The following is a 288,358-nucleotide window of genomic DNA, read 5'->3' on the forward strand; positions in this document are numbered from 1 at the left end:
TTATATAATTTGATGATATAATATGATTTTACCAACACCAGTACTAACAACACATCTACCTCTAATATATAATAATACAGGAAGAATGATTATGTGTTTTTACATCCTAAAGTACCTTTACCTCTGAGCTTCAATCACCGAGTGGCTTAGTTTCAGTAACGCTGACTACTTTCTCTCTGTGTCAGAAGACAACAACTTATCTATAATTTATCTATAATAAATTTATAAATGACAGACTAAAATATCACTGATTTGGAATTCTTTTTATGATATGCAATCAGTCATTAATTCCTTTCCTTTTACTTTTATTACTACTAATATAATTATATTATAAGGTGAAGTAAAACAAACAGATTTGTAATATTGCCATGTCACATCACACAATAATTAAAATATATTTGCTATTTTTATGCTTTTATTTATTACTTAAATGTATTTATTATATATATATATATATATGTTAAAAATATATCTATTATGTATTAATAGATGCATAATAGATATTATGCATCTATTAATACATAATAGATATAGTCTTTGAAATATATATACAAAGGTATGGCAGACAAGCATAAAACCTATCTACAAAAATAATATAATCTGGTACTGCAAGGATTCAATAATGAATTAGAAAACAAAACTCCCACTTTACTTTAGTAGGCTTATAATCAGTCATTACTGAAATTAAGTAGGAAATGCCCCTTTATATTTGATTATCACTTTTTTTAACCTCAATACCTGCACAACAACATGATTTAAATGGTTATTAGCACATTGTGCCATCCCAAGTAAGTAAATACTTCTGGCAGTTTTTGAATGTGATCAAATAAATATGATTAACAATGTTTAGATATACCTCTTATAGACCTAGTGAATTTGTAACCTTCAGTATATCAACTTCCAACAGACAACCTGTCAGCATAAAATAACTAAGAAGAAAAATATCAAGAAACTCGATCTTTTACATTTTAAGAACCTAAGTAATAAAAATTAATTATTCTTGTAATCAAAGTATCACTCTCACAAAGCAATATTCTTTTGAATTTTTTGATATTCAGGGAAAAAAAGTCGAAAAATAAAATTTATTTATTTCTATAATAATTTATATTCTGATTTATTTTAATTATAAGTTCAAATATATGCATAAAAGCCAACTAGAAATCTGTCTTAAAGAATTATTTTAATGTGCTATTTTGATGAGGAAGCAATATTAAATGACAAGATGATGTGCCACTATAATCTTACAATAGAAGTATACATTTTGGAAGACTTGTCACAGCAATTAAACTCTGCTTTTTTTTATGTACCAAGTCAGTTAAGCATAATGAATTGAGAATAAAACTTATGAGACATTTAATGTCTACCATAATATTCCATACTTTTAAAATGCTCAGCAAACAAGTCAGAGCTTTTAAATTTCATCTAATTCTGACCAAGACACAACTGACATGACATTAATTATGATACTTTCTAGTTTTTCTTTGACAAACTAAATACAAATAGTTTCTTTCAAAATTAACAAATGTATTAAAAATTCCAATGATGGTTGCAATAAATATATAAGTACTATATACATTATTGCATGAAAAGACATTTGTATTTCTTTTGATGCATGATGAAGGAATGTAATGACAAATAAAAATATTAAAAAACTAATGCTATGTAAAGCAATTCATTATTTGTGCCACACACATTCCAGAGTTTAATATTTATTTACAGCCACTGTGGAATGTCAGTATCAATTTTCTTTTCTAATTATGACTATTACTATTAATAATCATAATTTAGGAATGCTTAATTTTCTTCTTATATCTAAAAATATGCGAATGAAATGACCTCCACATCTCTCTTTTTCTTTGAAGTTATTAAAATTCGGTTATAATTCTTCAAGAAGATGGTTTAAAATACCGCAGCGAAATTTACCACTGTTGTAAAAACCAATGCTATCACAGTAAAACTGTCTTTCTTTGGCAGTGATGGAAGATTCAGATGATAGGAAAACAAGGTTCAGTTGAATTCTTCAGCTGATGGTTACCAAAATTGTTAATAACTTTCAGTATACTGGTATAAGTGCCAATAACAAATACTGCAAATCCAAATAGAGAAATTAGCACATCCTTGATTATTATAAATATCAGTCTCCTTTTACCTGAAAAAGAAAAAGCATTTTATATAATAATAACATATTTCATGAGTACAATATTAATGTTCATAAATACATTCATAGCAGATTTTTAAGTTTAAAACTTAAGATTTTGAAATATACAAATACAGGGGATCCTTGTTATCCGAGGATAATTGGTTCCAAAAAAATTTCAATTAAAACGGGTACCAAATTTTCACAATGTGTATTACGTACTTCTACATAGTAAAAAATGGATTGAAAAAACTGAAAAATGAGACCTTTATTTTATTATAATATGTTGAAAGTTGTAAGGTTAAGTAAAGTTTATTGAAGTTACACTATTTTTCAGTTTTATGAATAAAGAATGATCCAGAGTTGTTTGCTTTTTTCCCTTTAATTCTTTAATTTTCAAATCCTCGTAACTGCAGGGACTCGGATACCGAGGACCCCCCCCCCCCGTACATATAAATACACAATGATCACTCCAAGAGAACCTGCAAATAGCAAAAGAAACTCTACAAGCAAATAAAATTAAGGTTTAATTAACAGCAGTAATAAGATGGATTGACAAAAACAGCAGATATTTATACGCTTACATAATAACAGATGCATATTAAAATTGTAGTATGATGAAGAACCAAAAGTTAATGCAATAATGCATATTGCATTATGTGGGGATCATGTCAATTGGATGTGTGAGACAATTTGGTCCACGATATTTTAACTGTACTAATAAATTTGAGAGTTACCGCAATATCCAAATAGGAGATCTTCATTTTCAACTTCCGGGATAAAATGAATTAGAATAAATCAAAATTTACATTTAATTTTAAATCTCCAATATAAGCAAATTATAAAAATACTTCGACGTGCTCATACTTCCCATACATGAACCCTCCAAGCACTGGAAAACAAGTCGACATCAATCAGCCCCAGACGCTAGATAACCCATGCACTCAAGAAGACTGAACACATTTTGTTAAAATTAAAATCAAAGCTGCATATAAAATCATGTAATATCTTCTAAATCTAAATTCCTTCGAAGGGACCAAACGTTTCGTCATTGAGACGTTTTCAAAAGAAGGATGGTAAAACTGACATTTCTGAATTTTCCCCCTATATTTATACGTTAGTATGAGAGACTTCTATTAATCGCACATGTGCACAAAGGCCCATGAGTCCAAGATTTTATAAGGACGACGAATATTAATAGAATGTTCTGAAATTCTCATTTCAACCATTTGAGGTATTGCTCAAAACATCAAAGGCAGATATTGTTGGGATATCAGAGAAGTGGTGTCACACAGATATAAGGGATGCAGAACTGGAATTTGGGGATTACAACGTCTACAGAAAGGATAGACAGGAGAGGAAGGGGGAGGGGTTATGCTATTAGTTAAGAAACACATAAAAACCAAGGAAGTGAAGCCAGTCGACATTGCTGGACAGTGCAGTGTTGAGTCAGTTTGGTGTGACATAAGCATTGGGAGATCAAAATTGAGAGTAGGAGTGTGCTATAGGCCTAATGACTCTGATGAGTATAATAAGAAACTGTACAGGGAAATAGAGTGGGCCAGTAAATCAGGGAGTCTTATAGTGGGAGATTTTAACTTCCCAGATATTGACTGGAATTTGGGGGCTGGTCACTCACACACTAGCATAGCTTTTGTGGATTTATTGGATGATTGTTTTCTACATCAGCATGTTTGGGAGGCAACTAGAGGGAGTAATACTCTTGATTTGATTATCAGCAGTGATTCTTCATGCATTAAGAATCTGCAGATAAATGAACCACTAGGTGGCAGTGATCACAGTGTGCTGAAGTGGGATTTACTCAAAGAGGTAACTACCATTAGGGGTAAAGGGAAGGGCTATTGCTTCCGTAAAGGCGACTACGATGGACTGAGACAGTATTTAAATTCTATACAGTGGGACCAACTGATGATGTTACCAACAGCAAATTCAAAATGGGAAGCATTCAAAGAACTTATCTTGGAAGCTACTAGGCTTTACATACCAACTAAGAAATATTGTTCAAGGTTTAGGCCAAAATGGATGTCAGATGAACTAATGAGGCATATGGCAGAGAAGAAAAATGCATGGGATACTTACAAATTAACACATGACACAGAAGCCTATGATAGATACAAGTTGATATGCAACCAAGTTACAAAGGAGGTTAGGCAGGGAAGGCAGATTATGAGAAATCCTTGGCAAGGGATGCAAAGAAAAACAGCAAAGAGTTGTTTACTTATGTAAACTCTAGAAGGAAGGGGATGAATCAGATTGGTCCACTTGATATTGATGGGTCAACTGTTGATGATCCTGCTCAGGTAGCTAACAAACTAAATGAATATTTTGCATCGACATTCACACATGAGGAGTTATTCAGCAAGGGGAATGCCAGAGGTGTATTCAACTCTAGCAGTAAGCTACAGAATCTTGAAATAACTGGGAGTAAAGTGGAGGAGAAACTGTTGAAGATAAACACAAGAAAGGCACCCGGGGTGGATGGGATCTATCCAGTTGTATTAAAGGAGGCAGCAAAGGAAGTAAGCAAACCCTTAGCCATAATTATGAGTTTCCTTGGACTCAGTGGAGGTACCCATAGACTGGAAATGTACAAATGTGACCCCAATTCACAAAGGAGGATCAAAGGCTGACACAAGTAATTATAGACCTGTTAGCTTAACTTCTGTTCCAGGAAAATTAATGGAGGCACTGGTTAAAGAAGCACTGCAGGATCATTTAGACAAGACTTCAGTTATAGCTCGGACACAGCATGGCTTTGTTAAGGGGAAGTCTTGCCTGACCAATTTGATTGGATACTATGATGCAGTCACAAAAGAACTGGATGCAGGGAATAGCTTTGATATTATATACTTGGATCTTAGAAAGGCTTTTGATACTGCTGCACATGGAAGACTGCTACACAAATTGGAGCAGTGTGACATTGGAGGCAAATTGCTGCTATGGATAAAGGGGTGGTTGAGGGGGAGAAGACAGAGAGTGGTAATCAATGGACACTGCTCATCGTGGACTAATGTTATTAGTGGAGTCCCTCAGGGCTCAGTGTTGGGTCCATTATTGTTTTCTGTATTTATAAATGATATTGATGATGGTATATCAAGCTTAATGTTCAAGTTTGCAGACGATACAAAGGTTGGCAGGGTTGTCAAGGACACTACTGACACTATGCTGCTGCAACAGGATCTGGAAAGGTTGAGCAGATGGGCTGAGAGGTGGCAAATGAAGTTTAACATTGACAAATGTAAAGTACTACACACGGGAAACAGCAACCCCAGAGCAACGTATCAACTCTGTGGTACTACACTGACAGTGATAGAGAATGAAAGGGACTTGGGGGTGGTTGTGCAGGCAGATATGAAGTTCTCTGAGCAGTGCAGACGGGCTGCAAGAGTAGCTCATGGAGTATTGTCAATGATATACAGGAATTTTTCCAGCAGAGATAAGGAGGTGATTATTCCCTTGTATAAGGCAATGGTCAGGCCACACCTAGAGTACTGTATACAGGTCTGGAGGCCTCATTTCAAGAAGGACGTAGAGCTGCTGGAACGAGTACAGAGAAGGGCAACAAGATTAGTGAATGGAACAAAGGGGTACTCTTACGAAGAAAGGCTTAAGTTTTGCAAATTGCAGTGTCTGGAGACTAGGCACCAGCGAGGTGATCTGATAGAGGTGTATAAAGCCTTGAATGGTTTGAGCATGCTCAATGCTGATGGGATTCTTCCTCTAGTTCAGAATAATCACCTGAGAGGGCATAAATTCAAATTGAGGAAAGACAGATGTAGGATAGATGTGCGGAAATTTGCCTTTAGCCAGCAGGTGGTTGGTTGATAGCCTAAATAAGTTTAAGGCTCAGCTGGACAGGTATTTTGAATGAACAGAGGGGTGAAGTGGGTTTTTTTTTTTTTTTTGGCTGATGCTGCATAAGCTTGCTTTCTTGCATCAAATGCCTCTACTAATGCTAATGCTAATTTCCACTATAAGTAACTTGGTAAAATTCTGCTGTATTGTGAGAACCTTCATTTCCCGAAATAAAAACATGGTTTTCATGTACTGTGTGGAAAGAAAGTTCCGAAGCTCCTGGCCGTTGAGCTCTAACAGAAGCTTCATGTTGTTTTAGTCTTATGGAAAGCATATTTTTTGAATAGCCTATATATAATGCATTACAATCTCCACAAGGAATAACAATACACAATATCATTTTTCTCACCACTATTATTTAAAAACAGCGAAGAATTTTTAATTAAAGACTGAAGTTTATGGGTACACCTAGCCACTATTTTGAATTATGTATTCATGAAAAGCGCATTTAATTTCTTATGCCACTGTTCGACATAAGGAAGCGAAATAAAATATATATTTTAGAAATTATGCTATTATGTGGTGTTTCTTACTTTACTCATAGCCTGTAACTTAATATTATTTATGGTGTTTAGGGTATAACATCTCTTTAAAAGACGACCTGTCAGTTGCTCTATTTCATTCCTCAAGTCAACATGGGTAGTTATATATTTGTATGCATTCATATACTGATTTAAAATAACCGACCTTTTATATGAAAAGGAGTGGTAGCTTTCATAATGTAAAATTAGGCCTACATTCGTGGGTTTTCTATATATTTTAAATTGAAGTGATCTATTTACTCTCATTAGAGTACAGTTCAGAAAATTGATTGAATTTTTGTTTGCATCCTAAACACCATAAATAATATTAAGTTACAGGCTACGAGCAAAGTAGAAACACACAACGTAACAGCATAATTTCTAAAAAAATATTTTATTCCGTTTCCTTATGTTGAACAGTGGCATAAGAAATTAAATGCACTTTTCATGAATACAGAATTCAAAATAGTGGCTAGGCCTACCCATAAACTTCAGTCTTTAATTAAAAATTCTTCACTGTTTTTAAATAATAATGGTGAGAAAAATGATATCGTGTATTGTATTCCTTGTGGAGATTGTAATACGTTATAGATAGGCTCTTCAAAAAAATAATAAAAAAAATGCTTTCCGTAAGACTAAAACAACATAAAGCTTCTGTTGGAGCTCAACGGTCAGGAGCTTTGAAACTTTCTTTCCATGCGGCACACGAAAACCGTTTGTTTTTATTTCAGGAAACGAAGGCTCTCACAATACAGTAGAATTTTACCAAGTTACTTATAGCAGAAATGGCTGAAATGAGAATTCAAGAACATTCTATTAATATTTGTCTTCCTTATATAATCTTGGAATCATGGGCTGTTACACACATGTGCGATTAACAGAAGTCGCTCATACCAACATATAAATATAGGGGGAAGTTTGAAACGTCAGTTTTACCATCCTTCTTGTGAAAACATCTCGATGACGAAAAATTTGGTCCCTTCGAAGGAGTTTAGATTTAGAAGATATTACAGGATTTTATACAGACCTTTGTTTTTAATTTTGACAAAATGTGTTCAGTCTTCTTGAGTGGTTGGTTGGTTTGGTTTTATTGGCGCATTAGCTACTAAGGCTATAATGCGCCAAGACCATGTCATTTATAAAAAAGTTTAAACTTTCAGTGACCTAATTAGTTAGGTCACTATGTCCAAAGGTATAACAAATATATAGAGGAAAAATGTAAATTTTATATTCGATTAAAAATATTTATTGATTTTAAAAAGCTAAAAACAGCAGACACATTGTCATTGTCGGATAAAATCTGACTGAGTGTATATGGCTCAGTCAGATGACTAAAAGCAGTAAAACGGATAGTTCTAAAATCTGGACAATCAATTAAAATGTGTCTCATGGATAAAACTGTGCCACAGTTATCGCACATAGGACAGTCATCTGCCCTCAGCAGAAAAGAATGTGTAAGATGACCATGTCCTATGCGGAGACGAGCTAGAACAACTTCCTCCTTACGATTCCTGCGCAGACTAGACTGCCACGGTTCAATTACAGGCTTTATACGATATAATTTATTCGCAGTCTGTCTATTCCATGAATCCTGCCATTGGGAGTGAATCTTCTTGTGTATTATTTGCCTGTAGTCTGTATAGGGGACTGACAGGCAGCGGTTATTATTGGGAATTGCTGATTTGGCTGCGGCGTCAGCCAAATCATTTCCCCTAATCCCAATGTGGCTGGGAATCCAGCAGAAGCGGATGTCATATTCGCGTTCATGAAGAACGTGAATCTTCTGCTGAAATGCTAGACAGAACTGGATGAGGATTATACCTCACAGATATTAAAGCCTGTAACATGCTAAGAGAGTCGGAATATAAAATGAACCGTTGGTATTGGCATTTACTAATATGATCCAAGGCTAACTCTACAGCGTGCAGCTCTGCAGTAAATATGCTGCACTCAGAGGGAATCTGCTCTGATATAGTGCTGTCTGTAAAGACAGCAGCAGATCCCACATATGATTCTGGCTTCGAACCGTCTGTGTAGACTGGCGCGAAGTCGGAATATTCAGTTCGGTGTGCTGAATGAAGCTGCAGGTAGACACATGATGGAGTGTCCGACTTTCCCCAGTTTCTAAGCGACAAGTCGCATGCAGGGACACGAGCATGCCAGGGTGGAAAGGGTTGCTTTGATGTTTGGGCAACCTTGTCTACTTTGATATTAAGTTCATTGAGTAGCTCTTGGAGACGAATACCAAAAGGACGATTGGCAGTCTTACGGGTATTGTACAAGTTTTCCCATCATGGTTCAAAAATGAACGGCCACGTAGGATGGTCTGGCAGGGATTTCAGTTTTGAAGCGTACTTTAAAGACAACTGCTTACGTCGAAACGATAACGGTGGTTCGTTTGCTTCGACGTATAAACTCTGGACAGGAGATGTTCGAAATGCTCCAGTAGCGATATGTATAGCCTGATGATGGACAGGATCCAGCCATCGAAGTACACAGTCTCTGGCTGAAGAATATACTTGGGACCCATAATCTAATTTGGATCGCACAAGTGCATGGTAAAGCCGTAGAAGGGTGCATCGGTCTGCACCCCAAGATAAGGAGGAGAGCGAGCGGAGAATATTAAGCCCACGTGTGCACTTTGTGCGGAGTTGACGAATATGATCCAAAAACGTTAATTTTTTATCGAATATGAGTCCCAAGAATTTTGTGTTCGCTGCTACTGGAATGGCATTTTGTCCGAGCCTTAATTCAGGCTCAGGATGAAGATTATGCTTGCGACAAAAGTGTACGCAAACGGTCTTCTCCGGCGAGAACCTGAAGCCATTAGCAAGTGCCCAGGAATTCAGACTATCAATGGCTTTCTGCAGTTGTCTTTCAATAACCCTCATGTTGCACGACTGGCAAAAAATGCTAAAGTCATCAACATAGAGGGCACTGTTTACAGTTGGAGGAAGTTGTTCTGTGATGGAATTTATTTTGATGGCAAAAAGCGTGACACTTAATACTGATCCTTGTGGTACTCCCTCCTCTTGGCTAAAGGAGCGAGAGAGTGAGGATCCTACACGAACTTGGAACGATCGATTGGCTAAAAAGTTTTGAATAAAAAAGGGCAGATGCCCTCTTAGGCCTAGGCTATGCAGATCTTTTAAAATGCCAAATCTCCAAGTTGTGTCATACGCTTTCTCCATGTCAAAGAACACCGACACCAAGTGTTCGCGTTTTAGGAAAGCATCCCGGATGGATGCTTCCAATCTAATAAGATGGTCCAAAGTGGACCGGTTCTTTCAGAAGCCGCACTGGATGTTGGAGAGAAGGTCATTTGCTTCGAGATACCATATTAAACGAGAATTAACCATTCTCTCCAGGATTTTGCACAGACAGCTGGTCAGAGCAATAGGACGATAATTGGTGGTGACTTTTGGATCCTTTCCTGGCTTAGGAAAGGCAAGAATGATTGCTTTTCGCCAGGAGTCCGGAAACTGCCCTTCAATAAAGATTCTGTTATACAGAAGGAGCAGACAATCCATAGATTTTGGTGAGAGATGTTTAATCATTTCATAATGGATGCCATCTGGTCCAACAGCACTTGCTTTGGAAAGAGCAAGGGCTCTTTCCAGTTCCTGGATAGTGAAATCCCCGTTGTAGGGATAAGTGCTCTTAGATTTAAAGCTAAGTGCCTGTTTTTCGATTTTATATTTCAGGACCAGGAACTCTGGGGAATACGAAGATGTTGCAGAGATGTTAGAGAATGTTTCCCCAAGAGAATTAGCTATTGCAGTTGGATCTGCAATAGCGCATCCATTATAATCTAGGATTGAAGAAGGGTGGGATGTATATTTTCCCTTCATTTTCCGGATTTTATCCCAGATTACCTTAGAGTTGGTAGACTGGTTAATAGATGATGTAAAACGGATCCACGATTCCTTTTGACTCTGACGACGGATGTAGCGTGCTTTGGCTCGTGCACGTTTGAAGGCTATAAGGTTGTTCGTGGTAGGATATCGGCGAAATATCCCCCACGCTTTGTTTTGAGCCTTTTTTGCTGCTGTGCATTGTGAATTCCACCAAGGTTTGGGAAATGGTGGAAACCGGGCAGATGTTTTTGGAACAGCATTCGCAGCTGCTTGGACAATATTTTCTGTGATGTACTTAACTGCATCATTGATAGGCTCTTGACTGACTGTGCTAAGATCAAAATTTGCTTGGTGTTGGAAGGCAGTCCAGTCAGCCTGATCAAACTTCCACCGTGGTAACCTGAAGGGAAGACATGGTCCCCCACTGTGTAACGAGGTTATCACAGGGAAGTGATCACTTCCATATGGATTCTCCTCCACTTCCCAGGTGAGTGAAGGGAGTAGAGAAGGGGAGCAGATAGAGAGATCAATGGCAGAAAAAGTACGGGTAGGCATGTGGAAGAAGGTGTTTGTTCCAGTATTTAGAAGGGAAAGGTCATTGTCATTGAGCATACGCTCTATGACTCGTCCCCTTCCGTTGATGTTAGCACTACCCCACAGGGTGTTATGTCCGTTGAAATCCCCGAGAAGTAAGAAAGGGGGAGGCAGCTGCGTTAGAAGATCATCAAGGTCTGCCTGGGTGATGTCAGTCCCAGGTGGCAAATAAATGGAGCACACAGTTATTAAAAATCCCACTGAAAGGCGAATTGCAACAGCCTCTATGCTGGTTGTAATTAGCAAAGGCTGCACTGGGGTCTGGTTACCCACAAGGATAGCCACTCCCCCATGTACAGTGCCATCCGCAATTCTATCCTTTCGAAAAAATGTGATGTTGTGCATGGTGGGATCATCATTTGCCTTTAGATATGTCTCCTGCAAGCAAAAGCAAACTGGCTCGTGCTTTTGCAGGAGGGCCTTGATGTCATCAATATTTCGCCGGAATCCACGACAATTCCATTGTAGGAATTTAGCCATTATTTTGGCTTGGTGGGTCCATCAGGCGGCTTCCGAGGTGCTGAGGGCTTACTTTTATCAGTCTTGGATTTATCTTTTTTGGGGAAGAATGGACGCTGTCCCGTGTCTATTTCTTCCTCCGCAAAGAGTTCCAAGACTGAATTTTCGGGTACCTCCTTCTGCTCCACCTCCATGTTTTCTTGGGTTCTAGGGGGGACTTCCCCTTTTTTATTCTTATCTTTCATAGTTACCTTTGTTGCTTGTGGAGCATTAGGAGGTACCGATATAGGAGTGGCAGCTGATTGGTCCTTCTGTGCAGGTTTTTGTGAACTTAAGAGATAACGCGCGATGGGAGTGAAAGACTCCTTTGGAGGAATGGTCATGTCCATCTGAGTTCCGACGGAACATCTCCCTGCTATCTTCTGGGCGTAGGTAGGTTTGTTAATATTCAGGGGTTTGACCGATTTCCTTGCCTCCTGGTATGATATATTTAGCTCTGCCTTCAGCCGTTGAATTTCTTTTTCTTCTTTCCACCTCTGGCATGCTCGTGAGTAGGCCGGGTGTTCACCTTCACAGTTAATACAGGTGGGTTTTACGGCTGAACATGCTGTTGTTTCGTGGTCCTTTGCACCGCATCAAGCGCATGCAAGGACTCCGCGGCAGGCCATTTGAGAATGTCCATACTTCTGGCATTTAAAACACCGTAAAGGGTTCGGAACGTATGGATGCACTGAACAGTTGATGTATCCAGCTTTAATCTCGTCAGGAGGTTTAGGAGAGTTAAAAGTCAGGATAACGCTCCTGGTTTTAACAATTTTTCCATCCCTTCGCGCAGTAATTCGTACGTACGTTGGCATTCGAGGTGAGCGGACGCGCTTAGACAGGGCTCCTCAGTTAAGTGGTTTACTTTTGGATAGTGCTTTTAAATATTTGATTTATTTAAATATTGTTGGATTATTTTGTTATAGGTTTTCCTGTAACTGTTTGATGTTAATAATATTATAGATATAATTTTTTAAAGTTACTTTCATTGATATTTATTTAATTTTATAATGGTTGTTACGAGATCTGCCTTAAACACGTCACAGGGTATCGTGACTCACACGGAAATAGCAGATGGCGATTTACGTGTGAGTCATGATTTAATCCGTTGTGGAACCTGTGGAATGTTTTCCAAGGTCGACCTGGTGACTAATCCTACCTCACCTGGGGATTCTTTTCTTTGTGATCGATGTAAGGAGTGCACCGATCTTAAATTACAATTTGGTGCACTGATGGAACAATTTGAGTCCCTGAAAAAACGAGTGCTTGCCCTCGAAAATAATGCTTCTGGGAGCTCGTCAGGGACTCAAAACTCCAGCAATCTACCAAGTGATGCACACCCGATTCGAGCCTCAAAACGGAAGAACCAAGTGCAAACTACCCTGGTTAGAAAGGACATTGTTTTATTAGGAGACTCCATTGTCAGGGAAACGGGGAATATTTTTTGTAATAAAGATAGGTGGAGCAGAACCAGGGTATGTCTGCCGGGAGCAACTATTGATGATGTCACCAACAGACTGTCAGATTTTAAAGGGGGTAAAGAAAATATTATTATTCATGTGGGGACAAACGATATTAAACGTACACGATCTGACGATCTGTTGGAAAAATACAGGACCATGCTGAGGAAATGTCGCGAGCTAGGCCATAATGTCTATGTGTCTGCAATTCTGCCCAGACACGATAGGAGGGATTATATGTTAAGAGCCTTGTGGATTAACTCAAGACTTGAAGGAATCTGCAAGGCTTTAGGGGGTAAATTTCTATCAGCATGGCCCACACTTGTAGGTAGAAGGAATTTGTTTTGTAGAGACGGGATACACTTAAACAAAGGTGGTGCAAAAGTTTTTGCCAGTATTATTGAGGATACCTTAAAGGCTCAGGGAAACTGCTAGCTAGGGGGGATGTGGGTAATATTGACACGCGTTTATCTGATAATATTGGTCATTGTAACTCTTGCACATACCTTAAGAGTTCTTATCTGTTACCCCAACTGGACGTATTATTTAGATGTTCTGGGGGCAAAGACGTTTCACGTGAGCAGGTAGCTAATATCAGGGAAGAGAGCCTAAAAAACTTCAAGGGTTGTGTTAGGGTTGTTAAATATACAAGAACAGTAAATCTTAATTGTTTATACAGTAACGTTAGAAGTGTCGTCAATAAAATGAGCGAATTCGAACTGCTGGTTAAAACAAGTAACGCGGACATAATAGGGCTTACGGAGACGTGGTGCCACCCGGAAATTGGGGATGATGAGTTTCAGTACGGCTTGTATAATGTATTTAGGAAGGATAGAGTAGATAGAAGGGGTGGTGGGGTAATGCTTCTTATCAGAAGCAGCCTGAGTGCGACGATAGCTTTCCCAGATTCAGACATTTCACATGCTAGTATAGAGTCTGTGTGGTGTGAGATAGTTGGAAACAAAGGTACAATGCGAGTAGGAGTAATCTACAGACCAGGTGATTGTGAAGACTATGACAAAAGCCTCTACATGCAAATGGAATGGGCAAGTAAGCGTCAATGCCTTATTATGGGTGATTTCAATTTGCCTCTAATTGATTGGAGTAAATGGGAAGGAAACTCGACATGGGGAACAAAATTTTTAAATCAACTAGATGACTGTTATTTGTATCAACATGTCAGGGAAAGTACTAGAGAAAAGAATATCCTAGACCTCATCATCACACATGAATCAGATGACATAACAGGGCTGACAGTAGAGGATCCAGTAGCAGGAAGTGATCACGGAGTTCTACGGTGGATGATGACGAGAGAGGTAGCAGAAGTAAAAGGCAAAGGAATGGGTTTTAATTTCAGAAAAGGAAATTACGATGCCTTAATTTACTACATGGCCTCTATTAACTGGGTAGATATCGCGCAGAGAATGAATACAATTGAACTGTGGTACGCTTTTAAAACATTAATCACAGATGCCTTGAATGCGTATATACCATTAAAAAAATACTCCACGAGAAGGGTTCCAAGTTGGATGACTAGTGAAGTTGCCACATTACTTGAGCAGAAAAAGGTGGCATGGAAACGTTACAGAGCAATAAAAAGTACTGAAGCCTATAACAGCTACAAGGTGATGTGTAATAGAGCCACAGAAAAGGTTCGACAGGCAAAGGCAGTTTATGAGAAATCACTAGCAAACAGAGCAAAGAGGGGGGATAAAGAATTCTTCACATATATAAATGCCAAGAAGAGCAGGACAAACCAGATCGGACCTTTACGTAAGGGAAAGGGGATAGTAATAAATACACCAGCTGCCGTTGCAGATGAACTCAACAGTTATTTTGCATCGATATTTACAAATGAAAAGCCTTTTGTGGCAATGGGAAATTGTGGGAGCGAAGTTAAAAAATATGTAATTAATGATATTGAAATTTCCCAAGATTATTTAATGAAAAAACTTTCAAGCCTACAGACTAGTAAGGCTCCTGGAGTTGATGGAATATACCCTATAATCTTGAGAGAGGCGGCAAGCGAGTGCATTGAACCACTGAGGCTGGTTATGCGAGCATCACTAGACTCTGGGGAGATTCCCTTGGATTGGAAAAGTGCAAATGTATCTCCCATACATAAGGGTGGCTCTAAAAGTGAAGTGGGAAATTATCGACCTGTCAGTCTGACTTCAGTAGTAGGGAAAATCATGGAGGCATTGATCAAGGGTGGAATTCAGGATCATTTGGATCGAATTGAAATTCTCAAGGATACTCAGCATGGTTTTGTAAAGGGAAAATCATGTTTAACAAATCTGGTTCGCTATTTCGAAAGGGTCACTCACGAGCTGGATTTTGGGAATAATTTCGACATTGTTTATTTAGATTTCAGCAAAGCTTTTGACTCAGTCCCACATGAGCGGTTGCTTTATAAGCTGGAACAGGTTGGAATCACTGGGAAAATCCTTAGATGGATAGAAGGATGGCTTCAGGGCAGGAGGCAGAGGGTTGTGATAAATGGCTATTCCTCAGATTGGGTTGATGTAAGAAGTGGGGTTCCCCAAGGATCAGTATTAGGACCACTGTTGTTTTTAATTTTCATAAACGACATTGATGAAGGGATAGAGGGCGTGATGTCTAAATTTGCAGATGATGTTAAAATTGGTAGAGTAGTTAATGATCACTGTCAAGCTGAGCTTCTTCAGAGAGACCTCGATAGACTTCAAGAATGGTCAGAAAAATGGCAGCTGTGCTTTAATCCAACAAAGTGTAAGGTATTACACCTGGGAAACAGTAATCCCAAAATAACTTATTCACTTGGTGGAGTTCAACTAAACCCAGTACTGGAGGAAAGGGACTTGGGTGTTACGATACGGTCAGACATGAAATTCTCTGAGCATTGTAAACAGGTTGCAAGGAAGGCCCATGGTGTCCTATCGATGATCTATCGAACTTTTGCAAGTAGAGATAGGGACGTGATAATCCCATTATATAAGGCCTATGTTAGACCACACTTGGAATACTGTGTTCAAGTATGGAGACCGCACCTAAAGAAAGACATCGAGCTTCTTGAAAGGGTGCAAAGAAGGGTAACTCGCCTGGTGAGATCGGCAAAAGGGCGTCCTTATGAAGAAAGACTTCGAATATGTGGGTTGCAGAGTTTGGAAACTAGACACCTTAGAGGAGATTTGATTGAGGTGTTTAAGGCTCTGAGAGGCATCAGTAAAATGAATGAGGACAAAATTTTCAAGATTATAAATGATGCTAGAACTAGGGGACATAAATTCAAGTTACGCGGGGAAATGTTTAGATTGGACTGCAGGAAGTTTTATTTTAGCCAGCGAGTTATAAATTACTGGAATAAGTTGCCTTCATGGGTGGTAGAGGCCGACAGTTTGGGGAAATTCAAAGGTCATCTGGATAGTACTTTCGGGTAAGGGAAGCGCATAGGATGATAGGATTAATTTCCTTTTTATTTAATCTTTAATTTCATTTTATTATTTTTATTTATTTATTAATTATTATTATTTATTTATTTAATTTTTGTTTTTATCATTGTTTTGTTCGGATTTTTTTTTTTTTTTTTTTTTTGGCTGGTGCAGCATAAGCCATAGGCTTTCTTGCACCATACGGCCGTTACTAATACTAATACTAATACTAATTCTCTTGACAGCAATAACTCCCTGGGGTTTTAGTTCGGAGCAGATTTCCTCCTCAGTTACGTCGAGAAGGTCCCACTCCGAAATGACACCTCTCGATGAATTGAGTGTTCTGTGTGGTGTCACTGTTATAGGGATTCCTCCGATTGATGTTGTTCTGAGTAGATGTTCGGATTGCCTGTCAGTTTTGGTTTCAATTAAGAGGTCTCCAGAACGAAGCCTCTTAACTGATTTGGGTGACCCTGCTAACCCATCTAACCCTTTCTGTATGAAGAAGGGCGACATTTTGCCAATCGGTTTTTCAGTGGTGGAATGCATGATTAGAAATCTTGGGACAGGCCCTGATGATGATGTTTCAGTTCGCTGCCTCTTTGTCGCAATAATATTATCTGCCTCTCCGTCTATGTTTTCAGATAGGGACCGGGTTGGGGCCCCTGAAGAAGTAAGTTTATCAGGATTCATGAAGTTTTTTATATGGTTCAGTGCCCGGGCTCCCCACCCACCACGGAGCCCAAAGGGACGCCCACTACCTGGCATGCAATAAATGCGCTCGGGAGTGGGACGCCAGGGCTACCCAGACACTATACCCGCACCGCCGCCAGCCTGAATCCTGTCCCTCGGACCATGAGGGTAGGGGCGTGGCATTGACACGGTTGACCCTCGCAGGTGAGCCTACTAGCCGATTGATCCTAGCCGGGCCTTCCAGGACCACCCGTCTTGTCGAAGCAGGGGCCAAAGTGGTGTATTGAAGCTGGGCCCCTCAACCACCAGGATCCCCCTTTCCGAATTTCCACGGGTCGCAGCGCACGGCAAACACGCCGGATTCCATTGATGTAAGCCTGGAACCTGGGCTGTGGGCGTTGGATCCCAGTGATGCTAGTCTGGAAGTCCAGCAGCGTCACTGGTAGGTCCCCTCACCACGTACAGGTGCCCACGTCGAGGGGTCTTCTTGAGTGCGTGGGTTATCTAGCATCTGGGGCTGGTTGATGTTGACTTGTTTTCCGGTGTTTGGAGGGTTTGGAGGTATGGGAAGTATGAGTAAATTGAGGTATTTTTATAATTTGCTTACACTCGAAGATTTAAAATTAAATGTAAATTTTGATTTATTCTAATTCATTTTATCCCAGAAGTTGAAAATGAAGATCTCCTATTTGGACATTGTGGTAACTCTCAAATTTATTAGTACAGTTTATAAAAGGAAGTAAACTGAGATTTCTATCTCTTAGATACTTTACAATGATATTTTAATGTATGTGACAAATTGGTGAAAGACAATAGGTGAAGATGACAAGCTGGTGTATCGCCAGACCAGAAATTAAGAAAATCAGGATTGAGAAACAAAGAGAAATTTTGGTTGCTTAGAAAGGAAGAATACAGAAAATTAAAAAAATATTAGAAAAGACAAAATAATAGATATATATTTTTTATCAATTTATGTCAATCCTACTCATAGTCAAGCTGAAAAGTTTGTATGCACCTATTATCTTCAGCATGACTATTCATCCATATTGTAACTTTACAATATGTGCCTATTATCTTCAGCACGACAGTCTTTCTGTCCATATTGTAATTTTACAATATGGACAGAAACACTGTCATGCTGAAGATAATAGGAACATACTCAACCAATTCTGCTGCTATTCTAGCAGCATGGATTGATTGGGGGTTGTGAAGCTATAAGAAAATTGCAGGCATATAAACCACATACCCCCAGGGGCTCACATCTGGTGAGTATGGGCTTGGCACACCCAGGGTCCTCAGCTGGATATCATCATTTTTCTCTTTCTTGGTGATTCCCTTCTACCTCTCTCTCTCTCTCTCTCTCTCTCTCTCTCTCTCTCTCTCTCTCTCTCTCTCTCTCTCTCTCAGGGTAACTCGGGAATTTTTTTATTTTTTTTTATTTTTGGCTGGTGCAGCATAAGCCTCAGGCTCCTTGCACCATGTAGCTAATACTACTACTACTAATAATAATAATAATAATGAAAGGAAAAGAAATATCATTATTACACCTAAAAATGAAGGTGGCTAGCGTGTTCTATCAAACACGAATCATACCATGATCACTAACTTTAACACGAACAGCACAGCAAGTTAAAGTTGCATTTTCGGTTTTGCTTTTTTTCATACTCTGACAGTGTTCTCCCCAGAAAATTTTGCCAGCTGGGTGGCTAGTTGTTGTTGTTTAAGGGTTTTAAGACAAAAGGGCATCAATGGCCAAGCTAGGTAGGATTATGAAGTAGTCAGGTGGGGAAGTATAATACTTCACAATATCATAAAATTTTCTGTTATCTATAAATGTGACTTAAGTGATCCAGAGCAAAAATTAATTGCATAATTTAACATTATATGCTCCTGTCGCATTGACCTTGATTGCATAGTATGTTCAAATTAATTAATATTGATCGAGATCAGTGAGCAGTACCATGCGGTACCGCAAGAATCGCTCAAATTTTAACCCGGTGGTGCGCCCATTTGATAGGTCCTGGGGAGAACACTGCACTGAATTCTCACACAGAATTCATCAATTGTCATACTCAACAAATTGTGGTAGCCACCAGTTGTCTTTCACCAAACTGTCACACACCAAAAATGTCATATTCTAATATTAATACACTGAACTGCTATGTACCAAATTCTTATACACCAAATTATTGTCCTGCATTAAGCTGATGTGGACAAAGTTGTGTGGATCCAGTAATATAAAAATAGTTTAAAAAAATTCATTTGAAACTGCCGGAACAAAATGTCCCCATACATTTCCCCTTTCTCGTGATGAAAGAGAAAGGAGTGCCCTTGACTGGCTACCATTATGTAATCTTCCATTTTTTTTTTTTTTGTTTTTTTTATTGATATTTTTTTGTTGTTGTTGTTTGGTTTTTAGGAGCATTAGCAACTAAGGCCATATTGCTCCGGGATATGCGGTGGTCATTCCCCGACCTTTCCATATCCTCCGTATTTGGTGGTGACGGGCTTGAACCCCTGTCTAATCAAGAAGCGTGTGCTACGCACTGCTGCTGCTGCTGCTCCTTCCCACCTGGCTACGGAGGCGCCTATTTTTTTATGTATTGGGATAATACATAAAAAATATCTGGTTAGAAAAAATAATTTCAATACTGAGTAAGATCCCCTTGGGCTTTAATGATATCAGTAACCCTCTGGAGGATACTTTATACAAGTTTTTGGTATGTAACGGCTGGAATCTTGTTCCTTTCATCTCATAGAACTGCAGCTAGTTCCCTGCCTAAACTAGATTATCTTGTCTGGTTCTCAATTGTTTTTTTAAAACACTGCAATGGTGTTAACAAGGGGATTTACATCTGGGCTGGAAATGGCATGGTTTACAACACTACTCTCCTTAAATCACTGTTGCACTGATCATGCTTTGTGACACGGAGTAGTCTCATTTTACACAAATATGCCCCCCTCTCCAAAAAATTGCCAAAAAACAGGAAGGTAGAATTGTTTAGAATGTCCAAATGACAGCTGCCTACATGGTTTCATTGTAGACAATGAATGGACCACATTCAAACCACATAAAACAGGCCCATACTATTACAATACCACAACCAAACATCATTCTTAGTACAATACAATCTGTATGGAAACCATTCATTTGGGCAAAATCACAGCCAGGTGCATCTATCTCAGGTACAGACCATGTAATATGTTTTATTATTACACACCACATTCTGCCACTGCTGTAATGTTCAAAGCTTCGATTCACTGTAACAAGGTAGATGATGATATGCACTGCTAGGAAGGACCACTGAACTTCACTGTTGGTGCAATACAAGCTGGATGAAACCATTCATTGCATCTACTTGAGGCTTGTTGGACTGTGTAACATGATTTATCACTCCACATCACATTCTGCCACTGCTATAATTTTCAAAGCTTTCATTCTCTGCACAAGGATAGGTGGTGATATACGCCTCTGGGAGGCAGCTTTGTGTTTATACATAGCTGTGTAATCATAGTAATCCAGTCTAAGATTGCACAGCTTTTCTTCAAATTTCTTCTTGAGTCAGCTCATTATGAGTGCCTTTGCAATTCCTCTCACTATCTGTTTTAACTGTTGGCATGTTCTGAGGATCAATAACATTAGTCCATCTGGCTTGGGATGAATGGATGCATTATATTCTGTGCTCCACTGGGGTATTATATTTCCAAAAGTTTGTTTTGGTTCTCTTACTCTTTGTATTATCTGTTGAATAGACATTTGGCTGTCACACCTCTTATACCTATGGAATGAAAAACTCTGTCACGCGGTCAGGCCACACCTAGAGTACTGTATACAGGTCTGGAGGCCTCATTTCAAGAAGGATGTAGAGCTGCTGGAACGAGTACAGAGAAGGGCAACAAGATTAGTGAATGGAACAAAGGGGTGCTCTTACGAAGAAAGGCTTAAGTTTTGCAAATTACAGTGTCTGGAGACTAGGCACCAGCGAGGTGATCTGATAGAGGTGTATAAAGCCTTGAATGGTTTGAGCATGCTCAATGCTGATGGGATTCTTCCTCTAGCTCAGAATAATCACCTGAGAGGGCATAAATTCAAATTGAGGAAAGACAGATGTGGGATAGACGTGCGGAAATTTGCCTTTAGCCAGCGGGTAGTTGGTCGGTGGAACAGACTTCCATCCCTTGTCGTGGAGGTTGATAGCCTAAATAAGTTTAAGGCTCAGCTGGACAGGTATTTTGAACGAACAGAGGGGTGAAGTGGAAGTGGTTTTTTTTTTTTTTTTTTTTTTTGGCTGATGCTGCATAAGCTTGCTTTCTTGCATCAAATGCCTCTACTAATGCTAAAATGCTAATGCTAAATTTGCAAAGTTGTGTGGCAAATAATCACACTACCCACACTGACTGGTTATGCAAAGTTATGCGGTATCACAGAGTAGTTAATGCAGATGTGTGGGAAACCACATGAAACACCTAACAAAACACTATGTTCACAAACAATTACACCTCTTGTGAAGGGCATGCTCTATATACCTGTCACACACACAAAGTGATCAACAGTTTCTGTGCTGTGGTGCACTGAAATCAAGTGGGAAACACATAAAACTGTTATGTTGAAAGAGCTGGGTAAAGTAAACAAAGAAACTTGTTCTCCCACATATGGAGAGACAAGAATCAGAGGACACAAATATAAAATTTCAGGGTATAACAGAAGACCCAGATCTAATAAAGTTCACCTATTGGCAGGGGCAGTAATCTGGCTAAGTTCAAAGCAGAATTCTATGTTCACCTTATGGGAATAGTATGAATGTTCAAAGGTTTTTTTTTTTTTTTTTGCTGATGCCTAAAAGGTTCACTTCTCTGCATCATCTGGTCTTACTAATACCAACTGTGGCATTCATTCTCAAAATGTTAACTGCCACATACCAAAGCTAATAACATCACTTTCGGTTTACCCAATCATGGGAACTGAAGTTTTAACATTTTTAAAATGCATCAAATATGGTGAATATACATTATGTACCCTCACATATATATATATGAACCCTCACTTTTCATTCTTAATAATCATTAACCCTTTCATGAGTATCTCATTTATCTATGTTTTCACGCATGGGCTCTGGGGAGTACAATGTGTGGCAAAGGTAAAGAAAGCTTGCATGAGAAGCATGCAAAAGTTCGATGAAATTTACCAGTAAAAGTACTTTGCCGTAACAGTATTTGTATTGTTGCTCGCTCGGTAAACAGGCGGTGGGTGTTATTGGTAAGGAGTAGAAATTGAATCCCATGGGAGATTGAAACTTCCCAAAGTGGAGGGGATAACCTGACCTTTTTTTCTTTAGAATCACTGGTGGACTAGTGGATAAATTGTTCATTAATTAAAAAAAAAAAAAGGGAAAGGAAGCCCACACGAGAAGCGCAACAAACTTCAAAAAAGTTTACCGGTTCTGGCATCGTAAAAAATGTTCGTAACTACGTTACGAACATTTTTTACGATGCCAGAACTTCCAATGTGATTCTGTTTGTGATTCAGTTAGTTAATTCAATTAGTGATTCTAAAGAAAAAAGGTCAGGTTACCCCCGCCACTTCGGGAGGGTTTCAAGCTCCCATGGGATTCAACTTCTACTCCAGACCGATAACATCCGCCATCTGTTTACTGAGCAAGCAACAATACAAATGCTGTTACGGCAAAGTACTTTTACGGGTAAATTTCATCAAACTTTTGCATGCTTCTTGTGCAGGCTTTCTTTACCTTAGCCCAATATGCAGTTCCAAGGTTTGAAGGCCACTTCAAACAATGTGTCTGTTAATATATAAATTGTTTTGAAAGTTTTCCAGTACATGTTGCTGTCTCTTATCCTGTTGATAGGTTTCAGGCAAATAAGTAACTTACATCATGTTGCAAAATTGCAACATGGTGTAACTTGCTTATGTGCCTTATTGTATATTAAGCTTGTAGAAGCATGAGTATTCATGGGCCAATCTGCATGAGGTGTGGGATGAAAAACTGGAAATAACTAACGGGGAATCCTATTCTCTCTGCTGAGATCAGCTGACTACAGCACTAACTGAAGAGGTCTTTAGAAATTCCTACGGTCTACAACAGAACTTGAATCCAGACCTCTCCAAATGAATAATAAGTGATAAAGTCATTATACTGTCATGGAAGGAGTCTTATCTTGTATTCCCAACTAATTGTGTACGCAGTTTATAATAGATGGCAACATAAAAATAGCTTTGAAAATTCAAGGAAGAGAATCCTGTTCGGCTCAGCTGTCTGATTTGAGCTTACAAAACCAAAACCGAGTAGGTTCTTTGGAATTCAGATTCAGAAGCAGGGCTAATCAGCAGTAGGGAGCCATTAGAAACATTCGACCTGTGCCTCAAGCTCAAAAAGGTAACCTGAAATAGTTTCTAAACTGTTTTTGATTTTGATTCAGTGAGTAATGCACTAGCATAGCAAAGGCTAAAGAGCAAGTGTTAATTGAAAAAATTTTTTTTAATTATGTTTCACTTTTTTGTGCTCTACTTGTTTTCATCAAAAGTTGGAAGTGGCTAGGCCCTTTCTGTACCTCTGAGACAGCTTTTACAGAAGTTGATAAACCAAACAAAGTAATACATAAATAGATACACAGAATATAATAAAAAAAATTAATTTTTTTTTACATTTTTTTTTAAATTCTAATTTGACCTTTGATTACAATTTCTTTCTAATGTCAAGCAATCATGTTATAATAAGAACAAATTAACATTTAAAAGTATTTATGTATAGTCATTTTTGCATAACTTAAATTCCACAAAAAAAAAAAAACACTCAACAGAACCGCTTTTGGAAGACTCACTACCTAAAGAGCACTAACACATTTTGAAAACTCAAGAAAAGGGAAAGGGTTACAGATGTAAACAAGAGAGAGTAAAAATGGGATACAAAAACTAAGAGGACAAAAATGCAAAATACCAGGAAAAACTAACAGACTGGACTTCATGAAGTTTGGTCAGTGACATCAACTACTGGAATAAACTTTCTCCCAGAGTGGTTTGAGGTTGAGAGGCTGATGGAATTTAAGGGGACAGCTGGATTGGTATCTTCTGGAAATGAGAAAAGCGTGATAAGACTGGATATAGGTTGTACAGATAAGATTTCTAACTGGGATGGCTTCTTTCATCTTTTACACTTTACTAATATTAATTAAAAGATAGGCAAGATTTTAATGTTCAAACACATAAAAAATTACTTACTTATATCAGTACCCCAGCAAGTTAAAATCTGTATTAATGGAGGAAAAATAAGAGCTAAAGAGCTACTAGCCAGTGCTCCTACAAGGGAAATGATGGAATCCAAATCAGGAATAGCAATAGCTAAAACAACTGCAAAAAAAAAAAAATAAATAATAAATAAATAAATAACAAAGTAATAAGCCTGTAAAAACCTTGATACATGTATAAAATAAAATAATGTCATTAGTACTATTGTTAACAAATGCTAAATTAGCCAAAATATTAAAAACAAGAATACAGTTGCAGAATAAATGCAACAAATATGTTGGCTTTTCATTTCTTAATATCTGTTTTCTTTTTATTCTGTCATGGGAAACTAAGATTGATGTATATAAAATGCAACCTCAAAACATTTTCTAAAGCTCTGCTACTAAATAAAGCAGCATGGCTTTTATCTCTGTACTCTTATAAAGTACCTTACACTGTTAATGTTAGTTTTATAATCATCTTATCTTTCAAATAAATGTATCTGGTCGGGTGGGCACTAATTCAAAAATGACAAAATGCCCCACCTCTCTATTTTCAAAATAATGCACAATTATTCCTGTAGAAAGATACATACACACTTCTAGCTATTTCACATTTACTGCCTTATCTCAGAAAACATCACAATGATGCATTATAGCATTGCTGGTCTCACTTCTCAATTAGATCAAAGGTGCCCCCGAGCTACACCTTCATTCCAGTGAGACCAAAGAGATAGATACCTAATGATAGCAGGTCTGGACTTCGTATATTTTACTATTTCTGTTCACAAAGAAAAACCATCTATATATCCTGTAATACACTGTCATACAGAATAACTGACTTCTCCTGAAGATTTAGAATTTTATCTTAAGAAATCATGCAGGTGGTTAGGTATTACCACTCATTAAATGATCAAATATCAGACATCACTTTGGATTCAGCTATCACACAGTGAATCCAGGATGGGAAGCCCATGTAATAAATTGAGTTCTATGTAGATGAACAATGCTATGAGGAAAATTGCATATGGATGATCTCTCCCCCCCCCTCCATGTAGACCAAATTACGGTCAGGTCAATAACTGATAATGTTTACATAATTTATTTTCACACTTTTTTTCTTTTTTTTCTTTTTTTTTTTTTTTCTCATATCAAGCAACTCTTCTTGAATTTGGCATTCAAATAAAGCAATGAGATATTTTTAGAATAAGTCAAAAAGGCTTCTAGTCACTGTTCTGCTATCATAAGTAGAAAGATTTCCTTAATGCATGTAACTTACCTCTGATATCAGCATACTTCAATTATCATTATGGAAAGAAGTTAATTTGTTTTTTTAAAAAAAAAATACTGTATATATATATATCTATATATATCTTTCCATAATGATAATTTAACTATGGATATATCAGAGATGAGTTACATTAAGGAAGCCTTGCTAATTATTTTATTTATAAAGAAATGCAACTAATATTTTTCCATATGTGACCAATATATTTTAACTTTAAGAGCTATTTATTCATTCACTAAACTACGCATCAACATCCAAGAAAAGAGCTGTCATTATTGAACTCCAACAAAGCCCTACCCATGTACACTATTTATTAATATTTAACAGCAGTAAAAACCCGCTATTCGCGGGGGTTACGTTCCTGAGAAATGTCGCGAATACCGAAAATGCGAATACTGAGTTATGGCTCCCATAGTAATAAAGGGGTTCCGTTCCAAAGTATGAAATATATAAGAAAAACTAGTCTAAATTTTGTCTATGTATGTATTATATGTACCTTCATAATATGACTATGTACATAGACAGTACATAGTGAAATGCAAGCATATGGCATCGAAATGAAAATAAGACACAATTTAATATTAAATGTAATATTTATTAGAAATTTCAAAGAAATCTTTCAAACCAGCGTCTTTGCTAGCTAAAAAACTTATCCCGCCAGTGCTATCACCAGTTTCGATAAAGTGTTGATAAAGGAGTTTTGCATTTTCACGAATGATGAGTGAACTTAACGGAATTTTATGTTGAATTCGGTCTTCTATCCACAGATTTAAAGCCTTTTCCATTTTTTCTAATTTAACATCACAAGTTACAGAGAAAATTTTTGAAGCAAATAGCGCGTTTTCGTGGACACAACGGCGGATTTTTTCTTCCGATTTTTTGATTGATCGTACAGTTGACTCATTCATTTTATAATGTTTTGCCACCGAGGAGACGCTTTCACCATTAGAAATTTTGTCTAATAACTCAATTTTATTCGCTAATGTCATCACCTTTCATATTTTCCCATTTCTCTTGTTATTCGTAACCATATTTTTGTACGGGTTAGAAAGAACTTGTCCACAATAAAGTCACTTTCTTCCATTAACACACTCGAAAAAGTCTGTTTTACTCTGCAAAACGGTAGATTTATCACTTTTGTAAGCATATCAATTTATAAATTGATAAATTTATTCAATTTATAAGCGTATAAATTAAAAGCAAACGACGAAACCTTCCATGACAAGTGCATAACACATACTGAACAAGGATTAGCAAGAAACATCCACGCTCGCGATTTTGTCACCCTTCTGTGCCCCACCCACGGAGCACTGTTTTGACCGAGAAAGATAATTTTAGCCACGCCCATGTTTTTTTATGGCGGAAAAATATTCACGGCGCTTAAAAATTCACATTTTTTTAGGTTTCATTTTATATTAAATCGGCGAACCGCAAATACACGAAATCGCAAATACAGATACCGCGAATAGTGGGGGTTTACTGTATTATACAGGGTGTCTCAAAAATACTGGTACAAATGTTTGGGGGCGGTAGGTAACATCTAAAGGAATGTGAATCGCATAGGAACCCATAACCAGAAACGTCGCCGTAAGTCGGTACACGGCGCTGTTCACCAGTTCGCGAGAGGGAAAATTTCTGGTTTACTCATTCAAGCAGTAGTCGCCGCACAAAGAGCATGCATTGATATACGAACCGTGAGCTGGCAGACATGTACCTAGTGTATGGATTAGCAGAGGGCAATGGACGATCCGCTCAACGAATTTATGGAGAATGTTCCCAGACAGACATGTACTGGACCACTGTTTGTTTGCATGTGTGCATCAAAATTTGTGCGATTATAGGTCATTCAGAGGTAACAGGAGTAGTGCGGGCAGACCACATTCGACACGAACTCCCACCATGGAAGAAAGTGTGTTGAATGCCATCCAGAATAATCCTGCTACCAGCACACGTGCCGTTGCCTTTGCCTTAGGAGTGTCTCGTTGCAACACACAGCATGTCTGCCATGACAATTCCTTACACCCCTTTCATCTCCAAAGGGTTCAATTACTGCTCCCCCAAGATCATCCTGCACGTGTGGCTTTTGCGCAGTGGTTTCTCCAAGAAAGTGTTCAAGACTTGAATTTTTCAGCCTATGTTTTGTTCACGGATGAGGCTTATTTCACTCGGGAAGGCTTATTCAATCAGTACAATGCTCATGTGTGGGCTCACGACAACCCACACCATGTGTGCCCCCATGTGGCACAACATCGCTTTGCAATAAATGTGTGGGCAGGCACTGCCGACACATTTATTGCAAAGGGTCGACTAAGCAGTCACTGACTGCATAGTCGGCCCATACCTGTTACCATCCCGCACGAACTCCGCTAAATATCGGATCTTTCTTGAACAAGTTCTACCAGGGTTACTTGATGATATTCCAGCAAATGTGAGATGCAACATTTGGCTTCAAACATGACAGGGCGCCTGCCCATTATGGAAGGTGTGTTCGTGACCATTTGAACAGGCGTTTTGGGCGTCGATGGATTGGCTGTGGTGGACCCATTGCCTGGCCCCCACGCTCACTTGATTTATTGAGCCTTGATTTCTTTCTGTGGGGGGGGCCTCAAATCTATCATGTATGAATCACCTGTGGAGATGGAAATGGATCTCATGATGAGACTCATCTGTGCTGCTGCTACTGTCAAAGAAACTCCAGGTGTGTTCGACTGTCCCCGCCAATCCATGCTGCATCGGTGTCACATGCATCGCATCGCATCTCATCTCATGTTGGAATTTGAGCATCTGTTGTAACATCATGAAATGCATCCACCTCGTACTCCATTGTTAATATTATGTCAAATAAATGTTTGCTACTAATTGCTGTCTTGTGTCATTTCTTCTTCTTGTGTACCTCAGCTACTACTTTCCCGTGATGTTTCCGGTTATGGGTTCCTATGTGATTTACATTTCTTTAGATCAGGCCCGGGCAAACTGTGGCCCGCGGGCCGCATGCGGCTCGCCGCACATTTTTGTGCGGCCCGCGAGCTTTAATTGTATTTTCGAAAAAAAGTTTACTTATTTTACGCATTTTTTGAAAAATAAATTTGTATATGTAATATATTATAGAATTTCTCGACTTGTAAATTGTTTTATCATCTCTGTATTGTTCAAATTGAGATAGAATTTGAAATTGTGCGCGAACTGGAGCGAGCCAACGGGCGCTTTTATAACGGTATAATTTACGATTATAAACGAACCGCGCGAAACTACGGTAACAGACAACCGGTGATGAAGACAACGGCTTTGCTGCAGTGGCGGAGTAACAGGATAGGACTGCTGACCGGCCGCAGTTCCAATCTGTTTTCTCTGACGGTCATCCCGCAGTTAAGTTTTTTTGCGTTATCTTCTGTTATCGTCTTGGTGCCAGTAGCGATAAAAATAATATTTACGCCCTTTAAAAATGAATAAAAAACGAAAAATTCAACAAGAGCATCGTGTTTCAATGAAGAGTGGAACACAAAATATTTTTTTGCTAACATAAATAACGAGACTGTTTGTCTCATCTGCCGGGAGAGTGTCTCAGTGTTGAAAGGGTACAATATTAAAAGACATTTCACTACTAAACATTCCGAATATGGTGCCAATTTAACTCCAGAAGCGAGAGAGAACACTGCTGATGGATTGATTCAAAATTTATCTACACAACAAAATGTGTTTACGCGGCTAACTAAGGAACAAGAAGCTACTGTAGAGGAAAGTTTTGTTATTTCTCATATAACTGCAAAAAAGCAACGAGCCGTTTTCTGATGGAGACTATATTAAACAATGTATGACTGAAGCTTGTGAAATTATATGTCCTGACATTAAACACAAATTTGAGAATATAAGTTTATCTCGGCGAACCTTAGTAAGAAGAATTGAATGTATCGATACAAATTTGAATGAGCAATTATTATCAGTATTAGAATCCATAACGTGGTACTCGATAGCTCTCGACAAAAGTAACGACCAAAAGAATACTGCGCAGTTATTAATTTTCGTACGTGGATGTACCTCTAATTTTGAAATTATTGAAGATGGAATCTTCAATGGAATCTCTTAAACAACGGGAGCTGATATATTTGAAAAAGTTGAAAAATGCTTAACAAGATATAATTTACAATGGAACAAAATGGTAAGCGTAAAAACTGACGGAGCACCAACAGGTAAAAATGTTGGAGCGTTAAAGAAAATTCGGGATAAAATTTGCGAAAATTATCCTGATTATAATTTAATTACAATTCATTGTATTTTACATCAAGTATTATGTAAAAATGTGTTAAAAGTTGAACGTGTCACATCTTGTATTATTAAACTACTAAATTTAATACGATCGAGGGGGCCTGAAACAGACAATTCGTTCATTTTTTTCAAGATATTGAATTCGAGTTCACAGATATTCCTTATCATAGCCAAATTCGATGGCTTAGCTTAGGAAAAGTTCTTCGACGAGTATGGGATCTTAAAGATGACATCTTTCTATTTTTAAAACTGATTATGGACTTTCCCGAATTAACTGATAATAACTGGATTTGTGATTTTGCGTTTACCCTGGATATCGTGACACACTTAAATACTTTCAACACCGTATTACCAGGGAAAAATTTATACGCCCATGATATGGTAAAAAGTTTGAATGGATTTAAATTAAAACTCCAGTTGTTCCTTCGACATTTATTGATTAACAAGGTAGACCACTTTCCAACCATGAAGTTGCTGAAGATTCCAGAAAATAAATTTGAAAAATATTGTGAAATTATCAACGCTTTGTATGACGACTTCTCACGAAGATTTGACGAATTCCGAAAAATTGAGACAAGTTTGGCAATAGTGAGCGACCCATTTTCAACAGAAATTGATAGTGCACCGAGTGAACTACAGCTTCAGATTATAGATCTGCAGTGTGATACCGATTTAAGGGAATTGCACCGTCGTGAGGAAATCTGTAAATTTTACAATACTCTTAATTCGGACAAATTCGACGAACTTAGAGATTTTGCCCGAAAAATGTTGGTTATTTTTGGATCAACCTACATATGTGAACAAACATTTTGCATCATGAATCTAAATAAAAATTCTTTACGATCAAGCATCACTGATGAACATTTACAAGCAGTTTTAAGAATCTCAACTACAAAATTAACACCCAAAATTTAAAAGATGGTAAAAGATGTAAAACAGTTCCATTCATCTCATTAAATTCTTGGTTGTTAGAGAATAATTTTTTTTTATGTTATATTTCTTCTTCATGATAACAAATAATATATATCTAAAAATAGTATTTTACGTGCGGCCCGCCTTCTTTTTGAATTCCTAATGTGGCCCTTCAGACAAAAAGTTTGCCCAGGCATGCTTTAGATGTTACCTACCTCCCCTAAACGTTTGTACCAATATTTTTGAGACACTCTGTATTTATAATAATAATAGTGTTTTTATTCGGCTTTAATTAACATGTAATTTCACAAGTTATTTCGGTTTTGTCAGTGTAATTTTTATCATACAGTTTGGTTGGTGAGGGTATGAAAAGTATGAAAATATAACAGCAATGCTAGATTCCATTCTGGCTGACAGGTTGTACAAAATCTACTGACTATAAAACTATGAAGGCATAAAAATGAAGATAATCTGCTTAATTAGCACAACTACAGATATCTCTCAACAATTACAGCAAAGAAGTCCATGATTATCACACACCTCTAATGGGAAAAGAGGAGATTACAATCTTTGCAACAAATTTATAGAGACTATTTATGGGCAACTGAAATAGAAAATATTTGTTAACATATAACAATAAATAAATTTTTCTAATATGTGATTTCACTTACAGGATTTATTAAGAACTGCTTGCATTAAGATTTATTCTCTGACATAGGCTATAAAATTTTTGACTGGCAAAAATTAAAATTAATGCTGTAATGACAAGATGTAATTATATCCCAAAAAAATTCTTTAAGTGGGAAAGTAACTAACTCTGCACCCAGAAACTGGTTTTATATCCAGCAAAACAGACAAACCAACAAGAATACACAATTTAAAGAGATAATACACCTCATAACGTTTTGTACAAAAACAAAGCAACAAACACATTCCTTTAGATGTTACCTACCTCCCCTAAACGTTTGTACCAATATTTTTGAGACACCCTGTATTTATAATAATAATACTGTTATTATTATAACAGTATTATTATACTTAAACTACTGTGTAATTCCAATGTTTATTTATTTAAAAGTAACCATGGAGCTTACTACTGAGGTAATTTACAATTACCTCAGTAGTCACCTCTATAATGTAAATTTCGAACCTTCAGGACTTAATGCATGTAACACAATAAAACTGTACAGAAAATTTTAAAATTAATTCACATTAAATCATTTTGGCTTCAACCTACTTCCACAGCCATCTACATTAATAAATTTTGCATAAAACCATTTCTTGATCAACTATTTATTAGATCAACTATTTAGTAATTTTTTTAATTTAACACAAACTAGCAACCATAATTTGTTTTTGAGTAAATTAACCAGCATTTTTAATGCCGAAATAGTTGTTAAAAAATTCGACTCACATGTAAAAGTTACGATAGTAGCCCTGAATGCATATTCAGCCAGACGTTTCTTGAGTGGAGTCAGCCTTTCTTTCAAATGAAGTTTTCCTTCAAACCATGGCCAAATAATTTGTATCGGAACGTACATCTGGAGGCCATATGAAAAGAAGATTGCCACTGCGAACATCAGTCGAACAGATTCACTAAGCCTGAAATTTTAAAGAAATCAGTAACTGTCATGTCTTAAAAAATTGAAAGTGGCTACTTTACAATTAAAATTTATATTATTACTTTTTTATGTGATAATTCCCAACGTATAAGTGAGGCAAGGCTACATTTATTGCCACTCTATAATTTTCATGGCCCATTTAATAAAATAATGCAATTCAGTGACAAAGTTTAGCGTGAGAGATGTAAAAACTGGATCATTTTCATATATTGATGATAATGTTCAGTTATTACTTACAAGATCTTCAAGAATCTGAATAAATTAGATAAAGACTGTACAGAATTTGACATGAAAATTACTTATACAAAAGTCATGAAAGGCAGAAGAGAAAAGGAAATTTGTTTAAGTAGAACTAAATAACAAAAATTGTAACAAGTTATTAATTTTGTGTATGAAGGAACAGTAAAGAAGATGGAAGATTAGTCATGGAAATAGATAAAGTAAAGCATAATGTGTACGAAGTCAGTTAAATTCATTTGGAAGAAAAGAAAAAATTAGCCAAATGGCAAAATTAGCTGGTTATGATATAGTTTTTAAGTCTATTTTAATCTATGGAGCTGAAAGCTGGGTAAGAAATCAAGAGGATGGTGGATTGATGGTGTTGTGCAATTAGACGTTGGCTTTACTGCTGTTGTCTCCACCAACTACAATGAACATTTGAAGATGAAAGTGAACAAGGTAGTTATTATCTGAGAAACAAAGATCTAGTCAACTTTCTTTTTTGTTTTTTTTCCCCTGGTCCACTTCAGATTTCTTTACTGGACGTCTGGATCTGGCCTGCTCATTGGTTCTCCTTCATATCGAAGGTTGCCATGTTAAAAATCTGTTGCATTTCCAAACAAGTAAACAACTCTAGAATACTCATTTGCTGTTATCATCAAAAGGATGTTAGATGAAGAAAGCACATTTACAGAAAAATGCTTTATTCAAGCCAGAAGAGAGCAGCAGAAATGGATATTCTACATACGTGAGGATAATCAGGTTGCTTGGGCTGTTTATGTCTGCTTGCAACAGAAGTTCATTAATTTATCTTTCAAAACTGCACTTGAGTAATGAACCAAATTTGGACACAGTAAGAAAAGTCATACCAGCATAAGTGTTCATGTAGCTTTTCTTACCAATTATAACTTCTTTAAATAGGCTTTTCAGAGGTTGCCACTGTTCTATCAGTACAGCTAAGACAAAAACAACATGTAGTTCAAGATCACTTGTTAGGCTTCCCTCTGCTCACTCATTCAATTGTGAGTGGGTAAGTCTAGTGAATGACTTTGAACGACCTATTGTTTTTGTCCTTACTATAATTAAACATCTACCTAAAAACAGCCAAAGGGCACACACATGCTTCAAAACCTTTTTCATTTTATTAGCATATACATGCTAATAAAAATAAGTGCTAATAAAATAAGTGAAATTCTTTCAATCTGCCTTTCCTTTTGCACCTCTTTCTAGATAGCAGTAAATGTCCAAAAAATATTCACCCACTTTCAGAGTAAAGCATATAGCTCTCTTTTCAGCACACAAATGTTATATCCTGCATTCACCTTCCATTGCTGGCATTAATAGCAAGTTGTTTTTGATATGGAATTTTTTTTTTTTTTTTAAATTAGAAATGGTCACCACTTCAAATCATTTTGTTTATTGTCATCTATAGTGATGATTGTAAAATTTTCAAAACCATCACTACTTATTTTTCCCTCTGTTTCCAATTTCACTAAAAATGCTACTCTCTGTTCTTTCAAGTCCATAACCTTCCAGGCTCAGTGGAAGATTATGTTCTATAATAAACAATGTGAATAAGTATTCGACACATAAGAGAATCAGGCACAGTATATACCAATGAGATTTAATGTTCAAATAATAAAATATTGTTATTTAGATGCATTATTATATAAATAAGTAAATTAGTATGACAAGAGTAATTATTGTATTTTATTAGGGTTCTGATGTATGTTGGGTGTACAGCAGGTACTAGTTTGAATTATAAGATAGATGAAGATGGATTAGGGGTAAAGGTGCACATTCTGAAACTATCTTTTTAAATAAAACTATGTAATGCTTACTTTTTTGCAAATGTCTAATTACACCAAGCTTCCTGCCAATCAAAACTGAAAAAGCACATTTACATACAATACATACAGCAAATGTACCAGATTTTATAAAGCACAAAAAACCTTGCATATATGTTTTCTTAAACATGACACTTATTTCTTGGAAATCACACTGAAAGGAATTGTTCAACCATATTGGCTTCATGCAACACACATAAAAAAAAAAAAAAAAAAAGTTTTTACATTATTTCTAACACAGTGTAAAATTTCATTTTCCTGTCAGTTAATTTGATAAGTACAGATGAATAACAAAAATTTCAAGAAAAAACATTCACAAAATTATTTTAAGAATTCAAAATTTAATGGTGAACCATAATTTAGTTTACTGTTTAAAAAAAAAAAAAAAAAACATGAAAAACTGTTAGGATGGTTAGCAGAAGAACAGGTTCAACAAATTGATTTTCCTTAGTAAATCTGGATAGTTGGCAGTTATGCTAAAAGAAAAATAATGGACCACAAAAAAATTGCCAGAGCGAGAACAGGAATGAAGGAAGATACAAAGGTTGACAGCACAGTTCATGTGCATTCAATATAATAATTTAGTGGACAACTATAAATTATAATGGTGCTAGTAAAATGCAATATTCTAATTAAAAAATTATGTTATTAACCATTAGAACAATTAATTTAGAAAACATAATTCTACCAGAATTTAAATGCTAAGTATAAAATGCTTTCTTCCATTTATTTCAGTGTAAAGATAATGCCAATACCAATAAATAACAGTTAAAGGTGATAGTTTTCAAGTTATAAACATAATTAAAATGACCCAGCTCCAAACATAAATCTGGGACCCCCCCTGTGCACACACACATTTCGGGGAAGATTGTAAAACCACTCATAATAAGTGGTAGCTAGATTATTTCAAAGCATATTTTAATGATCTAATCTAATTTCATTCTTCAACCTCAGATAAACTGTTTAGCATCATTCCTAACATATGAAGATATCAGAAATAAAAATTGTTTTAGTTTCTAGAATAAAAGCATAAAAATTTTATTACAACAACACAGCATTTATGAAAACTTTCCTCGATTAAAGCAAACACCACAATATTCTAAGCATTTGGTAAGAGACTGAGCATATTTAAGTATAGGGTAAAAGCCTCAAGCCATTAAAAAGCTTTATAAAATATTATTGTATACGTTGAGCATAGCCTCTTTCTGGCCTTGAGAAAACTACTTGGTATATTAATCTTATAGCAAAGTTTACTCAAAGCTATATACAGAAAGAGGCTATGTCTGATGTGTACAATAACATTTTATAGTTTTTGCAGCATGAGGCTTTTGCCTAGACTTAACATTTCTACTTCATTTAATACACCGATTTGCATTTTACATATTTTGGATAGACTTTATCATTGGTTTGTTCAAGTTTTCATTAAAATTTCAGGGTTGAAAACATGGTGGGTAGTGGCATACACTTTAAATAAATGGTAGTATACTTCTCCATGGAAGAAGTATTTTTTTATTTAGAGACTAATGCAATACCAAGACAACTTGTGGAAAGTGATCCCACAATATGAGATCAATGCACCAAGTAGCAAACAGTTTGTTCAAAGCTATATACAGAAAGAGGTTATGCTCGATATGTACAGACTGGACAAATTATTAAAATCATACTTGTGAATATAAGACATTTTCATCTCTGATATACAAGATTTTAAAAATTCTTTTCTTAAACTTTATATGTGGATATTCAGTAAGTAAACAACCATATTCACCATAATTGTTGTTACACTAAATAAATATGAATTCCAACATACCATCCTGGAGAAAGATTGAGAGTTATGCTCCCCTTAACAGCATTTCCATACTTTAGATAGCCATAAAATCCAACGGCAGTATAGAGACAAGCCACAATCACCATTCCTGTATTTAAGACTCCTGTTAAACCTCCAAAATCTTCAGGGGTTTCCATACTATTTTCCAATGGAAGTATCTAAAAAACAGAGTTCTTTTTACCATTCCGTTGATTTCAATTGTTTGTGTTCTGAGTTGATGATATTCAATATTTTAACAAAAACTATCATTTATATATGAAAAATTTTTTTGCATATATAAATGACAGATATCAAAATACTTTTCATTTGGTATTGTAAAGCACTGTGCAATACCACCAAATCAAAAGTATTTTTCATGACGTAACAAGTAAGCAAGTGGATCTAGATAGTTATTTTGTAACTCCTTTCTAAACAGAAGGAATGTCATTAATGAATTAATAATACATATGTGCCACTATGAACACATATGTACCATTCTATTCTTTCACTTTCTATGGGAACAATGATTAGGTGGTACACAATTAAAGGATACAAAATGAAAAATTATGAATCCACTGATTAAATGTATGGTAAAAGAAATGGGGAATATAGCTTAATGTATACTTGCCACAGAATATTATACACTAAATGATATCATATACAGTGGCAGCCGCACAAATTGCATCACTGTAAATTTTCTCCCAAAACAAGCATAACAGCTGAAATAATTGTCCCTAAAAGCCCCAAATTTGTTATACAGTTACATACAATGATTATGCATTTTATTGTTAAGAAAACAAAGACAAAAACTATTTTGACATATATTTATTTACAAATAATCACAGATATACACACTCCAGGCCACATGAATGCCTTATCATCATAACCAATGTTTGAATTTAATGTTATGTAACAGGATGGAAAAAAAAATATATATATATCAACAGCAAATACATATGGTTGTGATACTATCAGATCTTCTATGACAGATATTAGTATTTTTTGGCCCACAACAAGCTTTAATTACTCCCTTGACCTGTCTGGCATGGAATATACAGGAATCCCTTGATTAGCACGGTTTATAATTAGCTACAATTTTCAATTAGCCCAAATCAAAATTTTGATTAGCACGGTACTTAGGCTTGGCCTAGGCCTAAAGAAACTGAAGCTAGTGATGCTACAAAAGTCAGTACTAAGCTACAAATGTAAATACACTGCTAAAGTATGCATAACATTATAGAAATACATTGCTTGTTTTCTTAGTGAGCGCAAAGGCTGTGTTCACAAAAGGGAGTTATTGTTTATTTCATGTCGCATCATACCTTATCCATCGAGAAGCATTATTGAGAAGGAAAAATAAACAAAAACGAATGCAAGATACAGTGTGGGAAGCTAGTTTGTTTTTCTGCCATAAGAAAATAAAAAGAAATGGATTATTTTAAACATGTTTTGTTACAACAATTGAAATATTTTCTAACATTATGCACTCTGAAGGACAACACCAGCTGCAATGCATTTATTACGTACATACAGATCAGTTGCTTTCAGTTGTTCTTGCACTGCGTGTTGACTGTTATCACCCGCCATTACACATTTTTTACATTAATTACTGTGCATACTAATTAATTACATTCATTTCTATTAAATTTTTTATATATTACATAATTATTAACTATGGATAAAAGGAAAAGTGTATCTCTGGTAAAAAGAAAAGAAAAATGATAATGTTAGATGAAAAAATTCAAGTCATAAAAAGACTTGAAGATGATAATAAAACACAAATTGCTCGACATCTTGGAATGCCCGAATCAACGGTTTGGATGATTTTAAGTAAAGCCAGTGCATATAAGGAAAAAAGGTAAGCTTGCTTCATTGTCAGTAAGCACACAAACCACAAGAAATAGAAGTTTTACGACAGAATGTCTTTTAGCCATTTGGATAGAAGACTGCACTAAAAAAAGAATTCCAATCTGCACAATGGCCATAAAAACAAAAGATTTGAGTATTTTTGCAATGTTAAAGGAAAAGTCAATAATAGTAACTGAAGAAAATGTTCAAGCTTGTTTGGCTTGTTTCAGTTTCATTTTCTGCCTGCACCAAAGCTCGCAACAATTGTAAAGCAGTTATTAATCAGTCCAAACTAGAGTTTGAACAGGCTAAGAGTAGAAAACTTGCTTCTTGCCCTAATGGTAGCCGAGCATTCTGGTCTCTTGCCAAAGCTATTGGCCGCAACTTTTGCCCATCTCTGCTCCCACCTTTGGCCAAACCAGATGGTTCTGTTGTCACTTCAGCCAAGGATATCTTGCCAAAGCTATTGGCCTCAACTTTTGCCCATCTCTGCTCCCACCTCTGGCCAAACCAGATGGTTCTGTTGTCACTTCAGCCAAGGATAAAGCTGACCTGCTAGCATCCCATTTTTCTTTCAGCTCATGTATTAATGATCTTGGTAAAACACCTCCCACCATTCCCAACACGCTCCACTCAATGCCTCCTGTGGTCTTCTGTCAAAAGGATATCAGAAGGATTTTGATGAATCTTGATGCTAAGAAAGCTCCAGGTCCTGATGGTATTTCTCCACTTGTTCTCAAAACCTGTGCTCCTGAACTTACTCCTATTCTTTGCCGCTTTTTTCACTTTCTTATTCCAAAGGTGTTTTTCCTTCTGCTTGGAAATTTGCTCATATCCAGCCAGTTCCTAAAAAGGGTGACAAATCCCTCCCATCCAATTATCGTCCCATTGCAATTACTTCTACTCTTTCTAAAGTAATGGAGAAATCAATTAACCGCCAACTCTTAAACTACCTAGAAACCTTCCGTCTGATCAACGATCGCCAGTATGGATTCCGTCAGTGTCGATCCACTTGTGATATTCTGGCTTATGTTACCCATCTATGGACTAATTCAATGGAAAGGTTCGGTGAAACACAGGTAGTTGCTCTTGACATCTCAAAGGCTTTTGATCGTGTTTGGCATAAAGGTCTTCTAAACAAGCTTCCATCTTATGGTTTGCCAACTGTTTTTAGTAATTGGTTATCCAGTTTTCTCTCTGATCGCTCACTGAGGGTGATGGTAGATGGCTCTCTGTCTTCTAACTTCTCCACTAATGCCAGTGTCCCCCAAGGTTCAGTTCTTTCCCCCACTATTTTCCTCTTGTATATTAATGACCTTCTTCCACTGACTGGAAATCCTATCCATAGTTTTGCCGATGATAGCACATTGCATTCCACTTTACATTTTGAGAAACCTTGTCCTGCTCAATCTGTTTCAATTTCTCGAAAATCTGCTACCAATTCCTTAAATGCCGATCTTCAGGTAATTCTCCAGTGGGGCAAAGACAACTTAGTTGATTTCAACCCTTCTAAAACTCAGTCTTGTCTTATATCTCGCAAAAAGGATTCTTCTGCTCCTATGCTTATCTTCAGTGACACTCCGATTTCTAGGCAAAATGATATATCTCTTTTGGGGATTACCCTGACTTCTAATCTCTCTTGGCACAAGCACATTACAAACATTGCTTCCTCTGCATCTAAAAAACTTGGTTTTCTCTTTTGCTCTTGGTGTTATTTTTTTTCCCCAACAGCTGCTCACTCTGTATAAATCGCAAATCCGCCCTGCCATGGAATATTGTTCCCACATCTGGGGTGGTGCCCCCAAAACCTCTCTCAAGCTTCTTGATTCCATTCAGAAGAGGGCAGTTAGGTTAATTAATGATTCATCTCTAACAGAGTCTCTCCACTCGCTTTCTCATAGACGTACTGTTTCCGCTGCATGCCTCTTCTACAGATACTTCCATGGGCACTGTTCTTCTGAATTGGCTTCTATAATTCCTGCTCTCTCTTTCAAAACAGTCCGAACACGTGCCGCCACCAGCCAACATCCATTTACTGTCCAACTTCAAACCCACAGAACCAACTATTCATCTTCCTCATTTATTCATTCAACTGGTATTTTCTGGAACAACCTTCCTTCATATGTATTTCCTGAAAATTACAATCTACAGAAGTTTAAGTCCAATGTCAACAAATATCTTCGTTCGTCTTCTCAACCTCCAACCCAAGCACGGTACTAAGTACTATAGGTTCTAATACCTCTCGTGTTTGGGGTTCACATAAAAAAAAAAAAAAAAAAAAGCAAGTTCTTCAAAAGAAAAAGTGATTGAAGTGGAAATGGAAGAAAATTTCACTGCCAGTAAAGGCCAGTTTGAATGTTTTAAGAAAAGAACAGTACTGCATAATGTTGCACTGACTGGAGAAGCGGCAAGTGCAGATAAAGATGCAGTCATGAAACATCCTGAAATTTTAAAGAAAATTGTTGATGACAGCAGCTACACAGATCAACGAATATTTAATGTTGATGAAACAGGAATTTTTTGGAAACGAATGCCAAAAAAAACCTTTCTAGCAAAAAAAGAAAGGGCCCAACCAGGCTATAAAGTTTCCAAAGATAGAATAACACTTTTATTGGGAGGCAGAAAGGCGATTTGAAATTAAAACCCATGGTTATCTATAGAAATGAAACTCCCAGATCTTTTGGTGAAGGTTTTAATAAAGCAAGCCTACCTGTTGTTTGCTTGGGTCACGAAAGCTTTATTTGAAGAGTGGTTCTGGTTCACTAGCTATTTTTGTCCGAAAGTTAAGGCCTACTGTGAAGAAAATAATCTTGCATTCAAAATTTTATTAATTTTAGACAATGCCCTGGGCCACCCACTAGCACTTTCTGATTTGTGTAAAAATGTGAGTTATTTTTGTACCCCCAAATAAGACAAATCTTTTACAGCTTTTAAAATATAGGCTGTAAAAATCTTTTTACAGCCTATATTTTAAAAGCAATTCTTTTAAATTGCCTTAAAAGAATCAAGGCATAATCGCTACTTTTAAGGCTTATTATTTACGCAGAACATTTGTGCAAGCAATTGAAGCAACAACTGGAGATAGTGCAGTCTCTTTCGTTGAATTTTGGAGCAATTACAACATCAGGAAAGCAATAGACAATATTCATGAGTCATGGTCTGAAGTAACATCCAGCAATATGAGAGCAGTTTGGAAGCATATTTTGCCACATTGCACAAATGGTTTCTGTAGTTTCACTCATGTCAATACTGTTATCGATGAAATAGCAAATATTGGAAGAGATCTAGCTTTGATGAAATTGACAACATTGATGTTCGTGAATTGTTGGAATCACATTCAGAACAATTAAGTGATTCTGACCTCCTTAATATTAATGAACATATGACCTCCGTCATATGTTCATTAATATTGATGAATGAACATATGACAAGGCAGAAAACTGCGAGGAAGAAAATATTCAAGAAAAGAAGTTGACATTAAAAGAACTTGAAGGAATATGTCGCACAGCTGAAAATTTGAAACAACTAATTATGGATGGAGACCCAGATATCGAGCGCAGATGCAAATTCGCAGGAACATTGAAAAAGATGTGTATCCATACAAGCAAATTTATGATGAAAGGAAGAAAAAGTCTGCGCAAACCAGCCTTTTGAAATATTTTGCAAAGAAATAAAGTGAGTTATATATTGAAATTTTTTAATTTCAATAAAATTTTGATTACTGTACTGCAAATATTTATAATTATCCTTTGCTTTTATACTACTGTACATTAAATTGCCATAAAAAACATATTTTTAAAAATATTGATTGGTGTATTGTAGGTCTTGGAATGAATTAGGCTATTTTATATTGATTATTAATTTTGATTAGTGTGATTTCGCATAGCGTAATCACACTATGCGAAATCACACTAATCGAAATTAATAATCAATACAAAATAGTGTGATTTCGCATAGCGTGCCATTTTCGTGTTTTTAGTTTGTTATTTGGTTTTTAGGAGCATTAGCAACTAAGGCCATATTGCTCTGGGATATGCGGTGGTCATTCCCTGACCTTTCCGCATCCTCCGTATTTGGTGGCGACGGGCTTGAACCCCAGTCTAATCAAGAAGCATGTGCTACACACTGCTGCTCCTTCCCACCTGGCTACGGAGGCGCCCCCCATTTTCGTGGAACCAATTAATCGTGCTAATCGAGGGATTCCTGTATCAGATTATTGATACAACTATTTCTTAGTTGATGGTAACAGACACGAATAATGGGTTCTTGTACTGTTATTTGTTCAATTTTCAATCGGGACCATTTCTGCCATGATAAGGATCAGATACTGCAGTCTTACATGAACTTCACCTCAAAAAAAAAAAAAAAAAAAAAAGATAAAACAGAGTGCTTGAAACAAGTTAAAATTAGCATAACAAAAATCGTATTTAATGATTATGTAACATTGTTCCAACTTTACATGTGGTGTGGCAAGGCACAGAATCATGTAAAACAATTTTCTGTTCCTCAAGGGAGGTCTCCGACAACACAAAAGAATCTCCTTGAAAATTTTTGTGTATTAGTCACCATCAAGAATACCATTTACAAAATGTATTCTGCCCACCCTTTTACTCATTATGCATCCCCAAACAATCTGACCCAATGGAAACTTTATTGTTGATTAAACACAGTCAGGGGTGATAAGGTTTGTTTGAACTATGCCAAATGCATTTACCATCTGAATCGTGGAGGTTAAATCTGGATTCATCACAGAATATTATGGATTTCCATTGCTCAATTGTCCAATCAGTACTTTCTTTATTCCAGGTTAGTCGTCACTTTTTCCTCATGAACTTTCAGATTATGCTTTCAGACCACTCATCACAAGTCTTCATCAGACAGTTCTAGTATACTTGCATTTACCCCGCTTTGTTCCTTCCACATGGATTTTAGATCTGTTGAAGTTGCACGACAATCAATCAATCCTGTGCTGCAGTACTTTTCCATCCATTTCAGTGTGATTCCAGATTTACTTTTGAAAACTTTTTCAGCTATATGTCAACTAGAAAAAGTCCTCTTTATCAAGAACAATAATTATGCTTTTCTTCCTCAGAGTAAACTGAGTGTATGCCATACCACTGCTTGTTTTTCTGGATATTTTTATATACAAGATGATGCAATATCACGCCACTTTTACTTGAAGATGTAACAGTGCACTGATATAACATAATTGTACCTACATAGGTACAATTAAGGAAATATTAAACTTTAAGATGGTGATGCAATTTATGTGGCTGCAACTGTATATTAATAAAGAAATATCAATTTATTATTGTTAAAAAATAATCAAATTTCAGAGTTTATTACAACAAACAAAAGTGTAAGATAATGATGTGATCTCTCCCCTGTATGCTTCAACATTTATATAAACAGAATTCTAAAATCAGGTATAAAGAATGCTAAAATTAAATACTGTTTATATGCAGATGACCAAGTTATGATTGCTACATGAGAAGATGAACTTCAAATTGCAGTAAATCACTTGACCAAAATGGCTTAAGAAATATAAAATGAAACAAAGATCAAACAAACAAACAAATAAACAAACAAATGAAATAAAAATAATTACATAAATAAGTCATGATATTAATGGAAATAGTTAATTATATTTTAATATTTAATGCGATGGATGAGCTTCATGGCAATTTATTAGCTTATCAATATTAGGTTTAATATCTGTAAGTAGAAGTCTTAAATCGCCACGTTTAACAACATCCAGACAATTTCTTTGTTTTGTCAGCAATTGAGATACAGCACCGAAACCGGTTTTGACTAGATATGATGTTGGAAAAGAAATAAATAATTTTTTTTACAATTCCCCACAATGCAGGATAATGGTCAGGGATTTTCTTTTGTAACCAAAATTCCTGATATGAATTTTGAAATTTTGGCTTCAGTTAAACTTCATTTTGTAACTCACATCAATTCTTCTTCTACAAAACGTTCACCATAGTCATTATTTAAAAAAGGATTTATAACCCAATCTGGAATTTTCAAATTAAGGAGATCTTCGAATCTTTTCTGCATATCTTTGTACAACATTTTTTGATGATTACAAAAAGTTAGTAGAGTTTCATCAGCTATTTTTTCTCTTTTCTCTATTTCCAACAGATTTGGAAATTGATACAATTCACGTCGTCCTACATTGCGCATAAAAAGCTTTATTTTGAAATAAATGCTCAAATTTGAGTTTTCGCCTTAATAAGAGTTACATCTCGTCCTTGTAAATGTAAGTTCATTGAGTTGAATCTAGTAAATAAATCTGCAAGATAAGCAATATCAGTTTTCATTTTCTTGAGGTCATTACTAAGGTCGTTGTTCCTATCTTCAAAAAACTTGACAACAGTATCAAAGAGTTCATAAAATCTGTTGAGACAGTTGCCTTTTGACAGCCACCGAACCTCGGAGTGAAATAGCAATAGTTTAAAATCTTCACTGTTTTGATCACAAAACTTTTGAAATATACAATCATTCAAAGAATGTGCTTTAATTTTTTGTTTATAGCAGTAATAACAGTTTGTAGAGAATTGTGCAGTTGATCACCAAATTTTTTCGCAACTAAATGCTGACGGTGAATGACACAATGAACAGTAATAATATTTATCAAAGCATTTTTTAAATAAGCCATAAAACCCTTGTAACGGCCAATCATTGTTGGTACTCCATCTTCCCCCTGTCGTCCCCCTTTCATGCCTAATGCCCCCAGGGGTGATATCGCCCACTTTGAGAAGCACTGCTCTAGATTATAACCCTATATGAAGAAGAAACTACAGACAACTAAGAAGATGGAGTGAGCAATCTCATCTGGAGAGCTAGGAAGAGGCTTTCTGAAGCCTAACCCTAAACGGCTAAAAAAAAAAAGAAAATAAAAATGTAAATATAAAGTGACTTTTTAAAATTTTCCAAACTGCACAATGTGAATGGGAAAGCTTACAAATAACGGGCAGTATAGGAATAAAAAATGACTAATTTCTTAAAATTTAAACTAATTCTCAATTAGAAAGATACAAAAAGAAAAGAAAAATGAAAATTACAGATGGATAATATGAATAAAAGTAAATAAATGAATAAAAGTAATGAAAAAATACATATTTGTTTCAGTATACAACAAACATATACATAATATATCACAGAGACAGCAAAATAACTTTTGATTAGAACCATTTACAGCATCTAAAATGGACAGAAGTGCTTTCAAAATTTTTTCAATGGTTGGGATGAGTTTTAATTGTTTGATTTAATGGGAAGGTTACTGGTTTCATTTTATAGCTTCTTAAAACAACAAATTATTAAACATCTAAATCGATTTGGACTAGCTGATATTAATGAAAAGCATAGTTTTACCTGGGAATTACACTACTTTCAGACAATGTTGCTGAAAGATTAGCTTGATATCTGTTTAAAAGACAGGACTCTGCAATGCCAGTGACTTTAAGACTTACAGATCCTCATCACAGAATGTGTGTGTGGGGGGGGGATTTCTCTAGTACACTGTCAAACAGCAGGATAACATTCGTAGTTTAAAATTAGCGGAACATTCAGATAACTAAAAAAGGAGTTCATTGTACTGTGAGACAAGATTATAGCATTTTCCTGTGCAACTTAGCTCTGCAGGCCAAATAAACACAAAAGATTATGTAGTCCTGTGCTTTACACTAATCCAATATTTTTTTGGCAATAAGTGGTTGGAAATGACAACTAGAGATTGTAGTTTTAATATACTGAAGCACAGAGAAAGACTGAATGCAGGTAGGATAACAAATATGTTGGTAATATTTTTGGATAAAACAAGCCATTTTGTTTTAAAACAGAGAATATTCTTGGAACTTCACTATGGATTGATTGCCAGATTTCCATTATTGTGCCTCATTATTTCTATTTATTTTTTTTTTTTCTTTTGATCAGTTGCATATATTTCAAACATTCTTAATTCAACAATGATGATAAGACAGACTAACTATCACAAAATTCTTTAGTTATCATTTTTGCAAAATGACTTTTCTACATTTGTTTTTTTTTTTTTTTTTTTTTTTTTTTGTCGGCTGGCATATTATTATTATTATTATGTAGTAGTAATAGTGGCATATGATGTAAGAAATCAAGTGTATGAGCTTATGCAGCATCAGCCAAAAAAAAAAAAAAAAATCATACCATTCCCTCCAAATGCCTGTCCAGTTCCTCCTTAAATTTATTCAACCTATCAATTTCCACGACGACAGATGTAAGTTTGTTCCAGCAATTAACCACCTGCTGGCTAAAGGCAAATTTCCGCACATCTATTCTACATCTGCCTTTTCTTAATTTGAATTTATGCTCCCTTAGGTTCGTAATCTGAACAGGTGGAAGGATCCCATCAGAATTCAGCGTGCTCAACCCATTTAAGGCCATTCAATGTACATTAAACAAAAATTGATATTTTAGTTAACTATGAAAAAAATGCCTCATAACAAGATTTAATCAAGTATTCTGTTTTCTAATATGAAAAAATTAGGTTCTTGCTCCAAATAACAGTATATGATAAGTTATTGAAATTGTTTATACTGATGTTGAATTTAGTTATATGGAATTATTCATTCTAAGAGAATTTTTAATATCTTACTATAACATTTCAGTTGAAGCCACACGTTCAAGTTTTTCTCAAGTCATATTTAAAGATTCGCATAAGTTTGATAGCTTGGATAGTTCCTGCAATAAATTGAGCTGCACAAAAATATCTACAAGAGGAACACACACATTTCCTTACTTGTAATTAAACTATAATATAATACTCACCACAGATATTCCTTCAAAAGCATATACTGCTGTACCAAAATACAAGGGAAGCTTTGATAAGGATGCTGTTGCAGGTCTTTCTGTTACTGAAGGCAAACCTTGAACCAGAATATATAAAACTAGAACCAAACCAACAGACTGCAGTACATTTGCTATTGTTGATGGAAATGACAGCTTCCTCAAACTCCGAATGAAGTTAAAGAGAATCATAAGGGGTAGGAATACTCCAAGCCAACCCTGAACACTTAATGGTTCTTTACAAGTAATATTCTTTACAATCTAATGGATAAAAAAAACAAAAAAAAAGGTTCATTATTGAACTGAGAAATGAAAACTTTGTTTATAAAATTTACTTGAAACTTTCAGAAGTGCTGATAATATATTATATGAGGATAAAGCAGTAGCATAAGTAAAATTAAAAGAATATACATAATAATCAAAAGTATACTGTGTGAAAAACATATGGGATGAATACTCAAAATTTTAAAAGGTTCATTGAGTTCAAAGAGTGGAAAATCTTAAACCTATTTCATATCAACAAGGCATGTTTAATATACTATACTGCTCGACACAATTAATAGAATAATATGTTTTTCATGAATATTTTATTGTGAACAGTCGCCAAAGGCAAATATTTGACATAACAGGCATCCTGACATGCAAATTCCAAGTATCCAACAGAAATCAGTCAACCTATAGAGCTACACATTATATAAATTATTCATGCTATAAAAACACAGGTTGTGACCACATCATTTCATTCCTGCTTTTAGCCTGCTCGAAGGGATAGCCACATCTTGAATACTCACAATGGCAAGTAATCATCGTTTAAATCAGGATTGGGCAACCGCAAGCTAACTCTGAACCAACGTGCGTATGCTGGCCTGCATTCATTTTCAAAATATATAAAATAAACAGCCCGCCGTTTATTATATATATTTTTGAATCAATGGAATTTCTGATGTAAATTTAGAAAATGCTCTGCACACTGCTACAACAAATATCAATTCACTTATAAAAATAAACAGTATCAAATCTCTCTTTAAATATTGTAAAAATAAAATATTGCAATTTTTGTTATTGGAATTGTATTTGTATTTTGTTACTATAATTGTATTTTTGAAATTTTATCTTGAACTTGTTTTTCATTTTTCTTATTAATAAAATTAATTATATATACATGTATGCATAAATTTTACAATAAATAACCTAAAAATTGTGGAAAGTTAAGAAAAAAAATTGGCTCGTGTGAACCTCACAGGCTATTTGGCCCATCATTTATAAAGATTGCCCACCCCTGGTTTAGATGATTCTTTGAGATGGTAGGCCGTTACAGAACTTGAAGTTGGGCAATTGCAGGCAGAGATGGTGCATTGCTTTAAAATGTCATGCAGTCATCTCAGCACTATGGAACCAGGAACCATTACAAGAAGAGCTAGTCAAGGTTACCCGAGAGCTACGTCAATCAAAACAGACCACTGTCTGGCTATAACAGCAAGACAGAACCCCGAAATGTCCTGTCACCAACTGTCTCTTGAGGTTGCTGCAACCACAGTTAAACATTTCCAACTGGACTGTGTTACGAAGGCTTAATTCAAGTGGATTCTATACAAGGAAGACAGTGGTTCGCATCCCATTAACCCCAAACCACTGACAGAACTCATCGAAACTGAAGCCATGAACATGTGACCCAGAGTGCTGGCAAATGGGGTACAAATGTTCTCTGATGAATCCCATTTTAGCCTACAAACAGATTCTAGATGTTATTTCATCTGGAAACAACGAATGTGGTACCATCCCTCCAATATCAGAGAAAGGAACACTTATGGTGGAGGAGGTGTTCTTATGTGGGGTGGAATGATGATCAAGCCACACCCCCTTCATGTTTTTGATTGTGGTACCATAACTGCATAGAGATCCCGAGAACAGATCCTTGAACCCTATGTGCGACATTTTAGGGGTGTGGTTGACCCAGATTTTCTTTTCATGCACAACAATACCACTGCACATAAAGCTCAAGTGGTGGAGGAATATTTTGAAACTGAAGATTCCCAACGACTGCCGTGGCCAGCACAATCACCAGACTTAAATCCAACTGAAAATGGGTGGGACACTATTTGGCATCACATTGCATGCTGACAGCAAACTCCTTGGTCACTTGGTGAGCTAAGGCCTGTGCTAGAAGAGCAATGGGATATTTTGCCACAGAACCTTATAGACATCCTTATATCGAGCATCATTCTTTACTACCAGCAGTGAATGACACAATAGCGAAACTACATGATAAAAAACCGTGCAAACCAAGAGATGACTGTATATATAATTTGTCAGGCATGTTTAGTCGTTGGAGGGGATCTTACACCGTATTAATGTCATGTGACATTCAGAATGGCAAGTCACATTCGTAATGTGACTTTTTGGTAATTCTTATACAACCCCTATAAATGCCTCTTATACCTGTTGAAGTTTCTCGCTCTCTCCTCATTTCATCATTATTCCATGATGAAATGAGGTTAATTTTGTCAAGCAGTGTAAATAATATTGCACTAATGTCAATGCTTCGGATCCAACTTCGAGTATTCATTATCAAGACAAAATTTAAAAGGTCATTGGTCTCTAATGAGTTGCAAATAAATATAGCAATATGATACTATTCTATTACTCTTATACTAATTCTGATGTTTCGAGCACTATAGTAGGCAATATTTTGTACTTCAATAAATAATCTGCAAACAGCTGTTCACGATATACTCATCACACAGGTTTGTTAAGCTGTGGATGTGCTGACTTATTTTGTCACCAATGCTAGGGTTCTTTTAACCTCTTTTATCCTAGCATAACTGGATAAGGTTAAAAGTTCCCAAACTTCTTTGGTTCATGCCACCCTTAGTGACCAAGTAATTTTTTCACGGCGCCACTGGGCCAAAAGAAATACCTAACACAGTGGTTTTTGCCCTTTTAATAATCCGATTCTCTGTGTGCATATATCTTTCTATATATTAAAATAATTTTCCTCCTAGTATAATATTAAAAAAAATATATGTTATATGATAGTTATTATAATGATATAATTATAAACAAGATTACAATTCATAATGCAAATTATATATACAGTCATCTCTTGGTTTGCACGGTTTTTTATCGTGTAGTTTCGCTATTGTGTGGTCAGGTATTTACTACCAAAATTTTAGATTTTAGATTGCGCAGTGAGTTTCGCTACCTGCGTGATTTTTGTTTACGAAGCTTCAAAAATAGGAACGAAGAGCAGATTTTGAAATTGTATTTATGTTTTTTACATGACTGAAGATTTCATTGAAGCAGAAATACACTTCACCATAATGATGTAGAATCCCACAGAATTCCAGCTGTCGGTATTACTGAAAATGTATTAAGATTAAGTTTACTACCCATTTATAATTAGATGCACTAACAGAAAAGCCCAATAAACCTGAAAGTGCAAATTGTTTTTATTGTTTTAGCATTAGCATTAGCAGAGGCATTTGATGCAAGAAAGCAAGCTTATGCAGCATCAGCCAAAAAAAAAAAACCCACTTCCACTTCACCCCTCTGTTCGTTCAAAATACCTGTCCAGCTGAGCCTTAAACTTATTTAGGCTATCAACTTCCACTACAAGGGATGGAAGTCTGTTCCACCAACCAACCACCCGCTGGCTAAAGGCAAATTTCTGCACGTCTATCCTACATCTGTCTTTCCTCAATTTGAATTTATACCCTCTCAGGTGATTATTCTGAGCTAGAGGAAGAATTCCATCTGCATTGAGCATGCTCAAACCATTCAAGGCTTTATACACCTCTATCAGATCACCTCGCTGGTGCCTAGTCTCCAGACACTGTAATTTGCAAAACTTAAGCCTTTCTTCGTAAGAGCACCCCTTTGTTCCATTCACTAATCTTGTTGCCCTTCTCTGTACTCGTTCCAGCAGCTCTACATCCTTCTTGAAATGAGGCCTCCAGACCTGTATACAGTACTCTAGGTGTGGCCTGACCATTGCCTTATACAAGGGAATAATCACCTCCTTATCCCTGCTGGAAAAATTCCTGTATATCATTGACAATACTCCATGAGCTACTCTTGCTGCCCATCTGCACTTCTCAGAGAACTTCATATCTGCCTGCACAACCACCCCCAAGTCCCTTTCATTCTCTACCACTGTCAGTGTAGTACCACAGAGTTGATACGTTGCTCTGGGGTTGCTGTTTCCCATGTGTAGTACTTTACATTTGTCAATGTTAAACTTCATTTGCCACCTCTCAGCCCATCTGCTCAATCTTTCCAGATCCTGTTGCAGCAGCAGCATAGTGTCAGTAGTGTCCTTGACAACCCTGCCAACCTTTGTATTGTCTGCAAACTTGGACATTAAGCTTGACATACCATCATCAATATCATTTATAAATACAGAAAACAATAATGGACCCAACACTGAGCCCTGAGGGACTCCACTAATAACATTAGTCCACGATGAGCAGTGTCCATTGATTACTTTATGGTTGTGACCTCCAGAAATGTGCTTTAGAAAAATATAACAAAGAGTTCAAAACTGATTCTTATAACCAAACAGCAATAAACTGTGGTGTGCTTGTCCGGTTATTTTTGAAACAACTTCCTCATTCGGGAATCCCCTTCATCAGTTATCCTATGTTAGCTCTTCAGACAGAATCTTTTTCTGGTTCGCACAACATAAAGTGTTTTAATCGGTAAGCATTACTTTTGCTGATTTAATATTTCTTGTCTATATAATATATGTCTTTAATTAGTGCCTAAAATGAAGAAAGCTACAACAAAATAAATTTTAAATTTAGAGGAAAAATTAAAACTCATTAAGGAATTAGAAAATTCCGAAAAGGTTGTGACATTGGACAAGAAATACAGCATAAATGAATCTAGCATTCAATGAATTAGGGAAAATGCTGAGAAAATTAAAAGTTCGGTTATCTGTTCCACATCATTGGCTGCAAAAAGCACTACAAAAGTGAGAAATCTGTTAATAGAGAAAACTGAAAAATTACTTTCTTTCTGGATAGATCTTAATCAAAACAGAATGTCTCTTAGTTCAAATATTATTCATGGCAAAGCTCTGCAAATTTTTAATCGCTTACAAGAAGAAGCCGGTCCATCCAATGTAGACATCTTTCAGACCAATAAGGGTTTGTTTGAAAATTTTAAATCAAAGTCTTCCCAATCTAAAATTAACGGGTGAAGTAGCCAGTGCAGATACGGAAGCTGCTTCTTTGTATCCAAAAACTTTCAAGGATGTTATTACAACTGAGGGCTATCTAGCAAGTAAAGTATTTAATGCTGATGAGACTGGCTTATCTCGGAAGCGTATGCCAAGCCGAACATTCATTTCAAAAGAAGAGAAAACCGCCCCAGGTTTCAAAGCTGCAAAAGATGGGTAAACATTTTTGTTATGTGGCAATGCAGAGGGGGACTCTAAGTGTAAACCGCTGCTAATATACAGGGTGATTCACTACCAGTGCGACAAACTTGCAGGAGGTGTAGGGGGCACAAAGACGAATCGGAATCACATAGCATTGCAGGGTCCAAAATGCCTTCGTCATGCGGTAGAGAACGTTGAACGGGAGGTCGCGTGAACAGCGATCCCGCCGGAAGTCAGCATTTGCGAACCGTTTCTGTTGAAGAAACCAAGTAGCAAAAGTCCTCCGGAGGGGATAATCCGCAGGCTCCAATGTTTGGACGCGTTGCAGATGGTATGAAACTCATTTGGTTTGTTGACAGTATCCTCCATACAGTGGATTCGGAAATACCCAATCATTGGCCTATCGCTCGAGTACTCGTACTTGGATCGCCTTCTGCAAGACGTAGGACATTCTCCTCATTGTCTGGTGTCCTTGTCGTTTGCTCTCGATTCATGGTACCTCTTGTGAAACAACCAGTCTCACGTAACCTTCTGTGCACACATGCGAAAATCGTATGATGAGGAGCACGCCTGTGCGGGAAACGTTCCTGGTACAAGCGCAGAGCAGCGTGCCCATTACAGTCTGCAGCTCCATACGCGAGGTGCATGTCGGCCAGTTCAACGTTTGAATACTCGTCCATCCTACTGCCTCAGGAACTGGTTTGCAAATGCTGACTTCCAGCGGGATCGCTGTTCACGCAACCTCCCGTTCAACGTCCTCTACCGCATGACAAAGGCATTTCGGACCCTGCAATGCTATGTGATTCCGATTCGTCTTTGTGCCCCCTACACCTCCTGCAAATTTGTCGCACTGGTAGTGAATCACCCTGTATATGCCAGAAAATCCTCGTGCTTTTAAAGGAATATCAAAAAGCTCCTTACCAGTTCATTGGAAATCAAGCAAAAAAGCCTGGATGACAGCTAAAATCTTCGAGAATTGGTTTTTTTTAAATTGCTTTTGCGTTGAAACAAAAAGATATTGCCTGAAGAAGAACACAGAATTCAAAATCCTGCTCATTCTTGATAATGTGCCCAGTCATCCTGCACATTTGTCTGATCTGCACCCAAATGTGAAAGTTACATTTCTTCAAGGATAATACAAGTTCGTTAATTCAGCTGATGGACAAAGGTGTTATAGCTTCCTTTAAATTTTATTACCTAAGAAGATCTTTTTTACAATTGGTAGAAGCTACTGATGGAATAGGCAGTCTTTCAATTCGAGATTATTGGAGGAATTATAACATTCTTGATGTTAAGCCAACCACCGAGGGGGGCAAGCCAGCCTCAGTAGATGCCGGTCCCAAGCCTGGATAAATGGTGAGGGCTGGCATCAGGAAGGGCATCCGGCTGTAAAAAAACTATGCCAAAACAAAAGAAAATGATAGAATGATGGAAAATAGATGTGGAATGGCTAGGGCGTACCCCATAAGCAATGCGCAGTCATGTCGGCCAGAAACTGTGAGAAAAGGGTCAGGGCTACCGAACAAAAGACAGGTTTGGTTAAAGAAGTTAGTCCAGCTAAAGAAGAAGAAGAAGAGGATGAAAAGTGTTAGAATAGGAACAGTAGAGAGATTGTGGATTTGATGCAAAGAAGAAGAGAGAAGATCCTATGCGTACAAGAGACAAGGTGGAAAGGAAATAAAGCAAAAGAGTTTGGTGAAGGGTACAAGTTGTTCTTTAGGGGAGCGGATGAGAGAGGAAGAAATGGAGTAGGTATTGTAGTTGATAAGGAGTTAAAAGATGGAGTGTGTGAGGTTAATAGAAGGAGTGATAGGATTATGAGCATCAAACTGGAAGTGGGTGGACACTTGACCACAACATTATGTGTGTATGCCCCGCAAATAGGATGCAGGGAAGAAGAAAAGGACAGTTTTTGGATGGTAATGGATCAAGTGGTCATGGCAATACCTGAGAAAGAGAGGTTGATTGTTGGGGGGGTGATTTAAATGGACATTTAGGAAGAAGCAAGAGAGAGGAAGGTGGAGTACTGGGGAAAGAAATAGAGAAGGGGAGAGGATAGTAGCACATGCAGTGGCATTCGACCTGGCAATAGTTAACATCTACTTTGAAAAGAAAGAAAGCCAGCTGATAACATACAAGAGTGGGGAAAGGACAAGTCAGATTGACTATATCATGTGCCGTAGGAGGCATCAAAAGGAAATGAGGAAAAGCAAGGTGATAAACGGAGAAAGTGTGTCTGCACAACATAGATTGCCTGTGGTCGATTGGGAGGTTGCAGTGGACAAAAGTAGGAAATATTTAAGACAGAGGGAGAAAAGGATAAAATGGTGGAGACTGAAAGAGGAGGATTTGAAGGAGTTTAGGGAAAAGGTGCTAAAAGGAATAAAGTTACTGAAAGATGTGCAAGAGTGGTGGAAGTTAAATAGTTGTATCATAAGGAAAGTTGGAGAAGAGTTGTTGGGGAAAACATCAGGAAAGGGGATGCCGGAGGGAAAGGAGGCTTGGTGGTGGAACGAGGAAGTGCAATCAGTGATAAAACAAAAGGAGATGAAGAAAAGATTCGATTTAACCATCTTTTCTTCATCTCCTTCATTGATGAGAATAGCCAAAGCAAGAGACAAGGCTTCAAAGGAATTCTCATCAATAAAACAGATAAAAGATGAGAGGGGAGTGGTTATACATATTAAATGAGGGAAACTCAAGAGCATTATGCGAGGATGGAGAGCCGAATGAAAGAGTAGTGGAAGGCATAAGCAGGAAAGAAGTGAAAAGCGCACTCAGAAAAATGAAGAGGGTAAAAGCAGTAGGTGTTGGTCAGATACCAGCAGAGGTATGGCGAAGTCTGGGAGAAGAAGGGATCGATATCCTATGGGACTTTATGGAAAAACTGTGGCAGCAGGAAAGGACACGCAATGAGTGGAGGGAAAGTATACTTGTGCCAATCTATAAAGGAAAGGATGATGTGCAGGAATGTGGGAACTACAGGGGAATAAAGTTAATGTCTCATTCGATGAAGATCTGAGAAAGAATTGTGGAAGGAAGGATAAGGCAGGAGACAGAAATAGGAGAGGAACAGTTTGGTTTCATGCCGGGAAGAGGAACAACAGATGCGGTCTTTGCTTTAAGGCAGGTGATGGAAAGATACCGGGAGATGCAAGTAGAGTTGCACATGGTGTTCATAAACCTGGAAAAAGCATATTATAGAGTGCCCAGACAAGAGGTATGGAGATGCATGAGGGAGAAGGGTGCATCAGAAAAGTAGTAGTAGTAGTAGTAGTAGCGGCATGTGATGCGAGAAAGCAAGTGTATGAGCTTATGCAGCATCAGCCAAAAAAAAAAAAAAAAAAAAATCATACAATTCCCTCCAAATGCCTGTCCAGTTCCTCCTTAAATTTATTTAACCTATCAACTTCCACAACGACAGATGGAAGTTTATTCCAGCAATTAACCACCCGTTGGCTAAAGGCAAATTTCCGCACATCAATTCTACATCTGTCTTTTCTTAATTTGAATTTATGCCCCCTTAGGTTCGTAATCTGACCAAGTGGAAGGATCCCATCAGAATTCAGCGTGCTGAACCCATTCAAGGCCTTATACACCTCAATCAGATCACCACACAGGTGTCTAGTCTCCGGCCACTGCAATTTCTCAGAACTTAAGCCTCTCTTGGTAAGAGGATTCCTTCATTCCCCTCACCAATCTTGTTGCCCTTCTCTGTACATGCTCAAGCAAATCTCTATCCTTCCTAAAATTAGGCTTCCAGACCTGTATGCAGTACTCAAGGCGTGGCCTGACCATTGCCTTATACAGAGGGACAATCACCTCCTTTTCCCTGATAGCAAAATTCCTATATATCATTGACAAAACCCCATGACCTGCCTTGGCAGCCTGTCTGCATTGCTCACAAAACTTCATATCTGACTGCACAATTACTCCCAGGTCTTTTTCATTTTCTACCACCTTAAGTGTAGTACTACACAGTTGGTATGTTTCTCTGGGGTTACTTCAACTCATATGCAGTACTTTGCATTTGTCAAGGTTAAACTTCAGTTGCCACTTCTTAGCCCATCTCCCCAAATTATCTAGATCCTGTTGCAGTAGCACAGTGCCATTACTGTCATTAACAACACTGCTAACCTTTGTATCATCTGCAAACTTCGACACCAAGCCTGATATACCTTCATCAATATCATTGATAAATATACAAAACAACAGAGGACCCAACACCGAACCCTGTGGGACTCCACTAATAACATTAGTCCATGAAGAGCAGCACCCATTAATTACCACCCTCTGTCTTCTCCCACTCAACCATCCTTTTATCCATTGTAGCAACTTACCCTTAATACCATTCTGCTCCAATTTGTACAATAGTCTTCCATGCACAACAGTGTCAAAAGCTTTCCTGAAACCCAAATATATGATATCAAAATTATTTTCCGCATCCAGTTCCTTTGTAACCACATCATAATATCCTATCAAATTTGTCAGATAAGACTTTCCCTTAACAAACCCATGCTGTGTCTGAATTATTGCTGCAGTCTTGTCCAGATGATCCTACAATGCATCTTTAACCAGCAACTCCATTATTTTACCCAGAACAGAAGTTAAACTAACTGGTCTGTAATTACTCGTGTCACCTTTCGATCCCCTCCTTTGTGAATTGGGGATATATTTGCACATCTCCAGTCCGTCCGGACCTCCCCTGAGTCGAAGGATGCTCTCGTAATTATGGCTAAGGGTTTGCTTAGTTGCTTTGCCGCCTCCTTTAATATAACTGGATAGATCCCATCCACCCCAGGTGCTTTTCTTATGTTTAACTTCAACAATTTCTCCTCCACTTTGCTCTCAGTTATTACAAAATCATTAAGCACCCTGCTACAATTTTATAACCTTCTGCCATTTTCAAACCTTAATAACTCCTTATGTGTGAATGTAGATGCAAAATACTCATTTAGTTTGTTTGCTATCTGAGCAGGATCATCAACAGTCGAACCATCAATATCCAGTGGACCAATCAGATTCATCCCCTTCCTTTTAGCGTTTATATAAGTAAAGAAATCCTTGCTGTTTTTCTTAGCATCTTTTGCCAAAGATTTCTCATAATCTGCCTTCGCTTGCCTAACCTACTTTGTGACCTGATTACAGACTAGCTTATATCTGCCATGGGCTTCTGATTCGCTTGATAATTTATATGCATCCCATGCATTTTTCTTCTCTGTCACGAATCTCATTAGTTCATTTGATAACCATTTAGGCTTAAACCTTGAACAATATTTCTTAATAGGTATGAAACTTTTAGTAGCTTCCACGATTAATTCCTTGAATGTTTCCCACTTAAAATTTGCTGTTGGTAACATCGTCAGTTGATCCTACTGTACAGAATTTAAAAACTGTCTGAGACTACTGTACTCACCTTTACGGAAGCAAAAACCCTTCCCTTTACCCCTGATGGTAATTATATCTTTAAGTAAATCCCACATCAGTACACTGTGATCACTGCCACCTAGTGGTTCCTTTATCTGCAAATTCTTAATACACGAATGATCACTGCTGATAACCAGATCAGGAGTATTACCCTCTCTGGTTGCCTCTTAAACTTGCTGTGGTAGAAAAGAATCATCCAATAAATCCACAAAAGTCTCACTAGTGTGTGCTTGACCAACCCACAAGTTCCAGTCAATATCTGGGAAGTTAAAATCCCCCATTATAAGACATTCTGATTTACTAGCCCACTATTTCTCTGTACAATTGTTCAATGTACTCATTCGAGTCATTAGGCCTATAACACACTCCTACTCTTATTTTTGTTTTCACAGTGCTTATGTCACACCAAACTGACTCAACAGTGCACTGTTCATCTATATCAACTGGATGCACTTCTTTTGATTTTATGTTTTTCTTAATTAACAGCATAACACCTTCTCCCTTCCTATCCTGTCTATTCTTTCTGTACACATTGTACTCCCCAAATTCCAGTTCTGCATTCCTTATATGTGTGACACATCTCTGCTATCCCAACAATATCCGCCTTTGATGTCTTGACCAACACTTCAAATTCATCAAATTTATTTACTATACTTCTAGCATTGGTATACATGCAAGTATACATGTACCTATCCTTATTATTAGTTACCCTAACACATCCCATACACCCACCTGTTTCACGCTGACTGCCATCAGTTCCCGAAACCCCCAGTACCCCTCGCTCCAGGTCGCTACTTATTCTAATAGAAGTTGTGCAAGAATCACTTTCACCTCTGCCTGCGGCTACTTTTAACCTTTTAGTCTGTGAATCCCCCCCAAGCTAGCAGTTTTTTGACCCACCTACCACTGCCTCGATAGCATCAGCAAATATTCTTGCACCCTTTCTATTTAAGTGTATCCCATCCCTGTAGAAGCAGTCTCTCCCGTTAAGAAGCACAGACCACGCTGAAAAAAATTCTACCCCTTGAGCCTTGCACATTCCCTCCAGGGCCGAATTGATTGACAAGGCTCTCATCATGTATTCCCTCCTATTGTATGTGGGCAGAATTGCTGACACTTTCAAATTTAACACTGACTCACGACTTTTTTGGAACATTGACCTGTACTTGTTAAGTAAATCTGCAGATCTCCTACTCTTAATGTCATTGGTGCCAACGTGTACAACAATATAACCCTTTGTGCTCTTAAAAGATGATATATGCTTTACATCATCAACGTTTGCCCCTGGCAGACATACCCTGGTCCTGTTCCATCTATCCTTTTTACACAATATATTCCCCGTCTCCCTGACAATAAAGTCACCAACAATAACTAGTTCCTTTGGGACCAGCACATTCTGCCTTGGAGATTGCCGCTGTGTTGCCTGATGCCCAGGAGTAAGCTCTGGCATTGAGTTGGGCAGCTGAGAGATTGACGGGCCCTCATATTAATTTCTTCGAGGGCACCTACCCTACACCTCAAGCTCTCATAGACGCCCAGTAGAACGCTGAGTTGATGCCTAATTTCTAGACACTCTCTGCACTTGGCACACACAAAGACATCCTCATTGGCTAGATAATGTTCTGTTCCAGAGAGTTCGGCAAACATTTCACAAGTTGCACATTTTTTTTAGGCTGTGATACATTGGAGGAATTGCCCCCCTCAGTTCTCCCCTGAGTCACAGCACTTCTGCCGCTTTGTGCCCGTTGCTTTGCTGCTCTAGTCTGAGGCATGATATTTTAAATTAATAAGATCAATAAATTTAATTAAATAATTGTCAATACTACGCTATCTAATAGAATCCTAAATGCGGTGATGCGTAATATGCTGTATAATTATATATTAGAGCTGCCTAGTTACCACAATTAAAAATTTGAATTCCCTACTACTCTATACAAAAACAATGGCTGCAAGATTTGAATGAAATAATGGTTTTACGTATATTAAGTAGTAATCTACAAAACTCTTTATCTAAGTACATAAGGCTTGTGAAGGAAATGTACGAGTGAGTGGTGACTCAGGTTAAGAGTAGTGTAGGTATGACTGAGGGATTCTCTGTAGAAGTTGGATCAGCTCTTAGCTCATATCTGTTTGATCCGGTAATGGATGTGTTGGTGAGAGAAGTGAAGAGTAGAGCACCATGAAGTATACTGTTTGCGGATGATATCGTACTGTGCGAACCATCCCAAGAAAAGGTAGAGAAGAAATTGGAGGAATGGAGGAAAGCACTGGAAGAGAGAGAGAGAGGCACGAGGATAAGTAGAACAAAGACAGAATATATGGTATTGAATGGAGAAGATGAGAGTTCTATAAAACTGCAGGAGGAAAAGCTACTATCAGTTTCGAAATTTAAGTATCTGGGATCGAACGTTGAGAGGGATGGAGGATAGAGTGCAGAAATACAGCATAGAGTGCAATGTGGATGGTTGAACTGGAGAAAGATGAGTGGGGTGCTGTATGATAAGAAAGTAAATTGTAGAATGAAGGGAAGAGTGTATAAAACTGTGGTTAGACTCGCATTGATGTACGGTGCTGAGACATAGGCAATTACAAGGACCCAGAAGAAGAAGATGGAAGTGGCTGAGATGAGGATGCTAAGATGGATGTGTGGTGTGACGAGGAAGGACAGGATAAGAAATGACTACATCAGAAGTACGGTTAAGGTGGCTTGGTTTGGTTTTTTTTTTTTTTTTTAGGAGCATTAGCAACTAAGGCCATATTGCTCCGGGATATGCGGTGGTCATTCCCTTACCTTTCCGCATCCTCCGTATTTGGTGGTAACAGGCTCGAACCCCAGTCTAATCAAGAAGCGTGTGCTATGCACTGCTGCTCCCTCCCTCCTGGCTACGGAGGCGCCTGAGGTGGCTTGGACATGTGGAACGAAGAAGTGAGGAGTATATGGGGAAGAGGTGTGAAATGTCGGAGGTGATAGGGAGGAGGAAGAGGGGGAGACCTAAGCTGAGATGGAAGGACAAGGTGGCAGAGGATTTAAAAGAGAGAGGATGGAGAGGAAGCCCAGGATAGGGAGGAATGGAGGAAAAGAATTAAGGACGGAAATGCCACCCCATATAAATGTGGGAAGAAGGTGAAGATAAAGAAGAAGAATAACATTCTTGATGTAAAAAATATTGAATTTGCGTGGGATGAAGTTAAGAACTCAACAATGAATGCAGTGTGGAAAAAGCTGTGACCACAAAGCTGCACTACAGAAGCCATGGTCGAATTGCCGAAGAAAGTTGAGATTGTGAGAACTGGCAAAATGATTAGTGGAGAGGGATTTGAAGAACTGGAACCAGCAGATATCACAGAAGTCCTTAGATCTCGTAGAGAACAATTATCAGTGGACGATATTTTTTCGCAATGTGAAGATGACAAAAATGATAAAAACGAAGAAGATGCACACAAAAATTGGACCGCAAAGAGATCCGCTGAGTTTTTAAGACTTGCAAATCAGCTTAGCCAAGAAGCTCTGGATATGGATCCTAATTTGGAGAGGAGTTTAAATTTTCACAGAACTTGATCATTAGCTTTAGTTCCTTATGAAGAAATTTATAGAGAAAAACAGCATGCTGCCAAGCAAAGAATTTTAACTAATTTTTTTCAAAAGGTGCCAGATACTGTTGCAAATTTATCACAGGAAAACAGCAATGAAGAATTAAAAACCTAGAGCAAGATTAGCAAGATTAATTTTATGGGCATGTTTCTAATTTTTTTTTCTTACCAAATGAAGACTATTTTTCAATTTAAATTTTTTTGCACATTTTTTTTTTTTTTTGTGTACAGGTACGAAACCCTCATTATGTCATACAAACTATGTTTTGCATTGTGTGGATTTGGACTGCACGGTGTTTTCCTGGAACGTAACCCAGGTGCAAATCGGGAGATGACTGTACTTATATAATAATTTCATTCTTTATATAGAGGTACTAAATAAACATCAATTATAGATCACTACAAAATTAAAAAGATATGGTACAATGGATATCGTACACCTTTTTATAATGAAATAAATATATAAATTTAAAAAAAAAAAAAAAAAAATTTAAGTAACTTAAATCCAAATTACATGGCAGCCCTGGTACGTTGTTGTGGCACCCCGCAACAACATACCAGGATCTAATCTATAGAGTTATAGAGCCCATCATGACAGACATCCCAAAACCAGATGTAATAACAGAGGTGACAATAATGGCATGACTGCTTATATCCAACCTTAGCCATCCATTATTTTACAATAAATAAATTATTTTTAATTTAAAATGTGCATTAATTCTTCAATTCAACTAACTATATCTATATTCTTTGCCTTTTTTAAGGCAGTGATAATTTGTATATTGGACATAATATTTGCATACCAGGACCTATAACAGTTGACCCATTTCAATTAGGGTGTAGTCTCAAATTTTTGGCAATCTAGTGTAGTTTATATATATTATATTAAAGCATACTATAAAATCTTTTTAAATCCAATTTTTTTTTGTTAAAGAAACATACCACTATTAATGTCAGTAGTGGCAAATGATGCAAGAATGCAAGCTTATATAGCATCAGAAAAAAAAAAAAAAAAAAACTTTCCATACCAACTGTCCATACCCTCTAACAGTTTGTCTAGTTTTGCCTTGAATTTATTCAAACTACCTATCAACTTCTACAACTCAAGATGGGAGTTCATTCCAGCAATCAACTACCACTGAGTGAAGACAAATTTCCACCATCTACCCTGCAACCATCCTTCCTCGATTTGAATCCATGTCCCCTCACGTGTAGGCTGAGCAAGGACATGGGAAAAAAAAATACCAAGAGCAAACAAACACTGTTGTGACATCATTAGATCTTCTAGAACAGGCATTAGTATTTTGTTGGTCAACCATGAGCTTTAATTACTGCTTTGCACCTGCCTGGCACAATTGTCTACGAGATTCTTGATATAATCTCATTTGAATTTGATGTATTGCTCAAAACATCATGTTGAAGTTAAACATAAGAAAGGCACCTGGGGTGGATGGGATCTATCCAGTTATATTAAAGGAGGCGGCAAAGCAACTAAGCAAACCCTTAGCCATAATTATGAGAGCATCCTTGAACTCAAGGCACTGGAGATGTGCAAATGTATCCCCAATTCACAAAGGGGGATCGAAGGGTGACACGAGTAATTACAGACCAGTTAGTTTAACTTCTGTTCCGGATAAAATAATGGAGTCACTGGTTAAAGATGCATTGCAGGATCATCTAGACAAGACTGCAGCAATAATTCAGACACAGCATTGGTTTGTTAAGGGAAAGTCTTGTCTGACAAATCTGATAGGATATTATGACAGGGTTGTTAATGACAGTAATGGCACTGTGCTACTGCAACAGGATCTAGATAATTTGGGCAGATGGGCTAAGAAGTGGCAACTGAAGTTTAACCTTGACAAATGCAAAGTACTGCATACGGGTAGAAGTAACCCCAGAGAAACGTACAAACTGTGTGGTACTACACTTAAGGTGGTAGAAAAGGAAAAAGACCTGGGAGTAATTGTGCAGTCAGATATGAAGTTTTCTGAGCAATGCAGACGGCTGCATGGACAGGTCATGGGGTTTTGTCAATGATGTATAGGAATTTTGCTATCAGGGAAAAGGAGGTGATTGTCCCTCTGTATAAGGCAATGGTCAGGTCAGGCCACACCTTACGTACTGCATACAAGTCTGGAGGCCTCATTTTAGGATGGATGTAGATTTGCTTGAGTGTGTACAGAGAAGGGCAACAAGATTGGTGAGGGGAATGAAGGGATCCTCTTACCAAGAGAGGCTTAAGTTCTGCAAATTGCAATGGCTGGAGACTAGGCACCTGTACGGTGATCTGATTGAGGTGTATAAGGCCTTGCACGGGTTGAGCACGTTGAATATGATAGGATCCTTCCACTTGTTCAGATTACAAACCTAAGGGAGCATAAATTCAAATTAAGAAATGACAGATGTAGAATAGATGTGCGGAAATTTGCCTTTAACCAGCAGGTGGTTAATTGCTGGAACAAACTTCCATCTGTCGTTGTGAAAGTTGATAGGTTAAATAAATTTAAGGAGGAACTGGACAGGCATTTGGAGGGAATGGTGTGATTTTTTAATATATTATGGAGCTTCTACATAGGCCGGGCTATAATTTTGAATTCTGTATTTTTAAATAGTTTATCGAGTTACTTGTACCATTGTTCGATGTATGGTATAGAAATAAAGTGTTTTTTTTTTTTTAATAGGTATTGTATTTTCTGTTTTATTTTTAGCTTGTAATCTGATTTGATTTATAATGGAGAGTGTATAGACTCTATTTAAAAACCTGTTGGTTAGCATATCAATTTCTAAGTATAAGGTGGGTTCAGAAGTAGAATATTTGTAAGTGTTAAAGAAGTGGTTAAATATTATAAGTAAATGGTTTGTTTGTTTGTTATTTGGTTTTTAGGAGCATTAGCAAATAAGGCCATATTGCTCCGGGGATATGCGGTGGCCATTCCCTGACCTTTCTGCATCCTCCATATTTGGTGGTCACGGACTCGAATCCTGGTCTAATCAAGAAGCGTGTGCTATGCACTGCTGCTCCTGCCCACCTGGCTACGGATAAGTAAATGGATGATAACTTCTGTAATGCTAGTACATTCCTGTATCGGTGGGTTTTCGGTATTTGCTAAATCGTATATTTTGCATTGTCTCATGTGAAAGTGAAATTTAAGAAATTTAGAGCTTTTGTTTCTATATGTTTTTTCTCCAATGTAAAATGTAGTCTCATATGAATGTTGTTAAACACCTGTAGAATGTCCTGGTCGGTTATAACAAGTACATTGTCAATATATCTCCCATAATAAGTAATGCGAGGGAGAAGTGGTGTTAATGTATGTGCTTGATATTAGCAAGATAGATTTCTGCTATTAGGCCACTCAGGTTCAAACCCATAGGTAATGTGTGGTAAATAAGCCTGAGTGGCATAAAATCTGTTTGTATGTAGTGTCTTTAAAAGCAAAATAATTTGCTTCAAGTAGAAGCTTGATTAATTGGAAAATTTCTTTTTTGGGTAATTTAGTGTGATTTATTGCGATGGTATCATTGTTTAACAATTCCCAAACTACATTTGAGTGTGTAGTCTACATTTACATTAGTGTACAAGGAAGTGACATCTAACGAGAATAATTTATCATTATCGCCAACATGGAATTATACAGGAATTTTTCCAGCAGGGATAAGGAGGTGATTATTCCCTTGTATAAGGCAATGGTCAGGCCACACCTAGAGTACTGTATACAGGTCTGGAGGCCTCATTTCAAGAAAGATGTAGAGCTGCTGGAACGAGTACAGAGAAGGGCAACAAGATTAGTGAATGGAACAAAGGGTTGCTGTTACGAAGAAAAGCTTAAATTTTGCAAATTACAGTGTCTGGAGACTAGGCACCTGTGAAGTGATCTGATTGAGGTGTATAAAGCCTTGAATGGTTTGAGCATGCTCAATGCTGATGGGATTCTTCCTCTAGCTCAGAATAATCACCTGAGAGGGCATAAATTCAAATTGAGGAAAGACAGATGTAGGATAGATGTGCGGAAATTTGCCTTTAGCCAGCGGGTGGTTGGTTGGTGGAACAGACTTCCATCCCTTGTCGTGGAGGTTGATAGCCTAAATAAGTTTAAGCCTCAGCTGGACAGGTATTTTGAACGAACAGAGGGGTGAAGTGGAAGTGGGTTTTTTTTTTTTTTTTTTTTGGCTGATGCTGCATAAGCTTGCTTTCTTGCATCAAATGCCTCTACTAATGCTAATGCTAATGTTAAGCTTGGCGATAATGATAAATTATTCTCGTTAGATGTCACTTCCTTGTTGTTTAATTATGTATAATATCAAATGTTATGAAAAATATCATAAAAAATCATGAATGTGGCAGTAAATCCACACCGCACTGTCACTTTTGGAGAATGCAACGGGACCTCTTGGATAACTCGAGGGTTTTCTGTTGCCCAAATGCGACAGTTATGCGTATTCACTTGTCCATTTAAGCAGAAGTGGGCTTCATCGCTCCAAAGGATGTTTCATGGCAAGTGATATCCACTGTCATTCGTGCCAGAAATTGAAGTACGTATGTGAAACTAATATCTGCATCACCATGATTTAGCTGCCGTAGCATGTGCATCTTGTAAGGATAGTACCGCAACACCTGACGTATTACTAGCCTTACAGTGGAATATGGCATATCCACTTCACGAGAAACAGCTGGCACACTTGCACTACTACATGGAGATCGACTTGATAAATCCATGACAGCCATAGCCACATCTTCGCTCATTTTTGACAAGGTAGAGGTCAAAAACGAGTGGACTCGTTTTTGACCTCTACCTGGTTGAACACCAAGATGTCCTGTCACTTCAAATTTTGCAATCATTTTGCGGACAGCACAAACAGTCATAGGTCCACACCTTATGTGCTTCTGACACCGGAATTCTGATACCTACAGCTGCATTGTTGTTGTTCTGATAGTACAGCTTCACTAATAGTGCCTTTTCCTGCAATGTTGTTGGCATTACTGCTGTAGTGCAGGCAAACATCTACTGTATGATTTTGAAGAGACTGCTTTGCTTTTATACAGTACAGTAGAGTAGAGTAGAGCTGAGTAGTGGCACTGTGGCAATAACTTACGATTATGCAAATAACGTAAGTTATTTGCATAATTGAAACTAAGACAGTTACACACCATACAGTGACAAATTTTGTAACTAATTTTTTTCCCCAATAAATGGCGAGCGCATTCTTTATTTTACCCGTTGCCCAAATTTCTCTTTAGTATGAGCCTTACAGCTCGCTCCAAACATAGGGATACTTTAATTTTAACAACCCTGTATATATATATATAAAGAAAAGAAAGAAAATTTAGAAAAATCTTTCTATAAAAATTCTATGCTATGGAGAATTTGTGATGTTATCAATGTTAAATATAAAAGTTAAATATATAAATTTTTTTGTAAATAGTTCTATAACCTTCACTTGCAATAAAATATGTTCAGAAATTATGCTACTTTTTTCTTTAATTCTGTTCTGGATTTCTTATGCTATTCTTTCTTGTCTTCACATTTTTAAACAATTCCTTAACATTTAAGGAGAATTATCCTAAAATACTCATTCTGATCTTGGAAAGCTAGGTGGTATAAAAAAAAAATGAGATAAGTTTGATACACCAAAAAGGTAAAGGCACACATACACACACTGAACACAATTTAATTCAAATACTGCAAACTTACTGTCTGAAAACTTGTAGCAATAAAGACAAAATATACACAGCAGAAGCCAAACTGAGTGATCATCAGCATTGTATTTACAAGGAATCTAGAAAAATTAAAAATCAGAGTAAATATAAATTGACTTTTTTACAATATTTACAAATAAATATATAATAAATAATCAAAAATGCCTAATATAGTAAACTAACAGACCTCAATTCAACAGATGGCAGAAATAACAAACAACATCCACTGAACCAGGATTTTCTTTTATATGGAATCTGGTGATGTGGCTGATGGTTTAACATTCAGTTAAAATATTTTTGAAAACAGAGTCATTATTACCTGTAGGATATCAATGAGGAATCACATAAATCTCCAAGCAAGGATATTCAAGAGCTCTTTGGGCGCTGAATAAATTTTAATCAGAGTTTCTACTGCCATGCGATGCAGCAAAATTTCAAGTTCTGTTTCATGTAACTAGTAAGTTCAGAAAAATACAGTAATTGCAACGTTCAATGTTTTTTTTTTTTTATTTCTTATTACAGCACTTTTTCATAATATTCTGAACAACTTCAGAGACTATATGTATTTCTTTTGAGTGTAATGGGTAACCACTTTTAGGGGAGAGGCACAGCCTGTTAAAATGAGGTTTTGCTGTATTAATAAATAATTTAATACAAAGAACTAGATCAGGATTATTCAATTAGGTAAGGGTATCCACGTGTTTGCAACTCCGCTGAACGAGAAGTTCTTTAGCCATATTTAGCCGCTTGATTGAATATTTTTTACATCGAATTATTTCTGTAAGTAGCTTATAGACCTAGTAAGGATCGTTAGTTTATTCTGAATTGAGACAGCGAAATTTGAAAGTTAATTAATACTTAAGTGTCCGTAGATATAAAGTTCGTAAGTTCCCGCCTTTGTGATACGATAGTTATATACCGTACTAGATAGCGTTAGTTGAACTTCGTTAGCAGTTAAATTGTACTTTTAAATAAATACATATAACGACTTAGTTTACAAACGTAACATAATTAATTATATTTAACATAATTAATAACATAACATAATTAATTATAATTAATTAATAAATTAATAGAATCATGACTCAGACCAGAGAAGCAAAGCAAAAGGCTCAAGCTAATGGAAGTGCTGTGGCTCAGAGCAGAACTGAGGGGGCCAGTTGTCCTCTGACTCCAGCCTTATAAAATGCATTGTTTGCTTGATGTTTGCAGAGCAACTGGGTACAGGACATGATACTGCCATGGGGGATGTCTTTGTGTGTGTGCGCGATGCAAGGAGTGTATCGATATCAGGCAACAACTCAGCGTTATTGTGGGCCTATATGAGAGCTTGAAGGACAGGGTGGATGCCCTAGAAGAAACTAAATTGAGGGGCCCATCAAGCTCTCAGCTGCCCACATCAACGCCAGAGCTTGCACTTGCACTTGGGCATCACGTGACACAGAGGCAACCCCCAAGGCAGAATGCGCTGGTCCCGAAGGAACTAGTGGTTTTTGGTGACTCTACTGTCAGGGAAACGGGGAACATGCTTTGCAAAAAGGATAAGTGGAACAGGACCAGGGTATGTCTGCCAGGGGCAAAGGTTGATGACGTTGTAGAGCGAATATCATCTTTTAAGGGCACAAAAGGTGATATAGTTGTACACGTTGGCACTAATGATATTAAGAGTAGGAGACCGGCAGAATTACTTAACAAGTACAGGTCACTGTTGAACAAAAGCCGAGAATTAGGGTTGAATTTGAAAGTGTCTGCAATTCTGCCCAGACACGATAGGAGAGAGTATATGATGAGAGCCTTGTTGATCAATTCGGCCCTGGAAAGACTGTGCAAGGCTCAAGGGGTAAAATTTTTTTCAGCCTGGACTGTACTTGTTAACAGGAGAGATTGCTTCTACAGGGATGGGATACACTTAAATAGAAAGGGTGCAAGAATATTTGCTGATGCTATCGAGGCAGTGTTAGGTGGGTCGGAAAACTGCTAGCTTGGGGGGAGACAAAGACCAATAGATTGACAGTAGCCACTGGCAGAGGTGAAAGAGATTCTTGCACTGCTTCTATTAGAATGAGCAGAAGCCTGAAAAACAAGATGCATGACATTTCAGAGACTGCTAGGAGCCATTGCGGTACAAGTAAACATGGGTTGTGTTGGGTAGCTAAGAATAGAAACAGGTGCAGGTATACTTGCGTGTACACCAATGCTAGGAGTTTAGTAAATAAATTTGATGAATTTGAGGTATTGCTCAAAACATCAAAGGCAGATATTGTTGGGATATCAGAGATGTGTTGTCACACAGATATAAGGGATGCAGAACTGGAATTTGGGGAGTACAACGTCTACAGAAAGGATAGACAGGATAAAGGGGGGAGGGGTTATGCTTTTAGTTAAGAAACACATAAAAATCCAAGGAAGTGAAGCCAGTCGACATCACTGGACAGTGCAGTGTCGAGTCAGTTTGGTGTGACATAAGCATTGGGAGATCAAAATTAAGAGTAGGAGTGTGCTATAGGCCTAATGACTCTGATGAGTATAATAAGAAACTGTACAGGGAAATAGAGTGGGCCAGTAAATCATAGAGTCTTATAGTGGGAGATTTTAATTTCCCAGATATTGACTGGAATTTGGGGGCTGGTCACTCACACACTAGCAGAGTTTTTGTGGATTTATTGGATGATTGTTTTCTGCATCGGCATGTTCGGGAGGCAACTAGAGGGAGTAATACTCTTGATTTGATTATCAGCAGTGATTGTTCATGCATTAAGAATCTGCAGGTAAATGAACCACTAGGTGGCAGTGATCACAGTGTGCTGAAGTGGGATTTACTCAAAGAGGAAACTACCATTAGGGGTAAAGGGAAGGGTTATTGCTTCCGTAAAGGCGACTACGATGGACTGAAACAGTATTTAAATTCTATACAGTGGGACCAACTGGTGATGTTACCAACAGCAAATTCAAAATGGGAAGCATTCAAAGAACTTATCTTGGAAGCTACTAGGCTTTACATACCAACTAAGAAATATTGTTCAAGGTTTAGGCCAAAATGGATGTCAGATGAATTAATGAGGCATATGGCAGAGAAGAAAAATGCATGGGATACTTACAAATTAACACATGACACAGAAGCCTATGATAGATACAAGTTGATATGCAACCAAGTTACAAAGGAGATTAGGCAGGCGAAGGCAGATTACGAGAAATCCTTGGCAAGGGATGCAAAGAAAAACAGCAAAGAGTTCTTTACTTATGTAAACTCTAGAAGGAAGGGGATGAATCAGATTGGTCCACTTGATATTGATGGGTCAACTGTTGATGATCCTGCTCAAGTAGCTAACAAACTAAATGAATATTTTGCATTGACATTCACACATGAGGAGTTATTCAGCGAGGGGAATGCCAGAGGTGTATTCAACTCTAGCAGTAAGCTACAGAATCTTGAAATAACTAGGAGTAAAGTGGAGGAGAAATTGTTGAAGATAAACACAAGAAAGGCACCTGGGGTGGATGGGATCTATCCAGTTATATTAAAGGAGGCAGCAAAGGAAGTAAGCAAACCCTTAGCCATAATTATGAGAGCTTCCTTGGACTCGGGGGAGGTACCCATAGACTGGAAATGTGCAAATGTGACCCCAATTCACAAAGGAGGATCAAAGGCTGACACAAGTAATTATAGACCTGTGAGTTTAACTTCTGTTCCAGGAAAATTAATGGAGGCACTGGTTAAAGAAGCACTGCAGGATCATTTAGACAAGACTTCAGTTATAGCTCGGACACAGCATGGTTTTGTTAAGGGGAAGTCTTGCCTGACCAATTTGATTGGATACTATGATGCAGTCACAAAAGAACTGGATGCAGGGAATAGCTTTGATATTATATACTTGGATCTTAGAAAGGCTTTTGATACTGTTGCACATGGAAGACTGCTACACAAATTGGAGCAGTGTGGCATTGGAGGCAAATTGCTGCTATGGATAAAGGGGTGGTTGAGGGGGAGAAGACAGAGAGTGGTAATCAATGGACACTGCTCATCGTGGACTGATGTTATTAGTGGAGTCCCTCAGGGCTCAGTGTTGGGTCCATTATTGTTTTCTGTATTTATAAATGATATTGATGATGGTATATCAGGCTTAATGTCCAAGTTTGCAGACGATACAAAGGTTGGCAGGGTTGTCAAGGACACTACTGACACTATGCTGCTGCAACAGGATCTGGAAAGGTTGAGCAGATGGGCTGAGAGGTGGCAAATGAAGTTTAACATTGACAAATGTAAAGTACTACACATGGGAAACAGCAACCCCAGAGCAACGTATCAACTCTGTGGTACTACACTGACAGTGGTAGAGAATGAAAGGGACCTGGGGGTGGTTGTGCAGGCAGATATGAAGTTCTCTGAGCAGTGCAGACGGGCTGCAAGAGTAGCTCATGTTGTATTGTCAATGATATACAGGAATTTTTCCAGCAGGGATAAGGAGGTGATTATTCCCTTGTATAAGGCAATGGTCAGGCCACACCTAGAGTACTGTATACAGGTCTGGAGGCCTCATTTCAAGAAGGATGTAGAGCTGCTGGAACGAGTACAGAGAAGGGCAACAAGATTAGTGAATGGAACAAAGGGGTGCTCTTACGAAGAAAGGCTTAAGTTTTGCAAATTACAGTGTCTGGAGACTAGGCACCAGCAAGGTGATCTGATAGAGGTGTATAAGGCCTTGAATGGTTTGAGCATGCTCAATGATGATGGGATTCTTCCTCTAGCTCAGAATAATCACCTGAGAGGGCATAAATTCAAATTGAGGAAAGACAGATGTAGGATAGATGTGCGGAAATTTGCCTTTAGCCAGCGGGTGGTTGGTTGGTGGAACAGACTTCCATCCCTTGTCGTGGAGGTTGATAGCCTAAATAAGTTTAAGGCTCAACTGGACAGGTATTTTGAAAGAACAGAGGGGTGAAGTGGAAGTGGGGTTTTTTTTTTTTTTTTTTTTTTTTTGGCTGATGCTGCATAAGCTTGCTTTCTTGCATCAAATGCCTCTACTAATGCTAATTCGTGGCCCTCTATGGCAACATAGTCAGCATAACAGATTATCATCTGCCACTCATTTGGAAAGTCCTGGATTTGATTCCCATTGACTGGAGAAATTTCTAAAGTCCTCTTCATTTATGCTGTAGAGAGCTGATTTCAGGTAGAGGATATAGGATTTTTCAGCATGCACACATACAAATTAGGCCATGAACACATGCTTGGGAGCTGTTAATGTTAATATATATATATATATTTTTTATTAGTGTTGAGTGGGCCACTTTGGGGGAGGGGGCATTCAAAGTTCTGGCAGGACATTACAGTTATAGACAGTAGAACAACATAAATCCAGGATCCACATGGATATAACATGCTCTGGACTTATTTGAAATCCCAATTTTTTTAAAGGTTATGTGCATAGACATAATCAGGGATAATATGTTGTTTTGATTATATAATACAGTAGCCCTGATCCCTATGATCTCCACAGTCGTCACCAGCATTAAACTGATCGAGTGGGTAATATACTGTGGTTGTCCAATATTTTTTAATGTGAGATATAAATAGTGCAATATGATTTCAGTAATTTAATTATCTTAAAAACTAAATACATAATACTGACTGTCTCAAAATGAATGTTGTTTATACATCAAAAATACATAGCAAAAATGACATGGGAATAACAACAACAACAACAAACACAAAAAGAAATTGGTGCTTGGAAATTATTAATGGAACAGAATGTGAATAAATGTGCTCAATATTTTGCACACTCTGTTTGATATCAGGTTTTTAAGTCTGGCTAGCCAATTTTTCTTTTGTTCCTGTATAATCGACTACCTTTGAAGAAACATTTCAAAAGTTCCAGTTTTTCAGGTTCTATTGTATTTTTAAATTTAAATTTTAAAAAGATTTTAATAAACTCAACAATGGATGAATAAATTTAGTTATATTTAAAAAGTGAAGTACATCATCATCATCATCATCAGCCATTTTCAATCCACTGCAGGATGAAGGCCTCTCCAGCAACTTTCCAGTTCCTTCTGTTTTGAGCACTGGTCATCCATTTACAACCCACAAACTCATGAATTTCATCTATCCATCTCCGCCTTTGTCTTCCAGGTTTTCTTCTAGCTCCTTTTGGACACATTCTGCTATTTTCTTAGTCCATCTGTCATCATGTCTTCGAGCTATGTGTCCTGCCCAAGACCATTTTAGTTCTTTAGTTTTGATAAGAATGTCCTTTACTTGAGTATGCTGCCTAATCCATGTGTTTCTCTTCTTATCTAACGGTCTTATTCCCAATATAATTCGTTCCATTCTTCGCTGTGTAGTTCTCAGCTTCTCTTCCAGTCTTTTGGTGAGTGCCCAAGTTTCACTTCCATAAGTCATGGTGGGGAGTATACATTGGTTCATTATTTTACGTTTCAGACAAACTGGGATATTGCTCTTCAGTATGTGACTATATTTCCTGAATGCTATCCATCCAAAATTTATTCTTCTCTTGACTTCCAGCCATTTATCATTATTACAGCTAATAACTTGCCCCAGATAAGTATATGACTCCACCTTTTCAATTACTACTCCTTCAATCATTATTTCCCTTTCTGTGGCATACTTGTTCATCATTACTTTTGTTTTAGCCATATTCATCTTTAGTCCAAAATCCTTACTAACTGATTACTAACTGTGCATAACTGATTAAGATTTTCCCCTAATAATAATTGAAGTACATAAAATAATTAATAAATTTTTCCTATATTGATATAGAATTTAAATATTTTTTTTGCCTACATTAAAACTTTCTGGGATTGGCTGACAAAAGTGGAAAGAGGTGGAAATAAAGCGGCAAAGGCAATCTGTGGGCTGCTGATTGGACAGCACTGAACTAGATGGAAAATAATTTTCATTCATGATTAATAAAAGTTGATCCTACAGGAAACTGTACAAAAATATAGCAGAACCTTGTTGTTTGAGGGTGCTACATTCCCAAAGATATCCACAAACAATGGGTGCTATTGTGCTCATGTATTGTACCAGAAAATCTGTATGAGGTAAAGTTATGCACTTATGGGAAAAGGAATGTTAAATTCTACATGTGTTTTTGCATGAAATATTTTAGTACCGTATTAATGTTTTATACATAGTGACTGGCTACTGATTCTGGAATATACACTGGAGTATCCAAAAGTTCCCAGACTAAGTCGATAAAAAGAAATAGGCCTGCTTTTGTTACTGATCATAGTTGTCCCCTTCAAAGTAGTGCCCTTGCGAGTTTACGCACTGGATTCAGCATTTCTGCCACTGCTGAAACTTATTTTTTGGGATTGTATGTAGGGCTCTCTGTGAGTCATCTTCAATTTCCAGGATGTTCTGGAAACGATGCCCTTTTAGCTGCGATTTCATTTTTGGAAATGAGAAGAAAACATAAGGGGCCAAATCAAGGAGTAGGGAGAGTGTGTGACAGCTACTGTTTTTATTGGCCAAAAATCAATACACAGAGATGGCAGTGTGTGGGTGCTTCACCATGGCTGCTTCACTGCCATGGTGAAGCAGCCAGTCCTTGTTCTGCCATCATTCAGTATATTTCCCCTCAGACTTTTTCCCTAAGACACTTCAAAATCTCTAGGTAATAATGCTGGGTAACTGTTTGGCCTTGAAGCATTAATTCATGACAAACCAAGCCCTTGCAGTCGGAAAAAAACCACCAACATAATTTTGATGTTGGATCTGACTTGCCTCGCTTTCTTTGGACGTGAAGATGTTTTGGATTTCCACTGAGATGACCGCTGTTTCATTTCAGGGTCATAGTAGTAAACCCACACTTCATCCCCTGTCATAACCCTTGAGAGGAAGTTTTGATTATTTCTGACCTCATCCAACAGTTCCTGACAGATAAACACATGCATGTTTCTGCTCCTCAGTCAGCAGAGATCCACTGCATGTTCAGTTCCTCCATTAAAATTCTTTGGCACTTTCTCTAAGAGAGTCCTAGCCTGTCAGTATTATCAGAAATGGTCATTCATTGGTCTTCATCAATGATTTGGTGAATTTTCTACATGCTTTCACTTGGGCAACTTGTTGATGGGCCACCTGAACACCCACAATCTTCAACTAATGTTTTGCCATGTTTGAATTTTGAGCATCTCATATGTTTCTGATACTGTCTTTCCCAGTTTGAAGCAAAATTTGCGCAAATGTGTTGTTCCTTCAAATCAGCCATTTCTTGAATAAATGAAACCACCAATTGTACTTAACAAGCACTATAATAAACAACTGCTGTAATGCAACACAGCCGACTACAGCAGCAAAAATTCACAAGATTTTTTTGCTCTGGGAGATACTAATGTAGGGGCATCTAGGGGCAGAATGCTCTACTATTTGCGGTTCACATTCAAGCCTGCCAGTCTGGGAACTTTTAGCATTAGCATTAGTAGAGGCATTTGATGCAAGAAAGCAAGCTTATGCAGCATCAGCCAAAAAAAAAAAAAAAAAACCCCACTTCCACTTCACCCCTCTGTTCGTTCAAAATACCTGTCCAGCTGAGCCTTAAACTTATTTAGGCTATCAACCTCCACCACAAGGGATGGAAGTCTGTTCCACCAACCAACCACCCGCTGGCTAAAGGCAAATTTCCGCACGTCTATCCTACATCTGTCTTTCCTCAATTTGAATTTATGCCCTCTCAGGTGATTTTTCTGAGCTAGAGGAAGAATCCCATCAGCATTGAGCATGCTTAAACCATTCAAGGCTTTATACACCTCTATCAGATCACCTCGCTGGTGCCTAGTCTCCAGACACTGTAATTTGCAAAACTTAAGCCTTTCTTCGTAAGAGCACCCCTTTGTTCCATTCACTAATCTTGTTGCCCTTCTCTGTACTCGTTCCAGCAGCTCTACATCCTTCTTGAAATGAGGCCTCCAGACCTGTATACAGTACTCTAGGTGTGGCCTGACCATCGCCTTATACAATGGAATAATCACCTCCTTATCCCTGCTGGAAAAATTCCTGTATATCATTGACAATACTCCATGAGCTACTCTTGCAGCCCTTCTGCACTGCTCAGAGAACTTCATATCTGCCTGCACAACCACCCCCAAGTCCCTTTCATTCTCTACCACTGTCAGTGTAGTACCACAGAGTTGATACGTTGCTCTGGGGTTGCTGTTTCCCATGTGTAGTACTTTACATTTATCAATGTTAAACTTCATTTGCCACCTCTCAGCCCATCTGCTCAACCTTTCCAGATCCTGTTGCAGCAGCATAGTGTCAGTAGTGTCCTTGACAACCCTGCCAACCTTTGTATCGTCTGCAAACTTGGACATTAAGCCTGATATACCATCATCAATATCATTTATAAATACAGAAAACAATAATGGACCCAACACTGAGCCCTGAGGGACTCCACTAATAACATCAGTCCACGATGAGCAGTGTCCATTGATTACCACTCTCTGTCTTCTCCCCCTCAACCACCCCTTTATCCATAGCAGCAATTTGCCTCCAATGTCACACTGCTCCAATTTGTGTAGCAGTCTTCCATGTGCAACAGTATCAAAAGCCTTTCTAAGATCCAAGTATATAATATCAAAGTTATTCCCTGCATCCAGTTCTTTTGTGACTGTATCATAGTATCCAATCAAGTTGGTCAGGCAAGACTTCCCCTTAACAAAACCATGCTGTGTCTGAGCTAAAACTGAAGTCTTGTCTAAATGATCCTGCAGTGCTTCTTTAACCAGTGCCTCCATTAATTTTCCTGGAACAGAAGTTAAGCTCACAGGTCTATAATTACTTGTGTCAGCCTTTGATCCTCCTTTGTGAATTGGGGTCACATTTGCACATTTCCAGTCTATGGGTACCTCCCCTGAGTCCAAGGAAGCTCTCATAATTATGGCTAAGGGTTTGCTTACTTCCTTTGCTGCCTCCTTTAATATAACTGGATAGATCCCATCCACCCCGGGTGCCTTTCTTGTGTTTATCTTCAACAGTTTCTCCTCCACTTTACTCCCAGTTATTTCAAGATTCTGTAGCTTACTGCTAGAGTTGAATACACCTCTGGCATTCCCCTCGCTGAATAACTCCTCATGTGTGAATGTCGATGCAAAATATTCATTTAGTTTGTTAGCTACCTGAGCAGGATCATCAACACTTGACCCATCAATATCAAGTGGACCAATCTGATTCACCCCCTTCCTTCTAGAGTTTACATAAGTAAAGAACTCTTTGCTGTTTTTCTTTGCATCCCTTGCCAAGGATTTCTCGTAATCTGCCTTCGCCTGCCTAACCTCCTTTGTAACTTGGTTGCATATCAACTTGTATCTATCATAGGCTTCTGTGTCATGTGTTAATTTGTATGTATCCCATGCATTTTTCTTCTCTGCCATATGCCTCATTAGTTCATCTGACATCCATTTTGGCCTAAACCTTGAACAATATTTCTTAGTTGGTATGTAAAGCCTAGTAGCTTCCAAGATAAGTTCTTTGAATGCTTCCCATTTTGAATTTGCTGTTGGTAACATCATCAGTTGGTCCCACTGTATAGAATTTAAATACTGTCTCAGTCCATCGTAGTCGCCTTTACGGAAGCAATAACCCTTCCCTTTACCCCTAATGGTAGTTACCTCTTTGAGTAAATCCCACTTCAGCACACTGTGATCACTGCCACCTAGTGGTTCATTTATCTGCAGATTCTTAATGCATGAAGAATCACTGCTGATAATCAAATCAAGAGTATTACTCCCTCTTGTTGCCTCCCGAACATGCTGATGTAGAAAACAATCATCCAATAAATCCACAAAAGTCCTGCTAGTGTGTGAGTAACCAGCCCCCAAATTCCAGTCAATATCTGGGAAATTAAAATCTCCCATTATAAGACACTCTGATTTACTGGCCCACTCTATTTCCCTGAACTTTTGGATATGCCCTCATAAATCTAAGGTTATCTGATTTCAGAGTTTGTGGTATAAATTAACTGAATGCTTGAAAATTCCGTCAGCAATGAAAGTTGGTTGCTACCCTTGTTAAGCAGCAGAAAAGTTATACACTCTATTTCAAATTTTGACCAATAGCTCAAAGATAGTCTGCACATAGGGAAAAAAGTTAAATACATAAAAGACATCTGAAAACCTTATCATCATATATGAGAGTTAGGCTCTTTGTCATAACTTGTCCTTGTTTTCTACTGGCACGCATGGTTGTACAACTACACAAAGATTAATTTATAAACACTAATAGAATCTTTTCAGGTCTATTCCATAAAATTTAGCAGATACGAGAATATCAAATGAGATTATGCATTAAACTGACCGATTTATGGATAGGATTTTCACAGTTGATAAAATCACCCAGAAAATGAAATTATTGCTCAATAGGCACTTCCAGTAACAGATAGCCATGGCAAAGTTTCCTGTGGAGGTAGGTGACCAACAATTGCAAAAGAAAAAGGGAAAAAAAAAAAAAAAAAGGTTAGGCTTGTTGATTATCTAGTGATCTAGTGCTTGACCTATAATGGGGCATTTTGTAATATTACTTACTGACCAACAAGAACTCAAAGCAGCTTGCTGCAATCTTGAAAACAGGGTCTCGTTGCCCTAATTGTAAATAAGCAAATCAGTAAATGGCAAAGCCACAAATAGCACAAGGTTCTCCTGTTCTGTGATGTAAAGTAGTCTGGAGCCTAAATTGCTTTAAGCTTGGTGGTAAATTAAATTAATTTATAACTTGTTAGCACTAATTTTATAAAAGCATGAATTTCTACTGGACAAAATTTGCAAAAAAAAGGAAAATATCTAATATACAATGATTGTCCTGCATATGTTCATCCTTTGCATGCAAAGGATGAACATATGCAGGAATTACACTGAAATATTTTACACTACAATACACTGAAACCAGAAGAAATATTTTAAAAGTCATTTGCAAAAGCACACAATGCTTGTTGAGAATTTCTTGTTTCCACTACAGTTATTGTTTTCAATTGAATACATATTTTGTAAATTAAGATAGAAAAAATCAAATAAAATAACAGATATATAAAGAAGGGATTCCTCCTATTGGACAAATTCCAAGCAAATAAATGTACACTGACAAGTTTCACATGTCTAAGTACATGTGAAAAACCAAACTACCAAACAAAAGATAATGCAAGCAAATGCACATTCAGACACGTTTCATTTTTATTTCTTAAATTGACTGAATTTTTTTTTCTGTGATTAACAGAAGCAAAAAGCAAATATAACAGGGCTTCAGTTATCCAGAATAATTAATGTCGGACCTCTTCTGGACAGCAAAATTTTCTGGATAATCAAACGTAAAGTAAATTTAAATAAATTCTGTTATAATATATTAAGATAAAAGAAAAAGACTTTAAATAGCATAAAAAATATGAATTTATTTAATTTAAAAAAATAATAAATAATAACTTATACATAAAAATTTGCACATTTACATATGTATGTATATTCAGATAGGTATTTTACTGCAAATTTTATGAAAAAAAAAAAAATTGAAGTAATTTTTTAAAATAATGTTCAATAGTTTTTTGTTTTGTTTGTTGTGACTTTTTTTTTGCTGCGAAACTCTCAAGTTTCTTAATAATATCAATTTGATTATATCACATTCTTCCTGGTTTTCTGCCCATTTCAGTGGCTTCTTTTTGTTAACATTTTACCATAAAAAAAATAAATCGCAGTTTTGGCCCGATATTATTCTTATTGAATCTGGAGCTAAGCGAAACATAATATGAAATGAAGAGAACAAAATATGTCAAGGAAAATTAGGCTCACAGAAGCGAATGACTAAACTATCACTCATGGTTTCCGAGAAAACCCACAGTCCTAATCTAACATTTCACCAGACATACGACATGAAAAAACAGACAGAAATACTCTTGTTGGATAATAAACAATTGTCTTAAATACGACCATTTAAAAAAAAAAAAAAAATCAGATTATTCTGGATAACTGACTTCCGGATAACCAATATTCTACTGTAACTAATTATTTTATTATCACTTAGTTACTAATAGATTGGTCATTATTATATAAAAGTAATTGTTTTCACTTTGCCACACATTCCATACAACATAATATTCATTCAATTTTTTTAATATTTTACTTATTTACAAAGGTTAATAAGTAGCTTTCAACCGGGGTGCCGCAACAACATTCTTGGGGTGCCGTGTAATTTGGGTTTAAGTTAGTTAAAGTTATTATTATTATTTATTTTTTGAAATTTATACGTTTATTTCATTATAAAAAGGTGTACGGTATCCATTGTACTGTATCTTTTTAATTTTGTGGTGATTTATAATTGATCTTTATTTAGTACCTTTATATAAAGAATGAAATTATTATATAGGTATATATTAAAAGGTTGAAAAACCACTGTGTTAGGTATTTATTTTGGCCTAGGGGTGCCGTGAAAAAATTACTGGGACACTAAGGGTGCCATGAACCAAAAATGTTTGGGAACCTCTAGGTTAAACCAAGAACATTTTCTTTCCCCTACTGATCTGCTATATTTCCCATTCATTCCATTAATCAGCATATGTAGAAACAAACAAATATCCGTTTTAGCTACAATATACAGTTTATAGATAGCTTATATAAGAATGTATGAAAAAAAAAAAAAAAAAAAGAGAGAATAACAGCTAAAATTCTACAATGGCTGTTCGATAAAGAATGATCATATTTTTACAGTCCTTTTCAAAGTAGAAAGTAGTCCCCATTTGATGAAATGCACCTACCCCAACATTTCTGCCATTTTCCAAAAACATGGTGGAAGCTATTTTTTGTCATATATTTGAGAACCACCTCTGATGTCTTTAAAACTTCTTCTGACAGCTCTTTCTTTAATTCTGGAAATAAAAAAAAATTGCAGAGTGCAAGGTCAGGGCTATAGGGTGGATGAGGAACACATCTGACATTAAATGCTAGCTAAGTACTTGATGATAGCATGAGCAATCTGAGGTCCAGCATTGTCGTGATACAGTATCCACTCACCTGTGTGCAGTTGCAGTCATTTGCGATGAATGTGATCCCACAAAGTGTGAAGTACAGTTCTGTAGTAAGGTCTCGATAATAGTCATATGACGTGGCACAACATGCTTGTAAATCATTCCTTGAATGTCAAAAAAAGAGATAACCATTTTTCCTGAAGAATACAACTTTTGCTTTTTTCAGTATTAGCAATGACATTGACTTCCAAACAGTTTTGTTGCTTACTCTCTGGGTCAAAACGATGAAGCCATGTCTCATCTACTATTATCACCTTGTGCAGTACCTCACCATCTTCAGTAGCCACCTGTTGCAGCTCCCGACAAACCTCCAAGTGAACTTGCTGTTGCTCAAGTGTAAGTAGCCTTGGAACTCAGCATGCACAAACGCATGTCAAATGCAAATTGTCCTGGAGAATACTGTGAATGCTTCCTACCAATATTCTGATCATCTCTGCCAGTTGCCTTACTGTTATACGATGATCTTCTCTCAGATTACAGGAGCAATGTTTATGGTTTCTGTGGTAACAGCAGTGGTTGGAGCAGGGCTGACAATTTTTGTGATCGAATCACGTTGATCTTTAAACATTCTAAACCACCTGCAAGCTGTGCTATATGGAAGCATAGATTCTCCATAGGCTTCTTTTAACATTTCATACACTTCAGCTGATGTTTTCTTGAGATGGAAACAAAATTTGAGAGCAGCATACTGTTACTCGCATGTCATGTCCATTGTTACATAGGCGAAACTGAACAGGCAGAAACTCGACCGACTGCCAAGATCACACCATGTGCATGAGTCAACTGCACAGTTACTATGTGACGCACCTTGGTTTGGTCTTAAATTCAACAACTCTGCTAGAAATAGTAAGCAGTATGGTTGTTCAAGAAAAATTATGATCATTTTTTTATTGGACAACCTTCATATTTGCCCAATTTTAATGAAATCTGGGATGGCTCAAAAATCTTTGGACAGATAGATAAACAGGACAGACAATGATAAAGACAACAGGCTTTTTATGCATATGTGAATGTGAGTAAAAATATGATGGCTATACTTCAATAAGTCTTAAGCAACAGCCATTCAGTCCTGACTGATTGTGGGCCAATACAACAATAACCTTGATTATAAAGTACTTACCAAGTCAAGAGCTAAAAACTAATGGATGATCTTGAACAAAGCTGTTAAAATTAAATACACCCAGATAGTGCCCTCTAAATAGAAATTACATTCAGAATATCAGAACAAAGTAAAAAAAATTCATCAAGGAGAATCATTGTGGAAACAAAAAAAAAAAAAAAAAAAAACATTTTTGAAAATAATTAAAACTTAAAACTAAATAACTAAATAAACAGACCTGTAATAAAAAAATAGACACCCGGATATGGAATTACACCAACCTAGCTAGAAAATTTAAAAACGAAAAAAATTAAAATAAATAAACTAACAAACTAAATATATTATAAAAATATAATGGAATACTATATTTTACCAGATGTCATAATAAAACAAGTATTAAAGCTTAAAATATACAGAGAGGTGCACAAAATGTTTACACATTTAAATGTTTCCTAAGAAACTGATTTGTTCATTAACTGTTACAAATATTATGAATTTTCATGCTCAGATTCTTTGAAAACATTCTTATTTTATCAAATGTTCAATATATGCAGCAAAAGCCTGTGGTTTCCTTGCACTATATTGCAAATACTACATTATTACAAACATTTTGTAATGTTTGTAATGATGTAACAGCATGTCTTTGTCAATTTTCATGACACTGCTTAATAATCAGAGTGTTGAGCCCATGACTGTAGCAGGTTTCCTGTGGAACAACTTCTTTCAATTTTAACCTCAAAATAAAAAGTCACATGGGGTGAAGCTTGGACTCAAAGATGGCCAAAAACGCTGTGGTTATGACAATCAGGATAACAACTTGATAACATGACAGTGCCATAAACTGTGCAAAATTTCCAACATGACACTAGCTGGATGTGGCATGTCTTGCATAAACAATTGGCTGTCCATGGGAAACTAAGTTCCACGAGCTGCAATACAATGTCAATCTGAAGCATATGCAAATACCCCTGTGAATTACAGTTAACAGTTCTGTTGAAGAAGGGTCTAATTAAATGAAGACCTAAAAGGGCTACTGCATAGTCACCTTCCCTCTGTGGCCACTTTTCTCTTGAAGCTGGCTGGGAGGCTGTAAGTAACAGAGCCTCCCTGTCAGCTTGTAAACTGTATATTCCACTTTTTCACAGAAACAGATCATGTACAAGTGGAGGGCCGACCGGGCTAGCCGGATGGGTAAAGTGCCTGCCTGGCAACCCAAAGGTCGCGGGTTTGATTCCCGCCTTGGGCTTGGATCAAAGTACTGCAAAAACCTTGGGAGGTGCATTATGGTCACAGAAGCCTATGCGCCAACAACTACCAAAAAAAAAAAAAAAAAAAAAAACAAGTGGAGGTGGGCACGGATGTATGGTAATCTGTTCTTGTACAATGATGCGTGCCTAATTCAACACTAGAGCAGTGTTAGAGCCTATAAACAGACTAATCTCCAGCTTCCTCCTGACATGCTAAATCATGATCTTATATACTGTTTTGTGGCTAAACTGCTCCTGTTGGTGGCTCTTAATACTGAATTGTGACTACTGATCTATCATAACCTTGTGCTGCTGCAAGGCAAATAAGCTTGATTTTGTAAATTGTTTATACGCATCGCAGCACAACTTTGTGCTGAGATGTGATCCCACTATGAGTATTGCCCTGCAACTACATGATGAACTACTACATTTGTGGCACTACTCCTATGATGCTTGTGACTAAACTACTGCTCTGACATGAGTTTCTACAGTGTCAAAATGCAGCTCCTTGTGCTGCTGACTGACTGAATTACTGTATGACCAAGGGACACTACTTGTGCTAATGACCAGAGAACAGACTAGATTGCAGTTTTTGGTACCAACATGAAAAGAGAACAGACTAGGATGGATCATGCATCTCCCTGCCCACCTTGCTATGGAGATCATGCATCTCCATAGCAAGGTGGGCAGGAGCAGCAGTGCGTAGCACATGCTTCTTGATTAGGCCGGGGTTCGAGCCTGTGACCACCAAATATGGAGGATGCGGAAAGGTTAGAGAATGACCGCCGCATATCCCCAGAGCAATATGGTCTTAGTTGCTAATGCTCCTAAAAACCAAATAACAAACAAACAAACAAACAGCATCTCCCTGTGCTACTTGTGACTGAACTACTACACTGTCATGACACATCTATTTGTATTATGCCATGATATAGCTCCTTGTGCTGCTGGCTAGCTGATGTGTCCAGTAGCAATAACCAATGATACTATTAATCTGTATTTGTCTGATATTATTTGTACGATATTGTAAATAGGTGGCAGGGTTGCTAAAAAATTGGCTGGGAATGCCTTAGTATAATAAATAAAAGTCCTGTCCAAATGAAAATAAGCTTCATTTGAAATCAGGTAATGCATAAGCACGTAATTTTTCCCCTCTGCACACACTGAATTGCAGTCACCTCTGCTGATCATATTTAGAAAGTTTAAAGCAGAACTGTAATCTTGTATAGAAATATTTTCAAATCCAACTGAAGCATTTATTAAACAAAATGCCAAAGTTCAAGAGCTGCTTTTCTTAAATGTCTTCCCTGGACTATGTTGCACATTGCAACTCAGATATCTTCGACACTTTCTGGAAACAAACACTGGTGGCATGAGAAAGTTTTCATTCCATTGCAGAGCCTTGTTCTTCTTCAAACTGTTGGGATAAATGAAGTATCATGTTTCTTTTGTTTTACATTACACAGAGCACCTGTGTGTATATATATATATATATATATAAACATATATATAAACATATATATATACATTTTTGCATTCAAAACTGATTATTACAGTTAATTATTTAATCTGTAATAGACACTTCAACCAGGTATACTTAACCATCGGAGAAGTCATATATAAATTGAAATAAGCTATGAGCACAGTGGATGGGAGAGGGAGGACCAAATGGCAAATTAACCTGATTGTGGTTGTTCAGGACCATACTAGTATGCATTAATTGCTGATTTGGGGTTAATGGCTGAAACTTTCAGCACCTTCTTAAATATAATGTTTCATTTTAGCAGTATTAGAAGTGAAAAATTGACTACTTGAAATTATACATGAAAAGGACCTATTAGATCCAGCATGATCACTTGAGTTAACATTCATCAATCATGCTAATTTCGGTGTCACCATTGCTTAATGCATTCATTATGGAAATTACCATACATATGCTTTTTTTAAATGTTTAATTCTACTTGGTTTGGTTTTTTTTTTTTTTTTTTCCTTTTTTTTTTCTACACAACATCAGTATTAGTGGAACAATAATACAAGATAAAAAATTTATGCAGCATTAGTGATGGGCATATCAATTTCATAATGGGATCAATTATGAAATTGAAAACAAAACTTAAGAGTTAAAAAAAATGGAGAGATTCGATCTGATGTTATTAAAACTAAAGGTGAAGTGCTGCTACTATTCGAGCATTGGTTTCATGCTATATATACACTCAGTGATCACTGAATTATGACCATCCCACTTGTAATGGGCTATGCCACATACCTCACAGTATACAAATCCAAACAGCTTCGTATGCAATTTGTAGTGGCAATTTTCATCTGGTTGTGCAAGTCAAAGTGATAAAGTAGTAGTTGGGGACTGTAAAGATATGTTGCTATTGTTTTGGTTTTTAGGAGCATTAGCAACTAAGGCTATATTGCTCCGGGATATGCGGTGGTCATTCCCTGACCTTTCCGCATCTTCTGTATTTGGTGGTGATTGGCTCTAACCCCGGTCTAATCAAGAAGCATGTGATACGCACTACTGCTCCTTCCCACCTGGCTACGGAGGCACCCCCACAAAGATATCACGGGGTTTGGTCCAACATGCTGGTTGGATACTGGAAACAAGTGTGCTGGTCAGATGAGTCCAAAAAACCTGGTGCAACATGCCAATGGATGCCTTCATGTGTGGCATAAGAAACAAGAGTCTATGGACCCATCATGCATGGTACCCACTATAGAGGCAGGTTGCTTAATATGAGGTATGTTTTGTGGAAAGAACTAGGACCCCTGGTGCATATGGACCAACTGGCAGCTCATAAGCAACTCTGGCAACTGGCAGCTCATAAGAGAGCATGTGCAGCCTGCCGTGCTTCATTTTTTCTAAGACACAAATGGGATCTGCTAAGATGATAATGTGCAGTGTCACTGGGCCTGCACTGTGGACAAGTGGTTTGAGGAACCCTGTGAATATATATCACCCATCTTGATTGACCCCAACCCAACTAAACACCTATGGGATGTTTTGGAATGGGAAATGCATATGCACCAGGGGTCCTGGTGCATATGGACCAAATGGCAGCTCTCAAGCAACTCTGGCAACTGGCAGCTCTTAAGACAGTATGTGCATTCTGCCATGCTTCATTTTTTCTAAGACACAAATGGGATCTGCTAAGATGATAATGTGCAGTGTCATTGGGCCTGCACTCTGCACAAGTGGTTTGAGGAACCCAGTGAAGATATCACCCATCTTGATTGACCTCAATCCAACTGAACACCTATGGGATGTTTTGGAATGGGAAGCAAGGCATATGGACATGCAACTGTCATTTATTCCAACAGTGCTGAAAGCCTTGCAGATCCCTATGGAGACATCTTCAGACTTCTAATGGGGTTGATACCTCGGCGAATAGCGGCTGTTATCTGTGCAAATGGTGACCCAACATGGTATATTAGGTAAGTGGTCATAATTCAGTAATCACTGTGTGTGTGTGTGTGTGCGCGCGCGTGTATCTGTGCATGTGTCCTTGCTCTGCCTGGTCTCCACCCCTAAGTTTTGTTTTCAATTTCACAAAAAAACTACCTACCCACTTTATTTGTCCATCCGTTCAAACAATTTATGTAATCCTTCTTAATTTATTCAATCTACCTATTTCCATTAGTTCTTCAGATAGAAGTTTATTTCAACAACTCTGTAGCTGAAAACAAATTTTTGCATATCTATCTTACAATTTTCCGATTTAAATTTGTCCCCTTACACGTCACCAGATAATGAGTAAGGATGGCATCAGCATTTAGTTTACAAGCTTCAACTCTTCAATCTGGTCTCCTCACAGGTGCCTAGCTTCCAAATTCTGCAATTTACAGAACTCAGATTTTTTTAGTAAGGGTACCGTTTTCTGCCCCTGAATAATCACGTTGCTCTTCTCTGCACTGCTCAAACAGATTTACATCTTTCCTAAACTGAGGATTCCAAACCTGGATGCAGTAATAAATCATTATGTAATCAGTACTGCCTTATACAATGGGAAAATCATTTTCTTGTCACGGCTGGCTAATCATTGTTCTCCTTGTTGAAAAATTTCTGCCTATACTAACAAAATGAGCTGTCCTAGCAGCCTGTCTACAATGCTGAGTGAACTTCATCTTGGACAGTACAACTATCCCCAAGTCTTTTTCATTATCCACTACCTTGAGTGGCACCACCGGAACGTTATTTTTTTCTGGAATTAACGATACCATATGCACTATTCTGCATTTATCAAAGTTACATCTCAATTGCCACTTTTCAGTCCATCTGCCTAATTTATCCAGGTCTTGGTAAAGTAGCATACTCTTTGATTACTCAATAACCAATCTGTAAACCTCTGTATTATTGACAAACCTAGACATTAAACTTGCTATGTCTTCCTCAACAGTGTTAATAAATACTGAAAAGGAGCCCAGCACTAAGGATTCTGATGTGACTGTTTTATATCTCCTAGAACTGAGGGGAAATTTTTTTTTAAATTCCCAGGAATTCCTGATTTTAATGTAGCAGAAATTTATGTTTACAGTATGAAATAGTTTTTTTTAATGTTTTATTTATCAAAATTTCAGTTAAATAAATTACTTTAGGAACAGATGATTTAAGCAGATTTTTTTTTTCTTCTTGAAGAAATAAAAAGGACACAAAATGTGATATTCTCATAATTTCAATCAGGACCTCTTTAAGAATGAAGTCCTGATTGAAACTTTTATTTTATTTATACAATATTACACAAAAAAATCACATCCATAAATAATTACAACATTAAATATTACATCTGATGATTTTTCATTCAAAATGAACTAGTTATCAAAATTATCAAAAAAATATTAATAATACAAAAGAAATAAAACAGTAAAGTAGATAGTTATTTAAATAACAATGTTAGTATTCGTTTTAATGAAAATTTTATTTTATAAAAATTAACCAGAAAGCAAAAACATTGATAAATATAATGTAAATAATATACTGTATATAAAAAAGGTAAACTGCAGCCATTATCAACCCACTGCAGGAGATGGAATGATTCACTGCTGTATGTATGATTCAAATTCACTGCTCAGTAAAATCACCCGTGTTAAAATGTAACAAAATGCATAAAACACCTTCAATTCAACACTCACTGATTCAGAGATAACTGCAGATAAATGGGGGTTTTGTGAGTTACAATGACTAGATGAGTCACTGAACATGTTTTAACAGGTCCCAACTCACTACAATAATGCAATTTCAAGATACAAACTTTTTCACCATGCCTCATGCATAAATTTCACAATTAACATTGCCTCAAAGTAAAATTCAGCTTCCTATACAACTCAATCCTGATCATGCAGATGCCTGGCATTGTCAGCAGCCTGGTTTCAGTGAATAATGGTGAAGGAGCAATTCTCTGCTCACACAATATGCATTGTGTTGTTGCCTGAAAACACTGACTGCTGGGAAGTACCTTATTCATATGGAAAAAACAGGTCTTTGTGATTGTTTTTTTCCACAGTCATAAATGTACAGAGAATGGGGTAGTTCACAGATTTCGATGCAACATGCATACATGCTTCCTACAAACCACGGAACCACCTTTCCATTTATGTAACTTCAACCTTCATTCAAGAGTACTGATCTTGCTTCACAAGCATAGTTCTGAGTACATGCACCTGCAATTCTCCGTCAAATGAAACAACTTCTCTATTCACACACCACATTATGAAAATGTTACTTCTGTACAACTGTTCAGTCATTTTTTTATATACATAGCCTAGGTCATCTGATTCTTGTTCAAGAGCTCATGGTCATGTGTACACAGTAGTGTTACCACTGCTTTTTGAAAAATCCTTTTAACTATGCTAGTGTAATATATTAAAATATCTGTGATGTCCATATTATGACAATGGACATCACAAATATTTCAATGTGATAAGGTTTATAATTTTTTTAACGAATATGTAAGAACTTCAAGTATAAATTTAACTTTACAATCAGATTTTAAAGTGTGAAGTAAAATGATGCATAAATTGTTCTTGTTTATACTCAAGCATGGCCACCAGGTCAGAGGAGTTTACAATAAATCATGAATGCAATCGTTAATTGTATTTAGCAGTCACAGTCTTGAACCATGGTCCAAAGAGTGTTTGCTACTGCACTCTGCTGTAGGCGCCTCCATAGCCAGGTGGGAAGGAGCAACAGTGCATAGCACACGCTTCTTGATTAGACCGGGGTTCGAGCCCGTCACCACCAAATACGGAAAGGTCAGGGAATGACCACCGCATATTCCCGGAGCAATATGGCCTTAGTTGCTAATGCTCCTAAAAACCAAACAACAAACAAACAAACAAACTGCACTCTGCATGATTTTAAATAACAGTTTATTGGGTGGATTACCATTAACCTCTAAAACAAATATTGCTTCAAATGCCTCCTCATAAGAATATCAAGTGTCAGATCTCACGACAGGTTCTGCATATTGGTTGTAACTTGTGGTGCCATCAGGCTTAGCTTAAAAATTCTCACCAGCCATAACATTTATTAAAGGCTTAAGCAGGAGACAGTCATCATCAAACTATTCTGAGGAACTGCAAACAGAGGATCAGAGTAATTCAGAAAAATCACTTTTTATGCTAGCACCACATTTAGTTTCTATATAATGCATATGGTATCATTATTTGCTACTTAAACACTGCTCTTTTATAAAGCAGTGAATGACGTTGATTGTATGAATGATGTTGATAAAACAGTGATTGTGTGCCGTTAATCCTTATAGGTTCATAGTTTTAGACCTATATGAAAATCATAGTTAATAGTGATACTTAAAGAAGATGCACTATATTTTATAAATTTTCAATAAAATTATACAGTATGTTTCTGTGTGCCATACACATACTAGTGCACTTTTCATGCACTTCTCTGTTATCATTAGTGTCTCTGGTTTATGATACAAAAAAGGAATTGCAGGGTTCAAACCCAAAATTCCTATATTTTTATATGGTCAAAATTCAATGTGATATTATTTAAATGATATTTTGATCACAAATTTTAAAGTATGAAAATATCTTGTAACTTCTGAATTTCCAAAAATACAGTTTGAATTTATTCAAGACTGTATTTAATGATAATCTCCTCTCTCTCTCACATAATTCATAACAGTTTAAAGTTGTAATTATTCAAAACACAAATATAAACAAATCATGGTAGATATCATCATTATTGAAGAGCAAGATTAAAAAAAAAAAAAAAAACACAGCAGCAGCATTAAAACTACATAAAATTTAGAACATTACCTTGCACATTTACTGAATCTTCGAACTTTTGGTGGCCCCAGGTGGAAAGCATATTCCATTACACTTGAATAGTCTAATGAATGACGTCCAATCCTAAAGAAGAATTCAACATATTTGATTAGTTTATACTCCTGATGAGATTAGCATTAGTAGAAGCATACAATGCAAGAAAGTTGAGTTAATGCATCATCAGCCAAAAAAAAAAAAAAAAAAACCCTCCCGTTTCACTTCTCCATTCGTTCCAAATGGCTGTCCAGCTCAGCCTTAAATTTATTTAGGCTATTAGCTTCCACAACAAAAGATGGAAGACTGTTCCACCAATCAACTACCCGCTGGCTAAAGTGCAAATTTCTGCATATCTATTCTACAACTATCTTTCCTCATTTTTGAAACTGTGCCGCCTCATGTTCTTAGTCTGAGCAAGAGGAAGAATCCCATCAACATTCAGCTTGCTCAACCCATTCAAGGCCTTATACACCTCAATCAGATCACCTCACAGGTGCCTACTCTCCAGGCACTGCAATTTGCAGAACTTAAGCCTTTCTTGGTAAGAGCACCCCTTTGTTCCCCTCACCAATCTTGTACTTGTTCTTTGTACAAGTACAAGATTGGTGAGGGGAACTTCTTTGTACTTGTTCTAGCAACTCTACATCCTTCCTAAAATGAGGCCTCCAGACCTGTACACAGTACTATAGGTGTGGCCTGACCATTGCCTTGTATAACAGGATAATCACCTCCCTGTCTCTGCTAGCAAGATTTCTATATATCATTGACAAAACGCCATGACCTGCTGTGGCAGCCCATCTGCACTGCTTAGCAAATTTCATATTTGACTGCAAAATTACCACCAGGTCTTTCTCACTTTCCACTTTCCTAAAGTACTGCATATGGGTTATAGCTACCCATATACAGTACTTTGCATTTGTCAATGTTAAACTTCAGTTGCCACTTCTCAGCCCATTTTTCCAACTTATCTAGATCCAGTTGAAGTAGCATACTGTCTTTACTGTCATTAACAACCCTGCCAACCTTTATATGATCTGTAAACTTGGACATTAAACCCGATATACCTTCATCAATATCATTGATAAATATATACAAAACTACAATGGGCCCAACACCGAACACTGGGGAACTCCACTAATAACATTTGTCAACAAAGAGCAGTGTTCAGTGATTACCACTTTCTGTCATCTGCCACTCAACCATCCCTTTATCCACTGTAGCAACTTACCCTTAATGCCATACCTCTCCAATTTGTACAGCAGTCTTTCATGTGCAAGAGTATCAAAAGCTTTCCTGAAATCCATGTATATGATATCAAAATTATTTTTGGCATTCAGTTCTTTTGTGACCACGTCATTGTATCCAATCAAATTGGTCAGACAAGACCTCCCTTTAACAAACCCATGCTGTGTCTTAACTATTACTGCAGTCTTGTCCAGATGATCCTGCAATGCTTCTTTAACCAGTGATTCCAAGGAAGCTCTCATAATTATGGCTAAGAGTTTGCTTTCTTCCTTTGCTGCCTCCTTTAATATAATTGGATAGATCCCACCCACCCCAGGTGCCTTCCTTACGTTTAACTTCAACAATTTCTCCTCAACTTTGCTCTCAGTTATTACAAAATCACTTAGCTCCCTGTTAGCGTTTGATAAACTTCTGGCACTCTCCTCATTGAATAACTCCTTATGTGGGAATATAGATGGAAAATACTCATTCAGTTTATCAGCTACCTGAGCATGATCATCAATAGCCAACCCATCTATGTTAAGTGGCCCAATCTGATTCATCCCTTTCCTTCTAGAGTTTACATAAGCAAAGAACTATTTGCTGTTTTTCTTTGCATCCTTTGCTAAAGATTTCTCGTAATCTGTCTTTGCCTGCCTAACCTCCTTTGTGACCTGATTACAGACTAGTTTATATCTGCCATAGGCTTCTGTGTCACCTGATACTTTATATGCATCCCATAAATTTTTCTTCTCTGCCACGGGCCTCATTAATTCATCTGTGTTGACATTAGGCCTAATGTCATCTGTGTTGACATTAGGCCTAAACCTTGAACAGTATTTCTTAGTTGGAATGAAAAGCCTAGTAGCCTCCAAAATTAAGTCCCTGAAGGCTTCCCATTTAGAATTCAATGTTGGTAACATCATCAGTTGATCCCACTGTACAGAATTTAAAAACTGTCTCAGACCACTGTAGTCACCTTTATGAAAGCAAAAGCCCTTCCCTTTAGCCTTGATGGTAGTTACATCTTTAAGTAATTCCCACATCAGTACATTGTGATCATGTCACCCAGATGTTGTTTTATCTGCAAATTCTTAATGCATGAATAATTACTGCTGATAATCAGATCAAGAGTATTACTCCCTCTGGCATGTCTGTAGATTCAGAAATCCACTGCATTTTGATGACATCATTAAAAATATCCCGCAAAACCAGGATTACAAGATGTTAGTGTATAAAGGACTCACAGAGAATCTAATGTATTTCCAGACCAAGATTAAATTTTAAATTTTCTGTTTATACTCCGGCACGACAACCAGGTCAGTAGCTCTGGTTGCTGTAGAAAACTCTCTCGAACATGTTTCTGTAGAAAACAGTCATCCAATAAATCCACAAAAGTCTTGCTAGTGTGCGAGTGACCAACCCACAAGTTCCAGTCAATATCTGGAAAGTTAAAATCCCCCATTATAAGACATTCTGATTTACTGGCCCACTCTATTTCTCTGAACAACTGCTCATTATACTCATCAGATTCATTAGGCCTATAACACACCTACTCTCATTTTTCCTTTCCCAGTGCTTATTTCACACCAAACAGACTCAACACTGCATTGTCCACCAACATCAATTGGATGCACTTCCTCAGATTTTGTGTTTCTTAACTAACAGCATAACCTCCTCCCTTCCTGATCTTTACAATATCAATAACCAACACATATATTTAAAATAAACTGATGGAAATGTTTGCAATATTAATTTTCTATTGATTTTGATTTATACTTTTGAATTATTTCTGGTGAGAAACTAAGTAATGAATGATTTGTTATATATTCAAAGTTTTAAATTATATAACTTATTTATTAATAAATCAATTAAAAGGCACTAACCTTTTAGATAACTGCTTGCTACTCTGAACCAAAAGATGCATGCAATGGATACAAACTGATCCCAAAATAGGTACACCCATTGTACCTACCTGAAAAAAAAATCAGACAAAGCAATTTGAAAAAAAAAAAGTGAGATATCACAAAAATGAGTTTTATTTGAAACATCATGATTTTATAGCTAATGCAGTCAAGGTTGCGTGCTAATGTTGTGATGCTATCAAATAATGACTATTAACAGACTAAAAAAAAGGACAATACAAATGGCTCCCTAGGAATTTTATGGCAGCCAAACAACAAAATGATCTCCCCTCAAGGTTTGAAAGAGGCTGATTCTCCTATCAGCCTCTTTCAAATATTCTTGCTCAGCTAAACATATAATCCAGATTCTTAAAGTAATTATTGTAAGCATGTCTGTCACTTGGAGCGACGACAAGAAAATTTCTGCCTGATGTGACCTTCTTACTCTCTAAATCAGTTAAAACCTGGTGCTCTTTAACTATGCAAACTTCCTTTCTGATAACAGGACATGGCTCTCTCAATCAAAAACTCTTTCAGTTTCGCTTGCATCACACTGATCTCTGCAGCTGCGGGAATACAGAAGATTGGAGTCACCTGCTCTATAACTGTGCAAACTACGACGATCTTAGGGTGAAGCTCCAAACCGACATTCCAGATCTCTCTCTCCGGGGAATGAGGAAATGCTTCTGCATAATAAGAATAATCTCTCAGCACTTCAGAACTTTGCCTCCGAGGTGTTTGCTCGCAGAAAAAGAATCAATGCCAGATTAGCGCACCAGAACAATCCACCAAATACAACTGTGAAGCAAGCGGGACAATAGTTTTCTTCTATGGTTCATGTCTGCATGAATTTTCACTGCACTGATCCTAAAGGTCATCATTCCACATCTGAATTATTCTGGATACAAGAGTATTTATTGAAGACTACCCTTTTTTTTTTTTTTTTTCTTTTCTCACCAGCACCAGTCTGTGTGTGTGTGTGTGTGTGTGTGTGTTTTTTTTTTTTTCTTTCTTTCTTTTTTTTTACTATTAGTTTATTATTATTTTATTTTATTCTTTTATTTATTATTATTTTTTTTTTATTATCACGTGTCCTTTTTTTTTTTTACCAGCACCACGGGTTGTGTTTACTTTATTATTATCATTATTATGTTCTTTTTCTTTTCTTCTTTTTTTTCTTTCTTCTTTCTTCTCTTTTTTTTTTTTTCTCCTTTATTACTATTATTATTATTATTTTTTTTTTTATTTTATTATTTATTTTATTTTATTTTATTATTATTTTTTTTTTTCCCTCTCTCGCTCCTTTCTTTTTCCTCTGGAATGGGCCCCCGGAGGAATCTGGCCCACCTTTTGGCAACATCAGGTGGGTCAGAGTCTCTTTTGAGGCGTTACGTGCTCTACTGGAACTGGCCCACCTTCCCGTGGTGTGGACGAGTACCCAGAATGAGGCGTTACGTGCTCTACTGGAACTGGCCCACCTTCCCGTGGTGTGGACGAGTACCCAGAATCATCTGTCCAGGTGACTGATGCTTCTGGGTAGCCAAGTGGCCAGAACATAACAACAGAACACACACATAAAACACACAAACGTACGTCACACACATATCTGGCCCATTTGTAGTGATACTGTTCTTCACAGAGACACGAGGCGGAGTTGAACAGACGTTCTAGGTGCCGCCCATTACATATACACATGTAGATTCAGAAATCCACTGCATTTTGATGACATCATTAAAAATATCCAGCAAAACCAGGATTACAAGATGTTAGTGTATAAAGGACTCACAGAGAATCTAATGTATTTCCAGACCAAGATTAAATTTTCTGTTTATACTCCGGCACGACAACCAGGTCAGTAGAGTTTATAATAAATCATCAATACAGATATTTATCATATTTAGTAGTCATAGGCTTGAACCCCGGTTCAGCTCAAGGAATGTATGCACTCTCGCTCCTGACCACTCGGCTAGGTCAGGCCTAAGATAACAGGAAAGATAATAGTCCTTGTCAATATTCTTTTTGGGGCCAATTACTTTTGTTAAAAAAATCTTTATTATCAATGGATCCATGGCATACCAGTTGGAGGTGGGGAGACCACAATGGCCCTATTTTAATAAACATATATTCATACAGCACGTTGGCACCAATTCCATTTTGTTACTGAAATATAACACACACACACACACATACAGTTCTTAGTCTCTTAATCAGATGTCATGATAACATGAATATAAATATCAAATGACAAATAATGGCAACTTTATTTGTCAGTTCAACAAATAAAGTTGCCTTTATTTGCAGTGGTATTTTGAGAACACAGCACACTTTTCTGGAAAATATTTCCTAAAATTTTCTACGTCTTATTGTCCTAAGGTATACTAGGATATATGTGTTTAGAGTGGATAGTATATTGCTATTGTCTAGCATATCTGATGAGGCCTTACATATGTCTCACCAGAATCTCACCATGATCAATAAAATCCTACATGCCAATCTAAAGGAATCTCCTTCTGAGTCTAATTATGCTCCCATAATTAACCTCAATGATTCAATAAACTTTCGGGCCAACTCACTCAAAATTACTGGGTATATGTCATCAATTCCAGGAGCCTTACTTGCCTTTAGGCTCAAAACGTTTCTCTAATAAACAAGCATCTACAATTTCATGTGGCTCAGTCTCACTCACACGGCCTCTCCTCAGCATGAAGGGTCATTCGTGAGTAAAGACCGATGTGAAGTAACTATTCAATTCATCAGGAACGTCAGCTGGGCCACCTAAGACTTCCCCACATCCAGTATACAAGGCACTTATCTGGTTCATTTTCTTTCTTTTTTTTTTTTGTATTCATACACATGAAAAACTCCTTGTCTCTCTTTTATTTCTTACATTTTTATAAGTTAATCATGTTAACTTTTGAAGATGAGATCCTCAGCAAATCCACTTCATGTTTGTTTGTTGTTTTTTTAGTTTTTAGGAGCATTACCAACTAAGGCCATATTGCTCCGGGATATGCGGTGGTCATTCCCTGACCTTTCTGCATCCTCCGTATTTGGTGGTGACGGGCTCGAACCCTAGTCTAATCAAGAAGCGTGTGCTACACATTGCTGCTCCTTCCCACCTGGCTATGGAGGCGCCTCCACTTCATGTCAGCAGATTCTGTTCCAGTGTCGTTCTATGACATTTACTGTTAACTACAGGTCATGCTTTGAGAAAAATGGTTTTACAGGCAATACTTTTGTTGGGTTTTCCAGTCAAGGATATTTGTATCAGAACTGCATTATTGAATTATCTTATTTTCAAGACTCTGCTTATATTAGACTTAGCATTTGCAGCAGAAAATGATGCAAGAAAGCAAGCTTATACAGCATCACCAAAAAAAAAAAAAAAAAAACACACCATTTCACCTATTCATTCCCTCCAATAGCTTGTCTAGTTCTTTCTTGAATTTATTTAAGCTATCAACTTCCACAACAGATGGAAGTTTGTTCCAGCAATCAACCACCCGCTGGCTAAAGACAAACTTCTACACATCTATTCTGCAGCCATCCTTCCTCAATTTGAATTTGTGCCCTCTCGTGTGTGGTCTGAGAAAGAGGAAGAATACCAACAGCATTGAGTTGCACAATCCATTCGAAGCCTTAAACACCTCAATCAGATCACCTCACAGGTGCCTAGTCTCCAGACTCTGCAATCTGCAGAAAGGAAGCTTTTCTTGGTAAGAGCAATTGGATGCACCCCTTTGTTCTGCTCGCCAAATCTCACTGTCCTTCTTTGTACCTGTTCCAGAAGCTCTACATCTTTCCTAAAATGAGGCTTCCAGACCTGTATGCAGTACTCAAGATGTGGCCTAACCACTGCCTTATACAATGGGATAATCAATTCCTTATCCCTGCTAGCAAAATTCCTGTATAGCATTAATAAAATCCCATGGGTTGTCCTGGCAGGCCTATCTGCACTGCTCAGAGAACTTCATATCTGACTGTGCAATTACCCTCAAGTCTTTTTCATTTTCCGCTACCCTGAGTGTAGTACTATAGAGTTGATAAGTTACTGTGGGGTTACTGCTACCCATATGCAGTACTTTGTATTTATCAATGTTAAACTTCAATTGCCATTTCTCAGCCCGTCTTCCTAACTTTTTTAGATCGTGTAATACTGTCATTAACCATCCTGCCAACCTTTGTATCATCTGTGAACTTGGACATTAAGCCTAATATACCTTCATCAATATCATTGATAAACATAGAAAACAACAATGGGCCCAGCACTGAACCCTATGGGGGGCCTCCCTAATAACATTAGTCCACAAAGAGCAATGTCCATTGATTACCACTCTGTCTTCTCCCACTCAACCATCCCTTTATTCGTATTTTTAGGGGTTTGCTGTTGGATGATGTTTCCATTTCATGTTACTGATAAATGATTTATTTATTTTAATTTCCAATTGGTTCTGTCATTCATTAGTTTTTCAGAAGTTACATAAGAAATAGTGGCTGCTTTTTTTTTTGTAATAAAAAAAAAAAAAAAATTGGCTATTACTGACTACTAATGGAATCATTTTATTTTCTGTGGCTTTCCCATTACCTGTAAAGAACTTCTTTTGTTTCCTCTTGATTCATTTACATGCTTGAAACAAAGTGAAACAAAAGTTCCTTTTAAGTGATGTGAAAACTGCTGAAAATATAGTTCCTCAAGCAACTCCTTTCCTAATGTTCAAAGCATTATATGTCTGAAAAGGATTTGCATGTCAGCAAATGTATTTTGGTTATTTTTATTCAAGTATGTGTATAAATTATGTTGCTGTCCTCTATGACTGTTGTGTTGAACAGTGAATCACTTAATAGAGTGAATGTGGCTGTTTCTTTTTTATTTTATTTTTTTCATTGTAATATACATGTGTCTCATAGGGTTCTGCTTGCCTTATGCAAAATCCCTGGATCGTTCTGTTACTAGTTTTTACAATTCTGATACAAATTTTTTTATTATCTACATTAGTTTTGTCTTCTTTGTAATAATAAGAGTGGTCACAAATATTTGTGATCCTCGAACAGCAATATAAACACTCCCCCACCATTAATATACAGGCACCCGCACATCAACAGATAGCCCCTATTTACAAGAAAATTAATAACGTGTGCTGAAATCTTTAGCCTTTATGACAATCTCTAGTCTCCGTGGAACACTGTCTACCAGGATTTTTTGGTATATGTTCTCCAATATTTTTTGCCATTCAGCCTTCAAAGTGGCACTCAGTTCAGCTCTGTTTTTTGGGCAGTCTCTCCTCATACACACCCAACAATCCAATTCACCCCATAGAGTATCCATAGGATCGAGGTCAGGGATCTGGGTTGGCCAGTCCAACATTCTGACACTCATATCCTCAAACCAATCTGTTGCAACACAAGCAGTATGACATGGAGTATTGTCCTGCTGATACAGGTATGAGCCTTCCTTGATATGCTACCACAATGCATGTAATGCATTATTATCCAAAATATCCAGACAGACGTGGCAAAACACTACACTGTTTTGGAAGATGATGCCTTGATAACATCCAATGACATTATTTTAGTAGCCATAGATAAGCATTTATGATTCTGTCCAAAACAACTGATGGTCCCAGCCCCAGACCACCATGTTGCCTATGCCTACCCAACTTCATTGTTGGGATGATACAGTCTGGCAGGTAGCTTTCTCTGAGCATTTTCCACATCTAAGCACAACCATCAGGCTAGTAAACTATGTACAGTGACTTGTCACTCCAAAGCACAGCTTTTCACTGATCTACAGTCTAGGAGCAGCAGGCTTAAACCAAGATAGAGGGTGTCTAGCATTAGTCAGGGTGATTAGTGGACAGCTGCACTGGTATCCCATATCTTACAGCATCCTCTGCACTGTAGTGGTGCTGACATGTGACCCAACTGTCTCTGTATGCGTGTGTGACAATAACCTGTGTTTTGAGACAATCATGTCATCTTGTATTCACAGTCATAATATTGTCTCCTCTAAGGCCTACGAGCATATTTATATCTGCATCTCATAACATTGTGCTTGGATAAGATGTGGCCAACTATCAAAAGAGGGGTGCCAGATATTAATGGCAAGGCAGTGTATTTCTAATCTGTGCAATAGTGTCCTCAATTAAATTTCCATATTTCACAACTTAATGGTGTACACTAAGTTATTTTCAATAACATTATTTCTAGCACTTACTGTCAGTGGCACCGTCAAATTGCAATTTTAACATTAATAATAATATCTCTATTACACATAATAAAAATTGCATTTTGGGAATCACATTTGGCTGGGAGACAATGTGCCAATTAGAGAGTAAAGTGGAGGAGAAATTGTTGAAGATAAATACAAGAAAGGCACCTGGGGTGGATGGGATCTATCCAGTTATATTAAAGGAGGCAGCAAAGGAAGTAAGCAAACCCTTAGCCATAATTATGAGAGCTTCCTTGGACTCAGGGGAGGTACCCATGGACTGGAGATGTGCAAATGTGACCCCAATTCACAAGGGAGGATCAAAGGCTGACACAAGTAATTATAGACCTGTGAGTTTAACTTCTGTTCCCGGAAAATTAATGGAGGCCCTGGTTAAAGAAGCACTGCAGGATCATCTAGACAAGACTTCAGTTATAGCTCGGACACAGCATGGTTTTGTTAAGGGGAAGTCTTGCCTGACCAATTTAATTGGATACTATGATGCAGTCACAAAAGAACTGGATGCAGGGAATAACTTTGATATTATATACTTGGATCTTAGAAAGGCTTTTGATACTGTTGCACATGGAAGACTGCTGCACAAATTGGAGCAGTGTGGCATTGGAGGCAAATTGCTGCTACGGATAAAGGGGTGGTTGAGGGGGAGAAGACAGAGAGTGGTAATCAATGGACACTGCTCATCGTGGACTAATGTTATTAGTGGAGTCCCTCAGGGTTCAGTATTGGGTCCTTTATTGTTTTCTGTATTTATAAATGATATTGATGATCGTATATCAAGCTTAATGTCCAAGTTTGCAGATGATACGAAGGTTGTCAAGGACACTACTGACACTATGCTGCTGCAACAGGATCTGGAAAGGTTGAGCAGATGGGCTGAGAGGTGGCAAATGAAGTTTAACATTGACAAATGTAAAGTACTACATATGGGAAACAGCAACCCCAGAGCAACGTATCAACTCTGTGGTACTACACTGACAGTGGTAGAGAATGAAAGGGACCTGGGGGTAGTTGTGCAGGCAGATATGAAGTTTTCTGAGCAGTGCAGACGGGTTGCAAGAGTAGCTCATGGTGTATTGTCGATGATATATAGGAATTTTTCTAGCAGGGATAAGGAGGTGATTATTCCCTTGTATAAGGCAATGGTCAGGCCACACCTAGAGTACTGTATACAGGTCTGGAGGCCTCATATCAAGAAGGATGTAGAGATGCTGGAACGAGTACAGAGAAGGGCAACAAGATTGGTGAATGGAACAAAGGGGTGCTCTTACGAAGAAAGGCTTAAGTTTTGCAAATTACAGTGTCTGGAGACTAGGCACCAGCGAGGTGATCTGATAGAGGTGTATAAAGCCTTGAATGGTTTGAGCATGCTCAATGCTGATGGGATTCTTCCTCCTGCTCAGAATAATCACCTGAGAGGGCATAAATTCAAATTGAGGAAAGACAGATGTAGGATAGACGTAAGGAAATTTGGCTTTAGCCAGCGGGTGGTTGTTTGGTGGAACAGACTTCCATCCCTTGTCGTGGAGGTTGATAGCCTGAATAAGTTTAAGGCTCAGCTGGACATGTATTCCGAACAGAGGGGTGAAGTGGAAGTGGTTATTTTTTATTTATTTATTTTTTATTTTTTGGCTGGTGCTGCATAAACTTGCTTTCTTGCATCAAATGCCTCTAGTAATGCTAATGCTAATTACTTTTACCTTGTAGTGCAAACTATGCTGTTTGGGGAAAGGGAGGGGGTTGCTTTCACAACTACCATGTCACCTTATTATTACTTGTTCACCATCATCCCTTGCCACAACTTCCAATACTTGTTCACCATTTCTGCCATTTCTTTCACCTAAAAAAAAGTGACACCACCAATTCCATAATAAAAAAAAAAAAAAAATCAAATCTGCTGCTAAACATATGGAATCACAGATTGCCAATTACAGAAAAGATCTTACTATAGATGCCAGTATTGTTTTTTGTATTGTTTGTGACAAAAATGTTCAATAGACAAAACATTCCAGATCAACCAACACATGAAATGTGCTAGTAGCCTATCTTTTAGTGCATATTATCTGATAACCAATTTTACAATCTTCTTTTTCTAGCTAGTAGTGTGTATTCTTTAGCAAGAATTCTAATTGTCTTCCCCCCACCCTTCACTCACACAATATACAGCTTTAGTTTTAATTTATTATTTCTTACTGAAGAAGCACATCACCACTAACTTAAAACAATGCACTTCATGTCATAGGCTGAAAACCTGCTATGCTATTTCCAACTTTTGGCCTGATGAGAGAATTTAGTACAAATCCTCTCATCAGGCCAAAAACCAGGACGAATCAAAATTCAACCTGTATGGCTTGGATGGGAAGCGATATATCAATCGGAGGCATACCATCCTGACTGCATAACACCGACTGTAAAGTTCCCTGCCAGTTAGATGGTCTGGGAATGCATAACAAGCAAAGGGGTGGGGCGAATTAAGTTTATTAACGGAACGGTGAATGCAGAAACCTACAATGTTATCTTGGAGGAGTGCCTGAAGCCCGTTATTAGGGATCACCACACAGACATGGAAAACTGCATTTTTCAACAGGACTCGGCACCTTGCCACACAGCAAAATTGGTAAGTTTTATGCTATTCAAATTTAATGATGAGCTTGTCTTCTTGTCTCACAAGGCTTAAAAACATACACCAATATTTTCCGTCGTTTTTCTCCCTTAAGGTGCAGTCATACCTCAGAAATGTTGGCATTACAGTGTTGTACTGGCCTGACAGCAGTCCACATTTGAACCCTATTGAAAATTGCTGGTACATAATGTAGTCTAAAATTGCTCTCCTGCAGCTGAATCTTATTTGTTGGCTTCTTCTGAGCAATTTTAGTTGACATTATATACCAGTATAGATTTAATAAACTTCTGGATATACGGTTGTCCAATTTCATGGTACCACACCCTAACATGAAATTGGACAACTGTATATCCAGAAGTTGATTAACTCTATGCCAGATCTTTGCAAGGCTGTAACTGCAGCTTGAGAAGGAACAACAAAATATTGAGGACTTAATTTGCTGATTTAGAGTACATAATACTATTACATTAACTTGTCATTTCAGTTTGTACACGTAAATGCAATAAAATGTATGTTCAGTTGCCATGATTGCTCATATTTCAATTAATTACGCATTTTACCCTTTGCAAAGATATTTATGCAATTAGGTATATAAGGCGGAGTTTTTTTATTGGATTTCATTCACAGACATATATCCCATCTAACAAATGCATTTCGAACATTTCTGCAATCCACAATGCAGCGCAAAACACATTATTTGCAAAATTCACAAGTGATGCAGTTTTTTGTCTGCCGCTGTAAGATCAATCAAGTGGCTATGCTTTTTTTTTTTTTTTGTAATCAAAGTCAGGTATTACTGACTACTAATGGAACTATTTTATTTTCTGTACCTTTCACATTAGCTGTAAGGAACTTTCTTTCTTTTTTTTTTTTGTTGTTGTTGTTCAAGGTGTCAAAAATCAAATCTGCTGCTAAACTTATGGAATCACGGACTGCCAATTACAGAAACGATTTTACTATAGATGCCAGTATTTTTTTTTGTATTGTTTGTGACAAAAAATTTTCCGCAGACAAAAAATTCCAGATCAACCAACACATGAAATGTGTTAGCCTATTTTTTAGTGCATATTATCTGATAACCAATTTTACAGTCTTTTTTTCCAGCTGGTAGTGTCTATTCTTCTTCAGCAAGAAACAATAAACTAAAATAATTAAAACTTATGAGTATAGCATATTCCCTTTTCTCACTAAATTAGTGTTTGTTGTGTGAACTATACCTTAACATAGCATGAAAAGTCAAGTGGTCACAGCACAAATACAGTAGTACACATACATACGTTGACTGTGGTTCAAATCCACATAATCACAAAATGATACTCTTGTCAACTAGTCAAATGATGAGTTGTAAACTGCTCTAATCTACCCGATAGTGCTGCAGTATAAATATATTTTTAATGTCTCAGGGAACGCTATTTCTAGGGACATTATTTTTGGAGGGAGGTAATGATAAATGATTAGTTAAAATATTTAAAGATTAAAATATTTTTGTATATATTAGCAAATGGGAATCTTTTTTTATTTTTGCAAATAATACTACTGGATGGTATCAATACACCATCCTCCAAAACAATATAGTGCTTATGCCACTTGTCACTCATTTGAAGAGGACTGCATCCCATTGGTGACTGTAGGGATATTGAAAGATCTCTTCAATCAGGGCTGCCGTTAGTCAATCTCAGGAGGAGAAATTAAGATTTTCCCCCCCATGAGTATTCCGGATTTTTAAGCCTACAAAAGATGCAAGTTAGCCAATAAACACGCATATCATACAGAAAATACAAATTCTTCATGTTTGGAAATGTATATTTTGGGGTGGGATGATATGGGAAGTTGACAATGAAAAGAAATAAAAGCTGTTTCTCCAACTACTGAGTGCCAGGCACTCAGGATGAAGGGTCCTTAGTGTAGTATCTCAAATAGAGAGCTTTATGGTAACTGAAAATGTTACTACCCCGGCTTGACCTAAAACTGAGGAACTAATGAAAATGTTATCTATTTGAGTCTTTCCAGCAGAAGTAACATTTTCAGTTACTTCTCCCACCCTTGTCATTCACAAGGGTGGGAGAAGCAACTCTGACGTTCCCGGAGAAGCGACTGTCAGGTGAGGGCCGTGCAAGACTGCGCAGGTGCCTCCCCACCACCACCGCCTCAACACTGGCTCTCTGAGTACCTCCATGCCGGCACAACTCCAGCTTTGAAAATTGTTAAAAAATACTTCTCGTCGAAAAATTTATAAATGACCTTCATAGAATTATTAACTAACTATTTAGCAACCTTTTTGTCACCAAAAGGAGAGTTACTTAGTACAAAGAAGCGCGCTATCGAAGTGCAATAAAAAATCGTTTTTTTTAATTTTATCACAAAAAGTAAATGACTGGAATATGTTTCTCTTGATAAGCATCTAATAACGCATGGCTAATGTGATTTTTAAACTTTTAGCTCCATTAGCAATGGAAATTAGAGGGGGGACAGGAAAATTACTCAAATATTCCTGTCTGGTACAATTTTAAGAAACAGTAGTGAAGAAACTGTTTTTGTCATCAACGAAGCTCTGGTTGGGCTGGCGATCAGATTCATTTGTGAAAATCCTCGTTCACATTCATTCGATGAGATTGGTATCGTACTAAGAGCATCCATCAAATTCTTCAATTCTTTCGAAACCATCTTTTCAATTAGGTATTCCCGAAATCCACGAATTGTATCTCTTTGTTTAACTGTAATTTTTTAATTGACAATTTTCTAACTCTATTTTCACCAAATGCCAACAATTCATGTTTAGAAGGTTTAATACGGTTTAATACCTTCGTTGTCCTAGTTTTCCTTCTCTCGTCATCAGTATTGTCACCAGTTCTTAAATTTGATATTTTTCTTTTCTTTTTGAAACTGTCCAAAATGTCAGTGTCATTTGGATATTCAAGTACTGTGACCATGTAAATAGAGATAGGGAAAATTTACAGAAAATGTGGATAACACACTTCCGTGAAACAACAGATGATTATTTGTCGGGGTAAAAGAAAATCACTCTCTCCTAATTCTCAAATGGGATGCTTACAGTTGTTTCACAGCAGTGTCCAACCTATGGCCTGCGAGGAAAGTGAACTAAAACAGCATTTTAAATTTTTTTAATTATCAAAAAAATTTTCTCATTACATGTTTTGTTCAGTAAATGTAATTGTGTATTGTTCTTGATAAAATTTTCAAATTTACTTTTACAAGGAACAAGATATGGAAAATGTAACACACTAAAGAAATCTAACTTTGAATTTTTTTTTTTTGAATATGGCCCCTGTACAGGAAAAGTTTGGACACCACTGCAGTAGAAGGTGGACCAGACTGGGAATACCCCTTGATCAGCTCACTGTTGACCAGCGTGACTTCTCCGTATGTGGGACAGGTGGTCAGGTTTTACGAGGTACCACTAAGTTGTAGAATGGTAATCCCTTTAGCTCTCTTAATTCGTGCAGCAGCACTAATTGCTCGAAGGCCAAAAATGTGAACAGTGCATACATACCGAGTTAATTCTCTCCTAATCTGGTTGCTATATGAAAATTTTCTTCACTCAATGGAAAGTATTTTAAATGTAACTTCCAAGGGGAATTCAAAATAATTCACTATAAAAGAACTTCGTTAAACAGAGGTCTGAGTAATTTAGGACTATAAAAATGGTTATACAGTTTTATATAGAAAATATCTTAACAACAGGCAGTGAAAAATGCAAATTTAGTTAAATAATTTTAAAATTATTTGAATAGTAGGTACACATGAAAAAAATTAAGGAATATTACAAATTTCGAGGTACACTGCATTCAAATGTCACGTCACTGTTAATAAAGGTGCTGGTAAGCTGTACCGTTGAGTACCATCCCCAAAAAAAGCACTGATAATAATAATATAAAGGGGGCACGATGGCCCAGTTGTTACAACACTGGACTACCAGCCTGATGGACCCAGGCTCGAGCCCCACTTTGTAGGAAGTGAACGCGGCTCCATCACACTGGGAGACCAGTATAATAATAGTAATAAATTAGAATAATAATAATAAAATAAACATGGCAAAAGTTGCTCCAGTGGACCTTTGTTAGTTAGTTAGTTGTTGGCGCATCGGCTTCTGTGGCCATAATGCACCTCCAAAGGTTTTTGCAGTACTCTAATCCAAGCCCTAGGCGGGATTCGAACCCGCGACCTTTGGGTTTCCAGTGGACCTAACTTCCCCAAAGTCGGAGTGACAGCTATGGCATATTGTGGTGCCATATGGTGTACCACTGGATGTAAGCCGAAGCTAAACAGGTCCACCTCCATTGATGGATAATGTTGAAGATAAATAATAATCATACTGCATTGAGTGTCGCACATGATAAAGTCACTTGCGTTCAGGCCTTAGGCAGAGGGGTCAGCCCAAAGTCTGAGACAGTTTCCCGAGGAAGACAGTGGAGCAAGCGACACTGTCCCCCATATGGCTACCACAAGAGAAGGGCAAGACCATCCAGCTGCACCAATGGGAAGTGCTTCCTGCAAAACTGCGCTAGTGACTGCCCAGGAAGGAAGAAAATGCCAGTGCATCAAGTGGAGCATCGAAATGAATACGCACATCATGCGCAGTAGTGAGCTGTGAATATTTTAACAATGGGCTCACAATTTTTCCAACTTTCTATCGAGTAAATCTGATTGGTCACGTAAGTGAAGTCATCCGCAGCTTCCACCAGAGGCGCTTCCCATGCTTGCTCTACTAGTAGTGTGATTACAGCATGCGATGCATTTTTCGTGACCAGTATAATATCTTGAGTCAGGGGTGGACAGATCAGGCTTATTACCCCTTAACCATGCATATAAGTGAATGTGTAAAACATTTCTAAGTCTATCTAAAAAAAAAAAAAAAAAAAAAAACCTGTCCGTCGTGCCTCCCCTTACAATGATAACTGGATATGATAGTGTCTGGAGTTCTAACCTTTTAGAATTTTTGAATAGTATGACGTCACAATCATGCTTCTTGAAGTTACTACTGCAGTATGATTGCAACAATACAAACATTTGACAACAATTTCTTTTTTTTCATCTCGCATTTTTGTTACATTCCATTGTTAAGTGCCCCTAACAGCTGCGTATGCCATTTCAACTACAAGATTGGTACTTCAATCAATGCCGTTTTCCAGAGACATTTAGATTCGTTGCAATCGCAAGTATACATCTCTTACTTTAGTTATCATAAATTCATTGTATCTTGTCTTCTAGAAATTATGAAAATTTGAATGATCAATAAAATATTTACAATTTTTATTGTAAATATTTCGTAATCAATATATACAAATAAAAATACCTAAAAGAAACGCGAAGGATGTTTCACATAAACCACAGAGTAGTAAGATATCTTACTACTCTGTGACATTACCATCTACCGTGGATGCTCGGCACACCCACAACTTTTTTATTTGTCTTTTTTCCCCCCTCAACGAGGGAAATATAATAGATACATTTTTTTTCATGATAAAATTTTAATATTGCAAATAAAAAATAACATGAAATATTTCTCATATCACAAATAACATAAAAATTATCACAAAACATTCCACAATATAAAACAAATATTACATAAAAAACAAACTTTCTAGAAAAAGTACACAAAAATCACAAATTACATGAAAAAAAAATATTACACAAATATTCAAGAAAAATTTAGTCTAAAAATTGCCGCATAGAATTATACTTCTTTATTAATATTTGTTGTTGATCTTTTGCTTTGCTCAATAGCTGAGCGATGATTACAGAGGAATGATTTGATGTAACGATTTGGATCAAACTGAAGCAATGGTTTTCCATTTAGATGTGTGGTCATCATAATCTGCAACGTGTTTAATTGTCAACATTATTCATTCATTCACTCAATATTATTCATTAAGCTGAAAGCTTGCTCAGCTTCAGCACTGCTAATCACAATGGTTTCAAAGATATTTCTGGCTTTCTAATTGAAGAGGGAATTTCACTTGATTTTAAAGATAAACTGTCTTTGACAAAACTCCAAAAATTGTTAATTTTTATTTCACATTTTATCAGAAAATTTAAATTTCTTATTCGCTTTTCACCGTCTTGCCACCGAGATGAAAGTGCTATCATATTCCACGATTTCAGGTAGCATACATTTAAAATTTCTTTCAATGGTATTGCTATTTTCTTTATTTAATTTAAAATCACTCTGTTGCATAATAACTTGTCACGTGGTTTTTTTTACTTTCGATTTTGATTCCTTCAAATTCTTTCCACTTCAACATGCTCTCAATTTTAGCTTCATAATTTCCTTCAGAATTTTTCAAATTAACAATATCATTGATAGTTTGAATAATTAATTATTCGAACTATCAATTGTATTGTTAATTTGAAAATAACAATGTCGATCATTGTTCCTAAACAGTTAAGAAATTTCAGATTTAAAAGTCGATTTAATAATCTGGAATATTTAATTTCTGATTCAGAATGTTTGCACAAAGCGGGACAATTCCTCCAACCCGCAATTGCTGTCAGCAAGTTGCCCATCTCTTTACAGTTTCCACATCAAGTTCTTTAGCAATCATCCTTAATTTGTGCTGTTTTTTTTGGAGATTAGTGATACAGTTTTTTTTATTATCATTATTTATTATTGCCTGTATGCCATTATATTTTGGAACATTTTCTACACAGTAAAGGTCTTGATGAAATTTCAAAATCTGCCAACATTTCATCTTCATAAAGTTTATATAATATCTTAGTTGCCTCAATTCCCCCCACCTCTACATTACTACTGTCACTAGTTTTTAGAATTTTGTGCAAAATGTCAGAATCACTCGGATATTCAGGTACTGTGACCAAGTAAACATAGATGGAGAAATTTACTGGATGGCGTGGATCACTCACTTCTCCAAAAAACATATGCCTGTTTGTCAGAGTAAAGGGGAACAACAACATAGGTTGACCAGAGGCTATTATCTGTGTCAGGAATCTTCTTAATCCTCTGGCTAGCTACGGAAAGCATACTGACTAACGCCACTTCTCGGAATATGGCTGCATAGGTTTTATGGACACCACTAACATTGTGGAATGGTAATCCCTCTCATCCTTAATTTGCGCTTTCTAATTACCTAAAGACCAGGGGTGAGAACAATGCATATAAAGTTGTCTCTCCTAATCCGCTCGTTACATGGAAATTTTCTTCATTCAACGGAAACTATTTTAAATGTAATTCATTACCAAGGGGAATTTAAAAAAATTTGTTGTAATAAAATCAAAAATGCAGCATAAGCCTCAGGCTTCCTTGCACCATATGGCTAATAATAATAATAATAATAAAATACATAATTGATGATTAAAATGCTGGGGATAGGGCCCTGCTCGCCCCACCTTTCCGCTCTGGATACTCAATAATTGCATTCAGGATTTCATTTGTAAAATAAATGATCGTCTCAACAATGGGCTCTCGCAAGCCCACTATAGCTCTCCACTGATCATGCGAGCATACTATGAAATAACCAAACTAGAGACTGATGTGGCAATGTACAGGTCGAGACTACATATAGTCTCGACCTGTACATTGCCACAGAATAATAACTAGGGGGGGCTCCGCCCCCTGCTCACGTTGCTTGCCAATCCCTGCTGATGTAGACTCGAATGAGAAAATGTTTGAGTCTACATCAGTCCTTTTCACTCTTTTAGCTTTTTCCATCACCGATTCACTTCTCTGTTGTCATAAATGTAGATTTGGCTGAATTGTGGTCTCTAACGGACATTAAACTCTTTGTTCCTTTCACCATATTCACCTCTTCATATTCACAACGTATAAGGGCCATCACCACCTTGAAAGTCTGTATTTTGGCATCAAAAGACTAAGGCGTAAAGTTGTTGTAGACTCGAACATTTTCTCAGAAGGGTCTCCCTTTTACCGTGTTGTTAAACAACAAAGTCTTTAAAGAGTCTGGATATTATTATTATCATATTATGGTTACTTGTAATTGATTACATAAACCCGTATCTGTGTCTGTAAATTGCGTGTGTTCTATGGTCGATTTGCCTGTTTTGCTGGACGAAAAAAAAATCCCAGTTTATGGGGGGGGGGGGGGAACATTGCTATCTATGCCTGAGACAGAACACCCATGGAGTGAAAAAAGCCTATTAAAGTTCCTTGCATCATCGATGGGATTTGAACCTGGCATTTTCCACCCGGTGCGGGGAGAAAAGTGACAATACCACTGTGCTACCCACACAGCCTGAAGCATCTGGATAGGTATCTACTATCTGCAAACATTCCTTCCCTCTGTGACAACACGAATGTGCAGCTCTTCTGAGTTTGCCATGAAAAGATATAATCTGCTGCAATGATGACATTCATCTACATATCACCTAAATTGAAATATGATACTTCAGTGGTTTCTTTGTTATCAGGATCTTGTGAAGATCTGTGACATCTGAGCTGTTTAATGGTTCGCTGAGTTTCGGCCTGTTTTTCATCCATATTAGCTACCTGCTTCCTGTAGTGTGGATTTTCCATTTGCTCTGCCATCACTGAACTTATTCTATGATTAGTTCGTAACCTTTCGGTATGTTTCTCTCTATATTTCAGTGAAGACTCATGATGGCGTCGCTTTCTCTCAGAATCGGTGATTGCCAATCTAGGTTGCAGCATTGTTTAATTAAAACATTAGGACGTATAATTAGCAAATCAAACGTCATGGATTCCAGTCACCTGTCGAAATGCACTGATCAATATCTAATCAGGAAATGACCTATGTAATGCATGAGCAATATTGTTGCAACCAAAAGAGCAGGACTAAAATATTTACAAACTATAGAAACATTTAAAATATTAACAAAATACTAAAACTATTTACAAATATACAAACTATATTGGGTCCCTTCGTCAGCTAAAATTACAATGGAACATCAAATTATGCTGGGCGTAGTCATGTATTAGACAGTGAACGAAGTGCATGAGGTTGGTGAACTTTATGGAGGCAGTTATGGCTTGAATAAGTGATGTAATTGCCCCGCCCTCTTCTCCCAGTGGCTTGAATAAATATCACTAGGAGGAAAACTTTTTTAATGTATAGAGAGATGATAATAATAATGTGTTCCTACTTACTACAAGACCTGCATTACTAAAAGCTTCTGGCATAGCTAAAATTCCTGTTCCTATATTTCCTTTCAAAAGATGCATCATAGTCTGACAGTTTCTACAATAAAAAAAAAAAAAAAAAAAGAAAATCAAATCTGATTAGCGATTTATCTAATGACAATATTAAAGGCTGAATACTGAATTCTTTAAAATATTTTTAGTTGTAATTAAACAATAATAAAAAAAAATCTCAAAATTGATCTTCCCCCAACTGCAATTGAATAACACTAAAAAGGGCATCATATGACAGTTATTAAGAATACAACACACATTAGATGACTGATTATCCACAATAATGCACATAAATCAAAACAGTTAATTGCTACCACCATGAATAAAATGCTTCAACAACTGAGGCCAAGTAATATCCTAAAGAAAACCAAGTAATTATCCAATTTATTAAGGAATAATTATTTACTAGAATACTGAAATTTTTGCAACTTTCCAGATGGCCATTTCAGTGGCAATTTATTCCTTCTCAGTGAAAAGTCAGGCATTTGAATAACAGATTCCAAACAAAGACTAACTAAAAAGCACATATTTTATATAATTGACAAAACTTTCCAAAAAAAAATGGGTAGAAACCCAAAAATACTCATTATTACACTGTTTACTAAAGTAAAAGTAAGGAAGGAAGGTAGGAGGGAATTACAAAATTAATAAAACTAAACAACGAAAGGGGAAAAAAAGTCACTTTTCCTAGGAATTTTATATCATTACAAGAATTTGTTTTATACAGTGGACCCCTGCTTTACGATGGGCTCTCCATAATAAAATACCTTTCACCATACGACATGTAGTAAGCGTGGGATATTGTCATCACATTTGCGAATTGAATTTTAATTCTATTTTAATTAATTAATTCTATTAAACGGAGCTTAAAAAACACTCCAGGAATGAAGAGAAGATTCTGAAAATTTATTTTTGTTTTTTATATGATTTCAGTGAAGGAGAAACACATTTCACCATAATACTGTAAGGTAAAAACCCACAGAACTCCAGTTATCGGTATTATTGCAAATCCAATAAGATCGAGTTTACGACCCGTTTATAATTAGGGGCATAGAGGAGAACAGGCATTCTGTGTGTTATCAGACACTCGGTCTAAAACACTGATGGCTCCAATATCTTTCTATTTCAGGAGATTTAGGAGAAATCTGGTTGGCCTGCCTCCCTAAAATATCCACCCATGCACACCTTCTTGATGGTAAGCCCTGTTACGTCACTTAGGTGGCAACAAACGTGTAGAGTGGTTCTCTTCAAGACGCCTGGTCAACATGAAGAGGAAAAGACCAAACCCTCCAGCACATGACAGTAAGACGAAACAAATGGCCCTCAGTCCCCAGTGGCTTTTACTCCCCCTCTTACAGGAACAAGAGGATCAGAGTGGAAGCAGAGCTAAGAATCTCTGGGTACGACCAGGCTGCCATGCATGGAAACTGAACTTGGCCTGTTACAACATAAGATCGCTCATCGGTGAAGACAGGATATTAGAGTTGAAAAAAAGAATTAGAAAATGTGAATTGGAATATCATCGGTTTGGCTGAGACAAAAGTAAGAAACGAATCACTTATAAGTTTATCAAGTGGAAATCTGCTGCACAACAATGGAAACAGTGAAAGTGGAGTTGGCTTTCTGGTCCATAAAGATATAAAAAACAACATTTTGGAATTCGAAAGTACATCACCAAGGGTGTCAAGACTACTACTCAGGATTTCTAAGAGGTATAAGCTAAAGGTTATAATGATTTATGCACCAACATCGAGCCATGATGATGAAGAGGTTGAAGAAATGTACACCAAGAGAGTCTTCTAGATAAACAAAAAACTCACTACACTATCATTATGGGGGACTTCAATGCAAAGGTTGGAAAGAGACAAAACAGCACAGATAGGGGAACTATAGGAATTTTGGAATTGGTGAAAGAAATGAAAGAGGTGAAAGACATAGAATTTGCAGAATCTCGAGGAATGTCAGTAATGAACACACACACAACCTTCATTAGCATTAGTAGAGGCATTTGATGCAAGAAAGCAAGTTTATGCAGCATCAGCCAAAAAAAAAAATAAACTAAAATAAATAAATAAAAAATAACCACTTCCACTTCACCCCTCTGTTCGTTCGAAATACCTGTCCAGCTGAGCCTTAAACTTATTTAGGCTATCAACTTCCACGACAAGGGATGGAAGTCTGTTCCACCTACCAACCACCCGCTGGCTAAAGGCAAATTTCCACACATCTATCCTACATCTGTTTTTCCTCAATTTGAATTTATGCCCTCTCAGGTGATTATTCTGAGCAAGAGGAAGAATCCCATCAGCAGTGAGCATGCTCAAACCATTCAAGGCTTTGTACACCTCTATCAGATCATCTCGCTGGTGCCTAGTCTCCAGACACTGTAATTTGCAAAACTTAAGCCTTTCTTCGTAAGAGCACCCCTTTGTTCCATTCACTAATCTTATTGCCCTTCTCTGTACTCGTTCCAGCAGCTCTACATCCTTCTTGAAATGAGGCCTCCAGACCTGTATACCGTACTCTAGGTGTGGCCTGACCATTGCCTTATACAAGGGAATAATCACCTCCTTATCTCTGCTAGAAAAATTCCTATATATCATTGACAATACACCATGAGCTACTCTTGCAGCCCGTCTGTACTGCTCAGAGAACTTCATATCTGCCTGCACAACCACCCCCAGGTCCCTTTCATTCTCTACCACTGTCAGTGTAGTACCACAGAGTTGATACGTTGCTCTGGGGGTTGCTGTTTCCCATATGTAGTACTTTACATTTGTCAACGTTAAACTTCATTTGCCACCTCTCAGCCCATCTGCTCAACCTTTCCAGATCCTGTTCATGTAATGTCACAGCTAATGGAGAAAGCAAATGAATATAAAACACCATTATGCCTGGCATTTGTGTATTATGAAAAGGCATTTGACTCCATACAGCATAATGCAATGTTTCGGGCACTGGAAAGACAAGGCATTGATACCCCATATATTATGATTTTGAAGAAAATATATGAGAATGCTACCTCCTTTATTAGACTACACAGACAATATCAAATTTAAAATTGAGAAAGGAGTTCGACAAGGAGACACAATATCTCCGAAATTGTTTACTGCTGCCCTTGAGGAAGCTTTCAGAAGATTAGACTGGTCGCAGAAAGGAGTCAATGTGAATGGAGAGTACCTAAACCATTTACGATTTGCAGATGACATTGTGGTCATAAGCCACGATCCCAAAGAATTAGAGGAAAATCTTAATCAGTTATGCAGAGTTAGTAAGGATTTTGGACTAAAGATGAATATGGCTAAAACAAAAGTAATGATGAACAAGTATGCCACAGAAAGGGATATAATGATTGAATGAGCAGTAATTGAACAAGGTGGAGTCATATTCTTATCTGGGACAAGTCATTAGCTGTAATAATGATAAATGGCTGGAAGTCAAGAGAAGAATAAATTTTTGATGGATAGCATTCAGGAAATATAGTCACATACTGAGAAGCAATATCCCAATTTGTTTGAAACGTAAAATAATGAACTAATGTATACTCCCCACCATGACTTATGGAAGTGAAACATGGGCACTCACCAAAAGAATGGAAGAGAAGTTGAGAACTACACAGCAAAGAATGGAACGAATTATATTGGGAATCAGACTGTTAGATAAGAAGAGAAACACATGGATTAGGCAGCAAACTCAAGTAAAGGACATTCTTATCATAAACTAAAGAACTAAAATGGTCTTGGGCAGGACACATAGCTCGAAGACATGATGATAGATAGACTAAGAAAATAACAGAATGGTAACCAACAGCAGCTAGAAGAAAACCTGGAAGACAACAACAGATATGGACAGATGAAATTCATGAGTTTGTGGGTAGTAAATGGATGCCCATTGCACAAAACAGAAGCAACTGGAAAGTTGCTGGAGAGGCCTTCATCCTGCAGTGGATTGAAAATGGCTGATGATAATTAGGTGCCACTAACAGAAAAGCCCAATAAACTGGAAAGTGCAAATTGTTTTTATTGTTTTATGGTCATGACTTCCAGAAACGTGCTTTAGAAAAATATCACAAACGGTGAAAGTGTAGTGCATTTTAATGATTTGAACGGCTGATTCTACTAACCAGTGATCACTGGTGCCTACTTATTTCCATCTACAATGGCTTACTGTCTCCGACCAGACCACGCGGTCCTTTGTCTCAGCCAACAGCAGCATTTGTAAACAATTACATAAACGTTTACAAATTGGGCTCGTGTTTTTTTTTTCATATCCTTTAGTTCAAGTAATTTTTTTTGTGCTTACTTTCCATAAACTTACTGTATCGAATTCTCGAACGTACAACATTGCATAAAATGGCCCCTAAAGAGCACAGTAAGAAGAAAATTTCAATTAAAATTAAACAAGAAATGGTGAAAAAACATGATGGTGCTAAAATTAGTTAATTGGTGCACGAATATGGTTTTTCACAGTCAACCATTTCTACCCTAGTGAAACAAAAAGAAAACCTTAAAAAAGTTAAAGTGATGAATCTAACGCAGTCCAAAAATGCAGGGAACTGATTGTAGAAATGGAAAGGCTTTTGTTGCTGTGGATAAAAGAAAAACAAATGAAGGGTGATACAGTTCCTGGAAAATACATTTGTAAACGTACAAAGCAGATTTTTGAGGACTTAAAGACTAAAACACCTTCAGCTAGTGATACGCGATATGGGGACTTTAAAGCCAGCAAAGGTTGGTTCATCTGTTTTAGAAAAAGGTCCAATATTAAAAGTGTCATAAGGCATGGAGAGGCTAGCAGTGCTGATCAGGAAGCAGCTGAAACTTTAAGGTGGAGTTTCAAGAGCTCGTTGAGAAGGAGGGTTACCTTCCTCAACAAGTCTTTAATACAGATGAAACGGGCCTCTTTTGGAAAAGGATGCCTAGGAAAACATACATCACAAAAGAAGAGGCCTCGTTGTCTGGTCATAAGCTTATGAAGAATAGGCTTACTCTGCTATTAGGGTCCAATGCCTGTGATGATTTTAAACTTAAGCCAATGTTGGTTTACCACTCAGAAACTCCCAGTGGTTAAACAGCAAAAGGTCATCAAAAGCAGGTTGGGTGTCTTTTGGCGGTGTAACAAGAAGGCCTGGGTTACAAGACACCTCTTCAATGAATGGGTATTTGAAGTGTTTTGTCCTTCAGTCAAAAGTTACTTAGAAAAAAAAAATTCCTTTAATAACTTCATTACTGTCAAATTTCTCCCACTCAATACCACCCCTCTGCTTCAGCCAATGGATCAGTAAGTGATTGCCAACTTTAAAAAAATTTACACAAAGAAGATGCTTGCGAAGTGCTTTGAAGAGACTTCAGGAGACAGAGCCATCACCTTAAAGGAATTCTGGAAGACCAGGTTTAACATCTTAGACTATGTACAAATGATTGTCAGTTCTTGGAATGAAGTTTCAGCTCAGTGCCTCAATGCAGCCTGGAAGAACTTATGGCCTTCAGTCATCCGTGATTTTGAAGAATATGAAGCTGAAGGTGTTCTAGAGCATGAAATTATCACTCTTGGTGAGTCCTTGGCACTAGAGATTGATGCGGCAGATGTGGAGGAGTTAATTGCGGCCCACGGAAGGGGGTTGACAACAGAAGAGCTCAAGGAATTAGAGCAGATGGGCAAACGTGACAGTGGAGATGAGGAACATGAGGAGGATAACTGTGTAGCAACAACTCAAGAAATTAAGGACATATTTGATGCGTGGGATATTGTGAAGAGGACAGTAAGAAAAAAACCCAGATAATGAAACCACTGAATTGATGACCTGCAAATTTGAAGATCGGGTGTTAAGTTATTTCAAGAACTTTCAGAGAAAGCGCCAAAAGTAAACCACTTTGGACAGTTTTTATACCATAAGTAGCAAGAGGCAGCAATCGGAAAGAACACCAGATCATGAAGGTTGTCCTGATATCTTGATGGTAAAAGATTCTCTTCCAGCTCCATCACCAAACCACCATTGACACAGCTTTTCCAATGTAAGTTAAATGAAAATTACAATTTTTGTTTTTTTAATGTTTATAATTATCAATTATCATTTTAAACAACATATTTTGGTAGGGAGGGAATAAGTAAAAATGTGTGGCACCATCAGCATTTTTTTATCTTTTTTATTTATTTTTTTAAAATTTTATCATGCTCTACTGTTTATTCCAGTGTATAAGACGCACCACAATTTTAGGGCGAGTTATTTTTAGATAAAAGGTGCGTGGTATTCACTGTAAAATATGGTATTCAGTATTCTATATAAAACTAATACAATTTCTGTTATAAAAATCACCTTTTTCAGAGATAAATAGCTTAGTTATATGGCAAAAATTTCAACTTCCGAGGACTTGGAATGAATTATCAAAAAACAGTGTGTTATTGGGTTCACATTATGATATTTTCACGATATGGTGATGTCTCTGGAATGAATTAATATCATAAAGAGGGGGTCCACTATATTTAGTTCATTTTATAATTCCTTTGGTTGTCTGAAGTCAAAAAACACTTGTGTATATGAAATACAGAAATCTTTCCCCTTTGAAAATTTTAGATTTGTGTCAATTTTTTTTCGATATCTAATGAAACCAACAGTAACTCAGTGAAAATGTAACACCAAGCCCCGTCAAAGCTAAATCCACTGCTATAAACCAGTACAAATAATGTGAAATTTAATCCATGCCACAATACACAGAATCAGTTTGGTTAGGTGCATCACCAACTAAGATAATGCACCAAGACCAGGCTATAACCTCTCTTATAAGGATACTAAAACCCATACTTTGGTATCCATACTTAACTAAAAGTTGTAGTTAAGTTACAGAATTGAAACTGTAAAAGTATTCCGCAATTAGACAGCACCTCAAAGTACTATACAAAACAATGTGAACAACATTAAGAACCTGAGGGGGCATAGATTCAAATTGAGGAAAGACAGTTGTAGAATAGATGTGCAGAAGTTTGCTTTTAGCCAGCGGGCAGTTGATTGCTGGAACAGACTTCCATCTGTTGTTATGGAAGTTGATGGCTTAAATAAATTTAAGGCTGAACTAGACAAACATTTGGAGTGACTGGATGGGTGAAATGGGAAGTTTTTTTTGTTTTGTTTTTTGGCTAATGCTCTATAAGCTTGTTTTCTTGCATCATACCTCAGCTAATGCTAATGCTAATATCAGTGCTTTCAAATGATGCTGTAATTACCAAAAGGAATAATTTAATTTCATTAACAATGAATAAACAAATAAATAAAATTTTATTTTATGTTTATACTCCAGGACAACCACAGGAGGAGGAGGTCACAAGATAAAAAAATACAAGAACATTCTACTGTACTTAGTAGTCATGCAGATCCACTGTCACTCAAAGCATGTACATCTCTGTACCCTCACACTTGACACTCGGCTATGGAAGCCATAAAAAATGAGTCCAAAATGCAGAACCTCTGCATTGGGAGACTTTCATCTTAATTCCTAAGCCACAACTGATAAACAGGTAAAGAACAGCCAGCAGCCAGAAAAGGAACTGCATGGACTGACACAATTGCAGAGATGTAGTCAGATAAGAATTGTCTTAAAAATAGGAGTCTTTAGTTTATAATATTCATACTCTACTTTTGAATCTAGTTTTCAATACTGTACTTACTTTATTATTACACCAACAATTAAGTTTCTTTTATGGAACAACTACTCATTTATCCACACAAATGCAAAACATTACTTACGTTGTCCTATGACTAGACCGTTCTTCATTCACAAGGGCAGCTTCTTCATCTGCAGTTTCAACTATTGGATTCGACAAGGGATTTATTGGGCCTGCATATCTGTCTACATCAGTAGTAGCAATGAGGCTATCATTCTGATAGTTTTGTAATACAGCTGTCATGTTGTCCTGTAAATTAAACAAGTAATTCCTATGAAATTAGTATGAACACAAAATAACAGTAATTAACATAGAACAGCTGCTGTACTTCCAAATATCATAGTAAATTTCATACCTATAACATTCAAGATGATCAACTTTTGATAGTATAATTGAAAACCCTAACTTTGCTGACCAATTTACATGATAAAAATATTTATGAAACCAAGTTGCAAATTCAGTAATAATTTATAACCACTTTCAGATGACAACAAATTTTTATATATATTTTACAATTGTATAAATAATTATATATTGTATAATTATTTTTTTTTTTTAGGAGGAATTCTATATTTCTGTAGGTCTCCTTCAAATAGATAGCATACCCAATTGGTATGGATGGACATGTATTTCTATTATGAACCAGCACAGGCTTTAAACTACATTTGTACGAGTCTATAAAAGAGGTTGTTAGTCTTCAGTGCATGTGATCTAGAACAATGTTTCCAAACCTGTAGTCCACAGACCACTTAATCTGTGGGACCTGACAATAAAACAGAGCTTTTTGCAGTAGGCAACAATCTCATTAACTATATCTTCCATGTAGTATACTTATTTAACATATACTATGTGTTAAGTATAAAATAAACTTTCTGTTTATACTCCAGAATGACCACCATAAAGTTTGTGGAGTTCGCACAAAAACAGTGCTGTATTTGGTAGTCACATAGACCTGAATCACAGCCACTCGAGTGCAGATACTTCTGTACCCTCATGCTTGACCACTCGGCTATGTATGTATATGTGTTAAGTGCCAAAGCAACTAAGGCTATATGAGGCATCAATATAGTGTGTCTGTATTTATGTGTGCATTCTGTGATCAATTTGACTGTTGCTAGAAGAAAAGCCTGAGATTCTGGGAGAAAAAACCACCAACCTTCATCTGAGACCAATTAACTTGGCCACATTGTGAAAAAAAGTGTATAAAAATTCCTTGGACCACTGACAGGATTTAAGCCCAAACTTTTTCCACCCAGTGTGGAGAGGTCAGTGGTCATATTGAGCTCTACCTATGAGGGCACGTATGAGTAGATGTCAATGTATTTATTTATTAACAGTTAAAAGGCCTTTTAAGCATGCTTCCATCTGATGCTCTGCCATCTGATTTTTTCAACCAGGCAGCCAACTTATTGATATGTTGGTAGATGGCTTTCCCTTCATATTTTTCAGTTAAATGTTGGAATTCTCTATAACTGTGTTCTTTCACTCACTCTTTTTCTCCTGTATATTTATGATCTTCTCCAATCCACTGGAAATCCAATTCATACTTTTTTGATTATGATACACTCTCCTATTTAACAAACCCTACTCTACCATCAAATTACTTATATATTCTGATCTCCAAGTAATTTTCTAGTGGGGAGAAAAAAAACTTGGTTTACTTCAATCCTTCTAGAGCCTCTCTTATTCTTTGCAAAAATTAGTTTGCTGCTCCCATGCTAAGAGCATTACCTTTATTTGGGATAATCATGACTTTAACTTTTCTTGGCATAGGTTTGACAAAAAGATAGGCTCTCTTTTGCTTTCATTGTTACTTTTCTTCTAAACAGCCTCTAACTCCATTCCAATCACAAATATTCCCAAGTATGGTGTGGACTACCAGAATTTCTCTTATCCTCCCATATTCTTTCAACAGAGAGCAGTCAGGTTAGTTAATACTTCATAAACTCACTCCACTCTCCATTACAGAAACAGTTTCTGCTGCATGCTTCCTCACAGATATTTCTGTGTGGCACTCTTCCTCTGAATTAGTATCTGTAATTACACTTCTTTCTTTTGTTTCTAACATGCATTAGCATTATACTAACTATGAATGGTATTAACATATCCATTCATAGTCAGTTTAGCACCTAACTCATAAAACTAATTTTTCCTTTAATTCTTCATTTTTCCCTTCTGTTTTTGTTCTAGTAGTAGTAGTAGTAGTAGCATGTGATGCAAGAAAGCAAGTGTACGAGCTTAGGCAGCATCAGCCAAAAAAAAAAAAAAAAAAAAAAATCACACCATTCCCTCCAAATGCCTGTCCAGTTCCTCCTTAAATTTATTCAGCCTATCAACTTCCACAACGACAGATGGAAGTTTGTTCCAGCAAATAATCACCCGCTGGCTAAAGGCAAATTATCGCACATCTATTCTACTATTCTACATCTGTCCTTTCTTAATTTGAATTTATGCCCCCTTAGGTTCGTAATCTGAATAAGTGGAAGGATCCCATCAGAATTCGGCGTGCTCAATCCATTCAAGGCCTTATACATCTCAATCAGATCACCACACAGGTGCCTAGTCTCCAGCCACTGCAATTTGCAGAACTTAAGCCTCTCTTGGTAAGAGGATCCCTTCATTCCCTTCACCAATCTTGTTGCCCTTCTCTGTACACGCTCAAGTAAATCTACATCCTTCCTAAAATGAGGCCTCCAGACCTGTACGCATTACTCAAGGCGTGGCCTGACCATTGCCTTATACAGAGGGATAATCACATCCTTTTCCCTGATAGCAAAATTCCTATATATCATTGACAAAACCCCATGACCTGCCCTGGCAGCCTGTCTGCATTGCTCAGAAAACTTCATATCTGCCTGCACAATTACTCCCAGGTCTTTTTCATTTTCTACCACCTTAAGTGTAGTACCACACAGTTGATATGTTTCTCTGGGGGTTACTTCTACCCATATACAGTACTTTGCATTTGTCAAGGTTAAACTTCAGTTGCCACTTCTTAGCCCATCTCCCCAAATTATCTAGATCCTGTTGCAGTAGCACAGTGCCATTACCGTCATTAACAACCCTGCCAACCTTTGTATCATCTGCAAACTTCGACATTAAGCCTGATATACCTTCATCAATATCATTGATAAATATACAAAACAACACTGGACCCAACACCAAACCCTGTGGGACTCCACTAATAACATTAGTCCATGAAGAGCAGCACCCATTGATTACCACCCTCTGTCTTCTCCCACTTAACCATCCTTTTATCCATTGTAGCAACTTACCCTTAATACCATTCTGCTCCAATTTGTACAATAGTCTTTCATGCGCAACAGTGTCAAAAGCTTTCCTGAAATCCAAATATATGATATCAAAATTATTTTTTGCATCCAGTTCCTTTGTAACCACATCATAATATCCTATCAAATTTGTCAGACAAGACTTTCCCTTAACAAACCCATGCTGTGTCTGAATTATTGCTGCAGTCTTGTCTAGATGATCCTACAATGCATCTTTAACCAGTGACTCCATTATTTTACCCAGAACAGAAGTTAAACTAAGTGGTCTGTAATTACTCGTGTCACCCTTCGATCCCCCTTTGTGAATTGGGGATACATTTGCACATCTCCAGTCTGTGGGAACCTCCCCCGAGTCCAAGGATGCTCTCATAATTATGGCTAAGGGTTTGCTTAGTTGCTTTGCCACCTCCTTTAATATAACTGGATAGATCCCATCCACCCCAGGTGCTTTTCTTATGTTTAACTTGAACAATTTCTCCTCCACTTTGCTCTCAGTTATTACAAAATCATTAAGTATCCTGCTACAATTTGATAACCTTCTGCCATTTTCAAACTTGAATAATTCCTCATGTGTGAATGTAGATGCAAAATACTCATTCAGTTTGTTTGCTATCTGAGCAGGATCATCAACAGTCAAACCATCGATGTCAAGTGGACCAATCAGATTCATTCCCTTTCTTTTGAACAACCTAACAACTTTCCTTCTTACGATATTTCCTGAAAATTGCAATACACATAAATTCAGTGTCAAAATTTTTTCTTTCTTCTTAACCCATACATGGTACTAGAATACTATAGGATCTAATAACCATTCAAGTTCGGGGTGCTTTTTTGGGCTGGGGATGAATCAAATTAGTCCACTCGATAATCCTGCTCAGGTTGCTGAGGAATTCTTTAGGGAAAGGGATGCCGGAAGTTTATCAAACACTAATAAGGAGCTAAATGATTTTGTAATAACTGAGAGGAAGTTTAAAGAGAAATTGTTGAAATTAAACATATGAAAGACACTTGGGGTGGATGGGAATAATGGGGGATGATTTTAAATGAGAACCATTTCATAATATTTAACTCAGCAAAACACAAGTGGGAGTGTAGGATGGTAATCGGAAGGTATTTAAAAATTAACTCAGCATGGTATATTGTTATTTCTTGAACATTATTTCTTAAATGGTTCACAAGGTAGAAATAACTGGAATCAAATTAATTTCATATCATTATACAGTACCTCTCTTATATAAATCAATAATACTGTGCACTTTACAACAGTATTTTGGAAGCAAACATTGTTTTCATGATTATTCTACATCTTTCCAGTGCTAAATGATTCACTTTCAGAAGCATCTGTCTAGTGTTGATATTGTGAGATAACAAACACCATTATATTCATTCTTGTTTGAAGGCCTCCTTTCAAAGCAACACATGCAATTTTATATTAAAAGTTTTCTATAGGTCTCAAAAGTCTGGAACTAACCATGTATGCAAGGACAGAGTAACCAGGTTACTCAATCCTTGCAGCAGTTCTGGACAATATTTATGTAGTGGCAACATGCGTTATCATTCTGAAAACTGTCAACATTTTTAAAATGTTCACCGGTTTTTGGCAAGAACTTTGTTTCTATTATTTTTATGCAGACTTTTTGTCGGCTAAATTCCTATTGCAATATGAAGTCTTAAAATTCTATGGCTTTATATGCAATTTTGATTAGCAGATCCTGAATGAGCACACAGTTTTTTAAATATGAAAGTGTCTGAAATTCTGCCCAGATACCATAGGAGAGAGTATATGATGATTTTTTTTTTTTTTTTTTTTGATTTGGTAGTTGTTGGCGCATCGGCTTCTGTGGCCATATTGCACCTTCCAAGGTTTTTGCAGTACTTTGATCCAAGCCCGAGGCAGGAATCGAACCCGCGACCTTTGGGTTGCCGGGCAGGTACTTTACCCACTCGGCTAGCCCGGTCGGCAAGTATATGATGAGAGTGTCAAATCAAGTCGGCTCTGAAGAGAATGTGCTAGGCTTATTGAGTAGAATTTTTCACAGTGTGGTCTGTGCTTGTTAACAGGAGAGACTGCTTCTACAGGGATGATATACACTTAAATAGAAAGAGTGCAAGAATATATGCTGATGCTATCGAGCCAGTGTATGGATTGGAAAACTGCTAGCTTAGAGCAATACACAGGCCAATAGATTAACATTAGCCACAGGCAGAGGTGAAAGTGATTCTTGCGCTGCTTCTATCAGAATGAGCAGCAGCCTTGAAAGCAAGGTACTGGGGATTTCAAAAACTGCTGGGAGTCATCATGAAACAGGTAAATACAAGAGATGTGTTAGGAAAACTAAGAGTAAGAACAGGCGCATGTATACTTGCATGCACACCAATGCTAGAAGTATAGTAAATAAATTTGATGAATTTGAAGTGCTGGTTAAGACATCAAGGGCAGACACTGTTGGGATTTCAGAGACATGGTGTCACTCAGCTATAAGGGATGCAGAATTTGAAGTAGAGTTGATAGCTTATGTGGCATCAGCCAAAAAAAAAACCATTTCACACATTCATTCCCTCTAAAACTTTTGTCCAATTCTGACTTGAATTTATTTAAGCTATCAACTTCCAAAATGACAGATGGAAGTTTGTTCCAGCAATCAACTACCTGCTGGCTAAAGGCAAATTTCCACACATATATTCCACAACTGCCTTTCCTCAATTTGAATTTATGCCCTGTCAGGTTCATAATCTGAGCAAGGGGAAGAATCCTATTAGCATTGAGCATGCTCAACCCTTTCAAGGCCTTATACACCTCAATGAGTTCACCCCACGGGTGCCTAGTGTCCAGATGCTGTAATTTGCAGAACTGTACAAAGAAAGGACAACAGAATAGGAAGAGGGGTTATGCTCTAAGTTAAGAAGTACATAAAATCTAAGGCAGTGCATACAGTTAACATGGGTGGTCAGTGCAAGGTTGAGTCAGTCTGATGTGACATATGCAGTAGGCAAGCAAAAATGAGAGTAAGAGTGTGTTAAAGGCCTAGTGATTCTGATGAGTACAACAAACAGCTGTACAGAGCAATAGAGTGGAGGGCCAGTATATCAGCATGTCTTATAATGGGGGATTTTAACTTTCCAGATATTGATTGGAACTCGTGGGTTGGTCACTCACAAACTAGAAAGACTTCTGTGGATTTACTGGATGACTGTTTTCTACAGCAGCATGTCAGAGAGGCAACAAAAGAGAGTAATACTCTTGATCTAATTATCAGCAGTGATTCTTCATGCATTATGAATCTGCAGATAAAAGAACTACTAGATGGCAGTGATGACAGTGTATTGATTTGGGATTTATTTAAAGGTGTAACTACCATCAAGAATAAAGGGAGAGGTTTTTGCTTTTGTAAAGGTGACTACAGTGGTCTCAGTTTTTAATTCTATATAGTGGGACCAACAGATGATGGTACCATCAGCAAATTCTAAATGGGAAGCATTCAAAGGATTAATCACAAAAGCTACTATGCTTTTCATACTAACAAAAACCCTTCAAGATATAGGCCTAAATGAATGTAAGATGAAATGATGAAACTCGTGGCAGAGAAGAAAAGTGCATGGAATTAAATTATCAGGCAACAAAGAGACCAATGGTAGATATAAACTAGTTTAGAAAAGGCAGATTAGAAGAAATCTTTGGCAAAAGATGCAAAGAAAAACAGCAAACACTTCTTTACTTACATAAACAGTAGAAAGCAGGGGATGAATCAAATTAGTCCACTAGATAATCCTGCTCAGGTTGCTGAGGAATTCTTTAGGGAAAGGGATGCCGGAAGTTTATCAAACACTAATAGGGAGCTAAATGATTTTGTAATAACTAAGAGGAAGTTGAAAGAGAAATTGTTGAAATTAAACATATGAAAGACACTTGGGGTGGATGGGAATCTATTAAATTATATTAAGAGAAGCAGCTAAGAAAGTAAGCAAACCCTTAGCCATAATTATGAGAGCATCTGTAGATTCGGGAGAGGTGCACGTGGACTGGAGATGTGCAAATGTATCCCCAATTTACAAAGTGAGGTCAAAGGCATACTAACTTTACTAACATTACTTCTTTTACAGACCTGTTAGTTTATTTTCTGTTTCAGGGAAGATAATGAAGTCACTAGTAAAAGAAGTAATGCAGGATCATCTAGACAAGGCTGCAATTATACTTCAAACACAGCATGAGTTTGTTAAGAGGAAATCTTGTTTGACCAATTTGACTGGTCACTACAATGTGGTCAGAGGAAATGGATGCAAAAAATTATTTCGATATCATATACTTGGCTTTCAGGAAAACTTTTGATACTGTGGCACACAAACGACTGCTGTAAAAATTGGAGCAGTGTGACATTAAGGAAAGAGGTAACTATCATCAGGGGTAAAGGGAAGGGTTTTTGCTGTTGTAAAGGTGACTATGGTAGTCTGAGACAGTATTTAAATTCTGTATGGTGGGACCAACTGATGATGTTACCAACAGCAAATTTAAAATGGGAAGCATTCAATGAAGTAATCTTGCTGTAATGGATAAAGGGATGGTTGAATAGGAGAAGACAGTGTGGTAATCAATGGACACTGCTCTTCATGGACTAATGTTATTAGTGGAGTCCTCCAAGGTTCAGTGATGGGCCCATTGTTGTTTTCTATATTTATCAATGATAATGAAGAAGGCATATCAGGCTTAACGTCCAAGTTTGCAGATGATACAAAGGTTTGCAGGGTGGTTAATAACCACCCTGAAAACAGTAATGACAGTATGCTACTGCAACAGGATCTAGAAAAGTTAGGCATACTTTTGCTCTTAGTTATTACAAAATCATCTAGCTCACTGCCAGAGTTTAATTCACCTCTGGCATTCCCCTCCCTGAATAACTCCTCATTTGTGAATGTAGATGCAAAAGACTCATTTAGTTTGTTGGAGCAGTGTGGCATTAAGGAAAGAGGTAACTATCATCAGGGGTAAAGGGAAGGGTTTTTGCTGTCGTAAAGGTGACTATGGTAGTCTGAGACAGTATTTAAATTCTGTACGGTGGGACCAACTGATGATGTTACCAACAGCAAATTTAAAATGGGAAGTATTCAATGAATTAATCTTGGAAGCTACTAGGCTTTTCATACCAACGAAGAAATATTGTTCAAGGTTTAGACCTAAATGGATGTTAGATGAACTGGCGGTATTCCAAAAATTTTGTAACAAAAAACCACCATGTGAAAAGCATTACGGAAGCGGTGTCATCTTCAGCTTCTGCCAGAAGTGAATTATTGTAACTTGTATTGTTGGAATCATACTTGTATGAATGCAACAATAATTTATCTTCTACTGGACCAAATTTAATGGAATTTTGCACGGAGCTTCATCTTAGCTCTATACTAGAGGAAAAACTTTCAAACCTCTGAAAATTGCAGTTTTTCCAGGATAGTGGAAAATATGAACATATTTTCCACTATCCTGGAAAGGAAATATGATCAAAGAAATTTCTCATGTAATAAATGGGATAATGTGGATATATAGCATATCCTTGGAAAGCTAAGGAATTCAAAAACAGAAATATTAAGGTTTTAAGATACAAAAAATTTTTTGGAAACTGGGAAATGCATTAATTCGAAAACACATCTGGTTTCAAGTCAACTGGTGTTTTCAGATTGAATGTACTTTTTTTCTTTACAATTATACTCTGAGGCTGAAAAAGAGTTCACATTTATGAAAACATTTTTCAACTTGGAAGTGTCATCAGATCTTTTGATAAATACTACACGCAATGGAACAACTACAGATGATGTATATAGTCGTGAACTCTTCAATGTAAAAATTATATATATCCTACTTTAGTCATCACAGACCAATACTTTCAGTAACCGATTTCAGTAAAATAAAAACATTGTTATATTATTATTCATGAATTTTATTAATATTTGAAAATTTTAATACCTGCCGATGACTCTTAAATGTAAAACACGTTACATATGCTAGTGGCAGGACATATTATGAACCTGCTACAGAATTTTTTTTTTTTTTTGCTGATGTGTATAAGCTTGCTTTCTTGCATCATTTGCCATTGCTAATACAAATAATTCTGATCGGAACAATGAAGGATGAATTCTTCTGGCAGTTCAAGCGTTTGTAATGATTCTTATGGAACCATGAATACCACTGATATTGAAAATTCTGTGTATCCTACATTTTGGCAATTTTATGGAGGCAGCCTTTATATCTTCCAACTTGACTACACTCTGTATCATAAAGCAAAAGGTATCACCACTTTATTTGAAGAGAATAGGCTGATATTATTATTAGCTACATGGTGCAAGGAAGCCAGAGGCTTATGCTGCACCATCCAAAAAAAATATTACCCAGTTACCCTGAGAGAGTGAGAGAAGTAGAAGGGAATCACCAAGAAGGAGAAGAATGTTGATATCCAGCTCAGGACCCTGGATATCAACATTCTTCTCTTTCTTGGTGATTCCCTTCTACTTCTAACTATCATTGAGATCAAAACATTGCAGCAGCCTGGATATCAACATTCTTCTCTTCCTTGACAATTCCCTTCTACCTCTGACTATCGTTGAGCTCAAAACATTGCAGCGGCCTACACAGAGCTCTGATCTTAAACTGAAAATCACTGGGATGAAGTGGAATATAGAATTAGGGCAAAATTGCCCTTTTTATATAATAGAACTCACAAATGTTTTAGAGGAGTAAGCACAATACTACTACTACTACCACTACCAGCTTTCTACCAAAAATTTAGTAGAAAGCAGCCATTACCTAATTGGAAAAACACACGTTCCTCTCTGTTTGTCTAGTAATGGTTTTACATATCTTGGAAACCACTTGAGATACTAAAAAGAAAAGAAGAAGAAAAAAAATTTAAAACCTTTGAAATCAGCGCAAAGGCAGTGGAGTGGAATAATCACTAATTCCAACACTTGACTATATAATTCCTTAAAACATGAAAAATTAAGGAGGTGTTTAAAGCTTTTTTTGCCACCACTATAATATTTGTGTGAATAAACAACCTGATATAGGATACATTAGTATTAACAGTGGCAAAATGATGCTAGGAAGCAAGCTACATAAAGTTTTATTTGTCAAGGGATTTGAAGCAAGCAAGACACACATACAATAGAAAATGACTATTAATTGAACACAAAATAATTGTTTATCTATTCAGCACATAAATGCTGACTCTAAAAGAGATAGGGTCTTTTTTTTTTTTTTTTTGTAGTTGTTGGCGCATTGGCTTCTGTGGCAACATATTTTCTTAATCCTCCTGCTTAAACAATAATATATAAAAACAATTAACTGAACTGATTTCTTAACTTGGCTTTCTCAACCAAAACAATTAACTTAGTTAAATTTACAACTCATATCTCTTAATAGAAAGGTTAAGCAGCTATATTACTGAAGTAAAGAACTGGTATTATGCAAGCATAGAACTGATAAATAACAAAAGAATAGTAGTAACCAAAACATGTAGCATGCAAACATCAGATCTTGGAATGTCATGAACGTGTTTAATGAACCCACTGTATATGTAGCAGTTTTCAGCATTCAGTGCAAAATGGAAATTTATATGGTAATAAAAAATTAAAGAAAATATGCAATAGTAAACATTTTGAAAAAGGTCTGATGAAATCAATGTGTATGTGTGTGAACACAGTCACACACAAAATTGATTCATATTATAAAGTGAAAATTAGAAAAAAAAAATTACTTTTACATTTTTTTACTTATTTTTTTTAAAAAAAGTAGCACGGAATAAATTAAAAATAGCATGGTAGAAATTAATTTTAGTGGAGTACTGAGAACTGTGCAAAGAAAAAGGAAGAAATTTTAATAATATGCCCACAAAAAAATTACTGCTACTACTTAAGATTTAGGCAAACCACAGAAAAATTACTGCTACTACCTTAAGATTTAGGTAAACAAGACATGATGACACTTACTGACAAAAGTGGTGTTGACTGTATCCTAATGTAAGGAAATGAAGTGTTCAACTACATTGGAAATATATCCACATAATCATACATATAAAGCTCAAGGTCAGCAAGAAGGAAAAACCAGGAACTATTTCATTTCCCTGACAACCGGACATGAATTAAATATGAAACAGTTTTCGCAGAATACACTCACAATTCTCTAGAATAACTGTTATCTGACATCAGAATGGAAAGAAAACTAGAAACAATTCCTCCTCCTCTTATCATTCTGATCATAAAAAAGACAAGGAACTTGACTGAAAAATAATTTTTTTTTTGATTTATCATCTCTTGCACAAAAAATGTATTTCAATATAGCATGTGCTATAGATCATCCAAAACTCATGATAAGAAAAAAAATTTTTAATGACAATCATTTCATAAATTTTTACTCTCATAAAATTTTACTCTCAAAGATGCAATTCATTCAATGGACCACTTATCAAATTAAAAAAAAAATTGTTGGGAAAACCAGCATTTTATTACAAAACTAACTAAAAAAAAAAAAAAAAAAAAAATATATATATATATATATATATATATATATATATATATATATATATATATAAGTTGCATTTAGCAGTTCTTATAAAAAATAAATGCACAGTTCCTTATTAAAGATAATGTAAATAATTCCAACCTTAATTTTTTAAACAAAAATCATCCCATAACAAAAGCAGTAGTAATATTGCTTATTAAAAACAAAACCTAAGCACTAGACAATACTTTGTTTTTTTGTTTTGTTTTTTAGGGGCATTAGCAACTAAGGGCATATTGCTCCGGGATACGCGGTGGTCATTCCCTGACCTTTCCGCATCCTCCGTATTTGGTGGTGACGGGCTCGAACCCTGGTCTAATCAAGAAGCGTGTGCAACGCACTGCTGCTCCTTCCCACCTGGCTACGGAGGAACCTAGACAATACTGCCTACACAAATCTTACAGACAAGACAGGTAGACCTTTTTCTTTTTAATAAATTTACTGACTTCTGAGTGTTTTTAGTAAGAAAGTAATAAACTTTTTTTCAAGTAAAAGTAAAGAAATGACAAAGTTCAAATAACATGTAAAGCAAAAAAAAAAAAAATTGTGAATGGATTTGAAAATTTCATCTCTCTCTCTCTCATGTGTATGTGTGTTCACTATCCCCACTTACATTTCACATAAAGTGAAACAAATTGGACACTCCAGTGATAGCTTTTCTGTGTAAGAATTATGTTATGTTGTCATAGCATAAGGAATAAATTTTATACAGAATATTGGCATATTAGATATTTTGATGATACTGAATAATAAATTTTGTAAATTCATTTGAAAATTGCCTTAAACTTAAGTTTTAAAAGCATAGAATTTTTAAAAACAACTATTAAACTTTTAGTAAGCGTTATACATTACAGATAATTATTACATGATAATGAATATAACCAAACACTTCCTTAGCTAACTAACAAACAATTAAAATGTGCTGTGGAAAGCAAATTACACTGTTGCAAAAACCCAAAGGAAGGTCTTTTGTATATACTTACAGGTTTAGATCCAATAGATTCTCCTGTAGAATGTCTACTCATCTTCCGGATAGCTAAATTAGCAGCTTCAAATGCCAAAGCACTATCTTCACCTTTGTTATTCATTGTGGCTTGTTAAAATCTCAATAATAAACGAAGAACCCTTTATTTCAAAAGCAGTTTAGCATAAAATAGTCTGTTGAAAACCACAACCTCTACCATCACCAAGAATTGCAATTAATAGCACCACCACCACCACTATGACAGAAGCTGAAACACCAAACCATATAAGCAATTGAGATAACAGTATATCTTTCCTAGATATAATTATCTATAATGTTAAAAGGAAGTTAAGAACAATGCTAATTGTTTCTACTATAGAGAGACTATGACCCATAAATGTAATCAAAATGCCATCTTCAGATTAAAATTACACCTGCTATGTAAGGTACATTTTTGATAATGACTGGAAAAGTATATATATCTTTAAGTTTACACCTTATATTTAATTACTGCACAAGTTCACAGGTGCATTAATCCCACAATTTATACTATTACAGTGTAAAACTGCTCTTATCAGCTTCTGCTTGAAATGATAACAATTATATATAAGGGATTTCATATACTGTATTTGAAAAATCTGTTTGACAAAATTTTCTATTGGCTAACTTGAAACATAGTACAGTTTCATTAATAATTTTTTAAAATTAAGTGTTAAAAAAGTTCTATATACACAAAGGCTATTCATTTATTTATATATATATAAACTACGATAAGATAAGTTTAAAGGAAGTAAAGTAGTGGTGAAAAAGTGAAATAATTTGAAAAACCTAGTACAAAAATGAACTCGGACTAAGGAAGCAAACAATATACAAAAATTTTTTTGGTTCAAATAAATAATAAATAAATAACATAGTATTCAGATATGGGAGGGAAATTTTAGCAAGAGGTCAAATCAAGGGATGGCAAATATGCAAAATCTGAATACAATTAATGAAAAAAATGATACATGGCCAGAAATTTCATCAGGGGACTACTCCTGACCATGTATCAGGCACCGCATTTCCAAACTTGTCTACAGTATTAGAAAAAGGCGGGCAAATATGCGGCTTTATCGTAATACTAACCGACAAGGTAGTCCCAACGCAGTGTAAAATTTAAGTTAATAATGTAATTTTAAATTTAATACAAATATACAAAAGTGTAATGTGAACTATATACTCCCTCCTATCGTGGCCAGACACGATAGGAGGGAGTATATGATGAGAGCCTTGTCGATCAATTCAGCCCTGGAAAGATTGTGCAAGGCTCAAGGGGTAGAATTTTTTTTCAGCCTGTACTGTACTTGTTAACAGGAGAGATTGCTTCTACACGGATCGGATACACTTAAATAGAAAGGGTGCAAGAATATTTGCTGATGCTATAGAGGCAGTGTTAGGTGGGTCGGAAAACTGCTAGCTTGGGGGGAAGACAAAGACGAATAGATTAACAGTAGCCACTGGCAGAGGTAAAAGAGATTCTTGCACTGCTTCTATTGGAATGAGCAGAAGCCTGAAAAACAAGATGCAGGATATTTCAGAAACTGCCGGGAGTCATTGCAGTACAAGTAAACACATGGGTTGTGTTAGGGTAGCTAAGAATAGAAATAGGTGCATGTATACTTGCGTGTACACCAATGCTAGGAGTTTAGTAAATAAATTTGATGAATTTGAGGTATTGCTCAAAACATCAAAGGCAGATATTGTTGGGATATCAGAGATGTGGTGTCACACAGATATAAGAAATGCAGAACTGGAATTTGGGGAGTACAACATCTACAGAAAGGATAGACTGGATAGGAAGGGAGGAGGGGTTATGCTATTAGTTAAGAAATACATAAAAATCCAAGGAAGTGAAGCCAGTGGACATCGCTGGACAGTGCGGGATTTACTCAAAGAGGTAACTACCATTAGGGGTAAAGGGAAGGGTTATTGCTTTCGTAAAGGCGATTACGATGGACTGACACAGTATTTAAATTCTATACAGTGGGACCAACTGATGATGTTACCAACAGCAAATGCAAAATGGGAAGCATTCGAAGAACTTATCTTGGAAGCTACTAGGCTATACATACCAACTAAAAAATATTGTTCAAGGTTTAGGCCTAAATGGATGTCAGATGAACTGATGAGGCATATGGCAGAGAAGAAACATGCATGGGATACATACAAATTAACAAGTGACACAGAAGCCTATGATAGATACAAGTTGATCTGTAACCAAGTTACAAAGGAGGTTAGGCAGGGGAAGGCAGATTACGAGAAATCTTTGGCAAGGGATGCAAAGAAAAACAGCAAAGAGTTCTTTACTTATGTAAACTCTAGAAGGAAGGGGATGAATCAGATTGGTCCACTTGATATCGATGGGTCAACTGTTGATGATCCTGCTCAGGTAGCTAACAAACTAAATGAATATTTTGCATCGACATTCACACATGAGGAGTTATTTAGCGAGGGGAAAGCCAGAGGTGTATTCAACTCTAGCAGTAAGTTAGAGAATCTTGTAATAACTGAGAGTAAGGTGGAGGAGAGGTTGTTGAAGATAAACACAAGAAAGGCACCCGGGGTGGACGGGATCTATCCAGTTATATTAAAGGAGGCAGCAAAGGAAGTACGCAAACCCTTAGCCATAATTATGAGAGCTTCCTTGGACTCAGGGGAGGTACCCACAGACTGGAGATGTGCAAATGTGACCCCAATTCACAAGGGAGGATCAAAGGCTGACACAAGTTTTTTGGTTTTTGGTTTTTTTTTTTTTTAGGAGCATTAGCAACTAAGGCCATATTGCTCCGGGATATGCGGTGGTCATTCCTTGACCTTTCCGCATCCTCCGTATTTGGTGGTGACGGGCTCAAACCCCGGTCTAATCAAGAAGCGTGCGCTACGCACTGCTGCTCCTTCCCACCTGGCTACGGAGGCGCCTGCTGACACAAGTAATTATAGACCTGTGAGTTTAACTTCTGTTCCAGGAAAATTAATGTAGGCACTAGTTAAAGAAGCACTGCAGGATCATTTAGACAAGACTTCAGCTATAGCTCGGACACAGCATGGTTTTGTTAAGGGGAAGTCTTGCCTGACCAATTTGATTGGATACTATGATGCAGTCACAAAGGAACTGGATGCAGGGAATAACTTTGATATTATATACTTGGATCTTAGAAAGGCGTTTGATACTGTTGCACATGGAAGACTGCTGCACAAATTGGAGCAGTGTGGCATTGGAGGCAAATTGCTGCTGTAGATAAAGGGGTGGCTGAGGGGGAGAAGACAGAGAGTGGTAATCAATGGACACTGCCCGTCGTGGACTAATGTTATTAGTGGAGTCCCTCAGGTCTCAGTGTTAGGTCCATTGTTTTCTGTATTCATAAATGATATTGATGAGGGTATATCAAGCTTAATGTCGAAGTTTGCAGACAATACAAAGGTAGGCAGGGTTGTCAAGGACACTACTGACACTATGCTGCTGCAACAGGATCTGGAAAGGTTGAGCAGATGGGCTGAGAGGTGGCAAATGAAGTTTAACATTGACAAATGTAAAGTACTACACATGGGAAACAGCAACCCCAGAGCAACGAATCAACTCTGTGGTACTACACTGACAGTGGTAGAGAATGAAAGGGACCTGGGGGTGGTTTTGCAGGAAGATATGAAGTTCTCTGAGCAGTGCAGATGGGCTGCAAGAGTAGCTCATGGTGTATTGTCAATGATATATAGGAATTTTTCTAGCAGGGATAAGGAGGTGATTATTCCCTTGTATAAGGCAATGGTCAGGCCACACCTAGAATACTGTATACAGGTCTGGAGGCCTCATTTCAAGAAGGATGTAGAGCTGCTGGAACGAGTACAGAGAAGGGCAACAAGATTAGTGAATGGAACAAAGGGGTGCTCTTACGAAGAAAGGCTTAAGTTTTGCAAATTATGGTGTCTGGAGACTAGGCACCAGCGAGGTGATCTGATAGAGGTGTATAAAGCCTTGAATGGTTTGAGCATGCTCAATGCTGATGGGATTCTTCCTCTCGCTCAGAATAATCACCTGATTCAAATTGAGGAAAGACAGATGTAGGATAGACGTGCAGAAATTTGCCTTTAGCCAGCGGGTGGTTGGTTGGTGGAACAGACTTCCATCCCTTGTCGTGGAAGTTGATAGCCTAAATAAGTTTAAGGCTCAGTTGGACAGGTATTTTGAACGAACAGAAGGGTGAAGTGGAAGTGGTTTTTTTTTTTTTTTTTTTTTTTTTGGCTGATGCTGCATAAGCTTGCTTTCTTGCATCAAATGCCTCTACTAATGCTAACGCTAAAATCATGTTAAATAAAATACAAATATACTGCAAAGAAATTTGATCTTAAAAGTGTGGACAAGCAATTGGTAAAATTCTTGGGGTGGGGTAGTGGAGAATAAGATGGTCAAGCAAAAATGGCAATAGGATGCAGGATAGTTGGAGCGTTCGTATCATCCTCGTATTGTAATATGAGGGTGATACAAACACTCGCTATTTTCGCTTTCGTTTGACCATCTTATTCTCCCCTTGCACACCACAAGAATTTTACCATTCCATATACCATTTGTCAGAAGTAGTCGCCTTTTAAATTCCTAGCCATGTATCATTTTTTCATAAACTGTATTCAGATTTTGCATATTTGCCATCCCTTGATTCGACCTCTTGCTAAAATTGCCCTCTTACATATGAATACTATGTTTTTTTGTTTATTTTTTTTTTATTTCTTTATTATTTATTTGAACTAAAAATTTTTTTTGTATATTGTTTACTTCCTTGGTCCCAGTTCATTTTTGTACTAGGTTTTTCAAATTCCTTCACTTTTTCACCACTACTTTACTTCCAGTTTCTACTATCCTTGAAACTTCTCTTAGTTCAGGCACTTTGTGTATTTTTCATTTCAATTTTCACAGACACTATATTTATGTTTCAAACCACACATTGTTCATATCCTTTTGCTTCCTTTACTGCTGCCCTGTGCATTTTGGAGTATTAGACGTATAACTTTTGTAATTTTCCTTTTTTCTGCTTATTGTTCTTCTTGACAGTTTTATATTACTACTATATACAGAGTGTCTCAAAAGTATTGGTACAAACGTTTAGGGGAGGTAGGTAACATCTAAAGGAATGTGAATCGCATAGGAACCCATAACCGGAAACTTCACCGTAAGTCGGTACACGGCGCTGTTCATCAGTTCGGAAGAGGGAAAATTTCTGGTTTACTCATTCAAGCAGTAGTCGTCGCACGAAGAGCATGCATCGATATACGAACTGTGAGCTGGCAGACATGCACCTAGTGTATGGATTAGCAGAGGGCCCACACGGTGTGCGCCCCCCCCCATGCGGCACAGCATTGCTTCACAATAAATGTGTGGGCAGGTATGGTCGGTGACTGCTTAGTCGGCCCATACCTGTTACCATTCTGCGTCAACTCCGCTAAATATCGGATCTTTCTTGAACAAGTTCTACCAGGGTTAGCTGACGATGTTCCAGCAAATGTGAGATGCAACATTTGGTTTCAACATGACGGGCTGCCTGCCCATTTGAACAGGTGTTTTGGACGTCGATGGATTGACCGTGGTGGACCCGTTGCCTGGTCCTCACGCTCACCTGATTTATTGAGCCTTAATTTCTTTCTGTGGGGGCACTCAAACATATCGTGTATGAATCGCCTGTGGAGGCTGAAATGGATCTCGTGGCGAGATTTGTCTGCACTGCTGCTACTGTCAAAGAAACTCCAGGTGTGTTCGACCGTGTCCGCCAATCCATGGTGCATTGGTGTCACACATGCATCGCGTTTCATCGTGGAACCTTCGAGCATCTGTTGTAACATCATGAAATGCATCCATCTCTTACTCCATTGTTAATATTATGTCGAATAAATGTTTGCCACTAATTACTGTCTTGTGTCATTTCTGCTTCTTGTGCCTCTGATACTACTTTCCCGTGACGTTTCTGGTTATGGGTTCCTATGCAATTCACATTCCTTTAGATGTTACCTACCTCCCCTAAATGTTTGTACCAATATTTTTTGAGACACCCTGTGTGTGCATATATATATACACACACACACACATTAGCACAAGCTTCTTGATTAGACCGCGGTCCGAGCCTGTTACCACCAAATACGGAGGATGCGGAAAGGTCAGGGAATGACCACCGCATATCCCGGAGCAATATGGCCTTAGTTGCTAATGCTCCTAAAAACCAAATAACAAACAAACATATATACACATAAATAAATGAATAGCCTTTGTGTATGTTTTCATAAATGGTATAAGTTAAAATTAAAAGATCCTGAGTAAATTAATTCAATTTTATGAAGAAATATACAAGAAATATGAGGATCAGATGATTCATATGCCAATTCAGAACAGTGTCTATGGAAGTACAGAAAGGCATACAGCAGAAACATCTATGCGATGGAGAGTGGAGAGACTAACTTTGTAAGAGATGGATAATTAATTAACCCAACTGTCCTCTTTTGAATGGAGTCAAAAAGCTTTGGGGATGCGACACCAGATGTGGCAACAATATTCCATGGTAGAGCAGATTTGAGATTTGTAGAGAGTGATTAGTTGTTTAGAAGAAAAGTAACCACGAAAGCAAAGGAAAAAAACTTTTTAAGAGCAAGAGGAAGCAATATATGCATTGTACTTATGCCAAGAGAGAGATTAGAAGTCAGAGTAATCAACCCATAACAGAGTTTTGCCTAGAAATTGAAGTGTCGCCAGCACTCTTTTTAGGACTAGTACCCTTTTTTCTTTTCTTTTTTCAAGAAATAACACAGGACTGAGTTTTAAAAGGATTAAAGTTAACTAAGTTTTCTTTGTCACATTGGAGAATTATCTGGAGATTGACAATTACAGAAATCGCAGTGTATATTCAAAAAGTTGAGACTGATACCCAATTTGCAAAAAGTAAGATGGGAACTTGTTTACAAGACCTTTTTTTTTTTTGCCAAACAATTAATTTTACTGTCATATTACCATCAATATAACACAAACAGTCAAACTAACATAGCAAAAGTATCAGAGTAAACAGAAAAGCCTCCAAAAACTTCCTCATTCACAAATATGTGGCATCAGTTCTGGTCCAAAAAATCTCAATTATTAGTTGTCTGAACACAACTTTCTCATCTGTCCTAATTATTTGCTTTAAAATCACATTGTTTAATAGATAATACTTGTATATATATATATGTCCACTCTGATATTTCTTCGCCAAGACTTCCTAATCTGGAATCTCTTCTTCTTTATCTCCTTTGACTCAAAATCTCTTTGCCGCATTGTGTCAATTTTATTTATTTCTCTCTCTCTCTCTCTCTCTCTCTCTCTCATTCTCCCAACTCTACAAACAACTCAGAACTTTTACGTTCTTTCAACATAGTAATAAGGTGGTACCAACTAATTACTATATAATTCTGGGATAAATGTAGTACCGTGCCTTGATTCTGTCATTAACCATGTACCATCTGCAAACAGACAATAAGTTTCATATTCCTTCATCAATATTGCTAATAAATATTGTAAACTGTAAGGGCCCAGCACTAAAGCCTGAGGGACTCCACTTTCTCCATTACTTTAGAAAGAGTAGAAGTAATTGCAATGGGATATGATAACTGGATGGAAGGGATTTGTCACCCTTTTTTTCTTTCCAATTCGTGTATTAAAATGATCTTGGTAAAACACCTCCCACCATTCCCAACATGCTCCATTCAATGCCGTCTGTGGTCTTACGTCAAAAGGACGTCAGAAAGATTTTGACGAATCTTGATGCAAAGAACGCTCCAGGTCCTGATGGTATTTCTCCACTTGTTCTCCAAACCTGTGCTCCTGAACTTACTTCTGTTCTTTGCCGCCTTTTTCACTTTCTTATTCCAAATGTGTTTTTCCTTCTGCTTGGAAATTTGCTCATATCCAGCCAGTTCCTAAAAAGGGTGACAAATCCCTCCCATCCAATTATCGTCCCATTGCAATTACTTCTACTCTTTCTAAAGTAATGGAGAAATCAATTAACGGCCAACTCTTAAACTACTAGAAACCTTCTGTCTGATCAACGATCGCCAGTATGGATTCCGTCAGTGTCGATCCACTGGTGATATTCTGGCTCATGTTACCCATTTATGTACTAATTCAATGGAAAAGTTCGGTGAAACACAAGTAGTTGCTCTTGACATCTCAAAAGTTTTCGATCGTGTTTGGCATAAAGGTCTTCTAAACAAGCTTCCATCTTATGGTTTGCCAACTGTTTTTTGTAATTGGTTATTCAGTTTTCTCTCTGATCGCTCACTGAGGGTGATGGCAGATGGCTCCCTGTCTTCTAACTTCTCCTCTAATGTCGGTGTTCCCCAAGGTTCAGTTCTTTCCCCCACTGTTTTCCTCTTGCATATTAATGACCTTCTTCCACTGACTGGAAATCCTATCCATAGTTTTCCGATGATAGAATATTGCATTCCACTTTCATTTTGAGAAACCTTGTCCTGCTTAATTAGCTTCAACTTCTCGAATATCTGCTACCAATTACTTAAATGCCGATCTCCAGGTAATTCTCCGGTGGAGCAAAGATAACTTAGTTGATTTCAATCCTTCTAAAACTCATCTTGTCTTATATCTCGCAAAAAGGATTCTTCTGCTCCTATGCTTATCTTTAGTGACACTCCGATTTCTAGGCAAAATGATATATCTCTTTTGGGGATTACCCTGACTTCTAATCTCTCTTGGCACAAGCACATTACAAATATTGCTTCCTCTGCATCTAAAAAAACTTGGGTTCTCTCTTTCGTTCTTGCCGTTACTTTTCTTCCAAACAGCTGTTCACTCTGTAAAAATCGCAAATCTACCCTAACATGGAATATTGTTCCCACATCAGGGACAGTGCCCCCAAAATCTCTCTCAGGCTTCTTGATTCCATTCAGAAGAGGGCAGTTAGGTTAATTAACGATTCATCTCTAACAGAGTCTCTCCACTCAATGTCTCATAGATGTACTGTTTCTGCTGTATGCCTCTTCTACAGATACTTCCATGGGCACTTTTCTTCTGAATTGGCTTCTATAATTCCTGCTCTCGCTTTCAATTGGCGCACTATAGCCTTAGATGCTGATGCGCCATAAAAATCCTAATAACCAACCAACCAACCAACCTCTCTTTCAAAACAGTTCGAACACGTGCCGCCACCAGCCAACATCCATTTATTGTCCAACTTCAAACTCACTGAACCAACTTTTCATCTTCCTTGTTTATTAATTCATCTGCCATTTTCTGGCACAACCTTCCTTCATACGTATTTTCTGAAAATTACAGTCTACAGAAGTTCAAGTCCAATGTCAACAAATATTTTCTTTCGTCTTCTCAACCTCCAACCCAAGCACTGTACTAAGTACTATAGGTTCTAATACCTCTCGTGTTTGGGGTTTACATAAAAAAAGAAAAAAAAAAAAAAAAAACACATGGTAAGAATATACTCAGATCCTTGACATAATATGGCCTCAACAATGCCCCCCACATACACACTACTTGGACTCCCTCCAGTCACTATCTGGCAGAGTAGAGGTAGTGAGATTATACACTAGCTGATCCGGAAGCCTCCTAAAGAGTTACCAATAGGTTCGGTCCGGTGTTCTAATTGGCGACCAGCCTGTGAACACCGTTTTAGAGCTGTACCTTCGAAATGTAAGGAAGATCGGATCTCACCATGATGTCCATCATAACCTCAAAAGTCATTAGTCATACTGCATGATGGAAGAAATGGGGAAGGGTTTACCGGAACTCAGTTCTAGAAACTAAACGTGGGTTTCACCACTTCAAGCCTCCAATAATCAAAGTGGTTGTATTGCACCAGTTGATGAGAGTCATCTACCACCTAATATTGCCTGGTAACATCAGAGGGGCAGCATTCCTCCATGTGGAGTGGGTGCCACACCTCAACTCCTGCTTACGTTGGTTCATACCTGGGTGATAACCCACAGTGTGCTGGTGCATGGGGGTTATACCCAGGATTACTAACAGTCCCACCATCATGAGGGTGTAAGCAGAGGATTTGGCTGTCACAGACAGTCCAGACTTCACCGAAATTGGGTCCACTTGACTTGAGTGTCACCCGAATATCAGTTCCATCAGTGTTTTAGACTCCCAGGTAGCAAGTACAGCTTGTCTGGTATATCTGAGAGAATGTCTGTGACAACCTCAAGGACCAAATGTAGGTATATACATATATTATTTTTTCTCTCTAATATTTCTTTTGTTTTTTGATCTATCTTTTTATCAAGTTATTGAGAACTTAAAAAAATAGAAGGTAGATTTAACTCATCACTGATATAAAGTGTTCGTTGTTTAACAGCCCCAGGGGTTTTCCCATCTCCGCTATCACTGATATAACAAGTAACGGTTATAATGAGGAAATCTTGTCGGTCCCTCGATGCTCATTATAAACAAGTTTGACTGTATATTGCTTGCAATTGCTTTATGTATGTTCCTTTTATAACACAACAAATGTCCCAATGTGTCCTTCTTCACTTGCTGTATGGCACTGCATCCATCTTCAGTTCTTCACTGCTGAAATGACACAAGGAGCATACAAGCAACCTTCATGAAGCCCCAATAACAAAAATTAAAAGAGATTAAGTCAGATTACCTTGGCAGCTATAGCCAATCCATGGCAGTGGCTTCCAATCTATTTGCTAATGCAATATTCATCAAGGAAATGACATACATCCAGGAGGAAATGCTGAGCACTATCATGCTAAAACAGTATGTTGGTATTCAAATCACTGTCAAGTTGTGCAATAAACAAATTTTTTGACATGTCCAAGTAAACAATACAACACTACTTTTGTTTTGAAAATATAAGCAGCAAAGTGTGCAAGAAATAAACACCCCACAAAATATGCACAAGTTTTATATTTTTGGTCCTAAGTTTATAATTACCCTATGTAAAAAATCTACTACTACCCAGTGATTCTAACATTCAAAACTGAAAAAGGCACTGAAAAGTTTATAACCATTAAAATGATTTCTTTATAATCATCTCACAATAGAAAAAAAGTGAAATCTTAGAAAACCAATTAAAAGTATAATCAGTAACATAAACATATTACATATGTTTATGTGTTTACATGTAATTATGGGTAGTTATTTGCAAATAACTACCCATCTATTTATATAAGAACTAGAATGTACACAGGCACAGTTAATCTGACCCATAGTTATCTGGGATGCATTTTTAAACCTCAATTCTTTGAAAACTTTCAAAACTTTTTCAAAAAAATATGATACCTACAGTACAAGCAATTATCCATCTTAATTTTACAGTTTTGTTAAATGTCTTTATCATTTCTCTTTACAGTATTAAAAAAAAAAAAAAAAACTCACTGAAAACTATCAAATATTAGGACTTGTTGCATGTTTTACAAAAAAAAAAAAAAAAAAAATGATATTATTTCTCAACTACTTGACTCATCACAGAAATAACAAACAGGTAATTTTATCAATAAAAGATGGAAAATTACTGTGTATAACCAGGAAGCAGTTCTGAAGATTCCTAATCTAAAGAAAAAACAAAAAAAAGTATCCCTACTTGGATATGACATGCATGGGACAAAAACTAGTTATTACATAAAGTAAAAAAATATATGTAATACACAGTTAAAATAAAAAAAGGGCAGAACCTCAAAAAAAATTTTGTTTAACACACTCACTGAAGTTGCACAATGATTTCCAATGATGATGATGATGATAATATGCTTCACTCCACCCTAATATCAAGAGCTCTAAGAAGCAACTGAACCATAATCTGAACTGCAACTTTAAGAAATGCATCCTTTATGGCCCACAAAATAGAAAATACCAAAAACAGATCTTCAGAGCAATGGAAAATTTCCAGGTCATACATGCCTTGAACTTTGACCATGTTATCAATTATCTGACCATCAGGAAAAGAAACCAAATCAGCACAGTTCTTCACAAGTTTGACATGTGTAAGTATTAAATACCACATCCCCCTTGAAAAGTTAAGCAATTAAATGTAACACTATGAGCAATGTCACAAACTGCTATCCCCATATACCTTTGTATATACTTTATTCTTGTAAACACAAACAGATATCTTTTTAAGTGATAGGCTGTATTTTGTTTTTACCTTCAGCTGTAGGTCTCTTCAAAATGAACCGATGGCATATGCAAGGTTATCTATCAAGCCATCATCAACCATAGCATAAAAAAATTTAATCAATTTAAAAATTATTTTTACAGAAGTAAAAATCTCTGCTTCTTAACTAAGTCTTTAACAAAGTGTAGTTCTTCACTCCCATAAAAAAAAAAAAAAATATATATATATATATAATTTTTTGTGGATCTTGCTAAGTAATTACTTGACAGTATTTGAAAAGTCCATTTTATTTCCATGCATTATGATTATTGTACGTCAGCGTTTCTCAAACTGTGGCCCATGGACTCCTGGAGATCTATACAGATTCTTCAGGTCTGTGAATAACATCTGAAATTTCTTATTAATATTTAAAAGCTAAAAAAAATTATACAGCATCAACTATGTGCTAATGTTCTTTTAACATTTTATTTTCATATCTTTTAATTATTTAGAACAATAAATCAATAAGAATTATTGGTAACTGGACCAATGGACTTTTCTAGAATTTTGTTCCTTTTCTTCTTCTTTAAGTTAAAGGATCAGTGGAGAAAAAAAAAAAAATAATAAGAGTCACATCTCTGTTTAGTAGTAGACATTTTACTTTCCATATTTTTTTTTTTTCCCATAATTTTAATTATGGAAAAAAAAGTAACAAAACAATAATAATTTCAGAAATAATTAAAACTTTTTTTAACAAGAAACTATGTCCAAACTAGGCAATTTTTTTTAATAACTGAAAATATTTTTATTTATTTATTTTTCAAAAAAATGCAAAGTGATCAAGGAATAATATAATATTCTTGATAAGATGCTTATCCATCAATCAAAGAAAGCAAACCCATGTCATCAAATTGTTCTGGCTCTTTTTTTTTTTTTTTTTCTTAGGAGATTCCTTTGACTTAGTCTTGCTTTCTGCAGAACTAGTTGTAACAACTGCAGCAGACCCCACACCAACATTTACAATAAGTGACTTTAAGTTTCCCTCAAGGGTCCCTGAAAATAGATCTGACCAGTATGGTTCTTTTCCACCTTTGCTGCTTTATCAGTGTCAATATTTTTTCACCACAGCAGTTCTCATTATCGTTTATTATTACAATGCTATGCAAGCACTACATATATGCTAATTTGCACAGAAGTCATAATTAAAAATTAGCAGCTCTTCAGAACATTACCATATACATTAAGAACCCACATCATTTCAACTTCCTTCATCATGATTCTTATCTTATGTTGCAAAGTCTGTTAGTCAGGAGGTTTGGCAGAAAAGTCCCAACATTTTCACCCAGAACAACAGATGGGCCAGTCTATTTATGTGAAGATAAAAGGGCACTGACCCAGAAGCCCTACACAATTTTTACAAATGATATTATATTAAAAAAAATGCTACTTTATACACACTTTGCTATTGAGCAATCACCAATTCTATGATGGAAAAAGCAGTTTTCAACAAAAATACTAAATATATTTAAAGAACGCGTTCAGTTTATAAATATATAAAAATTAAGTTTACTTTGGCAGTAACCATTATATTTTAACTCACCAAATTTCAGGATAAAAAAAAAAAAAAACAGCACCAGCTTCTAGCACAATTTATTTTGAAAAGTAAATTACAATGTTAATCATCAAATTATAATTTTATCACCTTTTAATTACTGTATAGATCACTTGCATGAAAGCACCACACAAACCCTACTACGGAAGTAAATGCACATAGCAACTCAGATAGTACTTCGTAGGAACTACACTTCCTAGTAACATTTTCCACTGCTGCATCTAAAATTTTCCATTGAAAACTATTTCCTACCCCCAGGGGAAGAAGCGCATTTAGATCTAATTTGACTGTGACGCCCAAGGTTAGTCTGGCCTGTCAGCCTGAAAGAAGTCTGAGTGACCTTGCAAGAAAGTCCAAGGTGAGAAACCTTAATAAGGGGGTTGTCAGTATTTAACATTATATAAAAATGAAAAGAAAATCCATCAAGCATAGTGAATCGATTAAACTGGGAGGGAGGCGGAGGAGAGATAACTTAAGCATACCACATATTATATATATATATATTATTTTTTTTTTCACCACAAGTATGCAAAAACTAAAGATTTAAAAATCGAAGTATTAAAGATGCTTAGTTGGTAAGCGAATTAAAATATGCGATTTTTTGCACCGCCTTCAACTTTACAGTGACAGCTGCTACCACAAATTGATGTACAGAAAGACATAAGGTACAGTTAACAAAGAGCCATCAGATAACAAAGAGTTAAAGGAACCCAACTTACTTTTAGTTATCTTATCACAGCACATGCTATTACGTCTAGATATCTTCTATGAATCGACCTTTTGTCACCCCAAAAGTACAAGCTTGGGCCCAAACACGTGATCAAGCAAAACAAAGGCGACGGACCATATGTTAAAAGACTACGTAACCGCCAGATTCGAAACGTCATTGGCATTTATATAAAGGAAACCGCGCCGTTCCAGGAAAGAGAAACCATGTCACACATAAAGGACACTCATTTTCTGCATGCTAGTTATTCTACTAGCATCGCGAATAATGGTCGCCTACACTGTCACTTTCTGTAAATATATAATACGCTTCGTATTCGCGAGAGTGATTTGAGTAGTAAATTACTCAACGTTTAGAAAACGTCAACTTCTAGTGAGCATCGCCCAAGTTATTCTAAAAAAACATCGCACCATTTCAGTAAATACAGTGCTATACAATTAATACTGTCTCTATACATTTCTTCTTCCTTAGTACATGAATACAGAAAGGTAGATAAATATTAGTACAAACAGACAATAATCGGCATCACAAACATATTTCACCTAGGAAAAATAGAGGGCATAGGAAATGTAAGGAAAGACCGGAAATCAATATGATCACAGAATATTAAATATTTCTTCGTAAATATTCCATTTTAAATCGAACAAAAATATTTGTAGTTTTGCTCGATCACCTTAAATAACATTGGTTTTCCCAAATACTTAAAAAAAAAACACACAAATAAATAATTTAAACTAGACATAAGACTTGGAGTCCGGATGCAGCAATTAATGCTGGGGAAAACAGACAGCATGAATAGCTCTCCTTTCTTGGATTGAGGGACCCTGCCTTTGTTGGGATTTGGACCATTTTCATCAGGAACCCAAATACATTGCACCCGCACCCCACCCCCTACCAGGACTAACGCTAATTCAAGGAACGAATAATGGATTTAAAAAAGGAAAATGGTTGTTGTTTCAGAACTCGTGGTAGAAACTAAGACTATTTTAACGGTCGATAATCAGAATTTCTGGGAAAAAGACATGCAAACCTTTCCCGAGGTTTCATTGTCTTTTCACACTGTTGGTAGCTAACTCATCCGAGGTATTAAAATGTCTTAAAGGTTTTCCAATCGCGACAGGAGATAAATTATATTGCGAAAAGAGAATCCGAACGCCCTTAAGATTTAGAAAAAATAAATAACAACATGTACATGTCAGGAATAGGTATAGAAGCAATTACTTTCAAACTAGAAGTAAGCAGATCAACAAAATATAGTAGTCAGACCAAAGCAATGAGCTTAGCAAATTCCAATGGAGATTCATCATAGGATGCCATATAAGCAATCAGACTATTCATGTAATTGCAGCAAAACTGCAATTACAGTATTAGAGGATAATACAATAAGAGGATTAACAGTGGCTGATGCAATTGCCATATGGAAACATCATGGTGCTATTAATGCAGGGAAACGTTCGGATAAACCGAAAAAATTAACGAAAAGAGGCCAGAAGGCACCTAGAAAAGTGATATATGTAGAGTTTGTCCGTCTTCATCAAGTAGTGTCAACTAGAAGTTCATGGAGGCCACAGGGCCTTATAATAGTATAAGGATAACATGTAAGGATTTTTACAGCTTCGTATTTATGGAAGACCTGTAGTACACAAATCAAATATCACAGCACACAGTGCCAACTTGCCAGTGCACAACCAATCGCAGTTGGCTCCTGGAACGTTGGAAAGCATCTTATGAACTAATGAATCACGATACAGTTTTCTAATTTTATGACCATATTTGGACCTTGAGAATGCCTGAAGAATATTTACCAGAGTATTTTATCCCAACCATGAAAGTTGCATCAGTGCTACTGTCACCATGTGGCATTGTTCCACATGGTTCAAGCTTGGACCCTTGTTCGTCATTCCTTGAACAATTAATTGGATACAGTAGATTGACATCGTGGGAAATTCTTCTCTTCCTGCATTGTAGAAACAGTATAGGAAGGGCTCTTTTTTTGTTTCAATGCATGTCGTACTGTAGTAACTTAGTGTGAGATATGGATGTGCAAACTCTGCATTGGGCCTGCCCAGAGCTCCAACTTTAACCCTACTGAACACTTTTGGGGCGATATGGAACTTTGGAAGAATTGCATGGTATATTCTCCTTGAAAAAACAGATTTTTCATCCAGAAAAAGCAAGCGAACCAACCGGAAAAAGGAGGCTGAAATTTAAAGAGACAGTGTGTACTATGTGGCATTAAATTGGTTCACTCAGGAGCTGATGGATTTGCATGTAAAATAGTATGTGAGTACAGGATCGAAAAAAAAAACACACACAAACATGGGTAGCTAAGCAAGATACATCAGGGACTGTATTGAATGCTCCAAAGATTGTTGACAGCCGATATTTATTGCGAAACATGGCAGGTGTCAAGATATTCGATTTCCAACAATATAAGTATCTGGACCAGTCTGGACACAGTGACCATTTGATTCTGTGAAACCGGTTGGTCTACTTGTTGTGTCGAGGCACATGTGGCTCGACACAACAAGGTCTTCGTTGGAGACCGAATAACTAGGTCACAGAGTGAAAAAATGTCCATAAAAGTTCTTTGCATTATAGAGAAGGAGGAAGAATAATGCCCTTCGTTAAGAAATACACAGAATCTAAAGAAGTGTATTGGGTTAACAGCGTGTTATAGGCAAAATGACTGTGATGATTATAATGATTAAATATACAGAAAAATAGAGTAAGCCAGAAAATCGGACGGTCTCATAATTGAGGGCCCTAGCTTTCCAGATATTGACTGGAACTCCTGAACTGGTCACTGAGTAGCAGAACGTTACTGAATGACTGCTTTCTATCGATTTCAGGCGAGGATTGCGTGGTTTTCTCCCGGAAACTCTGGTTTTTCATCCAGCAAACAGAAAATCGCCAACAGAACACATGAAATTTACAGACAGTATATACGGAGCTATATGGTCTTAGTTGCGATGCTCCTAAAATCCTATAACAACAAACAACAACAATTGCTTTTTCACGAAAATTTTAGAGAGGCCACAAGGGAAAGCAAAACTTTTGATCTGATCATCAGTAGTGACTCTTCATGCATTAAGAATCTACAGATTACCATTAGCATTAGCATTACTAGAGGCATTTGATGCAAGAGAGCAAGCTTATGTAGCATCAGCCAAAAAAAAAAAAAAAACCATTCCCACTTCATCCCTCTATCTTCAAACAGGCCTATGGGGCTGGGAAATTCCATACTGCAATAATTAAAGACAAACACCAGCCATGGAATAAAAACTTTTTACTATAAAAATAATGTGATACACTATCGGAAATATTACAATAAATTACGATAAAACGTTAAATTATCTGAAATAAACTGTCTCCTTCTCCGAAAGCTTCAGATTTTATCGCTTTTAATCCAGTTTATTTCAGATAATTTTATTGCTTCGGTATATTTTTAAATATATTTTTAACGCTTTATCGTAATTTATTTTATCCTAATTTATTGTAATATTTCCGATAGTGTATCACATTATTTTTATAGTAAAAATTTTTTATTCCTTGACTGATTGTCTTCACCCCTCTGTTCGTTCGAAATACGTGTCCAGCTGAGCCTAAAATCAACTTCCACGACAGGGATGGAAGTCTGTTCCACCGACCAACTACCCGCTGGCTAAAGGCAAATTTCCGCACGTCTATCCTACATCTGTCTTTTCTCAATTTGAATTTATGCCCTCTCAGGTGATTATTCTGAGCAAGAGAAGAATCCCATCAGCATTGAGCATGCTCAAACATTCAGTGCTTTATACACTTCTATCAGATCACCTCGCTGGTGCCTAGTCTCCAGACACTGTAATTTGTAAAACTTAAGCCTTTCTTCTTAAGAGCACCCCTTTGTTTCATTCACTAATCTCGTTGCCCTTCTCTGTACTCGTTCCAGCAGCTCTACGTCCTTCCTGAAATAAGGCCTCCAGACCTGTATACAATACTCTAGGTGTGGCCTAACCATTGCCTTATACAAGGGAATAATCACCTCCTTATCCCTGCTAGAAAAATTCCTGTATATCATTGACAATGCACTATGAGCTACTCTTGTAGCCCGTCTGCACTGTTCAGAGAAATTCATATCTGCCTGCACAATTACCCCCAGGTCATTTTCATTCTCTACCACTTTCAGTGTAGTACCACAAAGTTGATACGTTGCTCTGGGGTTGCTGTTTCCCATATGTAGTACTTTACATTTGTCAATGTTAAACTTCATTTTCCACCTCTCAGCCCACCTGCTCAACCTTTACAGATCCTGTTGCAGCAGCATAGTGTCAGTAGTGTCCTTGACAATCCTGCCAACCTTTGTATCGTCTGCAAACTTGGACATTAAGCTTGATATACCGTCATCAATATCATTTATAAATACAGAAAACAATAAACCCTGAACCTGAAAACACTGAACCCTGAGGGACTCCACTAATAACATTAGTCCACGATGAGCAGTGTCCATTGATTACCACTCTCTATCATCTCCCCCTCAACCTTTGTGAATTGGGGACACATTTGCACATCTCCTTTATCCATAGCAGCAATTTGCCTCCAGTGCCACACTGCTCCAATTTGTGCAGCAGTCTTCCATGTACAACAGTATCAAAAGCCTTTCTAAGATCCAAGTATATAATATCAAAGTTATTCCCTGCATCCAGTTCTTTTGTGACTGCATCATAGTATCCAATCAAATTGGTCAGGCAAGACTTCCCCTTCACAAAACCATGCTGTGTCCGGGCTATAACTGAAGTCTTGTCTAGATGATCCTGCAGTGCTTCTTTAACCAGTGCCTCCATTAAATTTCCTGGAACAGAAGTTAAACTCACAGGTCTATAATTACTTGTGTCAGCCTTTGATCTTCCTTTGTGAATTGGGGTCACATTTGCACATCTCCAGTCTGTGGGTACCTCCCCCGAGTCCAAGGAAGCTCTCATAATTATGGCTAATGGTTTGCTTACTTCCTTTGCTGCCTCCTTTAATATAACTGGATAGATCCCATCCACCCTTACATTTGTCAAAGTTTAACATTGACAAATGTAAAGTACTACACATGGGAAACAGCAACCCCAGAGCAACGTATCAACTCTATGGTACAACACTGACAGTGGTAGAGAATGAAAGGGACTTGGGGGTGGTTGTGCAGGCAGATATGAAGTTCCCTGAGCAGTGCAGACGGGCTGCAAGAGTAGCTCATGGAGTATTGTCAATGATATACAGGAATTTTTCCAGCAGGGATAAGGAGGTGATTATTCCATTGTATAAGGCGATGGTCAGGCCACACCTAGAGTACTGTATACAGGTCTGGAGGCCTCATTTCAAGAAGGATGTAGAGCTGCTGGAACGAGTACAGAGAAGGGCAACAAGATTAGTGAATGGAACAAAGGGGTGCTCTTACGAAGAAAGGCTTAAGTTTTGCAAATTACAGTGTCTGGAGACTAGGCACCAGCGAGGTGATCTGATAGAGGTGTATAAAGCCTTGAATGGTTTAAGCATGCTCAATGCTGATGGGATTCTTCCTCTAGCTCAGAATAATCACCTGAGAGGGCATAAATTCAAATTGAGGAAAGACAGATGTAGGATAGACGTGCGGAAATTTGCCTTTAGCCAGCGAGTGGTTGGTTGGTGGAACAGACTTCCATCCCTTGTGGTGGAGGTTGATAGCCTAAATAAGTTTAAGGCTCAGCTGGACAGGTATTTTGAACGAACAGAGGGGTGAAGTGGAAGTGGTTTTTTTTTTTTTTTTTTTTTTTTTTTGGCTGATGCTGCATAAGCTTGCTTTCTTGCATCAAATGCCTCTAGTAATGCTAATGCTAATGCTAACCCCAGGTGCCTTTCTTGTGTTTATCTTCAACAATTTCTCCTCCACTTTACTCCCAGTTATTACAAGATTCTCTAGCTTATTACCAGAGTTGAATTCACCTCTGGCATTCCCCTCACTGAATAAGTCTTCATGTGTGAATGTCGATGCAAAATATTCATTTAGTTTGTTAGCTACCTGAGCAGGATCATCTACAGTTGACCCATCGATATCAAGTGGACCAATCTGATTCAGCCCCTTCCTTCTAGAGTTTACATAAGTAAAGAACTCTTTGCTGTTTTTCTTTGCATCCCTTGCCAACGATTTCTCGTAATCTGCCTTCGCCTGCCTAATCTCCTTTGTAACTTGGTTACAGATCAACTTGCATCTATCATAGGCTTCTGTGTCACGTGTTAATTTGTATGTATCCCATGCATTTTTCTTCTCTGCCGTATGTCTCATTAGTTCATCGAAAAAAATATAGCCTGAAGAAAAAAATAAAGCCTAGTAGCTTCCAAGATCAGTTCTTTGAATGCTTCCTATTTTGAATTTGCTGTTGGTAACATCATCAGTTGGTCCCACTGTATAGAATTTAAGTACTGTCTCAGACCATCGTAGTTGCCTTTACGGAAGCAATAACCCTTCCCTTTACCCCCAATGGTAGTTACCTCTTTGTGCTGAAGTCCCACTTCAGCACACTGTGATCACTGCCACCTAGTGGTTCGTTATCTGCAGATTCTTAATGCATGAAGAATCACTGCTGATAATCAAATCAAGAGTATTACTCCCTCTAGTTGCCTCCCGAACATGCCGATGTAGAAACAATCATCCAATAAATCCACAAAAGCCTTGCTAATGTGTGAGTGACCAACCCACAACTTCCAGTCAATATCTGGGAAATTAAAATCCCCCATTATAAGACTCTCTGATGTATTGGCCCACTCTATTTCCCTGTACAGTTTCTTATTATACTCATCAGAGTCATTATGCCTATAGCACACTCCTACTCTCAATTTTGATCTACCAATGCTTATGTCACACCAAACTGACTCGACACTGCACTGTCCAGCGATGTCGACTGGCTTCACTTCCTTGGATTTTATGTGTTTCTTAATTAATAGCATAACCTCTCCTCCATTCCTATCCTTTCTGTAGCCGTTGTACTCCCCAAATTCCAGTTCTGCATTACTTATATCTGTGTGACACCACGTCTCTGATATCCCAACAATATCTGCCTTTGATGTTTTGAGCAATACCTCAAATTCATTAAATTTATTTACTAAACTCCTAGCATCGGTGTACACGCACCTGTTTCTATTCTTAGCTACCCTAACACGACCCATATGTTTACTTGCACCGCAATGACTCCCAGCAGTCTCTGAAATATCCTGCATCTTGTTTTTCAGGCTTCTGCTCATTCCAATAGAAGCAGTGCAAGAATCACTTTCACCTCTGCCAGTGGCTACTGTTAATCTATTAGTCTTTGTATCCCCCCAAGCTATCAGTTTTCCGACCCACTTAACACTGCCTCGATAGCATCAGCAAATATTCTTGCACCCTTTCTATTTAAGTGTATCCCATCCCTGTAGAAGCAGTCTCTCCTGTTAACAAGCACAGACCACGCTGAAAAAAATTCTACCCCTAATATAAGATAACAGAACCACAAGGTGGCAGTGATCACAGTAGATTGATGTGGAACTTACCTAGAAGTGAATGGAAGGGATACTGCCAATGGAAGGGATTTGGTTTTCGTAAATGTGACTACAATGGTCTCAGAGAGCATTTAAATTGCTTTCAACGGCTTCACCGTTGGTGTTGTTTTTGGCATTGTTATAATTGAGTGTAGTGACTGTTCGTCACGTTTATATTCTTCTATTAAATCTCCTACGTCCTCTATTGTTTCTCGTTTTTATTGATCTGACAACATCTTTAACTGGCAGGAATTTGGCGATAGGAGCGACGCGATTCTACATAAGGTAATTTTTTTAATATAAAAGTTGAAAAGCTTTATTTTTTAGTTCAATCAGATCATCAGGGTCTGAAACCGAAATTGTGAGGTGAATCAATAAGCTAAATCTTATTGGCAAAACAAGCTTCAGCATTGGATATGCATCCCCTAATTCACGTTCAAGTTACATTGAAGCTTCTTCAATGGTTTCAGATAACTAATCTGCATTTTAAGGCTGTCTTGTTGGACATGGGCCATTCTCTCTCTTCTTCCCGACGTTCGACGTTTGTAATATTGTCATAGTTGACATCAAAAGATTCATACATGTTAATTCTAATATTCCAGCGAGTATCGCACTGTCTGACGAACGAGACCAAACTGCTTCAAATATGTCAACGTCTTTAACTTCATCTGTAAGTAATTTAATGAGCGGTAGAGTTTCTTTCAGGTAATTTTCTTTGAAAGTATTTCGTAGTACTGTGTGTATTATGTGACAACTCAATTCAGTCTGACAGATGTGAAGAGCACATACAATATTAGTTCCTTGATCAGTAACGAGAGTCAATTTAGAGAGAACATCTGCCTTTATTCCTAATTTTACAAGTCTGCAATTCAATTAATTTCTGATGTTATTAGCAGTTTTTTCATCTTCGGGAAATTCACATGTGAATAATATTTTAGAACAAACCTTCCAAATTTCTTCGATATAGTACAATGTGAACGTCGTGTAGATAAATGTTTATATTCATCTTTCCACATGTCCGTAGATGCCCTACATTGTCGTGAATTAATTAAAGGCTGAATCATGGGAATAAGTGCTGTTCGTAACTGTTCCCCTTCCTTATGCGTATTGCGAGAAATAGTAGTGGGATGTGGCACTAAATCCTTAACTTTTAAGTTTCCATGGGGAGTTCCTGGAACTCTCCATGGAAACCGTACCACTTACAATGTCAAAAGGGCTGACATCCTTGCAACCCAATAAAACATACGATTTCGTTATCGCTTCTTTTATTTTTTGAGATAAAATGTAGAGAAGATTCTAACCGGGTTTCGCGACAGAACTTTGGCTATGCTCACTGGAAATTTTCAAGAATGGCGATTTAAATGGGAATTTCCCGTTTTTGTTGCAGAATAACTTAAAACTGATTGACATTTTATGCACTGAACAGCACCATTTTTTTTTTTTTTTAATTCTTAGATGCATTTTGTATTTTAAATTTTTTCCATACATCATGCTTTTAGCATGCTTTCGTTCTACTAAAATAAATTGTCCACTTTTCAGTTTCGCTTTGATTTCATCAACATTCACGATGAGGGCTACACATCATTCAGCCTATTAATAATTAAATTAAAAAATTATAACTGACTGTCACTAGCAATTCTCGCTGTAAACATTCGAATTACCGATATTTCTAAATTATTGGCCAGTATTAGATATAGCAAAGATGCGGTTAGAAAAGGTTACAAGTGAATGTTCTTAGAATTGAAAGTAGGTCAAGCGAAAATGTCGGATGTAGTAGAACTGGGGATGAACGGTATCAGGCTTTTAAGAAATACAGTACTGTACTATATACACACACACAACTAAAACGGGCCCCTGGGGGACATAATGACTCATATCACTCTTGATGTAACGTAAATTACAACTTAATACCGGCTTCAGGGTAAAGGCTACTTTACTCAGAGAAAGATAGACCGGGTCATTTCCACGAAAAGTACAAATTTCGGCGAATTTTGGAGACGTTGGCGAAGTACGCCATATTGGTAAATTAAAAGTGTCAACGGACAAATAATAAACATTTTTTTTTTTAAATCTTATGAATTTAAATACATTAAAAATATTTAAAAAAATATATATATATGTAAGAAATGGCCTGAAAAAGTCTGAAATAACAATTCATTACAATTATTTGCAATGAATTGTATTTTATGTGGGACCCGATCTCCCACTCTACCCTAGGGGTGGGGGATTCCCACGATAATTCAAATATGCCACTTGTACATTCAGCATTTCACGGTTATTATTTCATGGAGGTTATTAGGAATTTGCCTGTTTTCTGGACGAAAAACCCGAGTTTCAGGGGTCGGAACCTTGCTACCTACACTGGAGACCGACTAACTCAGCCACGGAGTGAAAAATGTTCCTCGCATCATTGACAGGGTTCGAATCCGGCCTTTTCCACCCGGGAAGGACGGTGATGATGCCTATCTGCTATCTGCCCAAACTGTTTATTAAACATAATTAAATTTATTTGTTTATTTCTAATACTTGTTTATACAGTATATACTGTATAAGGCTAATGCTGCTAGCTCTGACTCTTGAACTGCCATTTTTAAAGTAGTGGCACAAAGAAAGAACTGAAGAAATAATCCTTCTATCAAGACAGCTGATATTCGTTTGCATCAGTGACACTTTGATTAAGATTATCAAGTTCTATCACCTCCCACCCCCTTCTGTTACTCAAGGTTAGCAGCAACATCATATAACCTTGAAGATCAAGTACTGGTTTCGTACACTTTGCGCCACCTAGTGTATAAATTCATAATTACTGTTATCAAAGGTTGGCCAGTTTCAACGTTTGGTGTGGTGTTTGCTAGGCTTCAATAGATACTGTATTCCATTTCGTGTTGGCATTTTGGTTTAATAATTAAGAAAGCAGATAACGTCATTTAAAGTCAAAATAAACCTCCACATCTTCAAAGTGAAAAGCTTTGCGAATTTGTTATCAGTACTGATGTATATACACTGCACGTGGATCCTAAAAAGGAAGCATTTTTTCCTAATCTCTTACGACATAGAGCCAGGTCCACCTAGCGAATCTAATCACGTCAAACTATTGCATTTATAATCTTAAGAAGTTTCTCAATAATTGATAAATACTAGATTGTTGGGATTTTGATTAATGGCTTCTCCACTTTCGACGCGATTTTGCATATCAGGCAACTTTTATTAGTTTTAAGAGACCGACTTATGATTTTAAAAAGATATCCTGTATTAATCGTAATGCAGAAGAATCTAGAAAGATACGGCGGAGCATTCGGGCCCAGATTAAGTTAACACAGACAACAGCCTACGGTGTGAAGTTTTGAAGGCGTCAAATAAATTCCGTGCTTCAATCAGTTATAACTTTGTAACTAATGTTTCATGTTCCAGTTTTAATTCCGTGATTTTTTAACTACTTCTGTGTTTAAAATATGTAATAAAAAAGTGAAATAATAAATAAGGGCCTACGCTAGCCTGAACTGTCAATTCATCGTTTTCACTGGTTCAAAGAATCCAAGAACGCTCGTTGATTCCGAGAAACAATTGTCCCGTTTTAAAACAAAGGAACCACCCAAAAAACTCGTATATGACTCATTATTTCATCTCTAAATGCTAGCGGAATCAGTTGATAAGTTTCGCTCGCCATCTTTCCGATTTTCACATAAAATTTGATGACCACTTATGTTTGTACTCTGATGGGAGCGGTACAGGTAGGGGCTATAGTCCCCCTTGCTATGATCAAAATAATGTGGATAATTTTTTTTACTGCTCCATGATGATTAAAGCTTAATGATTTTCTTGAACACTGCTTTACTTTCCCCTCTTAGGAAATCCTGGGCCGCCCCCTGCTTTCAGCTATAACTAAAAGCGACTCATCACTCTGATTTAAAATACTGAATACGATCGACTGATGAAATATAACTGCATTAGTTGATCGTGCTCAAGAATACCTCTGTAAGCATCCCTGATTGCAAATGAATAGAGTAACACACTAAGCTTGCATCACTTGGCTAGAATGTTCACAGATATCAAGTATGTCTAATTAACGTTTCATGATTCAATATCACAACCTATGGGTTCCGAAACAAACGTGGATCATCATTAGATTTGTCAAGGAACACAAAAATTATATTTCTGTTATATATTAATATTATTATTAGTCATATCGTGCAGGGAAGCCTGAGGCTTATGCTGCACTAGCCAAAAAAAAAAAAAAAAAAAAATTCTGAACTACCCCGAGAGAGATAGTCAGAAGTAGAAGAGAATCACCAAGAAAGAGAAGAATGACGTTATCCAGCTCAGGACCCTGGGTGTGCCAAGTCCATATTCACCAGATGTGAGCCTCTGGAATTAATACTGAAAAATAACACTTAATAAATTTTACTTCTAAATATGTTAAAATCACAACAGTGAATACTGCGTATGCTGGACCACTTGTGCTATTTGTCGCAACTGCATATCCAGCTTCGCTTTCTGTTATTTAAATCAAGATCATTTGGCGTTGCACAATTTTAATGTATACACATATTTTTCGTTAGTAAAGTAGCCATCTGATGTTTGCTACGTCCAACCTTACATCGCATGTGTTTTTGTTATTAATACAGCAGCGTATTTTAAAATTTATTTCTGCCTTTATTTGAAAATAACCTCAGTGAAAAGAAAGTATATTGACAAACCCATCAAGAACGGATTTACTTCGATAATCATAGTGGGAGCAAGAGCTACGACGTGCCATATGCATGGAAGTTCTTTCCTATGAGTCGCTGAAGCCAAATAAATTGCAATGTTATTTAAATATTAAACACTATCAATTTAAATTTAAGAGGAATGATGTGAATTTTCTTCCTTTTATGTAATATGAAAACAGCCTATTACAGCGCTGCAATTTGCAGAACCGAAGTCTTTTATGGCAAAAAGACCAAAAAGTGAAGAACACAAAGCGATACTTTGTCTTCTTCACTAATCTGGTTGCTCTTCTCTGCATCCTTTCCAAGAGATCCACATCATTCTTAAAATGAGGCCAACAGAGTATTTTGTTAAGGAGCGTTCTGTTTCATAACATTTTTACATTTTGATTGCTGAGGTTATAAAGCAGAACTATCATACACCCTACCAAATGCATACCAAACGTAACACACCATACTAAATGCATTGTTCATTAAATCATTTGCATTGTGAACATTCTAAATTTCTACGTACAGTCTTTATCTGCACAGAGGTCATTGGCCTTTAAATCAAATGCAAATCCCCCTAGAAACAGTGCAGTGACGATGAAAAGCGCGAATTGATCTGATATGCGTGTTTTGTAATCTCTGTTTAAGAGGCAATATGAGTAATTGATGAATGAGTGCAGTCAGACAAAAGTGACCTGTTTGTTACGGTGTGGGTTGCTACCCGGTATGAATGAATAAGCAAAGACAACACAACCAAAAATTATCACCCTTCATCCCCTAAAAATAAATAGACTATTCAAGCTAGAATTTCAAAAATTTTGCTCTAAATAAGAAACGGAGCTTTGGAATTTTCCAATTCGATCAAATTTATAATTGTTATCATTTCAAATTTTGCCATGGTGGTGGTGGTGTTTGGTTCCTAATTCAGCAATATATAATATTAAATTAATATCTATTGAGCAGTGTTTCTAGCAATAAAATAATTAGCCTTGTCGTCTATTTATCTACTAAGTTGATATTAACCCTGTATTTCATACACTGTGATTTATATTTCCAGAAATAATAATATAATTAGAATCTAATATATAATTTAAAGAACTACACAATGCTATGTATTCTTATTTTATTTGTTTATTTATTGAAATTATTTCAAGAAATTCCTGAAAATAAAATTATCGAAAATATTATCTTTATCATATTCAAATGCAGAGGAAAATCTAAGGAGTGAAATTTTCCAGATAAATAAGTTCCAGTCAAGGAAATCGTTTTTGTTGGTTGTTTTTCTGAATGATTGATGTGCCAGAGGTCGAATCACACTGGTAATTTGCAAAGAATTTTGATTAGTGACAATGATACAAGTATGCGAGTACATACTTGTATATACCCTAGGTTATCATATAATATGGTATACCACATTATGGTGTTTTGATAACATCTTGTATATTTATTTTATTTTCTCTATTGAGTTCGTGTCCTGACTTCCCAGAAACAGTCAGGAATGGAGGAAGGGCGGAAAGAAATCATCCCCATAGGTTTCTTATATTTCTTTTAAATCATCGAATTATTTAAGCGTGAATAGCTTATTATTATGGTTCAAGCATACACATTAAATTTACATTATGAGTATGCCGTTGTGATTTGGAGTTTATCAACCCTACAATTATTGATTCGCTCCAGTTTGATTTTTCTCCTCTCACTACACTTACGCATAAGGTTATTGAATCATCTTCCACAGGACTCGTATCGTTAGGAATTTTAAATTCACATTTCTTGTTTGTTTAAAATATACTGGACATACCATCCTACATTGAAATCCGTGATAATTTCTTTATAAATATATATTAGCTCATCTGAATAAATAAAATCCTGTAAAAGCGCCGCATCCTAGTGTTAATTTTGATTAGAGAATTTTAATTAGTGACAATGTTATCGTGTAATATGATACCATTATCTATATTATTCATTATCTATAATGAAGATAATCTGAGTAAATCAAATCCTGTAAAAGCGCTGCAAGCTAGTGTTGATTTCCAGCTTGTAATGGTGACACCATGATTTATCTAGGATAACAGTCAGCTGTAGGAAGCAAACTACTTTTGTTGGAAATGTATAATGAGATGTTGCAAGCAGAAGCCCAATGCACACATTCCCGTGATCGTCTAACGCTTTTAATAGTCCAACTGCACTCACGTTGCTCATACCGTCTGATAATGCAATTGGCAGTGCCAATTGGTGCACCTAACGCACCACTTTCACTATCTCACTGTAACCTGATACAGGCGATTTGCCCGCGTCAGGTCATTCACCTTCACAACTATTTCTCCTAGCCGTGTCAGGTCTAACGACTGTTCTTGTATTTTTTGACCACTTGCTTAACTCGGACAATATTAAGGTCTGGACTAGGGATATCAGTTTTGCACATGGCGAATAAGGAACACCAAAAATAATTTCTCCGCTTTTTTTTTTTTTTTTTAATGCATCGAAAGTGTTACTATCATTTATTAAAACAAAGTAAGGCGCCTTTGTATCCGTTCTGAGAATGAAGATAATCTTTAGAATATTTTAAATGGAGGGAATGAGGCCCCGCCCCGAATGTTGTATAAATATTGGTATTAACGGCATTGGTTCTTAACCTTATGGTACATGATATCTGAATGTTCAAGGGCCAAAAGCTGAAAAACTCGGTATAACTCGTAGGGAAAAATCTTACACCTTCCGTTTGTTATCGGCATCTTCATTTTATGATCGGTTTTATTTCGCTCTCCCTTCCATCAAAGCTGCAAAACAGCTGCCACTGATATATCTCTATCTGCAACTCGCTTCGACAATTGGAAAATTTTCTCAAGTCTTCATTCATGGTAGTTAATCGATCCCAGGGGAAGGAAGTATCATTTTTCAAACCGCACAACATGCAAAGCTGTCTCAGCACACTTTTACAAACAAATACACTATGCGGTTACGGAGAGACAAGTTCGGGTTCCGTTAAAAATAATGATTTGAATTTGTTGGCGCATCGGCTTCTATGGTTATAATGCACCTCCCAAACTTTTTGCATTTTACTCTGATCCAAGCCCGAGGCGGGACTCGAACCCGCGACCTTTGGGTTGCCAGGTAGGTACTTTACCCACCTGGCTACTCCGGTCGGCATTTGAATTTGTAAGGTATTATACGAGTTTGGTTCCCACGAAATAACTGTAGCTCACAAACTCCAAATAACACTAACAAGGCGTAGGGAGGGTTTCTCATTATTCACGAACTCTAAAATCAGGCTAATATAGACTCGATTCTGTGCCTTTTCTGGGATTTGTCACTTAATCAGGCCAATTTAAAAATATATGTTTCTGAAATATATATATATATATATTTTGATGATATTTCAATCAGAATTACTCAGAACTTATTCCTTCTGGCATTTTATAAAATTTCAAGTAAAACTGCAAACTAGCAAATGTTCTTTACGTTTTTCGCAAATAAATGGCACTTTTTACCATCACTTTAAAATTAAGAAAAAAAAAAAAAAAACTCGTATATTCAGTGGTAAATACGCGAAATCATTATTTCGAGCGAAGTCAGTTTGTATTTATAAATTTCAGGATAGCAATTTCTACATAGCATGGTGTAGCTAAAAATTAATTTATTATTTTTACAGTAATATAACTTCTGCGCTTGCTTAACCAACAGATAATCTCAAACACTTCTCACCTACAGTGAGAAAGTGGAACTGTGAAGTAATTAAAAAAATAAATAATTGAAACAAAATGACTTATTAAAGTCAGTGTCGTTTTAAGTCTTTAAAAATAATTCCACTCACAATATTGATAATGTAATCAGTAATTAAATTAATAAGAATACAATATATTTAATAATAATAACTTAATAATAATAAGAGTAATAGTAATATTAATAATAATTTATTAAGGCGGATTTATTATTGCTTACTATCTTTCAACAATAAAAGATGAGGAAATGAGAACTTACATTAGTAATGCAGATGGACAACACAGTTATTGTTATGATAATAAGAAGATTATTAAAGTATGCAACCCTTATTTGGAACATTCCGGTCAACGAGAATGTTTTCCTTACTGTGTATGCTGTACACAATAAAAGAACATGCTTTTCATCGGTATCCACTTTGTGTGATTGTTGTTAAAAACCACATAACAACAACCAAATTAGAACATCCAAAAACACTCACCTTAGATGCTTTTATCTTGAACGGCATGTTTTTATCTTTAAACTGTCTTCCAGAATTTTCGAAGAGGAATATATTTTAGTGCTGTCTACTGGCCTAATATTGCTAGAGCTCACTTCAACGAGTCGTTTTATGATTCCCTGCATCCTTCATTTATAAGAACCATATTTGGGCCGCCAATGAATCTTAAACATTCCTTGACCACATGTAAATGATTTTTATTTCTTATGACATATTTGTTTACATAAACATCGAAGTTCTATTTCTATGAGAGCAATTTAATCCTCGCACGATAAAGTAAAGCGGGTTCAAGGATTTTTTTTTTTTTCTTTTTCTTTTAGAGGGTCGATGATTTTAACTCTAAGTGACCTTCCTCATTCAGTCTTAGGGAACTGTCACACATGAATAGTGTTTGAAATGATTTAAATAATATTTCTTCTAATAGGGACAGCATATCTGCTTTGGAGGAATACCTAAAATGATAACGTTTCTAGGTGATGGAGCAATGCTATCTGAGTCAACAGATCTTTTAACAGGTTCTATATAAAGGAAATAATTATCGAGGAGGAGATGAGGAGGCTTAGCTTTTGTAATTTTTTTTTTTTTATCTGCAAGAAAACTGCAGATAAAAAAAAGGAAATGCTCACTCAAAAAACAGACTTATTAGAAACATTGCTCTTGTATTGTGCATAAACGCCATTAACCTAAAAATATTTATTTTGCAGTGTGGATTCTTCAAGGTAATGATAATCTTCATTCAGCATATTCAACGATGCAAACTAGATGCGTCTTCAAATTCTTGGGCAGAGAAAGAAAGCGTATTGATAAATCCGATGCCATTCAGGATGATTCGATTAATGCTTTATTGCACTGAAATATGACATGACGAATTCAAGAATAGATCGGCTCACAGGGACAACGAGCAATTTCCCAATGGACCACTTTCCGTAGTCCCAAGAAACATATTGAGCATATAATCACACAAATTTCAAACTTCGCATCTTATGTTATTCAAAAATTCATGAAAAAGACATTCGTGGCAGCTTAATTGGCAGTGCTACCACTCTTTTGGAAATGTTTGAGTTCGATGACCGGGAGAGTGTCTAAAATCCCTTTTATTCGAGGCTGTAAGCCGGTCTTAGATAGAAGTCTTAGGTGTAGGATTTTTCCCAGTGAATTATTCCAGCTCTTTCAGCCCACACAACACGCAGATCGACCAATGAACAAACACATTTCTCAACACACTTACGGTTTTGAGCACACGCTTGAGGGCCTTAATAACAATAATAATTTTATGAAAAAATACTGGCAGAAGATAAAATTAATACAGCACCTTGCTCTTGTTTAGGGGATTTTTTGCACACCCGCTGTTTTTGTAACAGTGTATTGGATCACGTGATTAATCGTATATTGTCTGTATAAGTGCCGGCCGATTTGCATGTTGTGGAAGCTGATAAACCTGAAGCTGTTGTATAAACTTAAAAATACCTCCATAAATAAATTAAAATGGAAGATAAGCAGCTATCTCTTTAAAAGATAAGCAATATTTCCACTAATCACGCAATTCTTGAAACCAATTTGTGCATCCAATGCATCAAGTTGCATTGCGTTTACTTGTTCAGCATCTAACTTTACTATCAATAAATCACTCCTTTCATCTCCCATCCTTTCAAGCCTCATACACCGATCAGCCAAATCATTATGACCACCTACCTAATATGATGTTGGTCCTCCACATGCAGCCAAAACAGCTTGTATCCGGCGAGGCATGGACGCTACAAGATTTCTAAATGTGTCTTGTGGTATCTGATACCAACACGTAACCAGCACATCCTTTAACTCCTGTAAGGTCCGTGGTTGAGACGCCGCAGATTGAAGTTGCTGTTCCAATACAAACCACAGATGCTCGATGGGATTGATGTCTAGGGAATTTGGAGGCCAGGGTAATACTTGGAAGTCTTCCTCATGTTCCGCGAATCAGTCTCGAACAATCCGGGCGGTGTGGCATGGCACATTATCCTGCTGAAAGACAGCACCGCCAGAGGGGAAGACCGTTGCCACGAAAGGGTGTACCTGGTTAGAAATGATGTTTAGGTATATTTGAGTCTATCAGCTCCTAAGAATTCTCCCATCTCCGCGTATGTACGCTGTATCGGACAAGCCAGGGATTTAAAAGTATATGGATCATGTGGTATGTAGCATGTTGTGCCCTTTGTTCATCCGGCCTGTTAGCCGTCGGGTCCCTAATGGAACCCGCCGTTACCATATCGCGCCACGGGAGGCCGGCCGGGTGTTACCTGTAATATATAGTACTTCTGCGGGTCCTGCCACTTACTTTCCTGGGATTTCAGTGGCTAGGACTTAAAAAAAAAAATAATTATCGCTGTTGGTCATTAGCGTTTGTTAGGATAATTTAGAAGAAGCTTGCGAGGGGCTATAACGCTGAAATAACATTTTCTATATGAAGTTAAATTTGGACGCGTACGGCTGAAAATGCTGTAAAAGTCAACAGTAAAGGGGGTGGGGATGCTGAAGACTGGAAGGAAGAAAAGGAAGTAAGCGGCCAATAGAGAGGATGGCCCTGCGTTTGCAGTGGAATCCCCCTCTCCCCACAGGAAGGGAAAGAAAGCACCGTTTAAGAGAGAAACAGTGTATGACGAGTCATATTACCACCTTGGATGTCCTTTAGTCCAGGTTCCCAGCAAGGCGAGATGAGGTTCTTCTGGTCTTCTGTGGTTTCTCTGACCGAGTTGAATCACAGTGGAGGACAATCATATGTCCTACCTCCAGTCTTTATTGTTGTGTTTTCTTTGTCTGTAGTATGAAAGCCTCTTCCATGTTTTGGTCCAGTCATATTATAGCAGTTTGTTGTCGCTTAGAAGGTCAACCTTAACACACCTGGCTGCCTTTCAGTTTGGGAATCCATTCCTGTTGTCATTCGCTTAGGACGTCAAGAGGGAGACCAGCTGCCTGATCTTTATTAATAGGCTTCTTTTCAAAGTAGTGTACTAGTCTCATTCCTGTTTTGGACCATGTAGGGTGTATAAGATTCGTTGTCACTAAGGTAGCCCAACCAGATCCTGGTTGCCTCACTGGTTGGGGGGTTCATTTCAGTGATCCAGTAAGGTGTGTAGTTTTTCCTAGGTCAGTTCCTGATCATGTGCGAAATATCGGGAGTATATTTCAGGCATTATTTCTGTTGTTCCTTAGAGTGGGGGTTTTCTGAATTTAGTCAGGTCTTGGTTGTGTTTCCGTTACTCTGGGCCATTGAGGAATGGCTGTTGTCTCGTGATTGATTGTCGTATTCGTGGATTTCTGAACTTTTGGGATACTTTCACTCAAGGGGAGGGTGGGGTCCATTGCTTTGTGAACAGTTTTTGTGCAAAAAGTGTGAAGGCTTTGTAGGTCTCTTCCTCTTGTAGAACGATGTTCTCCTGGTTTCGAAGAAGCAAATGATTCCTGGTGTATAGTTGACATTTGAGGTCCTCAAGTGGTCACACTTGTAGACCAGGTGCTCCCAGGACTCCTCCCGTCCACAGGAGCACCACGGAGTGGCTGAGATTGCGAAGTCATGAAGTCTCTTTCTAAATGAGCCATGTCCAGTCAATAGGTAGGTGGTTCGGAGTCCTGGCAAACACTAGGCCGGGGAGAGTGGATAAACTTGTTCAACTTCCGGTATAAAACTCTTAGTAATGGAGCCTTTGTTAGTGAGGTTCCAACTATTTCACGTGACGTACAATCTGTATGTTGTCCACGGTTTTGGAGTTTGCTGGCTCTATGGTGAATCCTATATGAGAAACTATTTTTCCTTAGGAATGTTGGTACAGCAACCTCCAGTGCATAATCTCCAAGTCTAGGGGAAGGTATCCTACTAGGACCTGGTGCGCGTGGGTTCTCACAGTGCAGCAAGCTCTTGTCGTTATGAGTAATATCGTTCTGTGTGTCATCTCCAGTTTTTTTCATGTTGACAGCTGTGCTAGTCTTCGTGTACCAGGCTCCAGGTGCACAGGCTAGTGCTGGGATAAAGAATGCCTTATAGAGAACGCCAAGGGTCCCTTCTTCAGGCCCCAGTCTTTCCTAGTGACTCTGGCCAGTAGGCTCACATATCTTGTTATTTGTGTTCTCAGGTAGCAGAGAAGTGGTGTGAAGCTAAGATTTCTTTCAAGTATCACTCCGAGGTATTTTATTTCTGTTAGCAACTTTATGGTTTTCCAGTTTACTTTAATCTGCGGAGGTCTTCTAGGGTGGTCAACAAATCCTTGAGAAGTATGGAACTTGTTTTATCTGAGGAGAGAGTAAGGAGATTTGTGCTAGCCCATATTTGCAGGTCGACAGTGGCCCTGTTTGCTATGGTCTCCATTCGTGCCCAGCTGTCAGCCTGCAGAACCAGGTCATCTGCATACGCCTGGGTTTTAACATTTGGAATATCCATATTAAGGAACTCGTCAAGGACCAGGTTCCACAAGAGCGGCCCTAGGACAGATCCCTGAGAGCAGTCCCTGTGGCCGCCCTAGAAACAGAGGCGAATGAAGTGGTAACAGTGATTCGCCTGTTTTCAATATAGGATTTGAGGCATCGATATAAGTCTTCTGTGATATGAGCCTTCCGGAGCCTGGTCAGAACAGCAGGCCACCAGAAGAGAATCAATCAAAGGCTCCTGCGAAGTCAATCGATATTAGGAGGAAGTATTTTGTGTTGCAATTTTTAGCTGTTTCAATAATATTTTCCAGAGCCTCTACAGCCGAGCGCTCCTTCCTGAAGCCATACTGATTAGGCGACATGAGGTTTGATTCTTGCAAGTGGTTTTCGATTCTTTGGTACAGAAGGCGCTGGAAGAGCTTGCTGAAGATTGACAGCAAGGCGATTGGCCTATACGACCCTGGCATTCCCTGTGGTTTCGTCGGATTTTTTAAGATAAGTTTTATTTTTGCCGTTTTCTATGAGGCCGGGAGTGGCACACCGAGAGACTTTGTTTGAAGAGTTCCAATATTGTGTTCGATATGTTTCTACCGCCATCTTGAGGATCTCAGGCTCAATTTGATCTATATCAGGGTTCTTTCTATTTTTCTTCCTCGCTGCCTCTATGCTGAGCTCCATTGGTGAGAAGGGAGGTTCGACAGCTGTGGGTATGTATGAGTTATTGTCCTCACATAGCTTTCTTTGTTCCTGGGTTTCCATAGATCTCCGGAAAAGGGTAAATAGTGCCCTTGCGGGCACTATTTATCCTTTTCCGGAGATCTATGAGCTCTGGCGCCCACCAAGGAATGGCTTTGAGGGAAGACATCTTGTTGATGGTTATATCTGCTGCCTCATTTGAGACCCAACGGCTAAAAGACCAGATGAACAACGGTACAAAACATTAAACGCCACAATATCCACACACTTTTAAACCTCTGGCCTCTACAGTGTTCTGTATAACACCACAATGTATATTACGCGGAGATGGGGGAAACCCCTGGTGCCGTTAGACCCTAAACACACTATACACTATATCTGCTGCTTGTGTGATTAATTTTGTTACCTCTCGCTGATGCCAGTCTAGGTTGAATTCATTGGGGTGGAAGTTTTCTCCTTTCTCCGTCAGTAGCTGCTTAAAATGTTTCCAATCCACCTTTGTTATGGTGTATCTTGGTAATAGAAGTCTTGTGACATGTTGCATTTGAAGTGATCTGTGGAGGTTGTAAGTTAACAATGTAATCTGAAGTGGTTCGGTGTTGTCGTACCTCCCAAGGAGGGAGGTTCCCTGCTATGAAATGACTTGCAAGGGTTAGGTCGATATTCGCTTCCCACATAGTGCTCGAGAAGGTGTGGGGCTGGTCTGGTCTATTTAGGATAGATAGGTCACTTCTTGATATGTACTCCTCTAAGCGCTGGCCTTTGTTTGTTCCTCTCCGTTCCAGTGTCTCACTGTGCCAGGCAGGTGATCTGCAGTTTGCATCAAGGCCTAATATAAGTTTGGCGTTTGGTAGTTGTTGCTGCTGGTTCTGAAGATATTGTATTGTAGGGAGTATGTTTTCTCCTGGTCGGGCGTAGATGGACACTACGTAAAATCCTTCTAGGGACAATGCTATTATTATTATTATTATTATTATTATTATTATTATTATTATTAGCTATATGGTGCAAGGAAGCCTGAAGCTTATGCTACACCAGCCAAAAAAAAAAAAAAAAGTTACCCTGAGTAAGAGAGAGAGATTGATTGATTTGGTAGTTGTTGGCGCATCGGTTTCTGTGGCCATATTGCACCTCCCAAGGTTTTTGCAGTACTTTGATCCAAGCCCGAGGCGGGAATCGAACCCGCGACCTTTGGGTTGCCGGGCAGGTACTTTACCCACTCGGCTAGCCCGGTCGGCCCAAGAGAGAGAGAGAGAGAGAGAGAGAGAGAGAGAGAGAGAGAGAGAGAGGAATCACCAAGAAAGAGAAGAATAATGATATCCAGCTCAGAACCCTAGGTGTGCCAAAGTCCATACTCACCAGATGTGAGCCCCTGGGGTGCAGGCTGCCCAGGTCGTGCATAATTCTGTTATCTTAGTTACAGTGAAATCAGGATTACAAACAGCGTTTGCAGCCCACGGAGTTTCACCATCCACTTTGAAATTTTAAACTGTAGTGGGTACCCCTAACTTAATATGTGTGTAAGGCTCTTGTAGAAGAAATAGATCTAACTTCTCTTCTCTAGCTTTCTTAAATAGCTGTGCTACGACCGCCTTGGAGCGTTGCGCATTGTGTTGTGCTATCTTCACCTTTGACATGTTGTAGTAGTTGCTAGTACTCTCCATAATTGATTCTCAATTGTTGCGCACCCTTTGCTTTAATGTACACCGGGCATTTACTGTCTCTGATGGTAGTTTCGTGGCCCTACAGTTTGCACAAACCGGGGTTTCCGCTTTTTTTAAGGCAATTGTTATATTCATGCCCAGTGTTGGCACAATGGCCACAAGTGGGTTGCGATTTCTTGTGAGTCGTGCGGCCAAAGCGACAACATCGGAAAATTGTGAGAACAGCCACATGCTCTCTGAAGCGGTGGCTGCCCCAGTTTACACAGATTCTGGACTGTTGGGTCAGGATTCTCCAAGCGGCCGGAGACAGTTTAATGATCCAGTAGCAGAATTTCCATTTCTGGACTTTGTTTTATACCTTGGTATGATATGCTATCGTTGCTCTTCGCCGGTGGGTAGCTGAAGGCAGTTTTTGGTTTAGATCTCCTGCATAAGTTTTTCCCGGGTCACGTCTTTATCAATGTCTAATATTAGTATGCTTGGCCCTTTTCCTCTAGGGGGTTCAGCTATGAGGCTTAAGGAGGGTATTTTAGGATTTTATAGTATTCTCCGTAGATCTTCCTCTGTGTCAGTCTGTATTGTGACTCCAACGTTTATTGTCTTTCTGGCAGATCTAATCTTCGTGTGTTTGAAGTCATCCTTAAGCTTTTCAATTACTGTTTGTTTCACTTCTTCACTCGTTTTGAGGACTTCGTTTGACATTGGTTTCAATATTACTAGGTGTGGTTTGGTGATCAGGGTTTTCTTGGGAGCTATTCCAGCCCGAACTGCATAATGGTTTCCATTTATAGCGTTGATGTTGTTCCTCAGCGCTTGTGCATAAGTGGGAGCGCGCTGTGGCATGTGGTTTGCCCCACTCTTTTGGAGGAACTCCAATTTTGCTGTGGCAATTTCCTTCTCGAGCTGGGTTTGTACCAAGATGGTCTCCATTTTCAGCCAAATGGAGACGATCTCTGCGCGGAGGACAGCAGTAATCCTGTTGGTTGGCTCCTTAAAGAGGCTCTCCGGGGCATTTCGCAAAGCGAGGAACTGCTCCAGGACAGTTCCTTCCGGGAGAGCCATGTCTATAGGGGATCTCTTTTGGTTTGTCCCGGGCATTCCTGAGGCTTTGTCATTTTGGGTGGCAGTTTGCTCTGTCGATTCCTTGTTTTCACTGAGGGGGCGAGTCTCGCTATCAGTGTTCGGTGCAATATATTTCTTGTACTTCCGCTTGGAGGCGGAAGCTCCAGATTGCGTGGATTCAGTGTCCTCGTAGCAGTCCACTATGATTGGGTCATCACTGTGAGCGATCTGCGACATAGGCGCTCCGAAATTTCCTGATATCTCTTCCTTTTTCCATCATTTTCGTGCTATTGGGTTCACTTCGGATAATGATGTTTAGGTATTTTTATTTATTTACATAAATACATAAACAGAAACACTCATTCGAGTTACAATCATTCGAACCTGTATAAGAAACTCTAGCAGAAAATGGAGCTTCTCTTACAATATTGTAAAACGCAACAAAACTCTCAAAGACTCAAAAGTAAAAGAATTACATGCGTGCACACTCAATAACATTTATGTATGTGTGTATGCATGTGGCCTGTTTGTAGCGGCTCCAGGACCTGGGTCCATCTCCGCAGATTGTCTTTGTCTTGACTACAGAATCTGTGTAAAGAGGGCCTGAAATGTGAGCAGCCAACACCTGAGCAACTACTGCCTGATGCCCATCCCAAGGGACGTGGAGCCAGGCATAATCTACTATCAGCGCTTCAGTACTGCGCTAAAATCCCGCATCCACTGGAGGTAGTGGATGCGGAATCCACTACCTCCAGTGGATGTAGTGGATTCCGCATCCACTACATGAATACCAGTGAATGCCAGCAGTCCCGTACTCAGGATGCCCAGTTCTGAGTACCAGCAGAAAGAAAAAAAAAAAAATAATAATAAATAAAAATAAATAAATAATAATAAATAAAATAATAATAATAAAATAAAATAAAAATAAAAAAATAAATGAATGATAAATAAATAATTAAAAAAAAACGACCAGTGGTTGACATCTCTGAACAACCTCAGAGATCAAAATAATTTAAGTCCAGGATGACTGTAGGTGACACAGGGAACAGCTTAGCAAGAGCTTGTTGAATTAACCAGTGTGGTGAAGCATCTGCATTCTTCTGCTGAAGACATCGTTGGTGAAGATTTGAAGGGCTTGAAAGTTAGTCTCCTTTTCAATTAAGGCTTTAAGATTGACTTCTGAGATGTTCTGAACCTTATTTTTAAGTGTTGTCCTTTGTTCTTCGTAGTTGGGTCAGGACAATAGGATGTGGCTCCAGGATTCCTCTTCACCACATGAGCAATGAGGATTTGTTGCCAGTCCGAATTGGAACAGTTTCGCTCTAAGAGCACCATGTCCTGTTAGGATGTAGGACGTGCTCATGGATGGGTAGAACCAATTACAACGCGGCTTATTCATGGAAAATGTGACATCCGGGATAAAAAGTCTGGTGACCTCTCCAGTGGGACTTTCATCCCATCTAACCTGCCAAAGGGAGAGGAGTTTATTCCATAGGTTTATTTTTTCCTGTTTGATATTTGTAGCAGGATTGCAGTTTATTCCAAGGAGTGAGGTTGGTAGGCTTTTTTGTGCTTCTAGAAGCAGCCTCTATAAGCTATATATAGGTCCAGGGAAAGTGACCCCTGATAGAATCTGCTGTGCATTAGCTGAGGTTGTTCTTGGTACTCGGTGTGTCGCAAGCAGCATGGTTCTTTGCATGGAAAGTAGTTTGGCTCCGATTTTACTGTTAGTGATCCTATGGAACCAGATCCTAGCAGCATAGGAGGCAATTGGCAAGAACACAGTTTTACAATAGAAAGATAGGATTCTTTTGGTGAGTGCCCAGTCCGAACGGGAGATCCTGATGACGGCTGCAGTTAAGGCTTTGGTTTTGTTTGCCAAACTGTTCATGTGTGGTTCGAAACTGAGCCTGTCGTCCAATATGATGCCAAGGTATTTAATTTGTGCCACATATGGAATTTACTTCCCTGAATAAGCACTTTAGGGGGTCTGCGGTAATCCAACCTGTTTTTGTTGATCATTAGCTTTGTTTTTGTGTTTGATATTTTTAATTTATCCAGGACAATCTTTGCTCGGTCCTCAAGGGTTCTCCTGAATCTTCCTGCAATGCAAATAACAAAGTCGTCTGCATAGGCGAAATTTACGCAGTTGTCAAAACTTCTGGTGAGCTACTGATCAAGTACGGAGTTCCAAAGGAGTGGTCCTAGCACTGACCCATGTGGCCAACCTCTATAAATTTTGAATATGGCAGGTGTTCGGCAGTGACCTGAATTGATCTGTTACTGAAGTAGGATCTTATGACTTTGTAAAGATATTGATTGCAGTTTGCCAGTCTAAGGGACCTGAGGGTACTCTCCCACCAAAGAGTATTAAAGGCACCCTCAAAATCCACAAAGATGGCCATCTCATAGACTGCTGTGGAATGTGTACAGTGTTTTACAAGGGCCGCAGTGACATCTTCTGCGAAGGATCTGCTGTTGAAGCCATACTGCGAGTTGGATGAAAGGTTTTGTGAGTATAGGATAGTTTGGATTCTGGGACCAATTATTCTTTCAACCATCTTTCCCAGGTTGACTAACAGAGAGATTGGGCGGTACGCTCTTGCATCGGTATTAGCTTTTCCCGGTTTTTGAATAATTTTAAGCAGTGTCTGCTTCCAGAAATTTGGGAATATGCCTTCCAAGAGGCACTTGTAAAGATTTAACAAAATATTAGGGTAGAGCTCATGAAATCTGGTGATGACTGCATTTTCTACCAAGTCGGGGCCTGGACACTTTTTAGGATTCAACTTGGCCACCGCAGCACCAATTTCAACAGCAGTGAAAAGATCAATGTCCAGGGTACCTTCGTAAGTGGCATTGTCTGCTCGAATCTGAATTTGGTGCATATTGTCAAGATTGGGATCATCTTCTGGAAAGATGTGTTCAATGATTTTCTCAACTGGTGAGTGCCAGTCATATGTTTCACTGCAGAGTGCCTGGCACATGGATTACTGGACCCAAGGTATCCCAGCAGAACATTATCCAAAGCATGACACCGCCTCTACAGGCTTGTTTTCGTCCCACGGTGCATCCAGGTGCCATCACTTCCCCAGGTAAATGACGCACATGCACCAGGCCGTCCACATGGTGCAACAGGAAACGTGATTCATCGGACCAGACGACCTTCTTCCAATCACTCAATGTACAGTTTCAATGCTCGCGTGCCCATCGTAAGCCCTGTCACCGGTGAACCGTGGCTAGCATGGTCACTCGGAGCGGCCTGCGACTACACAGCCCCATTTTCAGCAGGGTTCGATGTACTGTGTGTTGTGATACATTACTCCCGTCACCAGCATTCCAATTATCGGCGATTTGCACCACAGTCGCCCTCCTGTTGCCTCGTACCATCCGAGAGAGCCTTCGCTCACCTCGAGCATCGATAAGCCGTGGTGGTCCAACACCTTGCCGGCGGTTCGTGGTTTCCCCTCCTCGGACCACTTTCGGTAGGTACTAACCGCTGCTGACCGTGAGCATCCCAACAGCCATGCCGTTTCGGATATGCTCTGATCTAGTTGTATGGCCATTGCAATTTGGCCTTTGTCAAACTCACTTAAGTTCGCTGCCTTTTCCATATGAAGAACGAGAGTAAAACTGATTAACGGAGCTCAGTATCAGGTGTTTTTCATACCCTGTCCCGACCCGCGCACGCGCCGTAGATCACCTGTAGTTGCTTCGATTTGCATAACGACTGGTTGGTCATAATGTTTTGGCTCATTGGTGTATATGGTATTTTTTTTTTAAGTTAAACACAGATATTTTATACGTATAATTTTTATTGCAAATTATGTGTATAAAATTCCAGACTAGTTTGAAAATTACCTGGAATGTAATGCACCCGTTCCCATTACCTTAAGCACTCTCATCTATACGAAAACTGAAAACGTTTCCTGAATTTCAATTTTCGTAAACGTGTCCCGAACGTTTTCAGTTCACTAGGAAAGATTCATTTCCCGAATCTTCCCTTATGATTACCAATCTGCCTGTGGATGATCGCACAGATCAAAGAAGTAGGGATATTTTATTGGAATGGTCCTGGAATTAGTACTTCACAAAAAAAAAAAAAAAAAAAAAAAAAAAAAGCATTATGTGGCTGAAAATAGCTATCAAGTATGTTGGGAGTCACCACCGAGGACTCACTTAGTCTGTGCCTTTTAAATAAGTTCTACCATCAAGGCCTGGTATATGGAAAAGCAGGAGTTTTAATTTTCTCCAAATAAAACATTCCCTGCACCACAAATTTCCTCATAAAAATTTTCCAGGAATCTGCAATGCCTTTACTAACCATGGACTGATGGTTGTTTTTTCCACCCATGATGCAATGGGAACCAGGATTTCCCGAATCAGATAACTTATTGCTAGTCCCTGAGTATCCAGTTCCGAGTGATCTCCTGCTTGGTACACGGACTAACCTAACCTGGCCAGGTGGGAAGGAGCAGCAGTGCGTAGCACACGCTTCTTGATTAGACCGGGGTTCGAGCCCGTCACCACCAAATACGGAGGATGCTGAATGGTCAGGGAATATTCCTGGAGCAATATGTCCTTAGTTGCTAATGCTCCTAAAAACCAAATAACAACAACAACATAACAACAGCCCACCTGGCTACGGAGGCATCTTATTGGTACAGCCTGAGGCCCACAACCTGCAACGCGCTTAAAGAAATACATTTGATTGTCTTGTGAAGAAAGAGAGACGGAGGAGTCATGGGGGTCCTAACATTGTCCGCAGTGTATATGATTACAAAAACTGTAGTGAAAATGATAACTGTAGGAACTGATGTTTGCATGAAGAAGGAATATACATTAGGGAAACAGTTCTAGCTAGTGAACAGAACCCATCACTGATGTTTATATAATAATGGAAAAGGGAGGAAAAACAAACTCGCCAAAGGTGTTTTGACGCATTTTTTCAGCCTTGAAAACATTTCGCTATGAGGGGATAGTGCAGAGGTTTCCAAAGGGTGTCGTAAAATTTTGGCATCATATCAGCTTTGTTTTAACTTTGATTTTCTTTCACTGCATATATTGATGTAATTGATTAATTAAAAATACAATTATCAAGTAAATTTAAGATATTCATTTCTTCATGTGCTTTCTCACTCTGGGAAGGATGGGTTCTTGACACATTCTTTCTCTTTGAAAACAAACAACTGACGAAGTCCATTTCAAATGGTTGTGGTTAAACTTGTGTATTACCATGTATCCTCTCTTTCTCTTACTCTTGTTTACCTGTTTATCTAGTAACAAAGAAAGTTGTGTACCGTTGAATTTACCACAAACTTAAAGATAATGAGTGAAAAAGGTAGGGCCTCATATAATTACAAAATTCTGAGTGTTGTGTCGAATTATTTTTGTGTATCGACATAAAAAAAGTTTAGTAAGCACTTGTATGGTGGCTTCACCAATCGTCGCCCATTCAGAGACGATCTGAGCTTTTGTTCCTGTTGTAGACCAGAGGAGTTCTCTACAAAAGACTTTGTTCATTGAGGTTGTAATTAGCCAGTCTGAAGTAGAGGTGGAGCGTCTTTCCACCTTGGGGTTTTCTTTCTCTTTCACATATATGTTAATTGCGAAATGATATTTTAACAGCAGCCCGCAGCCTTAAATGGTTGAAGACTTCTGATCTAAATTACGCGTATTGCAGCATTTATTTTCTATATACTTAATAGTGATATGAATGCCTTTATATAATTTTGAGTTTTATCTCAACGAATAAATATTATGCTGAATTTTCAAGGCTGTCCATATCAGTATCTACCCTGTTTGCAATTCGTTTGGAAAGGTCCTAGTTCGCCTTGCGTCATCGATCGGAAGGATTATTAACGGGTTTTTTATTCGAGGTTGAGTAGCTGATCTTAGGTGGGGAATTTAGGATTCCTCCATACTTGTTTTTAATCTTACGAACGAGTCAGTGGATATACAGAAAAATAGGAAATACATAAATAGGATAACGGAAAACCACTCTTCTACAGTGCCATGATGACTTGCTTTGGGGTCACTAAGTCTTCGATTATGAAGCAACCGATCACGAAACGTTTTATAATGTGAACGGTTAATAACTAGCTATCTTACGATTTGCTATCTGGGTCAAATGTAAATGAACTTGCCGTTGTAAAATTATCGCAATTCACCATCAAGGTTACTTTTTTATATATCTATTACCGTTTTATAGATAATTTCTTATAAAGCACATCGTTGTTTGTTTTACCAGCAAGAGATAAACACGTGGAAAGTCTAGATTTCCAGTAGCTATTTCGAGTTAGTGACTTTTTCTCTCAGTGGTTACAAACGATTATCCTTAATTTCTCTAAAAAGTGCAAATGAAGCTTCCAAATGTGATAGCATTGAGATCTGATCCTTTTCTAATCTCGGGATTTTCCGAATTTCCGGTGGTAGCGTTACAGTCATACAAAAAAAAAAAAAAAAACGAAAAATAACACACGCTTCTATACAACACACTATATAACCACTATCCACTATGTAATACACACTTCTAAAACAAAAACACACTTCTAAATTCTTAACTGATTGTGCATAACATTTTAATAGTGTAAGAGGTGTGGTGTGCGGCTCTAGAATATTCTAAGAGTGGCTTTACAATTGAACTCAGAGGCGTATTCAAGGGGAGCCAGAAGGGGCATATGCCCCCACTAAACTTGAGTATAAGGTGTATGCGTATAAGTGTTCCTAGGTCTATAAAAAAAAAAAAAAAAAACCAAACCTGGTCGTTATGCCCCCTGGATACCAATAGTGAATGAACTTACCGATTATTTACTTTTGTCCTCATCAAAGTGGTTTCCTTAGACCACGTGCTACATGAAGCAATTCTCTTCTTGAATAATCGGCTACTTTTTCGAAACTTGTTTGCTGTTATTCATTTTCAGTTCCCTCAAAGTACGCTGCTGCAATTCTTTCAAAATTCACCTCAGACCCATTGATGTTCCAGGTCTGAGGTGAAACTTCTACTCTGCTCGATCAGGTTTGACATTCAGTGTTCACTTCACGGAGGGGTGTCAGTAATCTCTTATGTTTCGCATATGGCCATGAGGCCAGATTGCCCTCGCGGTAGCACAGTTGGTGTAACACCATCCCCCTCACACCGAGTGGAAAAAGACTTGAGTTCGAATCCCATCAATAAGCAAATAATTCTTATCTGCCTACTTTTACAACGTGACTGAGTCAGGCGAGGATAGCATGATTTTTTTTTCTCAGAAACTCGGATTTTCGTCTAAAAAACAACAAATCGACTACAGAACACGCAATTTATAGACATATTATATATGCCGTAATTTGGCCTAAGTTGCTGATGCGCCTAAAGCCAGTTTGAACTTTGTAATATTGACGGGTTCCAGGGAAAAGGTTGCGGAATAAAGCAATCCATTTCATTTGGTAATGTTCTGTTGGTTACTGATTTCATTAATGTTGTTATTAATGGAGAACAGAAGCTTCATAAAATACTCTGCTTAAAGCACTTAGTTGATTTTTGGAATGGATCTTACTTTCCAGTTTCTATGTTTTGTAGAAAATCTGTGATTAGGTATCAGCAAACATGGGCGATGCAAGTTGCTCCAAACTATACGGGTGGGGGGGTTTCAAAAAAAGATTTGTATTCACCCAGAAGCAGTTGTGATTAAAGGTTGAAATAAACACCATGTATTACATTTTTTTTTTAAACTTAGCCACAAGACAAAATGGCACATTTTTGTCACCGCTCTGTACACTTCTCTCCAGCCAGTTTTTTAGAAGTCCTATGAGTGTCTTTCAAAATATGACTTGGCAGCAGAAATCACCTCATCCTCAGCAGCAAAGTATTTTTCACAAAGAAAGGATCCAAGGTCGGAAAGAGAAAGAAATCCGAGGGTGCAAGGTTGGGGAATAAGCAGGATGCGACAATATCGACAACATTTCATGTGTACATTGTGCCCTTCCCTTCTTCTGGTAAGGAGGTCAGAAGTTTGGGAACCCATCTAGCAGACACTTTATTCATATGCAACTGTCTCAAGAGAACATCATCTCTCAAGATGATGTTCTCTACTCACCTAACACTAATTTGGAGCTCTGCAGCTATTTCTTTGACGCTAATACAGCGATCTTCCAGGATTAATGCCTCAATTTTTGCAACACTCTCTTCTGTTACAGCAGTTGCTGCGTGCCCTGAAATTTTTTCATGCACCGAGGTTCTTCCATTCGAATTGTTTATACTAACGTGCAATAACACTGTAATCTGAGCAGCTTTTTACACAAACAGCTGCCATTTCTTCGTGGAGTGTTTCGGTTTTTTTCGCTTGCAGAAAGAGTTATACCTAATCACTGATCTGTATTTCACTTTACTCATTGTGACACTTCACTTCATTCAGCGCTGCAAAAAAAAAAAAAAAAAAAAGAAATAAAAAAAATTGTCCGATCGAAACCAAAATTTGTGCGGTTTCTACAGAGATTTCAAAGTATCAAATATGAAATATCTATAGTTATAGGAAATCCCTAAAAATATGGTGTGTGTGTGTGTGTGTGTGTGTGTGTGTGTGTGTGTGTGTGTGTGTGTGTGTGTGTGTGTGTGTGTGTTATTCCCCAATAACAAAAGCATCTTTCAACAGGAAACTTTCAACATCGGCCACTGTGGCACAAATGCCAGCAGCATGGCAAGCCATATCACGGGATGTTTCGCAATCTCTTCGCATACATGTATTGCCTGTTGAAGTTGCTATGCCCTCTCAGAGAGGCTCAGCCGTTTAGGTTGATCATCACATTGACAAGTAATTAATATCCGTTTCCTGAAGAAATAATTCAATTATTTATTAATATAAGCAAACATCCTTTAAAAAAATTCCAAGTTGTTACTGTAACTGATTAGAAATGAACAATGCTTCTGATCCTAAATACAATTAATCTCCGAAAGGATACCAAATCACTATTTATCTTTATATTAATAACAAAAACAAATCACAAAGCAAACCCAAGCCGTTCCTGTGGAACGAGACGTCATAAGATATGTAGCTCAAGCATAAACTTGTGGTTTAATACACTAATATCACTGATATATGAAAAAGACGAATACACGTGATATATAGTAATTATATTTTTAAGTTAAATTGGTCTGTAACTGAAGGATACGTTAGAAAATGCAGAATTTCGAATATTCAATTCGAAACAAATCCACAAACCGTACATGTTTACTGTTAAAAATAACGTTATTGCTAAAAATTGATAAAAATGTGTTTACTCATAAAAATAACATGTTATTTAGAAAAAAAAAATATTAATAATATTAAAAATTATAAAAACATGTTTATGGATAGAAAAGTAACACGTATGCTGGACTGGATTTCATCACTCTTTCATGCATCAACGTTATTTTGGTGAACTTAGTGTACATCGCCATATGAAACATTACTATATCTCGTGATCACTGCAATTTTACTCTACAGTTTACTCAGGTTAAGCCTGTAGGTTTTTTCTCGTTATATATTTTTTATTAATGTGATATGTAAAGCGGCCAGATTTTCTGTAACCCCAACTGAGATGTTTCTTATAACGCGGCTGCGTTATAACAAGATATCCAATTTTCAAAGAGAAAAATCAAAATTCCGTAAAAATTGAACTAATGGCGGACTTGGTATGAGGTAGGATTACAGTAAGTTTAGGAATTACTAATTATATTAATAACAAATAAACCGCAATGAGTATTAGAAAATTTTGTTCTACTAATATCTCATTACATTTCATATTCATACTTAAGTTTTATTTTCTTTTTAAAACCGAACTCTTTCTGTAAATTGGGAGCGAATTTGAAAGTTCGGCTGCTCTGCGCCATCTTTAAATTATTCATTGCAAAACCTCTTTTTCTTGTGTATTTAAGGTAATAAAGATTTTATTGTATAAATCCAAATAAACGTCACAAAGGCATTCAAGTAGCGCTGATGTATTTATTCAGCTTTGTCCAGTGTCGTAGATGGCTATTTTTATTTTGAGTTCTTGTGTCATCATCATGAGGCAAAACCAGTACAAAAAGTAAGTTTTTCCGGACACAGGTACAGGCACAGGCACTCTGAAATCGATGCTGATCCGGTCAAGCCAGTACATACGATCACTTTAGGAACACAGTAAAATAAGAAACAACTTTACTGTGTAATTTATGATTTAAATCTTTTTAATACATAAAACTAAATACCTTACAGGTTATATATATTGCACAATAAATGATTATTAATGTAAAAAAAAATAATAATAAATAAATAAACTTTGCCTATTCCAGATAATAGGCTTATGTATACAAAATGCAGACAAATAGAGAACGATTAAAAAAAAAAAACTAGTATCACATTTTGGTATAAAAAAAAATCGAAATTAGGGTGAAAAGTATATTTATACCTGATTGGCTGGGAAGCATATTGGGTGATCACAAATTATTCAATTTTTCTCTTAAGCATTATGTACTCTTTTTTTTTTTTTTTTTTGGATCACAGCAGACAACAATATAGCTGTGGTGTTTTCAATGGTACAAAATAATGAAAATAATAAATAAAAAAATATAAATAAGAAATGCACACACGTACCTATTATGAATAAACACATTACAAGTTATGCGTGTTTATTCTTATTTATTATTTTTTTACCATTGAAAATTCCATAGTTTTTTTATTATTTTTTTTAATTCATACAACCGTAGCTCCTCAACCGTTCCGAATCGAACACGTTTGTTTATAGGAATAGGCTTAATGTATAATTTAGCCTAATAGTATTTGGACTAATCAATATCTTCACTAGATACATCGTCAAACATATAAAAGTTGTCGTGAACAGACTAAACAAAATTTCTTCAACAAAATACGGCAATGAAAATTTTAAGTTGTCATTATTATCTACTTAAAATTGCTTTGTGGAGTATTTATGACAAAGGTGGATATTTATTCTATTTAAAATAGAAATATGAGATGTGAATTTTTAATTATTCTATAATTCGCTTCCATTCGGCTTCTTTCATTTCATTAAAATTTTGTTGAAATAATCTCGCAAGAAAAGCAGATCAAGACAACTACCAAGTATGACAGTGCTGCCAGAAGTATTGGGAAACCGGTGAACAAGAACAATGTATGCAAATATTCCCATATACAATATTTACAGTACTATAGTAGTACTATCATCTACAGAAGAAATATCACTGCAGAAAGCAGACAGGCCGTGCAAAGGTACTTGGGGGCCCAGATGCAAAAGGGGTTAAGGGGCCTCGTTTATTTATTTTTGATGGCTCCCTCGATTGGGGCTCCCTAGATCTGGGGCCCAATTGCGGCACATATAATGTAGCCCCCATTTGCACGGTCCTGAGCAGAGATGTCTTTTACAAACAGGAAACCTCAGCAAATTCGAAAATGTAGAGGTGCAGGGTATGTTAAGACGAAAACCTGGAGGCAGTCGCATCTAGGCGTTAGTTCTCATGGCAGGCAAGATGAATAGTACTATATCAATGGACTATTTTCATGTAGAGGAACAGCGACAAAATGCAGGGACTTGGACCTTTCGTTATAGTGGGGTAGATCACTGTTTTGTGGGGAACCGCTGGGACCGCATTAGAAATACCAAACTCCACAACGTAGTGGGGAGAGTCGGCATTTTCTTGTTTGCCCCCTAGCGCTTTAAAACTGTGATACGGCCCTGAGCTGTGTTAAGAAAAATTCTCAACATTCCGAATTCCGCATATTTGGCTGTACCAAAGTTGAACATCGACCAGGATTGCGTATTTTGATAGCAAGAGATCTCTGAACAATTGGTTATGCTGCCCCGAGTGTACAATTTCCGAAGAATCATCCGATAGGTCTGAGAACGTACAGGAGCAGTGGTCAATGCACATATTGTAGGCATTGCATCAACAGGGACAGAGTGAGGAGTTGTCATGAGATTGTGAAGCATTTTGAAGCCAATGAAGCTCAGTTTTTGGGCGATATAATAATAATAATAATAATAATATTTATTATTATTCTTATTATTAGCCATATGGTGCAAGGAAGCCTGAGGCTTTTGCTGCACCAGGAAAAATTTTTTTTTTTACCCTGAGAGAGAGAGAGAGAGAGAGAGAGAGAGAGAGAGAGAGAGAGAGAGAGAGAGTCACGAAGAAAGAGAAGAATGATGATATCCAGTTCAGGACCCTGGGTGTGCCAAGCCCATACTCGCCAGATGTGAGCCCCTATTGCAGGCAGTGAATAGTTACATGGATGCACCACTTCGACCCAAAAACACAAGAATAATCGACCCAAAAATAAAAGAATAATCGAAACAGTGGAAGCATTTCTCTTCCCCCCCCCCTCCCTAAAAAGTTTCGAGTGCAGAAGTCGGCTGGGAAAGTCATGCCATCCGTCTTCTGCGGGTCGTTTCTCCTTTGACATCGATCATATTCAACTGTCAATACCGAGTATTATTCTAATCTACTGAGACGTTTCCGAGAGGAATTAAAGCTCACGAGGTGCGGAAATTGGCCAAAGGAGTCATCTTGCATCAAAACAATGCATCGGCGTCAGGCAACAGTGCGTGATCGTGGATTCGAGCTATTACAGAATCCACCCTACTCCTTTGGGAGCAGGGTGGATGCTGGAAATAGATGTTATTTTCTATTTTCAAATCTCAAAAAGGACTTGAAAGGACAGAAATTCGACAGTGACAATGCTGTGATAGTTGCAGTCAACAACTGGTTTGAGTCAAAATCTTATGAATTTTAATTTGAGCGGGTTACAAAAGCTAGTGGATCGTGCCAGAAAGTGTGTTGACTAAAAGGGGGACTATATTGAAAAACTTTTTTGTTTACAACGGATAGACTACATGGTCAGAGAAGTTCACAAGACGGAACGAATACAAGAAACAGCAGTTTCTTGTATTCTTTCTGTCTTGTGAACTCCTGTGACTAATGTATTTAGCAGTCTTTAGCTTGAACCCCGGTCGCTCAAGGCATATGTACTTATGCACCCTGGCACGGACCACTCGGCTACGGCGGCCTTTATGGGTTTTTCACTTTACAGCATTCCTTCTGTGAGAAGCTAGAAACTTTTCAACCTCCCCTTGTATATGTTAAAATTATATACAAAATGTATTCAAAAATGTCAATGTGAACAGCATTTCGCGTAAATGTTGAGTATGAGTGTAAATGTGCTAACGTAGTCAAGATCTGTCAATTAGATATCTCGTATAAGTTTTGATACCAAAAAACATGGTTTACTGTAGCTGTTCTACACCCTCGAGATTTAATGGAGCTTTTTCATACTGTGATCGAAATATGGGGGAAAATGTGTTTTTCCCCCTTACCGAAAACTTGGGTTGTTAATCAATAAATGAAAATTTTCGCGCGATACAGATGACATACAGACAACCATCACATGGTCTTAATCCTTAATCTAGGAAAAACAAGAAACTAAATAACGATAACACGTGTTTATTTTAGTGCACTATGGAGGGAACTCTGTGGGAGTTGCATATTAGAGTTCGCTGCGATTACGAAAAAAAACTTTTTTATGTTTTTTTTTTTTAATACTACTCTGATTTGAAGTGTAGAATAGTCCTACTCTTATGAAAAATAAAAAATATGATTACATTTACTATAATTCTTAAATTGTACGTTATATATATCAGCAAATCATAGTTGTTTGCATATTACTTTTTTCTTCTGTTATAGATACAAGAAATTGTTTGTCCCATATCACTGATGGTTTAGCGAACTGATTTTTTTATGAACAAAGATTTGAATTCTTTAAATTAATTGAATAATAAAATACAGGGTGATCATTTTAAACGCAAACCCATAAAAATGCTCAAAACTTCGAGTAAAAGGGTGTTAGAGACATGAAAGTTACAATCTTTATTTTCTGACGTCACTTAATTTATCATAAGACACGTTGAAAATGATCGTCGTAATCATTTAGTGTTTGTACTGCGCATATGCATTCGTAGTTTTATATGTTATCGTCAGATGGCGACATCATACACAGAATAAAGAATGTTACTCGTGAATTTCATGTCTCTGCGCTCTCTTATTTGTGGCTATTCCCATTTTCTTGGGTTCTCTTTAAATGATCATTCTATATATGTCTGATTTCTTGCAAGTGTGTTGTAATTTATGCCCATTATCTGTTACAGCACAGCTGAATGTAATGTTAAAATGAAGATTAGATAACATAGGAAAAATACATTGTTAGAGACGCCTAACCTCGTTTATTAAAACAGCTTTTTTTAAAATATAAGAAATTTTTTTTTTTTTTTTTTCAAATTCTTAAAAATACTGTGTGCTTAATACGTTTGGGCATAAAAACCTGAAGCGACCCACAATAGCTTTTACGATAAGCCACGTGGGTCCATGAACCCATTACTGTGACATCAGTTTGGAAACCAAGACCTTGTTTCCCAAGCCACGCGTTCGATATCTTTTACATATCGTCTGGTTCTTGTTAGCTTTATGATTAGATAATATGTACCGCATTCAGGATACGAGGCCTGTATCCTAAAGGCCATATGTGATATCATCTGGTTCTCTCAGTACAGTATTATGCTAACCTCTACAGATGATGTATTTAAGCGCCAGGCAGCATAGCGTTAATATAAAACAGCGACTTTTATGAGCTAACCGAGAACTTTTCTTTTCTGCGCATCCGCCACATTGTTCATTCCTATAACCAGTGCGTGCCAATAAACATAAGGCCGCCGTAGCCGAGTGGTCATGTATGCGGGCATAAGTACACGTGCCTTGAGTGACTCGGGTTCAAGCACCGTGACTGCTGAATACGGTGCTGTTTCTTGTATTCTCTCTACCTTGTGAATTCCTCTCAGTATAAACAGAAATATTTATTCGGTGATTCTGTTACAACATGTGGTATATTGATAGCCCGTATGACACGAGGCCTCTGTCACAAAATTAATGAGACTGACTTTATAAAAATATTTTATCTTAAAATTTTCTACAACTGAGGGTTCTCTCCTTCAAAGTAGCTACACATTGTCTTCAGCGCTCTTTCCGTCCGTGGAAACAGTGCTGGAAGTCTTCTTCTATGAGGTCCTTCAGTGCATCGGTTATTGCACTGTGGATGTTGTCGATGGACCCACAATTTTTGATCTTTGGAAAAAGAAAAAAGTCGCATGGCAATAGTTCCGGAGAATACAGTGCCAGCAGGAGCAGTTGAATGTTTTTGGAGGTGAAAAAAAAAAAAAAAAAAAAAACCCGTAAGGACATCGCGCCCTGGTAGAGCAAATTGTCGTGATTCAGAATCCAATTTTTGGCTTTTCAGCTCGAACGCGCAGAACCTGTTGCCGTTCAAGGACTTCTCGGTAGAAAGTTTGGTTGATGGTTTTACCATGAAGCATGAACTCTGTGCAGTACTCTGCGCTGACCAGTTGTTTGGTTTTTTTTAGGAGCATTAGCAACTAAGGCCATATTGCTCCGGGATATGCGGTGGTCATTCCTTGACCTTTCCGCATACTCCGTATTTGGTGGTGACGGGCGCTGACCAAAAGAGAGAGAGAGAGAGAGAGAGAGAGAGAGAGAGAAAAAGAACATCAATTTAATTCTGGATTTGTTCATTCATGCTTTCTTGTGACGTGGCGAATTTCCGGTGTGCCATTCTTCATTGTCTTTTTTAGGCGTTTTCCATATGTATATACATATGATGGTACTAGTATATCAGGCTTAATTTCTAAGTTTGCAGATGATACGAAGGTCGGCAGGGTTGTTAATGACAGTACGCTGCTGTAATAGGATCTAGAAAAGTTGAGCAGATGGGCTGAGAGGTGGCAAATGAAGTTTAACATTGACAAATGTAAAGTACTGCATATGGGAAGCAGTAATCCCAGAGTAACGTATCAACTCTGTGGTACTACACTGACAGTGGTAGAGAATGAAAGGGCCTGGGGGTAATTGTGCGGGCAGATATGAAGTTTTCTGAGCAGTGCAGACGGTCTGCAAGAGTAGCTCATGGTGTCTTGTCAATGATATACAGGAATTTTTGTAGCAGGGATAAGGAGGTGATTATTCCCTTGTATAAGGCAATGGTCAGGCCACATCTTGAGTACTGTATACAGGTCTGGAGGCCTCATTTTGAGAAGGATGTAGAGCTGCTGGAACGAGTACAGAGAAGGGCAACAAGATTAGTGAATGGAACAAAGGGTTGCTGTTACGAAGAAAAGCTTAAATTTTGCAAATTACAGTGTCTGGAGACTAGGCACCTGCGAAGTGAACTGATTGAGGTGTATAAAGCCTTCAATGGTTTGAGCATGCTCAATGCTGATGGGATTCTCCCTCTTGCTCGGAATAATCGCCTGAGAGGGCATAAATTCAAATTAAGGAAAGACGGTTGTAGGATAGATGTGCGGAAGTTTGCCTTTAGCCAGCTGGTTGTTGATTGCTGGAACAAACTTCCATCTGTCGTTGTAGAAGTTGATAGCTTAAATAGATTCAAGGCAGGAACTAGACAAACATTTGGAGCGAGTGGATGGATGAAATGAGAATGTTTTTTTTTTTTTTTTGGCTGATGCTGTATAAGTTTGCTTTCTTGTATCATATGCGTTTACTAATTCTAAATTTTGTTGGCGTAACGTTGCTCGATATTCTTCAGCTCCATTTTTCGTAATTTGATGAACCCCCTGCATGCGAGGCACGTGTTTGCTTACTTCATGATGACTCGCACATAGCTTATAGACACTGAACGCAACGGAACATGACTACTCTCGTTATGCAGATGAATTCGGCCTAGACGCTGATATACAGGATGCGTGTGCAGTGCTGCACCTTCGCGTTTTATAAAACCTGTCTCATTAATTCTGTGTCACACCTCATATGTATGAAATAAATAAATAATAATTTCCAGATTGCTCTTGGTCCAATTTTAATGAAATTTAGGAACGCCCAACAAATAAAAGAAGAAGGGAATATAAAATTTCATGAAAATCTTTTCATTGGGAGTCAAGATTTTAGGTGCGGACGGACGTACAAAGAAATAATAATTTCTGGATTTATATTGGTCTGATTTTAATGAAAATAAGGATGGCTGGACGAATCTTTCTAAAATGAAAATAAAGATCGCGTGATGAATCTTTCTAAACCGAGTTAGACGAGAATGGACGGATATGGTGAAAGCAATGGGACACTGAACGCAACGCTCTAAAAAAAGAGATTAGGTGTCCATGATAAATGTAGGATTGCATGAGAATGGTTGCCGACGATTTTAACGGTAAAAATTTTGCAACTATCACAGCGTACTCCTGGATTGCAAAAAAAAAATTGTCAGCTGGTCCAGGAGTGCAGGGGCCTGCCTGGGTGCATGCGAGAATTAATGTTGGGAAAAAGAACAGCAAGAAGGCTTTTTTTGCCATGATCGAGGGGGAGGATTTGGATTGTTGTTGGGATTGAGTGCCGTGCACCTGAGTTCGCATCCCGTCAATGACGAAGGAATTTTTATGAGATTTTTTCCTACAACGGCTGAGCTAATCGGTTACAAGGGAAGGCTGCATTATTTTTATTGGAAACTCGGTTTTTCATCTTGCAAACAGAAACCGAGGAAAGAATTTCCTCGGTTTCTGTTTGCAGTAACAAGCATCATATAACGACGCCTCATAGCCTTAGTTGTTTTGGTGCTTAACACACGCACCTTACATAACCCTAAAATGTCCTTACTGATGCGTGTAATGAACTGGAATGGCGTTCCTGTCCAGTCCGAGCCTGGTGTCGAGGTATTTCCTTAAATGTGTATACGTAAAATCAAAACCGTTTCAGGATTAATTTCAGGTTTCCCTTTCAACGTATTAAGAGTCAACCCTTCTTCTTTCAGTCTGCCACGTGTTCTTTATCAAACTGAATATCAACTCAGCGTGAAACTGATTATTTGTTTATTTATTTATATGAGACTAATGGTGAGGCCCTAGTGTAATTGTTATGGGCCTTTTTCGCAACGTAGCTGAGTTAGTCGGTTCTCAAGCGAGGGTCAGATGGTTTTGCCTCCCAGAAACTCGGTTGTTTTCGTACAGAAAACAAAATTGATCACAGAACTCACGCAATTTACAATCAGTATACACGGAGTAATATGGCCTTATCCACTGATGAGCCTAAAACCCTACTATAATGAGAATAATCTAATGGTTAGATATCCAAAATAAGATGGCTAGAGCCGCCAAATGCCTTGAGCTGGTTCTGAAGTTACTTCAGGTTACCCCCCGCCTATATTGGCATTAATGTTGACGTAATATCATTTATATTACCTTTTTGTAACTGTAGTGCGAGGAACACTAAGGATTTGTAGTGGAATTCTAGAAGGACAGCGAATAATGTGCGAAATCTCTAGCAAAACAGAATATTTACAGCGTCGAAACCATTTTGTGAAATTGGTATATCGCGAAAAATTTTTGAAACAAAACATGCGTTTGTGTAACCGTAGTTCAAGCCCACATAACTACTAGATATGATGATGCTGTTGTATTCTCTTTATCCCTTGAGCTCCTCTGACTCTCTTGATTATGTGGTAGTCCCGGAGTAAAAACAGAAAATTTATTTATTTAAAAGTTTATGACCACTGATTTAGGAAATTCAGAATGGCCACCTTTTATTAAGACTACGTTATCATCATTTAAGAAACGTTTCAGGCGCTTTTCTTCTGTGTTAAGGCCAGGGTTCATCGCATCCACCGCACCTCACTTTACTCTGAAACTTTAATGTTTCTGTATTTGTGATTACTGGTTACTTTATCATTATTTATATATTAAACAGCACGTCATGATATCGATATCTTTTCAAACATTGCTACCATGTAAGGCCTATTGTTCGTTTTATTATTTATTTTGAAAAACACTTCGACAATAAAGGTTATCATTATCGTTTTATTTTCAGTTTAACCCTCGTACTTCGGAACTAGAATAAATATTTAAACATAAATATCTTATGTATATACCTAAGCCTATTGTAATGCAAATGGAATTGGGATGTGCAAATGTCATTTGTATTACAAATGGAATTGGCACTTGCAAATTCCATAGATATAATATATTGTATAGATATAATACTTGGAGCTCCTCTGACTCTCTTGATTATGTGGTAGTCCCGGAGTAAAAACAGAAAATTTATTTATTTAAAAGTTTATGACCACTGATTTAGGAAATTCAGAATGGCCACCTTTTATTAAGACTACGTTATCCGTATGAACATTTAGTAAAGCTGATCACATGCTGTTTTCCCTGTTATGCTAAAAAAAGAATTTTAATAATGAAAATAATCAAAAATGAGGCATCAGCATATTGTATCTCTAAATTTGGCGTATACTTCTCCACAAAGTCTCCAATTTTATTGATGCACTTGTCCCAACGATGGATCAGTTTATCAATACCAGTACTGAAGAAGTCTGTGCGCACACGCAGTAACCAACATCGCACCGCTTGATGAACTTCCTCACCCGAGGTGAAATGCTTTCCTGAAAGACATTTTTTCTGAGGGCCGAACAAATCTGAAGGCGCTGTCTGGGCTGTAGTGGAGGATGTGACAGAGTTTCCCAACGATTACGGCGCAACCATTGACGAGTGGTGTGGGCAGTGTGTGGAGTTGCGTTGTCGTGCAACAAAATCACGCCGCTTGTAAGGAGTCCTGGTCATTTGCGTTGAATGTTGGCTTTCTGTTTTTCTACATTGCACAGTAAAGCTGTCCATTGATTGTTCCTCCCTTCGGCAAGAAATCCACCAACAGAACCCCTTGGCGAACCCAGAACACTGTGGCCATGACTTTTCGGACACTGGGAACAGTTTTGAATTTTTTGCGCACAGGAGATTGCGGATGTTTCTAGGTCATGGAGTCTTGTTTGCTCTCCTGGGTAAAGTGATGAACCCGCGTTTCGTCTGCTGTGACTATGCAAGCGAGAAAATCCTCTCTTTCGTCGCTGTATCGCAACAAGTTCTCCAGACACATTCCCATGCGTTTTGCTTTGTCCTTCTCTGACAATTGTCGGGGCACCCAGCGGCAGCACACCTTTCGAAAGCCAAGGACATCGTGAACAATTTCATGAACAATTGTACAACTAGTGACTTACGTTCACTAGTTGTACAATTTTACGCAGTTTCACTCGCCTGTTTTCAAGAACGATGCGCGAAATGTCTTCTTGCTTGCTCGATGAAGACCTGTCCGCCCGATGTCGATCTTCAATGTCAACACGGCCCACTTTAAATTCATTGCACCAAAAACACACCTGCTTCTTCTTTGTCATCACCTTTTCGCCATGCACAGCAACCAGTTCACGGTGAATGTAAAGCCTCACAGCAGATTCCAGTTGAATTGGAATCTGCTGTGAGGCGACAGTAACACAACACTGCACTGGCGATCTTTTTGAACGTTATTAACGGGTTTATCTGTCCACCGCATTTCATCTCATTCTCTTTCACCATTATTAAGAACAAGCCTTCTATATCCAAACTGGGCGTCTGCGTAGGTAGCACAGTGGTATCGTCACCGTCCTCCCCACACCGGGTGGAAAAGGCCCGGGTTCGAATCCCGTCGATGACGCGAGGAACTTTAGTGGGCTTTTTTCACTCCGTGGCTGAGTTAGTGGGTCTCAGGCGTAGATAGCAAGGTTTTTTCCCTCAGAAACTGAGGTTTTTCCGTCCAGCAAAACAGGCAAATCGACCAGAGAACACACGCAATTTTCAGACACGAATACGGGTTAATGTAATCATTTACGGGTAACCCTAATATAGTAATTTAATTTATATCCAAACTGGGCTCACTCCGTGGCTGAGTTAGTCGGTCTCAGGCGTAGATAGCAAGGTCCTTCCCCCCCCCCCCAGAAACTGGAGTTTTTCGTCCAGCAAACAGACAAATCGACCAGAGAACACACGCAATTAACAGACATAAGACGCAGCACGTCAGATGAATTTAATTATTCGGGTGGCCTAAATATAATAGTTTATATCCAAACTGGTCTGCGCGGGTAGCACAGTGGTATCGTAACCGTCCTCCCCACACTGGGTGGAAAAGGCCCAGTTCGAATCCCGTCGATGACGCGAGGAACTTTAGTGGGCTTTTTTCACTAGTGGCTGAATTAGTCGGTCTCAGACAAAATAAATATGGGTAGATGTCATCATTTACAGGGGACCCTAATATCATAATTTATATCCAAACAGCTTTACTACGAGCAATTGAATGCTCGACTAAAAGAATAGTTCCAAAGAAATCATCTGTTCCCTGGTGGAATCCCCAACTAACGGTTTTAAGAGGACGTGTTCACAGGGCAAGGAAACTGTGTCAAAGACCCTCTTGGCCTCCCAATGAAGTACAAAGGCTCAAAAATGAATATCCCCAGGGGCTCACATCTGGTGAGTATGGGCTTGGCACACTCAGGGTCCTGAGCTGGATATCATCATTTTTCTCATTCTTGGTGATTCCCTTCTCTCTCTCTCTCTCTCTCTCTCTCTCTCTCTCTCTCTCTCTCTCTCTCTCTCTCTCTCTCTCTCTCTCTCTCTCTCTCTCTCTCTCTCTCTCTCTCTCTCTCTCTCTCTCAAGATAACTCAGAAGTTTTTTTTTTTTTGGCTGGTGCAGCAAAAACCTCAGGCTTCCTTGCACTATATGGCTAATTGTAATAAAACAAATAATAATAATACAGAACCATAAAACATAAGTATAATCTCGAAATCTCAAAGCAAAAAATCGCTACCTGGCAGTCTTTCGTCTCCACTGTGGGCAACTCGAAACCGTGGGGACTACTCTATAAACTTAGCAGAGATAAAGTGCCAACCAATTATATTTACAACTCCATACTGACTAATGACTCTGAAACCACGACCTGGCATGATACTGTCACAATGATTCTGGATAAACGTTTCCCTCGGGATGATCAATCAACAGACTCTCCTCTCAATCCATAACAAGAACCCCCAATCTTCAATACTCCTCCACTGTGGATACTGACTGTTCACTCAACATGAGCTTCAAACAACTGTAAATAAAATCAATGTCCAAAAATGTCCTGGATCTGACTTGCTGGAGAATACTGTCATTAAGAAGTTCGGAGAAACTTATCCTAACATCCTGTTAAATCTCTTCAACAAATGTCTTCTCTGTGGTACTTTTCCCCGTCTCTGGAAGAATGCACTAGTCAAACTACTAAGAAAACCCAATAAGCCCCCATCAGACCCCAGATCCTTCCGCTCCATTTCTTTCCTACCGAATTTGGGAAAACTCTACGGACGACTACTCGCCTCAAGAATCTATGATCTTTTCCAAGCTCAAGACATCTTTTCACCTCACCAGTATGGATTCGTTAAGGGCAAGTCCTGTGAAGATGCACTTATTGCGTTAAAAAATTACATCCAGAATTCCACATCAAAATATGAAATGGTCATCTTCATAAACTTCGAAGGGGCTTTTGACTCCCTCTGGTGGGAAAGCGCCCTCGCAAGTCTTCGGATCATCTCATGCACCTCTCAGTTGTACCAAGCTATCCGAGCCTACTTTGATCACAGATCTATACAGGTTACTTCAAAAACCTGCAGCATAACACGAGCTGTCAATAGAGGATGTTCTCAGGGCTCTGTTATAGGGCCGCTCTTCTGGAACATTACTCTAAATACTTGGCTAACCAGACATATTGATATGGGCAACTGCGAACAAACTTAAAATATCTTCATCCAAAACCCGGCTCATGATCTTTAAAGGTCAACTGAATATCCGTCGTCCTCCTATCTTGAAAATAGCTAACAAGCAATTACCATATGTCAAGCACTTAAAACATCTTGGTGTGATCATTGATGATAGACTCAATTTTACTCTCCACGTAAACCACCTAATAGATAAAATCAAGAAATTTACTATGGCTGTTGTTCGGATTACAAGTACTGACAGGGGGATTGGACGCAGAGGTCTCCTCTTATATTACAAGGCAGTATTCATACCTATTGCAACCTATGCTGCTCCGGTTTGGTATGACAGAATTAAGAACGTCAAACTGAAATCAAAACTACCCTCCTTGCAAAGATCCGCGATTCTTACAATGCTCCGTGCCTACAGGACTCTCAACTGATGCCTGGCAGGTCATAGCTGGAGTATTATCTCTGGATTTGCACATTTTACCTCGTGCCTTCTGCTACTCTCAAAAACATCAGACCTCCATGGAATTCTATGGAATACATAACGATGTTCTTGCAGACACCAAAGCTGGTGTCTGCAAGAACATCGGATTTTGAACCCGGATTTGGTCTGCTTTAATAAAAATTTGGCAAAATAGTTGGGATACAACCCCTACATATAAATTTATACCAGATGTCTCCTTTACTGCCAACCAGAAAAATTCCCTATGGTTCTCACCAAAATTCTACACATCATTTATCATAGCCGGTCATGACTCTTTTAACTTCAAACTCTTTCAGTTCAGAATAAGCAATACCGATTTTTGCCTTTGGCTCCAACTGGAAGACTGGAACCACCTGCTCTATCACTGCCCTCTTTATGCTGACCTACGGAAATCCCTACATGACTGTATAAACACCTCACCTGGCAATGAAAAACATCTAGTAGAATCTGCCTTACATCTTGGAATCCTACAACAATTTGCTTCTGATTTATTTTCTAGAAGAAAACTTCTGTTGGCCCATCCCACTTCAGCTTCACCTCCTATGGAGGCACCATAGGAGGTGAAGCTGAAGTAATGTCGTCAGCCTTAACTGTGATTGGTGTCTTGAAAAGATAAAATATTGTCACCTTGAATACCTCTTAGATCATCTCTTAGAAGATCACATTGATCCATTTTTTTTACTTTTATTTATAATTTTTTAATTATTTTATTTATTTAATTTTTTTAAAATTTAATTTTACTTCACCTACATTTTATTTATTTATTTTATTACTTTTTTTACTTTGTATCTATCTATCTATATATATATATATATATATATATATATTTTTTTTTTTTTTAATACTGTTTTATTTATTTTTTATTTTTTTTAATACTGTTTTATTTATTTTTTATTTTTTTCTACTCTTATCTATAAATTTTTATCTTAGTTTATATTATTTTATTTATTTTTTTTTAACTAAACTTATTTATTTTATTTTTTAAATTAAATTATTAATTTTTTTTAAATTATGATTTTATTTATATATTTTTTCTCTATGCAGGTACTCTAAGTTTGGTAGCTGTAGGTACGGGATTTGCTGGCACCCACTGGTATAGCACTACCTCCAGTGGGTGCGGGACTTCGCCCTCTTCAGGGCAGACAAACATTGTAATGGTCTATCTCCACTTGGCTAAGGACATATCTGATTGTGGCCCACCTCCTCGTGGTGTAGATGGGCACTGGGTACGCTTTCCAGGAGATCTCCTGCCCGTTGGCAAAGAGGCCAGAAACAACTAAACAACACATAATATACGCAAACATAACACCACGTTTCTGGCCGTTCTACAGAGTTTTGTATCATCACAGAGTAACATGGCGGAGATGAACTTATGTTCATGGAGTCGTTGTACAGAAGATACTATACATGTCTACATGTTACCTTACTTTTCGGAAACCCTTCGTAGCTATGTTGCACAATAGCCTTTTTTTTATATTAAAAAAGTAAAATATACGAGGTGAATTGCAGTGTTTCGTTGGATGAGTTTAGATCGGCATGACTTCAGGAATTCTTAAAGACATTTTCAAACGGAACTCAGCTGACCTCCAGTGGAAATTGGATTTTTCCCAGTGCTCTATTCCGATTTCTTCAGCCTACACAACGTTCATTCAACTCGGTGGGTGAACACACGTTTGTACAGACACAATACTCGAAAAACCTTACGAACTAAAGTACCACACGAATTGAAGCTATGGTCCGAGTGGCTGATGCACTTAAATTTTCTGATGACAAGAAAGTAATGATATAACAGTACAGTATTGTGTATACTCTTATCGGTAAAGCATGCCATCCTGAACGGTTGGGAATTGTTTTAACGAAAAGATTGGTGCGATGTCTGATATGGAGTTGTGATACTTTATGGAGCAGAGACAACCATGTTGAAAATTAGAGATATTAGAAGACTGGAAAGTTTTGGTGTGTGCGTTTTGAGGAGGATGGAAGAAAAAGGTGGACTAATAAAGCGAGAAATTGAGATGGATGGGTGAGAGAAGATGTTTGATATAATCAGAAGATGTAAGTAAGAGAAATTGGTTTGCAAATTGAGGGGTTGAAGGATGGTTGAAAGGAGAGGCCCAGAGGGAGATTAAAGAAACTACGACAGAGATGATATGGTGGATATGGGCAGATGAAGAATGGGACTGAGAACGAAGATATGGAGAAGTGGCTGTTGATGGATACACTATAAATCTGCCCTGGGAAGAACACTTATGATGAAGACAAGTAGACAGTAGGGGATATTATGGACTCGAATGGCGACATTGCCTGTGAAAAGCAAGGAACAGACCGGGATTTCATGTGCTGTTAGTGTTCAAGGATCCTTGTAGTACGGAGGCCTACTCCTCTAGGCGAGCTTTTAATAAGAGTCCAGGAATGGACTTGATTGAAAACAATTATATTGTGAAAGCTATAGAGAATTTTCCTGCCATATTTTTAACATGTTTAATAAATGTCTTTTGGAAGGTGTGTTTCGGGTCCTTGGAAAATAGCTTTACTGAAATTGTTGCTTAAGCCTGGGAAAAATAAGAATGACCGAAAAGCCTTTCTCCCAATCTCGTTATTTGCGATTTTGGGGAAGGTATTTGAGCGCCTTTTACTAATTAGACTGCAATCTTTATTTGAAAACAACAATTTGTTTCCTCACCAATACGGTTTTAAGAAGAAATTTTCAACTGAAGATGCAATACATGATCTGTTGGATTATAACAGATTGGCAGATAAAAAACATGGCCTAATAGGTTATATAGGATAATTCAAAATTATCTAAGCAGAAGGCAGGTAGTTGTCAGATCTCAACATTTAAGATATCAAAAGACTTGAGTAGGGGTTGTCCCCAGGGATCGGTATTAGGCCCAATATTTTGGAATTTGGTAATTAATTCCTGGTTGTCAATGAATCACAAGGATTGCCACAAAGTAGATTTTGCGGACGATGTGGCCTTGGCAGTGCAGGGAAATTCCAGAAATAAGTTGGAACTAAAAATTAAGGATATAATTGATAGCCTGGTGTATTGGTCTACATATAATAAATTGGCGGTTTCCTCGAGCAAGACTGTAATGATCTTGCTCAAAGGGAAACTTGATTACAGACGACCCTCAGGCTGCTTATTAATGGAAAGCAGGTACCATTGGTATCTCAAAATAGATATTTAGGAGTTCTGTTAGATGATAAATTATCTTTTTTCCCACACTTGGATTATTTAAGAAGTAAAGTTAAGAATGATACTGCATCTATTGTAAGGTTGACAAGAACTGAGTGGGGATTAAATAAGAGAGTTCTAGGGCTATATTATAAAGTTATTTTTATTCCAATTGTAACCTATGCGGCTTCGATAGTGTATGGGAGAATATCCAATGGCAAATTTAGAAATAAGTTAATGTCAATTCAAAGATCAACGTTGTTAATGGTAAGAGCTTGCAGGACAGTGTCAACAAATGCTCTGCAAGTCATTGCAGGAGTATTACCGTTAGATTGTCAGCTGTTACATACAGCCTTTTGTTACTATTTAAGGAATAGAATGTAGATATCATGTCTTGGAATAACTAATGATGTGACTGTGGGAGTTAAAGAGGGAAAAAAGGAGATTTTTGGTAAACTCCTGGAAATATGGCAGGACAGATGGGATGTAAGTGTAACAGGGGCGGTTACCAGATTATTTATTCCAAGCGTTCATTTTGCATACCAAAATAAGCAGTGGTTTTTTCCTAATATGTTGACGTCCTATATATTAACAGGACATGGATTCTTAAGGAGTAAGTTATATGATCTTGGTCTGGAAACCCAGCCAAATTGTAATTGTGGTTATAATAACGAAAGTTGGGATCATGTATTGTACGACTGTTTATTGCATGATGAATATCGCCAATTACTGTATTTAGGATGAATTATTACATTTTGGAAGAGGATTTGAGCCTCATTACAATAGAGACTAAGTCTAATTTTAACAAGTTTAGTAATTTTTGTGAGTTAGTATTTCGGAAGAGAAGAAGGTTACAAGTGTTGGTGGATGTTTTTTAGGCATTCTGTATAGTGGTTGATGTTGTTGATTGTTGCCACTTCATGTAGTCTGATGCTTTAAGTTTTTGTTCTACTCTTAATAGTGTTAATTTTGCTGTTGATATTATTATTATTTTTAGGACCTCCTGGGTTAGGCCCCTTGGAGGTGGGGAAGATGATACCCATTGGAATTGCACTACCATCCAATGGGCGTGGAGATGGTACATAATACCGACAGAGATGATCCAGGTCTGGCTACAGATACCAAGGGACGAGCACCAGGGGCAGTCACGCTTGAGTGTATGCGTCCTGGTGGCGATGAGGCTTTTTTTTTTTTTTTTTTTTAGTAGTAGTTCTCTTTTGGATATATGATATTGGGTGACGATGGGTGCTTGCCCGGGTGCCACCATATATGCATTAACATATGATGATGATCCTCTAGTTTGTTACTCATAAGCTTCTTAATTTTTGCGACTCGCCATTTGTCTCTTTCCCGAGCGGCCCATACTCAATGGTATTCAAGTCTTGAGAAGTAGGTGGCCATCTCATTTACACTACAGTAATTCCTCCACCAGTTGCGTTGTATGGAGGAAATTAAATAAAACTAAATTAAATCTTATAACGGAATTTAAGACTGTAGCAGTAAGAAAACTTACCCTGTTTCACCGTGATCCTTTTTTATTGCTTCTTATCTTCCGTACTCAGTACGATGGATTCTGCGAAACTATCCGAAGTTTGCTGGGTAAGAATGTAGTTGAAGTTAAAAATAGTAAAATAACCTTAAAAACCTTGTTAACGATCATATTCAATAAAAGCTTATTGTAATTGAACTTATAAATCTAGTATATGAAATATTGCAAAATCAAGTCAGAACTGTGACGCGAATAAAGAACCCTTGTCAAAGATACCGAAATCTCGCAGTTGATGGCTTGGAAGTGTAGATCTTTTAGTTTTGCTTTTAATGAGCCTAAAGATATAGATATCGACGTGAAGCGTGTGGCATAGTGATCCAGAACATTTTTTATGAGTATGACACTGTTTTCTTTTTTTTTTTTTTTTATCTTTTAGTTATCTAATTTATCTTCCTATGTCACTTTAGTCCACTTACAATAGCACGGACTTTGAAGTACATATAATCAAATGAAGATAAAGAGATAAAAAATAGCTATATTTTGCAATTTATGAGAAGATAAAAAATAATATCAATAATCTGCTGAAAATATATTTTTCAGGAAACTTAAAATTTAAAAATTTTATACAAGTGCACTATAAGTGATGGTTGCCACCTTTCAGCTTGTGTCACCTGAAGCGATGAGATATCTCGTTGTGCGAAATGCACCACTATTGCGCTAATCTCCAATTTATTAGCTACAGCTTCCCCCTTAGCAATCAGAGCAGCCAGAATTTGCTGTGGCATGGACTCTACGAGATGTCGAAAGCATGCTACACGGATGCTATGTATGTTGAATCAGTTGCTTTCAAAGCTGTTGCAAATTGGGTGGTTTCAGATCTTCACTTTGAAGAGTTCGTTCCATCTCATCCGGCAAATTCTCAGTTGAATTAAAATCTGGTGGCTGGGGAAGAATATGGTAATAGGCTGAATTCATTATGGTCCTGGAACTAGTTCTGTACGATTCTAGCATTGTCTAATGCAGAACTGGAATTTGGGGAGTACAATGTGTATAGGAAGGATAGACAGGATAGGAAGGGAGGAGGGGGTTATGCTATTAGTTAAGAAACATAAAATTTAAGGAAGTACAGTCGACATGGCTGGACAGTGCAGTGTCGATTCAGTTTGGTGTGACATAAACACTGGCAGATCTAAATTGAGAGTAGGAGTGTGTTATTGGGCTAATGACTCTGATGAGTATAATAAACAACTGTACAGAGAAATAGAGTGGACCAGTAAATCAGAGTGTCTTATAATGGAAAATTTTAATTTCCCAGATATTGACAGGAATTTGTAGGTTGGTCACTCACACACTAGCAAGGCTTTTGAGGATTTATTGGATGATTGTTTTCTACAGCAGCATGATCGAGAGGCAACTAGAGAGAGTAATACCCTTGGTCTGATTATCAGTAGTGATTCTTCATGCATTAAGAATCTGCAGATAAAGGAACCACTAGGTGGTAATGATCACAGTGTGCTGAAGTGGGATTTACTCAAAGAGGTAACTACCATTAGGGATAAAGGGAAGGGTTTTTGCTTTCGTAAAGGTGACTACGGTGGTCTGAGACAGTATTTAAATTCCATACTGTAGGACTAACTGATGATGTTACCAACAGCAAATTCAAAATGGGAAGCATTCAAAGAATTAATCTTGGAAGCTACTAGGCTTTTCATACCAACTAAGAAATATTGTTGAAGGTTTAGACCTAAATGAACGCCAGATGAACTAATGAGAGATGTGGCAGAGAAGTAAAATGCATGGGATACCTATAAATTAAAAAAAAAACTTCATAGCTATGTTGCATAATAGCTTTTTTATATTAAAAAAAGTACAATATGCGACTTGAATTGCAGTGTTTCGTTTGATGAGTTTAGATCGGCATGACTTCAGAAATTCTTAAAGACATTTTCAAACGGAACTAATGAGAGATGTGGCAGAGAAGAAAAATGCATGGGATGCATATATATTAACAGGTGACACGGAAGCCTATGATAGATATAAGCTGGTCTGTAACCAAGTTACAAAGGAGGTTAGGCGAATGAAGGCAGATTACGAGAAACCTTTGGCAAAGAAAAGCAGCAAAGAGTTCTTAAAACTCTAGAAGGAAGGGGATGAATCAGATTGGTCCACTTGATATCGATGGTTCAAATTCTTTTTTCTTTTTTTTTTTTTTTTTTTTTTGTATAGTATCTTATGTAGGACGGCACCTGAATTACAGAAATTCAGGTGCCGTCAGGTGTGTGTAACGTTATGTTCGTGCAGTGTGTGTGTTGTTGTGTTGTTTCTGGCCGTTTTGTCACCTGGAAAGCCTGCTCAGTGTCCGTCTACACCACGGGGAGGTAGGCCACAACTACGCATGTATCGCGACCTCACTGGTTTACCAGCTCTTACTGCCCTAATATCAAAGCAAAAAAAAAAAAAAAAAAAAAAATATATATATATATATATATATATATATATACCTAAGAAAATAATAAAAACTAGATAATAAAATCCTGTCCATCGGGCAGCTCAAACCCAGGGAACCAGCAAAAATAAATAAATAATATAAATTAAAAAGTGGAAAAAAAAAAAAAAAAAAGTAATAATAAAATATAAAATTGAAGATAAAAAAAAAAAAAAAATATATATATATATATATCTGATCCCGCACTGGCCAAAAGCTAGTGCCAGCAGGGGTCTCCACTAGGAAGGATAGGAGGTATCCCGTAGTTGAGTGTGAAGACGTCTCCGGCGATCAAAAGCATGACGAGCAAATTCTTGCAGGGACTGGAAGTTTTCTGTGGTGCTCAGGAAGTCCGGCTCATTTCCGGGGACAGTGATACTGGTGGAGAGAAGAAGGTTCTGTCGAAGATCTTGGTATTGATGGCAGTGGTATAAAATATGTTCCCAGTCTTCTGGGTCACCACAAGAACAGAGAGGTGATTCAGCAAGGTTGAAAGTTGCAAGTCATAGGAACAAATTGGTAGAAACACAGCTTTGTAATATAACCGTAGAGAACGAGAATTAAGACCCCAAGATTGTTTAGAGAGACGCAGAAGTGAGAAGGTAAGTTTTTGACTTCTCTGAGAGATCTTCCAAGTGTTTAGTAAATGTAAGTTTACTATCAATGATCAGACCAAGAAATTTTAGAGAAGAAACCATGGGAAGTAATTTGTTTTGAAGTTTTACAACAGGTGGCCGTGAAATATTAAGCGAACCTTAACCAGCATCATTTTAGTTTTCGATGAGGATATGGATAACTTATTTGTGGTGGACAATTGAGAGAGATCTGACATGACTAAGTTGGCAGTGCTTTCAAGGGAGACACGGGAATTGCCCTGGATCAGCAGGGTGAGATCGCCTGCACAGGCCAATTTGGAAGTATAAGGAATAGTTTTAAAGAGCCATTCGTCAAGAACGATATTCCTGACAAGTGGTCCAAGAACAGAGCCTTGGGGACAGCCCCTAGTGACAGAGCAGGAGATGGAGTTAGATCCAGAAATAACAGAAACTGTATGGTTTTCAAAATAACGTCTTAAAAGGTTATAGAGAGGAAGAGGACAATAGACGGCACGTAAGCGAGCAAACAAACTAGACCACCATAACAGATCAAACGCACAGAAAAATCAACAAAAATAGCAAGAACGTATTTAGAATTTACAGAGTTAACTCGAGAAAGGAATTCAACGACAGCTTCTTCAGTTCCTCGTCCAGTTCGGAAACCATATTGATCGTCTGATACAAGAGAGGTGTTCGTGAACAGTGAAGTGAGTCTTATAGCAATCAGCCTTTCAAGTGTTTTGGCCAAATGCGATAACAGAGCAATAGGACGGAAGGACTTGCCACTTTGGGTGTTTGAAGGTTTAGGAATTAGTTTAAGAAGAGCTGTCTTCCAGATAACAGGGAATGTGCTTTCATTTAGACATTTGTTGAATAGAGTCGGAAGAACCGTTGGACGTAGCTTGTGGAATTGTTTGATAAAGATGCCCTCATGAAGGTCGAGGCCCAGACAACCAGAGTTGTTAATTTTTAGGACAGCTGTGTCCACCTCCAGCTGCGTAAATGGCTGAGATTCAGAAGTAGTAGTGTAGGAATTATTCAGCTGTCTTATTTGTTGATGAGTAATCAAGTCATCCTCTGGGCGATCAGAAGGAAGGATATTGTCCAAGATTGTGTTAATGGTGTCCTTCCAAGTGAGAGTTTCGGTGCCGTTTGCGGGTACCGACCAATAAACAGTAGGGGAATAGGATTTGTTCCTCGTAAGGCGATAAACAAGGCCCCATGGGTCCGGATTGCTAGTAGAAGTAACCAAGTTCTGCCAAGATTTTATTTTACAGGTAGTGATGGTTTTGACGTATTGTCTTTTGAGAACTTGATATTGTGTTTTAAGACTTTCGATGGCGGGAGATGGCCAGTTCCTGCGATGTCGTTGGTAAGTGCGTCTAACCCGATGCACTTGCTGACGAAGCAGAGTAAGTTCTCTGTTCCACCATGGAGTGGGATGGGAGGACTGAATTTTCTTTTTGGCTGCTTTATAACAGGCGTGGCTGAGAGCATCATTAACATAGGAAGCTAATTCAGAAGCTGTAAAGTGATGGATGAAGTTTATGGTTTCAATTGGGAAATCAACGTTGATTGAGTCATTAAACCGGTTCCACATGATGCGTCACAAAGAAAATCTTCTAAGGTCCTGTAGTGGAGGATTATATGATTGTGCAGAGCAAGTCACAGAGAAGGTGATCGCACGATGGTCACTTGAGCAAATGTTAGTATTTACTGTCCAGTCATTAATGTTTGAAGAAACGGTGTAAGAAGTAGCAGTGATGTCTATATTTGATTCGCCATTTATAGAGCTGAAGGTATAAGGTTAGCCGAGTTTATTTAGAACCGTCAGCTCATGTGAAAGGAGAAAGTCTTCTATGAGTGAACCCTTGTTATCAGTATGGTCGGAGTGCCATAGATTGGATTTGGCGTTAACATCTGACATTATAATAAGTTTGGCAGTACCTACCAAAGAAATAACTTGATCGAGGTAGGCAAGATGAAGTGTAATGTCGGACGTTGGTGGGCAGTATAGTGAAACTAGAAAATAAGAGCCATGAGGAGTAGACACACTTATGCAGACAGCATGTTGATTAGTAAGACTAATTATCTTGACTACGTCCAATTTAGAATTAACTGTGACGAAGGCCGTACGTGGTTCAGCGTGTTCCGGCTGAATAACCCATAACCCTAAAAGAGATAGGGTATCCGGTTATTTTACCGCGGAAATGGTATGGTTCTTGTAAGGCTATAATATCATATTTAATTTCGTCGGTTACCTTTCGGACTTCATCGGCCACCAATCGTGACCGCTGAGCATTCAGTTGAAGCAGGCTAAGTTCCGAGACTGATTCATCTGCAAATGAAGAACTGGTAATAGACAATGTATCCATAGTTAATCCGTTGTCTTACAAGATCTATGATACGCAAAAGTACTGGGCATTTGTAGTCAGGAATTGCCTCATTCGTCAGCGGTTCTTAATCGTGCAATCTCTAGAGCTCTTTTATATTCATGACAGTTAGGATCGCGGATGGAGTGCCGAAAGTCTCTTTTACGCCTCTTGCAATTTATGCAGCAGGCAGGCTCATCCTTATGAGGGCATTCTGCATGCACATGACCACTACAGGCACAATGTCCACAGGATGGGGAGTTATGGGTACAGTATTGTGTTGTGTGGCCATATCCCAAGCACAAAAAGCACTTAGTAACTATTGTAAATGGCCTATGCCGATGTGAGCTACAAGCAAGAAATATTCTGTCTATTGATGAAATACACCTGTAAATTTTTGGGGAGAAACTGATTACCCGGTGTACCAATGACAAGGACCTTAACTTAGTTGTGAATCTGAACGAGGTCTCTTTCTTAATCTCCTCCATTGTGAAATCATAGTCAGCTAGATTTTTATTATCGATGGTTCAACTGTCGATCCTGCTCAGGATAGCTAACAAACTAAATGAGTAATTTGCATCTACATTCACACGTGAGGAGTTATTCAGGGAAGGGAACGCCAGAGGTGTATTCAACTCTGGCAGTAAACTAGATAATTTTGTAATAACTGAGAGTAAAGTGTAGAAGAAATTGTTGAAGATAAACATAAAGGCACCTGTGGTGGACGGTATCTATCCAGTTATATTAAAGGAGGCGTCAAAGGAAGTAAGCAAACCCTTAGCCGTAATTATGAGAGCTACCCTTGGACTGGAGATGTGCAAATGTGACGCCAATTCACAAAGGAGGATCAAAGGGCGACAGACCTATTAGTTCAGCTTCGGTTCCAGGGAACTTAATGGAGGGCAGTAGTTAAAGAAGCACCGCAGGATCATCTAGACAAGACTTCAGTTATAGGTCGGACACGGCATGGGTTTGTTAAGGGGAAATTTTGTCTGACCAGTTTGATTGGATACTATGATGTGGTCACAAAGGAACTGGATGCAAAGAATAATTTTGATATCATATATTCGGATCTTAGAAGGGCTTTTCGATACTGTTGCACATGGAAGACTGTTGCACAAATTGGAGCAGTGTGGCATTGGAGGCGAATTGCTGCTAGGATAAAGGATAAAGGGATGGTTCAGTGGGAGAAGACAGAGAGTGGTGATCAAGGGACACTGCTCTTCGTGGACTAATGTTATTAGCGGAGTCCCCCAGGGTTCAGTGTTGTTTTGTAGACTGTGCTGCCACTTTATTAGGTACACCCCTGCTGTGTACACGAATGGTTTGTCCCACAACGTTGCAAGTCACATGACCACAGTTGCAGCTATAAATGCAGCAGAACAACCGTTCTAGTACCAGTTAAGCGTACAACCGTAGCAAGAATGGGGAAAAGGAGTGATCTAACGGACTTCGAACGTGTCATGGTAGTAGGTGCAAGACATGATGGACAAAGCATCTCTGAAATGGCAGTTCTCCTGAACTTTTCACGTACCATTCTCGATACACCACTTTTCAAGGGTATATCGAGAATGGTGCCACGAACTCAAAACATCCTCTCAACGGCATTCCTGTGAAAGAAAATCGCTTGTTGATGAGAGAGGTCAGAATAGGATACCTAGAATTGTGCAAGCAAACAGAGGAGCCACAATGTCGCACCTCACGTCAGAAGACAACCTTGGTGCGCAGAACAAAATATCGCAACGGACCACTAGTCGTACTTTGTCGCGAATGGACTGGACTACAACAGCCGTCGGCCACATCGCGTACCTTTGTTACCAATGAAGAACACGAGTCATGCCTCCTGGGGGCACAGCAACACTAGCACTGGACTATCGAGGATTGGAAAACAGTTGCTTGGTCTGACTAGTCAAAGTTCCTGGTGCATCATGTTGATGGAAGGTTCAGAATTTGGCGAAAGCAACCTGAATCCATGGTCCCTTTCATGTCTGACGACTACTGTGCAAGGTGGGGGCAGTGTTATGGTGTGAGGAATGTTTTCTTGGCACACATTGGGTCCATTGATACCCATAGATTCACGTCTGAATGCCACATTTTACCTAAACATCGTTGCTGACCAAGTGCATCCGTTCATGTTGCCAATTTATCCTTAGTCAGATGGTTACTTCCAACAGAATAATGCGCGGGTGCATAAAGCCCGAATTACTACGGAATGGTTCTAGGGACATGACAATGACTTTTCTTTGCTGCAGTGGCCAACTCAGTCTACGAACCATGCAGACATGAGTCAGTACCAACTATTGAACCGTGCAGACATGAGTCAGTACCATGCTGACTCACGTCTGCATGGTACTCCATTCTTGCAAAACGTTTTCAGCATCTTGTTCAATCCATGCCTAGACGAATTCTGGCTGTTTTGAAGGCTAAAGGAGGCTCAACACGCTACTAGGTATGTGTACCTAATAAAGTGGCAGCACAGTATATTTATGAATGAGATTGATGAAGGTATATCAGGCTTAATGTCCACGTTTGCAGAAGATACGAAGGTCGGCAGGGTTGATAATGACAGTACGCTGCTTCAACAGGATCATGAAAAGTTAAGCATATGGGCTGAGAGGTGGCAACTGAAGTTTAACTTTGACAAATGTAAAGTACTGCATATGGGAAGCACTAACCCCAGAGTAACGTATCAACTGTGTGGTACTACCCTGACAGTGGTAGAGAATAAAAAGGACTTGGGGATAATTGTGCAGCCAGATATTAAGTTTTCTGAGCAGTGCAGACGGTGAGAAGAGTAGCTCATGGTGTCTTGTCAATGATATACAGGAATTTTTCTAGCAGGGATAAGGATGTGATTATCCCCTTGTATAAGGCAATGGTCAGGCCACACCTTGAGTACTGTATGCATGTCTGGAGGCCTCATTTTAAGAAGAATGTACAGCTGCTGGAAGGAGTACAGTGAAGGGCAACAAGATTAGTGAATGGAACAAAGGGTTGTTCTTACGAAGAAAGCTTAAGGTTTGCAAATTACAGTGTCTGGAGACTAGGCACCTGCAAAGTGATCAGATTGCGGTTTATAAACGTCTTGAATGGTTTGCGCATGCTCAATGCTGATGGGATCCTTCTTTTAGGATAGATGTGCGGAAGTTTCCCTTTAGCCAGCGGGTGGTTGATTGCTGGAACAAACTTTCATCTGTCGTTATAGAAGTTGATAGCTTAAATAGATTCAAGGTAGAACTAGACAAACATTTGGAGCAAATGGATGGGTGAAATGAGAAGGTTTTTTTTTTTTTTTTTTGGCTGATGGTATGTACTCGGGCTTTCTTGCATCATATGCCTTTACTAATGGTAATGCTAAAATTGAACATTAATCTGGTGGAAGAACTCATTCGTAGATGGATGGATACACTCCAGTCATGAAAGGATGTGCCTGGGTCTGAAACAAATTCCCGATAATCTGTGTCATCCAAATGTAACTCCATTGGTATCAAGGTGGTATTAAGCTATAATATTTGTATCACCTGGAATATTGCTTTCAACTACCGAAGTGTATTGTGTCTGTAAATTGCGTGTGTTCTGTGGTCGATTTGTCTTCTTTGCTGGACGAAAACTAGTTTTTCACGGGGGGGGGGGAGAAACCTTGCTATCTACGCCCAAGACCACGGAGTGAAGAAGCCTCTGAAAGTTCCTTGTACCATCGTATTGGCACAATTCGAACCCCTGGCCTTTACCACCCGGTCTGAGGAGGATGGTGACGATACCACTGTGCTACTCGCGCAGACTATTAAAAATTGTTATATTACGGTCATCTAGAAAGTCACTCAACTACCCATGTGTATTGTCTAAAATGTTCTCTTGTCGATTTGTCTGCTTTGCTGTTCAAAAAACCACAGTTTTTCTGGGGGGAAAAAACCTTGCTATCTATTCCCCAGAGTGAAAGAAGCCCATAAAAGTTCCTCGCGTAATTGATAGGATTCGAACCTGGGTCTTTTCCACCTAGTGTAGGGAGGACGAAGATAATACTACTGTGCTACCAGCGCAGACAATCAATATAAATAAATAAGATCTTTATTGCGGTACACGCAGGTACCACAACTTTACAAAACCCTTCACGGCACCATACAAGTATTGTTTTCAAGTGTAGTTGTTGCGGACCCCAGGGGTCCCCCATTAGCCACTATTTCTTCTTCCGGTGAGGCTTGCGCTATATCTGATCACGTGCGTGTAGTGTTTTGTGTGTAAATTTTGTTCTAAGTTGTGTGACTGCCGGCTGGCATCTTAGCAGGTAGGAAGCAGCAATACCTGGTCACCGTGTCCAACCCCATATCCCTGCCGCATGGAGACTTGCCAGGATCTATTATCTTGAAGATCTGTTTCAAGACGAGTCTTGAAACAGACCAAATTAAAGAAAAGGAAAGGAAATACAGTGGTAGAAGTTTGGGAACTGATAAAGGAAGAAAGAATAGAAAAGCAGATCAGACTGAGGGATCCCCTTTGGAGAAAGAATAATGAAAAATACGTAAAAGTGTAAAGAGGAGGAAGTGGAAACATGCGTTTCAAATCATAAGACAATTAAGTCTTGCGAAAAATTCCCACTTTGGTATCAGGATCAGCAAACTCCTCAGAAAGCTCCTCAGTGACATTGCTGCATTTTGTGAGGAACGAGTACAAACATCATGGACCAAATTTCCCCATCAAACTCCATTAATAGAGTAAGATTCATTCATTATTAACAAATATATACACTATTATAAATCAACAGGGATTACCTTTATTTTAGATATAGGAAGCTTGTTTTCCAACTATAGGTTGCTTCAAGTCCAGCTATAGGACCAAAAGAAATAAGATGTCCCACCTGGTTTACAAAATAGATATTGCCATCCTCAAGAATTATTAGCGAGTTGGACTAGGAGAGTTAGAAAAGAAGCTTCCTATATCTAAAATAAAGGTAATCCCTGTTGATTTATAATACACGATTTATTTACTTATATTTAGATGCTCTGTACATATCATTAAACACTCATGTGTGTGTAAGTATGTTCTTTAATCAGGGTGGCTCCCAGGCATAAGCCCAACTACACTGAAGACTTGTGAATGTGTAGAATCTTTACAAAGTAGGCCTGGAACACTATGGTGAATTACCTGGGTCTGGTTTTACTGTAGCGCAATTTGCACGATAATTGCACAAAAACTATTATTTTTTGGCCACCCGAATCATTAAAATTCATTTGCGTGCATTGTGTATTATGTTCATAAATTGCGCGTGTTCTATGGTCGATTTTCATGTTTTGCTGGACGAAAAACCTGGTTGCTGGGGGAGAAAAACCATGCTGCCTACGCCTGAGACCGATTAACCCAGCAATGGAGTGGAAAAAGCCCATTAAAGTTCCCCGCGCCATTGACGGGATTCGAACCCGGACCTTTTCCACCGGTGTGGATAGGATGGTGACGATACCAGTGCCACCGCACAGACACCATAATTGCACAAAAAATTCAAATTATTATATTATAGTTACCCGTAAATGATTACATTAACCCGTATTCGTGTCTGTAAATTGCATGTGTTCTCTGGTCGATTTGCCTGTTTTTGCTGGACGAAAAAACCCGTTTCCTGGGTAAAATCTTGCTATCTAGCCTGAGACCAACTAACTCAGCCACGGAGTAAAAAATCTAATAGCTGCATATAGTGTGCATAGTGCTGGGAGAAAAGTTCCTCCGGTGGTTTCCCACGTCTGCGCCATATAAACTCTGTGGAGACAAACAGTATCACTGTGAAAGCCAGGAAAATTTTGTGTTGTAAATGAAGTATTGTGCTAGGTTCTGTTGGGTGTCCTGACTTTTGGCCGCAGGGCCCCTGGTGGGACTACACGTTGCTTGCTCACACCATTAGGAGGTAGCCATGCTGCCCATAATTCTCAGGCTAGATCCTCCAGGTAGCCTGAGCTTCCTGGAAAGAGACCAAGTAAAAAAAAAAAAAAAGATATAGGGTACAGGGAGTACAGGATGTACTGGAAAGTGCAAAGGAAAGGAGATATAGACAGAGCGACGGAGGATATAAGGGAAGGGATACTCCGCAGGTTGGGTGGGAATTCTCAGGTTGGACGGAGTAGAGGGCCCTCGAGAGGGTGAGGTACCAAGAACAGATCCTTGAACCCTATGTGCAACTTTCCAGGGGTGCTATTGACCCAGATATTCTTTTCATGCAGAACATCGCCAATGCACATAGAGCTCAAGTGGTGGAGGAATATCTCAAAACTGCTGTGGCCAGCACGATTACCAGACTTAACTCCTATTGAACACGTGTGGGACACCCTTGGGCATTACATTGCATGCTGACAGCCAACTCCCCGGCCACTTAATGAGTTAAGGTCTGCGCTGGTGAAAGAATGGGATTTGTTGTCCCAGAATTTTATAGATACCCTTATATTCAGCACGGTCCACTGCTGTCAGGCCAGTTTGGATTGGATCATATGTAATACTCATATCATGTGACCATACTTTCGAGCATCATGTGTCAACATGATGCTCGAAAGTATGAAAGTAATTCTTATTAAATGCCCCTTATACTTGTTCGAAGTTTCTCGCTGTTTCCTCGTTATTCTATGGTACAGATTAAATTTTGTCTGCTTCATCACAAGCTGCATGCATTACACCACGTTTTCTATTTTTGTATATTAGTGGTGTATACAGGGTGTCTCAAAAATATTGGTACATACGTTTAGGGGAGGTAGGTAACATCTAAAGGAATGTGAATCGCATAGGAACCCATAACCGGAAACGTCACAGCAGTGGCACAAGAAGCAGTAATGACACAAGGTAGTAATTTGTGTCAAACATTTATTTGACATAATATTAACAATGGAGTACGAGATGGATGCATTTCATGATGTTACAACAGATGCTCGAAGGTTTTACCATGAGACGCGATGCATGCGTGACACCGACGCAGCATGGATTGGCGGGCACGGTCGAACACACCTGGAGTTTCTTTGACAGTAGCAGCAGTGCAGACGAGTCTCGCCATGAGATCCATTTCTGTCTCCACAGGCGATTCATACACGATAGATTTGAGGGCCCCCTACAGAAAGAAATCAAGGCTCAATAAATCAGGTGAGCGTGGGGGCCAGGCAACAGATCCACCACGACCAAAACGCCTGTTCAAATGGTCATGAACACACCTTCTATAATGGGCAGGCACCCCTGTCATGTTGTAACCAAATGTTGCATCTCACATTTGCTGGAACATCAAGTAACTCTGGTAGAACTTGTTCAAGAAAGATCTGTTTGTTTGTTATTTGGTTTTTAGGAGCATTAGCAACTAAAGCCATATTGCTCCGGGATATGCGGTGGTTATTCCTTGACCTTTCCGCATCCTCCGTATTTGGTGGTGACGGGCTCGAACCCCGGTCTAATCAAGAAGCGTGTGCTACGCACTGCTGCTCCTTCCCACCTGGCTACGGAGGCGACAAGAAAGATCTGATATATAGTGGAGTTCATGCGGGATGGTAGCAGGTATGGGCCAAGCAGTCACCGACCATACCTGCCCACACATTTATTGCCAAACGATGTTGTGCCACATGGGGGTGCACACCGTGTGGGTTGTCGTGAGCCCACACATGAGCATTGTGCTGATTGAATAAGCCTTCCCGAGTGACATAAGCCTCATCCGTGAACAAAACATAGGCTGGAAAAAGTCAAGTCTTGAACATTTTCTTGGGGAAACCACTTCGCAAAAGCCACATGTGCAGGATGATCTTGGGGGAGCAGTAACTGAACCCTTTAGAGATGAAAAGGGTGTAAGGAATTGTCATGCCAGAAACGCTGTACACTGCAATGAGACACTCCTAAGGCAGAGGCAACGGCACGTGTGCTGGTAGTAGGATTATTCTGGATGGCATTCAACACACTTTCTTCCATGGTGGGAGCTCGTGCCGAACGTGGTCTGCCCACACTACTCCTGTTACCTCTAAATGACCCATAATCGCACAAAGTTTGATGCACATGCACAAACAAATGGTAGTGCGGTACATGTCTGTCTGGGAAGCATTCTCCATAAATTCGCTGGGCGGCTCGTCCATTGCCCTCTGCTAATCCATACACTAGGTGCATGTCTGCCAGCTCACAGTTCGTATATCGATGCATGCTCTTTGTGCGGCGACTACTGCTTGAATGAGTAAACCAGAAATTTTCCCTCTCACGAACTGATGAATGTGACATTTAAAAATGACAGTTGTTAAATGTCACATTAAAATTCATGTGACATTTAATGTCACATGAATTTTAATGTGACATTTAAAAATTCAATCAAGTTATATTAAATGCACCCTTCTTCATGTGTTTTTAATTAAACAAAATAAAAATACATTATCATCATACTTATCATTAGCCATATAGTGTTATTCTACATGTGTAACACTTTGTGTTACACATGTAGAATATTTCCACATAAGTTAAATACTTATAAAGCAAATTAGAAAGTTAATTTCTAAGACTGATTTCTCTTATGTCTGAACTTGAGTCTGAAGGCTTACCTAAAATCAATAAATACAAAACACTATTTTATATACAAGCAAGATATGTTTAATTTCAGTAATTTTTTTTTATATATCCAAAATTAGCACAAGAGGATTTTGTAAAGGGGGCATTTTTTAAAGTAAAAAGTAGATAAGAAAATACAAATTATATGCTTCCCTATTCACGGTAACTATCTAGTTGACCTTGAATTTCTTCACACTATCAAGCCTCAGCTAACCGCAGAGAGAACTTCTTCCAGTAATCAAAACTTGCTGGCTAAAAGAAAACCTCCTACAATCTGGTCTAAACTTCTCCCTGTAATTTGAATTTATGGCTCTTAGTTCTGGAATTCTTTATGAGTTGTTATTTGGTTTTTAGGAGCATTAGCAACTAAGGCCATATTGTGCCGGGGATATGTGGTGGTCATTCCCTGACCTGCCCGCATCCTCCATATTTGGTGGTCACGGGCTCGAACCCCGGTCTAATCAAGAAGTGTGTGCTATGCACTGTTGCTCCTGCCCACCTGGCTACAGAGGTGCCTCTCTTTATGAGTGAAAATACCATCTTATTTTACTAACACCTTGCAGAGCCTTATAAACCTGTCAGGTCCCCTGTAAGGTGCCTGGCTGCCAAGCTCTGTAGCTCACATAATTAAAACCTTTACTGTTGTCCTTTTCCTAATCAATATCTTTTTTTCAGATTTGAACTCCATACTTGGACACAGTATTCCAAATGCAGTATTACAATTGCCTTATACAATGGGATTATGACATCTCTATCTCTACAGGTTATTAGCATTAGCAGAGGCATACGATGCAAGAAAACAAGTTTATGCAGCATCAGCCAAAAAAAAAAAAAAAAAAACCTCCCATTTCACCCTTCCATTCATTCCAAATGCCTGTCCAGCTCAGCCTTAAATTTATTTAGGCTATCAACTTCCACAAGAGATGGAAGTCTGTTCCACCAATCAACTAACTGCTGGCTAAAGACACATCTATTCTACAACTGTCTTTCCTCAATTTGAATCTATGCCCTCCTCAGGTTCTTAATCTGAACAAGAGGAAGAATCCCATCAGCATTCAGCTTGCTCAACCCATTCAAAGGCCTTATACACACCTCAATCAGATCACCTCACATGGGCCTACTCTCCAAGCGATGCAATTTGCAGAACTTAAAAGCTTTCTTGGTAAGAGCACCCCTTTGTTTCCCTCACCAATCTTGTTGCCCTTCTTCGTAATTGTTCTAGGAACTCCACATCCTTTCTAAAATGAGGCCTCCAGACATGTACACAGTACTCAAAGTGTGGCCTGACCATTGCCTTGTACAACAGGATAATCATGTCCCTGTCTGCTAGCAAAATTCCTATTTATCATTGACAAGACTCCATGACCTGCCCTGGCAGCCTGTCTGCACTGCTCAGCAAACTTCATATCTGACTGCACAATTATTCCTAGGTCTTTTTCACTTCCACTTCCCTGAGTGTAGTACCACACAGTTGGTACATTTCTCTTGGATTATTGCTACTTATATGCAGTACTTTGTATTTGTAAATGTTAAGAATTATTGTTCAAAAAATTGCAATATTGTTCAATAAATCATTGATAGGACAATTGTGCATTCCTGGCCACCTGTTTACACTACTCAGAGAACTTCATATCTGCCTGTAATTGCAAATCCCAGATCCCTTTCTTCATCCACCGTTTCTAATTCAACACTACAAAGTGTATACATTATTTTGCAGTTGCTATTCTCCAAGTGCAAGAACTTGCATTTTGCTGCATTAAAACATAGTTGCCATTTTTCTGACCATTTTTGAAGGTTGTTCAATCATCCTGAAGTAGCATTACTTGATATTCATCCCTAATGATTCTCCCAATCTTTACATCACGTGCAAATTTTTACATCACACCCTATATCCCTATTCAATGTTGTTTACGAAAATCAGAAGCAGCAGTGGTCCAAGTACCATTCCTTGGGCGACCTCACTTCTGATGTTACATCAACTTAAATAATATTCATTAATTACAACTCTGAGTAACTGTGTCAACATAGCTTACCAGATTAGTAAAACCTTAACAAAAACCATGTTGTGTGACCTTCAGAATGCCATTTCTATCTAAATGTTCCTGGATTACACTCTTAATCATTGCCTTCAAGAATTTCTCGAAGTCACACTAACTAGCCTGTAGTTATGGACTTCACTCTTAGAACTGCCTTTATGTAACAGTAATACGTTGGCACTTCTCCAATACAAAGGAATCTTTCCCCGAGTCCAATGATGTTCTCATAATTGATTGGTGGTTGGTTGGGGTATTTGGTTGGTGGAACAGACTTCCATCCCTTGTTGTGGAAGTAGATAGCTTAAATAAATTTAAGGCTCAGCTGTACAGGTATTTCAAACGAACGGAGGGGTGAAGTGGAAGTTTTTTTTTTTTTTTTTTTTTTTGGCTGATGCTACATAAGCTTGCTTTCTTGCATCATATGCCTCTACTAATGCTAATGCTAATTAACCTCAATCGTTTCATACACTCATAGGCTGCCTCCCTCAACACTGATGGGTATATGCTCTGAACTCTAGGATACTTACTTGCCCTTAGGCTCAAGTTTTTCTAATAAACAGTCACCTGTAATTTCAAAATCTCTAATTAATTTCATATTCTCAGTCTCACTTGCATAGCCTCTCCTGAGCTTGAAGGGTCTTTTGTTAGTAGACTGAAATGAAGTACCTATTCAATTCTTCAGCAGCATCAACTGGGTTTGTATAACTTTCCCACAACCAGCAAATAAGGGTCCAATCTGATTCATTTTCTTCTTCTTTGTATTTGCATATGTGGAAAATTCCTTGCTGCCATTCTTTGCTCTCTTAGCCAACAGTATCTCATACTCAGCCTTGGCCTCCATAATCTTTTATGTGTGCTATTTCTGACCAAGTTGTAGCTATTTTAGGCTTCTGTACTTGTCATCACTCTGTAACTTTCCCATGGTATCTTTTTCTTTTTATTAGCCTGGCCAACTCTTTATTCATCCATCTTGGCATCCTCCTCATGGTATATATATGTTCATGGCTTCTGTGATTATTGCTTTAAAGTTATTTTATAATTCTAATGTATTCACCTCCCTTTGCAATCCACCCAACAAATAGATGCCATGTAGCATCTTAAACTGTCAGTCTCCTTTTCTGAAATTAAAACTAATGTCTTTAACTACTGCAACGCCTTTCTTCATCTTCCAACTAACAACTGTGTGATCACTACCTACCAGTGGTCCCTGTATTGTAAGCCCTATAATGTCATCTAATTTGTGAATAATGATGAGGTCTAGAATATTCTTACCCCTAGTATTTTCCCTAACATGCTGGTACAAATAATAATCTGGTTTATTTAAAAATTTGGTTCCCCACGTTGAGTTTCCCCTCCCACTAATTCCATTTAATTAGGGGCAGATTAATGTTATTCAATTCCATATTGCCAAGAATGTTGTGGGGAGTTTGGTATTAAGGACTAAAAACTGAGTGTTTTAACCATTCTATTGCAAGAGCTTCAAAAGTGATTAATTTATTGCTAGAAGATAATTTGATTAATATTATTGCTGTATCAATTTTCAGTTGATGACAGGTGGATTGGATGTGTTAAAACAAAACACACAGTTTTTGACACTTTGATGATATATGACAGGATAGTGGCACTTACCACAAATTTGAAAAGTTCAGGTTCATATTCTTGATGGAATTTGAACCTGAACTTTTCAAATGTGTGGTAGATGCCACTGTCCTGTTACACATTGTCAAAGTATCTAGTTCCAAATGTTCACTATTTAATATATTTGCAAGCAAGGAACTGTGCTTTTCTTCCAACCCCCCCCCCCTTTTTCTTTCTTTAATTCCAGACTTTTACAGTCAGAAATTAAGATAAATGAATAACATGCATGTAGCACAGCACAAATAATCTTTTTGTAAAAAGCCATAAATTGCAGGAAAGTTCACATAAAAAAGCATCATTACAATCTCATGAACATTGAAAAAGCAGTACTTCCCCAGAAGGAAAGTATACTTGCTTTCATTTATGGCTAGGTACTGATACATAAATTAGTTATAAAAATTTTCACAACCTGAAGCTTTATGCTCTGAAGCCAATTTGGATAGATAAATAAATAAATAAATAAATATATTTTTCCATGTTGTCCATAGAGTTGGGAATAAAAAAAAAAGTATTTTTATTGAGCTTCTAACTGAAGCTAAATAACAGTAAAATAAATCCCATTTTTAATATTTGACTTTATGAAAATACTGTAATCCAACTTAAAATTTAATAATTTCCGAAAAATACGTAAGTGTTACACATGTAGAATATTTCCACGTAAGTTAAATACTTATAAAGCAAATTAGAAAGTTAATTTCTAAGACTGATTTCTCTTATGTCTGAACTTGAGTCTGAAGGCTTACCTAAAATCGATAAATACAAAACACTGTTTTATATACAAACAAGATATGTTTAATTTCAGTAAATTTTTTTATATATCCAAAATTAGCACAATGTATATAATGCATAAAAAATATTAAAATATACAAGTATAATTTGCAAAAAAATTGCAATATACAGTCCATATTACAAAGTCTATTCCATTCCAAATTCTTATCTTATATAAAAATATTTCAGATAACAAAATAATCTGAAATAACAAAAAAATCTGAGAAATACTCTATTTTGGAAGTTGATTCTGTAGTCAGTTCCCAGATAAAAGTACAAATATTTTCACCTGGTATATTTACATAAAATTGGCCATTATGTACTCTCTCCTATTTGGAGTGCTAACAGGCAGCAAAACTAGTTAGAGATCGAAGTTTAAGAATTTTTACATTACATAATTTGGTCCATCTCATGTAAGTACCAAGCTTAACGTTGAATTTGTTGCTGTTGTCGTGGAAACTGGCTTGATTAGTCTTCTTACAGCATCTCCAGTACCAAGAAAAAGCCTGAAATATTTTACAAATTTAATAATCATAAATCAGGTTTCTTAAAACTTCTTTTTAAATTTATTTTATTATTTTATTTCTTTGATATTAATTTAAATTAATTTAATTTTTATATAAAAACTCTTACAAATGTTAAGAATAATAAAATCATTAGAATTCTGTACAGAAAAATGAATCTGTATTATTTATATATAATAACAGCATTAAATATAATTCAATCTTTAAAAAATATTTATGGTCTAAACCACTTTTTTTTTGCCAGAATATATATATATACATACCCAAATAAACCTAGAAAGATGAGCCATCCATTAAAAATCAACTGAGGGTATTTAATATGGCTGCAAATATAAAAATGAATGATCAAGTTTACATTCACAAATGGAAAAAGAAATTCATAAGGTCAAAAACAATTAAGAAAAACATTTCACAAACTGGAGTTCACAAGCTAACATATTATCACAGTCTCAGATGTTGATACGCAAATTAATAGTTACATACATATATTTTTTGGGGCCTATTATTAACTTGAGCATGAAAAATGTACTGCATATATGGTCCACTAATTTTGTCTTTCAATGTGAAAATCTACATCTTTTATCTAAATGATATACAGGCACTCCATGACTTACGTAATACTCAACTTGCATAAATTTTTGCTGGCCGGTACAAACTGAATAAAATATGGAAACTTATTTTGCACCACGTAGGAATAAATGGAGGTATTGTGAAAATATTGTAACATTAACCCAATAACACTTTTTTTTTTTTTTTTTTTTTTCGGTAATTCATTCCAAGACGTTGAAATTTTCACTATATAACTAAGATAGTTATCTCTCTCTAAAAGGTCACTTTTATACATGGAAATTGTATTAGTTTTATATAAATTTATGTCAAATAAGCACAACAAAAAAATCACTTTTAACTAGTGGATGCAAAAACAAAACACACAGCCAATATGTTTTCAAATGCTACTATTGAGGAAGGGCTAAGCAGTTCGGCCTGAGAATGCACTACACTTTCATCATTATCATATGTTCAGTTATAAGAATCAATTTTGAATGCCTTCGTGATATTTTTCGAAAGCACATTTCTAGAGGTCATGACCATAAAACTATAAAAACAATTTGCACTTTCTGGTTTATTGGGCTTTTCTGTTAGTGCAATCTATTATAAACAGGTAGTAAACTCTATCTTATTGCATTTGCGATAATACCGATAGCTGAAATTCTGTGGGTTTTTATGGTGAAATGTGTTTCACCATAATAATGTAAAAACTTTCCCTTTCGCTGAAATTTTCAATCATATGAAAAACATAAATAAATTTTCAGAATCTTCTCTTCATTCCTATTTACTTATTACAATGATGAAAGGAAAGTGACCAACAGAAAGTGCAAGTAGTGGCAGTGGTATGAAATAAAACAAAATTGATTTAAAGAAGATGAAAATGATTAAGTGCAAAGCAGGACAAAGTTGTCATCTAGTGCATGGGAATTAGATCTCGCTGCTTAAACAGTGAGTATTATTTTAAAGGACAGTATGCACATAAAAGAACATGTTAAAGGATCAATGCATTTAAGATCAACAGTGATCACAAAACGGCGTTCAGGTGCTATATCAAAGATGGAAAAGTTATTAATAATATGGATGGAAAATCAGATTCAGAAGCAAGTGCCCCTGAGTCTAATGGCCATTCGAGGAAAAAAAAAAAAAAAATGTTTTTACGAAGATATTAAGTATAAGTACGGCAAACCCCAAGCCAAGTTTGTGGCAAGCAACAAGTGGTTTAATAGGTTCAACCATTGCGCTGGTTTCCATAAAGTTAAAGTAAAATTTTTGTAATTTTTTCTGCCCATGAGATAAAAAAAATTGAATAAATAATTTATAATAATTCTATTTACATGTTCGTCAAATATATTTCTTTTTTGCTTCAATAAAATTCAGCACGCATAGTTGTGAGTGCTGCATAAGCATTTAGGGAAATTCCAACTTATATAAAATTCAACTTACGTAGAGTTTTGCCAAACGCAACCCTTATATAAGTCAGGGAGTGGCTGTATATTACACTACAGGAAACAATACGTTTGCATGTAGAAGTATGCTATTCGTCTTCAGGAATATATCAGTAGTTAGCCTATGAAGTGGACAGGAAACATGGTAACAAGAAAATGTCTTAAATACAGTAATATTGGATATATCTATTATTTTTCTAACTTTACATCCCACTTTCCTGTCCATCTATACAGAGCATTTCATAAACTTGTCAGGATCAGTTCAGGATTGAAAACAGTAAAAAAAGTTCATATAAATATATCCTATTCAAATAAGCTGTTTGAATTTTAAAAAATGAAAACATTGATAAAATAATAAAAATAAAAAATAAGTAAGAATAAGCAAACATGATGTACTTGGTACTATAAGCATTTTACTAAGTATGTGTCTGCTTATTTTTATATATTTTACTATTTAAAGCTCCATATAGACAGCCCCATCACTGTTCAGAATTGGGCACAAATTTATATAAAAAATTTTTCATATAAACTTTTTTCACTGTTTCCAGTTCTGCATTCAATCCTGAAAATATGGCCTACATGTTATGCAACACCCAGTATATATATATATATATAGAGAGAGAGAGAGAGAGACAAAAAGAAAAAGGAAGAAAATATTATCCCCATCTCTAAATTGTACACTGAGGTCTCACAATACCAACAATTTTTATACTCTTTGAGAGTTCTTCAATAGAAGAAAAACCACTCTTTATGCATTATATTTAACATCATAATAACCTACAGAACTTAGATTACGATGACAAAAAAATCAAATTGGTTGACAGAGTCAGCGGTACTTTGGTCTGATGATACAGCTGACTGTTAGTCAACAATAACAGACACAAAATTCTAATTTTATTGTTTTTGTTAAAAATTTGATAAAAAAAAGTATCAATATTGTCTCCCTTCTGGTGACATCAACCTGCTTTGACATCACCAGAGGCAGGTGAAGCTTGGATGGCCAACCCAAGTAGCAGGAAGAGAAAATGAACAAGAGCTAATGGTAGATAACTACAAGTCAGGAGTGCTCCTACTAGAGAAGTGATATTGTAGATCCTTTTGTTCTTTAATTCACTGAAAGGTTAAATCTGTGGCAAAGCATCAAGTTTATCACATTTTTCTTAACACTGTAATGTTAGCGTCTTTTATTATTATGATATTAAATACCAGTTTCGTAATTAGAACAGAGTGAGTGTGGTTTCATTAGTTCAAGTTCTAATTTCATGTTTAAAGCAGTTTCAAGAATGTTGCAAAAAGAATTCATAACTTTCAACATAATAATCCAAAGTAAAATTGAAGTCTCATTAGTCAAAATTTCCAAGTTTGGTTACATTACTAACTAATACAAGATACAATAGACTGTCGAAATAATGGCACCCCAATTAATGGAACATTTGAGCTAATGGCACACCGAGATCGGATGTTTGCATGCAGTGCAGATGTCTTGCAGTGCCGAAAAAAAAAAAAGAAAATGGCAAGCTTGTTTGTTTGTTTGTTATTTGGTTTTTAGGAGCATTAGCAACTAAGGCCTTATTGCTCCAGGAAATGCGATGGTCATTCCCTGACCTTTCCGCATCCTCCGTATTTGGTGGTGACAGGCTCGAACCCTGGTCTAATCAAGAAGCGTGTGCTACGCACTGCTGCTCCTTCCCACCTGGCTACACAGGCGCCTAAAATGGCAAGCAACGTGATTACTGTAGTTGTTTATGTTCACCATTTTGAAAGTGAATTCTGTATTGATATCATGGATTATACTGCTGTTTTATTTATTTTAAATTAAAAACCCCTCACTATGGCTCTTAAAGTTAATAATCCTCATACAGAGAAGAAAAGAAGAACAACATTAAAGCTTAGTGAAAAACTTGATATAATCCAAACTATTACATTAGGATCACCCAGAAAGTTAATTCATATACCCATGTGTATTGTGTCTGTAAATTGCACGTGTCCTCTGGTCAATTTGCCTGTTTTTCTCGACTAAAAATCCCAGTTTCTGGGTAAAAAACCTTGCCATCTACACCTGATGTTTTGTTTGGTTTTTTTTTTTAGGAGCATTAGCAACTAAGGCCATATTGCTCCGGGATATGCGGTGGTCATTCCCTAACCTTTCCGCATCCTCCGTATTTGGTGGTGATGGGCGTGAACCCCGGTCTAATCAAGAAGCGTGTGCTACGCACTGCTGCTCCTTCCCACCTGGCTACGGAGGCGCCACCATTATTGGCCTCGTGGTCCTCTGTCGATAAGGGGCATGATGGTCAGTCTATTTTATTTTAATTTATTTTGATTTTGTTATCGTTTGGTAGTTCCTTTAACCCTCTTTTGGTGATATTTCACGTCTTTCGTAACTGGTACCTCTCGGGGGGGGGGGGTACCGCTAAATTAATAAGTAATTGGCATTATCCTAAATTTTGTATAGTTTTTGTTAATTGGATTTAAAGTTTGAAATTATACAAGGGTTTCTGGGCTACTATTTATGTCTATTCTTGTTTTTCGTTCGTTTGTTTATTTGGGTTATTTTTATGTTAATTTTCGCTCTACAGTTTTTGCCATACTACTGGCTTATGTTTTATTTTATTTAATTTAAAATATTGGATATATATATATATATATATATATATATATATAGAGAGAGAGAGAGAGAGAGAGAGAGAGAGTGTGTGTGTGTGTGTCGGGGGGGGGGGAGATTTCAGTTTTATAATAGATTGCAGTCTCAAACTAGAAGTCTATACAGAGATTTAAATAATGGAGATATCTTCTCCTCCCTCCCCCATAGGTAGCACAAAATAGAGGAAATGCACTTAAATTAAAGGACTAGCTGTACTCATTGCAAAAATTTTGCAATTGGTAGCAGAGTTTTTCTCTAGTTGCGCTAAAAAAATGTAGTCCATGTTTTGTCGTGATCCCCGATCCTTGATGCATTTGCAGGAGCATGAAAACACGTGTTTCTTCTTTGCTGCAAGGTACATTCAACACAACCAGTCAGAGTAGCATGGCAGCCATGTGGCCGTCCTCTTCTGCATTCTGATTGCGATATACTTCTAAATTCTTAAACAACCACTAAAAACAAATAAACTCAAAGTTGATAATGATAACGATAAAATGATGAGTTCTAAACATATTAAACATAATGAATGGCAATTGAGTGTATGAGTTTGCGTGCACAACGTGGGGACATATAGCGAGCAGTGTAATGGAATCCAAACGATTAGTTCTTTCTTTTAAGGTAAGTGGTGCTAGTAGAGAAAATTGGACTGTTCTGTAAAATAAAATTACTTGGATTTTTTACGTTTTCCCATGTTTCTGCACACCAGAAATATTTTCAATTTGAGACCAGATCAGTTAGGCCTATCATACACAATGGCTAAAGCTAGCTGTACTAGTTGTGAAAATTTTGCAATTGCTAGCAGAGATTTTCTGTAGCTGTCCTATTATTATTTTTTTCAGAACAAAGGACACGATTGTGCAAACATGCAAATTGTTAATCAGAAAAAAATGCCTTATCAACTTAGACAACTGTTTAACAGTTAACACCTTTCATGTGGCTCCATCTAGGAAGTGGATGTCAAACTATTCTTGTTTTTAGTACAAAACCAGCCCTCTCTGTAAAATAAAACTATTTGGAATTTTTAAATTTTACCATCTTTCTGCACACCTAGGAAGAAATATCTTCAATTAGAGCCCACTTTCAACCCGATATCGGTTAGGCCTATTGTTCACACTGGCCATCTCAAGAAAACAGCTTCCGTATTAATATATAGATAATCCTGGACCGGAAATCAAAAAATTCTCTTTTAGCCAAAAGATTATTAATCATTGGAATAAATTACCACCTAATTTTGTAGTCTATATAAATTTAAGAAAGGGGTGGACAGATACAGAGAGATGTTTTTTTCAAGGTTGATAGCAAATAAGCTTCCTTGTATTGATTTGCCTTTATTGATATATTTAATATGATATAATACAAAATATGTGCTTTTACTTGTATTTTTTTTTGATCGACTATGTAAACTTACATTATCAACAAGTGAACAAAAAATAAACTGTTTACAGGCAATCAAATGATACCACTATTTGGCAGCTTCCTTCACTTCTTCATTCATGTGAAATTGACATCTGCAGGATCATATTTTGGTCTTTCAGAAACATAAAAATTACAAGGCAACAACTCTGGATGGTTGTAAATGTGTTGGACGATGTGTGTGCAGTCATGCACTGTTGTATAACAAAATGGCACTGTCCTTTTGCTACAACGTGTGACCATGTTTCCCCCTGATTTCCAAGTGTTTTGGGTGTAACAAAATGTCATTTTGTTACATCCAAAACACTTTGGAATTCTCTCCATCTGAGACTGGCTAAATACTGACTGAAGAGGTCTTCAAGAATTTCCCCGGTCTCCATAAGGATATAAATCCAACCCTCTACAAACAAGTGACAAGTGGTTGGTTAGTTGGTTGTTTAAGCGTTTTATGATACATCAACATCTGAGGCTATAACGCACCAAGTCAAAGTAACAAATCAATATTATCATGGAGAATCATCCACTTATGTTAAAAACAGATGAAGAGTCTCATTTTTATGTTTCTCTTGTTACAGAAGAATATAAGAAATAATAAACAGAAGTAATGGGTATGGGTGAAATCCACAAATCCTTTGAGGTCAAAAAAAAAGATTCCAAATTGTTGATAAAAAAAAAAAAAAAATTCTAAATGTAGTTACACTGCATTTAGGGCCTCTCTCTCTCTCTCTCTCTCTCTCTCTCTCTCTCTCTCACACACACACACTTTTTCCACAAATGCAGCGTGTAAGTAAATGCCTTCTAGAATATCCACAAATGTCAAAGGCAGTTTTCAGAGTTCTGATCTGGGAACTTTGATATGTTCAATTAACCTAATTCTTGCTGACCAACTAAGATCACTGAAGTGCTGTAAGATTTGTTAAATGCACATCAAAAAATTACAACCTGAAAGAAGTTTCCTGAAGACACATACTCAATCATGAAAAGTTTCACATGTGTGTGTGTGTGTGTGTGTGTTTGTACTGGAAAAGCTTCAAAGTAGTGTTTTAATTCCACATGACCTTAGAGATGAGAACCACACAGATAACAAATTTCTGTTTGTTCTTCTCTAAGGGAAAATCAAGTAAATGAACCATTTCTGGAATTGTGACAGGAGATGAGAAAGGGACGCTGTATGTGAAAGTTCATTGCAAAATGGTAGTGGTTAAATTGCAAGCAAAATGCCAAGATAATAATGCATATTGCAACTGGCTTATATCCAAATCTCCACCATCATTTTCTGCCTACACCAAAGCTTGCAACAGTTATAAAGCAGTTATTAATCAGTCCAAACTAGATTTCAAACAGGGTAAGAGTAGAAAACTTGCTTCTTGTCCAAATGATAATCAAGCATTCTGGTCTCTTGCCAAAGCTATTGGCCGAAACTTTTGCTCATCTCTTTTCCCACCTTTGTCAAAACCAGATGGTTCCATTGCCATTTGAGCCAAAGATAAAGCTGACCTGCTAGCATCCTACTTTTCTTCAAACTCGTGTATTGATGATCTTGTAAACCACTTCCTACAATTCCCAGTACACTCCATTCAACCTTGTGTGGGCTTTCATCAAAAGGATGTCAGAAGAATTTTGAACAACCTTGATGCTAAGAAAGCTCCAGGCCCTGATAATATATTTCTCCACTTGTTCTCAAAACCTGTGCTCCTGAGTTACTCCTGTTCTGTGTCGACTTTTTTCACTTTCTTATTCCACTGGTGTTTTCCCTTCTGCTTGGAAATATACTCATATCCAGCCAGTTCCTAAAAAGGGTGACTAATCCCTTCCATCCAATTATCATCCCATTGCACTTTACTCTTTCTAAAGTAATTGAGAAATCCATCACCCCTCCCTGTAGCTAATCCTGAATCCTCCTAGAGAGCTCAATAAGTAAATTGGTGATATTGTACCAGTTGATGAGAGTCATCTATCACCTAGTACTTCCTGGTAACACAGAGGGGTGGCATTCTTCTGTGTGTGACCCCTGATTACTTTGTTTCACACCTGGGTGGTCACTCCAGTATACTAGGTGCCATATTTCAGGATTTGCACATAGGGGTTATACCCAGGGTTATTAACAGTCCAACCATCATGAAGGTGATTACTGCTACCTTCATGAAATACTTTGCATTTTTCAACATTAAACTTCAGTTGCCGCATATCAATTCATCAGCTCCTAATATTTCTAGATCCTGTTGCAGTGGCATACCCTGATTACTTCTGTTTATATACTTCTCAATGTATACAACAACAGCCATTCTGATTGCTTTATGACACATGATTTGTGCAGTTTTTATCACAGCTAAGTAAGTGAGTAATGTTATTCATGATATATTTTTATATTTAACTGGTTGTTTCAATTTTACATAAGACTTCTAACCTCCTATTTAAATTATCTATTAATTACTACAATACACTGTAGTTTTAAGATACAGTAGACTCTCGATTTTCCGGGATAGATGGCAAAATAAAAATCCCGGATAATTGATTTCCCGGTTAATCCAAAAATATAATAAGTCCCCCACACACATTCCAGGACTTCTTAAGTAAGTCGAATTTTACGTAACTCGGGAATGACTAATAAAATATTGCTCCTATATCCGTGATATGCCAAAATTACAAAAAACACATAATATCCTCAGAAGAATGAAGAAAAATAGTTATATATTTTTGAATTAGTTAATTATATATTTTTTATATATTAGTTATATATATATATATATATATATATATATATATATATATATATAGAAAAATAGTTATATATATTTTAATTAGTTCAATTAAAAATTTATCTGGGGACAGCAGTGAAGTCGCTGGAGTGGCACATAAGAAAAGAAAACACTAAAGGATGAAATTGACAGTAAAAACTGATATATATTTTGTAGCCTTGGTTATCATAGTTGACTTCATTGGTGCCGATCCCTTTATGACTTCTCGTATTCTGTCTTTATCCTTTATTATTGTGTTCACCGTTGCCACTGGCAAATCTGAATTCTGTGCAATACTTGATGTTTGGCTATTTTCATACATCCTTATTATTTTAAATTTCTGATCCAACTCGACCGCTTTCCTTTTCTTGATAAATTTACTAATACCGCTGTCATGGGGCGCCTCCGTAGCCAGGTGGGAAGGAGCAGCAGTGCGTAGCACATGCTTCTTGATTAGACCGGGGTTCGAGCCCGTCACCACCAAATATGGAGGATGCGGAAAGGTCAGGGAATGACCACCGCATATCCCGGAGCAATATGGCCTTAGTTGCTAATGCTCCTAAAAACCAAATAACTAACTAACTAACTAACTAACCGCTGTCATGTATTCTATTAGTTGGCACCATGATAACAGTCAAAATTAAATTTTCTGAAAAGAACTTCACAGGGTTAAAGCAAAAACTCACTATTATCACCCCACACGAGCTCACATTTTACTAAAACACATTTCTGGAGGTTACTACCATAAAACAATTTGCATTTTCTTGGTTATTGGGCTTTTTTGTTAGTACAATTCATTATAAACGGGTCGTAAACTCGATCGTATTGCATTTGCGATAATACTGGTAGCTGGAATTCTGTGGGATTTTACTTTATTATGGTGAAATGTGTGTCCCCCTACACTGAAATCTTCAGTCATATGACAAAAAAACCTAAATAAATTTTAAGAATCTTGTCTTCATTTCTATTTTTAAGCTTGTTACTCTATATCTCACTTGTGCAATTTGTGCATGCCGCGATCATCAAGTATCGATTGCTTATTATTATTATTTTTTTTTAAAATTTTACAATCATAAAAAAGAAAAAAAAAATTGAGTGAAAATAATTAACGTAAGTTCGAAGTTATGTAAGTCAAGGACTTACTATACCCAAAAATGTTAAGCAACCTACATAAAAAAATATGGCGATAGATAAAAAACTTACCACGCACTACTCGATGTCCAAATACGATGCTTACCTTATGTTTTTTTTTTAATGTCGATTTTAAATCTAATAGCTTCCCTTTATTTTTTATGATATCGTATATGGTTTGGTCACCAACATTATAATGGATGATGCACCCACCATTTTCAAAGTTTTTGTTTAATTGAAAGCATAATAAATTTTTTCTCTTTCCGGTGCAATGGAACACAATTGAAGCAACGTACTAAAAAAAACTAAACATTTGTTCTATTTTTTTTTTTTTTTTTTTTAGCATTGGGTGTGAAGACAGTGGGGGTTGCAAAGATAATAATCTCCCAATGACGACTTTATAAACACTCTGCTTGTCGCTTATTTACGACTCGGAAAATATCTGTTTATACCTATTCTAGTTATTACTTGAATTTTATGATTTCTGGTTGATTTTTTTGTTTTTTTTTTAATTTGGAGTCTTGAAGTGTCCCGGTTAATCAAGAATCTGCTGTATATATGCTACTTAATGTCTACAATTCTCAAGAGTTATAACACTTCCTTTTTGTTTGATAAAAATGGGAAAATTACTGAAATCTTATAATAGAATTTTTAAACAAAAAAAATGAAAACTTCTGACTTACTCCTTAAACAGTAGAATATGGAAGACTCCTGGTAAAACGAAGGCTAATAGTGAACAACAAGTAGCCCCAACTAAGGCCATCAGAGTAGCAAAATTTGGAATTGCCACCACTAGTATACCAGTTAATGACACCAGAAATAGCCGTAAAAGATGCTAAATATAAGAGGAAGAAAAACAAATTACGTCAAAACAAAAACAAAACATCATACTTAAAATTTTAAATTGAAAATCTAAGTAATTAAATTATTTATTCTAATTTCAATAAACTTTGTTATCAGTTTATAAAGAGGAGATTGTCAAATTTTGTCAAATAAATACTGTGACATGGGTTTCCAGCCTAGCATGGTTAAAAATGGCTTATAGACATACAGGATGTGGCATGAATCATGTAATAATTTAAAATGCAGACAACTTTTGTGATATCAAACTAATTCTTTTATCTTTATTACAGGTTGAAGACTATTAACTGAACTTTACATAGATACCTGAAATGAAACATAAAATGTCAATTTTATTAAATGGCAGTAATAATTTTTCTTTTCACTTTCAACTATTGAAACAAAGGATTTACATAATTAAGAACAAGTTGAAACTCTTGCTTCAATACTTGTCCTACTTTAACCAAAATACAACACTGACGACACAAGAAATGCTACTGACAATAATATTGATGATGGTATATCAAGCTTAATGTCCAAGTTTGCAGCCAATACAAAGGTTGGCACGGTTGTTAAAGACACTACTGACGCTATGCTGCTGCAACAGGATCTGGAAAGGTTGAGCAGATGGGCTGAGAGGTGGCAAATGAAGTTTAACATTGACAAATGTAAAGTACTACATATGGGAAACAGCAACCCCGGAGCAATGTATCAATTCTGTGGTACTACACTGACAGTGGTAGAGAATGAAAAGGACCTCGGGGTAATTGTGCAGGCAGATATGAAGTTTTCTGAGCAGTGCAGACGGTCTGCAAGAGTAGCTCATGGTGTCTTGTCAATGATATACAGGAAGTTTTCTAGCAGGGATAAGGAAGTGATTATTCCCTTGCATAAGGCGATGGTCAGGCCACACCTTGAGTACTGTATACAGGTCTGGAGGCCTCATTTCAAGAAGGATGTAGAGCTGTTGGAACGAGTACAGAGAAGGGCAACAAGATTAGTGAATGGAACAAAGGGTTTCTCTTATGAAGAAAGTCTTAAGTTTTGCAGATTACAGTGTTTGGAGACTAGGCACCTGTGAGGTGATCTGATTGAGGTGTATAAAGCCTTAAAGCATGCTCAATGCTGATGGGATTCTTCCTGTTGCTCAGAATAATCACCTGAGAAGGCATAAATTCAAATTGAGGAAAGACAGTTGTAGGATAGATGTGCGGAAGTTTGCCTTTAGCCAGCGTGTAGTTGATTGAGGGAAGACTTCCATCTTTTGTTGTGGAAGTTGATAGCCTAAATAAATTTGAGGCTGAGCTGGACAGCTATTTGGAATGAATGGAGGGGTGAAATTGGAGCTTTTTTTTTTTTTCTGGCTGATGCTGCATAAGCTTGCTTTCTTGCATCAAGTGCCTCTACTAATGCTAATGCTGATGCTGATGCTAACTCCACTGATAACATTAGTCCACAAAAAGCAATGTCCATTGATTACCATTCTCTGTCTTCTCCCTACTCAACCATCCCTTTATTCATTATAGCAACTTGCCCTTAATGTCATACCACTCGAATTTGTATAGCAGTCTTCCATGTGCTACAGTATCAAAAGCTTTCCTGAAATCCAAGTATACGATATCAAAATTATTTTTTGCATCCTGTTCCTTTGTAATCTTGTCTGACCAATTTGCTAAGTAATCAAATTGATCAGACAAGACCTTGCTTTAACAAACCCATGCTCTGTCTTAACTACTACTACTGCAGTCTTATGTAGATGATCCTGCATTGCTTCTTTAACAAGTGACTCCATTATTTTCCCTGAATGCAAGTTAAACTAACAGGTCTGTAGTTACTTGTGTCACCTTTTGATCCCCCTTTGTGAATTGGGGATATATTTGCACACCTCCAATCCATGCGGACCTCCCCTGAGTCCAAGGAAGCTCTCATAATTATGGCTAAGGGTTTGCTTACTTCCTTTGCAGCCTACTTTAATATAACTGGATAGATCCTGTCCACCCCAGCTGCTTCCTTATGTTTAATTTCAACAATTTCTCCTCCACTTTGCTCTCAGTTATTACAAAATCATTTAGCTTCCTGTCATTGTTTGATAAGCTTCTAGCATTCTTCTCCTTGAATAACTCCTCATGTCTGAATGTAGATGCAAAATACTCATTCAATTTATCAGCTTCCTGAGCATGATCATCATATAGTCAAACCATCTATGTTAAGTGGACCAATCTGATTCATTCCTCTCCTTCTAGAGCAATGTTTCCCCACCTTTTTCGAGTTGCAATCCCCTTTTATAATAGACAAGTAACCTGTATTTGAATAAAAAGGCATAAAAAATTTGAATAAAAAGGCATTTTTAATAGGGTAAAGAAAACACATTAAAAATAGATTTTTCAGAATATAATTTTAATTTAAACACTCAGCCTCGAATTTTAACAAAATTCGAGGCTGAGTGTTTGTTAAAGCCAACCTCATGCCATCCTCAACATACAATCTGTTTCTTGCCTTTGTTTTGATATGAAGAAGCGTTGAAAATCCACTTTCACGGAGATATGTAGAGGCAAATGAAAGTAAAACTCGAAAGGCAAGCATGGTGACATTTGGATATGACTGATACATAGCACACCAGAACTGTGTCAGCAATATTTCATAAAACAAATTACGTGCCGAGGAATTGTTCCGCAGATCCAAGAATTCATCCTGTACTTCATCGGGAATGCTGGCTACATTCAGGGAAGCAGAGAATGGGTTTTGTACCAGTGCAGCTTCTTCTTCTGTAAGCTCAGGAAGTGCCACCTGAAATTCCTTTTCAAGGGATTCAAGGTGCCCAGTAATCTCCTCCAGATTCTCATCCAGTTCACCTTCAGATTCCTCTACCACACTGCAGAGTTTTTCAAAAATGGCAGTTTCCAAGGTTTTCTTTCCAACGCGTTTTGCAGCTTGGATACAAATGCCTGAAGGTTGTGTTGAAATTGGATAATCTGTGTTTCCTTTCCCTGAAGTTTCAGGTTCAGATTATTTAGCCGGTCTAAAATGTCTGCTAAGTAAGCAACTCTTTTCTTCCAAGCTTCATCATTAAAGTAACTCACAAGGTCATGTTTCCCTTGCACTTCCAGGAACAACTTGATTTCATCTTTAAACTTAAAGATGTGATTGACAACATATCCTTTCGACAATCAGCGTACAGCAGTGTAGGAAAGAAGAATCTCATGATCAGAATTCATGAGGTTCTTCTTTTCTACACTGTACAGAGTTCTTTAAACAGACAGGTGTTAATGGCTCCAGATTTGATGGCTCCAGAAAATTCACAATTTTGATCAGAGAATCAAGTACCTCTTGCAGAGGAGCTGGAAGAGTCTTACTGGCAAGAGCATATTGGTGAATCATGCAGTGAATGCCCTTTGATTGGGGAGCAAGTTCTTTCACTTTTGTCTGAAAGCCCGACTTTGACCCTAGCATAGCTGGTGCTCCATCTGTACAAACCCCACAGACGCTTTTCCACTGTAGTCCTCCAGTTTCAAAAAAAGGTATTTATCTTCTCTATAATATCTTCACCTTTTGTAGTAGTTTCAAGTGCACTACAAAACAGGAACTCTTCTTTGATGTCATCTGAATGAATATATTTCACAAAGACAAGCAACTGAGAACATGAACTTACGTCCATTGATTCATCAACTTGGAAAGAAAACAATGGAGAAACTTTGATTTCATTCAAAACCTGCTCTTTCAAGTCTACGGACATATCTGAAATGTGCCTCTGAATAGTGTTATTGGACAGAGATATTTGTCGCATCTTTATCTTGCTTACTTCCCCAAGAATTAACTTCACCATCTTCAACATGCAGGGTTTGATGACCATTTCTCCAATCGTTTAAGGTTTTTTTTGTTTGGCAATTTCCAATGCGACTTCATATGATGATTGCAATGCTGCTGTGCTCTGTTGCTGAAACTTTCTGTAGGATCAAGTCTCTGACATCTGAGACCAGTTTCGTGGCATTGAAAGAACTCCAAATTCTTTTTAATATGTTCTGAATGCTTTGTTTCTAAGTGACGTTTCAGTTTTGAAGGTTTTATAGATTCAGCACTGAGAACGACATTGCACAAAATGCATTGTGGATTCGCTATGCCATTGCTGATCAAGATGGTAAAGTCAAATTTTAGATAGCCTTCTGAATATTTACTTTTTTTCTCAATGGGTACGGATTTAGAATGGACTGATGATGACCTACTGATACTCTATAGATTTTAGAAAGTGCAAGCAGTAGCTAACCCAAGCTCAAAAGCGAGTGACTGGTTTCTATCATGGTGCCAACTAAAGGTGGTTGACTATTGGCGACCTAAGTTCGTGTCAGTTTGCATTAGATGGCTCATCACGGACATTATTGAATTATATCATTGCAAAAATGGTGGCGGCAGCATACAGGGTGATCTTTAACTGCATTAAGAGAGCAACTCACTTTTATATGACAGTCCGTATTCGACAGTCTGTTATTCACACATCGAAACACCAATTAAAAATGAATTTTGCATCATGGTGAATATTTTTTTTCAGTTTACTATTTGTAACATAGAATTTTATTCTAATGATAACACTGCATTTGTATATTTTATTTTTAGGGAGTAAATCAAGGTCTGCAGAAGGAGAAATTTGAAAAAATATTAAAGGCCTGTCATGGCAAATAATTAAAATAATATAAAATGTTTAATATGTATGAACATGGTGAGCTTTTAATATTTTTTAAATAACCACTGCAGTGGACCTTAAGTCACTTTCTTTCATTTATCCAAAATCAGTGTTACAACCACTAGTAGAATATTGCAGTGTAGCCATATACCATATTGAAATAGTTGCAACTAAAAATAACTGCAGCAACCCTCCAGAAAACACTTTGCGACCCCCAGGTAGGGAACCCAAGTTCTAGTGTTTACATAAGTAAAGAATTGTTTGCTGTTTTTCTTTGCATCCTTTGTCAAATATTTCTCGTAATCTGCCTAAGCTTCTTTGTGACTTGATTACAGACTAGCTTATATCTGCCATGAGACTCATTAATTCATTTGACACAGATTTAGGCCCGAACCTTGAACAGTATTTCTCCAAGTCTCCAAGATTAAGTTCCTGAAGGATTCCAATTTAGAATTTACCATTGGTAACATCATCAGTTGATCCCACTGTTTAGAATTTAAAAACTGTCTGAGACCACTGTAGTCACTTTTATGAAAGCAAAAGCCTTTCCCTTTACCCTTGATGGTAGTTACATCTTTAAGTAAATCCCACATTGGTACACTGTGATCAATGTCACCCAGTGGTTCCTTTATCTGAAAATTCTTAATGCATGAATAATCACCACTGATAATCAGATCAAGATCAATGCTGATAATCAGATCTTTTCTGATTCATCTGAATCAGAGATGGGTACAATGTTACCATTCTACTTAGCAATCGGGTAATTAGGGTACAAAGCCCTTTGCATTTGTTAAATTTGTCTTATTCTGGACGTTTTATCTTTTTCGCTTATCTAATTTTTTCTGTAAAAAAAATCTAAGATAAAATCATACATTTCAGTATGACTTTGCATACCTTCATTAGTAATTAACAATTAAAACATTTAAATTATAATTATTTAACAAATCACAACATCTACCTTAGTCTACTCTTTCTGGGGTCATGGAAATACAAAGCAATTATATAAAAAAGAAAGTCCTATATGTATCCATCCTGAAGGCTGGAATCTTAAAAATGTAAATCACCAATAAGAATACATAGCTTGTACTGAAATTCACAAGTCTGAATCTAATGTTCAGTTAATATTTTCCAAAATAAGTTAGTTGAATTAATGTAGAGATGTGTCCTTTTTATCAACAGTTTCCATGCTTCAAGGAACTGAAAAGAATTCTCTGAAGTGACAAATCTTGATATATGCTATTTGCATACACTGAGTGATCACTGAATTATGATCACCTACCTAATACTTTGTAGGTTCTCCTTTTGCCCTCAGTACAGCAGCTATCCGACGTGGCATTGGTTCAACAAGATGTCGGAGGCATTCAGGATGTATGGCCAACCAAGGTGTGTGTAATGCAGTCAGCAATGCAGGTATAGAGGTGATTGGTGTATCCAGACACCTGATATGCTTTTCCATAGTGTCCCACAAGTGCTCTATGGGATTGATATCGGGGAGTTTGGAGGCCAATCGATATGATGGAAGTCAAAACTGTGTTCCTCAAACCATTCCTGCATATCAAGTGGCCGATGGCTCGGCACACTGTCATCCAAGATGACAGTGAATTTGACATTAAAATGACACCATTGCCATTTAGGAAAAAGTGTAACATAGCGGGATGTACACAGTCAAAAAGCAGTTGACGATAGCAGAGACCAGTGATATGTTGTTCCACATGCACCAGGGGTTCAAGTTCCTGCCAGTGAAACATGCCCCACACTACACAATCACTTCCACTGGCCTGCACTTTTGATACCATGCATGATGGATCAAGAGCTTCATGTTGTTGACGCCAAATCCGTACACGACCATCCACGGTGTGGAGTAAATAACATGACTCATCTGACCGGCACACCTTCTTCCAGTCTTCTAATGTCCAACTTGCATGCTCTTTGCACCAGACAAGTCATTTATGCTGATGAACCTTGGTTAGGTGAGGATGCCATAGGGGTCGTCTGCTGGTATAGCTCATACGTGCGACCATGCGACCCATGATCATGCCAGATATTGTTCCCGGTTTGGCCCATGTTGTATTGGGTAGTCAACACTTCAGTGCCTGTTCGCCTGTATGGGTTGTTGGGCCCAGTGCTCACCTCTAACATCAACCTTTCACCAAGCTTTGGAGTTTTACCGTCGGGTTGTTGTTTGACCATTTTGACACCAGTCCTGATAACTATGGCGGCTCTTGAAGACCCCACCAGTTCAGCCATTTGGGAAATTGAGGCACCCACAATTTGTCCTTTATCAAAGTCCGATAAATCCTCCCTTTTACCCATCACACTCAGAATTTTACTACCTACTGACACCTTATCTATGCTATGTAGTTTAACTAACTCCGCACTATCGTACCTCACATGGTCAATGGGTAGTATTCAGTTTTCATAGGGTGGTCATAATTCAATGATCACTGAGTGTATATATCAAGTGTTGAAGAACTTTGGAGTGGTGATTACCTAGAGAGGATTCTGAAGTGTCATAATTGTGAAACAGTGCTGGTGGTCCAATATTTTTGATCCACTATTACAGTGGAATCAATAACATTAGCATCATTTAGCATTAGCATTAGTAGAGACATTTGATGCAAGAAAGCAAGCTTATGCAGCATCAGCCAAAAAAAAAAAAAAAACCACTTCCACTTCACCCCTCTGTTCGTTCAAAATACCTGTCCAGCTGAGCCTTAAACTTATTCAGGCTATCAACTTCCACGACAAGGGATGGAAGTCTGTTCCACCAACCAACCACCCGCTGGCTAAAGGCAAATTTCCGCACGTCTATCCTACATCTGTCTTTCCTCAATTTGAATTTATGCCCTCTCAGGTGATTATTCTGAGCGAGAGGAAGAATCCCATCAGCATTGAGCATGCTCAAACCATTCAAGGCTTTATACACCTCTATCAGATCACCTCGCTGGTGCCTAGTCTCCAGACACTGTAATTTGCAAAACTTAAGCCTTTCTTTGTATGAGCAACCCTTTGTTCCATTCACTAATCTTGTTGCCCTTCTCTGTACTCGTTCCAGCATCTCTACATCCTTCTTGAAATGAGGCCTCCAGACCTGTATACAGTACTCTAGGTGTGGCCTGACCATTGCCTTATACAAGGGAATAATCACCTCCTTATCCCTGCTAGAAAAATTCCTATATATCATTGACAATACACCATGAGCTACTCTTGCAGCCCGTCTGCACTGCTCAGAGAACTTCATATCTGCCTGCACAACCACCCCCAGGTCCCTTTCATTCTCTACCACTGTCAGTGTAGTACCACAGAGTTGATACGTTGCTCTGGGGTTGCTGTTTCCCATGTGTTAGTTAGTCAATGTTAAACTTCATTTGCCACCTCTCGGCCCATCTGCTCAACCTTTCCAGGACCTGTTGCAGCAGCATAGTGTCAGTAGTGTCCTTGACAACCCTGCCTACCTTTGTATCGTCTGCAAACTTCGACATTAAGCTTGATATACCATCATCAATATCATTTATAAATACAGAAAACAATAATGGACCCAACACTGAGCCCTGAGGGACTCCACTAATAACATTAGTGCACGACGAGCAGTGTCCATTGATTACCACTCTCTGTCTTCTCCCCCTCAGCCACCCCTTTATCCACAGAGCAATTTGCCTCCAATGTCACACTGCTCCAATTTGTGCAGCAGTTGTCCATGTGCAACAGTATCAAAAGCCTTTCTAAGATCCAAGTATATAATATCAAAGTTATTCCCTGCATCCAGTTCCTTTGTGACTGAATCATAGTATCCAATCAAATTGGTCAGGCAAGACTTCCCCTTAACAAAACCATGCTGTGTCCGAGCTATAACTGAAGTCTTGTCTAAATGATCCTGCAGTGCTTCTTTAACTAGTGCCTCCATTAATTTTCCTGGAACAGAAGTTAAACTCACAGGTCTATAATACTTGTGTCAGCCTTTGATCCTCCTTTGTGAATTGGGGTCACATTTGCACATCTCCAGTCTGTGGGTACCTCCCCTGAGTCCAAGGAAGCTCTCATAATTATGGCTAAGGGTTTGCTTACCCCCTTTTCTGCCTCCTTTAATATAACTGGATAGATCCCATCCACCCCGGGTGCCTTTCTTGTGTTTATCTTCAACAATTTCTCCTCCACTTTACTCTCAGTTATTACAAGATTCTCTAGCTTACTGTTAGAGTTGAATACACCTCTGGCTTTCCCCTCGCTAAATAACTCCTCATGTGTGAATGTGGATGCAAAATATTCATTTAGTTTGTTAGCTACCTGAGCAGGATCATCAACAGTTGACCCATCGATATCAAGTGGACCAATCTGATTCATCCCCTTCCTTCTAGAGTTTACATAAGTAAAGAACTCTTTGCTGTTTTTCTTTGCATCCCTTGCCAAAGATTTCTCGTAATCTGCCTTCGCCTGCCTAACCTCCTTTGTAACTTGGTTACAGATCAACTTGTATCTATCATAGGCTTCTGTGTCATGTGTTGATTTGTATGTATCCCATGCATGTTTCTTCTCTGCCATATGCCTCATCAGTTCATCTGACATCCATATAGGCCTAAACCTTGAACAATATTTCTTAGTTGGTATGTAAAGCCTAGTAGCTTCCAAGATAAGTTCTTTGAATGCTTCCCATTTTGCATTTGCTGTTGATAACATCATCAGTTGGTCCCACTGTATAGAATTTAAATACTGTCTCAGTCCATCGTAGTCGCCTTTACGAAAGAAATAACCCTTCCCTTTACCCTTAATGGTAGTTACCTCTTTGTGTAAATCCCACTTCAGCACACTGTGATCACTGCCACCTAGTGGTTCATTTATCTGCAGATTCTTAATGCATGAAGAATCACTGCTGATAATCAAATCAAGAGTATTCCTCCCTCTAGTTGCCTCCCGAACATGCTGATGTAGAAAACAATCATCCAATAAATCCACAAAAGCCTTGCTAGTGTGTGAGTGACCAACCCACAAATTCCAGTCAATATCTGGGAAATTAAAATCTCCCATTATAAGACTCTCTGATTTACTGGCCCACTCTATTTCCCTGTACAGTTTCTTATTATACTCATCAGAGTCATTAGGCCTATAGCACACTCCTACTCTCAATTTTGATCTCCCAATGCTTATGTCACACCAAACTGACTCGACACTGCACTGTCCAGCGATGTCCACTGGCTTCACTTCCTTGGATTTTATGTATTTCTTAACTAATAGCATAACCCCTCCTCCCTTCCTATCCAGTCTATCCTTTCTGTAGATGTTGTACTCCCCAAATTGCAGTTCTGCATTCCTTATATCTGTGTGACACCACGTCTCTGATATCCCAACAATATCTGCCTTTGATGTTTTGAGCAATACCTCAAATTCATCAAATTTATTTACTAAACTCCTAGCATTGGTGTATACGCAAGTATACATGCATCTATTTCTATTCTTAGCTACCCTAATACAACCCATGTGTTTACTTGTACCGCAATGACTCCCGGCAGTCTCTGAAATATCCTGCATCTTGTTTTTCAGGCTTCTGCTCATTCCAATAGAAGCAGTGCAAGAATCTCTTTCACCTCTGCCAGTGGCTACTGTTAATCTATTCGTCTTTGTCTCCCCCCAAGCTAGCAGTTTTCCGACCCACCTAACACTGCCTCGATAGCATCAGCAAATATTCTTCACCCTTTCTATTTAAGTGTATCCCATCCCTGTAGAAGCAATCTCTCCTGTTAACAAGTACAGTCCAGGCTGAAAAAAATTCTACCCCTTGATCCTTGCACAATCTTTCCAGGGCCGAATTGATCGACAAGGCTCTCATCATATATTCCCTCCTATCGTGCCTGGGCAGAATTGCAGACACTTTCAAATTCAACCCTATTTCACGGCTTTTTTTTCAACAGTGACCTGTACTTGTTAAGCAATTCTGCCGGTGTCCTACTCTTGATATCATTAGTCATATCAATAGTTAGTGGATGGTAACATGATATCCTTCAGTAATGCCATTCTTCCAGCACTGATGCAATTTCACAGTGCAGGTCAACTTCCCTGTTAGACAGCATAATGTGTGATGGTTTGGTTTGGGGAAAATAATGTGACAGTAATAAAATGGCCTACTCACAGCTCCAATAAGCATTCTATAGAACCACTGTGGGATGAATTAGAAAGAAATGCAAGGATTTATTCATGAAAGCAAATATCACTTTCCCACTTGAAAACTGTTCTGCTGGATGAATGGAGATCTATTTCCAAAATCCATTACACCAATTTCTGACACATAAATGTCAAAAATTGGTGTAAATTGCTATGTGCTATATTATGGGGCAGAGAGGCTTTACATTACATTGAAATCTGATCTGCCTTTCCTCTAAGTTTCATAATACTTTTGGTAAAACAGTGCACATGCATTATTATATAATACAAAAAACAAAGAGAAAGGTAAAGAAAATACTCTTCAAGACCTCGTATACAACAGCAGCAGCAGCACCTTTTTCTATCCGAGGAAGGAATTGCAGCTCTAGCAATTTAGTTACTGGAAAAATCATAACTGAAATGGAAAAGCAAAAATTAAAAATGACATTAATGCTATGAATCAATACAACAAATAATCTCAACTCCCATCTTCTTCTGCTATTCTTAAAATGAGTTATTAAACTTATCAGTAATGTTTTTTTGAGAAAATTAACTAATTCAGACTATACTATTATATCATGTGGTATATTTAAGTAATTTTTTATTGAAAAGCTACAATTTGAACAACTGAAACACTTCAGTTCCAAACACTTAAGCAATTCTGGCTATGTTTTGGGAACTAACTGTTTCCTGTCTTAAGGACTGTGGGGTTAGAATATTGGTTTGAGGCACAATTTTCTAGAAAGTTTTACAAAACTGTATTAATAATCTAATGCTAAATGATTAATTAATTGTAGCAGTTATCAATGGAGTTATACTTACTTGGTTTCACTTTGGGTTACAGAATAATTCTTTTATGGGTAATTTTGATAACATTTGACATTATTATGAGTCTTAATTAAAGAATTTTACAATATACAATTTACAATAATTACCACATTTTACAAAGACTATCAGCATATCATAAGTAATTAATTAGTTAATTTATATAGTTTTGCTGGGATCCTTAGAATTACTCTCCTGCGCTATTAAATTGGAAATGTTTACCTGTTTATACGAACCTGGAGTGGAGTTTTCTGGAAAGTACTTGGGGTAGTACATAGAGCTCACTCTTAAGAACTGCTAATACATAAAGGCAGTTCTAAGAGTGAAGTAGGTAACTACAGACTGCTTAGTCTGACTTCAGTTGTAGGGAAAATCTTAGAGGCACTGATTAAGAATGCAGTTCAGGGATATTTATATAGATATGGTATTCTGAAGGACATGCAACATGGTTTTGTTAATGAAAAATCATGTTTAACTAACTTAGTAGACTATTTTGACAGAGTTACTCATGAGCTGGATGTAGGGAACAATTTTGACATAGTTTATTTGGATTTTAGCAAAGCATTTGATTCAGTCCTTCATGAGAGTTACAGTATAAGCTGGAATGTGTTGGAATTACTGGAAAGATTCTGAGTTGGATTGTTAGGTGGCTGCAGAGAAGAAGTCAGAGGGTTATGATTAATGGATATTCTTCAGATTGGTGTAATGTCAGACACGAGAGCCCCCAAGGATCAGGTCTTGGACCACTATTGTTTCTGATTTTTGTAAATGACATGACGAAAGGATAGAAGGTGTGATGTCAAAATTTGCAGACAATGTAAAGATTAGTAATGTTAATGATCAGTGCCAAGCAGCACTCCTTCAGGATGACTTGAACAGACAACAGAAATGACCAGAAAGTGGCATCTATGTTTTAATGTAGCAAAATGCTAGGTCTTACAACTGGGGAATAGCAATTCCAAAATAAATATACACTTGGTGGGGTTCCATTAAGCCTCCATTAGCCTCTACTATTCCCTAGGCCGGAGCCTATCCATGGTTTTGGTCATAATGGGAAATATTTCTAGTCTTCTTAAAATTCAAATTTAGTTTCAAATTAAAACAAACTCAACTCAAAAGAATTTAACTAAACATAATTACTGGCCACTTAGCCTCCCATTAGGAAGATCAAATCTCGAAAAACTTCCATTTGTCTTAATGATGGGAGTTTACATCCCTGCCATGAGGAGGCAGGTCTCTACTATCAAGCCGTGTTTTTATTCACCTTCTAAATATCGCAGCAATATACTTGTTAAAATAAGAAAATAATCTCATGTCAATGAACATGACCCATAAACTACCTCTCTCTCCAGAACTCCAATGGACATTTCCAGTTCATGTCTCGGGTCGGTATAATTAATGCATTCAAGCATAATATGCATAGATGATTCTAAACTACTGCATTGACAAGTACCACTTTCAACCACCCCCAATTAGTTCAATCTCATAGCGAGTCCATGTCCAGTCAACAGAAACATTGTGTTTATTCCAAACTGTAACCAAACTCTTTTCTTTATATCTACTATATTTACTTTTGGAATAAAGTCATACGTCTGCCTACCTTTTTCTGTCACATCCCAACTTTCCTGCCATTTAACTAAAATTTCCCCTAATATCTTTTTCTTTTCCATTTTTACATCTGCTTTAGAATATTGTCTATTTTCATCAGGGCAGGAAGTTATTCCCTGATAAGTTCTCTTAATGTTTCTTTTCGTTAGATAGAGTAGACCTGACATTAGAACCATTGACTGAAAACAGGAACCCTGCCAGAGACCACCCGTAAGGCCTCTGAGGAGACAGTTCAACATGCTCGAGTAATTCCTAACAAAGCAAACCTTTGTGCCTGAATCAGATATTTTTGTATAATGATTATCGACACTATGTACCCAAGCTCCAGAGGCGTACGTGACAATCAGTAAGAACAAACATTCATACAACAAATTCAATGACTTGCCCTTAATTCCCCCATCAGCACGCACCACTCTCCGGAGCATAGAGTGTTCTTATTTTCTCCTTTAAATATTTGGCATGCTCCATAAAAAATAGCCTTTCTTCAATTTTTAATCCTAAATGTTTGATTACTCTTACATATCAAACCATATCACCCAAAAGCCTCACAGTAGGGGCACGGTTCATACTTAACTTGCCTTTCAAAAGCATCTGTACTGTCTTTTTGCCCAAAATCTGCAACTTATACCTCCTGGACCATTCCTCCAATTTACTCAAGGCCTTCCACCTTATTTTCAATTTGAGATCTTGCATTTCCATTTACTATCATTACAAGGTCATCTGCATAGGCAATGAATTCAACATCTGTTATAAATAATTCCAGAACTAGGGGGCCATTAATTCAAATTACAGGTAAAGAGGTTTAGACTAGATTCTAGGAAGTTTTCTTTTAGCCAGTAAGTTGATTGCTGGAACAAGTTGACTTCAAAGGTAGTTGAGGCTGATAGTTTGAATAAATTCAAAGGTCAACTGGATGGTTACCTGCATGAGGAGGGAAGCAAGAGCTTGTGGAAGCAAGCCAGTCCAGCAAGAGCTTGTGGCATTACTACAGTATAATGTAATTCATATTATATTTAGTTTCCTTAATTATTCAGTAAAATGTTTTTTATATTTTTCATTTGTTAAAGATGTGTATATGAAAATATTTATTTAATATTACATTTTCCAGGAATGTAAACCTGATGATAATTGATTATTGCCAATATAATCATCTGTCTAACTTCTTCCCATACATTTGGTATCTAAGAAATCTGTCAATAGAGTGGTTCTTATCAGTATCTGCAATAGAGTGATCTATGACATAAGATGTCTTTTCTGTTTCAAAATGCAGGCCAAGGAGGGTTCCTTCATTCTGGAGAACAGGCCAAGTCAGTGTTTCAGGAGGTCTCATATGAGGAGTATGTCAGCTGTGCCAGTGTTTCCCAATTCCATCAATTCAGAAGTTGTTTTGAAAGATGGAACTGGGTTCTGTCCCATGGCATCATGAATTATTAGACATTTTACCCATTGTAATACAGAACAGTAGGCAGAGCATCTTAAATGTCTTCACCTTTAATGCAGTTTAGGTTACAGTTATTACTGAAGAAACAAGTAGTAGTACTACTTGTTTCTTCAGTAAGACTACTCACTTGTTTTTACACATGTATTGGCTACTCAGCACATCATGAAGAATGATAACCATCACAGTCATATATGAAATGATTAGCATAACCTTTGTGTTGCTCTGATTCTAGCCAGAGTTTTTTTTTTTTTTTTTTTTCTGGTCAAAAAGAATCCCTAGGCTTTGATTTGTTTCCCAAAATGACGAACTGCTCTGGTGCTGATGTTTTGAAGATGGAATTTCCTGGTTACCATGGATAAGCAAAAAGATTAAATAATTGAGCAGTGATTAACTGTTGTTATCGTTGTTATGGTCATTGTTTAGATAGCACACCACTGGTATCTAAGGCAGTATTATGATCTGTGTATTATGTCTGAACATAGCTTGTATTTATAAGTCACTTGCACATTAGGCAGGTTGAAAACCTGAAATAACTCATGGGAAGAACCTGTACTCAATTTGTCTAATATTGGCTAACTACACCCCTGAATAAAGAGACCTTTAAGAATTTCTTTAGTTTCCAACGGGACCCAAACCTCTCCAATGAGTAACAAGTGGCAAAATCACGATACCGTCAGGGAGAATAGCAGTAATTATGCTGATGGAATATAATCGATAATTATGTGATAATTAATTGTACTTTCCAGTTGTTACCTAACTGTTATTATTTTTCCTTGACCCTTGTAAATTGCTCTTTCTTCCAAAAACACATCTAAATAGTATTTCCAGATTATTTCCAATCATTTATAATCAAAACAGAATGGCATAAGACCACATCATCTAAAAAGTGGCCAGAGAAAGTAACTTTCAGGATCACCACATTGTGTTAATATTATGTTATTCAGTAAGCATTACACATAATCACTTAGATTTTATAAATCACACCCAATATCTTCTACTGTCTTAAAAGAATATCAAAATATAAAATAACTATTTTTTAAATCTTACTTATAAATATAGAGAAAAATCATCAAAACCACAGTTTTGGTGTTCATCTTATCATAGCAGGTGGAAGCACTTCTTAATAAACATCAGTGTCATAACTTGTAGATCACAGATTAACAATAACTCATTGAACAACATCACTTTACATTCACCTGTTTATCATTAAATCCCAGAATCAAAATTTAGCAGCAGTTGTGAATAAAAACTTTTAGAAAGTCACTATTCAGATGTGATCAATTGTTCTATTATACGTGAAGGGTGCTAAGAGTAGAGTAGAGTAGAGTAGGAAAAGACTAATTTTTATTACTGTGTCAAGGTTATTGTATTTTTACTATGTATTGTATTATCATATTATTCACAAAGGAATGAGGTTACTAAGTAGAATTATTCATTTACTGTCAAGGAATTTTGACAGTAAATGAATTTTCATAATCAATGAGTATGATGAGTTAAGACTGCCATTTTGTTATTTTTCTTTACACATACTGCAGATATCTGCACTTGAACTGAGTTTGTTTCAAATTAATATTAAGTAGATTATTATAACACTAGACTAAATACTCATTGCAGTAGAAATAATAATTAAAATACAATTTATAATATACAACATATTAAAAAATTGGCCGATAACAGAAAAATGAAGCCTTGGAAACATTATTGCATCCCCATTGGAATAAAAAGATTAGTTTTTAATAAGTTACATTTATGTTTATAGTATATTTGCCTAAGTTCAATGTTATGGGTGATTATATAAAAATAAAATATTTTGTTGGTGGGATAAAACTCAAATTTTTACATTTCAGTCACATGCTTTGACATTTAAGATGTGATTTTCAAGCACCAGTTGTGTGTTAAGTGTGAGGATTGCCTGTATTTGTTTTTATGCTAAACCTAATTTGCCTTAACTTTAAGAGAAAGAATTTCAAACAAATAACATATTAGTGAAAATTTTGAAATCAAAAATATTTAAAAGTAGCCGGTACATACAAGAAGAATATTAGGAAAGTTATGGCTTAAATATTATTGAGACCAAATTGTATAAAGATATTTTTTAATATTTTCAGTTTCCATTCCTTCTAACTCAATTCATTTTAATTATTTTAAGGTTATTAAGTTTGATTGATTCTGGGTTAGATAACTTTTCTAGATGTCCTTATAAAAGAATCTTAATTAAAAATTAAGGCTGTATAAACATTTCTTTATTAGAACAAAAATGCATTGCTACTTACGTGGATAAGTGAGGAACAAAGATATACAAAGACATAATTTAACTAGAAAAGCAAAATTGAATCCACCATCTATAAAACAAACAAAGGACAAAAGTATTAAAAGGGGATAAGTTCTACAAATTCATTTCATTTATAAATTGTTATCTCTAATTTAAAAATTTCTAAACCTTTATTTATTTTTTTTTGCAATAAACAATAACATAATTATCTTTTAGACTCGCAAGAGTGGCCATGATGGTATAGTGTCTTTGCCATCGATCACTCATTTGGAAAGGTCTGGGAGCAGAGAACACAGTGATCTCTGAGACTAGTATACTCAAAACGGACTTGGCACCAGCACATGTGCTTAAAACAATTTATTTAGAAAAAAAAAAGCTGTTTTGATGATTTCATTAATTTGGTTAATAATTATAAGAGGATTTCAGAAATATCAGCTTTATTTTTACTGAAATGAAAAACAAAAATAATAATGTTATGTTTAAATTTATTTTATATTTGCTGCTAGATTCCAGCAAATAGAAAATAAATATAAAAATAAACTTCATTAAACTGTTTCTATATGTGAAAATATTTTTACAAATAGAAATACAGATAATTTGTTTTCTGGTTATTATTGTAGTGTAATGTAATTATTAATGAAAGTTGTTTGCATTTTATTTGGAACATTTTTTTTTTTATTTCAAGCATTTTTCAGCAAAAATGAAACTAATCAAAGAAAATAAGTTTATTTAGGATGAACCCTGCAGTAAAAAAAGCTCAAAATTATGAATACTCTAAAGCAGATGACACAATTCACTATATTCAACTACATAAACCCAACCTTCATTTAACAATTAAAATATACAGTATTTGGTTCTTTCATAGTTATAGTAATAATAAAATATCTCCCAAATTCCAGTGCAGTGCAGTTACAATATAATAATGTATTCAACCACAGAAAATCAAGTTTAATTAAACAACTAACTAAAATATACAGTATTTGGCTCCTTCATAGTTACAATAATAAATGAAGTTCTCTGAGCAGTGCAGACGAGCTGCAAGAGTAGCTCATGGTGTCTTGTCAATGATATACAGGAATTTTTCTAGCAGGGATAGGGATGCGATTATTCCTTTGTATAAAGCATTGGTCAGGCCACACCTTGAGTACTGTATACAGGTCTGGAGGCCTCATTTCAAGAATGATGTAGAGCTGCTGGAACGAGTACAGAGAAGGGCAACAAGATTAGTGAATGGAACAAAGGGTTGCTCTTAGGAAGAAAGGCTTAAGTTTTGCAAATTACAGAGTCTGGAGACTATGCATTGGCGAGGTGATCTGATAGAGGTGTATAAGGCTTTGAATGGCTTGAGCATGCTCAATGCCGATGGGATTCTTCCTCTTGCTCAGAATAATCACCTGAGAGGGCATAAATTCAAATTGAGGAAGGACGGATGTCGGATAGATGTGCGGAAATTTGCCTTTAGCCAGCGGGCAGTTGGTTTGTGGAATAGACTTCCATCACTTGTTGTTGAAGTTGATAGCCTAAACAAATTTAAGGCTCAGCTGGACAGGTATTTCGAACGAACAGAGGGGTGAAATGGGAGTAGTGGTTGTGTTTTTTTTTTTTTTTGGCTGATGCTGAATAAGCTTGCTTTCTTGCATCATATGCCTCTACTAATGCTAATCTCCAAAATTATAATACATTTTTATACTGCCTATTGGCCTATAAAATTTATCATTTTTGTTAAGTTTAGTCTAATGGAATTGGAATTATTCACAATACTTTTAATGAAATATTTGTTGCAAATTTTTAAATAATTTTGGTACACTAATTTGATCAAAATCAACTGAAAAATTATCCAAAGGAGAGACATCATGCATGTGTTTGTTTAACAAAGGGAAAATATCTTCAACAAAAAATGGCTTAAAACTCAATATATTATTTTTATCATAATTTCATAATTTCCCCACCCCAAACTCCACTAACATTCAAAACTATATTGTAAGAATTCACTCCTGCAACATATCTTGATGACTTGTTCTGATGGATTGGTTAGGTAGTCTTTATCTTTTTTTGCAATTAAAGATATTATTCTAGAGGGTTTGGAAGTTGCAATCAAAATTGTCACAGATAGTTCACATTTTAAAATATTAAAATGTTCACTGCTTCTTGAATGAAAATATGTGGCTTAAGATTTTAATCCACTTGGGGATGGGGGGGGGGAATTACCTTACTTTTAGAAATTTTTCTTCCAATTTAACAAAAGAAAAAAACCAATATTTTTGTCAAAGCAATCCTCTCTAACGGCTGATTAATTCAGCCATAGTGAGAAGAAAGCCCAAAAATGTTTCCCTTTCCAATCTAGATTGAATCAATTCCATGGTTTTCCCTCCTGAGTTGAAACCTGGTTGGAAAAGCCAGTAGCTAGTGTTAACAGGCTTTTGGTCATGAAACCTACTATATAATCAACGATATATGCTTAGTACATATATAAGACAATGTTCATCTAAGACAATCTGCATGGAATGTATAAAATGATCAAAAATAATATTATTGATTGAAAGCATTTCTTCCCTGTCAGAAAGTCTACTTCTTGCAAGAAGCATTTATGATGTTTTCACAGTTACTTGATGATACACTTAAGATAGTTTTCAGAGGGATACAATTTCCATTTGTAATAAATTTCATTTCTGATTTCACAGAAGTTTGTTTATATGCTGACCCAAATTAACTAGCAGTAGGATTACTATTTGAGCCACCATCCTGACTTATATATATATATATATATATATATAAGTCATATATATAAGTTCATCGCCCCCTGCCCTGGGGGATGAATCCAAACTTCGATGTGGGCCCCGTCCTCAAGGCCTTTGTTCACCAGCCATTGTGAAGCCCCTGGCATTCCTGCCATGAAGGGTACATTGTAAACATCCTTTTGTACACAATAAAGATTATATTTATTTATATATATAAAAAGAAGAGGGGGGGGTAGTTCAAGGTGATTGTTGTGACTACTTTTATATATGTGGGAAAATATTACAGTAATGAATCATGAATTTGGACAAAAGTTCGATATAAAAACTGCATCCTTCTTGCACATACCAACAGTTCTAAGAAACACAAGAAGTAGTTTTTCTAGGAAATACCAAACATAAAAGCTGACTTCAACCAACTGAACTTATGCAACTTTATCTGGCTTGACAGAAAACCAGCATTAATAATAAATATAGTTTAGTAAATATTCAGGGCTCAGATTGGACCAAGGTGTACCATAACACCATTCCAGTTTGTTGCAAGTCCTATGTGCTAGCTTTGTCTTCATGATATATCACTGTCTGCCATTTGTGTAGGTTTGAGTCCCATTCACAACTGGAGAATTTCTAAGTCCTTATTCAAGACTGTAGTTAGCTGATCTCAAGCAGAGGATGTAAGGTTTTACCCTGTGAGTGGTTCCTGATTTTTCAACCTGCACACCATGCAAATTAGCCCATGAACACTGCTATAGACATAATACAGTTACTGCTATAAGCACACTTGGGGATCATTAATTTTTTTTTTTTTTTTTAGGATCATTAGCAACTAAGGCCATATTGCTCCAGGGATATGCGGTGGTCATTCTCTGACCTTTCCGCATCCTCCGTATTTGGTGGGCACATGGGATCATTAACAACAGAATAACAAGTGGAAACAAGAAGGTTGAAAAATGGAAAAAAAGATGACAGAAAAATAGGGAAGTAGTCTAGTGCAATCAAAGGCAGAAAATGCTAAACCTATGCAGAGCATGGATAATGAAATGAAAGGGAAAAAAAAAAAAAAAAAAAAAAAAGAGAGAGAGAGAGAGAGAGATAGATTGCAATCCTGGCCATTGACAACTAACAATAGACTGGTTTTGTAAGTTTGACATCTTTATTTTGTCAATTTTATAATTATTTATCTTATTATACATATTTTTGTTACCATCTTCTATCACTCTCTATCTCCCTCTTTTTTTTTTTTTTCCACTATACACTGATGAGCCAAAACATTATGACCACCTATCTAATATGATGTTGATCGTCCATGTGTAGCCAAAACAGCTCGTACCCGGTGAGGCATGGACACTACAAGATTTCTAAATATGTCTTATGGTATCTGGTACCAACACGTAACCAGCAGATCCTTTAACTCCTGTAAGGTCCGTGGTTGAGATGCCACAGATTGGAGTTGCTGTTCCAACACAAACCACAGATACTCGATAGGATTGATGTCTGTGGAATTTGGAGGTCAGGGCAATACCTGGAAGTCTTCTTCATGTTCCGTGAACCAGTCTGGAACAATCCGGGTGGTGTGGCATGGTGCATTATCCTGCTGAAAGACGGCACCGCCAGAGGGGAAGACCATTGCCATGAAAGGGTGTACCTGATCAGCAATGAAGTTTGGGTAGGTGGTAGATGTCAGAGTACCCAGCACATGGATGACTGGACCCAGGGTATCCCAGCAGAACATTGCCGCCACTGGCTTGTTTTCGTCCCACAGTGCATCCAGGCACCATCCAATTCCCCAGGTAAACAACGCACATGTACCCAGCCATCCACACAGTGCAACAGGAACGTGATTCATCAGACCAGATGACCTTCTTCCAATCACTCAAGGTCCAGTTTCAATGCTTGTATGCCCACTGTAGGCACTTTCATTGGTGAACCGTGGTTAGGATGGGCACACTGAGCAGCCTGTGGCTACACGGCCCCATTTTCAGCAGGTTTCAATGTACTGTGTGTTGTGACACATTACTCCAGTCATCAGCATTCCAATTAGTGGCGAGTTGCACCACAGTCACCCTTCTGTTGCCACGTACCATCTGAGACAGCCTTCACTCACCTCGAGCATCGATGAGCCGTGGTCATCCAGCACCTCACCGGCAGTTTGTGGGTTCCCCTCCTTGGACCACTTTTGGTAGGTACTAACCACAGCTGACCATGAGCATCCCGCCAGCCATGCCATGTCATTTTGGATATGCTCTGACCCAGCTGTCTGGCCATTAAAATTTGGCCTTTGTCAAAGTTGCTCAAGTTCACTGCCTTTCCTATCTGAAGAACAAGAGTAACACTGATTAACAGAGCTCAGTATCGGGTGTTTTTTATACCATGTCCAGACTTGTGTCGTAGTTCACCTGCAGTTGCTTCGAATTGCATAATGACTCGCTGGTCATAATGTTTTGGCTCATTGGTGTATATATATATATATGTATATCCTGGTTTATCATATACACACATAGAAGCAGTGTCACGTACATTAGCATTAGCATTAGTAGAGGCATATGATGCAAGAAAGCAAGCTTATTCAGCATCAGCCAAAAAAAAAAAAAAAAAAACACACACCACTCCCATTTCACCCCTCCGTTCGTTCAAAATACCTGTCCAGTTGAGCTTTAAATTTGTTTAGGCTATCAACTTCAACAACAAGTGATGGAAGTCGGTTCCACCAACCAACCACCCGCTGGCCAAAGGCAAATTTCCGCACATCTATCCGACATCCGTCCTTCCTCAATTTGAATTTATGCCCTCTGAGGTGATTATTCTGAGCAAGATGAAGAATCCCATTGGCATTGAGCATGCTCAAACCATTCAAAGCCTTATACACCTCTATCAGATCACCTCGCCGGTGCCTAGTCTCCAGACTCTGTAATTTGCAAAACTTAAGCCTTTCTTCATAAGAGCACCCCTTTGTTCCATTCACTAATCTTGTTGCCCTTCTCTGTACCCGTTCCAGCAGCTCTACATCCTTCTTGAAATGAGGCCTCCAGACCTGTATACAGTACTCAAGATGTGGCCTAACCATTGCCTTATACAAGGGAATAATCACCTCCTTATCCCTGCTAGAAAAATTCCTGTATATCATTGACAAGACACCATGAGCTACTCTTGCAGCTCATCTGCACTGCTCAGAGAACTTCATATCTGCCTGCACAATTACCCCCAGGTCCTTTTCATTCTCCACCACTGTCAGTGTAGTACCACAGAGTTGATACATTGCTCTGGGGTTGCTGTTTCCCATGTGTAGTACTTTACATTTGTCAATGTTAAACTTCATTTGCCACCTCTCAGCCCATCTGTTCAACCTTTCCAGATCCTGTTGCAGCAGCATAGCGTCAGTAGTGTCCTTAACAACCCTGCCAACCTTTGTATCATCTGCAAATTAGGACATTAAACTTGATATCCCATTATCAATATCATTCATAAACACCGAAAACAACAACGGACCCAACACTGAACCCTGAGGAACTCCACTAATAACATTAGTCCATGTTGAGCAGTGTCCATTGATTACCACTCTCTGTCTTCTGCCACTCAACCATCCCCTTATCCATAGCAGCAATTTGCCTCCAATGCTCCAATTTGTGCAGCAGTCTTCCATGTGCAACAGTATCAAAAGCCTTTCTAAGATCCAAATATATAATATCAAAGTTATTCCCTGCATCCAGTTCTTTTGTGACTACATCATAGTATCCAATCAAATTGGTCAGGCAAGACCTGCCGTTAACAAAACCATGCTGCGTCTGAGCTATAACTGAATTCTTGTCTAGATGATCCTGCAGTGCTTCTTTAACCAGTGCCTCCATTAATTTACCTGGAACAGAAGTTAAACTAACAGGTCTATAATTACTTGTGTCAGCCTTTGATCCTCCTTTGTGAATTGGGGTTACATTTGCACATCTCCAGTCTATGGGTACCTCCCCTGAGTCCAAAGAAGCTCTCATAATTATGGCTAGGGGTTTGCTTACTTCCTTTACTGCCTCCTTTAATATAACTGGATAGATCCCATCCACCCCAGGTGCCTTTTTTATGTTTATCCTCAACAATCTCTCCTCCACTTTCCTCTCAGTTATTACAAAATCATCCAGCTCACTGCCAATGTTTACTTTACCTACATCATTCTCCTTCCTGAATAACTCCTCATGCGTGAATGTAGATGCAAAATACTCGTTTGGATTGTTAGCCACCTGAGCAGGATCCTCAACTGTTGAACCATCAATATCCAGTGGACCAATCTGATTCATCCCTTTCCTTCTTGAGTTTAAATATGTAAAGAACTCTTTTCTGTTTTTCTTTGCATCCTTTGCCAAGGATTTTTCGTAGTCTGCCTTTGCCTGCCTAATCTCCTTTGTGACTTGGTTACAGACCAACTTATATCTATCATAGGCTTCCATGTCACCCATTAATTTGTATGTATCCCGTGCATTTTTCTTCTCTGCCACATGTCTCATTAGTTCATCTGACAACCATTTAGGCCTAAACCTTGAACAATATTTCTTAGTTGGTATGTAAAGCCTGGTAGCCTCCAAAATTAGTTCCTTGAATGCTTCCCATTTTGAGTTTGCTGTTGGTAACATCATCAGTTGGTCCCACTGTATAGAATTTAAATACTGTCTCAGACCATCATAGTCGCCTTTACGAAAACAAAAACCCTTCCCTTTACTTCTGATGGTAGTTACCTCCTTGAGTAAATCCCACTTCAACACACTGTGATCACTGCCACCTAGTGGTTCATTTATCTGCAGATTCTTAATACATGAAGAATCACTACTGATAATCAGATCAAGAGTATTGCTCCCTCTTGTTGCCTCACGAACATGCTGATGTAGAAAACAATCATCCAATAAATCCACAAAAGCCTTGCTAGTGTGCGAGTGACCAACCCACAAATTCCAGTCAATATCTGGGAAATTAAAATCCCCCATTATAAGACTCTCTGATTTACTGGCCCACTCTATTTCCCTGTACAATATCTTATTATACTCATCAGAGTCATTAGGCCTATAGCACACTCCTACTCTCAATTTTGATTTCCCTATGCTTATGTCACACCAAACTGACTTGACACTGCCCTGTCCATCGAAGTCGACTGGCTTCACTTCCTTGGACTTTATGTGTTTCTTAACTAATAGCATAACCCCTCCTCCCCTCCTGTCCTGTCTATCCTTTCTATACACATTGTATTCCCCAAATTCCAGTTCCGCATTACTTATATCTGTGTGACACCACGTCTCTGATATCCCAACAATATCTGCCTTTGATGTTTTGAGCAATACCTCAAATTCATCAAATTTATTTACCAAACTCCTAGCATTGGTGTACACGCAGGTATACATGCACCTGTTTTTACTCTTAGCTACCCTAACACAACCCATGTGTTTACGTGTACAGCAATGACTCCCAGCAGTCTCTGAAATATCCTGCATCTTGTTTTTCAGGCTTCTGCTCATTCTTTCTTTCAGGCTTCTGCTCATGTTTTTTATACCATGTCCAGACTTGTGTCGTAGTTCACCTGCAGTTGCTTCGAACTGCATAATGACTCGCTGGTCATAATGTTTTGGCTCATTGGTGTGTATATATATATATATATATATATATATGTATATCCTGGTTTATCATATACACACATAGCAGTGTCACGTACATGCTCAATTAAAAATAGGATATTTTTAATAATTAATCTGCATTCCATTTCAACCCCTGAATGTATTTTATATTAAAATGCAAAATGGATTTCCTGCTGTTCATCATTTGCCCCTTAATTCTATTTTAAGTTCTACATTATATTAATTCTACATTCAATTAACTTTAATCTGTGAGAAGTAGACTCATTTCCCAAATCAATTTTATCTGCGAAAAGTAATTCCTAGGAGTTCTTTTGAAGATCTGTTGGTATAACCAAAAGCTGAACAAGCTGGCATGATGAACACAAAATAAATAAATAAATATATATTATGATATAATTTTACAATTATAATACATACTATATCACAAAGTAATATGAATTAACAGCATTTTGAGTATGCTAGTCCCAGAGTACTTTGTGCCAGTTGGTTTCAACTTGGAAGCAATGTTCCCACCCCACAGGTTTTACTGTTGTTTATTGTTGGGGGAATTTCTTAGTTTTGAAGTGAATATGACAAAAAAAAAAAAAAAAAGCCAGCAAGTGCATTTAGTATACAAAATTCATCATTCAGTTAAATTGGAAAAAAAAGGGCTAGAAAAAATTCGAAATTGCATACTTCACCGTTGTTTTAACTATACAAGGAAAACAATTAAAAAAAATATATATTTTTTTAAAATTGCAACAGAGTTCAAACAATGGCCAACCACTTTCTTGGATCAAAAGTGTTATGCAAGTGGGTGCATCAGTGCAAGTTATACAGGATTCAATATACCTTTTCTTTGGGGGGGTGAGAATAAAGAAAATAAAGGAGATTTCTTGTTATTCATTGTTTTAACATAATACAGGTAGGCCCTGCTTTACAACGCTTCAATTTACACCATTTCACATTAACGTCCTTTTAAAATAATAATGGAAAAAAATAAAATAAAAATATATATATAAAAAGAAAATTTGAAAGCACAAGCATAACTGCATCACAGGAAGGTGGTTTGTTTGTTTGTTGTTTGGTTTTTAGGAGCATTAGCAACTAAGGCCATATTGCTCCGGGAATATACGGTGGTCATTCCCTGATCTTTCCGCCTCCTCCGTATTTGGTGGTGATGGGCTCGAACCCCGGTCTAATCAAGAAGCGTGTGTACACACTGTTGCTCCTTCCCACCTGGCTACAGAGGCACCCAGGAAGGTGGAATCTATACGGCACCTGTGTTGAAGTTAATTGCTTTCTCCTTGTCCACCAGTGTGCACATGTTGTGAGCTGTGCCTTAAACTTTAATAATTTCCTGTGTTCATTAGTGCCTTATTATTTTAAATTGTGCAACCATATCTTCTAAGCATAGCGTGTCTGCAATTCTGCCAAGACACGATAGGAGGGAGTATATGATGAGAGCCTTGTCGATAAATTCGGCCCTGGAAAGATAGTGCAAGGCTCAAGGGGTAGAATTTTTTTCAGCCTGGTCTGTACTTGTTTGGATACGCTAAAATAGAAAGGGTGCAAGAATATTTGCTGATGCTATCGAGGCCGTGTTAGGTGGGTCAGAAAACTGCTATCTTGAGGGAATACAAGGACTAATAGATTAACAGTAGCCGCTGGCAGAAGTGAAAGTGATTCTTGTACTGCTTCTATTGGAATGAGCATCAGTCTGGAAAACAAGATGCAGGGTATTTCAGAGACTGCTGGGAATCATTGCAGTACAAGTAAACACATGGGTTGTGTTAGGGTAGCTAAGAATAGGAACAGGTGCATGTATACTTGCGTGTACACCAATGCTAGGAGTTTGGTAAATAACTTTGATGAATTTGAGGTATTCCTCAAAATATCAAAGGCAGTTATTGTTGGGATATCAGAGACGTGGTATCACACAGATATAAGGAATGCAGAACTGGAATTTGGGAAGTACAATGTGTACAGAAAGGATAGACAGGATAGGAAGGGAGGAGGGGGTTATGCTATTAGTTAAAAAACACATAAAACCCAAGGAAGTGAAGCCAGTCGACATCGCTGGACAGTGCAGTGTCGAGTCAGTTTGGTGTGACACGAACACTGGGAGATCAAAATTGAGAGTAGGAGTGTGCTATAGGCCTAATGACTCTGATGAGTATAATAAGAAACTGAACAGGGAAATAGAGTGAGCCAGTAATTCAGAGAGTCTTATAATGGGGGACTTTAATTTCCCAGGCATTGACTGGAATTTGTGGGTTGGTCACTCAAACACTAGCAAGTCTTTTGTGGATTTATTGGATGATTGATTCCTACACCAGCATGTTCGGGAGGCAACTAGAGGAAGTAATACTTTTGATCTGATTATCAGTAGTGATTCTTCATGCATTAAGAATCTGCAGACAAAGGAACCACTAGGTGGCAGTGATCACGATGTGCTGAATTGGGATTTACTCAAAGAAGTAACTATCATCAAGGGTAAAGGGAAGGGTTTTTGCTTCTGTAAAGGCAACTATGATGATCTGAGACAGTATTTAAGTTCTATACAGTGGGACCAACTGATGATGTTACCAACAGCAAATTCAAAATGGGAAGCATTCAAAGAATTTATCTTGGAAGCTACTAGGCTTTACATACCAACTAAGAAATATTGTTCAAGGTTTAGGCTTAAATAGATGTCAGATGAATGAATGAGACATATGATAGAAAAGAAAAATGCATGAGATACATATAAATTAATGGGTGACATGGAAGTCTATGATAGATATAAGCTGGTCTGTAACCAAGTCACAAAGGAAGTTAGGTAGGCAAAGGCAGATTATGAGAAATCCTTGGCAAAGGATGCAAATAAAAACAGAAAAGATTTCTTTACCTATGTAAACACTAGTAGGAAAGGGATGAATCAGATTGGCCCACTGGATATTGATGATTCAACTGTTGATGATCCTGCTCAGGTGGCTAACAAACTAAATGAGTATTTTGCATCTACATTCATGCATGAGGAGTTATTCAGGAAGGGGAATGCCAGAGGTGAAGTAAACTCTGGCAGTGAGCTAGATGATTTTGTAATAACTGAGAGGAAAGTGGAGGAGAAATTGTTGAGGATAAACATAAAAAGGCACCTGGGGTGGATGGAATCTATCCAATTATATTAAAGGAGGCAGCAAAGGAAGTAAGCAAACCCTTAGCCATAATTATGAGAGCTTCTTTGGACTCAGGGGAGGTACCCATAGACAGGATGTATGCAAATGTGACCACAATTCACAAAGGAGGATCAAAGGCTGACACAAGTAATTATAGACCTGTTAGTTTAACATCTGTTCCAGGAAAATTAATGGAGGAACTGCAGGATCACCTAGACAAGACTTCAGTTATAGTTTGGACACAGCATGGTTTTGTTAAGGGAAAATCTTGCCTGACCAATTTGATTGCATATTATGATGCAGTCACAAAAGAACTGGCTGCAAGGAATAACTTTGATATTATATATTTGGATCTTAGAAAGTCTTTTGATATTGTTGCACATGGAAGACTGCTGCACAAATTGGAGCAGTGTGGCATTGGAGGAAAATTGCTGCTATGGATAAAGGGATGGTTGAGGGGGAGAAGACAGAAGTGGTAATCAATGGACACTGCTCATCGTGGACTAATGTTATTAGTGGAGTACCTCAGGGTTCAGTGTTGGGTCCATGTTGTTTTCTTTATTTATAAATGATATTGATGATGGTATGAAGCTTAATGTCCAAGATTGCAGATGATACAAAGGTTGGCACGGTTGTTAAGGACACTACTGACAGTATGCTGCTGCAACAGGATCTGGAAAGGTTGAATAGATGGGCTGAGAGGTGTCAAATGAAGTTTAACATTGACACATGTAAAGTACTACATATGGGAAACAGTAACCCCAAAGTAATGTGTCAACTCTGTGGTACTACACTGACAGTGGTAGAGAATGAAAAGGACCTGGGGATAATTGTGCAGACGGGCCGCAAGAGTAGCTCATGGTGTCTTGTCAATGATATACAGGAATTTTTCTAGCAGGGATAAGGAGGTGATTAAATCCCTTGTATAAGGCAATGGTCAGGTCACACCTTGAGTACTGTTTGCAGGTCTGGAGGCCACATTTCAAGAAATATGTAGAGCTGCTGGAACGAGTACAGAGAAGGGCAACAAGATTGGTGAATGGAACAAAGGGTTGCTCATACAAAGAAAGGCTTAAGTTTTGCAAATTACAGTGTCTGGAGACTAGGCACCTGCGAGGTGATCTGATAGAGGTGTATAAAGCCTTGAATGGTTTGAGCATGCTCAATGCTGATGGGATTCTTCCTCTTGCTGAGAATAATCATCTGAGAGGGCATAAATTCAAATTGAGGAAAGATAGGTGTAGGATAGGTGTAGAATTTGCCTTTAGCCAGTGGGTAGTTGGTTGGTGGAACAGACTTCCATCCCTTGTTGTGGAAGTTGATAGCCTAAATAAATTTAAGTCTCACCTGGACAGGTATTTCGAACGAATGTAGGGGTGAAATGGGTGTGGTGTTTTTTTTTGGCTGATGTTGCATAAGCTTGCTTTCTTGCATCATATGTCTCTGCTAATGCTAATGCTAGTGGTGACTCTGTGCCTGCACATGTTAAAAAAGCTGCAAGTCTAATGATTGAAGTGGAAATGGCCGTTATTTGTCATATGCCATTCAGAGATGTGCAAAACCTTAAATTTAGCACCTACTGTTACGACCATTATGAATAATGCTGAGAAGATAAAGCAGTCACATACAGGAATTGTTAATGTAAAAGTTTCAAGAACAACTTATTCAAGGAGTAAGAAGATGGAGAAGTTATTAGTGCTGTGGATAGATGATATGAACCAAAATAATATTCCTGTAACACAGGCAGTGGTTACAGACAAGGCTAGGAGTTTGTTCAATGAAATTAATGAGGAACTGGGAGAGACTGAATCAGTTTTGGCTAGTAGGAGCTGGTTTTTCTGGTTCAAAAACCAGATCAGAATTCACAATGTAAAAATTACTGGTGAGGCGGCACCAGTAATTCTTCAGCACCGACACTACATGTGCTGTGGAATATTATCCCATATTCCAAAAGTTAATGGATGAAGGCTGCTACACCCCAGACTTGGTCTTTAATGTTGATGAAATGGGGTTGTACTGAAAGAAGATGCCTGGTAGGACGTACATAGCCTGTGAAGGAAGGTCTACCCCTGTTTATAGGGCTGGAAAAGATCGGCTTACATTACTTCTGGGTGGTAATGCATCAAGCATTTTTAAGTTAAAGTTAACGTTGGTGTACTAGTCAAAGAATCTACGTGTTATGAAGGGCATTGCAAAGACTACTTCCTGTTTTCTGCCACTTTAATAAGAAGCTGTGGGTGATCCAGACCCTTTTTAGTGAATGGTAAACTTCATACTTTTGTCCAGAGGTGGTCCAATTTTGTGTAGCAAACAATTTGCCCAAAAACGCTGTTTTAATCCTTGACAATGCTCCAGGACATCCAGCCAACTTTGTCAATATTTCTAACAACGTTCTGAATGTGAAGGTCGTATATTTTCCATCCAACGCCACCTCACTGTTGAAGCAATGGATCAGGGAGTTATTGTGACCTTCAATGCGTACTATTTAGTACATCTTTCAAAGGGATTGTCAAGGCAGTGCAGGCATCAAACACAGTGACTACTGGAGGTCCTACAACATCCTTAAGGCCATAAGTAATATTGCTGCAGTGTGGAAAGAAGTGTTGCAATCATGAATGAGTGGCTTCATGGCCTGATGTAGTGTCTTACTTTCTTGAGTTTGAGCCAGTTTCAGCAGTGGCTGAACATATCACTCAGATGGCTGAGGATGTTGGCCTTGACAAGCTTGACATTGATGATGTCAGTGAGTTGCTGCAAAGCCACAGTGAGCATCTTTCAAAGGAGGGCTTAGAGAGCTGGCTGAACAATTGGTTAAATAGGATTCTGAGGAGGAAGAGCAGGAGATTGTGCCAGTTAGGACCCTCACTACAAAGACACTTCAATCAGCTTTGGCAAAAACAGAAACGAGCTATGAAACTCTATGTGATAATAATCCAGACTGGGAATGCAGCTCTTCCATCCAAAGAGCTGTTACTAACATATAGAGAAAGACTCAACAGATATCACTGCTGCAGTTCTTTTCTAAGGCCAAAGAACCTGCAGAATGGGTCGATCCACCATTAGGCCAATCCCATTAAAGCCGCCCCATTACGCCACTGTCAAAGAGCATCAATTGGGCGGGGGGGGGGGGGGCAGACAGTGGCATTACTACGTACTCCAAAGATGGCTTTACAGGAATGAAGCAGTAACTTAAATTTTTATTTTATTACTCATTTTATCTATAAATATTATTTATATCTCATAATTATAAAATAACTACAAATATCGAATATAAAAAACACTTATATTAACTCTCATGGTTCAATTTTTGTAGTGAGGAACCTATCTCATTTTAATACATTATAATTTTTCTTCGATTTATGCCACTTCAAGCTAATGACCTTGAGGAGGTGGGATGTAACCCCAGCGTAAATTGGGGCCTACCTGTATATTAATTTTAAGATGCTAAGATATTAATTTTTTTAAATAAAAATTTCAGTTGTGCTGAAAAAAGTTAATGCAAGCAGGCACATTAACATATTATATTAACAGTGAGAGTCTGATTTTGTTACAGTCATTCTCAAATTTTAATACAGATGATTGGGGTTGTAATTAGCAGGTTTTATACAGAAAAGTACGATTTCCCTTCTGCTAATATTTTGGATTTTTCATAGCAAGAAAGTTTGTGGGATGAAAAACTTTGTGGGACTATATGACCAAAGTATTCAGACACATACCAGTAGTTGCAAAAAAGAGCTTTTAATTTGAAAACCAAATATCAGCCTTTTAACATAATGACTCTGGTAGTGGTATGGTTGTGGCCATTGTACATACCTAAGGCCACAGTGTAATCTGGCACTCCATTTCATCTAGTAAATGGAAAGGGGTTGAAGTCTGGGCTCTACACTTGTCAGTCTAACATTTTGATGCCATTGCGCACAAAACAGTTCTATATGATCCTGGTGGCATTACATGAAGCATTGCCATAATGTCCAAGTAGGCCATCAACTTTTTCATTAGAATAACACGCACACACACTGTTTAAATTAAAATGTACTGTAACCCCTATCCTACTTATTATTTTTAGGCTTAAGCTATTTGTCATCTGGATCTTTTTTTGTTGTATGTGGACTGAAATTTTTGAATTCAGTGTTAAAATTGGACTAAGTATTTACCACTTAGCTTTATAATTTCTAAACTAAAATTTTGCCTAATCAACTATTTTTTTTTTTCAGTGGGCAGTTATTCCTTGCCTTCAGAACATCATCTCTGTAACAAACAACAGTTGCTTGATATTCACTCTTCAATATGTGTGTTTAGCCCTGAACAGCTGGCTACGAGCATGGTTGTGTCATGTCCCTTCACACTATAACCACTGGATTTGTTTTCATTTTTGTTTCAAATAAAATTTGTTTACATTCATTTCTGAAGTACAGAAATGATATTTTTTAGACTCAATCGAAGACAGGGAACAAATTTCTCATTAAAAAAAAAAGCTGAGTAAGTAAAATTGCAATTTAAAAATTGTAAAATCTAAATAGTAGTACTCAGTTTAATTTTATCATTTAAATTAAATTAAACAAATATGATAAACAAAAGTTCCAAATGACAAATAGCCTAAACCTAAAAATAAGTTAGATTATACCTCAATTGAAACACCCTGCATATGAGCTCTTCAGAAGAAAAGTGGTACAAGTCAGAATTTCCTTGTTTTGAGAAATAAGAGATATTAGTATTGGCAATATGGTACAAGGAAGTAAGGCTAATTCAGCACAAGCCAAAAAACAATTGTTTGCCCATTCCTCCATTACTTTTCCCAAACTATCCTACACAACACTAGGTGGAAGTTTATTGCAATAATTGATTACTCTTTGAGTGAATGCAATTTTCCACACAACTATTCTGCAGCCATTCTTTTACAATTTAAATTTATGCTTCTAGTTTGTTTTATTACAGAAAGAGAAAAGATCATCAGCATTTAGCTTACTTAGCCCTTTTAAAATCTTATACTTCAAATTGGTCACCCTTCAGATGCCAAGCTTCCAGACACTGCAATTTACAAAACCACAATCTTTCTTGGTAAGAATATCCTTTTTGTGCTTCCAACTAATTTTGTTGCTCATCTCTGCACCCTTTCCAAACAGATCCATGTTCTTCCTAAAATGAAGTTTCCAAACCTGTTATGTGTTATTTTAGATGGCATAACCAGTACCTTATATGTACAATGGGATAATTATCTCTACCTGCTGTTCAAGTTCCTGCATATCAGTGATACACAGGAATTTGCTAAGAATATCCAAGTTGTAAGACTATTGTATCATCAGCAAATGTAGACATTAAACTTGAAATACCGACATCAATCATTAATAAACATTAAAAACAGTAAGGGGCCCAACACCAACTAATGTGGAACTTCACTGATTACATTAATCCACTAGCAGCAGTAGACATTTATAACCACTCTTTGTCTCCTACCACTTAACCATCCCTTTATTGATAGCAGCAATTTCCCCCTAATGCCATACTGTTGCCCCAATATATATATATATATACAATACTTGTATAAGTAAATGATGTCAGTATTATTCCCTGCATTAAGTTCATAGTAGATAATCAGATTTGGAAGACATGATCTCCCTTTAACAAACCCATGCTGTGATTGCCTTATGACTCCACTCCTATTAAGAAGTTCTTACATTACTTCTTTAACTAATGATTCTGTTATTTTCTCTTGCGCAGAGTTTAAACTGACAGGTATATAATTATATATATACATATGTTCTTGTTTATACTCCTGCACGACCACCAGGTCAGTGGAGTTTACAATAAATCATCAGTACAAACATTAATCATATGATTACTATAGTCTATGACTATATGTATAATGACTGCAGTCTACAGCTATAGTATGTTTAGGGTCTAACGGCACCAGGGGTTTCCCCATCTCCATGTAGCATACATTGTTGTGTTATACAGAACGCTGTAGAGGCAAGAGATTTAAAAGTATATGAATATTGTTGAGTGTTGTGTTGTGTACCATTGTTCATCTGACCTTTTAGCTGTTGGGCCCCTAGTGGAGGCCCACCATTTCCACACTATGCCCCTGGGAGGCAGGTTAGGTACACCAGTATTAGATATTTACTCTGGCAGTTTACAGCTATAGTCATTCTTGTGAATTGGGAATACATTTGCACATCTCCAATCTACAGGTACTTTCCCTGAATCAAAGGATGCCTCATTATTATGGCCAAAGGTTTAGGTACCTCTTTTGCTGTTTTTGCAGTTAGATAGATTTCATTAGTTTTAGGTGCTTTGTTCACTTTTAGCTGCAACAATTTGTCAATAACCTTAGTTTCTTTATTAAAAAATCATTTAAATATAAGTCAGTATTTGACACACTTCTGCTAACTTCATGTGTGAAGGAGTTTTTCAAGATTTTGAGGTTCTGAGTTTGGGTCTATATTAATAAAATTAAGATACTTAAAGAAAAATCAATAGAAAGGATAAGATATGGGCTGCTGGCACTGAAACTGTTCCAGTGCCAGAAGACCATATCTATTTAAATAAGCCTCTCCATTTTTAGCATTTAAATTAAATTTGCTCTTATAAGCATTGTAACACCCCTTTCCATTAACTGTGTTGATGCATATAAGCATTCATTGGTAACCTAAGTGCTGTGCTGTAATACTCACGTATTACAGCATCCAACACGCTGTAATGCATACATCTGGTCATTCTTAAGCAATCAATATACAAGTAGTGTAAATATACTGACACAGGAAATGAACTGTTCAATTCTGTCAGCACACTGATTTTTAACTCTAGGCTATTAGCATCAATCATTCATTTTTTTTTATAGCTTGGTACACATTTTATTTTATTTTTTTGCATATGTTGAGGTTCTTTTATGCATATAAAATATACACTTGATAAAACTGAGTTTTGTTCTGATTTATAGCACTCTGCCCAAAAGTAAGTGTTCACTCTTAGCTATGAATTCCAGACTTTTACTTTTCAACAATTATTTGCAAATTTTCAGAATGCTGTTATTTTCAACATTCTGAAAATTACGCACATTGAATGGGCTCAAATATATGTGGCAGCAAACATGTTAAGCAAAGTATCTCATTTTTAATAAGTTCTTATCAATTTTTACTCTTTATGTTACCAAGAATTGCTTATAGGAATTCACAATTGTTAGTCATTTTTTAATATAAAATAAATAAAATAAATTTAGTCTGCCAGTAATGATTTCACCTCCAGGTTAATAAGATTTTCATTAGTAATAGTACTCTTTAGAAGAGCCATGAAAAAGCATTAAGATTTGGTTCTCCTCACAGGGCCTAAATTTTTAAGCTTCTTTGAACTAATTGCTGTTAATTAAATCATATATCAATTGTACACTTACATAGCAATGTTATCTTTTATATTAACATGGATTGTTTTGTAATTTGTTTTTGTCTTCCCCACTCCCAGATCCCTGAAGATAAGATTCAGAACTTTGAAACTCAGCCAACCTGTATTATGTTTAGACCAATATGGACTTCAGTAAAAATCTATAAATAAATTTTCACATGCTGCAATAGTGTCTTCTATTTTCACATAACTTCTAACTGCAACCCCACTATTTACAAGTATAAGAACTGTGATCATAGGCCAACTATGATCTGCACAAAAGATGAACAGAGCCAGTGACACTTAATGGCAGCAATGAAGTCCATATTAATAATTTTTAGTAACTTGTGTAATAATTTGTGCGTTTATAAAATCTTTACTGAAATTAAAAATCCTTTCAGCAAAATTGTAAATAACGTTTTTACATTTTATGGTGAATTATAAAATGCTAAAGTTATCTACAGTGAACACTAAAGGCACAGGACTACTTTAAATGCACTTGACTATATTTAAATATATTAATATATTTATAATTTTTATGAAATCAGCAAATTTTGATCAGTTGAAAGACTGTATTGGGGACTAAAAAATTAAAGTTGTATGATTGGTCTTCTGGGAAGTACAGTGGTTTTGCCACTTGTCATTTGTTTGGAGAGGTCTGCATTTGAATTTCATCAGTCTGGAGGAATTTTTAAAGGCTCTCTTCAACTAGGATTATAATTAGTTGATCTCAAGCAAAGTGAGTTTTTGAGTCCACAACATGAAAATAGCTTGGGAACACACACACACACACACACACACACACACACACACACACACACACACACACACACACACACACACACACACACACACACACACACACACACACACACACACACACACACACACTTCAGTCTTAGATGTTAACATGTTATTTATATAGCAGATAACAACAGTAACAAGTTTCATGATTGCTTTCAGAATCTGCTTTCCAATTTTAACAAACATTTTATCAATATGATTATAGACACAAACAAGGTAAGGTTACCTGAAGGAAGATTAAGTGCAATGATTTCTCTGGTTTCTTCTCCAAATGACTAAAATAAAATAATGATATACATTTTTGTGTATTCATACTTTATTTGTGTATGCAGTAATAAAAGTTAAATTATATACACAGAGTAACTACAGCAAAAGTTAAATTATACACAGCGCACTATTTAGTCATGTATCAAAAATTAATACCAATAAAATCCATGATGGGAAAACAATAACAATGCAAAGGATAACTCAAAATTTGATCTTTCCTTACCAGCTGCAATCCTTACCAGTGAGTCACAATCATGACCAAAAACGGAACTTTTTTCTTAAGTTGAGTGAATTAATTGGGCTTAGAAAGGAAGGTCATAAAGATTTTCCACCTCAATCACAAAGAGCAAAATTGGAAAGTCAACAACATAAATCTGTAATGTGAACACTATAGTAATAGCAGCATTTGTAACCATCATAGTATACAATCAAATTAACTTGCACATCTCCAGTCCGTGAGGACTTCCTCTAAGTCCAAGGACGTTCTTATAATGATGACTAAGGGTTTACTTACTTCCTTTACTGCCTCCTTTAATATAACTGGATAGATCCCATCCACCCCAGGTGCCTTTCTTATGTGTAACATTAATTTTTCCTCAACTTTGTGCTCTCAGTTATTACAAAATCATTTAGCTCCCATTTAGAGTTTAATAAGTTTCTGTCCTTCAGTTTCCAACAGAATTAATGTGTAAATGTAGATGCAAAATACTCATTCAGTTTATCCACAACCTGAGCAGAACCATTGACAGTCAAACCAGCGATATCAAGTGGACCAATCTGATTCATGTCCTTCCTTCTAGAATTGACATAAGTAAAGAAGTCATTGCTGTTTTTCATTGCATCTTTTGCTAAAGATTTCTTGTAATCTGCCTTCCATTGGTTACCACCCTCTGTCTTCTCCCACTCAACCATCCTTTTATCCATTGTAGCAACTTATCCTTAATACTATTCTGCTCCAATTTGTACAATTTCATGATGTACAATTTGTACATCATCAACTTTTCCCCTGGCAGACATACCCTGGTCCTATTCCACCTATATGAAGCATCATGTTCGGCAGCTAATTAAAATGAAGTTCTCTTGCCCCAAGTACCATAATAGAGATTAAAATGAAGTGACAAAATATATGAAGTTAGTTCAATGTTAGTCTTTCATTCAGTGAAGTAAAATCAGCTGAACTTGTGCAGAGAAATTAACTCGGGTCACATTCTGCAAGTCTTTGTGAAGTTTGGCAATTTTCCATGCTTCACAAAGATTTATGGAATGGTCCAGTCTGCATGAAATGTTTATGTCAGACATAAATGATTCCTGCAGACTGGACCATTGTGGCTTAGTGTAGACAGATGACTGTTCATTCAGACTGGGTCAAATCATCTTATGCAAAGCTATAAGATTTGCTGAAAATTGAAACGCTGGCTTACAACTCAGTACATCAACCTATGGATAAAAAACAAATTTAATCAGAGCTGTAGTGCATTATAGACAAATTTACTATTGCAAAAGATGGTCTTAACAACAAAATCTTTTTTGAATTTTCTTAATGTAATCTAGTAATTTTTAGTGGTATCACTTCATAAGTTAAGAAACACATAAAATCTAAGGAAGTGCATCCAGTTGATATAGATGGAGAGTGCAATGTTGAGTCAGTTTTGTGTAACACTGGGAAAGCAAAAATGAGGGTAGGGGTTGGAGTTTGTTATGGGCCTAATGACTCAGATGAGCACGATGAACAATTATACAGAGAAATAGAGTGGGCCGGTAAATCAGAGTGTCCTATAATCAGGGATTTTAACTCCCCAGATATAGACTGGAACTTGTGGGTTGATCTCTCTCTCTCTCACACACACACACACACACACACACACACACACACACACACACACACACACACACACACACACACACACACACACACACACACTAGCAAGGCTTATGTAGATTTATTGGATGATTGTTTTCTACAGCAGCATGTTAGAGAGGCAACAAGAGGGAATAACACTCTTGATCTGATTATCAGCAGTGATTATTCATGCATTAAGAATTTACAGATAAAAGAACCACTAAGTGGCAGTGATCACAGTGTACTGATGTGGGATTTACTTGAAGATGTAGCTTGTTGTTGTTGTTGTTTGGTTTATAGGAGCATTAGCAACTAAGGCCATATTGCTCCAAGAATATGCGAGATTATGAGAGCTTCCTTGGACTCAGGGGAGGTACGCATAGACTGGAAATGTGCAAATGTGACCCCAATTCACAAAGGAGGATCAAAGGCTGACACAAGTAATTATAGACCTGTGAGCTTAACTTCTGTTCCAGGAAAATTAATGGAGGCAATGGTTAAAGAAGCACTGCAGGATCATTTAGACAAGACTTCAGTTATAGCTCAGACACAGCATGGTTTTGTTAAGGGGAAGTCTTGCCTGATCAACTTGATTGGATACTATGATGCAGTCACAAAAGAACTGGATGCAGGGAATAACTTTGATATTATATACTTGGATCTTAGAAAGGCTTTTGATACTGTTGCACATGGAAGACTGCTACACAAATTGGAGCAGTGTGACATTGGAGGCAAATTGCTGCTATGGATAAAGGGGTGGTTGAGAGGGATAAGACAGAGAGTGGTAATCAATGGACACTGCTCATCGTGGACTAATGTTATTAGTGGAGTCCCTCAGGGCTCAGTGTTGGGTCCATTATTGTTTTCTGTATTTATAAATGATATTGATGATGGTATATCAAGCTTAATGTCCAAGTTTGCAGATGATACAAAGGTTGGCAGGGTTGTCAAGGATACTACTGACACTATGCTGCTGCAACAGGATCTGGAAAGGTTGAGCAGATGGGCTGAGAGGTGGCAAATGAAGATTAACATTGACAAATGTAAAGTACTACACATGGGAAACAGCAACCCCAGAGCAACGTATCAACTCTGTGGTACTACACTGACAGTGGTAGAGAATGAAAGGGACTTGGGGGTGGTTGTGCAGGCAGATATGAAGTTCTCTGAGCAGTGCAGACGGGCTGCAAGAGTAGCTCATGGAGTATTGTCAATGATATACAGGAATTTTTCCAACAGGGATAAGGAGGTGATTATTCCATTGTATAAGGCAATGGTCAGGCCACACCTAGAGTACTGTATACAGGTCTGGAGGCCTCATTTCAAGAAGGATGTAGAGGTGCTGGAACGAGTACAGAGAAGGGCAACAAGATTAGTGAATGGAACAAAGGGGTGCTCTTACGAAGAAAGGCTTAAGTTTTGCAAATTACAGTGTCTGGAGACTAGGCACCAGCGAGGTGATCTGATAGAGGTGTATAAAGCCTTGAATGGTTTAAGCATGCTCAATGCTGATGGGATTCTTCCTCTAGCTCAGAAAAATCACCTGAGAGGGCATAAATTCAAATTGAGGAAAGACAGATGTAGGATAGACGTGCGGAAATTTGCCTTTAGCCAGCGGGTGGTTGGTTGGTGGAACAGACTTCCATCCCTTGTGGTGGAGGTTGATAGCCTAAATAAGTTTAAGGCTCAGCTGGACAGGTATTTTGAACGAACAGAGGGGTGAAGTGGAAGTGGTTTTTTTTTTTTTTTTTTTTTTGGGCTGATGCTGCATAAGCTTGCTTTCTTGTATCAAATGCCTCTACTAATGCTAATGCGGTGGTCATTCCCTGACCTTTCAGCATCCTCCGTATTTGGTGGTGACGGGCTCGAACCCCAGTCTAATCAAGAAGCGTGTGCTACGCACTGCTGATCCTTCCCACCTGGCTACGGAGTCTCCTAAAGATGTAGCTACCATCAGGGGTAAGGGAAGGTTTTTTTTTTTTTTTTTTTTTGCTTTCTTAAAGGCAACTACTGTGGACTCAGAGATTGTTAAAGTTCTGTACAGTGGGACCAACTGATGATAGTATCAACAGAAAATTCTAAATGGGAAGCATTCAAGGAAGTAATTTTGGAAGCTACTAGGTTTTCCAATTAAGAAATAATGCTTTAGGTTCAGGCCTAAATGTATGCCAGATGAACTAATGAGACATGGCAGAGAAGAAAAATGCATGGGATGCACATAAATTGTCAGGCGACACAGAAGACTATGGTAGATACAAGCTAGTCTGTGATCAACTCACAAAGGAGGTTAGGCAAGAAAAGGCAGATTTTGAAAAATCTTTGGCAAATGATGGAAAGAAAAACAGCAAAGACTTCTTTACTTATATAAATTCTAAAAGGAAGGGAATGAATAAGATAGAATCAGATTGGTCCACTTGATATCAATGGTTTGACTGTAGATGATTTAAATTGATTGAAATCAATTGATTTCAATCTCAGTTGATTGAAATCTCAGTGGATTTCAATTCTTCTAAAACTCAGTCTTGTCTTATATCTCGCAAAAAGGATTCTTCTGCTCCTATGCTTATCTTTCTTCTCTGCCACATGTCTCATTAGTTCATCTGACATCCATTTAGGCCTAAATCTTGAACAATATCTCTTCATTGGCAAACAAACTAAATGAGTATTTTGCATCTACATTCAAACATGAGGAGTTATTCAGGGAGGAGAATGTTAGAGGTGAATTAAAATCTGGCAGTGAGCTAGATGATTTTGTAATAACTAAGAGGAAAGTGGAAGAGAAATTTTGAAGATAAACATAAAAAAGGCACCTGGGGTGGATGGAATATATCTAGTTATATTAAAGGAGGCAGCAAATGAAGTAAGCAAACCCTTAGCCATAATTATGAGAGCTTCCTTGGACTCAGGGGAGATACCCATGAATGGGAGATAGTAGTAGTATTGGCATGTGATGCAAGAAAGCAAGTGTATGAGCTTATGCAGCATCAGCCAAAAAAAAAACAAAAAAACACACTATTCTCTCCAAATGCATGTCCAGTTCCTCCTTAAATTTATTTAACCTATCAACTTCCACAACGACAGATGGAAGTTTGTACCAGCAATTAACAACCCGCTGGCTAAAGGCAAATTTCTGCACATCTATTCTACATCTGTCTTTTCTTAAATTGAATTTATGCCCCCTTAGGTTCGTAATCTGAACAAGTGGAAGAATCCCATCAGAATTCAGTGTGCTCAATCCATTCAAGGCCTTATACACCTCAATCAGATCACCGTGCAGGTGCCTAGTCTCCAGCTGCTGCTCTTGGGAAGATGATCCCTTCATTCCCCCTCACTAATCTTGTTGCTCTTCTCTGTACAAGGTCAAGTAAATCTACATCCTTCCTAAAATGAGGCCTCCAGACCTGTACGCAGTACTCAAGGTGTGGCCTGACCATTGCCTTATACAGAGGGACAATCACCTCCTTCTCCCTGCTAGCAAAATTACTATATATCATTGACAAAACCCCATGACCTGCCCTGGCAGCCTGTCTGCATTGCTCAGAAAACTTCATATCTGACTGCACAATTACTCCCAGGTCTTTTTCATTTTCTACAACCTTAAGTGTAGTACCACACAGTTGGTACGTTTCTCTGAGGTTACTTCTACACATATGCAGTACTTTGCATTTGTCAAGGTTAAACTTCAGTTGCCACTCCTTAGCCATCTGCCCAAATTATCTAGATCCTGTTGCAGTAGCACACTGCCATTACTGTCATTAACAACCCTGCCAACCCTTGTACCATCTGCAAACTTCGACACTAAGCCTGATATACCTTCATCAATATCATTGATAAATATACAAAACAACAGAGGACCCAACACCAAACCCTGTGGGACTCCACTAATAACATTAGTCCACAAAGAGCAGCACCCATTAATTACCACCCTCTGTCTTCTCCCACTCAACACCCTTTTATCCATTGTAGCAACTTACCCTTAATACCATTCTGCTCCAATTTGTACAATAGTCTTCCATGTGCAACAGTGTCAAAAGCTTTCCTGAAATTCAAATATATGATATCAAAATTATTTTTTGCGTCCAGTTCCTTTGTAACCACATCATAATATCTTATCAAATTTGTCAGGCAAGACTTTCCCTTAACAAACCCATGCTGTGTCTGAATTATTGCTGCAGTCCTGTCTAGAAGATCCTACAATGCATCTTTAACCTGTGACTCCATTATTTTACCCGGAACAGAAGTTAAACTAACTGGTCTGTAATTACTCATGTCACCCTTCGATCTCCTTTTGTGAATTGGGGATACATTTGCACATCTCCGGTCCCCTGAGTCAAAGGATGCTCTCATAATTATAGCTAAGGGTTTGCTTAGTTGCTTTGCCGCCTCCTTTAATATAACTGGATAGAGTCCATCCACCCCAGGTGCTTTTCTTATGTTTAACTTCAACAATTTCTCCTCCACTTTGCTCTCAGTTATTACAAAATCATTAAGCACCCTGCTACAATTTGATAACCCTCTGCCGTTTTCAAATCTTAATAACTCCTCATGTGTGAATGTAGATGCAAAATACTCATTCAGTTTGTTTACTATCTGAGCAGGATCATCAACAGTCAAACCATCGATATCAAGTGGACCAATCAGATTCATCCCCTTCCTTTTAGAGTTTGTAAAGAAATCCTTACACTTTTTCTTACCATCTTTTGCCCAGGATTTCTCGTAATCTGCCTTCGCCTGCCTAACTTTCTTTGTGATCTGATTACAGACTAGCTTATACCTGCCATAGGCTACTGAGTTGCTTGATAATTTATATGCATCCCATGCATTTTTCTTCTCTGTCACGAGTCTCATTAGTTCATTTGATAACCATTTAGGCCTAAACCTTGAACAATATTTCTTAATAGGCATGAAACTTTTAGTAGCATCCACGATTAATTCCTTGAATGCTTCTCACTTAGAATTTACTGTTGGTAACATTGTCAGTTGATCCCATTGTACAGGATTTAAAAACTGTCAGAGACCACTGTACTCAGCTTTACGGAAGCAAAAACCCTTTACCCCAATTCACAAAGGAGGATCAAAGGGCAACACAAGTAATTATAGACCTGTTAGTTTAACTTCTGTTCCAGGGAAATTAATGGAAGCACTGGTTAAAGAACCACTGCAGGATCATCTAGATAAGACTTCAGTTATAGCTCGGACATAGCACGGTTTTGTTAAGGGGAAATCTTGTCTGACCAATTTTATTTGATACTATGATGTGGTCACAAAGGAACTGGATGCAGGGAATAACTTTGATATCATATATTTGGATCTTAGAAAGGTTTTTGATACTGTTGCACATGGAAGACAGTTGCACAAATTGGAGACAGTGTGGCATTGGAAGCAAATTGCTGCAATGGATAAAGAGATGGTTGAGTGGGAGAAGACAGAGAGTGATAATCAACGGACACTGCTCTTCGTGGACTAATGTTATTAGTGGAGTCCCTCAGGGTTCAGTGTTGGGTCCATTGTTGTTTTCTGTATTTATAAATGATATTGATGATGGTATATTAAGCTTAATGTTCAAGTTTGCAGACGATACAAAGGTTGGCAGGGTTGTTAAGGACACTACTGACAGTATGCTGCTGCAACAGGATCTGGAAAGGTTGAGCAGATGGGCTGAGAGGTGGCAAATGAAGTTTAACATTGACAAATGTAAAGTACTACACATGGGAAACAGCAACCCCAGAGCAACGTATCAACTCTGTGGTACTACACTGACAGTGGTAGAGAATGAAAGGGACTTGGGGGGTGGTTGTGCAGGCAGATATGAAGTTCTCTGAGCAGTGCAGACGGGCTGCAAGAGTAGCTCATGGAGTATTGTCAATGATATACAGGAATTTTTCCAGCAGGGATAAGGAGGTGATTATTCCATTGTATAAGGCAATGGTCAGGCCACACCTAGAGTACTGTATACAGGTCTGGAGGCCTCATTTCAAGAAGGATGTAGAGCTGCTGGAACGAGTACAGAGAAGGGCAACAAGATTAATGAATGGAACGAAGGGTTGCACTTAAGAAAAGACTTAAGTTTTGCAGATTACGGTGTCTGGAGGCTAGGCACCTGCGAGGTGATCTGATTGCGGTGTATAAAGCCTTGAATGGTTTGAGCATGCTCAATGCTGATGGAATTCTTTTTCTTGATCAGAATAATCACCTGAGAGGGCATAAATTCAAATTGTGGAAAGACAGTTGTAGCATAGATGTGCGGAAGTTTACCTTTAGCCAGTGGGTAGTTGATTGGCGGAACAGACTTCCATCTTTTGTTGTGGAAGTTGATAGCCTAAATAAATTTAAGGCTGAGCTGGGCAGATATTTGGAATGAACGGAGGGGTGAAATGGGAGCATTTTTTTTTTTTTTTTTTTTGACAACTGAGCATTTTAAAAACACAAGTTTTTAAAATGCTCAGCTGTCAGCTCTGCCTTTAGCATTAGTAGAGGCATACGATGCAAGAAAGCAAGCTGACAGCTGAGCATTTTAAAAAATTGTGTTGTAAGAGCAGGTTTATTTGTGTGATTATTTGGAAACTTGTGTGGTAATAAGCATAGTACGCAAAGACTGAGTTGGTCATTTCAAGAATCACAAACACACATCACTAAGAAAACATAGTATGGAAGAACACAGCTGTTTGTTTGTTTGATTTTTAGGAGCATTAGCAACTAAGGCCATATTGCTCTGGGATATGCAGTGGTCATTCCCTGACCTTTCCACATCCTCCGTATTTGGTGGTGACGGGCTCGAACCCCGGTCTAATCAAGAAGCATGTGTTTCACACTGCTGCTCCTTCTCACCTGGCTACGGAGCCGCCACGAAGAAGAACACGGCATAACTTCAACTTTGGCAGGAGTAAAAGTGGCTATGGCAGATACTCTTCTATAGAGCTGTCCTAATAAAATATACTTCAATGGATATCTACACTTACGAAATTCTAATGTTTTAAACTTTCATTCATAAACATAGATAACTGTATAAATGCTAATTACAACTGGGCCATTTTTATAGCTTTCACAATAAAAATATTTTTAAACATAAAATTCAGCTTGAGACTGTAGAATAATAAAAAAGTTGCAAAACAGTGACAAAACATATTTGCACTGACATATTTGTCAGAATGAGGGGGGGGAAATAAAACAGTTTGATATGGTTATTAAAAAGCATAATACAAATACAAATTTTATTTAAAAGACAAATACTAATAAATTCCAAACTTACCATGTATCCAGCTATTCCAAATGTTACATACATTGCAGTGATTACCGAAATGGTACCAACAAAGTATCTGAAAAACAAATAAGTATTAAAAATGTAGAATATTTAATTTAATGCAGAAAAACATTAAATTATATATTCTGATTCCCATTGAAGATTATAAAGGTTATCAAAGGTTAAATTTGAAAAACAAAAAGTGACTGTGAATTTTTTTATTTTCAATCTACCTGTCCCATAGGTAGATTGAAAATAAATCTGCTCTAATAAGAAAATATTAAATTCAGTTAAGTTTCAAGAAATGATACATTAGTGTTAAAATGTTCAGAGTGGTATCTTCAAATGAATTTTAAGAAATAATACAGTAATTGTATATATGTGTAGAAAAAGACATACTTCACTATGTAAAAGGCAGTGCAAAGATGGGGGAAACTCCCTGGTGCCATCAGACAACTATGTAAAAGACAGTTTTCATTATAATGACTCTACCCTAAGGATCTTGGAACCTGAATAACCATGCCTTTTAACCAGCATACAAGTTATATATTTGTAATAATAATTATAATTAGTAATCTACAATAAAAAGGGTAAAGAAATATTGTCCTATGTGATTGGACTCACGAGACACCAATATATGTTATATACAGAGTCATCAAGAAAATAAGCAAGTCTTGGATGCTTATTTTATTTTTGATATATTCTGCTGGAATTTGCAAGTCTGGTGTCATAAAACATATGCGACATGCGAGAGTATTATTAAAGAAAAAAACATATTCAATATGTTGTGATCCCTGTTCATCCAAGATGATTCACAGATATTTATATAAGTTTACCATAACTGCTGCCAGTGTTTCTTCAGAGATGTCTATAGCAGCAACTATAATTTTGCCATTCATTCAGTTTTTCAGTGATATGTGGATTATTCCTGTAGACACTGTCCTTCAGGTATTCATATCTGGCAAGTATAGTGAACAAGACCCCATTCCATATCATCTGGGATGATCATCATTAGAGATGATCATTATTAAAATGTTCCTTCAGGAAATGAAGAATCAGAATATTCCTACTATGATGCATCACTAACCATTAAAATAAACTCCCATGCCGTGCATGACACCAAACTTATAAATACCAATCCAATATATAAAAAAATATAGGAATTCCAAATGTTGTCTTTTCTTGATGGTTTGTCCATTATCTTGGTAAGCAGAAATATAAAATTAAAATGAGGCATAAGGGCAAAAGAATATTACTTGTCTATCTTCTTCACTGCACATAAACTGGATTTTATCCATGGTCTTTGTACGTCAGAAAAATTGCGATAACCAAAATTTGTGCATAAACACATCATTGGCATCAGCAAGGCACAATGATTAATATTGTGTTGTTAGTATTAGTGATATGGTAGTATTAGTTTGGGGTAGAAGTGAAACAGGTCATTCTAGTTTACTGTACCAAATATAAAATAATTCACCAAACCTACCTGTTGAACATGGGCCTTAGTTCTTCATTCACTGATTCTTCTAGTGTTAATATCATTCCTGCTCCCTGCAATAATTTGAACCAAAGTGCAAACATTTTACAAGTGTCTAATGATACTATATTTCATAAGGTCAATTATACAATACTCTTGATTAATTACCAGTAAAACCTGGCTCAAATATGGAAAAGAATATTTCTATCAAAAAAGCAGTAATCATTAACAAATGGAATACACTGAATTTTATAATATAAATTGCTAGTGTATCCTGTTATGTAATTATTATTATACATATTATTAATCAAAGAAAAGAACCAGTGTATGTTTAAATTAATCTTATATTAATATTTAATGGGGTTTTAATAATGACTGCAGTATAAGGTATAAAGTCCATATCTAGACAAATATCCTGGGAACAGAACAACACAATTAACACACTGCTGGTCACAGCAAATTCATTATGGGCATTTTGATTATTTGCCCGAGCATCCCTGGTATTAATATTCAGAAGGATTCAGGGACTACCTCTGTAAGAAAGACAGGAAAAAAAGGCCAGTACAGAGTTGTAAGGTATGATCAATTTATTACACTGTTAAGTAGATAGTGGGGCCCTGATGACCAGATGATTATAAAACCATTATGAGATTCTGCACTTAACTGATTACAAAATTACAACAGAGTTTGTTTTTTCAAGGAATTAATTTGTCCTTACCCAGTTATTCAACTGGGTAAGGACAAAGAAGTTTTGAAGAGTTTACAACCAGTAAAGCCTGGCTCAAATGTGGAAAAGATAAACAAGAAAAATGCTCACTTTTAAACCTGTATTTCAAGTTTTTGAAAACATCATTATGGCATTCTTCAATTTGTATTTGATAAAGTCCATGAGACTAATTTAATTTATTTTTATTTTACATAACAAATGCCATTACAGATTCTTTGAATTTGACATTCCTATCAACGAAATCAAAACTCTGCCTTGCACACAACTGGCAATTGACTAAACTTGGCAACTGACTAAGGAATGCTGACTAGAGCACAAATACTAATGCATTACACTTCAAATAAACGTAAATCTGCAAAACACTATCATTGATGTCACCTTGGGTAAGCTACAAGGAAATTAACAATATTGTGGCTATTTTTATTCCACTTTCTCCCAAGTGTAATCATTAAAATGACCCTTTATGGCTCTCTCCTCAGCTTAAAAAAACAAACTGAGAAGAGAACAATACTGACTTGCAAGGCAATTAAAAGAAAGTTTCATTACTGTTAGAAAAAAATGGGGAAAAGAGTGAATTTTATAAACTAAATTTGCATTTAATCAGGTGCACAGGAGCAAGAAAGACTAGACTAGCCTATGCCTACCTACCTACCTCTGCTCTATACAAACTAATGTTACTGTACCATAATTTCCATCCTCTATGGCAGTGCTTCTCAAACTATCTGTGGTGAAGGACCAGTTTCTTTTATTTCCAATCCGTCATGGACCGGTAAAGTCCACGCCCAATTTCCAATTCATCGTGGGCCGGTAACAAATAGTTCATGGACCAGCACCCTCTGCAGACCACACTTTGAGTAGCACTGCTCTATGGTACTTCATACATATTTGTAATTGATTAGGTGATTAGCATTTTCCAACAACAGACCTAATTAACAAAAAATCTGTTTCTAATATTAAACATTCAAATATTTTTCTGTAATCTCAATTATATCAGTAAACTGTAATCTCACAGCCTTGGATTTTACCTCTAAAGGATGATTTTGAAATGATCCTTTAGGGATTTGAAGTTATGAGGCAGTTACAAAGGTATGCAATTTTAAGCTTTAAAATAACCTTATAGGATTTGGATGGCCACCTAATTTTATTCTAGATGGGTGGTGGGGCATTATTATCACTCCATTTGCATCTCTTTGAGTGTCCTTTTAGCAGGTATCTTTCTAAAGAGGCTTGATACTTATATTAAAGAAAGTTGACAAGTTTATTATCTAAAGTATTGGCAATAAGTCACCTGGCTGGAGGCAACAGTAGCCCCCCAGCCAGATGGTTTATCATCATTATCTAAATCAGTTATTCTAAGTGAGTGTACAGGTCACTATGGCAGTAAAAATCAGTGGGCGAGTGCATTAGTATCCACCGAAAAGAAACTGCCATTTCTTTCTGTAATAATAGTAAAATAGAATGGAAGACAGAGTTCTTCTGACTATCAGTCTTCCATTCTATTTTTCTTCTGTTAGATCTTTAGCCTATCAAGAGTTTCCTTACTTTTAATGCTTACTTGTTTGATACTATCGAGACAGCTTCCTCTTGGTCTGCCTCGGCTGGGCTTATTACTATTCACTTCTGCTTCAAACCCCAGGGGCTTACATCTGGTGAGTACGGGCTTGGCAAACCGAGGGTCTTGTGATTGAGAGCCACAGCTTTGGATCTTCTGGTCCAAGTCCGCCCTGTTTTTTTCTAATTTTTAACCCTAACTTGAAAGTTGTTTCCCCCCCCCCCCTGAAGAAAACTAATAATTTCCATAATTTCTACTCAATTTACAAAATTGAAACTCTCAATATACATAAATAGAAGTATATTCTTTGATTTCCTACCTTTAGCGCTCAGTAAAAACTATTAATTCACTCTAAAACATCAAAAATGTACGATCACATTTCAATTTATTAAATTTTGATGTCGGCAAAACAAGATCCAAGCTTTGAAAATAAAACGCATTACAGCATTAGTTCAAATATTTGCGTCTCTGGCTAAAACGAATCAACACACGCGGAGAGATAATTGGCTGGTCAAGCTTATGTCATTAGCATTACCAAGGTGATCCAAGGAGAAAATGAAACTGTAAACAACTTTTGTGGAAAACAAACAGTTGATAATCATTACTTGCAAACACTAATTTGCATGGCTCACTCACAACAGTTTGCTTTACTGCTTTTCGTAATTGTTGTATGAAAGAATTGCAATGAACTGGTTTTGAAAAACTAAAATATCGCATTTCCTTTCTTCAATATGTATTGTATCTAGTAACAAAAAAAATCAAGGAAATTCATCTATTGGAAGCCATACTGGAAACAGAAGGAAAACAAAAGAAAAAAAAAAACTGTCGTAAAACTGATCACTACAATGCACATTTCATAAAAAAAAAAAAAAAAAGTTTGCTTTACTGTAATTGTTTCTAGAGGACTAAATTAGAACAGCAGTTTCATGGATGTATATTTGATCTTCTTACGAACTTTCAAGAAAATATTTCTATTCATAGCTGCGTTATAAACTTTGAAAACTGAGATGTCAAAGGAACTTCACATGCATCTCACCTGGTGTACAAACGAAAAAAAAAAATGTGCTCCTAGTAACAGATTGGGAAATTGTAAGTAATTGTTATTGAATACTTCAATATTTCCTTGATATGCATTTGATACCATCAAAAAATTTCAAGAAAAAAATTGAATTTTCATTATCACACAACGCCTGAAAAATTCACCATAAAATGTCATGTGTTTCAATGCTTGAATTCCATTCTGAGCTGCAACTGTAATAAAGTCACTTCTCTTGCACTGACAGAGTAGCCGTTCACCGAATGAAGAAAAACAGGGCTCATTTTCATGAAATTTCCAATTCCCTTCTTTCACTTGAGGGAAAAAAAAACTCCTTAGGGGAGGAAGTCCACCCTTTCTAGTCCGACACTAGAGAGAGAGAGAGAGAGAGAAATAAAAAATACCCTTTTGGTGGGGAGAAGGCCAAGAGATTGTCAAAGGTCAGGAGAGCTAACTTTCATTTATTTTATTTATTATTATTATTATTTAAAATTTATTATTATTATTTTTTTTCTTGTGTTGTTTTAGTTATCCATCCTGGATTGGGGCTTTCCTGGGCCGGGATAGTTCTTCTCCTCTTTTCTTCTTCCCTCTCTTCATCTTATACAAGTTTTTCTTTCCCATGGGAAACGAGTTTTTCTTTCCCTGGGAAACAAGTTTCCCAGGGAGGAGGGCGTGCAGATAGTAGGGGAGGCCTTGCCCTCCTGCTAGGGATGAGTACCTGGAGGCAGTCGTCCAGGTGATCACTGCTTCCAGGTAGCCAAAATGCCCAAACACAACATCACAATACAGAACACTCACATAAGCTCACAAACAGTTTTTCTTTCCTGTCACTTTCTCCTGTGCGGGATGAAAAATTTTTCTCTCTCTCTTGCCTTCCTTTTCATCTGTCTTCATCCAACATGGGATATTCCTATGCAGGATTATTATTATTATTTTTTTTTTCACGACACACACTGGCCTTACCTTGACAGTGCGTAAAAACTGAACAGAGCAACGAGGCCGAGATGAACTTTTGTTCTAGGAGCCAAGACAAAAACACAAAATAAATAAAGAAAATAAATAATAATAATAAGAAAACAGCATTGCAGCTCTAAGTCAGCTTCATCCTAGGATGCTGAAACTACAATTGTTTTAGAGAACAATATTTTGCATTTTTACTTTCTAACATTATTTTGCATTATAGCTCTGTTACAATATTTTGCTTCATTTCTTTACATTATGGCTGTAACCAATGATATCGGTGTGCACGACGTTTCATCACAGATGCTGAAGTTCTAATTAGTCAGTTCATCCTAGGATGCGGAATTAATTAGTCAGTTCATCCTAGAATGCGGAATTAATTAGTCAGTTCATCCTAGAATGCAGAATTACTAATTAGTCCGAATTTGGTCTGGTGCTCATTTGAGAAAAAATCCAGAATAATTCCTCTGGAAATATTAGCTGGTGAACTGCATTATAAATTTCAAACATCGCTGTATTGCTTATCCTTGAATGCTTATCCTTTGAGTGACCACATGTTTCCGCCTTGTACAGATGTTTTATTGTGGACACTTCCTTCCAGTCAGTAAAATCATCAGTAGTCGTCCTTTATTATACCTATAAAGTAATTCGCTATGTTGGGGGAAACCGTTTTTGCTCCTAATTGATGTAGCACTTTCGAATTTTGCAAAGTGGATTATTTGAACACAACATACATTAGAAGGTCGGTAAAAGAGGTGATAATTGGTGGGCAGCATTTCGACAAACAAATTTTCTGTTTATATTCCATGATGACCACACAGTCAGAGATCCTGAGAGAGAGAGAGAGAGAGAGAGAGAGAGAGAGAGAGAGAGAGAGAGAGAGAGAGAGAGAGAGAGAGAGAGAGAGAGAGAGAGAGAGAGAGAGAGAGAGAGAGAATACAAGAAACTGCACTACATTTAGCAGTCACCGACTCATCTGCCAAAAACCACAATAAAACAAGAAAAGTGATGGGGAGTAAGTCTATTTTTCAGCGGGGTTTATCTGTTTATTGCAGCTCAGAACAGCTTTATGACCATGGATAGTGAATTTATTCGGCTTCTGAACTAAAACAGAATTTCTCCCTTTGCGATGACATCAAAGCGTAACAAGCAAATATCTTCTAACGATACTTTTTGAGCAGCCGTTAGTCGCAATCTGTTAGCTTTGTGTTGTTAGAAAATATTGAAATTTTGTGAAGAATACACATTTCAAGAAACAATCCATTATTCATAGGTTATGATTTTTTTTCCTTTTCTTTGATGCACCAGTTTTCGAAGTTTATAACGCAGCTACAAATAGAAAAATATTTTCTCGAAATTCCATTAGAAAATCAAACCCAGGATACTGCTGTTCCGATTTTGTTTCCTCAAAACAATTACAATAAAGCAAACTTTTTTTTTTTTTATTATCAAATGCGCATTGCAGTGTTATCAGTTTTACACCCGTTTTTTTCCCGTTTCTAAAAGATGAATTTTCCTGATTTTCTGTTAGTAGGTGCAATACACGTTGAAGAGAGGAAATACGATCTTTTCGCTTTACAAAAACAGTTGTTGCTACCGTTTCGCTTTATCGCTTCTTATGTTAATAACAGTAGCTTGCGGTTTTTTTTTTTTTTTTTTCGTTCCTTCCCTTCCCTTCTGGATGTAGCTGTATGGGCGGTGTGACGCAATCAATGGCTTCTTTTTCACACCTTGCTCCACGAAAACAATTTCGCTCTGTAAACAGAAACTCCCGCTCCAAAACAAACAAACGAATCAAGCTGAAACTTGCTCTGAAATTAGAGTAAAAATTATAGAATTAACTTGCTGAACCCAGTTGGGGCTGGAATGTACCCCAGCAGACGGGAATACGGTTAATATCATTAATGCCAATGTGTACAACAATATCACCTTTTGTGCCTTTAAAAGATATCTGCTCTACAACGTCATCAACCTTTGCCCCTGGCAGACATACCCTGGTCCTGTTCCATCTATCCTTTTTTGCACAATATGTTCCCTGTTTCCTTGACAATAGAGTCACTGACAACAAGTAATTCCTGTGGGACCGGCACATCCTGCCTGGGGGTTGCCGCTGTGTTGCGTGAAGTTCAAGTGCAAGCTCTGGCATTGATGTGGGCAGCTGAGAGCTTGATGGGCCTCTTAATTTAAATCCTTCGAGAGCATTCACTCTGTCCTTCAAGCTCTCATATAGGCCCATAACAACGCTGAGTTGGTGCCTGATTCCCTCACACTCTTTACATCATGCACACACAAAGACCTTCATTCCCCTTGGCAATATGTCCCATTCCTGACTGCTCCACAAACATCAAACAAGCTGTACATTTCAAATGGTGCTTCCACTATACAAGATCAAAGCACCTAAGTATGAAACTTTGCTTAATGCTACATACAGAATATGACTATGTATGCCCTTCACTGTATGGTGACATTATTTATCTCTCAGTTCATAAGGTTCTGGATATGTAAAAAGAAATCCATAAATCCCTTTGATTTCATTTCAAAATTATTTGTGTGCCATAAACATTATTGTTATCAAAGAAAGATATAAAATAAATAAATAAATAAAAAGGCACTTACTTCATAACAATAAATTGATACACAGAAGAAGAATGGAAAACCTCTAAGAGAAAATTCATTTGGGTGAAACCTAAAGGAAAAAACATTACAATAAAATATAAACAAGCATAAAAAGTTTAGTATGGTAATCTTAAAGTAGACTGATACTAAAATGATGAAAATTAACACTTAAAAAATCATTTATCTCTAATAATTATTAAATTTATCAACTACTTCACAGTGTTCCAATTGTCTATCTAATTATTTTGCATTTACTTGCATATATATTCCTTAACAATTCCATGGGAATTGTTAAGAAACATATATAAATAAATAAATAAATTTTTCTGTTTATACTCCGGGACGACCAAACGGTCAGAGGAGTTCACAAGATAGACAGAATACAAGAAACAGCACCGTATTCAGTAGTCACGGGCTTGAACCCCGGTCACTCAAGGCACGTGTACTTATGCACCCGCGCGCCTGACCACTAGGCTACGGCGGCCTTATGCAACTTGCTAGACTGATTTTGATAATAAATAAAAAGATTTTTAAGCTGATTATTGAATAAAGGACAAAATCACTATTTCATTAAATAAAAGAAAATATTTCATTTATTTTCTCTATTTATGTTATTTTTGTATCACGGAAATGGAAACAGTCCAAGCCTTTTAAAAACATTTCAATTCTGATGATATACTGGCATTTCCTTAGACTAAGGTACAAGGAAACCAAAAGAAAAACAGACAAAAATGAAATGCTACAGAGTGAATAACAAACACTATTCTACTTTACAAACTTTATGGAATGTTTCCTATATTGTTCTATGGCAGTATATTTAAACATAATTGGAAATTTAAGCACTGTTAATGTATCAAAAGCTGTCTGTTTAATAATAACAAAATAAAATATATATTTTTTAGCATTCTACATTTTCTTGTTTCTAAAAATACATAAATACTTAATTTACTTAATAAAATATCAGGAAAATATCCTGCAAATAAAACAATGCCAATTATTTAAAAAAGAATGCTTTCTGGGTTATAAAATTATAAATTATGGTAATGCATAGAGAAATGTGCATTTGAAGAATGCCCCAAATCTTATCTTGTGGCACTTGTAGCAAGGGCATGCTTAGCATTTTTATAAAACATCTTTCCTAAATAATAATACAATATAAACAAATAAAATACAGTAGATCACTGATTATCCAGCAATTGAACATCTGACTTGATGGATTTTCTACTCATCAGTATTAAGAGTTATCAAGCTGTAGCGCTTATTCACACTCTTATATATTTTGTTTTGTGAACAAAATAGCTGTATATGTACATTTTTTAATTATTATGTGTGTGTGTGTGTGTGTGTGTGTGTGTGTGTGTGTGTGTGTGTGTGTGTGTGTGTGTGTGTGTGTAGTGATAAAACACACATGAAATGGAAGCAGAACAGAGAACCATGTAGCTCTGGCTGAAAGTGTAGAAATCTGTCATGAGCCTGCTTTTGTTTTCTTTCAATGTGATGGAATACTTTCCTGTAACTCTCTTCTCATTAGTCAATAGTTTAACAATCATTATTTATGTATCAAATACGGTAGGAAGACTGAATATCTGCTGAAACTGATTATCCCATAAATGGCATATAATCAATGATCCACTGTATTTCGACTGACAAATCTAAAGCTTAAATTTGAGATATCTTGCACTAAAAAGTGTAATCTAATGTGAAACATAACAATTGTATATAGTATGACTTTCTAAATAAAAAGTATGAACAGGCTGTAGAAACCCACAGCTTATTCACATATTTACCTAATGATCTACCCACTCATATACTGAGTGGGCAGATCATTAGGTACACTGACCTAACAGCAAGTAACACCTCTTTTAGCCCTAACAATAGTCTCAAGTTGTTTGGGGTGGGGGCACTACAAGGTGCCAAAAGCATTCCACATGGATGCTAGCTGATACAGACTATCTTAACCTGCAGTTGCAGAATGGTGGTAAATTCAATGACTGAGTAGACCAATAAGTAAAGTCATTCTCATACTCCCGAATGATTCATGTCTTGTGACAGGGTGCATTGTCCTGCTGGAAGAAAAGTACTGCTAGACTGATAAATTGAGCATAAAGGAATTCCCCTGGTTGGCAAAAATGGTGGAATTCAGATGTTCAGCTATCAGTATCAGGGGACCTCACACATGCCACAAAAACACTTCTTACACCATCACACAATTGTCACCTGGCATGATGAATCCACTGATTCTTGCTGCTTTTGCCATACCTTGGTCCTGCTGCTGCTGCCAGCATGCATGGAACAATTGGAACTGAGATTCATCGGACCAGAAAAACCCTTTTCACTCCAAAAATTCCCAGTGTTGATGTTCCTCTGTTTGCTACATCCACAGGTACATATTTTTAGTTGACAAGAGTGGAAGCTGGTAAGGTTATCTGCTGCTATACCCCATCTATGAGAGAGTCTAATGCATTGTGCATTCTGTTTGTTGTTTGTTATTTGGTTTTTAGGAGCATTAGCAACTAAGGCCATATTGCTCCGGGATATGCGGTGGTCATTCCCTGACCTTTCCACATCCTCCGTATTTGGTGGTGATGGGCTCGAACCCCGAGTCTAATCAAGAAGCATGTGCTACGCACGGCTGCTCCTTCCCACCTGGCTACGGAGGCACCCATTGTGCATTCTAATAAAACCCTTTGTACCACTGTCATATGACTGACTGTAGTCTTCTGTTCTAACAAGAGGATTGCTACTGACTGGATATTTTCCAATTTCTGTACCATTTTTGGTGCACTTTACTCTTATGTTATGCATGAATACCACAGGTAGGTGACAAAGTCACTGACTCTTGCACCAGCACATCTGGCAGTGACTATTAGACTATACTCAAAGAGATTTAGGTCACACTTTTGGTCTATTCTCTTACTGAATTATATGGGCTTGCACACACAATCCCTCAGTATCTGAACTACCTACTTTATATAGCCTGTTATTGACATGACATTCAGAGTAGCTGATCCTTTACACCAAGTGATTTTGTGAACTTTACACCACGTGATTTCGCTTTACAGTCTGGTAGTCAGTCTTGAAAAAATAGCAGCCATTGAGCACACTGAAAAAACATTATATAGAAAAATATTTATCAGGCAGGAAATATCTTTTAAATGGGAAAAAAAATACCATAACTTTATGGGACATTTCTCTGGAGGAAATCATCAGAATTTCTGAAGCAGAATCATCTTAAACAGGTACCACTGAATTTTTTCCCCTATATGAATTACGTAGCAGAATTAAGTTTAAAAGGTTCAATGATCTATCCTGTTTGTGTACAGGAGAGAGAGAGAGAGAGAGAGAGAGAGAGAGAGAGAGAGAGAGAGAGAGAGAGAAATCCCCCCCCCCCCACTGATTCTGAATAAACTGGAACAAATACCACGTGGTTTATAAATTGTTGTTCGGCAATTCTTATATTAATGTTTCATGTATATTATATAAAAAGTAATAAGTTTTTAAAAATCCTGAAATTCAAGTTAAATTTTTTCAATTATTGTCAATCACACAGTTATATCATCCCCTCCCCGAGAAAACACAGTTTGGATCTATCTTCTTTTTGTATAACAGTGTACCTTGATCTGTTATTTATATGTCATTGAATGCTTCTAATAATATATTTATCATTATTGTCAATTTATAAGTGTATTTCTCCATTGAGGAGACACCCCTGGGACAGCCATTGGCCAGAAGGGTGTGGGTTACATTCAAAGGTGTGAATGTAGACCCCATGAACAAAAGGTTACATAGTCCATGGGACGTTCACCCTGAAAAGTTTTATACAAAATTCTGACATATATGTAGTGCCTCCCCTTTGTGGTGATCACATATGGTGGTCACCAAAACCAAATATGGTCATATTCACTAAAAAGATATTCAAGAAAACATTTTCAGTGTCTGTTCAGTACTGAATAAACAAAATTGCTAAATACAAAATACACCGATGAGCCAAAACATTGACCAGCGAGTTGTTATGCAAATCGCAGCAACTGCAGGTGAACTACGGTGTGTGTGTTGGTCAGGACACAGTATAAAAAACACCTGATACTGAGCTCCATTAATCAGTGTTACTCTTGTACTTCAGATGGGAATGGTAACGGACTTAAGCGAGCTCGACAAAGGCCAAACTGTAACGGTCAGACGACTGGGTCGGAGCATATCCAAAACGGCACAGCTGTCATTAGTACCTACTGAAAGTGGGCCGAGGAGGGGAAACCCGTGAACCACAGGGGAGGTGTTGGACAACCACGGCTCATCGATGCTCGAGGTGAGTGAAGGCTCTCTCGGAATGTACGTGGCAACAGAAGGGTGACTGAGGCCCAACTTGCCGGTAATTGGAATGCTGGTGATAGGAGTAATGTGTCACAACATACAGTACATTGAACACTGCTGAAAATGGGGCTGTGTAGCCACAGGCTGCTCTGAGTACCCATACTAACCACAGTAGCAATGGACTCTCGAGGGAAGGGGATGAGACTTTGACAAGCTGGTTTCCAATAATATGTACATATAATGTTACTTTTCATCGTTAAAAATGATAAACAAATTAAAGGAAAGTGAAGCCCTTTTAAGAGTCACATTGCTTTTTATTATATATTTGAATTAATTAGGAATTCACTTCTGTGCTTCATCAGAGTGTAATAAATAAAATTTAGGTAAAAGGGAACTATTAAATTCTGATTTGATTCTCACACATTTGCTTTTCATTTTCAAAATGAAATAGAAGCATTATTATTGTCACTAAACATGACATGGTGTTTGATGAATGTGTTAGATGACATGGTGTTTGATGACATAGTGTTTGACAAATGACAGTGCAGAGGAGTCTAATATTGAATAAACTGTTCTTGAATTTATCCTTTTTATTGAAACTAATTTTCAAGCCAAAATGTAATATCCAATCCAATTAATTTAGATATTCAAGAAGATAATACAAGCTATAATTTAAGAGCACAATACCATCAACATGTACATGATCCAATTTTTACATAACCTACCCTAAGTTCTGTTAACAGCTTACATTCTATTATGAAATGGTTTATGAAAATTATAAAAAAGAAGTGATGATATGGTACAGCTCTGCCTTACTCCAAGTTTAATCTTAAATTTTTCTACAATTTTTAATATTTTTCTAAATTTTGAAAGACCATATGTCTGATTACTTTGTTCTAAGCTTTTCAAAGATCAATAAATGCTAAATATAGGTTTTGTTATGTTCCCATGACTCTTCTATATTTTACATTAATGGGAAAATTCATATTTATATTAAAAATTATAATTTATATTACAGGTATTTGATCCTGTGATACCCGTTTGGCATAAAAGCTGACTGTTCTTTTCCAAGGTTACATTCAACCAATATTTGTAATCCCCTTTACTAAGATATTCGCATGTCAATGAAGTTCAGCCTGCTTGGAAATCACGATATGGAACAAAAGCACCCACAAGTTTAACAATTATTCGTTTGCTGGATAAATTCAAGGAGCATGGAACCAATCAAAATATTAATAACTTAAATTGTGGCAGGAAGAGGACATTCAGAAGCAATGAA

The 288,358-nt window shown here is 37.4% G+C and overlaps 2 protein-coding genes across 4 annotated transcripts in view; both read right to left on the minus strand.

Moving 5' to 3' along the window:
- Positions 1-1,985: 1,985 nt before the first annotated feature.
- LOC150090530 (proton-coupled amino acid transporter 1) lies at positions 1,986-146,802 on the minus strand. Its single transcript, XM_090378337.1, has 13 exons — positions 146,701-146,802; positions 132,273-132,521; positions 119,543-119,709; positions 111,757-111,847; positions 93,790-93,878; positions 90,674-90,766; positions 67,011-67,099; positions 58,494-58,508; positions 46,903-47,156; positions 36,247-36,422; positions 32,166-32,353; positions 24,284-24,412; positions 1,986-2,149 (listed from the first exon to the last, which is right to left on the minus strand). The coding sequence occupies exons 2-13, from the start codon at positions 132,375-132,377 to the stop codon at positions 1,986-1,988; spliced, it is 1,560 nt and encodes a 519-aa protein (XP_090234463.1). The 5' UTR covers positions 132,378-132,521; positions 146,701-146,802.
- A 70,620-nt stretch (positions 146,803-217,422) lies between these two features.
- The window catches only part of LOC150090531 (uncharacterized), a 121,276-nt gene continuing 50,340 nt past the window's right edge, over positions 217,423-288,358 (minus strand). For 2 of the 3 annotated variants that reach the window (XM_090378653.1, XM_090378645.1), the window contains 9 exons: positions 282,769-282,838; positions 275,884-275,948; positions 274,407-274,473; positions 265,277-265,325; positions 245,393-245,461; positions 239,575-239,660; positions 228,282-228,433; positions 217,942-218,001; positions 217,423-217,660 (listed from right to left, as the gene is read on the minus strand). In XM_090378653.1, coding sequence (XP_090234779.1) covers positions 217,564-217,660; positions 217,942-218,001; positions 228,282-228,433; positions 239,575-239,660; positions 245,393-245,461; positions 265,277-265,325; positions 274,407-274,473; positions 275,884-275,948; positions 282,769-282,838 — 715 coding nt within the window. In that variant the 3' untranslated portion in view covers positions 217,423-217,563. Of the gene's footprint in view, positions 217,661-217,941; positions 218,002-228,281; positions 228,434-239,564; positions 239,661-245,392; positions 245,462-265,276; positions 265,326-274,406; positions 274,474-275,883; positions 275,949-282,768; positions 282,839-288,358 lie in introns of all 3 variants that reach the window. The other variant, XR_016547228.1, reaches the window with a different exon arrangement.

Source organism: Mastigoproctus giganteus, chromosome 1 (genome assembly GCF_048544385.1).
Source record: "Mastigoproctus giganteus isolate SK-2022 chromosome 1, ASM4854438v1, whole genome shotgun sequence".
NCBI classification, from domain to species: domain Eukaryota; kingdom Metazoa; phylum Arthropoda; class Arachnida; order Uropygi; family Thelyphonidae; genus Mastigoproctus; species Mastigoproctus giganteus.

Coding starts and splice junctions, on each gene's coding strand:
- LOC150090530 (XM_090378337.1), bottom strand. CDS start 132,377: ATGAATAACAAAGGTGAAGATAGTGCTTTGGCATTTGAAGCTGCTAAT. Junction 32,354..36,246: donor CTCAATCTTTCTCCAGGATG/GTATGTTGGAAT, acceptor TTAAAATTTCAG/GCTTAGTGAATCTGTTCGAC. Junction 24,413..32,165: donor TACTATCGTAACTTTTACAT/GTGAGTCGAATT, acceptor TTTTTTTTGCAG/TTGTTTTAGCTATTGCTATT.